At 40.2% G+C, this 246,459-nt stretch overlaps 2 protein-coding genes, 1 long non-coding RNA gene and 2 other non-coding genes across 10 annotated transcripts in view; 3 read left to right on the forward strand and 2 right to left on the reverse strand.

Annotated features, from left to right (window-relative positions):
- Positions 1-15,633, reverse strand: part of NR4A2 (nuclear receptor subfamily 4 group A member 2) — an 18,197-nt gene extending 2,564 nt beyond the window's left edge. The window contains exons 1-5 of one of the 2 annotated variants that reach the window (XM_086718635.1): positions 15,394-15,633; positions 3,746-3,869; positions 2,396-3,261; positions 1,475-1,604; positions 891-1,054 (exon numbers count right to left, since the gene is read on the reverse strand). In XM_086718635.1, coding sequence (XP_086574761.1) covers positions 891-1,054; positions 1,475-1,604; positions 2,396-3,259 — 1,158 coding nt within the window. In that variant the 5' untranslated portion in view covers positions 3,260-3,261; positions 3,746-3,869; positions 15,394-15,633. Of the gene's footprint in view, positions 1-890; positions 1,055-1,474; positions 1,605-2,395; positions 3,262-3,745; positions 3,870-5,515; positions 6,427-15,393 lie in introns of those variants that run through there. The other variant, XM_086718634.1, reaches the window with a different exon arrangement.
- A 49,062-nt stretch (positions 15,634-64,695) lies between these two features.
- TRNAA-CGC (transfer RNA alanine (anticodon CGC)) lies at positions 64,696-64,767 on the forward strand. Its single transcript has one exon. It is a non-coding gene; the product is annotated as a tRNA-Ala (tRNA).
- A 283-nt stretch (positions 64,768-65,050) lies between these two features.
- On the reverse strand, positions 65,051-65,121 carry TRNAG-GCC (transfer RNA glycine (anticodon GCC)). Its single transcript has one exon. It is a non-coding gene; the product is annotated as a tRNA-Gly (tRNA).
- Positions 65,122-94,472: 29,351 nt separating this feature from the next.
- GPD2 (glycerol-3-phosphate dehydrogenase 2) lies at positions 94,473-242,433 on the forward strand. 5 transcript variants are annotated; one of them, XM_086718638.1, is made up of 17 exons: positions 94,473-94,694; positions 135,404-135,513; positions 157,619-157,790; positions 170,461-170,585; positions 171,885-171,982; positions 173,094-173,257; positions 204,389-204,553; positions 205,383-205,527; positions 212,331-212,524; positions 225,821-225,955; positions 226,505-226,680; positions 227,202-227,333; positions 228,256-228,414; positions 235,461-235,573; positions 235,657-235,735; positions 235,926-236,024; positions 239,068-242,433. In XM_086718638.1, the coding sequence occupies exons 2-17, from the start codon at positions 135,412-135,414 to the stop codon at positions 239,191-239,193; spliced, it is 2,184 nt and encodes a 727-aa protein (XP_086574764.1). In that variant the 5' UTR covers positions 94,473-94,694; positions 135,404-135,411; the 3' UTR covers positions 239,194-242,433. The 5 variants fall into 5 exon arrangements, 4 of the variants coding, with proteins under 4 accessions (XP_086574764.1, XP_086574763.1, XP_086574762.1 ...); XM_086718637.1 differs by lacking the exon at positions 94,473-94,694 and adding an exon at positions 99,366-99,742; XM_086718636.1 differs by lacking the exon at positions 94,473-94,694 and adding an exon at positions 100,235-100,374.
- On the forward strand, positions 180,319-186,075 carry LOC147578486 (uncharacterized). The gene is made up of 2 exons (XR_015255234.1): positions 180,319-185,695; positions 185,928-186,075. It is a non-coding gene; the product is annotated as an uncharacterized LOC147578486 (long non-coding RNA).
- Positions 242,434-246,459: the final 4,026 nt, after the last annotated feature.

The raw sequence follows: 246,459 nt of genomic DNA on the forward strand, positions 1-246,459 counted from the left end.
ATTTTAAAAAGCACTTAATGAGGTTCTCTAAAATATATAACCCGTGAAATTGCTAACCCCGCTTCTAGTAGGGGAGCCAGGTTTTTATAACAATTAAACCTCTCTCTGACCAGTAAGGAAATTAGATGTTCCGGGGCAATTAATTCAATTAGGGATGGTGCTATGAGGTCGCTGCTTTAAATATGTAAATTACCATTTCCATACAGACTAAATACAGTGCCATCCAGCCCTGGGAAACGTTCACTCTTATCTCCACAAAACAATTGACACGTTAGTATTCATGCCAGTCCCAGAGTGGGTCTCGAGCAGAGACGCCCTTTGCAAATCTTAATAAAATTGCAGTGGCTTCTAGGTTTGCCCGACATACTTCCTCCAATTAAAGCCCACACATTTCTCACAGCTGGGGTAAAAAAGGAATCTGACCACTTGATTTCCCACCCCACTGCCATTCCTTCTATCTCTCTCTTTCCCTTCCCCGACCCCCAAGCAGGCATCCCCCACCCTGACAGTGCCACAGGGGACAAGGATTAAAGCGTCTCTGTGGAAAATTGGGGATCAAATCCAAGTGGGGCGGGGGGAGCGTTTTGTACAGCCTGTGGTTTGGGCATTAGAGGCATGAGTGTGTGAGTATGTGTGTCCGCGGGATGGCAGTAAGAAGGAGGGCTCCCAGAGATGTGATCACTGTGGCCTGTGCTCTCCTCCTTCCTCTGTCCTCCGGTCTACACTCCCAGCAACATTTGTTGTGGTTTGTTTGTGGCTCTGTGTGCTGCGGCTCTGCCCACGGCTGTAAAGCCACAGCCTTGCTGGAGGCCGGGGGCTAGTGATGGGTGTGGGAAGGGGTCCTGCCCGTCTGTCGGTTTGTCCACATGCTATCCCCGCCAGCTTCTTACCCTGGAATAGTCCAGGCTGGTCATAGCCGGGTTGGAGTCGACATGGGCCCTGACGAGGGCACTGATCAGACTCACCGGGGGCGAGGGGGGAGAGGGCTCCTGTGGGCTCTTCGGTTTCGAGGGCAAGCGACCTCTCCGGCCTTTTAAACTGTCCGTGCGAACCACTGCAAAGGAACAAACGGGTTAGCGTCGCTCCCCCTAGCGGGACCCAGCTGCCGCCTCGGCCCCTCCCGGGGGAAGGCCGCAGCCCCGGGGCCGCCGGCCGGGCCGCGCAGGGTCCCACTGCTTGTAAAGCCTTTACTGACGAGAAGCATCAAAAATGTGGGGTGGTTTTATGTCTTCTTCCAAATGGGTCGTTGGGTTGAAGGCGAGAAGGGCCTGGCTGCTTTCTGCAGGGCGGGATGGGCAAGCAGGCAGCTGCTGGGTCGTGGAGGCCAGACTCTGATGGGGGTGGGGGGACCCGGAGACTTCCCCCCAACCCCCCCCCCCCCCCCCCGCTGTGGGAAGTGGAAAACGGGACTGGGGTGGGCGCAGCACTTTCCCGTGGGCGCAGACCGGGGAGTGGGCTGCTCGTCCCGACCTACCTTCTTTGACCATCCCAACAGCCAGGCACTTCTGAAATCGGCAGTACTGACAGCGATTCCGGCGCCGCTTGTCCACTGGGCAGTTTTTATTTGCTAAACACACGTATTTTGCGTTTTTTTGTACCGTGCGCTGCAAAAGGAGACAATATAGACCGATTTTTTTTTTTTTTTTTAATCCAGCAACCCAGGGGATCCGGGAAGAATTTCTCAACGGCTGGGATCTACACTCCCTCCCCACAAACAAACACATATACACCACTCCTTTTTTATTTTTATTTTTTTTTCCTTTTCTTTTTCTTTCTCTTTCTTTTCGTGTTCCTACCCCAGGGCATTTAACAGGAGAAAATTGATAGCGTTAACATTTGAGCTAACCTCGCCGCTCCTCGCTGTGTTTTATATGCCAAGAGAAGGAGAAGGAAACGCTCAGTAAATACAAATCCGTGGGCATTCATATTATTTACATTCCTTGGAGACCTTCTCTATTTAAAATGATAAGATTATTCAATCAGGATGGCGAAATAAAGAGATCACTTAATTTGACCATAGGGAATTCTGTTCCACTTGGTTAGCTCAGACACGGTTCTCTGTCCTAACCAATTTCAATCTGAACAGAGAAGACAGCTCCTAGCACATGCAAATGACCCTCTTCTAACTCTGGCTCCAGCAACTTCGGGCTGGGGCCTGCCGGGTCTTCTGCGTGCAGAGGATGCGACCCCAGGTCTCCCGGCCTTCTACTTCCCTTTCTCAGGCACCCAGAAGCCTCCGCCACAGTCCGTGGACCTCAGTGGGGCCGCCTTGGCGGACCCGGGAGTTGGGCCAACTAGGTGGGACTGGGTTGCCTGCACCCAGGTGCAGCGTGCACTCGGAGGCTCCCGGCACTAGGGGGCCCCTACCTGCCTCCTCCGCCCGGTCCTCGCTCACCTTGAAGAAACCTTTGCATCCCTCACAGGTGCGCACGCCATAGTGCTGGCAGGCCGCGTTGTCGCCGCACACGGCGCACAGCCCCTCGTTGGAGGGAGAGCCCCGCGACGGCGGCGAGGGCACCTGCGTGTCCAGCAGCTGCGACGCGTGGCCGATCTGCAGGCCTGGGAAGCCCATGGACGCGGGCTTTCGGATGGGGTTGGGCACAGCGAAGGTCTGCCCGTCCACCACGTGGTGGCTGCCCGCCTGCTCCGGGTTCATGGGGACGTGCAGGGGCCCGTCGAAGCGCATCTGGCAGCTAGACACGGGGGTGCCGGGGGGCGACTGCTTAAATGAGAAGAGGGAGAGGCGGGAGACGGGCGTTTTCCTCTGCTCGATCATGTGCGTGGTGGCCACGTAGTTCTGATGGAAGTTGTGGAGGGAGCCTGGGTCATCCCACATGGGGCTGTGCTGCACTTGAAAGCCCGGGGTGGTGGGCGTCGGGGGCGAGGAGGGCTTGTAGTAAACCGACCCGGAGTGCGGCATCATCTCCTCGGACTGAGGGGGCAGGTGGCTGTGTTGCTGGTAGTTGTGCATCTGAATGTCTTCTACCTTAATGGAGGACTGCTGTCCGGACAGGGGCATTTGGTACAAGCAAGGTGGCTTGACGTCGTAGCCTGTGCTGTAGTTGTCCATAAAGGTACTGAAGCTGGGGAGAGAAGTGGTGGCAGTGATTTCAGTGTTGGTGAGGTCCATGCTAAACTTGACAAACTCTGGAGTTAAGAAATCGGAGCTGTATTCTCCCGAAGAGTGGTAACTGTAGCTCTGAGAAGCGGGGCTGGCTCCTTGAGGCGAGGACCCATACTGCGCCTGAACACAAGGCATGGCTGGAAATGAAACAGGGTAATATACACTCAGCCTGGTCAACTGAACACTTTTCCCCGGGCTCGGGTACACCTGGAGCTACACCGGCAGCTCGTGGCGGTCAGAGAGCATGTAGGAACGCGAAAGGAAGGGCGGAGAGCGCGAATGCTGCGAAGCAAAACAGTGCAGGGCATGGAAAGGCTGGTCCAAGGGAGACCCAGAGCTAGAAAGCTATTGAGGGTCTCCATTCCCGGATATCTCAACCGCCTCCCCCCTCACCCCCTCACCCGGCCAGTCCCGCTCAAATGAGCCTTTCCTCTGAAGCTCGGGTTCAGCAGGCTCATTCTAGAAATGAGGGTGAATTGCACAATGAGAATGTTGTTCCCCAAGATGATGGGCCAGGAAAGCCTTAAGTGACAGAGTTTGCTGAGGAAGATCGTATCGCCCTATTTCTTGATGGTCAGGGAACTCGGAGGAGGGAAATAAAAAAAACAAAGTTGCACTAACCTTCAGCCGAATTACAGGCGTTTTCGAGGAAATTAAAGGTGGACAGTGTCGTAATTCAATGAAGGACAAGGTTTCCAAGATTTTTAGAAAAGCAGTGGGGAGTCCAGCCTGTCGGATCTCCTCCCTGAAACACAGACACAAGAAGCTTCAGGGTGACTTTCCCGACAGATTCATCTGGGCATCAGTAGAGTCACCAGGCAAGTCCTTCTATACCTTCCTTGGTTGTTTCATTGGAAATTAATGTGTAGCCTTTACCAAACTTAGGAGTTAAGATGAATGTGTAAAAGAGACGGCTGTAAACAACAGGAAATGCCAACCCACTGCACTGTGTAAGTCCTTGCAGAGAGAGGGTTCTGAAGGAGAAAAGGTACTTCATGTACTTATTTAATACTTATGATGTAATAAATTGGGCCCTTTGCTAAGATGCAGGGGGGTAGAGATGGAGGTGGGAGGGTAGTGTCATTTCCATTTTCGTTTAATTCAGACTCAAATAAGAAGAAACTAGAGTTTAATAAAATGCAGCACTGGAAACTTCTATCAAGTGTTTTCTGTAACCCCTGCGGTTACAGAATGCTAGCAAGGCCTGGGCAGCCCTGAAGGCGATCTGAATGGAAGCGTCTGGATTTTGACACAACACTGGGGTTGAGGATACAGGTGAATTGGCATTCACTTTCCCCAGGAAATTTGCCTTTCAACATCTTTAGTGGCCAAGGGGTGGGAGGCAGAGACCCTACTTTTCCAGGAGCATCTTAGGTCAACTGCAGAGGGAGGGAAACACTGCTTATCTGGTGTTGGCACCGAGGTTAGAAGCGTTTCCCAACATAGGAAGCCAAACACCTTCCCTATACAGCCTTCCACAATCTGCCTACTTGCCGGAACAAGGCATTCTTGTGTCCCAGTAATTTTCAGATGTTGCCACTTGGAAGGCATTCTAGAGCACAGTCCTATTACTAATGAAAAAGAAAGCCAAATATATCCATTCCTTCTGTTCTCCTTCCCCCACCCCCATAATATTGCTTCATGGGGAGGAAGGTTAATCAGAAAAAGTAGAAAGGAAAGCAACCCATGATAGCCACAGCCCTTAAGAGATATGCCTGTGCTGGATATTAACCTCCTGGTAACTTCGCAGTTTCATAACTGTACTCTTTACTCTCTATCTCTCTCTCTGTCTCTCTGTCTCTCTCTCTGACGCACTCACAAACACAAGCACGGCATGTGTCAAAACCAGAAATTTCAAGCAACTTAGTAATAGGACACTGTACCAACAGCAACACCACCCCTTATTCAATAATACCCAGGAAACCCTGGCAATCCGGCCAGCCTCGGAGACGCAGTTCCCAAGCAACAAATAAACTGAAGAACTTTCTCCCTGCCCCTTTGTGGGCAGTGTCCCAGACCCTGGTATATACAGGACCTGGAGTCTCCCTGCCCAACGGTAACAATCAATTCTGCTCTAAGAGCAAACTTTGGGCACATTTCCCCGGGCAAGTCCACAGCTCCCCCAAACTATGCAGGTCTCTCTTCCACGTCCACCAATGAGGAGCCTGGAAGCCTGCTGGGAGCCAACTCCCCCCTAGTGCCAAAGCTGGAGTTCGGGCAAATGACCGCTGTGGCTGCACGCACCTATTCCCCATCCTCCCGCCCCGCTCGCGCTCCGAACCTCTGGCGCCCACTTCCAGAAAACCTGTCCCACACATGTGGAAAGAAGAGACGTGCAAAAGAAGAGAGAAGGATAAGGGAACTCGAGCTGCACGGGCTGCGTCTACTCACTTAGGAGTTCTCCGCGTATTTCTTCATTCATTCAACTCGGCCGAAGTGTAGTTCCCTCTGGGAGTCCGAGTGGCAGGGTCGGGGAGGGGTGGGCGAGAGGGGCGAAGGTAGCCTGGTGGCCGAGAGCGGGGAGGGCGCAGGAGAAGGCGGCCGCCTGGGCAGGCGAGCGGGACCGCGGAGCCTAGCGCGAGCCGCCGGGCGGACTGGCCCTGGCCGCCAATGTGCCTTTGTTTATGTGGCTCGCGCTGCCGCTGCCAACATGCACCTAAAGTCTCCGCGCGTCAGCGCGCGTCAGCGGCCCGCCGCCCAATCGCCGAGCCGCCGCGCTCCCCGGACTCCTGGCCGGCTCTCGCTTTGGTATATTTCCGACCTGACGTCACGAGTAGGGCCGATTTTAAGGTGGGAACCGTTCTGGGTTCACCTTGGTCGCCAGCCTGGGGTTTTTTTTTTTTTTTTTTTCTTTTCTCTCTCTCTCTTTCTCTCTCTCTCTCTTTCTTTCTTTCTTTTTTTTTTTTTCCGAAAGAGGTGTGACCTCTCCACTCAGGTCCGCGCAGCCCGCAGCACCGCGACATCTCACCTCACCTTCCCCCCCCCAACCTCCCAACCCCCCAGGCCACCGCTGCAGCCTGGCGGCTCACTTGTGGGGGAGGGTGCAACAAAAGCCGGGGCGGCAGGGAACGCTGGCGAGGGCCAGGTAGCCAGCACCTGGACTAGCAAGGGGTGGGGTGTATCTGGCAGTGTCCTAACCTCACGCACTCACAACTGTCACCCCCATTAGCGGAAGCGCGTACAGACCTCCCACGACCCGAGACGGTCAAAGGGCTCAGGCAGGGTGGGATTTCTCTAGTCCGATGCATATCCTTTTTCTTTTTCCTGTCCATGGCCTCCTCCTTTGGCGTTGGCATTCTCTGTCTCTGTCTCCCCTCCCCTCCACCCCCCCCCCCAAAGTACAAGGTGGAAGGTACTGGGTAGGGCCTGTTCTCTGTGTTCCCTTCTTTCCTTGCAGTGCCCACGTGCAAGGGAGGATGTGGTGCGTGGAAAGGGGAAGAGAGGGGAGCAGGTAGACAGCATCCCAGCCCTTCAGGGATCCCCAAAGTCAGAATGAGGCGTCGCCCACTTTCCTTTCGCAGACAATGCAGCCAAGCAGCGGGCAACAGGTGCGCCTGCGGCGGAAAGGGGCTCTAACCTCACCTTTCGCCAACTCTAATACTTTCGACACTCCTGGGTGCCCACCAACTTGTACCCCAGTACGAGTTGTAGAGACACAAATCAACCCTCCTCTGAAGCACAAGGGCTCTCGAAACCTCAATCTGAGAGCCAAAAGGGAAAGGCAAAACATTGGGAGAGGGAGGGGTATCTCCGCGAGCGTAAAGTTATGCGTCTAGCCCTCCCAGGAGAGGGACTCGGAGCACCGTGGCAGCTCGCCGCACCCCCGCGGCTGCCCGAGTCCCCGCCGACTCCACTTTGCAAGCCAATCCGCCCGCCAGGCTGAGGGCGCAAGGCGCTTTCTAGCAAAGGAAACGCCACCTCTCCCGGGATCGAGCCCCATTCCCTGTTCCTCGGGCCCGAGCAGGGCGGGCCTCTGCGGGCTTCTCCCAAGGGGCTGGACGAGGCTGGGACGTGGGGAGGGAGGCTTCCGAGGTATCCCCCTCTCTGCCCGCGAAGAGTTCCAACCGCCCCTCCTCCCTCGGCAGGGCTCGCTTCCAGGCTGCGGGAGCCCCCTGGCAACTTTCCCCCGACCCCCATCCTGGCGTCCCCTGGATGGGCAAAAAGCGCCGCGGAAACAGGCGCATTCCGGAGCCGCTCAGCTCTAATCTGCACCCTAGCCTTTGCCCGCTCCCCAGCGGCTGGAAAGGCGTAGCCATCAGGTGTCCTGCGGCTGCCCCGGGAAGCCTCGGGCTCCTCTGCGCCGCAGCCTCGGCAAAACCTGCGTGGCCACCTTAAGTTTCCCCCAGATGTTTCGACTGCCGCTGCCGCCGCCGCCGCCGCCGCCGCCGCGGCTCAGCGGTGCCCCAGCGGGCCGGAGCACAAATAAAACCAGGAAGTGTGTGTGAGTGAGTGAGTGAGTGTGTGTGTGTGTGTGTGTGTGTGCGCGCGCGCGCGCGCGTGTGTGTGTGTGTGTATGTGGGGGGGGGGGGCTGTTGTGGTGAGTGAGGATGTGTGAGTAGGGGGAAGAGGGGAGGAGGGCGAAGAATAGCCTATTAGCATGAGCTCGGTAGCGTCAGCGCCTCGTGGGCAGGAGCGATTCCACGCGAACGAAAGGGAAAAAGTGAGAGTTTGGAGAGCCGGGGAGAAGGAAAGGGGTGGGGGTGGCGGTGACGCAGGGGCGCAGGCATTGACGCACCCGCGGGGCTGGGCCCAAAATAGCAGCGGCTCTAGCTCGGTGGCGCCCTCCCGGGTTCCCTTCCCCTTCCGCGAGGGAGCAGGGCGCTGCCAGGAGGAGCTTTTCCTTGATCCCAGCGGTGGGCCAGGCTCCCGGCAGCTATTTTCAGGCAGTCGGAAACTCAAACGCGGCCACGCCGGGGTGGCGGTTATTATTTTTTAATATATTCCTAGGAAAGCGGGGGCCAGGAGAACTTTAAGGTTGTAACCAGCATCCTCCATACACAAACACGCACATCTGAGTAGGTACATTCCCTCCACAAGTTCCTCCTCCCTTATGGCCATTTTTAAAAACACTAGGCTTTAGCCTGGGTTGAGCCTGGGGACAACTTGAGAATTCTCTCCCAGAGAGTGGAAAAGTGTTCTGCAGTTCTTAAAGTGAGCTCTGAGGTAGACACACATTGCAGTGTGATGCGTTATTCTACAGCAGCAACCTGTCGAGTCTGGCTTAACAGAGCCCTTGCCCAAGTCTTAATGCACCCAAGATCAAGAGGCAGTTTTCCACAGCAGCTACTTATAATTATTAGTAACTGGAGGTGGAAGGATTCAATATCACATTGAAAAAGAGACAAAAGGTGGACATTTGCCCTTGCATCCTACAACTTGTTTAAGAATTCTCCCTCTTCTTCAAATTCCTATTTTAGTTCCTGGCAAGCGTTACTTCTTAGGAAGGCACCCTGGATGCAAGACTGATAAACTCATTTGAACCAATTACTGGATAAGCTACTTCTTGGGCTAGCATTTTTGGTAGGGCTTCGGATGTGCTCGGGGTGGAAAGGATGTAACACAATCATCAGAAAGAGTAAAAAAGGACCAAGCTCAAAGCTCCTGACTCCTGTGTCCCCACCAGATTTTGACGGAACGAAGTCTCAGTAGAACCGCCAACGTCTGTAATTGACTGATCCTGTCAGTAGGGGGCCTGACTCCACAAGGATCAGGAAGATTTCACTCACTCACTCACTCACTCACTCACTCACTCACTCACTCACTCACCAGCTAGCTATTTACTACTTAGGCCAAACCCTAGGAGAGAAAGCTGCAGGCCCAAATATTCGGTACTGTGCTGGAATTTATAAATAGCTACAAATCTTTTATTCTTGTCTGTTTTTCTTAAAAGGGGAAAACAGTTGAACACATGGAATTAGGTTCACAATAGATATTCTTTTTTTCCTCCTGCCCATGTTTAACTCACTGCTAAGTCACGGGGGGGGGGGGGGGGGATCAAAATAGTAATAAAATCTCTCATTTTATCACCAAGTAGCGCAAATTGGCATATAGTTTGGAAAAATGAAAGCATGTTTTAAAATCCTATGATTACATGTTTAAATAAATTATAGTTTAGAAGAGGATTCCTGTGGGTGTATTTGCTAGTACATAAGAGAATGCTTTTGTGCACAGAGGTTTAATTATACATATAATGGAATCAAAATGTAGAATTGAATAACCTTTTAGAAAATGTTAAAATGATGCTTTAGGCTAAAAGAAACTGAAATTTTGCACTTATATATCACTGCAACCCTTCATAATTTTTTAACATAGATTCTTGAATATAAACTATTTTATAACTCAACTAAAATGACAATACTAGTTTTTTTTTTTTTTTTTTTTTTCAGGGCCAGGATTCTGATACAACTTTAAATTACTGGGATGTATAAATGTGTAAAATTAGCCCCACTGAAGGTCTGTTTTCTTTAATGAGTTAAATAGGAGTGAAAATTGGTCTTATACATAAGTAGCTCCTTCTTTTGGAAACAACTAAATGACAAAATTGCCAATTCTATCAATCTATACAGTTAAATGATGTCAGAAAATCATTTAGGGAAGTCATGTTACTATATTATCTTTTAGGATATTAACCAATATTAAGCAGAATATATTGACACATGTATAGAAAGACATTTTTATAAAAAATAATATAAATAATACATACACTCACATCTAAACCAAAGTATTTTATTTTATGCATGGCTAGACAGATTATACTTAATAAAATTGAGCTTTTCGTATAATTTAGAAAGCAAACATAGATGTAATCCCATAGGATTTTCCATCTTAATGCATGGGAAAGGGGTCCTTAGGGAATCTTTTCACTATTCTCCCAAAATGAACTCAGAGTAGCCCTTACAATTCAGATATAGTGAAGAGACATCACTGTTATACTGTAGGAGTTGAGGTATGTTTAAGATATTTTGTAATAAAATTACTTAATGGAAACGATCTTAGACATTAAAATGAGATATACATTTTAAGTCATATTTTGACAAATTTATATTCATGGCATTTGTTGCCATTCAGCAAGACATTTTACATTAGTGATAGAAGAGAAATTTTCACTTTGGAAGACAAACTCAGTTATGGAACTACAAAATAATTTTTTAATATTGAAGGGTTTTTTTTTTTTTTGCTTTTTTCCTTTTGCCTTTTCATTTGCATTAATAGGATATTAATCGGTCAATCATTTATTCTCTTCCCATAGGATGCTTACACAAGAAGTCAATTGCTTACCTGATATTCACATTTTGGGTAGTTATGGCGTTTTACTCAGTTTTATTCAGCCCAATTTTTTTTTTTTTTTTACCAACATCACTCACTGAATGTAAAATTATTTCTTACTTCAATACAGAACTCCATTCTAGAAATGTGTAAAGATGTGCAGGAGAAAACAGCACTCTTTTTTTTCTAGAAGCATCTACTTGCAAATTAAAATTATAAAACTGAACATATGGTAAAGCCTCATGCCACTCAAAAAGTATTTTGCATAATAAAAATTCTTCATCTTTTCTCTAATGCTTGACTCTCAGTAACCATCTCCTAAACAATTGCTTTTAAACTAATCACTCAGTATTTTCTTTCTGTATGTGTGGTAAAGTACACAGAACATTAAATTTACTATCTTAGCCGTTTTCAAGTGAACTGTTCAGTGATAGTAAATACATTCACATTGCTGTGTACGCATCACCACTATCCCTCTCTACAATGCTTCATCTTATAAAGACGAAACTGTATACCCATGAAATAGTAACTAGCCCTTCACCCATACTCCCAGCCTATGGAAACCACCAGTATTTTCCATGGAAGAATTCTTTTTGGTTAAGCAAGGAAGGGTAACTTTGGTTTTGTATTTCATTGCTAATTTCAGTAAACATGGATGGGAGGGTCAGTCATTAAATTGTACCAAGTCCTAGAAGACATCTTAAAGATTCTACAAATAAGTAGCTACATGCTAAGAAAATATCAAGGGCACTTGAAATTCTAAAAGTAGCTAATAACATTAGTAACTATCACAGTATTATATAGCATACTAAGTAGATAAAATGCATACACTTTGTGACAGTTTCTGTGCTTATATCACAGCTGGCTAGTTTTGGTCTACCTTTAATGACAAAATAACCACTTTTCTTTTCTTTTTCCTCAGACTAACTGGTGGATAGGAACCTCTTGATTTAATACAAAATGAACATCCTGCACTGATATATTACGACAAAGATATATATGCCCTTTTCCTCATCATAATTCTGCAATTATCAAGCCTACAATTTTAACACTACAAAAGTAACTTATAGCAAGGACCCTTATAGTGATAAGTAATAAATCTAATTACCATATCCTTTGAATAGATGTAATATAAATTTCATTGCTCACTTAAAAGTTCTAAAGTTAACAGCATAAACTTGAAGTTGAGTAATTAAGTAATCCTTATATAGACACTTATTAAAGTATTTATACATATTATCTTAAATCTACATCTATCATTTTGCCAATTAAAATTAGGACTTTAATTGCAATTAAGTAATTTAATTGCCAATTGAACAGCAAAATTGCTAAGTGACTAATTTTAATGCCTATTTTAATTACCAATCATGACTGGGGAGGGAGCTAATCAAGTTACATCAAGCAGTACCAGAGTAATGATGTGAAGAAAAAAAAAAAAAAAGTAGAACAAACATTCAAGGCTACATGCTTTAAAAAAAGAAACATAAATTAAATAAATGCAAACACAATCTTATAAATGTATAAAAATACTGTATTTCAATATCTGAATACAGAACATGAAAGAGAACAAGATTAATTAAAGAAGCCCCTGTCAATCTTCAGTCAAAGTAAGGAAAACCAAGTCAAATTTTTATGTGGTATTTACATGGCACTCACACTAACCCAGATAAAAACAAAGCTGCATATAGCTGAGAATAAAAGACTGTTTCCTGCCTGGCTGGTTAAATATTTACAGATTGACAGTTTTTAAAGAATTCTTTTAAAATGAAATGCTATAAAAGAGAGAAACAAGTTTCCAATGCAGCAATGTAGATTTTAAATTTGAAAAGCAAACAGGGCCAGTGCAGTGGGACCAGCATACTCTTTCCTCATGGCTCTCCTCCCCACCCCCACTCACTTGAATGCAGAGTTCTATAAGAGGCCTAATGCCCATCCATAACTTGTCCCATGTTCCTATGAGAAACACATACATCTGCCCTATCTTAAAATACATTTGTGAGTAAAAAATAAGAAGGCAGCTAGGATTACATCACAATTAAAATTAAAGCATGGGGAATATACCCTCTCCTAAGGGTATCTCTTCATTTTCAATTAAAATAAACATGCCAGCTCAAGATAAAAGCTGTAAACCAGCAGGCAACCAGAAACAGTGGTGAAAATCTTCTTGGCCAATACAAACACATTTTCAAAAGTTTTCTTTTCCAAACGAATTCTCAGATTAGCAATATGGAAGGGCAATATTGAACGAGGGAGGTGAAGTTGAGAGCTCAAAAAATAGAAAGTGATTCCCTGGTAGACAATAACAATGCTAGGACTTCCCAGCCACAGGGACCGCCTTGGCTGCCAGCCACCTCATTTAGAGTAACAATGGACATCCATCAAATCTTCATTTAAAATAAAAGTCATGATGCAAGGTCCACATCTTGTTTCTACTACTGGATGTGTCTACCAAAAATATACATCGTTTAGGTCTACAAAAGGGCCCCAAATCATTCATGAACTATCTGTAATGTTGTAACTTGAGAAAAAGCAAATCGTGCTGCTTAGGATTTTATTTACTAACGGACTTGAATTCTGAAATGAAGCACAGCAGGCCTGGCTTTTGAAGGAGGAGCACGTTAATAATCATGGAGCCTAACAAAAGGCTGCATATCTGCTCATGACAATAACAGCTTTATAAGGCGAGTTCTGTGTGACTGATTAAAGGACACACTCACTGCCTATTCACAAGTCACGGAGATGGAGTCATTATTGACAAGCTCACTTCTGATCAGGGTTAAGACTCATTGAGTGCTGGTGCTGCAGAGAGAAAACCTTAGCCATTAAAAGATTACCAAAAACAGCCCCCAGAAATGGTCGCCATAACTCAGATATAGATCTTAATGTGTTCTGTAGAAGATTTTTTCTGCTATATAAATACACAAAAGGTCTTAGATTATTTGGTATTGCCAAGATGATCGCACTAACCCAAGCACCAGGTAACACGTCATCACCTACGACAAAAGGAGAAAAAAAAAAAAAAGGAAAAATACTGTCTTGTAATTTCAAAATGATACTGAAAGGACATGATGTATAGACAAACTTTCAGAATGTTAACTTTCAGACCCGGACATGACTGAAAATATATACTTGTTCAGATTGCTTAGGTCTGTCTTGTGTATTTTGTTAGTCTGTGAGGTCACATGAATTCACGTGGTGGACATATTGTTGGAAGGGAAATCTTCCAAAGGATAGTATGACCATAGATTTCAGATATCCCTTAATGGGTAAAGGTTAAAAAAAAAAAAAAAAATGTTTTCATAAGTTGTTTACTTTTTTGTTTTAGCCTTCTTTCTTGTTTTCCATGTTGCCTCCCTGAATTAGTGGAAGAAAAAGGAGGGATACACTAAGAGACAACCATGTTTATAACCTGAAATTAGAGGCAATCAACCATTTTATTAGTCACCAGGATACTTAAAATAAGACCTGTGAAATATTACAGAAATATTCCACTAGGATCTAAACAGTGACCTCAGTATGCTGTGACTGACATGGTGGGGGGAAAAAAAAACAAACGACCAGCATCGCCACATAGATGATCCAAGTTAAAGTACACACATAGTGTGTATGTGGGAGGTTGGGAGGGGGGGTGTGTGTTTGTGTATAGAAATTGTTTGGCCGGGGAGTTCTTCCTTATATTTCTTATATTTCATATTTCTGAGGACTGTTTTCTGTAAGTAATTTCCCAAACTTTAAGAATAACTGAAGTTTATTTAAAAAAAAAAAACAACAGAATTTCAAATAGTTAATAGGCTTAGGAGTTATATTGAAACAACTCAGAACACATATTTTTCGTAGGAGTTCTTTAATTTTCTGGATTCCAAAAAGTATGGTGTTCCTAAACATTACAAACTCTTAAGTAGCTCTGGAAATCATATTTTCCATTTCTCTATACTCTCATCAATTAGTATTTGGTTGGCTGACTGGAAATTTCTGAGACAACGGTTTTGCCAAACTTTATAAACTTTGTTTTGTTCGGGAGTGGGGGGGGGGGGAGGAGAAACCAGCTTTTACAGCCAGAATGATTTGACAGGGCCCCTCAAGCCACAAATAGATGCTACAGAATTTGAAACGCAGCTCTGTAGCTCAATTTATACCACAGAAAACTGTGAGATGCTATCTCCCTGTTGTTATAACGTATCAGGTCAAGGGATATAAATTGCACCAGGTAATTCATTTTGCCGTTCGGAGAGTCATTAAGATCCTCCCAGAATATATGTGATTGATATCCCTGGAGGTGAAAGGCTAAAGGAACCATATGGCAACATGTTGCATTCCGTATGCTATCTGCCCATCCGTGCTTAAGCTGCCATTAGCAACATCTGTACCTTACGGAAATCCAGCTGCGCCGACGACGGCTGACGGAATTGTACTTGGGGGGGAAATCTAGCTTAGCGCCATTAACTTGAGACTTAGAGTCTTATCTACCAGGACGGATGGAAGCTTTCACAATTACACGAGACGACACAAATGCTTTATTAAAGTTTAATTTTGAACTCCCAATTAGCGAAACTGCATTACAAATCGATTGCAATTTCCTAGAAGGCACGGCAAGTTCTCTGCCGGCCTGCCACGTGCGAGAGGCTCCAGAGCAAGCTTTCCCAGCTCTCGGCAGCGGAGAGGGGACGGTTCAGAGCCGGTCTCCGCGTCCCAGGAAGTCCCTAAAATCCCCGCCAGCCCCTCCTTCCGCAGGGTGGGGGCGTACCCGGCCAGAACCGGCGGGGAGGGGCGGGGGGAGTCCTCTATTATCTTGGTCTCTCGGGAGGAGCCTCATCTAGTCAGTCACGCAGAAGTTTCTCTTTCGCTCTTGGCGTGACACCCCAGATCGGCTTCGGGCGCGCGGGCCAGCGGGGCGGAGGAGCCGGGAGGCCGGAGTCCCGGCAGGGCTGCCCGGCGCTCGCACCCACCCCGCTCCCCTCCCCCCAACCCAAACAAAGCCCCGCTCCAGGTCCAGGATACGTTACCTGCCCGGCGCTCCCGGCCCCTCGGTCACCGCATCCCCCGCAGGCGCGCCTTGTGCGGGTCCCGCTCCCCGGGACGCACAAAGTGGCCGCCCCCGGCCGGCTAAATCCCCCTCTCTCGTCATGTTGGGGGTGGGGGGAAGAAGGGGAGACGGGGGAAGTGGAAGCGGGGAGGCTGGGCCCAGGGGAACTTACTGGTAAAAAGAAAAGAAAAGAAAAAAAAAAAAAAGGTAGAAGCTGCTGGTGAGGGGGGTGTGGGGGGCCCGGGGCCCGGCCAGGGGCAGAAGAGGCCGGTTACCTTTCGGGGAAGTCGAGGGCGGGAGGGGGGGGGGTCAGGGAGCGGCCGCCCGCCCCCCTCCCCCGACCCCCAGCGGCGGCGGCAGCTGCACACACAGAAGCCCATTGTCACCGGCGCCGGGCGCGCAGCCCCGCGGACTCGGCCCCGCGGCTAAGCGCGTCAGCGGCCCCGTCAGCCGGGCCGGGCTCCGTGACGCGCGCGCAGCCAGCTCTATAAATAACCCGCCGCCGCCGGGCGGCTCGGGCGGCTTTCCAGTGACGCTGGGGCAAGGCGCGGGAGGAGGAGGGCGAGAGGAAACAATAAAGCCGCCCGCCCGCCTCCCCGGCCTCCCTCCGCCCTCCCCCGGCCGCCCTGGGCCCTTCCCGCCGCGCTCGGCTTTCCCCGCCCCGGCCCGCCCCATTCGGAGCGCCGCTCGCGGGTGGGAAGGGCCGAGCCGAGCCCAACCCACGAGTTTAGCGAAGGGGTCGCTGTGTTACTTACTCGCAGCTCGAGTTCTGCCTCGGGAGGCTTTCTCCACTCTCCGACACCCGTCCTAGTACAGGTAGGGTGTGTTGGTGGTGGCAGATCCTCAGTTCAAAACCAAACAAAAACCTTCCAGCTTCCGTGTCCTGATGTAGCGTATTTCAAAGTATGTGCGTGCGTTCGCATCTCCTAGAGTTCCGCCCACGTCCCTCTCTATATCTGGATCAAATCCTTCCTTCAGACTCCACCAGGATTGTTTATCTAGGTGGGTTTTTGTGGACCCAGGGCCATGTTACTGTTTGCATTTGGGAAGTTGGACGAAGGGTGCCCAGTAGAAGCAGCGTGGTCCTGGCTTTCAGGACTCATGCTCTCAGGCTCAGCATTTTTGCATACCTTTTTGGCTTTGAACGTAGCGCAGGCCATTTGAATTTTCCAAAAGCCTACAGTCTTTCAACGTGCTGGGCTTTCATCAAGGCTGCCACTTAAAGGGGGCTTTCTCTATGGGTAATTTTGGGGGGGGGGCGGGGAGGGGGAACCTCCTGTTCAAGTTTCCATACGTAGGCCAGTCTGTCCCACTCCTTAACACTCCTCGTGCCCATTAAGGAGACAACTGGAGGTGGTCTGTTTTCTTGTAACCATCGACTAAAGGACTAGTCAGACGATAATTTCTCCTCCTGAGCAAAATGTCTCAGATATATGAATTCCACGAATTTTCTGGGATGCCGATAGGTAATTTGCAGATGGAAACAAAAGTTTTTAAGTGACCTGGCATGGATACAGTGAGTTAAAAGGCCTGAGGAAATGATTGTTGATGCACAATCAAGACAAAATGGGGTGGTGAAGGGTTCGCTGGGCTGGGAGTTTGAAGACTAGGAAATTTGGGTTTTAATTAGGTAGGTCTTCATTGCGATTCTCTGTGCCACCTTGCAGAAATGACAGCCTTTCCGGCTGCCTGGGTGGCTCAGTCGGTTGAGGTCACTTTGGCTCAGGTCATGATCTCGCAGTTGACCGGTTGGAGCCAAGCGTTGGGCTCTGTGCTGACAGCTCGGAGCCTGGAGCCTGCTTCGGACTCTGTGTCTCCCTCTCTCTCGCTGCCCCTCCCTGCTCGAGCTCTATCTCTCTCTGTCTCAAAAATAAATAAACTGTAAAATAGAAAAAAAAAAAAAAAAAGAAATTACAGCCTCTCTGCCTCAGTTTCCTTATCTTCAAAATGGAGAAAGGCTGGTTTCTAAGACCCTTTCAGTGCTAACATTCTAGGATGCTAAAGGACATAATTGTGTTCAAATACATAAAGTTATTAATATGAATACTTGTGTCTCAAGGGAAAAGGATAACCAAGTATAGAATTACTCAGTCTTCTGACAATTTATTACTTTGTACATTTTCAAAGAGAAAATATATTAGGGCCACTTCAGAAAAAGAATGAATTCAGCTATATCATTAAAACTATTTTAAGAGGAAAAACATAGTTGTCACTGTAGGCCTCATTTACATGATAGCAGACAGAATTACAGTCTGATGATGTCTCAGGGCCTTTCCAACACCATGTTCTCTAATGGGGGTGAAAGAGTATGAGACGCAAAACGTACTAGGATCACTTTTCTCCAATTTTGCCCCCAAATCTGGTTTGTATAGCTTGTAGGAGGCAGTTTTCATTTGAAAGGCACAAAATTGTTTGTCAGTGAGTGGTACTTAAGAGACAGGCAAAGTCTTCTTCTGATTGACCCTCATCATTGTCAGAATCTGCCTTATTTTTCTGTCTCCAGGCTGGTGAAGGCAGAAAACATAAGAAAGGCAGAAACAAGTTTAGAGCCGAAACATTTGCTTCACGTAGACACCACTGAGGTGTGATCACAACTAAAAGTTAACCAGTATTTTCCCGGTTCCAAAAGCACATCTGTCTCTCTTTGCCATAAAATGTTTGGTATCTCCCTAATTTAACTTCACTTAAAGTTCTTTCTCCTGCAGCTTATAAAGAGGTATTTTTCTTTCACTACTACTTTTCTGAAACTTCCAGCGTCTCACATAGTTTTCAGTTAAAACATTTTTGCTTCCTTCTTCTCTTTTTTCAATGTGGTAAATTCCATTCTCCTTTATCCTTACCCTTAAAAAACTTAGCAGCATGAGAATTAGCCTTAAACTGAAACATGCCTCCAATTTTCTTTTTAGCTCTGGAACCCAGTAGAAATACAGCGAAACAACTAGTTTCTCAAAAACAAAAGAAAAACAAAAAAAAAAAACCCAAAAAACAAGCGCGCTGAAATTTGTGAAATAGGAGACTGAAAATGTGGAAAATCTTTCATTGGGTCTCCTTGATAGCATAAAGCGTGTTATGATTTTTTAAACATAGTGAATGTTTTAGAATATGGATATTTCTCAGTATTTCTGATGTTTCTGTCTACCTGAAGTTAAAGCCTTTTAAAAGACTCCTCTACAGTAACGGCATTGAAGAATTTCTTAAAGAAACTACTGTGCACTCTCGCCTTACTCCTCAGTTAATCCTGCTCCGGATTTAGACAGTGGTGCCAGTCAGGTTGAGGCTTCAAAGGAATGAGCACAAATATTTGCCATATCCTATGCAGTATAGTTTTGGTGATAGAATTCATTTCGGAAAATATCATTGAAGTTATAGTATAAGCAACTCTCATCAACTCCAAGATGGATAAATAGAAGGTTAACAGGAAGAGGGATGAGGGATTCTCAGCATTCCCAAAGAAAGGAAACAAGGTTATAGACCTAGGAGTTTTCTGCATTTAAAAGGCCAAGAGATCAAGGCAGGCAGTGTTCTTATGAAAAAAGTTAAAAAAAAATTCATCAAAATTAACAGGAATCCCGACATAGTTCGAAATATGCACACACGTACGTAACTAGCCCTTCTGATAAGGTTGCCCTGATTTTAATGGTTCACCCCAAACTGCACAGACTTTGGTAACTTGCTGCTGGAGATCCATTGCACACAACTTTTTTCTTCCAATACACATTATAACATCAAATCAGGATTTGTGAACCGTGAGTTTTAACAAATTCCTTGTGAGGGTTCAGGGTCCTAGGCCTTGTTGCCCTTTGATCCATCCAGACCTTCTCTGGTCTTTATCATGGGGGAGCAAAGGGGGTGCTGACCTGCCAGCTGTGATTTCCCTGCCTTCCTCAGGAGCTGGAGTTCTCTGCCAGCTGGGTGTGACCAATGGAAAGCCAGATCAGAGGACATCCCACCCAGCCCCCAAGGTCTATACTCCCACCCAGGACCTCTGACCCTGGGTTCCAGTAACCTTGCCTTTTCCCTTTATTCCTCCAGCATTTGGGTTGTAGTGGCTTTACCCTGTTGAAAAATCACTGTCCTCTTTTTGTTTCTCAGCCCTTCAGTCACCTGTTTTACAGATTCCTTCAATTAAATTCTCCCTGTGTTGACTACTTAAACAGTTTCTGTTTTCCAGGTTGGAGCCTGACTCCCCACATCCTATTGTATGACTGTATTGGCTCCTATACATGGAAAAATCTCTTATTCCTTGATCTTCTTTTGCTAGGAATTATTTTTTTATTGTGCTATTTAGAAAGTGCTCATAAAAGGTTCAGCCCTCAGGGGAAAAAATTAAACATTTCTTAAAATTTTGTTTTCAAACTTTTTACTGTTCAGTCAGAACAGGGCTAATGCTTAACTGAGCCTGATACAAAAATTCCATGCTAAACAGAAGGGTGGCGTATAATACTTGTCAAGGTTTAATTTTCATCACACATCTTCCTTAAGGCCCACTTACTAGCTTATTTGCCAGTGGTTTCTCTGCCCCCTTGTATCTTAGTGCGGGGCAGGGGTGGGGGGTGGGGGGGGAGGGGAGGAGGAAGGAAGAGAGAAAGAGGGAGAAAGAAGAAAAGAGAAAATAAAGAAAAAAAAACATTCTGTATTATTAATTTGAAATATCATGTATGTGTATCCTTGGGATAATATTTCAAAATCTAAATTATGTTTACATTTTGTTTTCCTCCCTGTATTTTCTGCTACTGCCAAACTTTCAAGGAGAAAAAATTCCAGGAAACCTCCTACAGTATCTTGAAGACGCTTCAAAAGGAAAAGGATTCCCCTGAAGCTGGAAACATCTTCCTGGGCACATGCAAGGGAAGATAGAAACAGAGTGGTCAGTGTTTCCTGAGGAGAAGCACGGAGCTTGGAGTGATACTGGAGGAGTTGCCCAAGAAGAGAACCAGAAGTTGGCAGAGAAGTCGATGAGGTCATGCTTCCTGGTCTAGCATACAGGTGTGTCAGGGGAGACAAATCATTGCACAGATACCACCTGGCCCTCACTCATGTGTACTAGGGAGGGGTTATACCAGTTCTTCCATCAGTTGCCCATTAGCACCAGATAGCCGCAGTGACTGGTCAGAATATGTGTGGGGGCCACCAGGAAAGAGCCCTCCCTTTCTTTGTTCTCTGTTCTCGAACATGGAGAGATGGAAACTGCCACCGCACGGCAAGAGTCTGTTGGAGAATAGAGCCAACACAGAGAAAGAGGATCCAAGAGATGGAGAAGGAGAAATTGGGTGCTGAAGACATTTGAGCCTGGATCAAGCTATTCTTGGAGCTAAACCTACCAGCAGATTCTCAAGTTATGTGAGTAAATCAGTTCTCTTTTAGCTAAAGTCAGTTAGGAGTGAATTTTCTGTCAATTGCCTTAGAAAAGAGTTCTCACTGATACACTTGTCCTTAATACCTTTTCAAGGCCATAATGCTGGGACATAGTAAGTACATCACTTACCTGATGACTAATAGTGGATGCATACCATATGACATCAATTTATTTTGCTACTGCTACTGGGCAGGGCAAGGGGGGGCCTTAATGTTATCACATAGGAAGTGGCATGTCAAAATCAAGTGGGAGTGCCCACTGTGGGTTAAACTTCCAGGAATGATGAAACTCTTCTTGCCCCAGTCATTAAGCCTTTTTTTCTTTCTTTCTTTTTTTAATGTTTATTTATTTTGCAAGAGAGAGCACATGAGCTGGAGAGGGACAGAGAAAGACAGGAAGAGAGAGAATCCCAACCAGGCTTCACGCTATCAGCTTAGAGCTCAGTGTGGGGCTCTGTCTCACAACTGTGAGATCATGACCAGAGCTGAAATCAAGAGTCAGATGCTAACCGACTGAGCCACCCAGGTGCCCCTAAACCTGGCGATCACAAGATAGAAATCAACGGTCAAAACAGGAGACGTGAAACATAGCGTTTGGTCCCTATATATCTCCCACCTCTTTAACGCTGCACCTGCCTCTAGCCTCCAGTCCTAGCCAACTGAAAGTAGTTCCCCAAATTGCTCATGCTGCTTCTTCATGAACTAGTAGCTTGGCACTAGCTCTCTCCTCAGGCTGGAATGGATTTCTCCTACAATCTACCCTTTGAGACTCAGCTTGTGCCCCAGCCTCTGTGAAATTTTACCTGATAGCACCAACACTGCCCTGTTTCTCACACCTGGCCATCCCCATCCTCTAAAATTGAGCACTTACTGTGTCACACTCTGTACATCCTTCACTGTGACCCATATGCAATTATTTGTTTTATTTGTCTCTCCTGCTGGACTGAGCTCCATGAGGGCAGCAGTTCTCTCCAATTCTTCCTGGAACTTTTGGGGACCTGGCTGTTAAGCTATCAAAAATTCTTTGTGAATAGTGGAAATAACTGAGTGTATGAAATGAACGAATGCAGAAACAGAAGGAGTCATACATTTTCAGAGCTGGGACCTTGAAGTTCACCTAATCCTTATGATCAAGATATTGATCAAAATTCCTATCACAATAGGAATTGCAAGGTTATACATTCTAAGAGAGTACAATGTTAAATTTAATTAGAACTCATTATATAATCGTATCCTTTATTTTATTTTTGCATAAATATAGCAATATATTACAAAGCACCTCTAAGAATTCTCATTCTTTAAACTTGGCTACCTTTCTTCTCTATTTCACATTTAAGATTTTTAAATTATCTTTAAGTATTCTATTTCCTATGCATGTCTGTTTGCTCCTCAGACCTACACGATATTTGTGATTAGATAATATTTTATTATAACCAAGAGCCAAAACCAGTTCAAATAGCACATGAAATGAGACACTTAACAGAGCCAAGCTAATTATAGTTGGAAAAAGACCCTCCACCCACCTTATACAAACACACCCACGCACACATTCATATCCATACTCTTTAATAATTCCAGGATTTCAACATCTTTGTGTAGGAAGGGAGTTGCTGTCACTTGAAAAGGTTACAGTAATGCATCCTGTTTCCTATAGACCTATAAGAATCTGGGCATGGTTAGAAGCAAGAGGATGAACACAGTGGGAATCGACATAACTGCATAAAAATGTAGCCAGTTCTCTCCATGAAGGGTAGACTTAGTACAGATTATTTTCTGGGAAATGTTTCTTTTTTTTTTTTTTAAATGTGAATTGTCTTTGATAATTATTCTTTGCTTTTGGAGGATTTGTATGTGTAGAATCCAATAGATGATCAAGAAGAATGAGGTGGCAAATCTTCAGTGCTACAAATAGGCAAAAGTAGAACGACAAATGCTACAGGGACTACATTGTTAGAGACCTTCTGTGTTGCTTGACTGAGCCTTCCAGAAACGTATTGCTGCAGATAATATCCTGTGGGTTGCACTGGTTGGGAAAGGGCAATGAACCCTCCAGGAGATTCAACTACCATTATTAGTGAAGTATAAGGTAGTAAAGATACGATACAGACTGTAGAGCAATGGAGGAAGGTGCTTTCTTTCTAAGACGAAAATACACAGGGTGGACCTTGAGATTAAGGAGTGAGGCTAGGAATCGGGGTATGCTCTTAAGGATCTCTGTGTAAATATTTTACATTAAGTTTTTGGTTGCTCTTATCTTTGAACTATCTGGAAGTTTTATTTTGTGAACAGTTTTTAATCTTTCCTCTATGTTGTAATCCCCTTCATTTGTTTCCAATCTTTAGTTGTTATTAACACCAGTACGGCCTCCTGTGGTGGGGGGTGTGGGACAATCAAAGAAAAGAACAGCATAAGAAAGTACAGCCGTCTGCATATTGCACCTCCTCAGGGCTGTAGTGTTGTGGTCCCCACTTATGGCAGTGGTGGGGGAGAAATGGGTGGAGGTGAGGGGTGGAAAAAGAGTAGTCGTCTGAGGAAGAGCATGGAGAACAAGGCTCCTGAAACCTGAAAGGACTGTGAATAAGCAGATGACTCAGGAGCAGACGGGGGGGGGGGGGGGGGGGGGGGGGGCAAGCGATGGCGGCTAGGGTTGGAAACGTTCTTTGTTTAAAGGAATCAGAGCTTCCTGTCTATTCTACCTTTCATTACTGAGTCACCAAGCCTCCCCTGCTGTCCTCAAATCTGGCTACTTTTTCCCTCTTCCTTCCACTTTCATCATTTTTTTTTTTTTTTTTACCTAGATTTTGGCAACAGCCACCTACATTGTTTCCTGTCACCAGTTGCTTCCTTGCTCTGGTCTGCTGTCACCAGTTGCTTCCTTGCTCTGGTCTGGTTCTCCTCCACAGCATCAAAGAGCGCTGGCCTATGACCAGTGCTCTTACTAGTACTTCCCTTAAAAAAATCCTTCTTTCTGCCTGCTTATTGTCTTGGGGATTTCTTTTGAAAAGTTGGCACCTTTCATTTGGAGACTTAGGTATTCAAAGCTAGCAGATACCTGTTTGGTTAAGAGGTGCCATTAAAGTCATTTGTCCTGCTAAAAAGGTTCCATTTAAAGATTTACCCATTTACAGACTACACAAATTTTCAGTATTGAGGCAGGTGGCCCCACAGGAGAAGCAGTGACGTCCTCGAAAATCTACTTTGTTTAGGAAAGCAGATATTCACATACTGATCAAAAGGCTTGTGGGATATGCCTCATTGACAGTTCTATAAATCCATCAAATATTTCTGTTCATAGATGAATCTGGGTGGAGAGAGATGGTAATATGATAGAGACAATGGTGGGGTCTATGAACACCGATTTTGGATACAAATAGATTAATTCTTGGGCTTGGCTCTTTACCTCTGTACCTCGTTTTATCCTGTTATATCATGGGCTTAATAGCACACACAGCCCACTTAATTTCCTGAAAGTTATTTATAGCATTTAAAAAAGTCTTCTATGAAGTTAATTTCATGCCTGAATTTTTAATACGCATAATGATTTATAAACACATGGAAGAGAAAGGAAGAGCCAGAAAATATGCCCCTTTATGCATCCCAGTAAGTCATGCCATTGAAAAGGGGCCCAGACACAGCTTTGAAATCCAGTCTGGAGTTCCAATTATCCCTCTCTTTTCATATGCTTTGTCTATCATGATTGAATGGATAGCATAAAACTGATATATAAAGTCTTTTCCTCATCTATATTGTAGAGAAGTACACCATTGACGTCTTCATACATGTCATTAATATGAGATTTCTCCTATATCAACAATAATGTGTTATAATACATTCAACTTTGGTATTTAGTTTATATGCCTTAAATTCAAAAGCTCTTCACCCACTACTGCCCACATATGCTGACAACTGTTCTGATCCCAGCAGGAGTAACAGATTTTCTTTCTGAAGCGTTGCAGAACTACAACCAGAGTGTTATTATTAGATGAAAGATCTCATACTGGTTTTGCGATAGAGAAAAAAGAAAGAATCGAGATGAAAATAATCTAGGCTATTTAAAAATGCCCCACATTTTCAAAATTGTAATTCAATTGGGTTTTCAAAGGTAACATATTCAAATGGCTCAAAGTTCAAAAGGTAAAAAATTATAATCAGAGAATAATTTCTATCATATCCCTGTTCCCCTGCCATCCGGTTCTTCCAGACTACACTAATGTTATAAAATGTTTGTATTTTCTCCCAGAGATAGTCTACGTATATACAAGCAAATGTGGACACACATATGTGTTTAAGTATATATCTTGTCTATTTTCCCTTGACAACTTATTTTGGAGGTGGTTTTGTATCAGTACATATAAAGCTTTTAAATAATTTTTTTGGTTGCATAGTATTCCATTTCAGGAGTATACATAAATTATTTTACCAGTGCCACGTGAATGGATATTTAAGTGCTTTCCAATCTTTTGCTAGATATCCCTATATGATATCCCTATACCTACATCATTTTGCCTCTGGACAGGTATTTCTTTAGCATAAACTCCTAGAAGTTGAATTTCTTGGTTAAAACTATGTGTTATAATTTTTTAAGGAATGTAATTTATTCATTTTTGAATTGTGATAAAAAAATCAAAAGGAACAAATGGATACATTTCGAAAAATAACTCTTTTTCATTCCCCCTTTGCCGCACCACACACTTCCTTTCCCCAGAAGCAAATATGCCTCTAGCTTCTTGTATATCCTTTCAGAGATTTTACACACACATAAGCACACGCATATACATATCCGTATGGACAAGAATGCATATATAGGAGAACTTATTTAGTCAGATTTGTTTTTTTTTTTATGTTTTATTTATTTTTGAGAGAGAGAGAGAGAGAGAGGCAGTGCACAAGTGGTGGAGGGGCGAGAGAGGGGGAGACACAGAATCTGAAGCAGGCTCCAGGCTCTGGGCTGTCAGCCCAGAGCCCTATGAGGGGCTTGAACTCACAAGCCATGAGATCATGACCTGAGCCGAAGTCGGACACTTAACTGAGCCACCCAGGCGCCCCCAGATTTGTATTTTATTATGTACTGTAGTCTACAAGGAACAGAAGGCTCTTGCAAAAATGGCTGAAAGGATTCAGTGTAACCATTTAAGTTAGGAACATACTCTTTTATTGCTTCATACACCATCATCATTTGAAGTGATAATTCCACTAATTTTCTCTATGCACATCTGTTCTGTGGAGAGGGAAAGGAGGCTATAAAGAGCCCTGCACTGTCCTCAGCCAAAAATCATCTGATGAGATCCAGTCTGGAGTTTGCTCTGTATGCCTGGAAAAGAGCAGTTACTCTATAATCCTATCCTCCTTATCAAGGGCTTCTCTTTCTCTTATGTTGGATTCCCTGTTCCCTCTGGCCCATGTAATCCTCTTTTTTTTAGTGTTCTCCCTCACTCTGTCTTTCTTCTCCCTCTCTCTCTCTCTCTCTCTCTCTCACACACACACACACACACACACACAGAACTACGCATTTTCTCTCCCTTACATCTTCCAGAGCAAGAGTGTCTAGGAGGTAAATTTTTTGAGATCTTGCATTCTTGAAAAATCTATTTATTCTTTCCTCCCATTGATTGGCAATAGAGTTTTAGGTGGGAAATACATTTTCCCCCCCAGAAATTCGTAGGCATTGCTCCAGTCTTACTGTTAAGAAATACAATGCCATTGTAACTTCTGACCCAATTTTTTTTCTTTCTGGAAACATTTGTGATCTTCTCTTTGTCTCCAATATTTACCAGTGCCAGTGATATGCCTTCATGTGATTTTATTTTCATCTATTGAATACTGGATAGGCCTTTCAGTCTGGAAATTAATGTTTTATAGTTGTGCAGAATTTTCCTGAATTATTTCTGGCATTTTTATTATTTCACTAGTAATTTCCTCTTGAATGCTCTTTTTTCTCTTTTGCTACTTTTCAAGTACATACATATGTTTAGGTATACGTGTGTGTGTGTGTGTGTGTGTGTGTATACACACACATGTATACACACACACACACATACAAGTATGTATATATTTGAATTTGCTATATATTTTGAGAAAATTTCTCAACTTTATTTCCCAGCTGACACTCTTTTTCAAACTAATCTCTATACCCAGTGTGGGGTTCAAATGCATAATCTGAGATCAAGAGTCAGATGAGCCAGCCAGGTACCCCCCAATTGACATTCTTATGTACTTTAAATTTTTTACTTTTATGGTGACTATTTGTGTGTGTGTGTGAGGGAAAAAACCTTTATTAATAAATAGGTTACAGTGAAATAGAGTGATGGTTTATTGGGGAATAAAAACTCAAGCAGAATCTCAGTCTCTCTCTACCCCAGCTCTAGCTCTCAGCTGCTGTCTTCTTACTGGCCAATTTGATGATGAGGCATCTCTCTCTCTCTCTCTCTCTCTCTCGCTCTCTCTATGTGTATATATATATATATATATATATATATATATATATATATATAATAACATTTACCATTTTAAATAGTTTTAATTGTACAGTTCAGTGGCATTGATGATATTCACATTGTTGTGCAACCATCACCACCATTGATCTCCACAAATTTTTCATCTTCCAAAACTATAACTCTGTACCCATTAAATAATAACTCCCCATACCTCCCTGCCCTAAGATTCCTGGAAACCACCATTCTATTACCTGGCTTTATGACCTTGATAACTATAAGTACCTCATTTAAGTAGAATCGTGCAATATTTGTCCATTTGAGTCTGGCTTATTTCACTTAGTATAATGTCTTCAAGTTTCATCCTTGTTACAGCATATGTCAGAATTTTGTTCCTTTTTAAGGCTGAATAATATTCCATTGTATGTATATTCTACATTTTGTTTATCCATTCATCTGTCAGTGAATGTTTAGGGTGTTTCCATATTTTGGCTATCTATATAATACTACTATAAACATTGCTGTATCTTATTTTTTATTTATACTATTATATATTTTTTCAGGAGTTTTCTGAATGTTCCATTTGTATTATATTTCATTCTTTTTTTAAAGCGATGAAATCTTATCTTAATTCTCTGAAGATATAAATGTTATTATATATGAATATATTATATATGTAAATTTATTTTTCCCTGCATTGTGTTCATATCTTCCAAGTTGCACTTTATTGCTTGTTTATTTTCATCACTTTTCCATGTTAGAGTTTTTTTTTTCTTTTTTTTCAGATGTCTTGTAATCTTTGATTTTCTACTCTTGATTAATAATGAAAGTCTAAAAGCTGATAGGGAGCTCTGAATACATATATGTACATATATATCTACATATACATATATATGTATGTGTGTGTGTATACATACACACATGTATATATATAGGGCTTACTGACCTTGAGCTTTCTGCAAGGGGATCTGGGAAGGCTACGTGTTGGACATCCTTGTTAGCAGTACTTTTAGGTCTTTCTAGTTGGGATGGATGGCCAGATTCCCAGAGTGAAGTCCATCCCTCTCCTTCCTAGAGGGTTGAGATCTGGCTGCCAGTGTCCTGGGTGCTAAGTATGGAAAGGAGTTTTGAGAGGATGTTTCTGATAGAATATTCAGGTCTTCATTTGTGCCTGGCCTCTGTCAGTCCAAAACAAAAACCACAGACTTGTCCAAGGTTGGGAGAGTCAGTCTTCCGCTGGCCTGGAGTTGGGAATCTAAAGAGATAATCGCTTCTCAGTCAGCGTTGACCCAGTCCTTCAGCACTGACCTTGCCCCTTTCACTTTCAGGTCCAGAATTACCTGGTGCTACCATTTCTTGAACCTTCTGAGGATTCTGTTGTGTTAATGGGAACGCTTCTCAGCTTTCCTCCATTACAGCTTAGTTTCTACTCTGTGACGTCTGCTGAATCAGTCAGATTTCATCCATCTATTTTCTAATTTTCAAAAGTATGTCGCTGCTATCTCATCTCTTCCTCCTGATCTTTTTGTATCTTAAAAAAAAATGCCTTTTGGGTTGTTTTCACATGATTTTCTGAAGTGGTAGCTGTTGATATGTGTGTATTCAATCCTTACGTTAACCCTAAACTGGCATAGCATACTCTGCTTGTCTGGGAAAGAGGATAAGGGCCTCCTTGATTCACCAAACTTCCAATCAATTTAGGGACTTACAATTTAGTTTTATGCCATTAACTTAATGCTGCCTTATTGAAAATTCTCTCATTTCCTCATTTCAAGCTAATAGTTAGAAATCAGTTTATTTTTCTGTAACTGAGGCATTAAAGTTTTGGCCTAAATCACATGAAGCATCTACTCTGAAAAAGCAGTCGATGTGTCAGTAAATAAATCTATTTATTTTAAGGTACGACTTGCCTATAGACATTCTATTAGAAGGAGTAATCATTTAGAAAATTATATTTGCTTACGATGGATTTTAAATTATTAATGAGTTGTGTTATTTGGTTCCCCATTTATAAAAAAAAAAAGGCTCCTCCTGGTGATTTTTAAGAAGAAGTTTCATGTATTTTCTTTGAGGTCATTGCATTTGGTCAAATTAAAGTAGTGTTGCAGTAATCGAAATGAATCTGTAAGAGGAAAATAACTTAAAAATAAAAATGGCACCTGTTTATTACCCAGATATATCTGTTCCCTCTGCTTCATTTTAGTCATAGCTATTTAATTTCCTGAAGCAAAAAACAAACAGATTTTTCACTAATGTCAGTGCTGCAGAGCTTGCATAGGACAGAAGAGCCAGCTGTACTCGATTTCGTCTTATGCATCATCAACAAAATTGGCAGCTAAGTTCTGATTTCAGAGCCTTTATGGTTAATGATGATGTACAAGCTGTGCTTGATTTTCAGATACAAGACTGATCTTTGCTGACAGAAAAATCTATTTTTGATTTGTAAATTGAGCAAATTTGATGCAAAATTATTGATGTAGGATAAACGCAGATCACGAAGATATCATTTTTAGACTCACATTTCTACCCCTTAAACCACTTCGCTTTATTATTATTATAATCACCATCACCCTTATAATTATTAGCATTACGATGATGGTAACTAAGATTTAACTAGAATTGCAGTGAAGTTTTGTGAATGAGTCATGTATCGACAAATCTTCTATTAACTTAAGAATGTGACTGCAATGAAAAGGAACAACAGAACTAATTAGCAATCGATTCCATTAGCATCCCTGCTCTGGGCATAAGGCTAATTCAGAACCCTATGTGGCAAGTGATCATGAGTGTAATCTGACATCACGTAAAGAATGCTGGAGCAAATAGGTGTGAAAGAGGGGGAAAAAATGCTTCCTTAGTTATGAGCTCTTTGACACCAGAAATATTTCAGTCGTTGCTTAAAGCAGCTACTATATTTTTTGAGTTCATACAAATCATTTTATCCTACGTGCCCATGGTGTACCATTGAATTTTTTTTTTTTTTTTTTTTAGAAGCAGCAGTAATGGCCTTGTGCAAAATCATGTGGCTATAAAGTCTTATCTTAGATGTTGTTTCATCTTGGTCCCATGCAGGAGCCCTGCCCACATGTATCCAGTTCTTTCACACTGTTTCCTAGAGTAGTATTCCTACCCTTTGCTCTAGTTTGCCCCTTCCTTATTCCATACCTATCACTCTTTAACCATATCACAGCTTACCTGTCTTCTGTCCCATTCCTTTAAGATTTTGTAAGGATACATGTGTTAGGAGCTTGAAAATATTGTTTTTTAGATATATTATCCTTCTAGGAGTACAGATTTGCATTTTAAGAGGAACTCTTGAAGACCTATTGCCAGAAGTTGAAATGTCACATTTTTCTGTCTGTCAAGAGTGGCAAAAATCCATATCCTACAATAACCGGCTTTTACTTATTGATTTTACGCAGCTTAAAATGTGTGTTTCTGAAGCATAATGAGATAGAGATTAAGATCGAGGGCTTTGAAGTCAAATGGATCTAGATTTGAAACTCAGGGCTGCCACTAACTAGTCCTTAGTTGCATTTTACTTATCTTTAAGGTAGGATACCAGTACCCACCTCCTGGGGCTGTTGTGAGAAGTATATGAATTATTGCATGTAAAATGGTTATTATAATATTGAGCAATAGTAGGGGTTCAATAATTGTGAACTACTATTATTATGTTTGTGATTGTATAACTCAGATATTCTTTCCAAATTATTGATTTTTCTTGGTCTCAGATATTGGTTATATATCTATATATAGATATCTCTATATATAATCCTATACAAAGGATATATATATATACATACACATATATATACATGTATGTATATATACATGTGTATATATGTATATATACACATACATATACATGTATGTATATATACATACATGTATATATACATACATGTATGTATGTATAATATGTATATATTTCATATATATATATATGAAACAAGGATACGTAAGGCATCAAGCCTTGTTCAACTTTGGTTCCCCAAGAATCTGCATGTAATAATTGCTAAATAAATGTTAAATTTTATTCAATCCACCATAAAATGTCTTTGATTACAATATAAATTTACTATAAGGCAGAAATGGCTTAAATAAAGAAAAGAGATTGGATTTCACATTGATGTATTTTAATTGAATCACACTATATTTTGGATTTATCTTCAGTAAGGTCAAACGAAGCATTCCCTTACCAACTCTTTTGTTATCGACATAACAGAAATCTCACAAGTATAAACAATAAACCAATATCCAAGGGCCTCATTTACTACCAAGAGGCACATTAGATGCTTTGAGATTACTAGCAAAATACTCCAAATTATACTCTGGAAGTCTTAAAGAGTTAATATCTCCCTATAAAATGCTACCTGGTTTGTTATCAAGGGATAATTTAAACATTTGGGGAATCTGTTTAAATAATATCAACAAAACAACATCAGTACCAATGATGTGTGGTCCAGTTCTGTAGAGTATAAATCGGGCTGGGAGTTAAGAAAATCTTTCAGAAATCGGGGTGAAGAGTTGTCATTCAAGAATCATTAAAAATGAACATGCAAGAGACCATCTCCAAGTATAGAGTTTACTTAATATCTGCAGTGAACTCAACCTAGGGATCTTTTGAAGTTGTTTCTATAGACTGAGTTCAAGATGTTGTCATAATGAGTGACTGATGAGTGACTCTAAGTGAGGCTTATGCAAAATACCAGGCCCTCAACTAGATAATTTAAAGTCGAACAAAATCTAAAAGACTGCTTGTTTGGAAGCTATTGAATCATTTTTAAACATTGAAGGAACCCAAAGTAAGCCTACTTAGTGGCTGAGTTTTGGGATATAGATATGAGTGGAGTTAGAAAACCTTGCCCTTTCCCATATTTACCCATACTTGCATCTTTTTCTTTAGAAACACAGTCCTTGTGTTTCCACCTGTACTGAAGCCTTGGCTTGCCCTTTCCCCTTGAACCGGGGTCAAGTCACCAGACTCGATCGACAACACTGAGCATCCTGGTAAAGTGGTAGTCCCAGGCCTCCCTCTCCAGGCGAGAGCCATCCTGTATTACACTGGGGCCATTGGAAAGCAGATGCAGTCACCAGAACTATTGCTCCTTGCCCCATCATAGCAGTCCCATGTCCGGGTTCTCCCACATTCCTCACTGCCACATCTGGGAGCTGAGGAGCAAATAGATACTTAGTAGCCTCACATCTTTCTTCTTAAACTGGCTGTCCTCCTCTTCTTAAAAGATATCAAGCATCCATTTTGACCCACATTTCCATTTCTTACACAGCTCATAATCAGAAGCCCAAGCTCATTTTGTTACCTATTCTTTTTATTATCCATGGGCCAAATCCAGCCCACTGCATGTTTTTGTAAATAAGGTTTTGTTGGAACACAACCATGCCTGTTTCTTTACATACTCTCTATGGCTGCTTTTACACTAAAACAGCAGAGTTGAATAGTAATGATAAAGGTCATTTGGCCTGCAAAACGTAAAATATTTACTATATGACTTTTTTGTGTGATTTTTTTTTTTTAATTTATTTATTTTCAGAGAGACTGAGACAGTATGAGTTGGGGAGGGGCAGAGAGAGAAAGTGAGAGACAGAGAATCCCAAGCAGGCTCCACGCTGCCAGCGCAGAGGTTGACGCGGGGCTGGAAGCCACAAAACTGCAGGATCATGACCTGAGCCGAAACCAAGAGTCAGACACTTAACCGACAGAACCACCCAGGCGCCCCTGTTGTTTTCTTTTTTTTTTTTTTTTAATTATTTTATTTCACTTTATTTCATCATAATAAGGGTACTCTTTAATCCCCATCCCTACTTCACCCCCCACCCCATCCCCACCTACCTCTCCGCTGGTAACCATTAGTTCGTCCTCCATAGTTAAAAGTCTGTCTCTTGGTTTGCCTCTTTCTCTTTTTTTTTCCTTTGCTCTTTTGTTTCTTTTTAAATTAAAAAAAAAAATTTTTTTTTCAACGTTTATTTATTTTTGAGACAGAGAGAGACAGAGCATGAACAGGGGAGGGGCAGAGAGAGAGGGAGACACAGAATCTGAAACAGGCTCCAGGCTCTGAGCTGTCAGCACAGAGCCCAACACGGGGCTCAAACTCACGGACCGTGAGATCATGACCTGAGCCGAAGTCGGCCACTTAACCAACTGAGCCACCCAGGCGCCCCAAGTTTCTTAAATTTCATATATGAGTGAAATTATATTGTATTTGTCTTTCTCTGAGTGACTTATTTTGCTTAGCATTATACCTTCTAGCTCTATCCATGTTGTTGCAAATGGCAAGATTTCATTGTTATGGCTGAATAATATTCCATGGTGTGTGTGTGTGTGTGTGTGTGTGTGTGTGTGTGTGTGTATACAACATCTTTTTTATCCATTTATCTATCGATGGACACTGAGGCTGCGTCCATTGTTTGGCTATTACAAATAATACTGTATAATACTGTAATAAACATAGGGGTATATGTATCCCTTTAAATTAGTTTTTTGTATTTTTTCGTTAAACACCCAGTAGTCCAATTACTGGATCATAGAATGGTTCTATTTAAAAAAAAATTTTTTTAACGTTTATTTACTTTTGAGAGAGAGAGACAGAATGCAAGAGGGGAGGGACACAGAGAGGGAGACACAGAATCTAAAGCACGCTCCAGGCTCTGAGCTGTCAGCACTGAGCCCGACGCGGGGCTCCTACTGACGAACCGTGAGATCATGACCTGATCTGAAATCAGACGCTTAAAACCAACTGAGCCATCCAGGTGCCCCTCTATTTTTAACTTTTTGAGGGACCTCCACACTGTCTTCCACAGTGGGTGTACCAGTTTTCATTCCCACCAGTGGTGCACAGGGGCTCCTTTTTCTCCACATCTTCACCACCATCTGTTGTTTCTTGATTTTTTTTTTTATTTTAGCCATTTTGACAGGAGATCGGGGTGATATCTCATTATAGATTTGGTTTGCATTTCCCTGATTATGAGTGATGTTGAGGATCTTTTCATGTATCTGTTGGCCATCTGGATGGCTTCTTTGGAGACATGTCTGTTCATATTTTCTGCCCATTTTTTAATTGGATTATTTGTTTTTTGGGTGTTGAGTTGTATCAGTTCCTTATACATTTTGGATACTAACCGTTTATCAGATACATCATTTGCAAATATCTTCTCCCTTTCAGGAGGTTGCCTTTTAGTTTTGCTGATTGTTTCCTTTGCTGTGCAGAAGCTTCTTATTTTGGGCCCTTTTGTAGAAAAAGTTTGCTGACCTCTACCCTATCTATTCATCCTCATAAGTGTATGTGCACTTATCTGACCCGATCTCTCACTTCTATTGCCACCTCAAGCTCTTCCACTCTAATACATGGTGCTAACTGTTCATGATCAGCAAACTTGTCTTCATTTTCAACTTCATTTATGGAATGTTCCCTTTGCCCTCTTACCGTAGGTATAACCTGGATATGCCCTGACAAAATCATTCCTGATGCATCGTAGTCAAGGCAGGCTGTCTGCTTTTACATCCTCTGTAACTACAGGGCTGATCCTGGAATGAGTGTTCTTGCTTTTCTGTGACATTTGCAAATCTATTCTCTTCCCTCATCTATCCAAACGCCCAGCTCTTTGAAGTTCATGTCGTCAGACTTTGTCACCTACTACCCCTCCTCGTTGTTGTCATCTAGAGAACTTGGTTGCCTTCTTATTTGATACCTTTAGCCCATGGCTCTTTGTCTTTTTATTATTCTGCCATTATTCTCACAGACTTCCTTCTTACTGACTTCAGCACCATCTAACACTTCAGACTCTGGGTTTCTGGACCTCCCCTCCCTTCATTCCCTTCTCTCTGCTGTCCTCTCTTACCTGGCTGAACTTTAACTCTGGTTACACCCACTAGTCCCTGCGCACCAAAATAAACTGAAGACTGATGAAGACACAATAACTATGCTGGCCAATATCACTTTAAATTCTGGCTATATATCTCAAATGGGTAGTTAGACTAGTCAGGATTTTCCAGAGAAACAGACTGATAGAAGATGATTAATGGATGGCTCAATCAATAGATAGATTTATTATAAGGAATTGGCTATGTAATTACGGAGTCTAAGATCTGTAGTCAGCAAACGGGATACCCAGAGAGTGAATGGTATAATTCCAGCCCATGCCTGGGCGCCTGGGACCAGAAAAACCAATGATGTAAGTTCCAGTCTTAATCTGAAGGAAGAAGAGTGATGTCTCAGCTCCAAGATAGTACGGCTGATTGAGTGAATTCTCCCTTGCTCATCTTTTTTTGTTCTATTCAGGTCTTCAGTGGGTTGGATGAGGCCCACCCGTTTACTCAGTCTCCCTATTCAAATGTTCATCTCATCCAGAAATACCCTCACAGGCCCACTCAGAATATTGTTTAACCAAATATCTGGGTACCTCATGGCCCAGTGAAGCTGATGTAAAAAGTTAACCATTGCAGTAGTCAAGAACGGTCTTCCTTCTTCCACAGGACTGTTGCATTCCCAGTTTCCAAAATGATCATTACACATCTTGTCTTTACTCCTTAAGTTTCCTAATCTCTTTTCCCCTCCATACTCTCAGCATGTAACATCATTTCATAAATCAATGAGAAAATGGAGGTAATCCAAGAAGAATTCCCTCCCCCTTTCAACCTAAAACTCTCTGCCCATCTTGCTCTAAACCTGTTCTCTGCCTGCCTTGTTTTATTATGGAGCAAGTGTCTCTGCTGCTCTCACTGGTGCACCCTACCATTTGTGCTCTGAATCCCCATCCCCCTCACCTTCTCAAAGGCTTGGTTTCTCAATTATGTCTTCATCCTCTTCTGAATCCTCACTTCTTTACTCAGTTACTCCCACTGTCATAAACCACTTGTGGTAACTCCTTTCTTCTTCTTTTTTTTTTTTTTAATTTTTTTTCATGTCTATTTATTTTAGAGAGAGACAGAGTACAAGTAGGGCAAGGGCAGAGAGACAGGGAGACACAGAATCCGAAGCAGGCCACAGGCTCAGAACTGTCAGCACAGAGCCCAATGTGGGGCTCAAACCTACAAACTGTGAGATCATGGCCATGATCTCATTTAAAAGTAGTTACACAGTTATTCTCCATCTTATCATTCTACTTGAAGTCTCTATATTGCATGTGTCACTCCCTTATATGTATATATGTTGATGGAGTTTACTGTTTCCCCCCATCAATAAATATGATTTGTGAAAACAGTTCTCTTTTTGTCTCCATATTATCCGCATATATGACAGACAGAGAGTCCTCAATAATGATTCTTATGAGTGATTGCATGCACTATTTCCTTCTTTTTCCATTTCTACTCCTAGACCATAAAATTCTCAAGGGTAAGGACTTTGTCCTTCTGTCTTCTATGTCTTTGTAGTTGGTTTCATAAATGCTTGTTGAATGAGTGAGTGAATCATTGATATAAATGAGCAATAACCTAAAGATAAAAGTTATTAATATGATGTTCTACTTTTAAAATTTGCATTGGCATTTTTACTTGAAAAAAAATCAGAATGATTTCTTTTAGGGTTATACTAATTCCTTTTAAACTGCTGCTAATTTGTGTGACTTATCCATATGCATCTAAATTAATTTTTCTAACTTTAACTCAGGCTTATAAATAAATAAGTATACATATATGTATGTAGATGGATGGCTATATATACACCTACCCACACATATATAAAACATATGTTAGTCCTGTTCTAAGAATCTGCCAAACTCTCATGGTAAGACTTGCCAATTGCAGTCATGTGACGGGATGACAGTTCTCTTCTCTGGGAGAAGTCCAGACTTCCAGTGTCTGGGACAGAAATAATATAGACCAAGAAACATATATAGCTGATGAGGGATGATTTTTGGCTCCCATAATGTGAGGTTTGGTCTTCTTATTGGGAGACTTTGAAAATCATTAGACCAGAAATCATTTTTTTATTCCTACAAGCCAAAATTTTTCCTTCTTGTATTTCTTGATGCAGGCATACCGCAAAGACAGTCTTCCTGGTCAGCATGGGTTTAGACTAAACTCTGCCACTGGATGATAGCATGAGATCTTTTGCCAGTGCAGCTGCCTCATTTTTATCAGCATAGTAAATATGTATCCAGCTATACTCAGTTACAGATACTTTCCTGTTGTCAATAATGTAGGACTGCTGAGGAGTAAAGATGTTTTCATTCTTAGGCAGAATTGATTCAGAGGAGATAACTGGGACACTTCACCGCTAGCCTTATGCACACAGAGGAGGTAACAGTAAGGAGTGCTTTCAGCTGCAGCCAACAAAAGAATCAGCTAGCAGTGGTTTCAACAAAGTTAGACTCAAGTGGCTTCATGACATTAAGGCTGCCATGTCTGCAGTTCTGCTGGCCTTCCCTTCAAAGTCAAACGATGACTGTAACATAGAATGTGTCCGGTGCACTTGGGCTAGCAAAGAAAGTGTTTCAGTGCAGGAAGCAGGGTGTGGTCTGTGCCAGTGCATTTCTCCCTGTATACTAATCAAGGAGAGAAAACCATTCAACAGACTTCTCTTTACATTTTACTGGCTACAAATTGGTCTCCTGACAGTCCTTAGACCCACGGCTAGAGCCACCTTTTCTGAGAACTGGGGATCGTTGCCTGATTCCTGAACAGATTTGGGGTTCGATTTCAAAAAATAAAATGGGAATGGCTTTTGCGTGGGTAAAGAATAGTGCCTTCCACAGAGAGCTACCAAGACCATTCATGCTTATGAAGGAAATAATGCTTATGTGGAATCGTGAATTCAGGTAGAAGTTGACCAGGTAAATAAAGTTTAGAAAGGTTGAAAAGGACAAGAAAGAAACTTCCGCGAGCGTATGGAACAAAGAAGTGCAAAAAATGAAATATAGCTGGTCGTTCTATACGAGTAGAATAATGAGAGGAGAGAGTACAGAGTTTGGCAGGAGTCGTGTCATGGAGGCAGTGTGGGAGCAGGAAGGCAAGTTCTCACACCTCCAGGCATTCATTCTGAGGTTGCTAAAGTAGCGAATAAATACCAGTCTGGGTTTTCCCTTCATATGTGGCTACGGAAATCCAGACTTTTCAGGACAACACTGTGATCTCCCTATTTTGAAGTAGAAAAGTAAGAGCAGTCATTACTTAAGATATCTTGCTGCGCACTCTCTCTCTCCTCTCTCTCTCTCTCTCTCTCTCTCTCTCTCTGTCTGCTTAACTAAGTCTTACCTGGAGATTTTTTAGCTGTTTGCTGAACCGGATGGTGTTCACTGGTTATGGAGACTCAGAGGATTTTCCAGCTATATTACCTCTACTAAATCTCTGGGGAAAAAATAGCTGAATGCTTGGAGTGAGACCCATCCTGCTACTTTGATCATTGTTGATTCGACCAAGGGATCAGTACCTGAGCCCAAAGCTGCCTGATAGGAATGTACCTTGTTGGGTAATAACAGACCAATATAATCACATCTTCTCACAGTGGGAAAGCTAACAGAGTGAGGGATGGATGCCAGAAAGGTCAATAACAGAGACAAGATGTGGAGGAGGAAGGAGTATGGAGAGAGAGAGAGCTATAGAGAGAAGAAGAGAAGGGGAAATTGAGCAATAGCAGAGTTCTGGCTGTAAACACAGTAAGTCTTTGTTTTTGTTTGTTTGTTTTTTGTTTGTTCCGTATTTTTAAAGTTTTAATTTTAATTCCAGTATAGTTAACATAGAATGCTGTATTTGTTTCAGTTGTACAATATGGTGATTCAACAATTCCATACATTGCCAGGTGCGCATCAGGACAAGTGTACTCTTTAATCTCTATCACCTATTTCACCCATCCTCCCACCCACCTCCCCTCTGGTGATCATCTGTTTGTTCTTTAGTGTTTAACACAGTGAGTCTTTGATCTCGCAAACTGGGTGAAGAAACCGACAGGGGAAGTACCAACCATTGGGGCGGCTGGGTCTTTCAGTTGGTTAAGTGGACAACTTCAGCTCAGGTCACGATCTCATGGTTTGTGAGTTCGAGCCCAGCGTCAGGCTGGCTGCTATCCGTGTAGAGCCTGCTTCAGATACATTGTCCCTCTCTTTCTCTCTGCCCCTTCCCTGCTCATACTTTCTCTCTCTCTCTCAAAAATAAATAAACACTTTTTTTTTTAAAGTATCAACTACTGAACAGTTCTTTAGTGAATCTGGATCATATTATCATCATCATGATCATCAGAGCCTGGGAATAATTGAGTCTATTTTCAAAATGCAATGGAATTCTGTTGCCCCAAATAATATAATATATTTGGATAAAATTACTGATGAAGGCTGCAATCATACATTATTTTGAATGGATTTGAACTACCCTCTACCTTCCAGGGTAAGTATCTAAGGTGTGAGGTCTTCGGGAACAGTCATGGTAGTGTTTCTTTTCTTGTGGTTAATTTTTCATAGAGAAGCCTTTTGTTCTTTTTTGGGTAGTTCTGAATAAGAAAACAAGAGTCCAAATGGAGCCAGGTAATCACAGAGGCAACAAGAGAAACAGAAAAAAAATGTTTAACTGTTAGAAATGCAGGGCCAGAAGAGACATGTTTCGTGGGTCTACCGGGCTGGGAATATGGTCTGAAGTGACAATAAAGCAGATTGGAGAACAGGAAAGAAACTTCTAGAGAAAGTAGGCAACAGGGACCTGTTCCAGTTGAAGCATGTCTTTATATCTCCTAGAATGGTAGTTCTCTGTGGTGGTTACTCTCTAGAACTACCTGAAGAACGTTTGAAAAGACATTTCCAGACCTTTCGCAAATCCTGCTGAATCATAATATGACTTACACAGCTGACTCAGCACCTGCCCATGAGGCTTTCACCTGTCCACAGTGAAAATATCCATATAATGATGGCAATAGTGCTTTCTTGAAAGGGACTATCTTTAGTTCTCAGACCATGGCCATCTTAATTTTTAATTTTATGGTGATCATCTATTCTTCCTTTTATGAAATTATTGTGATAAAAGATGCTACTTCAAAAAAGGTTCTTAGCAAAATAAAAATTAGCTAAACTGTTGTTCAGATTTGACCTTGGGTAATTTACCAGGACTTAAAATCTGAGTGATAACATGTAACAGCATGGTTTTGTACAGATAAAATGAGAGAATGTATAGAATATGCTTGGTACATAAATACTGAAGATGTCCTGTGTTATCTGGTGAGATACTTAGGTTTGCAAACTTTGACTCCCACTGCTTAAGCAGTAAAGTTGATTTATTGTTCCAGGTAAGTGAAAAGTGTAGATCTTGTGGTGGGCCTCAGGTATTGTTTAAACAGGACTCTGGTTTTACTTCCCTGTGATTCTTTCTGTTTTGCCCTCTTCTGTATTTTGGTGTTGCCTCTGGACTAGCTTCTCAAGGTGGCTGCCAGGATCCACATAGTGTGAGAGAATGCTGTTCCTGAAACCAGTAACAGAAGTACAGTCCTAAGGAGATGGAACCCCCCCTCAGCCATGACTGCAGTCAGGGAGTCCCATACATTGACTCAGTCAGCCCTCTCAGTTAGCCTCAGTTAGCCTGTTCCTTAACACAGCGGGACCAGTCCTTGAAGCTGGAGATGCTGTAAATCCCATGAAAGCCACCTGCACACAGTGGGCAGGAGAAAAATTAAAGTTGGAAGAATTCCCACAATCCCTCTCCATAGCCGTAGTCCCAATATACTTGCTGACTGCATACGGCAGCCCCCTTCACATACACTTCCTGCCTGCTATAAAGCACTTGAGTTAAAATGAAAGAAGCTGCCAACATTGCCTTTAAGGAAAATGTTATTCGCTTTATTTCATACTTAGAAGTACTAAAATGTTGCTAGTGAAGTTTGAAAGCTATGGAAAATTAGAAGAGGAAAAACAGGTTCTTAGCCTATCAGAGAAGATAACCATCTTTAAAATGTTGTGTCTTATCATTGTCTTTCTCTTATGTGTGTGTATGTTGTACGTTATATACAAGTTTTTTATGTTTATATTTTGCTATAAATTGAGTTTTAAACTAATATATATATATTTTTTTTCTTGAGTGTAAGAGAAATATCTAGTCAGGTTTTTTAAATGGGAACATTGAGAAGTGTGAAAAGAAAAGGAAGGAAGGAACCAAAAAAAATAGGAACCTTATTGAGACACCATCTCTATTTTTCAGTGTGCATCAAATATTTGCTCTATGTAGTTGAGGTAGAGCTATTTATACCTGTGTTTTAAGCATAATTAACAAAGAAATGCTCATTTGTCTTAGATGACAGATAATATTTACCACTGGATGGTTTATTAGTCTTTCCCCATTAAAAAAAAAAAAAACGACTCAGGTAATCAATATGAGTTTGAAAGATGTGGAAACTTGTAACTCAAGCTTCTTAGTAATAAAAATGACCACTATTGCTGTATGTAGTCCTGTTTTGTAGAAAAGAGGAAAGGGGCTTGTGTATGATAATTGTCTCAGTGTGGTTCACAACTTAGTGAATAGTTTAGCCATTTTTGTCTCTTAATTTTTTTTTAATCAAAGCAGTATGTGCATATAATTCTAAAAGACAAGTACAGACACAGAAGCCTTCTCCTCCACCTCTTCTGGGGGACCCCACCCCTCCCATGTCATCTCCAGAGCAATAACCACTTTGAGTTATTTTAACTGTGCCTTGTAGATGCTGCCATCTTGTTTCTTGATGCTTTTAGTGCCGTTTACAATTACTGGCTTTGGACATTACTTATTACTTCCCAGCTCTAACAGATGAGGATTTCGTACTCTCTCACGGCTCCCATCCTCCAAATATTTTTACATCACACTTTTTGGTTAAGTCAACATAAATTGTTTGTATTGTCTTGTCCATATTAAATATTGTTTATAGATGAATATGTAATTTATTACGTTACATTTCTTTTTTTTTTCCTATAACTTTGGTTTCCTGAGTTATTTATCATCTAGTTTCGTTGTTGTTATGTTTGTTTCATGTTCTGTACATCTAACATTCCTCCCCAAAATCTTAATATTAATTTTTTTTAAAATTTTTTTTAACGTTTTTTATTTATTTTTGAGACAGAGAGAGACAGAGCATGAACGGGGGAGGGGCAGAGAGAGAGGGAGACACAGAATCTGAAGCAGGCTCCACGCTCTGAGCCGTCAGCCCAGAGCCCGACGCGGGGCTCGAACTCAGGGACTGAGAGATCGTGACCTGAGCTGAAGTCGGACCCTTAACCGACTGAGCCACCCAGGCGGCCCAGTATTAATTTTTAAAAATTGAACTATCCTACTGAAATGAAAAACATATCAATAGAGCCAAACTTATCAAGTTCTCTTTGCTTTACTTGCTAATTTTTTTTGTGCTGTCCCCTCACCCCTCTGCCTTCCTGACAGATGGACTTTTTTCTAGGCACCCTGCATACCTGTCATTGTGAGAATTTCCCTTGTCACTCTTTTTTGTTGACTATTTTCTGAACCTAAGATTTCCCCTCTTTCCTTGCCCTCATATTTGTAGAGCAAACCAAACATCAGAGGGCTCTTTTTGGAGAACTTGCTTGATAAATTTTTATTCACTCACATTCAATAGATAGTTTGGATAGGTAAATAATTCAAGGAAGGCTAGACATTTTCTCATGGTACGTTAAAGCATTCCCCCCGCCCCTCTTTTCTGGCATTTTGGGTTTGCACTTACCTTTCCTTGAATGTGATCTCTGCTTTGTCTCTGGAAGTACTTACACCTAACAGAGGTGTTCTGAAATCTTACCATTCCATGCTTGGATGCCTCTCTCTTTTCATTCATTGTACCAAGAACTCATTGGGAACATGTTCACAAGTAACGGGATATTTTCTTATATTATTTCTTTAATATTTCCTCTTAACAATTTGTGTGTGCTCTATCTCTATCTCATTCTCTTTCTGGAATTCTTATTGTCCTGATTGTGAACCTCCTGTGTTGCATGCTTGATTTTCTTTTTTTCCCTCTCCTGTGATTAGTCTTTTTTGCCTTTTATACTATTTTTAAAAATTCCTGTATAATAAACATACTGTGTTATAGTAATTTCAGGTGTACAATACAGTGATTCAAGAATTATTTTTTTTCTAAGTATGTTTATTTATTTTGAGAGAGAGAGAGAGAGAGCTAGCGAGGAGGGGAGGGTCAGAGACAGAAGGAGAGAAAGAATCCTAAGCAGGCTCCGCACCAGCAGCATGGAGCCTGACATGGGGATCTCACAAACGGTGAGGTCATAACCTGAGCTGAAACCAAGAGACACTGTAGCTTAACTGACTGAGCCACCCAGACGTCCTGTGATTCAAGAATTCTATCCGGGCACCTGGGTGGCTCAGTCAGTTGGGTGTCTGACTTCAGCTCAGGTCATGATGTCATGGTTTGTGGGTTCAAGCCCCATGTTGGGCTCTGTGCTGACAGCACAGAACCTGGAGCCTACTTCGGAATGTGTGTCTCCCTCTCTCTGCCCCTTCCCCGCTCACGCTCTGTCTCTCTCTGTCTCAAAAATAAATAAATGTTAAAAAAAAAAAAAAGGAATTCTATCCATTACTCAATGCTCATCACAAGTGCCCTCCTTAATCCCCATCACCTATTTCACCCATTACCCACCCCCCACCTCCCCTCTGTTAACCACCAGTTTGTTCTCTATAGTTAAGTCTGTGGGGTTTTTTGTCTCCTTTTTTTCTTTGTTTGTTTTGTTTCTTAAATTCCACATATGAATGAAATCTTACTGTGTTTGTCTTTCTCTCACTGATTTCTTTAGCTTAGCATTATGCCCTCTAGATCCATCCATGTTTTTGAAAATGGCAAGATTTCATTCTTTTCTATGGCTGAGTGATACTCCATTGTCCTTTGATACTATTTTTTTCCTGGGTGACTTCCTCAACTTTATATTCTAAACATTCTATTAACTTAAAATTTTTCTGCTGACATGTTTTTGAATTTCTGTGAACTTTTATTCTTTTCTTGCCTCTTTACTACTTTTACTTCAATGACGTACTTTTCTTGATTTATGGATACCTGATCTCTTTTAGCTTCCTGATTATATTATTTATAGGTTATTTTTTTAACACAGTTTTTCAGTCCTCCACATTTCTCACTCATCTACATTAAATTTTATCTTTATAAAAAATATTTATTTCTATTTTATATTTTGGAGATAGCACTCACATTCCTAGGGGTAGTTGGCTGTTTGTTCAGATTCAAGTTAGAAGCTGTTCGCTAATGGAAGCCCCTTGCACGTGTACGTGAGGGGTATGGTTGTTGACTTGAGGCCTTACTACTGCAGGGTGAAAGGAGAAGTCTTAGCTGTACAAATCTCAATATTTGTCAGTTTTCTACAACTTCTGTAAAAAATTACCATAAACTCAGCTACCACAGATTAAGCCAGCACAAATTTATCTCAGAGTTGTGTGGTTCAGAAGCTCAAAATGGGTCTCACTGGAGTAGAATCAAGGTGTGAGCAGGTCTGAGGTTCTTTCCAGAAAGTCTATAGGAGAATCAGTTCTCTTGCCTTTTCTCCTTTCCAGTGGCTGGCCACATTCCTTTTTCTCATTGCCTTCTTCCATGTTCAAAACCAGCAGTGGCTAGTCAGGTCTTTATTACATCTTATCACTCTGACCCTGACTCTCCTGCCTCTCCCACATTTGAAACACCCTGTGGACTACTTGAGGCCACTCAGCTAACTTAGGATAATCTTCTTATTTTAAGGTCTACTGATTAGTAACCTTAATTCCATCTGCAACCTTAATTCCCCCTAGCCATGTATGTGTTCACATGTTTGGGGGATTAGGACAGGAATATCTTTAGGGGGGCACTATTCTGCCTACCACACATTTCAGTTTCCTGTCTGATGAGCTCTTCCAGGAAGAGAGCAAGGAATAAGGCTGATATGTTTTGGCATTTTATACGAATGTTACATACCCTCCCTGTTTTTTGCAAGGGCTCATTTCCCGTTCTGTGGTGTGTATTGTTTCCCGATGTGTGGGTTCTCTATGGTTTAATTAATCTGGAAAATGAAACTGTGGCTCTCGCCAAAGATGGAAATCCATCCAGAAGTATAAAACCTGCCTAGGAGGGTGATAGTTTCCTAGATGGGAGGGAGTGGGGGTGGTCATGTTGTGTGGGTGCTGAATGGCTTTGTACTATGGGATAAGAGGATGTGGGATACTAAGAGCTGGGCTTTTTGGTCACTTCCTCAGGCTTTCAAATAATCTCTCCTTTTTCAATTCTAGCCACCACTCCCACCTTTTAGATACCTCATGTGTTCCTAAGCCTTCTTAGGATCCATCTATCTGCTTTCCTTCTTCCAAATTTATTGGCCTCCTCTCTTCCATAATGCCTTCTCACATTATTTTTCCTCCCATGGGCTTCTCTCTTCATCGCTTTGTTTTTATTTTAGTGAGATTTTTGGAAGGATCAGAGATACACAAAAGTAATCATTAACCAGAAGCTGTTGATCATTTTTAAACAAGTGATAAAACTAGACAACAGATATTATTTAAGTTGTCACTAAACATGGAGAGGGGTTCTGTATGAACTGAGAGGTACAGAGTTGCAGATGAACATTCGTATCTGGCTAATTGGAAAAGAAAATGAAAAATGAAAAAAAAAAAAAAAAAAGGAAAGAACAGAATAGGGAAGCACTGCAGATGAAGATTATTCCAACACTGTGGAATCCATCTGATACCACATTTTCGACTGGGTTGATGAGAGGAATCCAGACTAAATAAGAACAACTATGCAGTTTCTTTCATATAATTACTTCGGCATTTTTGAAATCTTAATTTTGAATCACCTCTGGGTTCTTGAGATTATAATTCCAGGACATGATAGTTTCTGAGATAAGGCACATCTAAGAATCCCTTTCTTTGCCCTCGTGCCTGAAAGACAGCTTGTACAAGTATAAGGATTTTTAGTTATTTTTTTCTTTAAATCTCTTTAGATATTTCGCCGTTGTGTGGGGAAGGCGGTGTTATGCAGGCATTTCATGAAGCTGACCTTTTGTTCCTTTCCATAGAGCCTGCCTATATGCTTCTGAGGCATTTTCTTTTTTCTTGAAATCATAAATGTAAACAAATTTGAGTTATATGCTATTAATAGTCTAAAAATAATAAACAGTGAAAGTTATTTTAACAAACATATTGACACATTTTTGAGATTAGGGTAAAAAATGCAACAGTGTTATGATCGAGGGTGCTTTGTATCAAATACAAATTGTCCTGCTTAATGATCTGTCCTAATTAAAAGCTGTCTTAATTTTTAAATGGGATTCTCTATGGATTCACAAGTGGGATTATCAATTAAAGGCCAGTTAAAAGCTGAATCACTTAATTATCTGGAAATTTCTTACTTTAAAATTGTTTAAGTCTATGTAACGAATTTACCATCCTTATTTGAGAATGTCAAAGCCGTAAAGGCTAGTGTTTACCCTTTCTGTACGAGCTGACATATAGGTGGAGCTTTAGGTTTTATTATGGAGAGTAGACATTGGTAAAATCCTACTTGGCCATTTTATAGGCCGAAACACTATTTCACCTGATTTAATTACCACCTTTTCACCTTTTTTTCACTTTGGAGAAATCCTCTATTCAAATCACAAGTGGTACTTTGATTCTTCCTAAGAATCAGGGTGTTGTTTCGGAGTGTTATTTTTATGAGCTATCAAGTCCTTAAAGGTATGGCCAAATGCCATTCATGTCTGTATTTGCAGGCCAGGCCCAGAAATTAGCTCGAAAGACCTTGAGTGTGGGTGAACTGTGGATAATGTGCATTGATAGCAGAGTATACACTTAAGCCAGGAGTCACAACAGCCTTCCTCCTATCATTGCATGTTCCTCTGGCCTCCCAGAGCAGATATTCTGACCTCTGGCCTTAGTTGTGAACTTCTTATCTAGAGGCGTGGATCGTAATTGAGCATACACAGAATATTTGCCTTTGGGAGGCCTATTGCCTGAGCCACCATGGTACTCTCAACAGCGTATTTGACAACATCTTGAGAGTTTGAGGTAAGGGCTAGGATACCTGTTGTGAAGCTATGGTATAGTTGGATCAACAGCTCAGTATAATGCAAGTACTGACAGAGATGAGAATGAAGTCAGGTCCTGAAACCTGCTTAGAAGGTGAGATTTACCTGGATGGCAGGACTGGAGAACAACAAAACGCAGCAAACAGTGAATTGCTACATTCTCTCTGCTCAGAGCGTAATGAATTTGGATTCATATGCCCTAAGAGAGTAAGAGAGTTTCATCATTATTGAGGCATTGAATTTTTAGGGGCATCACTATTCTCTTTGTATTCTCCGGGTGTGTGTGTGTGTGTGTGTGTGTGTGTGTGTGTGTGTGTGTGTATGATGTACGTATATACCTGTATATATATGTATATGTGTGTGTGTGTGTGTGTGTGTGTGCAGTAAATGACACTATATTTTATCCCCGTTGAAGATTTAAATCTGTTTACTCTTCATTCTCCAGTGGGGGATTATTTTTTTAAGTTTATTTATTTTGAGAGAGAGAGTATGCACACATGGGGGAGAGGCAGAGAGAGAATCCCAAGCAGGCTAGGCACTGTTAGCATGGAGCCCGATGCTGGCCTGATGTGGGGCTCCATGCAGGGCTCGAGCTCATGAACTGTGAGATCATTACCTGAGCCAAAATTGAGAATCAGATGCTTAACCAGCTGAGCCACCCAGGCACCTCACCAATGGAGAATTTTTTGATCATGGTCTCTGACAATTCCTTTAATGAACAAGAGAAGACCTGTAAAGAGCTGGAGTATTTCAACAACCATCAACTACACTTGTAAGCAGAAACGTCTAAGGAATGGCCAGGTCATTGACTTTACCTAACAGAAACCAAGTAAATAAAGAGTTAATCATCCTAAATGACACTCTAAATATTTGTTTCAGCTTCTGGCCTGGCCACAAGCCTATGAGAGATCTGGTTAGTGTTTAGGAAGGGCCTTCCTGATGGGTGGGAGCAAGCAATCCTCCTGCCTACTCTCAATTTGCTCCTCAGCAGACTTCTCCAGTCTTTCCTGGAAGAATTCCAGGATTGGGATGGCTCAGATTAATCTAAATTATTTGGAAAAGTTTTCATTCAGGTCCTAACCCCATGATGAAATGTACATCAAAACTGAATATGATCACAAGTAACAGCCATGGAAAAATCCTTAAATACCTCCTACTCTGGGATTATTTCTTTATGGTACAAGTTGGAATTAAAGGCAATATGTAGAGTTCTTCCAGGCAATAAGTAAAACAATAAAATAAAAATTCAAAAGAGTAAGTAAAAAATAAGGAATCTCGTTCAAATTCCTCCCAGAATTATCCTATTTATGTGTGCCAGGGGTCTCCTGTGTATAGCTTCCAAACTCTATGGCATCGATATTCCTGGTAACTGATCTATAAATGTTACTCCATCCAATGCATTTATAAATAAATAGCTAACATACATTACTTCTAGGTGGCAGTCATAGTTCTACGTGCTTTGGCTATATTGACTATTCAATCCCGTTATTCCTATTTGAGAAATGAGGCACAGGAAGGATAGTAACTTTCTCAAGGTGGCACAGGTAGAATGCAGAAGAACTAAGATCCAGTCCCAGGCAATCTGATTCCAGCATCAAAGTGCTTCATCACACACAGTAATACCTCTCTAAAAACTGTAATTTGGTACCCATATTTATTCAATCCTGTAATTTTAAATGGAGTTTCCTGAATGGAGGTGGAAAGCAAAGGAGAGCTGTTCAAAACAGTTAGGATCAAATGTCATACTGCTGTGTTCATTTAAAACAAACATCTTCACATTCCTCATGAGTACAAAGTAATGTGTCCTCACCCAGATACATTAAATTGGGTGTTCCAGAAATGGATTTGAGCTCAGAATCTTTCATGATTATAGATAAAGTGAATTGGGAGGACCTTATCTAAACAAATTGTTTGGAGCTAAACACAAAGCTCAAATTAATGGTACAACCTAGAAATGCTCTCTGAAAGGCTAAATCTTTGGATTTTTATGCTATGTGGAAGAGGAGTGGGTTCTGTTAATAGGACAGACTTCGTGCAACATATGTTAAGAAAAAAAATTGGAAGCACTTAAAAAAACACAAGTTGGAAGCTCAATCTTGCAAAAAAAAAAAAAAAAGAAAAAAAAATCCTTAAAATATTTTGGAGCTTTTAGGAGAAAGTCAATATTAAAATTAGTACGAACATGAGAAAGGGCTTTATGAGTTGAGTGACTGTTGTTTTTCTAAATGTCAGCATGGAAACCCAAACAGAGAGGTGAGTTGGGTCCCTGGAAAGACTGACTGGGAAAGCTGAGTGTTAAGTTTGTGACGTGGTTGATGGCAACCAAAAATTGTCAAGTGCATGATGACAAAGTATTTCCTGGAACTGGGGGCAGCTTCAAGACTTATAAACAGGGATGATGTTGTGGGGGCCCGTGCTTTAAACCTGGATGGGATCTATATGTGGCAATGTAACCAGTGGTTTGAAATATGTTCCCAGACAGAGGTCTCTGGAATTTGGAAGCCATTCATAGATGGTTTGAGCTGAGCTTTGTACTGAATTGACAATCTTTGTATACAGCAGAGGAAAACAACCAACTTTGAAACATAACCTGCTCCCTGGTTTTATCTTGACATCATGGAAAACAACCAAGGAAATGTCCTCTGCTTTCATTTTAATGTCATGATCTTGCAAATATAATACTCAGCTCTTAACACAGACTAGGACTTACTTCATCACAGCTTTTAGGGTTTCATCCTGAAAATCATATTTAATTGAGTTCTTACCTTTAATTCAAGATGGTGTGACCCCCTACTCTAAGGAGAGCAGAGAAGTGTGTTCTAATTCAAAGTTACAAATCTCTCTACCTTAGTTTTCTCATCTATAACAAGAAACCATTGAGGTGCCTGGGTGGCTCAGTCAATTGAGCATCTGACTCTTGATCTTGGCTCAGGTCATGATGTCATGGTTGGTGGGACTGAGCCCTGCATGAGGCTGTGCACATATCAACAACAACTGAGTTTGACCATGAAGACAAAAACAACAACAAAAACCCCACAAACTCTTATGGAAGGTTGAGACCAGTCATTCTTTTTTTTTTCTTTTTAAGTTTATTTATTTTGAGAGAAAGCAAGAGTGTGCAAGCCTCAGCAGGGGAGGGGCAGAGGGAAAGAGAGAGAGACAGAGAGAGAATCTCAAGCAGGCTCTGTGAAGTCAGCACAGAGCCTGACTCGGAGCTCAGTTTCACGAACGTTGAGCCACCCAGGCACCCCTAACTTACTTTTTAATCAACTTACTTTTTAATCTAACTTTTTCCTAGGAAATAATTTCCATGAATTACATATTAATATAAACAAATTAATAAAATAAAAATTAAAAATGCCCACATACCACCTAAAAGTATCTCATGAACTAACAGCATTTAGAAAGTCCTGACATAATATGGGGCTCCCGGGTGGCTTGGTAGGTTAAGCGTCCAACTCTTGATTTCAGCTCAGGTCAGGAACTCACCGTGATGAGATCTAGCTCCCGCATTGGGCTCTGCCCTGACAATGCGGAGCCTACTTGGGATTCTCTTTCCCCCTCTCTCTCTGCCCCTCTCCTGCTCCAGTTCGGGCTTGCTCTCTCTCTCTCTCATCTCTCAAAATAAATAAACTTAAAAAATAAAGGAATGACTGGTCTAAACTTTCTATAAGAGTTTATGGATTTTTTGTTGTTTCCGTCCTCATGATCAAAGTCAGTTGTTGATATGACCTCCTTAGAGTGGCTATTAGTTCCATTAGAAGAGAGGAGATTATATAATATATAGAATAATATGTAATATACACACATGCATATTATATATAAAATACCAGATAATAGTAGATAAAATAGGTAATATATATACATAATTCTTTTAAGTGAATGTGATGCCCAAGAAATTTACCACACTATAAACTAAAGAAGAAACACTCTGTGAAAACCAGAAAAGAAACTTACCTAGCTTCCCCAGTACACTTCTCCAAAACTGATTCCCGGCAGAGTTAAGAAAAGTACTTTGCAAAATATCTGAAACAGCAGCCTGAATCGAGTTGTGACTCCTTCTAAAGCCTTGGCTCTTTCTGGCTCATACCTTACGGTTTATGTTACCATTTACAGAAACAATGAAGTGTTTTTGTTTAAAAGTCTTTCCCCTCTAATTAAACAGAGATGGAACTGAGTCAACAATGGAGTTCTGGAAGCTGACAAACTGAAAATGTCAATAAGCTATTAGAGACATGCTCTGTCTAAAGATATTAGGAAGTTGCATTGATCCTGAATTCTTAAGAAGAGAAAAAGACCTACAGATCCAAAAGTAGGCCTTAAGAGGACCTGGGAAACCTTAGCCTGATCATGTTCTTTCCCCCTTAGCAAACTCTTTCTGACAGTAGGCCGGAAAGAGAAAGCCAGGGCTTGCCAGAGTTTTAGGAAGGAGGAAAATTCCACACTCCTTTAATTATGCAGCATTTGTATTCTCTCTATAGGATCTGCTACACCTTTTGTAAGGTAGAAAAAAATGTGTTCAGCAGAAATCCGTCAGAGCTCAGAAAGCAGAGCAGCCTGGTTGCAGGCAATGATTTTGTCTTTTATGTATTTTTATACTTGGGTTGGGGGAGGGATCCTTTATCCATTAACCACAGAGCAGTCTCCACATCCATGAAACTTTTACCTAACCCCATAGATCTCATATTTTATAGTGATGGTTGCACGACTTTGTAAATATACAAAACCCAGTGAGTTGTATCCTTTAAATGGGTGAATTACATGGAATGCGAATTCTCTCTCAAGAAAGTTGCTATAAAAAGTGTTAGTGTGTGTAGCACCAGCTGGAATACAGGTTCTTGAGTTTCAGCCCAAAGGGCAGAATCTCTAGACGCTGAGTCCAAGCAGCTGTTATTTAAACAAACGTATCGAGTGACTTCAGTGAGATGACCTAAGTCCACACTTTTTAAGGAAATCTAAGAGATTATGTGTTTTGCTACCTCCCTAAACAAGAAGAGAAATCCTCCTGACGTTCACAATGACCAATAATCGATAGACGAGTAGCCTTCCTTCAGAAATCTTAAATTTGACCCAATTCTTAATTCCCCCTTTTGAATGTGAATATTATCAGTCTTGTAGGGAACCACGATAAATTTTTACTGGAGCTAGGTCAGGTGTCCTTTCAGATAACTTACATGAACATTTAACAGGTCACAAAAGAATTTCTTGTACATTTTCTTACTTAGTCCTCACAAAGACCCCGTTGAGTTGGAGGAGCCTTCAAAGCCACCCATCTTTTACAGATGGGGAAGGGGAGATTGAGCAAAGTTAAATGTCTTGCCCAAAACACCTAACAGAAAACTGACCAACCTGCTTGGATATCAGGTCTTTTGACTCCTAGTTAACCCTCTTTTCACTATAAAAACCTGTCTTAAAAAATGCTTCTTCAGTATGGCCTGCCACTAACCTTTAGAAGCTATGTTTGAGCACATTTATGAAGTTGCTGTCGTTAATTATGCTTTAAAAAATGTGCATCTTTGGGGCCGCCTAGGTGGCTCAATTAGTTAAGCATCTGACTTCGGCTCAGGTCATGATCCACAGTTGGGGAGTTCAAGCCCCACATTGGGCTCTGTGCTGACAGCTCAGAGCCTGGAGCCTGCTTCGGATTCTGTGTCTCCTTCTCTCTCTGCACCTCCCCCTCTAGCACTCTGTGTCTCTGTCTCTCTAAAAAATAAACATTTTCTGTTTATTAAAAATGTACAATTTTTTTGCTTTGCAGCACAAAAAGAAAATGCACAACTTAACACATTTCCCCCCAATTCTCTGTGGCAGTTTTTGTCTAAAAACTGGATTAATGTAAACCAGCAGTGGGGAACATATGTGAGTGTGTGTGCATATGCATGTGTGTGTGTTGAGAGAGAGAGAAAGAGGAGACATACATTGTGTCTCCGTGTGTTTGTGGAGAGAAGGATGGAATATTATTTTAATGTGAAAGTACAAAATAGGATCATTTATTAATTTGTATGTGAACTATTGAAAGAAACTAACATGTATTGGATAATTATTATGCTATAAATCTACTTGGCTCCTGTCCGCAACCCACCCACCCCCTCATTCCTTAAAGACATGCTTCTGGCTCACTGCCTGCTTCACTCAGACCCCACTGTTTTCCCGAGGTGAAACAGCCTCTCAATTCCTTGATCATATGTATATTAACCTTTACCTCCACTCCATTTTAGATATCCACCCTGAGGGCAATGTCATCACCCTGACTTTGAAATTTATTCCGCAGATCCCACTGACCACAGCTGGCTCAATTTGACATCAAGGAATTCTGCCAGCATCTGGTCAACCCATTCATTTCTTTACTTCCTTTCCGGAAAACCTGAGATTTTGTGTTTATTTCTTCAGTCCCTACCCTTATCCATTCCCAAACTTCCTGGCCCCATTGTCCTTTTGTTGAAGGCACCTAACGGAATCTCGACTCAGACAATCTGGCATTTCCCTTTCTCTGCGCCTACTGTGGGCCAGCAGCTGTCTGCAGTCCTCTCTCCAACGTCATCTTGCTTTCAGTGCTGCCTGGAACCCTTCCAGCTCCTTTAGAGTTTTCCCATTTTCATCAAAACTTTAAATACAGTCCCTTGGCCATGAGATCAACCAAGGAGATCAACTTTCTTCTTTACAGAGAAAACGGAAGCATTTTTCATGGAAATGTTTTCAACTGATTATCTCCAAATCTATAAAATTAGCTGCATCCCAGAACACATCTTTTGCTACAGTAAGATAGGTATGTCTCTCTTTTACTGAAAGCAGACACTTATAGTACTCTTCACATATCTTTGTCGTCTCCCTCTCTTCTGACTCCTTCATGTTTCCAATAAAACATACCAAATCTTTCATATCTTAAAATGAAAACAAAACAAAAAAGGCTTTCTTATTCCTAGGTGCTCTTCAGTCTGCCATTTTTTTCACTTAGTTGTCAAATTAAAAGCTTTGGGATCATCACTTATTTCTTCCTTTTCCTCCATATACAACTGGTATGGAGGCCCTGCTAAACCCATTTCCTCAATATCTCTTTGTTCAATGGTATCCCTTTCCAATGCAAAGGCCCTGAATCAACAGAAATATGATGTGAGTCCAATGTGTAAAATTTTCAGCACTCTGGTGGCCACAAAAGTGGAAACAATGGAATTAATTTTAATGTATTTTATTTCAGCCAGTATGTTAAAATTGTTTTCATTTCAGCATGAGGTCATGATTAAAAATCATCAGTGAGATATTTTACCTGTTGACTTTGGATTAGCCCCATTTTAATAGGCATAGGCTGCTAATGCCACCATATTGGATAGTGCAGCCCTAGATTCTCATCTCTTGCCTGAGTCCATCAGGTGTTCGCCGCTGCCAGGAGGAAGCTTCCAGTGGTTTTCTTGCTTCTTGTTGGGGCCCCTTCCCACATGTTCTGTATACGGCAGCCAGAATAATTTTTTTCTAAAAATAAAATCTCATGTTGCTTTTCTGTGTAGAACTCATCATGGTTTCTCACAGATCTCTGTGCATTTTTGATATTTAAAAGGCCCTTGGGGCACCGGGGTGGCTCAGTCGGTTGAGCGTCCGACTTTGGCTCAGGTCATGAACTCACAGTTCGTGGGTTCGAGCCCCGCATCGGGCTCTGCGCTGCCAGCTCAGAGCTCAGAGCCTGGAGCCTGCTTCGGATTCTGTGTCTCCTTCTATCTCTGCCCCTCCCCCACTTGTGTGCTGTCTCCCGCTGTCTCTCAAAAATGAGCAAATGTAAAAAAAAAAAAAAAAAAATTAAAAATTAAAAGGCCCTTGACTATTTCCCAGCTTCAACTCTTCCTTTTCATGTTCTACAATAGAGCATATACCCTCCCCACTAAACTTATTTGTGTTCCTTAAAGCCATTACGACCTTCTTGATGGCTAGGTTATTGCATATTCTGTGTCTTCTGCTTGGAATGCTCTTCATCCTCCAATCCTCACTCCTCTCCAATAGGTTAACTGCTGTGCATACTTCACACATCTACAAAAACCTTCCTTCATGTCCTAGAACTGGACTATGGGGTCTTCCTGTGTATTCACATGCAACTCTTAGTTTCTTCCATCATATCCTTTATTACACTATTGCTACTTTCTTTATATTTGGCAGCCTCCCCAAGGAATAGAACAGGGACAGCACTTGGTCATTTTTTTTTTTTTTATCCCTAGCTCCACACATAGTGCATGGCATATGGTAGGTGATCAGTAGATGCTCACTGAATAAATGAAGGAGCAAATGAATAAATGCAATCTTTTTTAGTACCAGAGAAGAAAAAAGAGAACATTTCCTGTTTGTAAATTCTCCTGTGATTTAAAAGTATTTGTGTGTCTTGTCTTTTCCTGATTCCTTGGACCTCCACTAATTTCCAGATGAACTTGCTTCAAAAGAAATCGTTTATTTAAAGCAGGTATTAGAAGGAAAAGAGCATGAAATAGCCCTTTTACTAGAAGAAAGACAGGAAAACTTCCCGCAGAGAATAACGGTGAATTGCATAGCATATATTAACAATTATCGTTCGATTTTGTAGTGAAATAACTGTTAATAATGTTAATCAATGACTTCCCTGTCACTAAATCTAATGGACATTTTTTTTTTATTTATTTAAGTGTTTATTTAGTTTTGAGATAGAGAAAGAGAGAGAGAGTGAACGTGAGTGGGGGGGGGGGGGGGGCAAAGACAGAGGGAGACGCAGAATCCAAAGCAGGCTCTAGGCTCTGAGCTGTGAGCACAGAGCCTGACCGGGACACGGGACTCAAACTCACAAACTGCAAGATCATGACCTGAGCTGAAGTCGGACGCTTAACCGACTGAGCCACCCAGGCCCCCTCGGGTGGGCATTTTAAATCTTTGATAGCTTACCTGATTTCAGGTATTTACCTGGTATTTGAAAACCAGATCTCTGAAACCTCACTCCTCTACCTTTCCTTCTGTCTCCCTGGCTCTTCCTTTTCATTCTCCTTCCTCCGACCTTACCTGTTAGAGTTCCTGAAAGCCAGATCTTCAGTCCCTTTGTCCCATTCTCAACTCTGTCCCTATTTAGTCCCATCCAGTCCCTGACTTTCTTTTCTCTATACTAGTGTTTCTCAGGTATATATTTCAGTGCCAAACCTCTGGTCTCCAAATCCAGCATCTAACTATCTACTCAAGATCTCCCTTTGGAGAGATGACTATACCTCAAATTGAACAAAATAACAATAGAATTAATGACCACCTATAAAACTCACTCTCCCTCCAGTGTATTCTGTTTTATTGAATGATACTATCATGCACATAATTACTCAAGCCAGAGCCCTGGGAGTCATCTTAGATACCTCCTTCTCTCATAATCCATATTTCAAATATCTCCCTAAGTCAAGCAACACATAGTGAATTAATGTTAGGAATATTTTACATTTATAAACATACAGAGTTCTTAAAGTAAATATGTATTACATATTACATATTATCATTATTATATATAATATTGATATTATATATTTATATAATATTATATATATATATATATATATATATATATATATATATATATATATATAATTTTTTTTGCAGAGGTGTGGAGTTTTTTCTGGGGGGTCCACACAACATTTATCTAAATGCTGTTAAGGGTAGAGGATTTTTATTATCCTTTCTGCCCTCTTGTATATCAGGGGAAAACTTTTAGTTTCCCAAGGGAGGATAAGGGCAACGTCATAGGTGACATCTTAATTTTTTTTTTTTTTAACGTTTATTTATTTTTGAGAGACAGACAGATCATGAGCAGGACAGGGGCAGAGAGAGAGGGAGACACAGAATCCAAAGCAGGCTCCAGGCTCTGAGCTGTCAGCACAGAGCCCGATGCAGGGCTCGAACCCACAAACCGTGAGATCATGACTTGAGCCGAAATCAGATGCTTAAGCAACTGAGCCACCCAGGCACCCCATAGATGACATCTTTTTTGTTAGCCAAGAGGGACAAGAAATATGAGCACTTTGGATACCAGTTAACACTTACATCCCATTTCTCATTTTTTTTTAAAGGAGTTTGTAACATAATAACCAAAGTCTAGAATTGGAGGGGAGCAGCAGGAAGTACGGTCTTTGGATAGTTAAAATACAGAAGAACTCCTGAGAAGGAATATTTCATTTTGTTGTAATTGCCTTCGTCTCCATTTCCCTTTGGGTGATATACAAGCCAGGAAGTTCTGTATTCTTTCTTTACCTGGAATTAATAAAACAGAAGATCGCTGGCCGCCATCAGCTTGTCTGAGTCCAACCTTATTGGCAGGGCTCTGAACGCCCCAACATAGTGTTACAACACTGCTTCTATCAAAGTCAGTCTCTTTGGGTCACATGGGCAGCATATGTCTATGTGCTTACCTGTGTTCTGGGAAGAATAATTCTTTTTAGTAACTAGAACTTAGCTTCTATTGTGAGAAAGAGAGGTTCCAAATCAAACATGAAGAAAGTTTCTCTCTCCTAAAAGTCTGGATGCAGAGAGCACAGGATGACTACTCAGTTGTTAGGGATCCAGGCTGCTCCCATCTTCCCAGGTGTGGACTTGACCTTTCAACCTTCACTTTTGTCCAACCCTCACTTAGCTACATTTAGCCATGAGGGTAAGGTCTAGCTAAGAGGATGTGAGGGGAAATGATGTTTATTTACAGCTTCTGGCATGTGTCCCCAAAGGAGGACAGTTTGCCTCTTCCTCCATGCTACTGCTTGGGAGGGTAGGAAATCTCATTGTTTCTGGCCCTCATAGGTCCAGCTAAAAGTCAGGACGTTTATTATAGAAAGGAGAACAGCAGCCTTTGGCACGTGCATAGAAAACATCTATTCAGCCTGGGGATACAGATTGAAGGGTGAGGTAGGCTTGGTTTGACTTCTGCTTTCAGCATCTGTACCTGTGTGAACTTGGGCAAGTTCGGATGTTCTTGTTTGTTTCTTCCTTCAATACTCCACGCAAAACTCCACTGTAGAATCCGTCAGGTCTCGTTGCAACCTACATTTGTGTTCCCCTGTGCTTCGTTCAGCGCCCAGCCCATGGCTTGCACTTCCTATTCTTGTAACGGTCATGGGAGACAGTAGATTCCCTATCTGTGTCACAACTATTTGCTCCTTTCCTTCTATTTTCACTGCTTTCGTCATCCACTTTCTTTCTTTTGTGTACCATCTGTTTTCTCTTTGGATTAGGTATGCAGGATGCATGTATAATGCCCCTCTGGCACATTAATCCCATTCCACTGTTAACATGTTCCATTCCTTTATAAACCCCTCCCCCCTCCCACTTTTTAAAACCTTATTAAGGTATATATAATTTACAAATCATAAAATTCACACATCTTAACTGTACAATTAAGTAATTTGGGGTAGTTTTACTGAGTTGTATAACCATCATCATGATCCAATTTTAGAATGTTTCAGAATATCTTCCTTACCCCAATAGAATCCCTTGTGCCCATTTACTCTTAAACACCATTTTTTAGAAACAAGAAAAGAAAAAGCAGCTTCCTTCTTGAAATGGTAAGTCAGAATGTATTATATGACTATTGAGAACTTAGTGACTGTTAGTGCTATGGAGACTTCTTATAGAATAAAATATAATACCTAATATCAAGGGGGGGAGCTAGTTGGCAAGATCAGACCTCCAAGACCACCATAAGAAGTATGTATCCTATTTCCAGCTTTTGTGAATAGGCCAGTAGTATAAGACTACAAAACTTATCGTGAACAGATTATCTGAATTTGGAAAAATCTCTCAGACCCCATACAGATATTTTTTTTTCTCCTTCCAGTTTTAAAACACCCTTTCTTAAACTGACTGACCATTGATAGTTTCCAGAAGTATGGGCTTTTTCTAACATCTCTTCTCTAAATGTCATCTTAAATATGTACCTCCTTCTGTTTCCATCTATTTGTAACCAGAATCTAAATTATAGAATTTGCATCTTTCCAAGTAGGATCTAACTTGCTGTTCAATAAATACTTCTAATCCTAAATGCAAATTATGGCCACTGTAATTTTTCACTTTGGGATACTTATGGAAAAGAGTAGTGTTTATTAACTTTCCCTGAATTAAATGTAACCAGTAGCTATTTTGGCCTTCAGGTTGTTATTAATGATAATTAACTGTGGTGATGAAGAATTACTAATAGTTATGATCCTGAGGAGCAAATTGATGTATTTCAAAGAGCTCCCTGTACCTTTAGGTGTTGAGTAAAGCAGTCCAGTCTTTTTTTTTTTTTTTTTTTCATCCAGGAAGACACAGGCACTGGCCATTCCCGGGTGCCAAGTGCAGATTACTCTTCTGCCTACCCCTTTCCTGTTCTCCTCTGGAGCTTTTCTCATGGCTAGCAGCTCAGCAGAGACACCTCACCTAGAGGAGACAGGCGATGTTAGGTTAAGAAATGCTTGTGTTAGCACTTGAACACCTGCCTTCACCAGTTTTAGTTTATTTATTTTGAGAGACAGAGAGCATGAGTGAGTGGGGGAAGGGCAGAGAGAGAGAGGGAGAGAGAAAGTCCCGAGCAGGCTCCACACCGGCAGCGCAGAGCCTGACACAGGGCTTGAACTCATGAACCAACAGATAGCGACCTGAGCGGAAGTTGGACACTTAACCGACTGAGCCACCAAGGAGCCCCAACCACCGGTTTTATTTTAGATGAAGGGAAATAGGGAAGACAAGTTGGAATGAGTCACCTTCTTTTCATCCTCTAGCAACACGAATTCCCAAGTGTGGGGGGGCTCTGAGCAAGGAGTCCTCTGTTGTCAGAACTGTGACAGGCTTGGCTGCTCATACGACGGGGTGAAGAACTTGAGAAAGGATGAACTCGAATGCTGTGGTTCTCTACCTTGGCGGCATATGGGGCCAGCTGGGGAACCTTTTAAAAATGTTCAATGACCACCTTCAGAATGGTTAAATCAGTATATTTGGAAATGGGATTCAAGCATCAGATTTTTTTTTTTTTTCTAAAGCTTGCCAAGTACTTCCAATATGCAGTCAAGGTCAAGAATTACTGGGCTAGTAATAGACCTCTCGTTTTTTTTCCCTCCAGTTTTATTGAGATATAATTGACATAGAACATTGTATTAGCTTAAGGTGTACCACATAATGATTTGGTATATGCATATACTGCAAAGTGATTAAAAGAGTTAAGTTTTGTTAAACACCATCACTGGCCATCTCTTCTAGACATGCTAGCCATCAAGCAGCAGCCCCCAGGCTTATTTGTTCCTTGCAGTCACCTGAGATTCTTTTTTTAATTTATTTATTTAAATTCAAGTTACTTAACATACAGTATAGTATTGGTTTCAGGACTAGAACCCAGTGGTTCATCCCTTACATAGAAGACCCAGGGCCTGTCACCCATTTAGCCCATCCCCCATCCCCCATTTAGCCCATCCCCCACCCACCTCCCCTTCGGCACCCCTCTGTTTTTGTATTGAAGAGTCTCATGGTTTGCTTCCCTGTTTTTGTCTGATTTTTCCTTTCCTTCCCCTATGTTCATCTGTTGTGTTTCCTAAACTGCACATATGAGTGAAATAATATGATATTTGCCTTTCTCTGACTGCTTTCGCTTAGCATAATACATCCCAGTTCCATCCACATTGTTGCTAATGGCAAGATTTCATGATTTTTGATGCCAAGTAGTATTCCATTGTGTGTGTGTGTGTGTGTGTGTGTGTGTGTGTGTGTGTGTGTATGCTACATCTTCTTTATCCATTCATTAGTGGATGGCCATTTGGGCTCTTTCCATATTTTGGCTATTGTTGATAGCGCTGCTGTAAACATTGGGGTGCATGTGTCCCTTCGAATCAGCATTTTTGTATCCTTTGGATAAATACCTAGTAGCACAATTGCTGGGTCATAGGGTAATTCTATTTTTAATTTTTTGAGGAACCTCCATACTTTTCCAGAGGGGCTGCACCAGTTTGTAGTCCCATCAACAGTGCAAAAGGGTTCCCCTTTCTCCACATCCTCACCAACATCTATTACTTCCTGAGTTGTCAGTGGTATTTCATTGTGCTTTTGATTTGTATTTCCCTGATGATGAGTGATGTTGAGAGTCTTCATGTGTCTGTTAGCCATCTGGATGTCTTCTTTGGAAAAGTGTCTCTTCGTGTCTTCTGACCATTTCTTTACTGGATTATTTGTCTTTTGGGTGTTGGGTTTGATAAGTTCTTTCTAGATTTTGGATACTAACCCCTTATCCATTATGCCATTTGCAAATATCTTCTCCCATTCCGTCGGTTGCCTTTTAATTTTGTTGATTGTTTCCTTTGCCGTGCGGAGGCTCTTTGTCTTGATGAGGTCCCAGTAGTTCATTTTTGTTTTTGTTTCCCTTGCCTCTGGAGACATGATTAGTAAGAAGTTGCTGTGGCCAAAGTCAAAGAGGTTGCTGCCTATTTTCTCCTCTAGGATTTTGATGGTTTCCTGTCTCACATTTAGGTCTTTCATCCATTTTAACTTTATTTTTGTGTATGGAATCACCTGAAATTAAACATCTTTTTTTTTTTTTTCAAATATATTTTTTTAATGTTTATTTATTTTCGAGACAGAGAGAGACAAAGCATGAATGGGGGAGGGTCAGGGAGAGGGAGACACAGAATCTAAAACAGGTTCCAGGCTCTGGGCTGTCAGCACAGAGCCCGACGCGGGGCTCGAACTCACGGACTGCGAGATCGTAACCTGAGCCGAAGTCGGCCGCTTAACCGACTGAGCCACCCACACGCCCCTAAACATCTTTTTTAATGTTTATTTATTTTTGAAGGAAAGAGAGACAGAGTGTGAGCAGGGGAGGGGCAGAGAGAGAGGGAGACACAGAATCTGAAAGGGGCTCCAGGCTCTGAGCTGTCTGTGCAGAGCCCCACTCCAGGCTCCAACTCACAAGCCAAGAGATCATGAGCTGAGCTGACGTCAGTCTCGCTTTAGCTGACTGAGCCACCCAGGCACCCCAAGGGATCGCCTGAGAGTTTAAAAAGGTACTGATGCCTGGACCCGTTCCTTGAGATTCTGATTTAATTGATTTGGGGTTGGGTTCTAGCAATCATTAGCCTTCTTCAAAGGCTCTGCCAGTAGTACTAATGTGCAGTCGGGAGGAAGAACTGCTAATTGGACTGGGAATAAACATTTTAGCTCATAACCAGCTCTGAGGGAACACGCTCTGTACCTGCTGGACAGAGTGCCAAGAGTTCAAGCAAGAATGTGAAAGGGAAGGTGTAAGCACAGGAAGAGAGAAACATGACGTGCTTCAAAGTGGGGGCCTATGGTCAATCCTTGTGCGTGGTGTGTGTGTGCGTGTGTGTGTGTGTGATGTGTGTGACAAAGAAAGAGGGAGATTGTGAAAGGCAAATTTGTCTCCAACCAAGAGAAATAGGAGGGTAGAAGATAGAACTGAGTTGGCTTTTTTTTTTTTTTATAGTCTATAATTTTGGACATTTGGCCAGCGTCTCTTCATCTGTGAGCAGAGTTGGTGCAGTTTTATTTGCATAAAGAATAGATGTGATCCAAGTTTTCCTGAAAAGGCTCCCTAATCCAAAAATGTGCCTCCTATTTCACCTTTCCCGTCAACCACCGTGGCTGAAAAAGTCCCCTGAGTTAGAGCCTTTCTTTTGGGTTAAGCCAGGCCAGTAAATCAATGTGATATCCTCTGTTGGCTTTAGAGTTTAGCTTCATTTTTGTTGTCAAATGCATTTACGTAGACCTTGGCTTGGTAGGATATGAGTGAGAATTTAAAAAGAGCCTTCTCTGGGCTTCGCTCTGAAATTTCAGAATTGCCTGAGAAAGAAAGGAGTTGTCCCCAGAAAGGGAGTTTCCTCAGGTGACAGAAATAAGCCCTAACTTGAGGGAGGGGTCTAAAGACAATGGCAAGGTAAGGTGACCAGAGGCCAACTTACTTCCTTTACAATTAACTAATTGCTGCAGTTGTTATTTGCCCCAGTGAAAACCTTGAGGGTGGAGAAATGTTTTTATCCGTTTCCCAATTCAGAGTCAACTGACACGTTCATCTTTTAGTGCCTCAGGATGGAATCTAGGGTTTGGTTTGGAAATGTTCTGGCTTGGAGCAGAGCTCCTAATGGCTGTCCCCTGACGTGGTTTGTTTTTTGGGGTTTTTTTGTGTGTTTTTTTTGGACATTCTGTATTATTGTATTAGATCAGCATGTGGCTTGTTTTAGTTAAAAACAAAATCTGATTATGAGCCATTATTTGTTTAAATTACTGTAAGCAAACACAAGAATTTATTTATTTGTAATCTAAGAGTTGATGATGCGGCTTGTGGTTTACTCAGAATTATTCTGAAACTTCTCTCCGCTCTGCCTTTTGGACTGTTGACCACTTCATTTATGAGGGGTATTTTCCTGCAACGGAAGTGAGTAGAACTTCTAGGCCCACCCGGTCCTTGCTACCTGTTGGGTCTGGTCTGCCTTCCAGGTGGGCTGGAAGTGATAGCTATCCAGGGCCCCTGACACCAGATCTCTCCCCTCCTCCTATCAGGGTGCCTTCGCTTGCCTTGGGGTGGTGTCAGTTTAAACTGCACCGGAAGGGTCAAACACAACATCATGCGGCTAGAATGCAAGTTAGCTCATTGTATTATCTAGCACTCAAACAACTGGAGAGAGGCAATTTCCGAGGCAACAGGACCCAAATAACGTGTCTTCATTTGGGGCTGGGAGTGCAATTAGTGGTTAGGGAGGGGAGGTGTTCAGTGACTTACTTTATACTATCTTAACCTATTCATCAGATGGGTCCAAGGTGTAAAAATATCAAACAGGGAGAAAAAAAATCCATTTTGAGCAGGTTCCCCTCCCCGACTTAACCATCATTTCGATCTAATTAAGCTACAAAGAGGGTGGCGGTGTCACTTTCTTTCTTTCAGTTTGGTCCCCATGGAAAAGAAGAGCATGTCGTGAAATCATTTACACCTCCAGGAGTTTGGTGGAGTAGCCCCCACATAACCCAGTTTATGGGGGAGTTGGTGTGAACAGGTCGTTTTCTTAAGGGGGTGGGGAAAGGTAAAGCCCTAAGGTTTTCGAGCGCGCACGGAGGGTCCCCAGCGCTCTACTCCAGGAGCAGGTGTAGGCGGGCACCAGGGAGACGCTGGCGGCGCGGCGCAGGCCCGCAGTCCCGACTCCGAGTCCCGGGGGAGCCGGCGGCAAGGCGGCGGCGACCTCGCGGCCCCGGCGCCTGCGCGGTAAACCCGCGGAGGGCCCCAGCCCTGGGTTGCTCTGCGCACGACCGTCCCGCCCCCGCTGGCGCGGCCGGGCGCTCCGTCGCTCCTGCTGCGCGCTCGCGGCGCGCGCGGGAGTGCTCGGGAGCTCGTCCTGCTTGTGCCGCGGAGCGCTGGCTGCGGCAGGTCCCGAAGCACCGGAGGAGCGGCCTCACACCGGGGTGGGAAGAGTGGAAACGTGCGGCATTGACGCTCACCGAAAACAGGTCGTGAAACCCTACTAATTTGAGCAGCGCCACAGAGACTGAATGAATACCTTTACCAGAAAGGGGATGCTCGGCTGGGGGATGTAGCTCAGTGGTAGAGCGCGCGCTTCGCATGTGTGAGGTCCCGGGTTCAATCCCCGGCATCTCCAAACAGCCGTTATCCCTTTTCTTTTCCTAGCACGGAAAACACTACACGTAGACCTTTTGCTCACAGAACAGTAGGGCGTCCAAGAACAATCTAACAGTGAGGCAGAGAAACAACAGCGAAGCCTAGGGAAACGGCCTTTTAAGTTGTAAGTAAAAGCGAAACCGGAAATTGCCCCTGATACCTCTTTCCTTGTTTGCATAAAACCAACTTTTGGGTTTGGTTACCGTTGAACTTGCTTTGGGATCCTAACTTACACAGTTAGAAAGTAAAATGAAAAGCGAGGTTGCATTGGCCGGGAATCGAACCCGGGCCTCCCGCGTGGCAGGCGAGAATTCTACCACTGAACCACCAATGCTCACGGGGGGAAGTGCTTCCCATATTTCAATAGAAGAGATATTTCCACGTGTGCGCTGATTCGCTTCTGTTTGTAATTATATGTTTATGTATTCAATATTAAATAAAGCAGTGGAATCTGTAATTAAATAATTATCATAAAATAGTGGGAAAACATTCAGATTGACAAAAAATCCAATCCTATTAACTTCTGTTGAACTTTATTAAGTGATTCTTCTGAAGCTGATCGCGGTGAAGCAGGCAAATGGAAATTTTGTTATGTGTGTACAGGATTACACAGCTACCTAGATGTCTCTTCGGACCTTTAGACGATTTGTAACAACTCCTCCCTATTTTTCTTCTGTTATAGTAGCTATTCAAACAACTACGTGTTCACATTTGTTAGGAACAAGGGGTAAGGAGCTAGGACCCTGACCAAATTATAAGAGTAAATTAGAACGCTGTGACCTGACTTTGAAGCATTGGTGATTCTAGCCAAATGACCAAACTTCTCTAAACCGCTCTTTCTTTCATTGTGAATGACTTGATCATGGGCCCCTTTTCAACACTAATTTCATGAATCAGAGCCTCTACCCATAGGATACTATACATCAAGAATACTAGAGTGGCGTTGGAGAAAATCATAAAAGATTAATGACTAACCTAAGAACTCCCACATTAGGATTTATTTTTAAGAAGTTTTTACTGTGTGAATAGAGAGCAAAATTTGAAGATAAATACATCATGAAATTATGAAGACATAGAAGATATGAAGACGTTAGGGACTCAGTAAATTGAAACTGCAGTCCTAAGTCACCTGTGGAAGAATGCAGTCAAATCATTTTTACCTCTGACAACCTCAGTTCTTTAAAATGAGAGAACTAGAACTGGATAGAGATGTGTTTTTTTTTAAAGTGCATCCTGAAAGGGCTCTAACTTGCCAGGAGAGCCTCATGGCCATTGTCTGTTGGGGCCCCACCTTCTTTGCCCAGCCCCATCACTTCCACTAGACGTTTTTTTTAAAAAAGACTTTATTTATAAGTAACCTCTGTACCCAAGGTGGGGCTGGAACTCACAACCTTGAGATCAAGAGTGGAGGGCTCCACTGACTGAGCTAGCCAAGCACCCCTCCACCAGGCCATTTTTAAACTCTATTTGCATTTGTTTGATGGGTTACAAGTCTGAAATAAAAGATTTTGAAAAGCCCTGATCTAACTACGTTCCTTCAAACTCCAAAATGTTCCGATTCAAAATTTAAAACAGTCTAAAAAACTTAAACACTACCAAAAGTTTAAAGAGAAAGAAGGATCAAATGAGGAATACAGCCTAGTGACAAATAATATTAGTGACCTATCAAAGACCATACTACATTTTTTTTTTCCTTACTGCAAGTCCATATGAGTCAGCCTAGCTCTAGGAACAAATGTGGTGCTGTAAGCCAGTTATTACATTTTCCTTTCCAAACATTGGTCTCAGATGGGTTTGTGACCCTTCCTGCCAAAGACAGTGCAGTATAGACATAACCTAGGGGCTTCTGGGAAAGATGGTATGGAAGCTCTCTTTTGCCTTTTCTTTCCTGCTTGTAACACTGCCATATGAGGTATAATACTTGGAGCTGCTCCACCAATTTTGTGACTTGAAGAAAGACTGAGGATGACCCAGAAGAAAGAGACATGGTGGGATTTTCTCCATCCAGTCTTAGGTAAGGTAATTAAAGATCTTTATTGTTTAAACCCATTTGTGGTGGGCACTTTGTTATACACAGCCAAAAGCATTCTCTGTGTGTGTGTGTGTGTGTGTGTGTGTGTGTGTGTGTGTGTGTGTGTGTATTTAGCAATTCATTTATTTCTGATAGAAGTCTGGTACAAGTATTCTATTCTGTGGAGAACTGATACGTTGAGATTAGGGTGAGGCTAACTCTCCCCCTCATCTCTGTCACAGTGGTAAGTATGTGAAACAGGTCTAGCCAGATATTTCCCTTTGTCATGGTGTTTTTTTTTTTTTTTAATTAGGTTTATTTATTTATTTTGAGAGAGACAGAGAGAGAAGAGAGAGAGAGAGAGAGAGAGAGCAAGCAGGGGAGAGGCAGTCAGAGAGGGAGAGAGAACCCCAAGCAGGATCTGCACCAACTGTGAGATCCTGACCTGAGCCCAAATCAAGAGTCAGATGCTTAATCAACTGAGCCACCCAGGCACCCCACCTTTGTTTAATTTAGAGATGGATATGTGGCCATAAGAGGGATGATAGAACTTTCCAGAACTTACCAGAACTTTCTTTCCAGAGATATAAACAAAAACTATCTTCTTGTTGGGTGAGCAAACAGATTGAGTATATAGCTAGTTTTGCTGATGCCATCTTGCTTGAGAGAGAGAGAGAGACACATCCCCAATGTGATGCAGAGCCCCTAAAAGCAACCATGCTTAAATAGAACAAAATCTAGATTTTGTGTTTATGTGAGTCAGTAACTTGTCTTTGGAAAATGAGCTATCTTTTTTTTTTTAAGTCAGTTTGAGTAGTACTTATATTGCTTGCATCGAAACAACAAAAATTGAGAAACAGTTTTACCCAAAACATAATAAATTTAGAGAACTTATTCCCCTTGAATGTGATATAGGCTGAAAATATGAAAGTTTAAGAAAAATGTAAAGAATGTATCTCTGGTAGAATTACAAAAAAACTATTAAGACCATGAAAAAGTTTGTAGGACTTATTCCAAGTTGTTTGGATAAAGGTAATTCTGTGGCAAGGAAAGCCACTGAAGATTTTTTGAGCAAGAGAAGAATCAAAGCATTAAATTTTTTTTTTAATGTTTATTTACTTTTGAGAGAGAGAGAGAGAGAATGGGGGAGGGTCAGAGAGAGAGAGGGAGACACAGAATCTGAAGCAGGCTCCAGGCTCTGAGCTGTCAGCACCAGAACCCAACGTGGGGCTCGAATTCATGAACTGTGAGATCATGACCTGAGCCGAAGTCGGACGCTTAACCAACTGAGCCACCCAGGTGCCCCAGAGTCAAAGCTTTTCAAGGGATCATCTGGTAACAATGTGCCAGAGAAGTAGAAGTAAGAGAAACCAGAAGTCAGGAAATTCATTCAGGAGGTGATTACAGTGTAATCGGAGCAGCACTGAGGTTCTGAAGTAGGAGGAAGGCTGTTGCTTGAGGTTCATGGCCAGGTAGAAGGATGGGAAAAAGAAATCTAGTTTAAGTGACTGGGAGAATAGTGGTATCATGTCAGGTCTGGCAGAAAACTGACTGGAAGGAAAAGGGTGGAGTAAAGTGTTTGCTTCCGGAAATACACACTCTGAGGTAAGTAGGGTGAAATGCCTCCTGGGCAGTTGACCTCTAGATCTAGAGAAATCAAGACTACAAAAGTGGAGTCGGGGGCAACAACACAGAAGTAAAAGGTAAGTATTTGAAAGTGGAGGAAATCACAGAGAGAGGAGAGCTGAAGGCCAAGCCTTGAGAAGGTCTGTTTTAGGGAGTGGTAGGAGTTGAGGAGCCAGAGGTGGAGAAGCAGGGGAGTGGGTTGTCATGGAATCGGTGGAGACAGGGCTTCTTCAGGCAGGCAGAACTTCCTCTTGCTAATTCTGAGTCACATCATGACACAGGTCACGTCAGGACAAATACGTGTATCGTTGTGTTTCATTGCAATGCTCCGTGTTAATCCTGTTCCACATCGGAGGTGCTGTGGAAGCAGTGATTTCGTGACTGGTATGGTTAAGCAGGGAAAGATCACAGATGGCCTACGGTGTCTTTTGGGTAGCACACACGAGCACTTCCTAGTCTGCGGAGCCACCATGCTCTGATGAGTGGCCCTTTCTGAGGCTGGCAGAGAGGAGAAAGCGAGGAGTGCCGTGGAATGTTACCCAATCATTTCTCTCAGGAAACCTGTCATTGTGACAGCCTGATGGGGCAGGCAGGAGCTTGTCATTTGCATCATAGCTCTTGGAACTCTTGCTCAAGGCACCCTATCCCTGGTTGGTGTTGGCTCACCATGGAAATGTGGCCAGGCTTATATCATCTGAAGAAAGCAAACCATTAAGAAACAGAAATAGTTCATTTAATACATAGCCACCAAAGCAATGCTTTTTTTTTTTTTTTTTTTTTTTTTTAACTTGTGAGTGATTGTATTGATTTAATACACACAGCTTATTTCTGTCCCAGGTTACAAACTAGCCCTGGGGAAATGGTGGAGCCAGTCATTTGGATTGCCCTTTACTGGCTGGGAATTAAATCATTACTTATTCCATTTTAGAATCGCAAGTAGTACCCCAAGGCCTACTTTCCTAAGGATTAAAATCAAGGCATGGAAATGAAGAATCCAGGTGTAATTCTCAGATGCATGCAGATGTTGAGAATGCAGCAATTTTTCCTGGAAAGCTGTCACTGCAAAATCATCCTGCTCATGATAGGCTCATTCCTAGTTCTGCAGCATGTCTAATTAGTCAACAAGTCGGATTTTCTTCTTTTAAAACAGCGCTGAATCTTGCTCTTCCTCCTCAGGCCTGTCCCTCTGGACTACTGCAGATCCTTATCAGCTCACCCCCTGGGTTACCTGGGAAACCCCTGCTTTCCTTTGCCCCCCCACAATTGCTGCTAGTTGAATTTTCTCCCTCCCTCTCCTATTCCTTCCCTCCTTCCCTCTCCTACTTCTTCCCTCCCTCCTTCCTTCTTCTGCTTCTAATTTCCTTAATTTTTCAAAATTTAATCATTTTTATTGCTGGTTCAAAATTGACTTAATTTCGAATTCATATGGAGTCTTCAGGGTGGAGGATATATGGGTATGAATTCTTTATCCTTCTCTCGACACTCATTTCTGATGCAGCATTTATTCAACCCCTCTTGAGCTGTGGCACTCGGCCACCCATCTAATGGAAGTATATATATATATATATATATATATATATATATATATATATATATATATGTATGTATGTATATATACATATTCTTTTCATAAGTAATCCATGCGTATGGTGCAAAATTCAAAAAGCTAAGAGTATGCATTAAAAAGCTTGTCTTCATCCCACCCTCCACCCCTTACCCCCATTTTCTGGGTTCCATTTCTTAGAGGTGACCCACTGCCTTCACTTTCTTGTATTTCCCTGCACAGAAATCGTATGTAGATACAAATTGCATTTAGCTTTTTTGCACAAAAGGTACACACCATACCTACTGTTGTGACCGTTGCCTTTTTTCTTTCTTTCTTTTTTTCTTTCTTTCTTTTTCTTTCTCTCTTTCTCTCTTTCTTTCTTTCTTTCTTCTTTCTTTCTCTTTTTTTTTTTTTTTTTTAAAGATAGCAGCAAATTTTTCTTCTATACAAGTGGAGCTACCTCTTTCTTTTTAATAGTTCTATGTTCCTATCTAACTGCACTCTACTGGCTAAAAAGTAAAACATTATTTATTCCGTCTCACAATCACAAATAGTGCTCCGGGCCAGGTTTCCTAAAGATTTAGAATCAAAGCTTGGAAATGAAGACTCCAGCTCTAATGCTAAAATGTATGAGGATGATGAAAATGTCCATTGCATGAAGGTACTGGAATTACCTTAACCAGTTCCTTAGCCGAGGACATTTAGTCTTCTGATCTTTTGCTAGTGGAAACAACACTGCAGTGAATATCTTTGAACAAATGCCATTTTGCTCATGTATGAAATATCTGCAGGATAGATTCTTAGAAGTGCAACTGTTAACCCCAAGAGTGAGTACATTTTAAATTTTGATACATATTATGGAATTATTCCCAGAAGAGGTCTCTATTTTTTTTTTTTAAACATTGTTTTCATTTTATCATTCTGCTCACAAACTTCAGTGGATCCTAATTCCAACCACATTTTTTTTTTAATTTTTTTTTCAACGTTTTTATTTATTTATGGGACAGACAGAGACAGAGCATGAACGGGGGAGGGGCAGAGAGAGAGGGAGACACAGAATCGGAAACAGGCTCCAGGCTCTGAGCCATCAGCCCAGAGCCTGACGCGGGGCTCGAACTCCCGGACCGCGAGATCGTGACCTGGCGGAAGTCGGACGCTTAACCGACTGCGCCACCCAGGCGCCCCTCAACCACATTTTTTAAACGTTGCCAAATTCAGGGCGAGCTTCATAGATGTGCAACCTGTACATTTGCACAAAGTCTTGCACTTAGTTGATTGGCACTTAGCTGAATGCTTAGCTGTCGTCCTGTTGTAATTCTTAAGTTTTGAACAAGGGACTCTGCGTTTTCATCTGGCACGGAAGATTAAATAGCCAGTCCTAGCTGATTCACCAGACTTCCCAATTCCCAGGGCCATTTTGACTATGGCAACATTCTTGCTGCCCTCTGTCATGCACAAAACACAGCATGCTTATTCCTCTTGATGATGGCTTTGTTGCTTTCTCAACCCTGTACATTTCCCTTCTGTCTGCATGTTTCCAAAGGTCATTTCAGCTTCAGCTCCATTTGGAAAACCTAATTCAACTATTCCAACCATCTTGTACTTTCCTTTTTCTGTCTAATCCAAAGCTCTGCCTCTTCAACCCTGTACCTTGCTGCTTATCAGTTCTGATTCTGTCCCTCAAATCCCCTTCATAGTAGGAGAGTCACTTATTTTCTCTGGGCCTCAGTTTCCTTGGTCTAAAGTGAAGATATTGTTCTAGATCACCAAGATTGTTCTCAGTAGTAATCATCTGTGAACTTTTTATATTGCTTTGAAAGATGCTGAGTTTGAGGTTTTAGACAAGATATACAAGTTTGACTAGGTGAAAACACATAGTTGGATTCTAAGAGAGGTCGCAGCAGAGTAAAGGAGCACTAGATTATAAAGTAATACATTTGGATGGAGAAGACATTTTCTCATGAAATTTTTTAAAAGTTACTAAAGAAATTCAAGTTAAAAAAGGAGATCTCTCTTTGGACCCACTAGACTAGACAATATGTTAAAGCTGCATGATGCTGAATATGGGCAGGGACATGGGACATTTGACCCTGTGCACCACTGGCAGGCTTGTGGATGGGAGCTGCCATTTCAGAGAGCAGCTGGTACCATTTGGACACATTATGTTTGCATATAAACCATGAACTCGTATTTCCATTTGGGAATACTTACATAAGTAAATTCTTATGTAGGTCAAATAATTTCTTGTAGAAGTCAATACAAGGACTTATACCAGGATGTTCATTGTGTGTTATTTGTGGAAGCAACCCAAGTGTTCTGTAGGAGAGTGGACAGATTGGGGCGCCTGGGTGGCTCAGTCGGCTGAGCGTCTGACTTCGGCTCAGGTCATGATCTCACAGCTCATGAGATCGAGCTCCGCGTCAGGCTCTGTGCTGACAGCTTAGAGCCTGGAGCCTGCTTCAGATCTGTGTCTCCCTCTCTCTCCGCCTCCCCCCCCCCCCATACTCTGTGTCTGTCTCTGTCTTTCAAAAATAAACATTAAAAAAAAATTAAAGGAGAGTGGACAGATCAATGGTAACGGTGCACACCATGACTTGTATCCAGCACGTGGAAGGAGTAGATTAAGATGTAACGCAGAGCAGAGAACAAACTGAGGGCTGCTGGAGGGGAGGGACATCGGATGAGTTAAATGGGTGATGGCCATTAAGGAGGGCACTTGTTGGGATGAGCAGTGGGGGTTATATGTAAGACGTGAATCACTGGGTTCTACTTCTGAAGCCAAGACTACACTGTATGTTAACTAACTTGAATTTAAATTAAAAAAAAAAAAAAAGAGAGCGAGAAAAGAGAAAAAAGATGCATCAAGGAGCAAGCAACACGGATGCTGTCAAAAACATGGTACCTAGTGAGTAATATAAGGTACAAAATGAGATATGATGATATAATTTACATACCTTTAAAACGGTGAACTCAAAACAATACATGCCTTGTAAGGTCACATGTAAACAAAAAGATGTATGTTAAGCACAATACGGTGATGCCTTCTAGGGAGGCAAAGGGAAGAAGAGAGGGATGTGGGGGTAAGAGTGAATAAATAAAAGAACAAAGATATATGGCCCAATGATAATAGTGTGTCATAAACAGAGAAGGATGATTAGCTCAATTTTAGACAAATGAGCTCCTCCAACTAAAAATATGATGAAAACTAAAAAATAAAGCATATAAACTATGAAAATGCAAACAGCACAGAAAGGTATAAAATCAAAAGTTAAATTCTTCTTCCATTCTAGTATATTTTTCTTCCTCATTTCCTGAAATTAGTTCTTCAAGTTTTCAGCCATTAGTAATTTCTGGTTTAACCTATCTTTCTCTACTCCATTTCAACACAGGCAGATCTACTCTTTAATAATGACAGAGTCCTCCATGGTACAGAGACATAGCATAATTTAATCAATCACTTCTTGATGGACCATGTTTACTAGAATGTTTCTCATTTTCTCATTGATTTTTCAGAGTATTTGTAGATTAACAAACCTTATTTGGATTTTCATTTTCTGAGCTCCTGCAATATTTCTAGTCCCTATCAAGATTTAGCCCTTAAATATTTATTATTTATGTTTTTTACTGTTATTCCTGCCTTCCTAATATGTTGTATTTGTGGGCAGAGAAACTCTCATGTAGTTGTTTTGTTAGCTTTCGTGATTGTGTTTCAGCCGTCCCTATCACAATATTGGATATAAAGGCAGGGTTCAGATATTCTTTTTAAAAAAGTTTTTAGGGGCGCCTGGGTGGCGCAGTCGGTTAAGCGTCCGACTTCAGCCAGGTCACGATCTCGCGGTCCGTGAGTTCGAGCCCCGCGTCGGGCTCTGGGCTGATGGCTCAGAGCCTGGAGCCTGTTTCCGATTCTGTGTCTCCCTCTCTCTCTGCCCCTCCCCCGTTCATGCTCTGTCTCTCTCTGTCCCAAAAATAAATAAACGTTGAAAAAAAAATTTTTTTTTTAAAGTTTTTATGTGTATTTATTTATTTGGGGGGAGAGAGGGAGAGAGAGCACAAGCAGGGGAGGGGCAGAGAGAGGGGAGAGGGAGAATCCCAAGCAGGCCCTGCACTGTCAGTGCAGAGTCTGATGCAGGGCTCAATCCTGCAAACCACAAGATCCTGAACTGAAATCAAGAGCCAGATGCTTAACCAACTGAGCCACCTAGTGCCCCAGTGTCCAGATATTCTGATTGACATTAGGAATTGTATATGCAAAGTAACCTATCAAGAATCATCAATATACGTGAATAGTAATCAAAATTTATTTGAAAGAAAACTTCAACTGAGGCCTGGAAATATTTAAAAACAATTTCTCTCTCTTTCTCTCTCCCTTCCCCCCACCCCCTTCTCTTTCTCATATCTGGTAATAATAGCACTGAGCATACTACAAAATCGCAAAATTATTCCAATACTGTAATAGAAAACGTGTAACTTTTGGTATAATTTATATATCAAATATTGTGTGTTGAATTGTTTTCCTCAGAATTCATATGTGTAAGTACTAACCCCTGGTAGCTGTGAATGTGACCTTTTTTTTTTTTTTTTTTAATAGGGTCTTTGGAGGTGATTGGGATGAGGTCATGGGGGGGTCCCTAATTCCGTAAGACTGGGTCCTTATAAAAAAGGGAAATTTGGACTCAGAAACAGACACACAGACACACACAGAAGACTATATGGAAGGCAGGGATGGGGCAATACTTCCACAAGCTAGGAACACTAAAGATTGGCAGCAAACCTCCAGAAGCTAGGAAAGAAGCATAAAACAGACTCTCCCTCACAACCCTCATAAGGACCAATCCTACCAATACCGTGATCTTGGACTTACAGCCTCCAGAACTGTGAAACAATACATTTCTGTTGTTCAAGCCGTACAATTTGTAGTACTTTGTTGCTGCAGTCCTAGCAAATGAAAACATCAGGTTATCAGGAAGACGAAACTCAGCAGTTAAAATTCTACAATATTAATTTTTTAGCTTGGCAGAAACCAGTGTATTTGTTTATTAATAACAGTAACATCATTCTTAATGTGAATTCTTGCCTTAATAGGCTCCTATGATTTAAGTAACATAAAGCTAGACCAGACAGTAATCTGATGCCAGAAAGTCAAGAAACTATTCAACATGAATAGGAAGGAAAGAAAACTGAATTCCACAAATAAACTCTTCTACAAAGGTAACATCTTGGCTACCAGAGCTTTAATTTAAGGAAGCTTAGTAAAAGTATTTCAATCATTTAAGCAAATGCTAGTTCCCTAAAAAATTTACAATGTAGCTTCTTTAGGAAGACTTGTAGATGACAAAATAATTGACAACCACTTGTGTAAGAAGAACATTCCCTTCAGACAAGTTGTTAGAATTATTCCCAATCTAAATGCTTCTAGTGCTATTTTCATGATTATTTTAGGGGTTAGACACATTAAATATAATTTGTGGACATGAAAGTTGCCAGAGATTGGCATAAAACTAGAGGTCACAAAACTTTAGGGAGAGAATGAAATGTTTTCATTTTCACTTTCAATCATGTAAGTATCATTGCAAAATCTATACATTTGTTTTGTCAAATGCTGTGTTCATTAATCATCCTAGCTTTGCAGATTTTCTTATTTGCCCTTAAATGTACTGTGTTCTTTTATAAATGTAACTTGGGCCCCCACATGCCTCTTCTGCTGTGCATGTACAAGCACACACACTCACACAGACACATGCATTTACTTGTTTCCCCCGCAAATGGAAACATGAAGGAGAAATCTACAGCGATGTGTGAGAATGAGGCCATTGACTAAGACATCATTGAGTGTACATTTTTATATAGCTTTGTATTTCAAACCACTTAAATATATTCAAATAATTATATTTAATAAGAAATAATGAAGAAAGCAAACCCTAAAATTTGAATGTAAACAGAAATCAGGGAGCCTAACCATATATAAAACATAGCCACACAAACACAAAAAAATGAACTCAAATAACATCTGAATACAGTACTTTATACATTCTTTGTGACATGTATTCTAAGGGGGAAAAATCTTGATTTTACATGGTAAATGTGTCACTAATACAGGTATCAATGAATTGATTCTGAAACTGTTTTTTTTATGTATAGTAAGATACATAAGTGCAAATATGTAAGTGTAAGATACATAAGTGCAAATGAGTAATATATTGATGTTTTGTGCTATTAAGTTTCTCACTTGGAGAGGGAGGTAAAAATATAGATTGGGGAAATATGAGAAAAACTCTCTTACTGAATTTGAACTGCAGATTATCACTAAAAACTCATGATAAAAAAAAAAAGTTTTTCCCTTAGTTTTGTCAACAGAAAGGCATGAAAGCAATGGCACTCTAGTATGGATACCTCAATATCTTCTTTTTTTTAAATTTTTTTTTAACGTTTTACTTATTTTTGAGACAGAGAGAGACAGAGCATGAACAGGGGAGGGTCAGAGAGAGGGAGACACAGAATCTGAAACAGGCTCCAGGCTCTGAGCTGTCAGCACAGAGCCCGACACGGGGCTCGAACTCACGGACCATGAGATCATGACCTGAGCTGAAGTCGGCCGCTTAACCGACTGAGCCACCCAGGCACCCCCCTCAATACCTTCTTGATGCATCCTGGTATTGTGGGGATGGGGCTAAAGGGGAGAAAGGTTCACCATGAAGAAGCATGTATGCTATTTTCCACCTTTTTCTAAGGACAATAATGTATGCAATTGTAAGGAGAAGACTGTGTGAAAGAAGGGATTATGGGACAGATGTGGTGTGGGGGGAAGCACACCCTCTTGTCATTTACCAGCTATGTGAGCCAGAGCGGATTACTTAATCTTTCTACCTTGGTTTTAAAATCTATTAAATAGGTATAACAGTAGTTCTGACCTCACTGGGTTGTTGTGAGACAAAAATGAGTTAATTATCAGTAGAGGCAATTTTTAATTTTGAGTTTTTTCCTTATCTGTATTTAAAAAACATCTACGTATATTCATTTTATAATAAATAAAAACAATACAAGTTTTTTTTTTTAAACATTTTTTTTTCAACGTCTATTTATTTTTAAGACAGAGAAAGACAGCATGAATGGGGGAGGGGTAGAGAGAGAGGGAGACACAGAATCGGAAGCAGGCTCCAGGCTCTGAGCCATCAGCCCAGAGCCTGACACGGGGCTCGAACTCACAGACCGCGAGATCGTGACCTGGCTGAAGTCGGACGCTTAACCGACTGCGCCACCCAGGCGCCCCTACAAGTTATTTTTAAAAACATACTCACCTGAATATCTTTAACTTAGCGTCTAATTATCAGTCATTAGTTTGAAATTCATGGAGACAGGTCTCAAGATCAGAATCAGGCTGGGTGCTTTCTGAGAGCATTTCTCTTGATGAGTTTAGCATGGCTCAGGGTCTGGTCCTCAATTTTACGAGCTCAGAAACTTTGTTTGTTTGTACATCAGAATAAAACCGTCACTCTGAGTCGGATACACTTTAAACAGAACAACGATTTGGTTTCAATTCAAACTACACTGTTCTCTTTCATCAGTGTTATTATGTATTCATGAACAGAACATTTTCTTCTTATCCTCAAAATGTAAGGGGAGTCAGGCTATAATGTGTTGGATGTTGGTAAGTGTGGAGTTAGCGTATGAGGCACTGGTCTTAAAATCAAATGCTTAATGGCATCTGTTTATGAAATACCTAATGTTTCCATTTTCACAATGTATATATCATTCCATTACAGAAATTGAATAGGATCCATGGGCCATGCCCTCCTCTTCCTTGGATGAGTGGCACACAGCTGAAATGTGCCTCTCTATTCCAAAGCAAGTGTTTCCAACTCCTTTCCGGAGACACATTTTTTTCTTTTTAATTGATGTGTTACTAGCATCGATATAGGTACAGTTGATTATAGCTCTTCTGCTCCTTGCATAGGAGATCATTTTTGCTGCCTGTAACACAACCTTCTTATTAAAACCCATTGGATGGCCAGGCTGTTGTTTCTAGTTTACATTGGAACATATCATGTGTGCTCAATAATGTGAAGGGGCAAACAAAACCCCCCTGGCCAGGGTGAATTCTCTTCCAAAACTAGAGAGTCACAAGCAGAGAATCCTACCAGTGTAGGAGATCATAGAAAGGTCTAATTTCCTGCTGTTCAAACCAGCCCACCCAGAGCCCACCCTGCTGGTGCTGGCACTCCATGGGCTGTCTGCTCCCAAATTGTGGCTTGTGTGTGTATATTCTGTTGTTCCCTCTTCCCTGTGGCCCCTAGAATTGTCCTTAGAAATTATTCCCAACTTCCTTGCTTCCTGGTACACCTTTTTTGGGGGTACTTATTTCCTTTAGCCCAGGCTAAAGGCAATACTCCCTAGGCTCAGTTCAGCTCAGTTTCTGAGGCCCTAGAGTGGAGGCTATTGGCGTAGAGAACAGGACTAAGGCAATGTTTTATATTAACTTTGTGCCCCCTCGATATTTTGCAAAGTTAGTTTCTCTAAGTATGTGCGGATCTAATGGAGAAATTCATCTTTTGAGTTGTTTGCAAATGCCTTGAGCTTTTTCTATCCAGGATGGTGTTGTCCTACCAGTGAAGATGTGAAACTAAGATCTCAATAGAAACTGTTTTAACTTTGGTTGGACACTAAGAACCTATAACATGTTTGTCTTTATTTTTTATTTGCACTCATTTACTGCAAGGGGTAGTACTACAAAGTCATAGACCATTTGACTTTGTTTTGCTCCTTAGCATTCATGACCATCTTATCTTGAGTTTATGCTTAAAAGGTTAATATTGCTATTGGTTACTTAGAGACCTCTTTGCTCTTCCCCTTTCCCTATTATATAAACACCATATTTACCCAAAAAGGATATGACTCTGGTTGAAGGAATATTGCATTTGGTCAATTAACTGAATGTCTAACAGACAAATTATTTCCAATTTAATGTGATTTTCTATCCACTCCTAAGACTAATTTTATGTAGTGGAGGAAAAGTAATAAGGTTGGAGAAGATAAGTAAAAATACATATAGTGCTTTTAAGAAACCAGCCTTTGTTCAGCTTGAACTAACAACAAAATAATTACCATAAACTGGAACATTTCTAGTTAAGAGAAGGGGAAAGGAGGGCTAAAAGTAACATGCTTAAGATCCTTCAAAAAATAAATGGAAGGTCAGGATCCTGAACCCAGAGTTTATGTTCTTGACAACTTGATCTATAACACACCCATAACAGATTTACTCTATGTTTTATTTGTACAACTTTTCAGTCATATGAAATTCTGTATATTAAAGAATATAGCAATGGACATTTCTAGCAGTTTTTCCTTTAGCACCAAATAGCTGAAAGACATCAAGTTAATATGATGTCTTCTAGTACGACCTTAAAGGCTGTTACACCTTACGTTGTTCCTCAGAAGGGCAAAGATTCCAAGTGTAATTGCCATATTCTGACTCCATGAACCTGTATTATAGAACCAACACATGTATAAAAAAATCACATTTATAATGTTTGAATCATTGGGAAGAATTCTTCCTATAGCATCTTTCATAGGCTTAAGGAATACTTTGCTTGTCCAGAAAAAGCCAAGCCCACTCAGATAGTAAGTAGTCTGCTTGGCTCAGTTTACCATCCTCAGTGAAGTTTACTATCCTTGTCTGAGTCAGTTGAGAACACTGGTAATCACCCGAGACTTCCATTAACAGCGCTGAGTAATAAAGACATAAGCTTTATCAGTCAGCCTCACGAAGTACTGCAGACAACTGTCTGAAACCCTTGTGGTATGGTATCATGGTTAAGAGTACAGGACCTGAGCAGGCTACCCAGGTTCAAATCCCCTCTCTATCTCTAGCTTTGTAGACTTATGCAGGGCATTCCCATCTCTTTCTTAGTTGCTTCCTTAGTACAATTGTATGCAGAGTTGTTCGGAGAATTAAATGGGCTAATGCACATAAAGTTCTTCCACAGTGCCCGGCATGTAATAAGCTTAGCTCCATAAATGTTAGCTATTAATACTAATAAATGAGAACCAATATGGCAAAACCTGTTTCTCACCAGTATACAGATAACCAGCTTGGTTATGAGGACAAATGAATGTAAAACTGAGAGAAGAATCTACATAGGAGACCAAATATGTTTTTGCTGAGTTTACAAAAAAATGGCAGTTTGGTGCTTCAATATTTCGTGAGTTTTACTTGTACTTTGTGGGCTGTTTTGGTAGGTGTGATGTCAAAATTAATAACCATGATGGCCTTTTATGTTTATAGTTACCTGTGGTCACAAATATCTTTCAGGCATTTTGCTCCACAGCAACCCTGTGTGACAGGTAACATTTCCCTGTTTTACTAGTAAAGAAACTGAGTGTTAGGGGAAAAAGTTAATATTTTAAAAAGGTCGAACTGGAACTCAAAGTTTTCTTTTTCATTCTGAATTTCTGAATTTTCTTCCATGGGAGTGTGAAGAACGTAGATGAAGTGATTTATATACTTAACACAATTAGTAAAGGAGCAGAAAGTATTCAGTTGGATTCAGATTGCCTCAAGAATTCAACCACTTCTGCTTAAACAATTTGCAGTGTTCAATTTAAAAGTTTTGATGCAAATGCACAAAGCGCTCAGAGACAAAGCTTGTTTTTTCCTCATAATTGAAGGATAGGGTCTCAGTGTCAGTCTCGCTGTTACTTAAATTTAAATATTGTAATACAAACACAGAGAACATATGTCATTAATCTGTTCTTGTCTTAGCGTTCTGAATGAAACTACTTTCAGAATTGACGTTTTAAAGCAGACTAATAGTTGAACGTAAATGGCATACAATTTGCTACTTACATATGTTTCTTATTCTTCAAATTTTACATAAACTGGAAGGTAAACCCAATAGTTCTGTAATAATTGATACTGAAGCACAAAATTAGAGAATCAATGTGAGGTTAAACGTCCACATTAAAATTTAAAGAATGGGTCTATTATCTGAGAGGATTCATGCTTCTCATACATATGTCTAAATGTGTTTCTATGCTAAGAAATAGGTGGGTCCTGAGTGGCTTTGATATTTACATACTTTACGGAAAAGGTGTGAATCAAATGATCCCAAGTTACTTTCTAGCTCTGTAGCTCTGTGACATTTCAGTGGCTTTGGCAGCATCATGTTATTGGTGAACTTTATTAAAAAAGAAATCAAGTTTTTACATTCAGAATGGATGAGATCTGAAAACTTTCTCAAAGGTTATTGAGTACTGGCATTGCTTTCATGAGTACTTACTTTCTAAATGATTGTGATTTCAATGCCATTTGCGTTTAGAAAATGGGGAATGCTATCAGGTATCCCATACAGATTCTAAATAATGACAGTCCCAGAAGGGATCAATAGGTCTTTAATATATGATATTTAAAAAGGACATAAAGGTATTACATAATATTTAACTAGATTTAGGGATTATATTATGATGATGATAACTACTCCATTTCCTCCGTCTTTTAGACAGTATAATGACGTGTGTGCTGTTATTCAACTGTGGTAAAGTAGAGTGAGAAGGAAGTCTAATCCAAACTCTTTACTTTTCATTAATTACCTTATTCATTCATTAAACTGGGGGTGGTCTTTTATGTGCTAGACATTCTTTGAGTCACTAAGGATACATCTGTGAACAAAACAGAAGTCCTACCCTGTGGCACTAGGATTCTGTAATAGGGGAGGTCAATAAAAGAGAGAGTAAATGAGACAAAATGTATAGTACTCTAAACGGTGATAGGTGCTGTGGAGAAAAATAAACCAGGAAAAATATTGGTAAGGGAGAGAAATTGTAAAGATGGTGGTGATGGAAGGCCTCACTGAAGAAGTGACCTTCAAGTGAAGGCACATTAAGGGGAAAGGTATTCTTGTTTTTTTTTTTTTCTTTTTATTATGAAATTTATTGTCATATTGGTTTCCATACAACACCCAGTGCTCATCCCAACAGGTGCCCTCCTCAATGCCCATCACCCAATTTTCCCTCCCACCCCCCATCAACACTCAGTTTATTCTGTTTTTAAGAGTCTCTTATGGTTTGTTTCCCTCCCTCTCTTTTTTTTTTTTTCCTTCCCCTCCCCCATGGTCTTCTGTTAAGGTTCTCAGGATCCACATAAGAGTGACAACATATGGTGTCTGTCTTTCTCTGTGTGACTTATTTCACCTAACATAACACTCTCCAGTTCCATCCACGTTGCTACGAAGGGCCATATTTCATTTTTTCTCATTGCCAAGTCGTATTCCATTGTGTATATAAACCACAATTTCTTTGTCCATTCATCAGTTGATGCACATTTAGGCTCTTTCCATAATTTGGCTATTGTTGAGAGTGCTGCTATAAACATTGGGGTACAAGTGCCCCTATGCATCCGTACTCCTGTATCCCTTGGGTAAATTCCTAGCAGTGCAGTTGCTGGGTCATAGGGTAGATCTATTTTTAATTTGGGGGGGGGGAACCTCCACACCGTTTTCCAGAGTGGCTGCACCAGTTTGCATTCCCACCAACAGTGCAAGAGGTTTCTCGTTTCTTCACATCCTCTCCAGCATCTGTAGCCTCCTGATTTATTCATGTTAGCCACTCTGACTGGCGTGAGGTGGTATCTCGGTGTGGTTTTGATTTGTATTAAGGGGAAAGGTATTCTTGCAGATAGAATATTAAGTGCTAAGTCTGAAGTCCCTGCAATGGAAGATGCCTGCCTTCCTTCCTTGCTTCCTTGCTTCCTTGCTTCCTTCCTTCCTTCTTTCCCCCTCCCTCTCTTTTACCCTCCCTTCCCCTCCCTCTCTTCCTTTTTCCTTCCAAGAAACAGCAAGGAGATCCTGAGGTTGAAATGGAATGAAGGAGGGGAAAGTGATGGGAGATGAGATTAAGGAGATAAGTGGTAGGTAGTGGCCATGGTCAGGACTTTGGTTCTTGCTCTAAATGGTATGGGGAGCCATTAGGAGATTTTAAGCAGAGGAAAGGCCTGATTTTACTTAAAGGGAGTAGTCTGGCTGCTGAGTTGAGAATACAGTGCATGGTGGCAAGAAAGGAAGCAATGAGTCAAGTTAAAACATTTTAGTAATCCATGCCAAAGATAATGGAAACTGGGACCAAAATGTGAAGTGAAGATGGTGAGAGAGAGAATCTGAACATATTTTGCAACTAGAACTCGAAATTGGATGCCACCAAAGCTGAGAAAAATTTAGGCCTGGAGAGGCTGTGGCTTGACTAAGAATAGCTGGCTTGTCACCGACAGAGCTGATAACGATCATAGGTCTTCTACCCCATTGTATATTTCCCCCCAAAACCTCAGTTGTATAAGAATTGAAATAACTCATCCTTTGAAATCACACTGGAACATGAAACATATTATTTAAATGAATGTGTCAGAACTCATGGCTTAAAATTAAGTGAGAATATTTCAAAGTGTCCCCACATTTTATATCAATTTGTCCTAAAGTTCAAGCTCATTTGCCTGACATACTGGACAGGTTAGATCTGGATTGATTTTTGCCTGTTTATCCAAGTAGTTAACATCTGACTCTATTCCTTCACTTATTCATGTGCTTTTAAAATGATTCTTGAGTGCCTATTAAGATGCCACTTTTTGGAGCTTAGCCCCTACCTGACTTCACTGAAACCTCACCTTGGCTGTCCTCAGACACTGTTGGTCACTCTCTTTGTACCCTGGGGCAGTGACACATACCTCTCTTGTAATGTTTACCACCCTCAATTACATTTATCTGTTTAACAGCCTGATTTCCTCATGAATTTTAAACAATTTGAGTTCAGGATTTAGTCTTATTTATCTTTGCATTTTCAGAAACTAGTATAATGCCTCACACATAGTAGGTGTTCACTGAAGGGTGAATTAATCAGTTTTACTCAGAAGAATCTGGCTTTTTGGATCACTTTCTGTTTGTTTCTTTGATCTCATTCTTTGCAAAGTAATGAGCAATAAAAAGGATCACTGAGGGGCACCTGAGTGGCTCAGTTGGTTAAGCATCAGACTCTTGATTTTCGCTTAGCACAACATCTCGCGGTTTGTGAGATGGAGCCCCGCCTCGGGCTCTGTCCGCATTGACAGCTTGGAATATTCTGCTTGCAATTCTCTCTCCCTTTTTCTCTGCCCCTCCCCCACTTTCTCTGTCTCTGTCTCTGTCTCTCTCTCTCTCTCTCTGTCGCTCTCAAAATAAATAAATAAACATCTAAAAAAGAAGTAAGTTAAAAGTAAGACTGAAAGTAAGTTAGATTAAAAAGCAAGTTGCAGAAAAATGTTAATAACAAAGGAAGCAAAAATAGTGACAGGCATGTACAAATATTAAAAGTTTGAAATATTATATCATGAATCATAAAGTGACAACCAGGAGATTTGCACACAGACTTCTTTTCTCCAGCCAACCAAATGGACTGTGAAGTATTAAAGCTGATACTGAAGCTTAGTTTCATGAAGAGGTAGCATTTCTTTCCAGTTTTAAGGAGAGAAGGATCAGCATTCCAGATCTTTCTCTATTACTGTTGGCTTTACATCTCTATGTCTGGGGCAGCTGGGTGGCTCAGCTGAGTGTCCGACCCTTCATTTCAGCTCAGGGTCATGGTGTCGAGCCCCTACTTTGGGCTCCACACTCAGCTCAGGATTCTCTATCTTTCTCCCTCTCCCTCTGCTCCTCTCCCCACTCATGCTATCTCTCTCTCAAACTAAAAAAAAAAAAAAAAAAAAAAAAAAAAAAGTCTGTATATGAGTGACATAAAGTCTCCTTACTTACTGATTGATCTGATCCGGATCTCTTTCACTTCTCATATTTTCCCTTCAATTTTTCTTGTTTTCTTTACCTCTTTTGTCTTTTAAAATCATGATTGTTCCCCTTATCATCAACAAGTTCAAAGAGATAGAAGAATGTGCATAATTTTGCAATATAAGAAAGGGAGATTAGTCTCCTACCATCGCCTTGAGTTTTACCTAAGTAGTTTTATGGTGAAATGAGCATCAAGACAAGTAATTTTAAGTATCAGTCAAGAACTCTTAAGTGCTCCGTGGTTAATTCTGTCTTTTCTTGTTGTTGTTAATCAAAATTGATCGTTGCCTTATTTAGAATAAAACTTAGAGGATGAAGACTAAAGTTACATTCTATGTTTGTTTATTTTATTTAAGTTTATTTATTTGGGGGAGGGGGGCAGAGAGAGAGGAAGAGAGAGAATCCCAATCAGGGTCCATGCTGTCAGCACAGAGCCCAATGAAGGGCTCCATCCCACAAACCATGAGATCATGACCTGAGCCGAAATCAAGAATTGTACGCTAAACTGACTGAGCCACCCAGGTGCCCCTATGTGTTGCATTTTTAAGGTCTAACAAACTTTGAATCTTTTCTGGAATTATATTTGAAACACAAAGAATTGTGAGATACAAAAATGTTGTTTGATCCAACATATGTTTTTCCCTTTGGGCTTATTTCAAATCCCATCATAACTATTTGAAGTAATTATTTAATTGATGAAACTTTGGACATCCTAACAAATGTTCACATTTGATTGCAATATACTTGCATCCAGCCAGATTCCTATAAGAAACTAACACAATAAAATCTGTAACTCAATAAGATGTATTTCTACCAATTTTGCCCCTCTTAAAATATCAACTAATAATGCTAAATAAAAGCTCCATCATTTTCCCTATTTGCTTTTAGTTTCAGCTGCATAATTTTACAATTTAAAAGGTTGGTCAATAGAAACTGACAAGAGACATAAAACCAAGCCAATTTTATTTCATTTAGCATCTATTGATCATACTTCAAGCTGTTTAAATATTTCTGCAACCTCCCATAAAGTCATTTATACCTAGAAAAGAGTTAGAAATGGATATATAAGCTGAAGGGGATAACTAGGGTACTGTTAATAGATCATTCAGATCTCATTTTTCCTCATTATATTTCCTGGAATGTTAGTGAAGGGGTCTTCTTTGCCACAGGTTTATCCTTTGGGGAATTTGTTTTCCCTCAGATTACTCAAGTAATTCTAGAAGGATCAAGGATTCTTGTTGCATCTTCTCAGTATCCAGTATTATCTGGATTCTAGATCCCCCAAAAAGCCAAGTGGATGGGACTTCTACTTTTTAAGGGAAATTTTTCCTATGTTGGATATACCAGATTATTAACTGACTGTTAACCCATAGAACAAGGTTTATCAAAATTAAATGTGCTTACCAATTGTCCAGGAAATTTGTTACAATTCAGATTTTGTATAGTAGGTCTGGAGTGAGGTCTGAGATTCTGCATTTCTTTTTCTTTTTTTCTTTTTCTTTCTTTTTTTTTTTTTTAACATTTATTTATTTTTGAGAGACAGAGAGAGGCAGAGCATGAGCAGGGGAGAGGGAGAGAGAGAGAGATACAGAATCCGAAGCAGGCTCCAGGCTCTGAGCTGTCAGCACAGAGCCCAACGTGGGGCCCAAACTCATGAACTGTGAGACCATGACCTGAGCTGAAGTCGGAAGCTCAACCGACTGAGCCACCCAGGTGCCCCGAGATTCTGCATTTCTAACAAGGACCTGGGTGATGCTTTTGCTCCTTATATAGGAACCACCCTTTGAGCAGCAAGGATCTATAGAAGAGTTTTTCATCATAACGCTGTTGAAGACTACCTTTATTTGAATTAGCCAGAGGTGGTGGTTCTGGTTAGAATGCAGATTCTTAGTCCTCAACCTGTTTTTACAGAGACAAAATCTATGTAGATACCCTTTACTCCTAGGAACAAACGTTTTTAAACAAGTGCTCCAGGTTATTTTTACATACATTAAGGTAAAACAACAGCAAATCTGCATTAAGTATCTTATAGTTCTGTACAAGTCCTGGGAGCAGAGAGAAGGTTGAGTATGGTGGAAGACTAGGCTAAGTGGTAACAATGGTTTGCCTTCCTTGAAGACTTGTCCAGTGTGGATCATGAAAATGTGCATGGTAGTATTTCAGAAGGTGCTCCAACTCCTTAGAGTAGTCTTCAGAGTTGAAAGAAAAAAATCCAACCTTATCCTTTATATCACCTACCTTAGTTAAACAGCAAAGTTCTCTTTTAAAACTAGCTGTCCGGGGGCGCCTGGGTGGCTCGGTCGGTTGAGCGTCCGACTTCGGCTCGGGTCATGGTCTCGTGGTTCGTGAGTTCAAGCCCCGCGTCGGGCTCTGTGCTGACAGCTCGGAGCCTGGAGCCCGTTTCCAATTCTGTGTCTCCCTCTCTCTCTCTCTGACTCTCCCCCGTTCATGCTCTGTCTCTGTCTCAAAAATAAATAAACGTTAAAAAAAAATAAAAAAAAATAATAAAACTAGCTGTCCTTATAATCTTTTTAGCCCACAAGATACGTTGCATTAGAGTATAACCTTGAAACAACTTGAAGCCAATGAACTTCTTATAGATGTCTTTCTATCACTTTTCTTCCCATTTCTTTTCTGCTTATTCTTTAATACCCAGCTCTGGTATCCTTTCCATCTACTTTCAAGCTCTCCTTGGGCAAACTAGTAACAGATGTTAAAAAGTTTTAAAAATGTTCACAATCTTTGACTCAATAATTCCACTTAAAAGATATATCCTTAGAATCAGTTGGACAAGGTTACAAAGATATTCAAAGCAATGTTAACTATAATACAAACTGAAAGTCATCTTTGAACAGGAGGTTGGCTCAATAAATTATAATAGATCTTCCCATAAAAATGCTATGCCACCAGTAAAAATGATGATATAGATTCATGTTTATTGTCATAAAAAGATGTTCTTGATATTTTGTGAAATAAAAGAGGATTTAAAGAACATATGTTAATAGTAGTGATAATACTTAAGATAGCTACCATATATAGTTCATATGACCTGGTCTAAGTGTTCAGTATGGAAAACTCTTAATAAATATTTGTTGGTTGAATGCATATGTTAGTATTTTATATACACCAGGAATTGTTCTAAGAATTATAGTTCTTTCAAATCATTATTTTTATAATAATCCACTAAGGTAGTATCATTACCCATGTATTATAGAAAAGAAAACTGATGCTCAGTGAGATTAAGTAGATTTTCTGAAGTAATATTTTCTGAAGTAATATTCTGAAGGTAATATTGCAAGATCTGGCTTTGAATGATTTGATTCAACCAATGTCTTCACACATGTTTTGTTTTTTGTTATATTAAAAAGTTGTCCATATATATCCGAGAAAATGTTGTTAAAGTGTTTATAGCAAGCTATCAACAATGGTTCATTATGATCTGTAGGGAGGATTATGGTGATCTTTTTCTCTTTTGTCTATATATTTTCATGGTTCCAAACTGAACATAATATTTTATTTCTGTAATAAACTACCTACATTAACAAGAGCCTGGTGGTTGGTTTCACCACCGTCACTAACAAACAGACTTCTTGGAACTTTTCTTTCTGGAAAGGTTTTGCCATGCTATGCCAAAACCTAGTTCTACTACTTTTTGCTCTTTTCATTCTTTTATAATAATTATTGTTTCAATGCCATTCTTTCCAACTTAACCAAGTTGGAGAATGTAATTTATCTATCTTTGTAATTTTAGGGTCCATATGGTGCCTGGGGACCGGACATATATCCAAAGAGATTCATATATTTGAAAAAGAACCTTAAAATAGTAAAATCACTGTTTGTCATTTTATTTTTCATTGCCCCTTTCCTTGTCCAGTAAATATTATGTTTGTTCCTAGTTTCTGCCATGGCAGAGTGAGTCTCCACTGCCCTTAATCTCCTACTGCTAAGAGCAGTAGCCACTAAGTGTGAAAAATCAAAACAAAGCACTTTCCCATCTCCCTGATGGAGTAAAAGCAGTGAAGCCCAAATAATGCTTAGTTACCAAAAGCCACGCCAGGTGTCTAATCGAAAGGGTATTGATTTTAGCTAGTAAATAGCCCTTAATATAGTTGGGACCTGGGATGAATATGCAGCCGGTAATTAGCTAATAAAGCAAACAAGGGCTGGCGAGAACGTGGCGCAGTTGGATAAACAGCAGCCTGTCATCCAGGAAGCTTGGTAGGCCTAATACTTCCTCGTACAGAGGACTCAAGTTACCTTTAGGACTCTGTGCCTCGTGTTTTCAGCCATTAAATAAGGAAAAAACTATAAACCTATCACAGGGTATGAGATATAACTAAAAGCAGTTGTAAATGTTTCGCAAATATTACATGCAATTGAAATGCTTCCTGAAGACAGATGTTGCAATTTAATAATCTTAAGTGGGAAGGTTTAATAACTATTTTAGATCATTAGGATAATGTTTAGTGCCCTAGGATAATTATTAAACAATTCGAGTTTGCTAAATCATCTGATACTCCGGAGAAGCCCATAGCTTGATTAATTCCCACATAATCTGCCAAGTGCTCAGTGAAACTGCAAAGTGGCAGAGGCTAGTTAGGAAAAAAGAAGAGCGAGAGTGAGAAAAGAACTAAGTTAGCCACATCCCACCTTGAGAAAGAGGAAAATCCAGGATGCAGGGTCAGAGGGCTAAGGTGTAAGGAAAAGGGTTAAGGTACAAAGAATCTAAACCAGAGATGGTGGGTCAGAGGCCGAGAGTCAATCCCGGTATCCCGATGCGTTGTAGCAGGCCTGCACAGAGGCGTTGTTTATTTGTTTCTAGTTATGGTTGCAAATATTTTCCTAAGCGGCAAAAGCATTTTACATAAAGATTCCAGATTTCCAGTGTCTTTTGGGAATTCAGAGTACCTTATCTAGTAACACCGGACTGCATTCCCATGTGACAGTAATGGACAAAAACTGAGTAAAGGCTGCTGCTTTCATTTTTTTCTGAAGATTTTGATTATGAAAATCTCAAGGCCTACTGAACAGTAAAAAGAAAAATAGATATTTTTTTCAAGTACTGCTATATTCACCGATTGTTAATATTTTGCCATATTTATTATGGAATTAAAAACATATCTAAACATTTATATTTTTGCTGAACCATCTTTTTTTAAAAGTCTTTTTAATGTTTATTTATTTTTGAGAAAGAGAGGGAGAAAGACACTGCAAGCAGGGGAGGAGCAGAGAGAGAGGGAGACACAGAATCCACAGCAGGCTCCAGGCTCTGAGTTGTCAGCACAGAGCCCTATGCAGGGTTTGAACCCGTGAACCATGATTTCATGACCTGAGCCAAAGTCAGTCACTTAACCAACTGAGCCACCCAGGTGCCCCTTGCTGAACCATCTTAAAGTGGATATATTACCTCATCCCAAATACTTGGGTGTGCATTTCCAAAAATAAAGACGGTTTCCTACACAACTGCAATATGATTATCATACTGAAAAAAAAATTCATAATTCCCTAATGTCATTATAACTCAGTCAATATTCAAATTTCTTTATTGTCCCCCAAATGTCATTTACACTTATTTTCTTTTCAAGCCAGGATCCAATGAAAAGACAGTCATTGCATTTGGTTATGTCACATTAGTCACTTTTACACTCCGTCAGGCTCTCCCCCACCTCCATTCTTTTCTTCTATGACATCGTTGGAGTGAAGGGGTCAGTTGCCTTGTGAACTGGAGTTCATATCTAAAGGCTTGGTTAATTCAGGTTAAACATATGGAGCAAAAATAATTCAAAGGTCATGATGTGGTCTTCATATTGCATCACACAGGGGATCACGTAACTTCTCTCGTCCTAGTTGGTAACGCCAAGTTTGAGCACTGGGTTGAGGCAGTGGGCTAACCTCTTTTGATGTGGTTAGCTCTCTCCAAGTTACCACAGACTCCACCACACCTTATTCACCGTGCATCTAGGCCAGATTCATTTCATCTTGCCTGGGAGGTGTATGCAAACTTCGACCTGAAGACTATCAACTGCTACAATCTGGACTGTGATAAGAGCATAGAGCACTTTGCTCCCGGAACAGTAGGCTAGTGCCTGGTGCAAAGGAGACTGAAGCAGCCTGTCATCCAGGAAGCTTTCCTAGGTCTAATGCCTCCTCATACAGGGCATTCGGGACAAGTATCTGCTAATTGACTAACGCTAGAAACAGTATGAAAAACCTGAAAGGACAAGGAAAAATTCAGCAACACATGCTCTTGTATGGCATGTACTTTGGAGACGCCTTATGCCTTTTGATAGGGTCCAGCACATTGCAGAGGTTTCCGACCCTCGGGGATGATTCTTTATCTGAACTGGACCGAAATGTACAATTCCAGGGGAGAAATAGGAACAAGCAGAAAGGGTGAATTTAAAATTCTGTGGAACTCAAGGGTTTTGGTTAGCCGGGCATCACATTTATGAAGGGCCCTGGTGCAGGCTGGCTTTTGGAAGCAGTTACTGAGACACAGTAAGCCATGCAGGTTATTATTCGGGATACTTGTGGAAAGAAGAATGCAGAAGCAGGATTGGGCAGAGGGAGAAGTAAATGTTGACGAGAGCCCAACAAAGCCTTAGTCGCCTTCCCCCCTCCCCTCTCCCCCTCCACCTCGCCACTTCTGGCCCCTCGGGTAGTTCTGGAGTGCCAGCAGCCCATCAGAGTTATCTCCCAATTAATCCAGCAGAGTCTTTATACCCCTCCTCACTCAGTCACAGGATAAGCACTAGCCCAGGAAAGGAATGACCTTGAATGAGGTAGTTCTCTGCAGTAGAGGCAGATTCTGAACGAGGTGGCCAAAGATGCTTCCAGCAGCTGGCATACTGAGTTTTACTTGGAGGAAGACCTGGGTGGTGCAACAATCTGTCACCCACAGACCCCACATTTAAAATATTGCTCTTATCTCTAAATGAGTTATATGGACAGTTACTGAAGTCCTTTTGCTATGCATGAGTTGGCTAATTGTAACATTCACATTATACTATAATTTAAAAAAAAACAAAAAAACTTGTTCTGGCAGTTTTTTACTTACTAGACAGCTCAAAAAATATAAAATGGTCCCAGCATCTCTCAGATTTTAGAAGGCTCTGGTATCAGTTGGATGTACCACAGGGTGGAAAATGGAGTCCATTTACATGGTTGTAAATTGCTTTGGCATCTTTTTTTTTTTTTTTTAAGTTTATTTATTTTGAGAGAGAGTGAGAGGGAGAGAAAGAAAGAGAAATTGCTCACAAGTGGGGGAGGGGCAGAGAGAAAGGGAGAAAATCCCAAGCAGGCACCTCACTGTCAGCGTGGAGCCAGATGCAGGGCTCGAATTCACAAACCATAAGATCATGACTTGAACTGAAATCAAAAGCCAGACGCTTAGCCAACTGAGCCATCCAGGGGCCCTTGCTTTGGCATCTTGAATAAAAAACACCCTGAAGGGTCAGCTCCACGAGGATAGATTGGCATTAGTGCCAAAGAGAAATAAATGAAGGAAGCTGTATGAGTTTCCTGTAGCTGCTGTAACAAATTACATAAGCTTGTTGGTTTAAAACAATAGGAATATATTCTCCCACAGTTCTGGAAGCCAGAAGATCAAAGTCAGTGTCACTTGACTGGAATCAGTAGTCAGCAGGGCTTCACTCTCTCCAATGTATCTAAGGGAGAGTTAATTACTTGCTTCTTCTAGCTCCGGTGGCTGCTGGCTTTTCTTAGCGTGTCTGCATTACTCCAGTCGGCATCCATGATCACACTGTGTTTTACTCTTCTATCTCTGTAAAACCTTTCCATTACTCCAATCTTTTTTTTTTTTAATTTTTTTAAACATTTCTTTCTTTCTTTCTCTTTCTTCCTTCCTTCCTTCCTTCCTTCCTTCCTTCCTTCCTTCCTTCCTTCCCTTCCTTCCTTCCTTCCTTCCTTCCTTCCTTCCTTCCTTCCTTCCTTCCTTCCTTCCATCTTTCTTTCTTTCTTTCTTTCTTTCTTTCTTTCTTTCTTTCTTTCTTTCTTTCTTTCTTTCTTTCTTTCTTTCTTTCTAGTGCAAGAGGGGAAGGGGCAGAGAGAGAGGGAGACACAGAATCCAAAGCAGCCTCTGGGCTCTGAGCCATCAGCACAGAGCCTGCCTCAGGGCTTGAACTCATGAACTGATTCTAACCAAAGTCAGACACTTAAGAGACTGAGCGACTCAAGCACACCCACCCTTATAAGATTACTTCAATCTTATAGGGATACGCAGGATTGCACTTGGAGTCCGCTCTGATAATTCAGAATAATGTCTCCATCTCAAGATTCTTAATTAAATCTGCAACATCTCCTTACCACACCCTCCACCCCCAGCCCCAGCCTGTAGCATTCACAGGTTCCAGGGAGGCCACTATTCTGTCTACTACAGGATAGCTTTTAATTCTTTGCTTTGGGTCCATAAGCCTCGGAACTATTTGCTTTTCATCTGGCCCAAGAGCAAGCGCGTAGTAAATTGTATCTAGGGTGGGGCACCAGGATGGCTCAGTTGGTGAGTTCGAGCCCCTCATTGGACCACTCCTAACAGTGCAGAGCCTACTTGGGACCCTCTCCCTCCCTCTCTGTGCACTGCTTGAGAGTGCACTCTTGCTCTCTCTTAAAATGAATAAATAAACTTAAAAAATAAACTGTGTCTAGTGAGTATAATGATGGAGAAGCTAGAATTTCACCCTGCAGCACTTTGAGACTCACTGTGGGAAGGCGATCTTTGTGAGAGCAAGGACTTCTGCTCTGTTTCAAAACCACAAGAGACCCAGGTTGACAATGAAGAGTGCATACTCAGGAAAGATTGTCTTCCTCCACATTTGATTATTGAAAAATATTTCTGGAACACGCATACCTTAAATATACCAGAAACATATTTTTTAGATGTCCTAACACCAGTTTCTGGCTTCTTATCACATATCAGGTTATCTCAGTTCTCAGAAACCTGACCAGAGTTAAAAGTTAGAAAGGGAAAGGGATTATCTGTTTACAGCATGGTCTAGAGAATTTTAAAACAGTAGACTTTCCACCGAATGGGCAAATTTCCTCTTGGTGGGGGTTACGTGGAAACATTATCTCATGTTTTATGTCCCCTTGAAGAGTTATTTCAAAAATAAACTTCAGTATGTAACCCAATGATAACAGAAGAAAGATTCTCTACTTTCCTATCATTCCTTTTTCAGCTTTGCGTGATGCTCTTGCTGATAGAGGAAGAATGGAGATTTGCTTTTGAGGCCAAGGTATTTGCTGAGGGAACAGCACCTGTTACTCTCTGGCTGGTACCCTTGTGTGTAAAGTACCTTCCTCTTGGCTTGACAGAAATTAGGTCATTGCCCATGTGTTTCGGGCTGCTGAATTAAGACACAACATTCTCATTTTAAAGCTAATCATGCACAGACATAAACGCTGTCCACAGCTATGGTTGTTCTACTATTGCTGTTTAGATTGATCCTTAAAAAAAAAAATCACATTACAACATTACAGTGGTTAAATTTATTTGAATCATCTACTGCTGAGATCCAAGCCGCTTCCAGATTATGTAACAGGTATTCAGAATGTGGAACTCAACAAATCTCTGGTTTCTCAGGCTGCTTACCCTTGGCTCAGCTGCCTCTGTCACTGAGTCATCAACAGATTTACTCTGAGGAACCCAGTATTCCATTTTGTTTCAGCTCCCACATCAGAACCTAATACTTATTCATGTTCTCTGCATGAGTTTCTTGGGACATTTCTGTTTACCCACAACCTTCCTGCCGCTATTAAATAGGAGGCTATGTGCCAGAGTCAACATTATTCAATTTACATCATCAACATTTGAAAAAGCTTGTTTTCAGTGCTGCTCTGTCCTAGGAACACAGTGGATGCCTGCCTGAGGAAGGAGTTCACATTTCCTTCACCCTCAAGGCCTTTAAATCTAAGTAAGTTTCCTGGTGCCACTTTATACTGATGCTTTAAAATTTTATTTAAAAAATACTTTCCCAGATTCTTATAAAGCAGAAATAAAACTTCAAGTACCCATTTAAAAGTATATTTAGTATTTTTATTTCATCTTTTCAAGGATCATATATTTTCACCTTATTCTTGATCCTAACTCTTTGAGAATCACTGACATGGGAAGATTTTCTTGTTGGCTATTTTTAGATGTCTATAATTCTGCTTTTAAAAATTCAAATAACAAGTAGGCAGAGATCTGCTAAGTGAGCTGCTCTAATCACAAAGCCCCAACATCACTGCTCTGGTCCTGGCTAAGGATTTGTTTTAAGATTTTTGTGGACAGCATTGTTCATCGTTTAGAAACTCTGTATTAGTTTTGTTTTCTTTGTAAGGGGTAAACTTGTAGTGGTTGTTTAATGCTTGGTTATCTCCTTAATGTTTGTAACTATTGTAACAATGGATAGGATTATAGGTGCATGCAGTATGTCCCAAATCACGTACATGACAGGTTGTCCCCAATTTATGATGGTTTAAGGATTTTTTTTTTTTTTTTTGACTTTGGGGCAAAAGCAAGAAACATTCAGCAGAAACCATACTTTGAATTTTTGAATTTGGATTTTGCCTTGGACTAGAGGTGTGTGGTCCAGCCCTCTTTCCTGATGCTGGACACCAGCAGTGGGCTATCACTCTCCTTTAGCAGCGCCATCTGAAGGGTGAACAACTGATACACCTACCGCCATTCTGTACCCAGATGACCATTCTGGGTTTCACTTTCAGTACCGTTTTCATTACATTACATGAGATTTTCAACACTTTATTACAAAATAAGCTTTGTGCTGGATGATTCTGCCCAACTATAGGCTAATGTAAGTGTTCTGAGCACCTGTGAAGTAGATTAGGCTAAGCTCTGATGTTTTGTAGGTGAGGTGTATTAAATGCATTTTCAACTTCTGATATCTTCCAGCTGTGTTGGGTTTATCAAGACATAACTCCATCCTAAGTTGGGGAAGATCTGTACTAAAATAATATAACTGAAGAAATATGTGAGCATACAATGATCAGAGCTCAGAATAAAGGTGTCTTGGCCCAATTTTGAAGCAAGAGTCAGAATGCCTCTGATTTACACCCTTAGGGAAGAGAAGTGAAATTGGTGATACTTTTGTTGACGACTATACATCAGGCCTTTTGCATAGATTATCCCACTAAATCCCAGTGTGGCCATTTGCTAGCTGTGTTATCTTGGGCATGTTACTTAACAATTTTGTGCCTCAATTTCCCTATTTTGTAAAAATAAAACAAAACAAAATCAAGAAGCCAAAAACTCAGACTTATTCCAATTTAATCTTATTAAAGATTACGTGGACCTTGTTAAGCCTAGTGCCTGGCACAGAATAAACACCATGTGAATGTTCACTATTAATGTACCCACTGATAAAGAAACTGAGGTTCTGGGAGACCGGAGAACTTAGGTTAAAGAACTTGGAAGAGAGTGGACTTGAAGCCCATACACTGTTCTGTATACCACGTAGTTTCTCATTTTAATCTTGGCTCTGTTGTTTAGCTATTGTTTAGGTAAGTCACTTCATATTGTGGGGCCTTGATTTCATTGTTTGTAAAACAAAATTTATGGCCCGTTGCAATCCTTATATTCCATAAATGTTATCATAAACTTTGGTGACCTGTGACCACTTGAGGAAAATTTTTTTTCTCTGTAGAAATGGGCAGGAACTGAAACAGTTGACCCTCAGCATATAGAGATGGTTGTAAAAGGTGGACAATAGTATCACCAGTGGAAGGTTCCTCCATATTGGGGAAAGTTCACCCCCAGCAGTTGTGTTTAAGATGTCTTCGCAGCAGATAGGCTACTCTCCAGGGTTGGGAAAGGAAGAACTTGTTCCTTTTGTTACACGTGAATCCAGGAAATAACCTAAATTCATCTGATAACACTAAAATGCAAGATAAATTAATGCGGGGCAAACTCAGGCTTTGGTAAAACAGGAACAATTGAAAAAGGGAACGCTTTTCAGACTTTGGTAGCCATGTGAGTGAGACCGAACACCCACGGCAGTCCTGAAGTTTTCTTAGGCACCCAAGAAAAGAGTTAGGTGGCACCAAAGTTATTTGACACCCTTAATCTGAAAGATGGTAAACACACGTTCCTTCCAAATGCTGAGTCATGCTTGTGATGACACAGAAAAACACCTAAGACTCCAACTTTCCTGAGATACTGGTCTTTAGTAGATTGTTTGCTGCTGAAATAATTACTTCATGTTTTTAGATTTACTTATGGGGAGTGCTTCCCCTCCTACACCCTAAGTTGTTTTTGGTGTTTTTTTTTTTTCCCTTTTTTAGCCCTCAACCTGTTTGTTTGGTTTTGTTTCAATTCCATGAGCAAAAAGAAGATGTGGCAAGTATATGTGTGTGTAGGCAAGGTTGTTTGTTTGTTTGTTTTTAACATATATATTGTTGGTGGATCTAATGCAATAATAATTCCTAAATTAATGATTATTCCCCTCCTCCCCACAAAATTATCTTTATAGTAAAAAGAAATTGCTTAAGCATCTTGAAATTTACACTCCTGTCAGATACCCTAATCAGCAACTGAACTTTCAGTGGAATTCTTGTCCTAATAAGTCAGACAAAGGGGCAGACATAGGCAGAAAGCTACTTTGGGTACTCACAAATAGTATATTAAGTTTTAAAGCGATAATGTATAAGGCTAAAAGGAACAATTTATTTTAATATTGTATTTCGTCTAGAAAATATTGATGGAATAAACAGAGGTAAATTTTGGGTTTTGTAAGTTTCTGTGAGTCTTAAAGTAGAGTAGCGTAAACCTTTGCATTTGGAAATTATCTAGTGTTTATCTTTAAAAATGAACAGTGTTTAGCCACTTTTGTCATGAACAAGTGGATGCCTAATTTATGCTGAATACTTACAAATTACCATGTTTTATGCAGTAATTGGAAGTAACTTTTATAACAATTTTCTATTTTGGGGCACCTGGGTGGCTAGGTTGGTTAAGCGTCTGACTCTTGATTTCTGTTCAGGTCCTGATTTCACAGTTTGTAGGATGGAGCCCCTGCATCGGGCTGTGAGCTGACAGTGCAGAGCCTGCTTGGGATTCTCTCTCCCTCTCTCTGCCCCTCCCCTGCTGACATTAATTTTCTCAAATTAAAAAACATTTAAAAAATAAGTTTTTTTAATTTTAAAATTATTTTTTTCAAGGCTGTGGTTGAGATTAGATGTAGTTAGAGGATGGAGATATGGAGCCAGAGGTGGGTTGTTTAGAAAAAGAAGGTCCAGAGTGACCGGTAGGCTCATGATGGTAAGTTTCTTGTCTCTCCTTGCCTAAGCCCTCCCATATCCACCTTTTCCTTTGGTGCTTTTCCTGAAATCCAGCAGATGCCTAGTGTCCTTCTGCTCTTCTCTGGTCGCTCTTGGCCCCAGTTTTGGCAAATGAAATTATGTCCGATGCTTCTGACTTTTCTCAGCTCCTCAAAATCCTCTCCCTTCTCCCCTGTTCTATGCCATCAGTCTGACTTTGGTTTCGGCCATTAGAGATGGCCATGGGTTATTGAGAACCGAATCCCCACTGGCTTGTTAGCTAGCAAGGTGACCAGGATTTTGTGGGGGGAAATAAACAGTAGACATAATAGAGTCTGGAACAAATCGTTCATCTAAACGTTCATTTCAAATCAGTAAACACTTATCAAACATCTATTGTGTCATAGGCACTGTGGTAGATACCAGGGTACAGAAGGAAATAGGTGGTCTCCATTTTCCAAGAACTGAACCGTTCTGGGAGAATTCGTGGGAAGGAAACACAGGACTGACGCTTCAGTTCAACCAGATTATTCCCTTTCTGGGTAACCTGTTGCTTTTCTAGATAAATGATATAGAATTGGGATTTGAACAAAATGTGGAAACAGTGCTTTGTTACAGGGGTTCTCTGTAATACCTGAGGGGAATGTTTAAGCAGTTGTTCACAAGCTTTAGTGTGCAAGAGAATCACTGGAAGAGCTTGTTAAATCAGATAGCTAGGTGCCAGCCCCAGAGTTTAGGGATCAAGTAGTTGGGAGTGAAGCCGAGAATTTGTATTTCCATTAAGTTCTTCGATGCTGCTGCTGGCTCACACCACTGCCCTTTCAGAGCTACAGTTTTAAACGTAAGGATTTCCAGGTTAGGATTTCCAGGTTCCATCTATGTTCGGTGTGGGAGTGGGAACCTGGGATTGATCATTTTATACCCGCCTTCCCATTCTAATATGCATCCAAGGTTGAGAACCATTTGGACAGGCTGGTTTCCTGACATTTACTGTGAGCTTGGGACCCAATGAATCTACACATTACTTTATGCCAATTACAATAGTTATGACTTAATTAAATTATGACTTAAAGAAATTAGCAAATGACTTAATAAGTAATTGGCTTTAAAAAAACCCAGCACTGCGATTTGGGTTCAAACTAATTTGGCTGCCTTCCTTTGGAAGGTCTTTCCAACCCTCCCCTGGGTATTTTCCAACACCACGGTGGAAACCTTCTTTGCAAAACTCCCAGAGGTTGTTGGAGGAAAGGTCTTAAGGATATGGGGTCCATTTGAGCCCCATGTGCGCCCTCCCTGGGTCCACTTGGGCTTGCTTAGCTCTGGTGGTTCCAAGTAAGCTGGGCATGCTCAGTGGGCAGGGTCGGTTTTAGGGGGTGCATCTGGGAAGCCTGCTGCTCCGCTGCCGGGGCTCTGCGCCTCCCCCCACCTGTATGAGGCCGGGCCTGAGGCGCCTTCGCTCGGCATCCCCCCCTCTCCCACCTCCCGGCGCCCGCCGGGGCTTGGCCTTCCCCGCGGGTTCCTGCGCTGACATTCAGCGGGCAGGTCGGGAGGTCGAGAGCGTGCGGAGGGGGTCCGCGCGAGGGCTTTGGGCTCTGACGGCCGGGTCCCAAGGGTCCGCCCGCTTCCTAGAAGCGTTTCTAGGCCCAGGGAAGCCTTTCTGCCGAGGAGGGGAAGCCAGATCCGGGGGCGGACGACGAGAAATCAGGTAAGCCAGCCCGCCGGCGTGCAGGCGGGCTGGTGTCTCCTCTCTCGCGGGCAGGTGGCCAGGGCCGAGGCAACCGGGCACCTCCCCCACCGTCCCCGGGCCTAGCCCAGCCCAGGCTTTCCAGCCCGCGAGCAAGGCGGGGCGCGGGGCGGGAGCCGCAGCCCGGGGCGAGGGCCAACGCCTCGGCGCGCCGCCGCCCCGCCCGGCGGGCCCCGCGGCCCCGCCAGGTCACGTTCCTCGGGCGGCGGGGACCTCGGTCGCCCGCCGCCCGCTGGTTCGCGACGCTTCACCCCCTCGCCTCGGCCCCGGCTCCCGCCTCCACTTCCGCGTTTCCCTGCAGGGCCGAGCAGCCCGGGCGGGAGGAATCCGGGCGGGACGCGGCCGCCGCGCCAGCCCCAGGGGAGGGAGGAGGAGCGGCAGCGGGGAGGGGGGGTGGGGGTGGGGAGGAAGTCGCCGGGGAGGCGGGGCTGCGGCGGGTTGCACTGGCCCGGGCTGCCCGGGAGTGACAGCCACGCGCGCCGCGCCGCGAGGATCAGGGCCGAGTCTCTGATTCGGGGGGAGGCAGAGACTCCGCCCCGCCGGGAGGAACTGGGGGCTCCTGCGCTCCCCTCGCGCGACAGGACCGATCTCAGGTGTGTGCTTCCTGGGAGACCCCCTTCCCGCGCCCCCGGGGTCGTGGCTGAGAGCAATCCCGTTCTGACCCGGGCGAGTCCTCTAGGACTCCGGCGTTGGCTGGGGGGTGGGAGAGAGTTTAGGGTTTCTCCCCAGCAACAGAAGGGGGGACTCATTCTCGAGTAGGGGTTAGTATTTACATTTTGGCGGACGGCGGGGTGTAATACATTTGGGGCGAGGGTTGGTAGCTCATGGAAAGTTTGCGGCAAACTTTTGGCTTGTGGATGCCGCTCTCCTCCTGAGGATTGGCGCTCCCTTCTGAAGGAAGGGAGGGAAAGATTCTAGAAGGGGGGCTGAGGCTCCGTTGAGGACCTCAGCTGCTGGAGTGTGACAGTCTCAGGAGGAAATGGAAAGTGTACACCGATGAGCCTAAAACAGCCCCCTCAGCTTCTCTGAGCAAAAATAGATTTGCAGAGTGCTTTGGCAGAAAGGTAGAGAGAGCCCTGTGAATGAAGTGCTGCTCTCAGCACTTGGTGTCTACGCTGCCTTCTACCTTCTGCACGGGAGCATTCACTTGCTAACAGCCTTCCTTGAGAGTTTCAGAGTAACTTACAACCAAATTCTCACAGCCTTCGTGACATGGGCCAACCCACATTACACATCCCATTATACCTATCGTGAGAGGCAGCGGTAGACACAGCTAACAGTTAATTTGGTCAGCTTATAAATAGTTTTGTATAATTAGGTGAGGGAAGGGAAGGGCGGGGGACTTACACCATTTGTTGCTTAAAACAAAACTGTTAGAATTTTGCATATGTTTCAAGTTTGATGTGCAGTGTATTTTTGGACTGTGGACGGTAATGGCAATTGCCACACTGGGGCCAGGCCCTTCCTGCCTGCTTCTGACTACTGTGGTCCCTGAGTTCTACAGGGACAGCTGGGTGCCATTGCCCAATGGATACCATGTGCAGCCTGGGGAACTTTATGCTGTGGATGTTGAAACGCCTTTGTGTTCCTCGTAAGGACATGTGTCAAGTTACAATACTGTCTTGATTTTTAAAAATCAACTTTTCAAATAAAGCAGTGTTACCTTAGTAAAAACTGGATAAGAGGTGGTGTTTTGAGTTTGACAAACAACATTGGGGGAGCTGTCCATTCTGGTATCTCACACAGTCATTTTGTAAAGAAACTGAGCATTATTAAAGCTATCCTTTGTTTTCCCTCTCTCTGATTTATTTTTTTTTATTTTTTTAATGTTTATTTATTTTTGAGAGACAGAGTGTGAGCAAGGGAGGGGCAGAGAGAGAGAGAGACACAGAATCTGAAGCAGGCTCCAGGCTCTTAGCTGTCAGCACAGAGCCCCATGTGGGGCTCAAACTCACAGACCACGAGATCATGACCTCAGTCGAAGTCTGACACGTTTAACCGACTGAGCCACCCAGGTGCCCCTCCCTCTCTCTGATGTATTAAAAGATGTATTGAGGGCTTAGTAATGGGCAAGAAGGCCGCAGTGTTACCCATTGTCATGGGTTTTATCCCCTCCCCCTTTAGTTCTTGTAACTATTTAATCTCATTATAGCTATTTAAAGAGGTTCGATTATCATTGTAAGTAACTCATATTGGCAAACTATTATAACTCTGAAATTATTCTGTCCGGTTATTTGTTTTCTGTCTCTCATCACGAGAATGCAAATTCCATGAGAAGAGTTGGTCTGCTTCACACAGATTCCTATTTCTAGTGCCTAGAATGGTGACTAACTAGTAACAAGTGCTCAATAAATATTTCCTCAATGAATGACTGAACTGTGGGACAAACTCTAGCTAAGTGTAGTGGGGGGGGAAGAAAACAAGACTTCGGCCTTTGGTAACCTGCTCAAACCCACGGAGCCTCAATTGTCTCATTGGCACAGTGTGGATAATATATGATATAACATATGTAAAATGGCTAGTGATGTACCTGTTAGGGGGTAGACTTCAAAATATTAGCTTCCTTCCTTCTTACACGTTTTTCTTTTTGTATTCAAAAGGGAAAGAATTGGGCAAAGAATAGAAAATTTAGCTCTTGCTGCTTGTGCTTGAATTATCCAGGCATTATCTCCTTTCCTGTGGTGTGGGTGCTTAAGGGGGAAGGTGGTTAGTGGGAATCCCTTATTACAAAAGGAAACAGTTTTCCAGATAAGTATCCAATTTCTCCTCTTTATTTTTTAAATTTTTTTTTTAAACGTTTATTTATTTTTGAGACAGAGAGAGACAGAGCATGAACGGGGGAGGGGCAGAGAGAGAGGGAGACACAGAATCAGAAGAAGGCTCCAGGCTCTGAGCCATCAGCCCAGAGCCCAACGCAGGGCTCGAACTCACGGACCGCGAGATCGTGACCTGAGCTGAATTCGGACGCCCAACCGACTGAGCCACCCAGGCGCCCCTCCTCTTTATTTTTTTAATGTGATGACATTTCTGCTTGGGTTTTTCAAAACTTGAGTCTTTCTGCTTGCCAACACCAGAACTCACAAGGGTGTCCCTAAGTGCGGAAACAGCACTTCAGAGAGAACATCGGAAATAAAACACATTTGACCTTGAACAACTTGGGTTTGAACGGTGTATGTCCATTTTTATGCAGATTTTTTCGATAAATACAGTATACTACTGTGAATGGATTTTTTCTGTACGATTTCCTTCTTTGAAAAGTTTATTGATTTTGAGAGCCAGAAAAAGAGTGAGCACACACGCACATGAACGGAGGAGGGGCAGAGAGAGAGAGGGAGAGAGAGAAGGCCAAGCAGGCCGCATGCTCAGCACAGAGCCCAGCATGGGCTTCATCCCACGACCGTGAGAACGTGACCTGAGCCAAAATCAAGTGTCAGAAGGGTCTGATGCTTAACCAACTGAGCCATCCAGGCATCCCTTTTTTATAATTTTCTTAATAACATTTCTTTTCTTTAGCTTACTTTATTATAAGAATACAGTGTATATTACATATAACATACAAAATATTTTTATCAACTCTGTTATCAGTAAAGCTTCTAGTCAACAGTAGGCTATTAATAGTCAAGGTTTTGGGAAGTCAGAAGTTACATGTGGATTTTCAATTGTGCAGGGGGTCAGCACCCCTAACTCCTGCATTGTTCAGAGGTCAAATGTACATTTAGCTCTTGACGTCTTGAATGCAGTTTTTTTGTAGGCTTGTGTAGCATTATTACATAGTAGCAAGTGCTAGAAAAAGAAAAACTATGGTTTTCTTGCTTTTGAGACAGTTTGTTTAACAAGGTAAAATATATGGATGTAAAACAGTGAAGGACCAGCATAAGATCTCTCATAATCATATACCCATTGAGAGAATGTTGGCTTTAACTGAGTGGTTATGGAGGGGAGATATTAATGTGGCTCAAATAGTTGAGACAGTTTTGTGGTGAAGAGAATGTCACTTTAGCTACAGAGAGACCTCAAGTTTCCTGCAGATTACAGCAAAAAAGAGGTCAGCATTGTATCATGAATGTTTGCTATTTTGTATTTCAGCATATTGAAAAAGTCAGCACAACCCTAAGCTTTCAAAAATGAACTTTCTGTGGAAAAGTATTAAAAGCCCACAGTAAAATTCTGTATGTGCACTAAATAACACTTTTCACTATATCTCTGAAGTTTTAAAGCCTAGGATTGGAGTTAAGAATTGTAACTCATCATTCTTGCCACTTTTAACCCACTTGCATAAAAATGTATCACATGGCCTGCCTGTTACTCTTTCCAGTTGTATATAATGGGATATATTTTTTATCTGATGTTTCCAGAGAAAATTACTGCTCATGAGTTGTGGGATCTCCACAACTGGCTAATTTCAGGATTGTTGTTTAATGAGATAGGGAAGGACTGAATGGAACTAGACTAAGAAGAAGAAGAAGATGATGATGACGATTTAATGTTTTTTATTTAAGTTTGAGAGACAGAGAAAGACTGAGTGTGAGCGGGGGAGGGGCAGACAGCGAGGGAGACACAGAAACCAAAGCAGGCTCCAAGCTCTGAGCTGCCAGCACAGAGCCCGATGCAGGGCTTGGACTCATGAATCTTGAGATCATGACCTGAACTTGAGCCGAAGTCGGACTCTAAACCGACTGAGCCAAGAAGATTATTATTGATGTGTTTCTAGATGCTCATCCACATACTTCGATAATTCCATTAAAATTCATCACCTTTGAGGTAAGAAGAAAACTCAGAGGTCGTGTTCTAGAGGAAGAAGCAGCTAATAAAGGGCATGGTGTACATTTCCTTGTTGACATGATGGGGGAAAGAAAAGGAGGAGGGAGAGATGATCATATTCAACTTCAGTGAGAAAGACCAGGGCTAAGGCAAGCCAAGACATCTCTAGCAACTTCAGAGTAGACCTCTTCCTGTATTATCTGACCAGGGATTGATCTCCGGAACTTTTCAGGAAAAGGAAACGCGGCAGCCGACGGTTTGAATACCTGAGGATGTTTAGGTAATGATTGTGGTCAGAGTTTGTCCAGAACTCTGATTCTGTGTCCTGACATGAATGAGACCATGTTTTTGTTTTTTACGGTTTTTTTTTTTTTTTTTTTGGTTTGTTTGTTTTTTCTTGTTTTCCAGGATTTTCATCTTCTGTTGCGAGTTCCTACTGCCTCTTTGGGTTAAATATTTCTTCCTAGATCATATCTGTGCTCTTGTTTCCCATTTTTCAGCTGAATTTTTTATGTTGGTTCTTTCAAAATCAGATTTCTGACTTATGCATCAGACAAAAAATGGTTTCCAATTTTAATTAGGTCAAGCTGGCATTTGGTCAGTTCACTAAAATTAGTAGGAGAAAACTAATTAATGGAAAATGTTTCCCCCCTACCTAAAAATTTATTGTGATGTATGTATTAACAAAATTTTAAATCATTATTTGGGAACATTTATTTATTTTTCTGGCAAAATGAAATTATTACTGATTTACTTTATTTTTTCATAGTGAGATCTGTTAAAGTGTGGGTGCTTTTTAAACAATGACTTAAATTTAGATTGTTCAAGCTTCATATTCTTTAGTGTTATGTCCTCTGTGGAAGCTCATATTTGATTGCCCACTTATATCCTACTATAAAAAGGTTTTATAATATAGAGAGGGAAACAAACCCCACAAACTATAACAGAGAAGTTGTTTTCTGAAAAGGATTTTCTAGAATTTGCTACTATCAAACGAGATGGCCTCCCAGTATGACTTGGTGACTTATGCTTAGAGAGCTTTATTACTTACCTTGTATCCACAAGTGGCTGCTAAGGCCAGATGGTTATATGAAGATGAACAAAAGTTTCTGTTCAAAGTAAACATTTTAGGAAATTTTTAGCTAAGATTTTATACCACTAGTATTTTAATAAGACACAACACACTTCTAAATGTATTTGATAAGTGATGAAAATAATATAGCTTAGGGTATTAGGTTCCTAGAAGCCATTTTCCTTTTATTTAAACTGGATAAAGAAAGGATGTTTGTTTCATTGTGGTAATGTCAAAACTGTTTGGATCATATCACTTTCTGCTCTACTCTTCCATGGGTTATTCTGACTTATTGGATCAAATTCCAAATATTTGTCTTTGAATTCATAGATCTCTCTAAACGTGTTCCAATATTAAGGTTGTATCCTTACCGTCCCTCTGATCCAGCCACTGTGGACTCCTTGGAATTGCCTAAATCTGTCCTACTTCCATTGCTGCCTCCATATGAATGCTCTTCTCTGTACTTCACCATTTTGAAATCTTACCAACCCTTGAATGTCCTGACCATTGGCTACGAGGTTCATGGTGCTTTCCCTCGCTGCCCCAGTCAGAAGTGTTTTGTACATTTCCTAATCCTGCAACTACTTTTTTTTTTTTTTTTATGCCACTGTTAAGTCTTCCATTTTCTCCTGTATTAGCTAATGATTTGAAAACGTATCATTACCTTTTCTGCAGATCTTGCAGACCAAGGACTGGATCTTACACAATTTTATAGACTTCATAGGCCCAGCCCCAGTACCTTGCACGTGGGGAATGCCTAGTAAATAGTTGTTAAATAAGTGATTGCCTTATATAATGCACTTATCCTTTAGTTACTCAGGAAACATGTGATAGAAATGAGTTGGGTATGATTGGACAGAAGATAACACAGGTAGGTGCAGTTCAGGTAATCAGTTAAACTAGATAGTTTCAACTTTCTCTTCTTCAGGCCTCCTATTTTTTCTTTACACATTTGGCACTTAAAAAAAATTTTTTTTTTAATGTTTTTATTTATTTTTGAGACAGAGAGAAACAGAGCATGAGCAGGGGAGGGGCAGAGAGAGAGGGAGACACAGAATCCGAAGCAGGCTCCAGGCTCTGAGCTGTCAGCACAGAGCCCGATGCGGGGCTGAAACTCACAGACTGTGAGATCATGACCTGAGCTGAAGTCGGACGCCCAACCGACTGAGCCATCCAGGTGCCCCGGCACTTTTGATATCCCAAAATACTGTATTTAGGAGGAGGAAAGGAAATCACTCTAGGTGAACCAACGTTATAAAAACAATCCCTGAGGAAAACAAGTGGACGAATCTGCAAAGGAGGTCATTTAGTATCCACTGAGGGCTCTCTTCTTTTCATCAATCTCTCCCTAATCTCCCACCTGCTCACCTCATCTAGTCTCTTAAAAAAGAAGCTGGAAAATTAATTTATAAAAAGATGATTGATAAAATTAATTTGTCACCTTATCAAAAGTCTGTGGATTCTAAAGAGACAAAACATTGAGTACCATTTATGTAAGCTAGGGGAAGGAATCTTTGGGGAGTGCTGTTTACCTGAGCATCCCTGAAATCATTGTATAGCCACTTCAGTGTGGCTTTGGTCAGTTTCTGCCGCCTTCAGTTTCTTTCTCTATAAAAGGAGGTGGGCTGCATGAATTTAAAGCCCATAACAGCATAAAGTATCTTAGTACTCTTCTAAGGTGAGGCCAGTCTTGGCTAGTGGATGCTGTTCACTGCTGGACCCTTGACCTAACTTTTGCTCTTCTCCAAATTTGGGATCTCCTTACTCCCAGCCTCTCCGGCTGTATTTGTTTTGACCTCCAATGTAGCACTCACATGTGGAGGATGCTGCCCTCTTTGCATCCTGGCCCCTGACTTACCCTCATAGGATTTGTTGCAACACATGTACTTTTACTTCCTTCTTCCATCATGTTTGCTAGTGTTAACCCCTTTCCCTCCTCCTAATGCACCATTAAGTAGCTGGGATATTTATCTAAAAAAACATAGATTTATGGAATTGTAAAATAGGAAAAGGGTTAGAGGTAACCCAACTCTGTCTTTTTATTACGAATAATAAATAGTAATGTTAGGTATCATTTATTGAGCAATCACCATTTTCTAGGTTCTGTTCTAAGCACTTTGCTTACATTATTTCATATAGCAACAGCAAATTCTTTTAGATCAGTGATGAAACACAGTTCCAGAGAACTTCAGTGACCCACCCAAAGCCACAGTTTTCTGGCATGACCGAAACTCCCTTGAAAATTGTGCAAAGAAATAATGAACCCAGGGATAATCCTTCTGGTGTTTCTGTAATGTATTTCCTGCTTTTGGCTACTTTGGATTCTGCTGCTTGACTCATTGAACTTTGCCTTTTAACACTTTCCACTTCCTAATATTTTACCCTGTGGTTCAGCAGTTTTCACCAGTGATGCTGAACTTGTTCAAACATTGAAGGCATAGCATCATATGCCTGCCTAAAGTAATATTCCTCTTGATCTGATTTCTAGGAACCCATGACATTGTTAAAATCTTCTTAGTGTTAATGGATGTGGAAACAGCCTGCAACTTGGTGCTCCTCTGCTTTTCCCACTCCTGCATCTGGGTTTGAGAATGCTACTGGGAAAATGAACGCAGTCATGCAAATTGGAGGTCCATACAAACTCACATTCTCCAGTTTTTGCCATGAGGCAAGTTCTTTTACCTGTTTTTAGACCACATCTTTTCCCATTTCCTGCCATGGTTTTACCAAACTTCAGCATCTTCTTTGAGCCTTTTACCCGACCTGTGCATTTCTTTATCAGATGATTGTTGGTGGTTAGGGGCAAACTAAACTGTTGGAAGGATCTGAAAGTAGATAAAAACACCAGCACAACAGATGTTTGTTTCTTGATCATATCATAGTCTTGATCCGTGAATGGCTTTCCTCCACTTGATTGTTCAGACACCACACCCTGGAATCTTTCGTTGTGTGACTGCCATTCCTTAGGGCTTTGTTTTCAACTGTATCCATTTAGTGGAAGGAGAAAGAGAAGAAGCATATCCACTTTCTAAACACTTAGTCTCGTAATGAATATGTCACTTCCCCTCACATACCATTGGCCAGAAATCAGGTGCCTGGTCACACTTACCAGCAAAGGGAGATTGGCAAATGTAGTCTAGCTGGGAGCAGAAGAGATTGTGGGCTTTTTGTGAAGTAAGCTGTTTCCTTCACAGTGCTTTGCATCCCATTATACTGAGAAAGCAGAGATATCATGTCAACTCATAATATTTCAGTCTCTCTTCCACATCTTCCCTGTAACTGAATCCATCGACTCCATCATTAACTACCAAGTCAGAGGCAGAGTTATTCAAAGTGGGTTCTTTCGCCAATACTCAGATCCCCCGTCCCTTTCACTACCTTCCTCTATAAAATTTGTCCCTGTTCATCTATATTTTAAATATTTACAAGATGGGGAGCCTGGGTGGCTCAGTCAGTTGGGCGTCCGACTTCGGCTCAGGTCATGATCTCGCGGTCTGTGGGTTTGAGCCCGCGTCGGGCTCTGTGCTGACAGCTCAGAGCCTGGAAACTCCTTTGGATTCTGTGTTTTTCTTTCTCTCTTTGCCCCTCCCCCACTGATGCTCTGTCTGTCTGTCTGTCTCTCTCTCTGTCAAAAATAAACATTAAATTTTTTTTTAAATATTTGCAAGAATACTCAAGATTCTCCCATCACAAAAACAATTAAGACTAAAACCCAAAACTGTTCCTTTACCCTGTACTCCCCTCTAGCTACATGCTCACTTTCTCTTTCAAGCGGTTTTTCCCAACACTATTTTGTATATGTTGTTTTTCTATTTCTTCACCTTCCATTCACTCCACAGCTGTTGGAAGTTTGGCTTCTACCTTAGATGAATCTGCTATTGTATGATTATTGGTGTCCCTCTTACTAGCAAATCAACGGGACCTCATTACTTGAAATGTCTGTGATTCTGCTCATTGTCTCCTTTGTGAAGTTGAATTTTGTCTAGGCTACTATGACAACTTGTTTTTCTTTTGGACGTCTCCTTGTTGATCTCTTTCCAGGTTCTTCCCCTTGACATTGGAGTTTCTAGGGCCTGTCCTCACTTGTAGAAGCTCCCGGAACCACCACATTCATCCATATCCCTGATTTTAGTAATTCTTAAATCAACATCTCCAACCAAACCTCTTCCCTAGATTTAGACTCTAGACATTTCCACTTGGATGCCGCACAGTCAAGCTAGGACTCATCATCTCCCCCCACCTTCAGCCTAATGCTGTTTCTCCTCTCGTTGAAGAGTGCTGCCATCCCTTCTCCCCTCCATATCATCCATTCATTTGTTAAATGTACCCCTCACCTACCACATGCCAGGCATTTTCCCACAAGTTGAGATTACAGTGGCGTACAAAACAGGTACGATCTCTGCTTTGTAGAGTTTCATTTTAGGGTGGGGAGAAGAAGATAATAACGATTAACTATAGAAGAGACGTATGAGATGATGAGAGCTATGTGATTGTTTTGAATTTGGATGGCTTGGGAGGGCCTCTCTGAGGAGCTGACATTTGAGCTGGCTCCTGAATGACCAGAAGGAGTTAGCCGTGCAAAGATGAGGCACAGAGCATGCCAGGCTGAGAAGACAGCTGGTGCCCGAACTCTAATTGGATTCTTGATGAATCTGATGGCAGAAGAAGGTAAATAAACCTGAACTGTAATGGGTGAGAGTGAGAGGCGGCCGTACGAGTTACCTGTGGCTACTGTTACAAATTATAGCAAATTCATTGGCCAAAAACAACAGAAAATAGATTTTCAGGAGGCCGGAAGTTCAGAATCAGTATCGCCAGTCTGAAATCAGAGTGTTGGCAGGTTGTGCTCTCTTCCAAGGTTCCAGGGGACAGTCTGTTCTTTTCCTCCGGGACGGTGGCTGTAGGCATTCATTCGCTTGTGGCTGTATCACTGCAATCTCTGCTTCTAGGGTCACATTGCATTCTCTTCTCCCATGTACCTCACATTTCCCTTTGCTTCCCTCTCTCTCTCTCTCTCTCTTTTAAATAATGTTTATTTATTTTTGAGAGGGAGAGACAGAGACAGAGTGCGAGCAGGGCAGTGGCAGAGAGAGAGGGATACACAGAATCTGAAGCAGGCTCCAGGTTCCGAGCCCAATGCAGGGCTCGAACCCACTGAGTGCGAGCGTTGGAGGCTTAACCAGCTGAGCCACCCAAGTGCTCCCCCTTTGCTGTCCTCTTATAAAGGTATATATGTCTGCATTTGGGATCTACCCTCATAATTCAGGGTAATTTCACTATCTCAAGATCCTTTGTAGTTATTTTTTTTTTTAATTTTTTATTTAAGAAGTAACACAGACTTAGTTTAGAGAAATTGGAAAATAACTAAAAATTACAAAGGAAAAAATATAAATCTCTGCCATTCCACAATTCAGAGATAAATACTCACTAGTAACATTTTTTTTTTTTTTTAGTTTTGCCTTTTTAACTTCCAAGACACTTTTTTTAAAAAAAAATATGAAATTTATTGTCAGATTGGTTTCCATACAACACCCAGTGCTCATCCCAACAGGTACTTTCCTCAATGCCCATCACCCACTTTCCCCTCCCTCCCACCCTCACTAGTAATATTTTATAGTATTTTCTTATACACACATAATGGGTTATGGTTTGTGTATAATTTTGTAGCCTGCTTAAGAATTTGTTATGAAAAATTTCAAGCATATTTTGAAACAGATATTTAGAGATAAAAATAGTAAGATGAACTCCCACATATGCATCACCTTGATTAAATATCAAAAATTTGCTACCTTTGTTTCGTCCTATCCCGCTTGTTTTTCTTTTTCTTTGCCATAGGACTCCAAGACAAATCCTAAACATCACGTTATTTTTACCCTCATTGAGGTCACTATGCATCTCTAACTATATGGATATTTTCTTACTACTACTCACAATGCCATTATTATAGCTAATGAAATTCACAGTAATCCTTCAATATCTAAAACTGATTCAAATAGAGATTTCCCTCATGAGTCTGTTTTTTTGCATGTAATGTTTGGGGAAACAGTTAATCTATAAAATAATTATTTTACCTGTATAATGTTTGAGTCTTTCATTTGGTCACATTTGTAGTCTTTTTTGTTGTGGTTGTTGTTGTATAAGATAACACTCCTAGGTTCCAGGGTCTGAGATATGGGTAGGTTTTGGGCACCACTATTCAACCTACCATAGTATCCAAAGAGCATCTTTAAAAAGTAACCAAGGGTCAGGTCTCATAGGGCTTTAGAAGCCAGGATAAGACATTTAGATTTTATTCTGTGGTGAGATAAGTCATTGAAAGGTCATGTGCTGATAAATAAAATAATGTGGTTTTGCTATAAAGCACTGTCTGTCAACTCCCCCCCTCCCCATTATATCTCTCCAAGAAGAAAAAATAAATTGAAATTAATTAACTAAAAATTTAAATCAATTGCTCCCTAGCAAGAGAGTATTCCATAATATTAAGGAATAAGAATTTGTTGGGGGGTGCCTGGATGGCTCAATCGGTTAAGTGTCCAACTCTTGATTTAGGCTCAGGTCATGATCTCACAGTTAATGGGATCGAGCCCTGAGTTGGGCTCTCAGCTGACAGCATGGAGCCTGCTTAGGATTCTTCTGGGTAGAGCTGAGCTTTGGAGGATCACAAATCACTGTAATGTGAGATTTTTTTTTTTTTTTTTTTTTTTAATTTTAATTCCCAAGACCAGTTTTGTCCCGTTGTGGGTGTTTTTGCTCCCATTGGGAATGCATGTTATTGAAGACTGTTCAGACAGCTAAAGGTAGATAGACTGGATTGTGGTAGGTAGGGGAGGAGAGGATGGAAGAAGGACTCCAGGTAAGAGTGAATTTTGGTTGTCCAACTGAGAAATTCTAGTTGTATGGTCTTTTAGCATTCCTGGACCCAGTTTCAGTTTGTGTGTGGAGGTTTCTTCCAACACAATACCAGGCAATTCTATCACTATCTACCTGGAGATAGCATCAGATTCCATGGGTTAGGGGCTGGGCATACAAGACTGCCCTCTGTGCCTCATTTCAGTACCAGTTGTAAATCCCAGGCTGTTAACTGTGCTTCTGACCGACTGGCTAAAGAGTGGAGGTTCTAACGACCTCCCTGTTAGGTGTGATTAATTTGCAAGAGTGGCTCACAGGTCATATGAATGACCGAATACATATATATTATAAATTATTGTATTGCATATGGACAAGCTTGTGTTAAAGATGGAAAGAAGTGAATGGATTTAGGATTTGTTTTTGAGATAGAGTTAGTTGACTGAACTTGCTGATAGATAATTATCTAGAGACAGGAGACAAGAATCTGGACAAAGGCTTACATTTTTTACTTGTGCACCTGGGCCATAAACTGGGAAGGGAAGATTTGGGAGAGAAGAAAGCTTGATGGAAGATACAAAGTATTCTGTTTTGGCTGTGTTAAGTGTGAGGCACTTATTAGACATTCCTTTGGAGGTGTAAGTTAGACAATTGGATAAATGGAGTTTGGATAAATGGAAGGGTTTTGGCCGAAGATACAGAGTTAGGAGTTATTTGCATATAGTTTGTATCAGAGACTTGAGGGAATTACCTATTAGGAATGTATAGTTAGAGAGAGGGGCCATTGGAGTCCTATGTTATTTAGAAGAGAAGGAGTTGCCAATGGGGTAGGAGGGAAACCAGGAGAGTGTGGTGTCCCGGGCGTTAAGAGTTTAAATATTTTTATAAGGCAATGTTTCTACTATGTCAGACAGATCGCGTTTGGTCAAATTAGGTCATTTGTGATTTTGACCATTTGACATATAGTTTAAGTAGAGAGGCTGGGACAGAAGCTCATTGAATTGTGTTGTGGAAGCGAGTGCTTACAGACAACTCTTCCAAAAATTTCTGTTGTGAAGAGAAGCAGAAGAATGGAAAAGTTCTATGAAGGAGATATTGGTTAGGGGAAGGTTTGTTAGGACCAGAGAGTTGAAATAGAGACAAAATGATGGAATGATGAAGTAGAGAGGAAAAACTGATGAAGGCAGGAGAGAGTGATGGTTAATTGTTGGAGTGCAATGCTTGAAGAACCAGGAAGGGAGGAGATCCAAGGCACAAATGTAGAGGTTGGTCCTTACTAGGAACAGAGTTATTTCATTTATAGTAAAAGAATGCGGAAAGAATGGGTACAGAGGCTGATATGTCATGGTTTAGGTAGTGGGAAATTCTTTCCTAATCACTTCTACTTTCCCAAGGGAGTGTGATGATGTTGGAGAAGGGAGGGGTAAGATGGATTTTGGAAAAAAGGAGAATTGAAATAGCTATATTGAAACATCCTGGGGAAATATAATAGGATTACTGGTCAATGTGGATTGCCCATTAGAGATTTACAGCTGCGATTTTTTTTTTCCAGTCATGAATTTAAATTGAGGCTAGTTGTGGTTGTGTTTTTCTCTAGGCAGTTTCTTTAGCTGTTAGATGGGGGTGTGGAACAGGCAAATAGTTGCGTTTAACCAACTTGGGGATTTGCCAGGCAAGAATCAGAAAGAGAGGAACAAGTACTTGTAAGGGAGAGGTTACAGTCAAGGACCTTGACCCAAAGCTGGACCGAAAGGGAAGTGAGGGTGTAACCGATAGTGGAAAAAACTGAAGGGACCATGGACTGGAAAGCCAGATAATGCCAGGAAGATGTTGGAGTGGAAATAGAGGAGTAGATGAGCTGGAGAAAGAGAAGGTAGCATTCACGGTGTGGGATTCTTGAAGCTGACATCTCAGAGCTGTTGCAAGTAATCATGATGCCAAAACCAGAGGTTATGGCAGTGTGAGTGGGTGGCTGAGGCAGGGTCAAAGAGAAGATCATCAGAGATGCAGCGATGTAGAAACTAGGGCTTCATGTAGATGTAGAGGACAGCAAGAATGAGCACAGGTATGTTTGGAAAGGAAACAGCCAGGTACTAAGGTCAGGGAATAAGGGGAAACTGCAGTAGATAGATAAGTGATAGCAAGGGATAATGAGTGGTAAAGTCTCATGACATGAACTTCAAAACTGATAAGATTAGAAAGAGGATAGAGAAGTTGGAAGGTGACTTGGAGAGACACTTAATCCATCTTCAGGCTGGGGGATTTTTGTGATAGGATCAGAGGTGTTACTCAAAGTATTTACAACTTTAATGGAATGGGTCTAACATTTGCAAGCCTTTGGTCTGGAGCAGCCCCATGGGGGGGCTTTGGTGAAGACAGACATTAACTTAAATTGTGTAATCATTGCAAGGTCCCAGGGGAGGGGCGGTTATCACCCAGTTCAGAGATGTTTTGGTATTTTAGCCATGGGTGCAGCCATCCCTGTTCATAGTGGTTGAACATCAGACTTAAATGTGAGAGTATTAACAACCTCTTCTTTATGGGATGCTGGGAAAATGGTGTTAATAGGCTTCAGCCTTCAAAATTCAGGTTAAATCTTGCTTTCTGCATGTTTTTAGAACATTCAGAGAAGGAGACATTGTGGACTTTGCTAAGGATAGATTTTGAGTTCTAGAGGACAGTATGGAAAGGAGGGAGGGCTGCTGACAAGGTGAGAAATGGGGCAGTCTGGACTTCTGGTAATGACCAAAGTGTAGAGGATTGTGGAGCATGCTGGGATTGGTCCCCTAGTATCTTGGGGGAAGCTGGGTGCAGACCCTGTGGCAAGGGTGAGGAAAAGCCTCCTCAGAGTATCTGTAGCTCAAGGACATCTCCTGATAGTGTGGTAGCCAATTGTAGTACAGAGGCCTCCTTGGGGCCTGAGGACTGCTGACAAATGGCTGGGAGCATCAGTCATCTCAGCCAAGATGGAGGTCTAACCCCTGGGGGAGGTGCTTTCCATTATGTGGCAGAAGCTAAGGAGTGCTGCTTCTGAGGGTAATCATCTTAGCAGTCTTTCCTCCAAAATGAATTTAGTCTTGGTGATCTCTGCTCCATTGTCACTGTCTTTGGTTTAATTTGGACCCTTAGGACTTTGTGTCAGGATATTTACATCCAGTCTCCTGATTTCCCTGCTCGCAGACTGACATCCTTTTAGTTTACCTCTAAACACTGCTCCAGGGAACTTGGAATGGGAGAATGGTCTTTTAAATTCAAATGTGATTCTGCCTATTCCTACTAGGAATGTTGTTAAGGACTAATATAACCTGTATAAATTGACAAGCACAGTCTTTATAACATAGTGTACAGCCAATAAATGTGCTTAAAAGCCTTCCTTGGCAATCTGTTGCCTACTGGACAAAAGCCAAAATCCTTTGAGTGGCATATAAGATCTCTAGAGATGTACCCCTGCTTGTCCATTCAGTCTCCTCACCTCCTCACTTATGAGTCCTGCATACCATCCTGTGCTCTCGGCGTATCACATGCCCTTGTTCTTGAAAATACAGTATTCATTCACACCATAATGTCTTTGCTCATGTTCACCTAGGACCCGGCGAACCTTCAGCATTTGAGCTTATTATTGCTTTCTCTACAGACCTGCCCTGATGATGTTCACTCTCATGGGCAATTACTCTGTTAGTCCCTTGTCCAAGCTTGATTTGTATCACTTGTATTTGTTTTAGAATCTTGTCTAAGCTCTGAGTTCTTAAAGATGGAAACTATAAATTATTCATCTTTATTTACTCGCAGTTTAATATAGTAGGTGCCCAACGAATGTTGGTTGAATAAATGAAAATTCAATACATACTTGAGTTTGCATGTGGCCTTTCTGTTGTGAGATCTACATCATATTTTGTGTGTCCTCTTTTTCTTTACTTCATCAGTGGAGGCAAATTTTCTGCTGGAGCAGAAGATGAATTGGTGACCATGTAGTTGGCTAGGATGGGAAGCAGATGTAATCCTGTGTTCTTTTTCTTTTACCCAGTGAATGTTATTTATTTGAGTTGTCCCATGATTCTGTTCGCTACTGTCATTGTTTTATGCCGAGTTGCAATTATTGATTTTTTTAACGACACACTCAAAGGAATACAAACATCGAATAAATGTGGTTTTGTGGTTGTGTTACGTATGATTGGTCGGGCAGTTTTCAGTGCCCACTTACAACTGCACGACTGGTGTGTAGAGCCTTTTGGAACCTTGGTTAAAATGCCCAGTTCCTTTGAGGTCTCTTCAAACCTTGGTTTCCTCATCCTACATGAACTAACTGATTAACTATACATAACAAAGAATAAAGAGAATGTAAACCAGACATGAAGAGTAAGAGCCTAGTGAGAGAACAGTGGGAAGGACACTGTGAAGTGTGAAATGAGGTGGTAGGAATGAGTCACTCTTTAGTGTAGGTGGGCAGGAATGGTTGGGGGATGGGAAGGGCAAAGGTGCATGGGGGGTGGAGGAGTCTGGGGGCAATAGGGGGGGATTCTGGGGGCATGGGTAAAGGTGGTTTGGGGGACACAGTAGATCATTGGGCATGGCTGGCATGCATTGAATGAATGATCAAAAAAGACCCATTTGGACACTTAAGATGGGATGACTGACCCTTAGTCCCAGATTTGTGCTGCAAGGTTAACCGAAGTCATGGTCTATGTGTTTACATCCTGAGATCCAGGGCATCATGCTGGAAGGGATACATTCTTGAGGAATATCTTTGTTCTTTGAAAAAAATACTGACTCAGAGAGCTGACTGTTTGGATGGCATTTTATTTTATATTAGTATTTTCTCTAAGGTAGATGGTGTTCAGGGTTTGTGATGGGGCCAGAGAGCAATTTCTCACCCTCTCTGAACTAAAAATAAATACCAAGAAATATTCTAAATAGAGGACCAAAAAAAAAAAAAAAAAAAAAAAGACCAAAACAAAACAAAAGCACTCTTGTGGGTCAGAGTTGTCCCAGTGACTTGGGTTAACTTAGGCCACAAACCTTTGATCAAGCCTTTTACAGGGAATATTTTAAATGCATCAGCTGAACTCTGGAGATAACCGTAAGAACACTGGACTCCACGTGATCTAAAATGAAAGAGCCACTGCCTCCCTGTGGCCTCTGTAATAGGCACCGTTGGCCTGGAGTTAGATCTGTGTTAGATGTTAGGCTTTCTAGGGTTTTATTTATTTATTTACTTTAAAGTTTTGTTTTTGTTTTTGTTTTGTTTTGTTTTTTTTGAGAGAGAGACAAAGCATGAATGGGGGAGGGGCAGAGAGAGAGAGAGAGAGAGAGGGAGACACAGAATCCGAAGCAGGCTCCGGCTCTGAGCTATCAGCACAGAGCCCGACGCGGGGCTCAAACTCACAGGCTGTGAGATCATGACCTGAGCCGAAGTTGGACACTTAACCGACTGAGTCCCCCCAGGCGCCCGTCTAGAGTTTTATTTTTGATAGAACACTCCACAAATAACAGTATACGTTCTGTTCGAGAGAACGTTTATTTGGGGAAGGGATGCTAGAGAGATGCCCGAAGAGGCCTGCCTACAGTGTTTTCAGGGCAGTGATGTGATTCATTTCCCTAGTCGGTGAGTCTTAAGTGCCCTTGCTTGATCAGAGCCAAGTGTCACATAGGCTACACAGGGCTATGACCCCATGTAGATTGGTTGTTTTTGTCCTCTTCTCTAACTAGTCTTTTCTGTCACCCCAATTTGGCCTTGCTCATGTGGGAAACTATAGGTGCTCAGTAATCTTATATATTAGCAAGTGAGAGCTGTTGACCACAGATGTGTTTTTACATCTTATTTACATTATCTCAAATTCTCAGTCTAAATAGATGAGATTTTTATGGATGAGAAGCTCAGGCTCGCAATCAGGCACACAGCTCTTAAGTGGCTCAATTCAGACTAGGGCTGTCTGTTTCTGATGGCCCCGACACCAACTGCCTTCAGAGAATTCAGAGAATGTTCTCCTGCCTGGTCAGTGGTAGCATTTGAATATTCCAGGGACTAGAAGGATCTCAGCCATGCACAGAGCGGTAGCAGTATTCCTGCATGTGGTTACTGAATTGTCACGGGATGGGGAGAGGTGGGAAAGGTTGGCACTGCCTAGGGTGGTCTGGCCTCTCTCTGTGTCTGTGGCCTTCCTTCAGGGCCTGGCACAGTAGAGATCCTTCAGGTATGTTGTTGGCTGAAGAGATTCCATACTTACGGAATTGAACCCTGGGCCACACCGAGTTCTAGTAAGTCGGATCAGCTCTGTGGTCATTGGTTTGATTAGTTGTTGAGATTTCTGATGTTGTCTTGAACTTTAAATCCCCGAGAGATGTAATATGAAAAAAACTAAAAATTCAAGACTAGTTTAGGTGTGGTTTCACCCAGGCTTAAATAGTTACGGTGTCAGATGCTCAAGGCAAATCCATTCTGGTTAGGATGGAGTCTGTTCTTCAGAGTGAGGCAGACAATTCTGTGACGTTTTCCAGTTCTTGCTTCAAGATTCCTAATAAACTGTAAAGGCAACGTATCCTTTTACTTTCTCTGCATGAGTCTTTCACTCTAATTCATTAAAGATGAGAAAAGTTGTACAACAGGAATCACTCAAGTAATGGTCAGATGATATGGAGTTTAGTCAGATGTCAGCTATCTGTCTGCATGGTCCTCTTTCAAGTTGTCTTTCTTTCTTAATTTTTTTTTTTCTCTCTTCTCTCAAATATACATGCGTAATTTTTTGTCTTAATACAAGAAAAATACACGCTCATCCTAGAAAATTTAAAAATGATGCACACAAGGAAGAAAATAAAAATGAATTACAACCCTCCCGTTCAAGAATGAGAGTTTAAACATTTTCAGATATATCCTTCTAGCCTTTGTGTGTGTGCCTGCACACATGGGCTTTATTTATTTTTTTGCACGTATACTTTAAAACAGAAATACATACATAAACAGGTTCTGTTTTATCTACTTTTGTCCTCTTCATAATTAATTTTTACTTGCTCATAACCTCATCTCCATAAGGGGTGTAATTAATCTAGAAAGAATTAATTTGTAAGCAGTAAAGAAATTCTAGAATATTTAACTTATTTAGGCTGTCCTCTTGTTTCTAGAACTTTCTTCACTTTATTATAATTATTACCATCATAAACATGTTGCTTTTTCAAGTCGGAATCAGGTAAGGAGATGTTGATGGCAGTCATTAAGTTGGCCTGGTAAATGGCCTACACCCACTGTCTAGTCTAGATGCGGAAAATGGCAGGAGGCCCTGGAGAGCTAAAGGCCAGGGTCATGGGATCTACCAGTGTCATGAGAAAGGAAATGTACAGGCTATGTCAGTCTTTTATACGGGGAAACCAAAGTCCAGGGAAGTCAGGTGGCTTTGTTTATGTGAGATTGTCATAGGGGTTGGCTGCCCCAGAATACAGTCTGGAAAACAAACCGTGCTGCTGGCCGCTGCCACACTATTGACCCAGAGGTTGGCATAAGTGCACTGGGTGAGGTCAGGCCTGAAGGTTGCTACATTGATATCAGAACCTGGAGTTTTGACAGCAATCCTATTAGAAATGCTATTTTGAGTCACTTGCCTTCTGACTGCCTCATGGTAAGGACATAGGCTCAACCTGTGGACTGAATTTTTTGGATTAACTTTAAGTTTTACTTAACATTATCTCAAAATTTATGGGTGAGAAGAGGCTGTTGAATATAAATTGCTAATGTGCTCTGCTGATTTCCATCAGCTATGTGATTTGACTGACAACAGTGCGAGCCTAGCCCGCTGGGGTCTGGTGAATTACATCTGCTCAGCCAGAGTGTTTCTTGAGCTGGAATTGAAATGCATGGCCCTTTAGTTTCCAGTGTGATGCCAACACTCAGGCAATTGACTTTTGCTCTTCAGGCTCCAGCAGGGGGAATATTATGAAATAAAATGGGGAGAGGCCAGGCATCCTCAAGATTCAAACCCATAAATATAAATAACTGTAATTAATCATATGCAGTCTCTCTTGTCTATTAAATCTATACTCGGTGGGTCAGTAAGTTTCACAGAGCTCTTTAGCTTCCTGCCTGTGGTTGGTGGCAGATATTCCGGGTGCCTTGGCTTGTTGAGCTGTGACCCAGGGTTCTTTTCCAACATGGGTCCAAAATCAGTTCAAGATATAATGAGTTGTGGGGGGAAAGAGTCACCTGCAAAAATACCCTAGCCCAACGGGGAATAGAAATATAAAAAAAGACGTGTGAGGTTGGCATTTGAGAGGCTCTCTCAGTTGACCCTCTCTGTTCTTTGTTACCAGCTTGTTAGACTGAGTGGAATCGAGCCATCTTTCAAGTGTGTAAATTCAGTAGATATTTATATTCAATATTATCCCTGAAGTATTTGTTTTCCTATTGCAGAATACTGTTTTTGATTGTGGTTTACATTTTTGACTATTGTCTCATGTGATTTGTTAACTCTTCCTTCCTTTCTCCTGATTTTGTCCTTTTTTCATACTTTATCTACTCATTATGAACATGGCTAGTGGTGTCCCTAAGAGGAAATGACTGTTTTGCTCTTATTGCCCTAAAAAGGCGTCCTCTGCAGTGTCGCTAGAATTAGGCTTCCCTCCTCCCTCCCTGTAAATTCCATTGTATCATTGCACTGATTAAGACCCTCCACTGATTTTTTTCTATTTGTGTCTTGTCAAAATAAACACCTTGCTAGGAGGAAAGTCATATGTGACTCAGCACACATGGCCTGCTTGACCTCATTTGGAACCCATCGCCCACATCATTCACTGTGCTGCAGCCACAGCGGAGTTTCAGTTTCCAGCAGAGGTCAAGCTTGCACATGCTAAGTGTCTTTGCATGCGTGTCCCCTCTGTGCGGAAGGCCCTTCTCTCAGATCCCTGGGTGGTTGGCTCTTCCCCCTCAATTACATTTTTGCTAAATCACCTCCGTGAACATTCTATCTAGAATAGATTCCTCCTACCCCAGTCACTCTCTCACCTGATATTCCATCTTCTTTTCTCTACAGCTCTTGTCAGTTTCAAAATACTCAATTTTACTCACATGTTTATTTTTTGTTTCTCCCAATCCCTGAGAATGGAGAAACCACCAGCCCCTAGAGTGCTTCAGAGGATACAGCAGGCATTCAGTCAATCCTGGTTGAATGCATGTTGGAGGAATGAATGCCCCTTTTTTCATCTTTCCTACCTGGGTAGGTCCTTCCGTGGTGCTTTCCTGAAAATTTGCCGAACGCTTGCTTTTGTGTCTTAGAGTGTACAATTTTTTTTTTTTTTATGTTTTACTCACCAACAATAAATGTGCTTTTCATAAGCCAATTTCTAACAAGGAATTTTTAAGTTTTTTTAGGAGTGGCAAATAGATTCTTTTTTGGCCCATTTATCTGTAAACTTTTCTGTGAATCCAAGAGAGCACAGAAAAATGTTCTAATTGTTTCCAGAGCAGAAGCCAACAGCTTTGCCACATTTTGTTTTTTCAAGATAATGTGGATTTAATTCAGATGAGGCAGAACTGAATTTTCTTTTTCTGACTTTCTGATCTTGGACTATGTGCTTATATCTGATTGGAAATTCTTAAGCTTTATAACAGACTAGTGCAGTTTGAGTCAGTCCATACTGTGCGCAGCAAACTTCAGAAATTATCTGGTGAACAACGCTGACCTAGAACTTAGGAAAGAAGGAGGGGGAAGGGCCCTTGTATAGATAGATGGAGCCAGAATGTTGAAAATCCAAATGTTGAAATGCTTACTGAAGTTGCTCCTTTTCCTTTCTCAGAGATACTTATTGGTATTTTAAGCATAGTTTTAACTAATTCGGCTCTCATTTTTCTGACCACAGTGAAATAACAAGGTAGACGTGAGCTGGAGAGGGGCTCCTGGGTGGTTCAGTCAGTTAAGCGTTTGACTCTTAATTCTGGCTCAGGTCATGATCTCACGGTTCCCGAGATGGAGCCTCGCATTGGGCTCTGTGCTGACAGCTCAGGGCCTGCTTGGGGTTCTCTTTCTCTCTCCCTCTCTCTCTGCCCCTCCCCTACTCTCTCTCTCTCTCTCAAAATAAATAAACTTAAAAACAATCAAAACAAACAAGTGAGCTAGAGAGCTCAAAGATCTGTAGGGAAAATTACCATCAGCCTGATAGTTTGGAAGAAGCAGAAAAACTTTGTAAACAGAAGAATTCAAATGGGAACAAGTCTGGCTTTGGACGCTTAGTAAAGAGGTTAATGGTGTTGTTCCTTTTACTGTTCCTCAGAGCATCACCCTTACAGTTTAGTCTAATGTACATAGGGATGGCTGTAAGTCATCAATAATTGAATTCATGGTTAATACATTTTTTTAAGAAGACAAAGTGTGACTTGCATTTTTGAAATATTTTAATTCAAAATAGTTTAGACTTTTTAAATTTTATTTATTAAAAAAAAATTGTTTAATGTTTGTTTATTTTTGAGACAGAGAGAGACAGAGCATGAACAGGGAGGGTCAGAGAGAGAGGGAGACACAGAATCCGAAGCAGGTTCCAGGCTCCTAGCTGTCAGCACAGAGCCTGATGCCGGGCTTGAACTCGCAGACTGTGAGATCATGACCTGAGCCAAAGTTGGACACTTAACCGACTGAGCCACCCAGGTGCCCCTATTTTATTTTTTTTTAACTGTGAACTCCACTCAAAGCTCTTAGAAGACAAGGATTTTCGTGTTTGTTCTCAGTTCTATGTTCAGTGCCTGGAACACGTTAGGTGATCGGTCAATAATTACTGAATGGAAGAATGAATGCAAGCCTTAATCATTCCAAGAGAGCTAAATACATAGGAGATTAAACTAGTACCGCCTTTAATGCATGACAGTGTTTTCTTCTCCTGTAGCTATTGAATGAAGAACAGACAAAATAATACACATTTAAAGTTAAAATAGCTCTGGACATTTTCAAAAAGACTTCATTTATAGGTGGAGCGAGGATCAGTAAATTCAAATGACTTGCCTGAAATCACAAAGCAAATTACTGGTAGAGACAGAATAGCAAGGAAAGTCTCCTCAATCTCACCTTCTGGAACATACCTGGTGATTTTCTTTTTTTTTTCTTTTTTTTTTTCTGGTGTTTCTAGGATTAAAAGACTATAGAGGTTTGTTTTTGTGTTTTTGTTTGTCTATTCTCACTTTTCCTTCTTTCTATCTTTCTTTCTTTCTTTCTTTCTTTCTTTCTTTCTTTCTTTCTTTCTTTCTTTCTTTCTTTCTTTCTTTCTTTCTTCTTTCTTAGCAATAGCAACTTTAGAGAGAATACTGAGAAGAACCCTTTATCTTCTCTGGTGCCTTTTATTAAATTTTAGACTGTCAAATGCTAGGGTATTAGCTGAGTAATGTTGGTACACAGTATTTCATGCACAGTGACTACTCTTGTTTATAGTCTAGTACTTGAATGCTTTCCACTTAAGAGTGTGTGCCAGTCCTTTTAAAGAAGAAAAGAAAAAATCTAAAAAGGAGAGGCTTGAAGAGGATGCCTCATTCAATTAGGGAGAATAGAATCTTATGACCAAGACTGTTTTAGCCAAGAAGACTGATGTGGAAATACAGATTTGATTATTATTTTTGCATAGGTGAAAGAAGACTGACTATTTTGCTTTTCCTTTTTGGGGGGTGAGGGAATGGGCATTTACAAAATGTCATATTACTTGTATTCCATACATTTTAAAGAAATTTTCGTTAGAAATATGAACTCTGCAGTCTGTCTTTCCTGTTGTCCAATTTGTATTTCTTTTATGGTCAGACGTTTTTAGGGAATATGATCACTAAGCTAAATAATACAATATATAATTATTTTGACTATAGTATATCTTCAGTTTCCTTTGCATCTAAGATTTGTGTGTGTGTAATTTGTTGATAGTTACATTTATACATGTAGTGGATTAGTAGACACACTGGGGAGTAAATTTTAAATGCAAATTTCAGCAGGCTGCAGGGAAAAAATGGCTATAGGATATAAAAAGTGGTTGGCTTTATTTCCTGGGGATCTTCTCAAGCTTAAGGAAGCAGAATAACTGACTTCCTACCCCAACATTCTTGGTCTCTATTATAACTCCCTGCCATGTCTTGTGCGTTAATAGAGCTGTAATTGAGCTGTAATCAAATTTAGAACTGTTTTTTTTTTTTAACAATGTAAGTAAATTAAATTAACTGAAATTATTGTGCTATAACTAATTATCATAAAAATGATCAGTCATAGTTTTTTTTTTTATGAGCTCAGGGTTTCATAAACTATCTTCAACAACTACTTCTTAAAATGTGTTTCTCATGACATGCATAATGCAATTGCAACAGGAACTTGTGAAAGAATTGGTACATTTTCTTTCCATTGGGTGATAAAAATAATGAACAAAAGCTAAGTAAATCAATTGGCATCAACATTTTGAAGTAAAAAAAAAAGTCAACTTTTCAAAGTTTTCCATATCTATGCTATTAAAAAAGAGTTTTCACAGTTAGGATCTTGAGGGTTATTTTCTTTTTTCTTTTTGGGAGGGGTAATTGGCAATGTTGAGAGAACAGTTTTATTTATTTATTTTTTTAATATAATTTATTGTCAAGTTGGCTAACATACAGTGTTCACAGTGGGCTCTTGGTTTGGGGGTAGATTCCCATGGTTCATCGCTTACATACAACACCCAGTGCTCATCCCAACAAGTGCCCCCCTCAATGTCCATCACCCATTTTCCCCTCTCCCCTGCGTCCCCTCATCAACCCTCAGTTTGTTCTCTGTATTCAACAGTCTCTTATGGTTTGCCTCCCTCCCTCTCTGTTTGTAACAATTTTTCCCCCTTTTCTTCCCCGATGGTCTTCTGTTAAGTTTCTCAGGATCCACATATGAATGAAAAACATGTGACATCTGTCTTTCTCTAATCTTGAGTCTTTAAGATTTTTTGAATCTTCAAAGAAAAGTAACCACACTCAGTGTATAGTTTATCCTAATTCATAATGCTGTATTTAATAAAAAATATAAGATATTGGAGAAACAGCAAAAGAGATCTCTGGTTGAGATCAAGGCAAATAGAAACACAATTATCCGAAGCACTTCTTTCTCTGAACATTCTGTTTCACTGACATTTTCTTAAGGTGTATTTCTTTTGACTATAGAGTTTAAGTTCATTATCATCTGTATATATTTTTAAAAACTTTTCATTTGAAATAGTGCCATGTACTATTTTATAGCACCTAAGTCCTTTTAATATACATTTATTTATATGGTGAGGTAGATGCTTTTTTATGAAGCATTTTGGTATGTGTAGTCAACAGCCATGATTGTGATTACTTTATAAGGCTTTGTTATAGTTACAATAAATCTGAATGAGAGGCGTGATATATTTTAATGTAAAAACAGATATTTTGAACTCTATTGTTTGGCATGCAATTTGTTTCATAACAAAGGGTTTTTTTTTTCCTTAATTACTGAAGTAGATTTTATAACAGCAAATAAAATCTAAAAAAGGGTTTATGCTGCCGAAGGAATTTGAACCATTTTTTTAACTCAACAATAGCATTAGTAAAGGAGCAGAAATACTGAGGGAAGCAGAGGACTTCTGTGGTCTGTTTGCCGAAAGAACTTTTTTGTTCTTTGATTCACTGGTAACTTTCTCTCTTCCTCAACGCAGAATTAAAGTGTTTGTAAGTGTCTACTGTACTCTTTTTAAGTGAGGATTTCATATTATTGATATGTAAATGCAAGTTTTTAAATTTCATACTAGGCACATTATCTACTAAGTATCTAAACCAGACTTGTGTCTTTGTAAGGGGTGGGCATTTTGGGGGAACTAATGCTCCAGATTTTCACTTAGGAGGGTATTTTATGTTTTTCAAGATTACCTTAAATGACATATAGGGTGAACAAAGAAAATTAAAGATAGGATTTTACAACTATAAACACAAATCCATTGGCATGTCTAGGATGGTAAAGAATATAGATTAATTTTAGTTTTCAAATGAATTTAAAAGACAAAACAAGTTCACTTGCAAGAGCTAACTATCATTCTTTATGATTTTTAAAAGCAATTCTATGGAAAGCAAATCATTCCATTATGAATTAAACGAAGATCATTTGCATTTAATGAATATAAGTCTGTTACTGGGTGAGAAGGGCTTTATTGATTTCTTATAATTCTATAGTGAACCTCATGGAAATAAGGGAAAGGGGTCAAATGTGTGACTATATTATTGGTGTGCATTTTTGAATCGGCAGAAAACATAAATACATAATATGGAAGTTGCCTTGGAAACATTTCTTTTTTTTTTTAACAATTGAGTCTTACATAATAAATGAGGACTAGAGTGCCAGTTTATAATCTTGTGTTGCTCCTCCTTCCTTTCTATATGTTTTCCCCTTTAGACAACTTTGTAAAATAAATGCTTTAATTGGTATGGCTTTACATATTAAGTTAAACAAAAATTGCAATTGCACACCAGAAGGATTCATGTAAGAATGTTTGAGACAAGTTTTTTTGTAAACAGAGACTTTTCACTGGCTCACTTTAAATGGTTGCTGACCTTGTTTTCTCTCTCTCTCCCTCTCTCTCTCTCTCTCTTTTTTTTTTTTTTTTTTTTTTTCTTTTCTTTGTGCCTTTTGCTTACATTTCTTAATCTCTGATCTGAACCCCTGGAGCCAGCCGAACCCTTTTCTGTGCCAGCTCCTCCTTTGTCAAGCCTCCAGGCTCCTGCCCTCCCGTGAGCCTGCGGAATGGTCCTGGGCTAACCTCTTTCTCGGTCATCTGGAGCCGTGTATTTGCTCCTAGAATGACGTAACTGATCCAGAGGGTCCCAGGGAGACTAGTGGGAAGCGTTTCCAAAGTACTTTCTGGCTGGAAGCGAGGTGAACCAATATAAACATTGCGTTTGCCTTCTTTCAGTTTCTTTTCCCTTTCTGATTTTCTCTTTTGTCTTCATTGAAATAGTCTTCCTTTGTTAAGATTTTCCTCCATCTTTTGGGTTGAGCCCCTCTGGCTTGGGATTTCCTGGGGGAACTGATTGGAAATTGAAAAATTCCCTAAGGCGTTCTAGTGTCAAAGCTGGGGTTTGGATGCTCTGGCAACAATGTGTGATTGTGTTGCTTTAGCTTCCTCATCAGCTATAATCCAAAATTTTGCACATCCAGAATCTGAAGATTCATTATATTTCTAACTTTCATGCTGACTTTTACTTGGTTCTTTCATTTATTTTGTTTTATCAAGAGAATACTGTTCTTAGTGACTTCAGAAAACCCTTTATGTTTGTCCTTTGATATTCTGTTCAGTGTTATGTATTTTTTAAAACTCTAGGGGGTCATTGTTACTCTTGTGTCTGTGGCTTTTAAAATATGTATAAATATAACATAATATTTTACACACGCACACACATATTCACTTATTTCCATTGGGATAGTCTTCTGCGGATAAACTTTGGGTCCATTTCCTATCCAGTCTTGGCCCAAAATCTTTTTTGAAAACCTTGAAAGCAACCAAAAAAGGACCAATTCATTTTCAGCTTATGGACTAAGGCTCCTCTCTGTTTCCAGAGAACAGGCTGATGGGCCTGTGTTGTTGATTATTTTGTTCATTTGTGTCTGACAGCTTTCAAAAAGCATGCTTGAGGGCTGACTCTGTTTCTGTGGGGTTCCCACGCCACCATGTAAAAAGTATGTGCCTCCAAGGGCCTCTCGTTTGGCCGGGGAGGATGCCTTTGCAGGCCGAGTGCTGATCTTGATCCGCACTGTCGAGCCCGCCTTGGGGAAAGAGAAGGTAGTGCGTGGTGTGCTTTGATTGTTACTTGTCTGTTAAGCGCTTTATCAGCATACACTTGGTGTGCCTGAACCGGGATATACTTTCTTTCTTTTTGTTTTTTTTTTTTTTTTACCGTTTATTTATTTTTGAGACAGAGAGAGACAGAGCATGAACGGGGGAGGGTCAGAGAGAGAGGGAGACATAGAATCCGGAGCAGGCTCCAGGCTCCGAGCTGTCAGCACAGAGCCCGATGCGGGGCTCGAACTCACAGACCGTGAGATCATGACCTGAGCCGAAGTCGGATGCTTAACCGACTGAGCCACCCAGGCGCCCCTGGGATATACTTTCTTAAAGGGAATTCTATAAAACATCTGATATATCATCGATCGGAATAATAAAGGTTTTGCTTTGTTTGAAACGTGTCCAATTCAAAACACCAAGAAATCTTGGCTTTTATAGTTAGAACTGGACGGCTGGGTGGGAAGGTGCTTTTGTGGTCACTTATTTTGCTGTGGACTTGCTTCCAAGTTCGATGATGATAGACTTCCTCAGATGCGGTCCTACACCCGTATTTTGTAGGCTGTACACACCCTTCTCCTATAAGTCACTGAATTTGTATGCAGGTGGATCTTGAGGCCTGGTCTTCTGACTTGTGCGGTTGTGCCTTCTGTGGGTTTGAAAAAGTGACATGACTCAGAATAGATGGAGTGGTTTTCCATGCACGTGTAGGATAGATGACTGCACAATTCAAGTAGAAGCTTCTTTGCTACCTTTGGACCTTCAGATGCTTAGGTAAACGGCTTAGAGAAGTAGCACCTGCCATAGGTGGTCAGAGGGGCATAGAATGCCCTTACATCTTGCAAGGGAGTGCATGTCCCCAGGACCGCACAGCTTGTGGTTGAAATTACTCTTCTGAAAATGATCTTTTCTGTGCATCCGGCCCCCACCCCCACCCATTTAAAAGAAGGGAGAACATGGAGATAGAAAAGGAAATTGTTATTTCTACACAAGTGGCCAGAGAATAGGAGAATTTTTGTAAAAGTGAAGAGACCCAGGGCTCCTCCCACAGATGAGTGATAAATCCATTTGGATTTTTTTTAAGTTTATTTATTTATTTTGAGAGAGAGACAAAAAGAGAGAGAGAGAGCGAGAGAGCACGCACATGCAGAGGAGGGACAGAGAGAGTGGGAGAGACAGAATCCCAACCAGGCTCCAGGCTTTCAGCTTAGAGCCCCACGCAGGGCTCAAACCCGTGAACAGCAAGATCATGACTTGAGTTAAGAGTCAGATGCTTAACCGACTGAGCCACTCAGGTGCCCTTGGATGGATTTTTATTTAAGCTAAATTCAGAAAGAAGCTGTGACAGGGAAAAAGAGTTTGAGAACTCTATTTGGAGAATTCAAGGGCCAAGAAGTGTGGTCTTGTTCCAGAATAACTTTGTGGGTGGTTGCTGAGAGGCTGGCCCCTCAGCCTTTTTCTTTTCTTTTTCTTTTTAAACATTTATTCATTTTTGAGAGACAGCACAAGCGGGGGAGGGGCAGAGAGAGAAGGAGACACAGAATCCGAAGCAGGCTCCAGCCTCCTAGATGTCAGCAAAGAACCCGATGCGGGGCTCGAACTCACAGACCGTGAGATCATGACCTGAGCCGAAGTCAGACGCCTAACCAACTGAGCCACCCAGTCACTCCTACCCCTCAGGCTTTTTCAATGGGTACTTCTTTCTTGTTTTTAAGTCTAAAAGTGTGTGGTGAAATTATTCAAATGCGTGATACAAGCAGGAGACTAACCTTACTTCGGAATGGGAGGAGGCAGAAGTGGCGAGCCCCAAGGACTCTTTGAAACAGGATGGTCATCGTTGAAGTCTTTCCATAATGAGAGTCCTGAAGGACAGCTAAGAATTCGCTTGTGCCAGATAAGTTGCAGGGTTAGCTAGAAGGATGGGTCAGGAAACTATGAGAAGTGGCAAACCCGGTTTTTGTTTGGCTAGAAGTCAGCACATTTTATTGTGTCGCAGTGACCTGTTGTCGGGGGTAGGCATAAGGTTCCCTAAGCCATACCTTTAGCTCTGATTACTCTTGTGAGTTTGGGACCATCTGTCAAGTTAGTGTTTTCATTTTCTTCGGATAAATACCCAGAAGTGAAATGGCTGGATCATACGGTAGTCTTAGGTTTAACTTTTTTTCCCTCTATGGTTAATATTTTAAGGAACATCTGTACTGTTTTCTATAGTGGCTGCACCAATTTACATTCTCACCAGCGGTGCATGAGTGTTCCTTTTGTCCACACTGCCAACACTTGTGCTCTCTCTCCCTCTCTCCCTCCTCACCTGTGTGCGTGTGTGTGTTGATATCCTGGTTTTTATTTGCATTTCCCTGGTGATGAGTGATGTTGAATACCTTTCCATGTACCTGTTGGCCATCTGTAGGTCTTCTTCAGAAAAATGTCTATTCAGCCCCTTTGCCCGTTTTGTTTTTTGTTTTTCCAGTTGAATTGTTTGTTTTGCAGTCAACTTGCATGACTTCTTCATCTATTTATCAACCCTTATCAGATATATAATTTGCAAATTTGTATGTTCTCCCATTCTGCTGGATGCCTTTTCATTTTGTTGATTGTTTCTTTTGCTGTGCAGAAGCTTTTTAGTTTGATGTAGTCCCACTTGTTTATGTCTGCTTTTGTTGACTTTGCTTTTGGTGTCAAATCCAAAAAAATCGTTGCCAAGACCGGTGCCAAGGATCTTACCCTCTATGTTTTCTTCTAGGAGTATTACGGATTGAGGTCTTATATTTAGATCTTTAATCCATTTTGAGTTTATTTTGGAGTATGGTGTAGAAAGTGGTCCAATTTCTTTCTTTCTTTCTTTCTTTCTTTCTTTCTTTCTTTCTTTCTTTCTTTCTTTCTTTCTTTCTTTCTTTCTTTCTTTCTTCTTTCTTTTTTTCATGTGGCTGTCCAGTTTTCACAACACTGAAGAGACTATCCTTTCCCCATTGTATATTCTTGGCTCCTTTTGAAAATTAATTGACCATGTATGGTGTGCATGGGTTTATTTCTGGGCTCCCTATTGATCTATAGGTCTGTTTATAGTGTCAGTACCATACTCTTGATTAATATAGCTTTGAAATATAGTTTGAAATCGGGAATTATGATGATTCCAGTTTTGTTCTTTCTTAAGATTGCTATTCAGGGTCTATCAGAGTATTAATAACACTCAATATAGCGCAACTAGTTGTAATACAGAGTTACAAGACCGACTTTGATATTTAATTCTCCAAATTGACTGTAAGCACCTGAGGGCAGTTCATTAACTCACTGATACGTTTAGTTGACTACCTTTTGTTTAGGGTTTTTTGTTTTTGTTTTGTTTTAATTTTTTTAATGTTTACTTATTTTTGAAAGAGAGAGGGACAGAGCACAGGAGGGAAGGAGCAGAGGCAGAGGGAGGCACAGAATCCGAAGCAGGCTCCAGGCTCTGAGCTGTCAGCACAGAGCCTGATGCGGGGCTCAAACCCACAAACTGTAAGATAGTGACCTGAGCTGAAGTCAGACGCTCAACGGACTGAGCCACCCAGGCACCCCTGTTCAGGGGTTTTTGAGTTGGGTTGCTGTTCTCCTTGCAAGAATTGGAGGACTGGCACTTACTTGTCTGTACAAATGCAAGAGTTGGTCCTGAGTCAATGTATACGCAATTTAATTCATAGGCTATTAAGTATAGACACCAGGCTACAATAACTGAGCGAATTTTATTTCCGGATGATTTTTCTACCTTTGGTTTCTCACACTTTTGGTCGTGAAAGGTGAAGATTTATCGATATTTTTGTTCCCTTTCTTTGATGATTTTCTGGTTGGGGCTTTTGCTTGGATGGAAACAATCTTTCCCCTTTGTAATCACTGCGAAAACTTGTCTCCTTATAATGGAATGCAAGTGGGCACAAGTAGTCCACAGCATATGGTTTATATTTATCTGGTTTTAAATTTCTTTTGTTCAACAGTAAAACAAAGTTCTTAACATTATGTGACAGAAGGTTACCATAGATATTTTGCCAAAGCTTTCTTCATTGCCTAGGGAAACTCTAATGCCAAGGACTGTATACATGGGGTGAGTGTTTGAGAAAGAGGGTCTTCTTTTAGGAATAACAGTAAAACATGGTGTGGCCCTTGGGGAGAAGTTGCTTTTCTGAGAGCAAAAGGCAGGGCAGAACCAATCAGTGGTTAAGAGTATAGACTAAGTTGTGGTTTTGTCACTTACTGGTTGGTGACCTTGGGCAAATCCCTTACTCCTTCTGAGCCACAACTGCCTCTTTTATGAAATTAGGGTGTTGTGAGGGTGATATGAGCTGATGTGTGTAAAATTAAAAGCACCGTGCCTATTACCTAGGAGATACTCAATAAATGTCAACTGTTATCATTATAACATTGATGAGGATGAGGAGGAGGAGGAGAATAATCTTAGGAGAGCCAGGTGAAATTGATTTTGTGCTTTTGTTTTTTAATTACATGTAAGTGTGATTTATTCATCACAACTAGCTAGATGATCTGAGGTGGATTTGATCCCAGTAGAAATAATGATCCCCTAAGCATTGGTTATTTTATGAAATTACTGGGAAAAAGAAAATATTGATTATATTCCATATGATCACTAACTCTGAAAAATAATATATTAATGCAGTTTTCATGAGTATTAGTGGCTCATTGAGAAAACTCATGAAAATATCTCCATTGGTCTGTTTTGGTTTCAGAAGTCAAATTGAAGCACTCTACTAAGGTGAGCAGGGAATACAGGGACGCACAGAATTGTAAAATCTTACAAACCTACACAGTTTGTAAGACTCTAAACTGAACTGGCTGAGTGAACACCTCCACTGAGACATTTTCTTTGACTGTGTTATATAACATGCCTCCGTTGGCTATGTTGGTGTGTGGTATCCTTTGTGAGGTCATCAATGACATTATCCATTCAGAAGCAATGATACTGAGTTAAAGTCAATCAGCTATAAAACTCACATCCAGTGGACCACCAGGCTGCTGTCTCTATGGGGAGTGCACATGCATTGTTTAGGTAAATAGAACTAGGTCTCTATTCTCTGTCCCTCCTTGTCAGGGGAACCCAGTTAGCTTGAGTCCTACCTAGTCTATCTCTAGGCTGCTGGGGTTTCCATTGTCGTGTGATAGGCACCCATGTGAACATACAAAGGCACTAGGAATCGTGGTGGGCTGTAACAAATGAGTGCCTTCCAAATTGGCTTAGTTGAGGTTTTCAGTTATCAGAGCAACCTTGGACGTAAGGTTTTGCTTAGAGTTGGCTGATGAATGGCGGTCCCTAGCCATCATGTACAAGTTGTTTGGCATAACTTGGGAAAGAGGGCATGTTTGACAAAGAGAACTCCAGCAGTAGAGAAACATATGCCTGTGAAATATTTTGTCTGATGACAATCTTAATAAAAAAAAGATGGGTCTTAGGATTTATTACTTTGTCAGAAGGAGTGAGATCAGAGGAAAAATAAAATTTTCAGAAATGCCAACTTTTATTTTAGTATGTAATTTATAGTATTCCAAAATAAATTTTCTATAGAATCGCAGTTATCCACTTCACTGAAATTCTTTGATTTAATGTAGTTATGTTAATAGATTCTATTCATCCTATACGGACCCAAACATTTTAACGGTGACATAACTTACGTTGAGATATCTATATGTTCTTTACCATCCCTAGGTTAAAACTGACTTTATATTAAATACTTTCCTGAGTCATAAGATACCTGTAGAGCATAAGGTATGTTGTCCAGACAGGTCTGACCTCCACCCATTCAGGAAAGTAGGGTGGTGCCTTCCTGTAAGGTGTGGGTGTGCCAGCTACTATGGTGGATGAAAGTCTTAGATCAAATTGCTCACTATCAACTCTAAGAACTATTACTACCTCTTCTCCTTCTTCCTCTTCTTCTTCTCCTTCTTCCTCTTCTTCTTCTCCTTCTTCTTCTTCTCCTTCTTCTTTTTATGTGATCACACAGTGTTATCTTTTTTTTTTTTAGTTTAGCAAAATAAAAGCTGGCAAGAGTTGTTTTAGTGGAATTTTCATTTTTATGCCCTTTTTGTGTGTGTTGTTTCTGACAAAGTTAAAGTATATTGAAGCCCTCAAAAACACTTTAAAAAATTTCATGAGTCCCATGGCACAATATGTGTGTGTGTGTGTGTATATGTATATGTATATATGTACATACATATATATGTATTTCAAGGTGAGAAGAGAGTCAAGGAGCTAATGCAATATAAGACTTTATTCAGAAATATATAGTAAGCACGAAGACTGCTTCATATGAAGGGACTCCCCTTGAAATTGTGGTGCCATGCAACCTGGCTAGAAGAAAACTTTTTTTGTTAAGTTCCCATAGTGAAAGGAAATATGGCAATCACTAGCAATGATCTTCTGCCATTTTGTGAAAGGATCAGGCATGGTTTCCTTTCACTTAAAAAAAAATTTTTTTTTTTTAATTTTTATTTTAGAAGGAGAGAGAGAGCACAAGCCCAGGAAGGGGGGGTGGGGGGGAGAGAGAGAGAAAATCTTAAGCAGACTGTGCTCAGTGTGGAATCCTACACGGGGCTCAATCCTAAGACCCTGGGATCATGACCTGAGCCGAAATCAAGAGGAGGACACTCAACTGACTGAACCACCCAGGGGCCCCTCCATTGACTTTTTCTCTGTCAAGTGTAGACTCTTTTAGCGACAAGGACTGTGTTGGCTCTTGGCTCTAGTGAGAGCTTCCTTAGGAGGACAAAGCTCAGGAAGGGAGTCGTGCTGCAGTTTGAGTTAAAACCGTGCCAAAGAACCTGAAGTAAATGTGAAGCTCACTCTGGACTAGTGTCAGACTTCCCCCAGTTTTCCCTGTGGAGGGGATTAGCAGTGGAACAAATCTGCAAGTACAGATACACAATACCATTTCTTGTCACGGCTCTCTTGACTTTATGCTGTGTAAATATCCTCGGTTGTCTCTTAATTTGCTCTCCTCTTTAATTCCTGTTGGAAGGCCACTCTTACGTGGTCAGTTCCCCGGTCTCCTTTTTTTTGAGCGTTGTTTTTGGCCCATTATAACTTCCTTATTTTCTGTTTTGTTTTCTAGTTTAGCACAGTTTCAGAATTGCGAGTCTCTTTTTATTATGGGGATTGTTATCTAATAAAAATCCTAATTCACTTCTTTCTGTTTCCTTTTTGTTTTTCTTTGTAGGCTAAGAAATGGCATTTCAAAAGGCAGTGAAAGGGACTATTCTTGTTGGAGGAGGTGCTCTTGCAAGTGTTCTAGGCCTCTCTCAGTTTGCTCATTACAGAAGGAAACAAGTAAGTAATTATGCATGTATTGATTACAATATGAAACTTAAATCTGTTAAAGAACTACGTATGGGGCATGTGTATGTTAATGGTTTTTGTGTAGAAATTACGGTCTCAACTTGATCTGAAAGGCACTAATTTGGAACACTACCTTAATGGTCCATGAGAACTATGGTGTTATCTCATTTTTTAAAAAGTGAATTTCTCTATCAGAAAGCATTATATTATTTAGCCACTGTTGTGGCTCTTTGGTTTTAAAAGAGTGCCTCATTTCCAAGCCCCAGCCTTTGTTCATTTTAGGCTTTCCTTGTCCAATTCATCCAAATGTCTGGATACCTTCTATGTTCCTGCCAAAAGTTTGTCTTATTAGAAGGCAGGCAGGCATCTGAGACAGGAAATGGAAAAGAGTCTATACAAAGGGCCCAGCTTTGAATCTTGGTTTTACTCCTTAAAGGTTTTCTTACTTAGGTAGTATCACTTGATGTTAGATAAATTTTTTTTTTTTTCAACGTTTTTTATTTATTCTTGGGACAGAGAGAGACAGAGCATGAACGGGGGACGGGCAGAGAGAGAGGGAGACACAGAATCGGAAACAGGCTCCAGGCTCTGAGCCGTCAGCCCAGAGCCTGATGCGGGGCTCGAACTCACAGACCGCAAGATCGTGACCTGGCTGAAGTCGGACGCTTAACCAACTGCGCCACCCAGGCGCCCCGATGGTAGATAAAATTTTTAATGGGAGAAAGCCATGAAATGAGATTGGTGTGAAGTTTCCAAATAATTTGAAGGGCTCAGTTTATTTTAATTTTATTTAAAAAATGTTTTTTTTCCCTTTGCACTACAACTATGCCAAATTGATGCCAGGAAATAATTTTGATGACTGGTTTTGTTCCTTTTAGGCTTGAAATGCTGGTAGTCACCCTAGTAATTAGTATTAGTCTCCTATTCTCCCTTCCCCATGTCACCGGGGCATTTTATGATACCAGCTTGGTAGTGCCTTCTCGATTCAAAGATGAAGGTAAAGGAATTTGGGAAACTGTTTGCAGCCAGACTGTTAACTACTCATTTTTTGCATTTTTGCGAGAGCCTTGACACCATGGGTTGTCTTGCCCTTGTCTTTTTCTTTGTGTTCCAAGACAATGGAGCCCGCCACAGTCCTTAGAGTCCAGGTCCTGAATGAGAAATACTACTTTAAAAACACATATTAAGAAGAATCAACTTGGGGCACCTGGGTGGCTCAGTCGGTTGGGCGTCGACTTCGGCTCAGGTCATGATCTCGCGGTCCGTGAGTTGGAGCCCGCGTAGGGCTCTGTGCTGACAGCTCAGAGCCTGGAGGCTGTTTCAGATTGTGTCTCCCTCTCTCTCTGACCTTCCCCCATTCATGCTCTGTCTCTCTGTCTCAAAAATGAATAAACGTTAAAAAAAAAAAAAAAAAGAATCAACTTGTTGGCTTATAGTTAAAAACAAAACACAAAACAGACACATGCACAAAGGCTCATTTTTAGTGCTTCTTCCTAAAGACAGACAGAATTGAATAGGTTGTGTTAGTCTTTTTCATTCTTACCTGTGAGCACATTGCCCGTGAGGCTTCCCCAGGTGTATGCCTTGCGGGTATTATTGACTGACTTGCTAGGAAGCGCGTCTTCACTCATGGATCACGCCCGATGCGCTATTCCTTTAGTTTTCATTTTTTTACTTCTTTAAAGTTTATTTATTTATTTTGAGGGAGACAGAGGCAGCATGAGTGGGGGAGGGGTAGAAAGAGGGAGACAGAGAGAGGACAAAGCAGGCTCCATGCTGCCGGCGCAGAGCCAGATGCGGGGCTTGAACTTACGAAACCGTGAGACCATGACCTGAGCTGAAACCAAGAGTCAGATGCTTAACTGACCGAGCTACCCAGGTGCCCCCGATGCACTATTCCTTGCATGCAAGGAATGCCCCTCGGATGACTGCCCTGGCTAAGCTCATTACTGTCAACACACCCGACTTGGTGCTGTTTGTGGGGGAGGCCTTAGTAGGCAATGAGGCCGTGGACCAGCTGGGCAAATTCAACAGAGCCTTGGCTGACCATTCTATGGCTCAAACGCCTCGGCCCATTGATGGCATCGTCCTTACCAAATTTGATACCATTGATGACAAGGTGGGAGCTGCTATTTCTATGACCTACGTCACAAGCAAAGCCATTGTCTTTGTGGGCACTGGCCAGTCTCAACGCTGTGACCTACGCAGTCTCAACGCTAAGGCTGTGGTGGCTGCCCTCATGAAGGCTCAGTTGCCTCGGTTGCTTAAAAATAAGTGTGAAAAGATGCTGCTTCTGCTGAAGCTGTTTCAGAAGTGCAGTTCTGTTTGGGACATGGGCCTTAATGGATTGGGTTACTTCTGCCATCTTTACCAGGGCCATCTGAAATGACACTGGCAAATGCCAGCACCAGAGGTCACAATATCTAATATAATGTTGCCAAATTTGTACATGATTTATCTCTATAACCCACAGCAAGCATGTTCTACTTCAGAGTTTATAACTTAACTTTGTGCTTGGGTAATACTGTCTCATATGTTTTGTTTGTTTGCTTTTTCTTTTTTTTTAAATTTTTTAATGTTTATTTACTTTTGAGAGAGAGAAAGAGACAAGAGTACAAGTGGGGTAACGGCACAGAGGGAGGGAGACACAGAATCCGAAGCAGGCTCCAGGCTCTGAGCTGTCAGCACACAGCCCAAAGTGGGGCTCGAACTCACAAGCCACAAGATCATGACCTGAGTTGAAGTCAGACGCCTAACTGACTGAGCCACCCAGGTGCCCCTGTTTGTTTGCTTTTTCTTAATCTCACAGAGTGAACAGTCGATACTGCCTCTAATCAATCAAGGTAGGAGTGCATTTTAGTCAGTAAAATCAAGGCAAAACAAGGGTCTTTTGATTTCTGGGTCATTTTGCCATTTTCTCCTTCCTAAGTTAGACATCCTGACCACCCTAATAGCGAAATGAAACAGATACCAGCGGTTTCAAGTCATTTATAATTTTAATCTGACAAGTTCTTTTGAGAAGAATCACCATGGGCATATTCAATCAATGAGTTGCATGAGACTTTCACCCAAGCATGTGCATTCTTTTGTGGTGATTCCTGTCCCTTAAAGCCACTACTATGAGCATATTTTTGGGTAGCAGGTTGGTATGTAGCCCTAGGGATTAGGGAAAAAAAAAAAAGAGAGAGAGAGAGAGAGGGGAGGTGAGGGGGGAGGGGAGACAACTCATTTGAGCCACTGACATAAAATGACCAGGGGCCTCAGCTGTCCTTTCTCAGAAAATATCTGCCAATCAGAGCCATTCTGGGGGCTTTTCAATGGTCAAGAAAAAATCTGCCCCTTAATACCCATTATTTGGCTACATTGTGTAGAAGCTGTCTCCTTAAAAATGCTCCATTTTTCTGCAGAGCAATAAAATGCTTAAACTATGGGCTTGTGTTTTTATATTTTTTTCAGTCTTCTAAGATGATTCTAACTGATAAATTGTTCTCCTTTAAGAATAAGTTGGTGTTGAAAGTACAAGATACTGAAGTATAAGAAAGCCATCTGTCGAGTTCAAGTCCAGGCACATTTTGCTGGCATTCCCGCACCTACTGTTGTGTCTCCTCTGACTCCTAACTGGTGCTCATTTGATAGCTGGAGCACGAAGCTTCCTACCTTAAATACCCGTTCTGAAAACAAACGGGTTGACTGTAAAAGTTGGTCAATTGTTAAAGCACATTTGACTAAGACAGTGCTGTGTCTAAGTGTTTACGTGCCAGGCCAGCTCACACAAAGCCTTTGAAATCAATTCTACAGTTTAATTACCTTGTATTTGCGAGGGGGATAATAGAAGGAAAGCTCTTATACATTCAGTTTTTGTTTTTTTTTATTAAACAGAAAACACTATGAAATCAAATAGGATCTTGTTCACTTACCTTTTAGCCACTTGCTTGAATAAAAGCTATTGTAGGTGAGGAGATAGAGACCTTTGGGAGACTCTGGCATTTCTGGGGGCAAGTTGGGGGTTAGAGGTGATCGTAATGATTGTTTGGTCTCACTTCATAGTATGGTTTTCCCTCATATGAGCATATTGTGAAAATTTATATTTTGTTTTTCAGTGATCAGGTGTATCCATTGTTGACCCAAGGGAAGCCTAGAGACTTTTTTCCTTGTGAGATAAATAGATCAGAGTTAGAAGGGATGAATATCATGACTTAAGGAGATATCACTAATTATTACTATCATTATCATTATTATTATTATTATTATTATTATTTTCTTTTGAAGCTGGAGCAACCTAAGTTTTCCTATTCCAGTGAGGAAGCTGAGAGGGGAAAAGGGATGAATGATGGCTGACATTTTTTGACCGTGTATCCCTGCAGGAAAGGAGTTTTGTGGCCACAAATGGCATCCACTTTTCAGGCTCGCTTCAGTTACACATGTAGGGTTTTTTTTGAGTGGTCTTGAAGAGGCTTCCTATTCGTTTCATTTTCCTCCTTTTATTTCCTCATCCACAAATAGGTGATTAAGTTTCCGCAAAGTCTTGGTTTTCCTCTCCCCAGACCAGCTATATTCCAAGGACCAGGAGGCTGAGGAGTGGGTCTAAACCTCTTACCACTTGAATCCCCACCAGGGGTGCGGCAAGCAAGCACCTCTGCAGTGGTGTGCTGAGTTCTGAGAGCAAGTTATTTACCATTCACTATTTACTAGAGGTCTGTTTAATAATAAACTTTTGATTGGAAGGGACTTGGAAGACATCCAGTCTTCCTCTGGGGACAGGATGCTCTTCTAGTGATTCCTTTATCTCTAGTGAAGGGAAAGTGTTACTTCATGGGTGAGTCTCCTTTTCTAATTTCAAGCCAATGGGAGACCAGAATGGATGGAGAGGGGCATTGAAATTAGGAGAGAAGGCCTTGGGTACTTTCAGAGCCAGTAAACTTTAGCGAGGAGCGGAGGTAGAGTGTGTTAAAGTTGGGGTTGCATATGAGGGTTCCTCAGGGAGGTGGGAAGAAGGCGGGTGGCTGGGGAGAATGGGGCAAAAACAAGGTAGGTGTGCAAAGATTTGACTGAGGGTTGCCCCAGGCTTTTGCCTTTCATTATAGACCAAAGGAATTTTTGAAACTTTTTTTTTTTAAACTCAACGTTTATTTCATACCTTCTAGGTCTAACTGGAAACACTAGTGTGATGGTGTGGGCTTCTTTCTAACCCCAGTGGTGTGGTTGATGTAACAAAGATCTATTTAGGTCTGAGGTCTATTTAGGTCTGGGCCCTCTCACGTAATACATACTCAGTTTGTTCCTTCCATTACCCACTCTGAAGGTGTAGTGGGCTTTGTGAACCAGCTCTGAGGTGAGGCCTGAAAACCACTGAGAGCTTTCTCAAAGCCCGGATGCGAAAGTTTTCTTTTCTTTTTTTTCTTTTCTTTTTTTTTTTTTTTTTTCCTGTACCTTGCATAGGCAGGGAATGGGCTTCAGGGTATGGAAATCAAGGTCTCTTTTCAGTTTGAGGAATGATTGTATTGGAATCAGGGAACATAGAGATTCTCGTTGATTGAATTTCCTTCCATTCATGAGCGATATAACAAATGGGACGAGAGTACAATCTTGACAAAGATTGCCTGTATCCAACACTTAGCTCTACTGAAGAGCTAAGAGACTATGGACCTTAAGTTCTCTGGACCTCATTTTCCTTTGTCTGTAAAATAGGGAGAACAAAGGTACTTTCCTCCCAAGATTGTTGAAGAGCAATAAAGCCTGAAAGAGTTTCTGGAACATAGTAGGCTTTCAAAAAGTGTGAGCTAGTATTGGATTCCCGGGTGATACGAATATAAAGTGTGGCTGTAAGCAGCAGGAACGTTGTTCTTGTTACTGGCGGTCCTTGCATTCAGGGCTACCTTGTTAAGACTTCTGAGATCTGCAGCAATGGTATGTCCTTCCTCTGAGGTTGTAAGAGAATGGCTAGAAAGCAGGTGTACAAATACCTTCTGTTTTCTCTTTGCCTTGCTTCCTGATCTGACAATGAGCCAATAACCAGGTGGACAATCCCAGTTATTGACTTAAACTCTTTTTCTGTTTTCTGTTGTAAGGAATAAATTCCTTGAAGTTCCTGCTGTTTCTTCTCTTTTTTTTTTCCCCCTTAGGCTTTTTATGAGTTATGACAGGCTTGATTTATATGGCTGATATGTTTCTAAAAAGTTATGTGACTATAGCATTTTTGATAAATTAATTTTACATAGTACAATGCTATTTTTTGGAATTCTATGGTGAAACATATGAAAAACAATATTTTTAACAAGGTCCATTTTGGGGGGGGGAGGGAAGATTCTCTTGTATCATTTTAGCTTGAAGTGGAATGCAATTAGGCTTATTATTTTCCAAAGTCATTGATGTAGTACTAGTAATTATTGACAGGATCTTTATGCTTTGCAAAATAGCCTCTCACTGTGTAGGAGTTAGTAATTTATTATACTTGTGAATGGCTTACAAAATACTAGAATTCACTCTGCTATGTGCATGAATTAGGGGAACATGAAGAAATGATTGTGGTGATGGGTTACGTGAGTTGAATTACAGGTAAAACTATATTACCTCCATTGTTAGTATCATCAAAACTCAGAAGGAAAAATACATGCGCTAATGAGAGGCAAAGTGATGTATGAACAGTTAAAATCCATAGGAATTTTGAGCACATTTTTTTAATTCGTAATTTCGGTCTCTTCTCGATACATTATTTGTAAGAGATTCTAATAAAGCAGAGCCTTTTGACTTATATACCAGCCACTCCAAATATAAAAGATGGGATTGGAGAAGGAGTAAAAATAGAATGATCATCTCTAGTGAAAGTAAGATCAACTTTGGGACTTATTTTAATGGACCCCCCGATTGAACAGATATTTAGCTTCCTGAATTTGTCTGTTACACAAGTGTGGAGGGGTTTTGGTGAGCCTGTTCATGTGCACAGTTTATGCAAGTTTTCAGAACTCCTGTTTCTTCATAAAGTAGGTTAATGTCATTTAATCCTAGGTTTTCTTTTTCCTCCCTGCCAAGCACTAAGTCAGTGTATACAAGCCAGTGATCATGATACCTGTCATAAAGCAGGTCTTTAGTATCTGTCTAGTACTTTCCCTTCCCCTGATGTAGGATATGAACATATGAAACAGATCTAGCCCTATTAGGCATAGCAAGAATGCTGTAACACTAGATTTATTTACATAGCTGAGCTTTTGTTTGGCTTAATGTGGCTTCTATTAACTGCTGGAGAGAGAAGCTGGTAGAGGGTAGAGAAACATGAAGTTCAGATGAATATCTGTTGAAGAGAAATAAAAATCATAAGCAAATGCTGGTGAAGGATGTAGAGCAGTAGGTAGCCTCATCTATTGCTGGTGAGAATACAAAATGGTACAGCTATTTTGGAGGACAGTTTGGCAGTTTCTTACAAAACTAAACATATTCTTCCCGTATGATCCAGCAATCACTGTCATTGATATTTACCCAAAAGACTTGGAAAGTACGTTCACACAAAAACCTGCACAGAAGTGTGTCTAACAGCTTTATTCATAATTACTAAGACTTGGAAGCAAGCAAGATGTCCTTTAGTAGGTGAAGATCCAGATAAACAAACTGTGGTGCATCCAGACAATGGACTATTATTCAATACTAAAAAGAAATGAACTATTGTGCCACAAAGAGACATGGAAGAAAGAATGATAATGGAAGAGCTCAACTATGGAGTCTCCAAAACTATTGGAGTCAGTTAAAAGATCAGGGATTGCACCCAGGGTGTGTGGGGGAGATGAAAAGGCAGAACACAGAGGATTTTTAGGACAGTGAAACTACTTGGTATGATATTATAATGATGGATATATGTTATCATGTATTTGTACAACCCCATAAAATGTACAACATTAAGGGTGAACTCTTTTTTTTTTTTTTTTTTTTAGTTTTTAATTTTTTTTTTTTTTGAGACAGAGAGAGAGAGAGAGAGAGAGAGAGAGAGAATGAGCAGGGGAGGGGCAGAGACAGAGAGGGGGACAGAGGATCCAAAGCAGGCTCTGTGCTGACAACTGAGAACCCTACGTGGAACTCAAAATCACAAACCATAAGATCATGACCTGAGCACTCAGGCACCCCAAGAGTGAACTCTTAAGTAAACTGTCAACCTCGGGTGATTCTAATGTGTCGATGTAAGTTCATTCTTGGTTAAAAAAAAAAAAAAAAAAAAAAAAAAAAGCACCATTCTGGTGAATGTTGTTGATAAAGGCAAAGTATGTATGAGGGCAGAAGGTATATGGAAAACCCTTGGATCTTCTTCTCAATTTTGTTGTAATTGTAAAACTGCTGTACAGAATAAAGCCTATAAAATAAACAAACACACAGATAACATTTAAAATCATAAGCACAGTACTTAAGACGTGATGTCAGTTAAGAAATTTTGAATTATAAAAAATTCCACTCACATCACTTTTCAGTAGCATCTTTGGATGTAACAGTTTATTTACTTTTTGAGCATGCTTAATATCTTTAAGAATCTAACCTCAGTTATAAATATTCTTCTGGTTCCTAAGCTAAAGAGTATCTGTGGCTTTGAAATCAGTATAATCTTCCTAAGCAGTGATGTAGCTGAAATTATTACATGACACGTTTGCTATATGCTTACCAGATTGATCTTAACTTAGTCAATTCCAGCTACGAGACTTGTTTGTTCTAATAACCATCTCCAGAGGCATTTTCATGGGTTCATAAACAGCCTTTTTCTTAAAAAGATCTTACGGAGTTCTGTAATGGCAACTGTTCTTTAAACAGTCTTCATTTCTGTTGACTTTAATGTTTAGGTGGGGAACGATAGTGTTAGATACCGAATGAAAAATGCATATTAAGGAGGAGAATGGATTAGTGGTTAAGTAACAGGCTCCTTGGTCCTATCTGCCTGCTTAAAGAGCTGTGGCTTCAGCATTATATCAAATATAAAGGTAGAAATGTCTTTGCACTGTGGCTTAGTGGGGCTTGTGTTTGATGATCTGTCCTTCCAGCTTTATTTTTTCTTTTATTGTTTTAAAATATGATTTATTGTCAAAGTGACTAACATACAGTGTATGCAGTGTGCTCTTGGTTTTGGGGGTGGATTCCTGTGATTCATTGCTTACATACAACACCCAGTGCTCATCCCAACAAGTGCCCCCCTCAATGCCCATCACCCATTTTCCTCTCTGCCCGACCCCTCCATCCACCCTCAGTTTGTTCTCTGTATTTAAGAGTCTCTTATCATTTGCCTCCCACCCTCTCTGTTTGTAACTGTTTTTTCCCCTTCCCTTCCCCCATGGTCTTCTGTTAAGTTTCTCAGGATCCACATATGAGTGAAAACATATGGTATCTGTCTTTCTCTGATTGAGTTATTTCACTCAGCATAATACCCTCCAGTTCCATCCACATTGCTGCAAATGGCATGATTTCATTCTTTCTCATTGCCAAGTAGTATTCCATTGTATATATACACCACATCTTCTTTATCCATTCATCAGTTGATTGTCCTTCGAGCTTTATATGTACGGACTTATTTTTCTGTAAACGATGGGTCTTTATCCACGAGGGGAGTATTCTGAACTATGTATAGACTGTATGCAGGGTAGGTGAGTTGTGAATCTTGGGTTGTAATGCTAAACATATCTCATAGTTGTGTATTAATTTGAGCAAGCTAATGATGTAATAAACAACTGCCGTAGCTCACTGGGTTATCACCATGAGGGTTTATTTCTTCCTCATAGTACAGTACAGTGGAGATAGATGGGGGACCTACTTGTGGCAATCATTCAGAGATCTATGTGGCTCTGGCATATTATAGTACTTTTTGACCCACTGGATCATTTCCACCCAATGCTAAGGGAGGGTGGGAGGGAAATGCAATCCAGCAGTGTTCTCTGGAGGAAGAGAAAAAGTTTTAAGCATCTAGCCATTACATCTGTGTCCTGACTTTAGCTTCTAATTTGATTGACAAGCAAGCTGCATTTCTTTTGATGAGAGTTTTATTGTTAGAGTATAGGCCAAAGACTCTACCGTTCACTTGCTTCTCTTGTTGAGAACTCTGTGCATAGATTCCTGGAAGAACTGTTTTTCTCCTAGAAACACAACGAAATGTGTTGGGGTTGCCTCTGATAGCTAAAGCGTGATGAGGACTATGAGTACACTGTATCTTCCATAAGGCCAGTTTGAACTATTCTTACCTCCTCTATATGGTTAACCGTTTCTTCAGAGGCATGTTTCATCAGAGCACTAAAATTATGCAGACAGAGCTGGAAATGTTCTTTGAAGAGCATCCTATCATCTTCCTTATAATTTTGGTTTTTATTTAACACTTAGCTCTCAACACGGGGCCATGGCAATATCTCTGAGTTATAACTCACATCAGGCCTTCTAGGAGTTTGCAATGCTATTTTATTGCTGGCATACAAAATCAGCGAGGTTAACTGTACTGCTAGAGGTCACACAGTGAGTCAACGACTGAGCTATGATTAGCGTTGACAGCTGGTGAGCTTCTAGGCTGTTGCTAACTGAGCAACATTGACATTCATTCTGATTTGACTTTGCATTTCATTTTCAACTATTTATTCAGTTTGAGGCCTCTTTAAGAAACTTTTTAGGATATCGTGGAACTGAGGAAACTTTCTATAAATGCTTTGGGGAGAGTCCCTTCACTCCCTTTCCTTCTCCCCATCTTCTAGCTTAATAGTTAAATTATGTTTGTGTTAGGACAGCTTCCTCTAGGTAGAGTTTGGGCAGATTAAGAAGAAAATCGGCGATGTTGATTTTACTCGCTTCCCTTATTTTGCAATTTGTGGTTTTTCAACAAAGACATTCTTAGATCTAATTATATGCTTGTGAGTAGAAACTAGAAATGTTATAAAAAAGTGTATATTTGAAGAACTAATCCACAAGAGAAATGGAAAGTGTGCATCACGAATTTGACCCAGAACTATTTTGAACATCAAGGTAAAATGTAGCTGAGGGCCATCTGGGTTGTAAAGCTGAGAAATGATCATTTGTCTCATTGGGTCAGAGTTTTATTAACCTGAGAGGGATGGGGGAAGGATGAACCCCCTGTATCCACTTCCAGATGTATGTGTTGGGGAGGTTTTTAAGAAAAATTGCTATTTCATGGAACCCTGGATGTCAACTTGACTGCCCAGTGCAGCTGGCCACGGGCTAGGCAGACTCCCTAAGACTTCTGATTTCACTGATGGTCATTGACGGCTCCCTGCTCTATGGTGCCCAAGAGGCTGGTGGATCTAGGGACCCAGATAAGCTACACGTACAAAGAGAGCCTAGCACAGCTGAGGTCATGGAATATGGAGTCAAACTTGGGATCAAATTCTGATTCTCTCCATTACCTGCACAAGGAATAACTAACCTCACTTTCCTTAGTGGTCAAAGGATGCCTCTGTTCTGTGGTAATTGTTAGACCTGTAGAAGCTAGCTCATTAGAGTGTGAGGACCAGTAGCAGCCGGGCAGACCCCAGGACTGGCTCTTCCCCCTCTGTCCAGCCTAAGCCCAGGCTTTCTCTCCAGATCCTCTGGTTCTTAGCACAGCTGTTAGAATTGAAGAGCAGTATCAAGTTGAGACAACTCCAAATACATTTTTTCTGAAATATTTATTTGAAAACCAGTAACACATATCCCCCCAAAACCTCAGATCATGTAATCAGTTATGATGTGAGTTTACCTGAAGTAGATTCGGACAGAGCCAAAGGGTTTTCCGGCTTTTTCAGCTGTAAAAAAGTTATACAGCTTGAGGTGCCTGGGTGGCTCAGTCAGTTAAGCGTCTGATTTGATTTTGGCTCAGGTCGTGATCTCATGGTTCCTGAGTTTGAGCCCCCTGTTGGGCTGTGTGCTGATAGTGCTGAGCCTACTAGGGATTCGGGCTCACTCTCTCTCTGCCCCTTCCCCACTTGCTCTCTCTCTCTCTCTCTCTCTCTCTCTCAAAATAAATAAAAATAAACTTAAGAAAAAGTTTTGCAATTTAATAGTTTGGATATATCACGAGCTGTTCAGAGAGCTTCTCTGTGATATCTCAAATGAATGGCAGCCACTTAAAGGTGGGGTAGGGGCGCCTGGGTGGCGCAGTCGGTTAAGCGTCCGACTTCAGCCAGGTCACGATCTCGCGGTCCGCGAGTTCGAGCCCTGCGTCAGGCTCTGGGCTGATGGCTCGGAGCCTGGAGCCTGTTTCCGATTCTGTGTCTCCCTCTCTCTCTGCCCCTCCCCCGTTCATGCTCTGTCTCTGTCTGTCCCATAAATAAATAAAAACGTTGAAAAAAAATTAAAAAAAAAAAAAAAAGGCGGGGTAACACCTTGCAGGTGCACTACCACTCCCATCTCAGCCATCCCCAAAAGGAAGGACTTGTTTTTTCTTCTCTGGTCCCCAGTGGAGAGGACAGTCTACCCATTAGCAACTGTTCCCACAGAGTAATCATGAGTCCCTCACTGAGTATGCTCACAGGGAGAAATGCTGCTCACTGTCATGTAAGTACAAGAAAAGACATCACTGTTCGCAGTCCCAAAGTGATTCAGGAGGTGAAGGCCATTAAAACATGTTAAGATTCCCCGTAAGGAGATGCAGGTTGTGTTTCCTTTCCAGGAAAATACAAATATTGTTGGTCTTTTTCAGTGACAACAAAAGGCCAGGCAGTTTCCCTTAACTCTAACAGTTCCGTTACCAAGATGTGATTGAATCACACGATACAGGAGAGAGAGTGATAGTTGCCGTAGAAAGTGATTTGCATGAAACCCTACTTTATACTCCAATTATTACTGCACGTGATTACAGGACAACCTGGTTGTTAATTGCGTGTGGTCTTTGAATATGCACTTCTTTCAGAAATAGACACTAATTATTAGATCTTGTTTTCGGTCTCACCTGAAGTTGCAAATGTCTAGGATTTTTTTTTTTTTTTTTTTTTTTTAATTTGCAAGTCTAATGGTGCACAGACATAGTAAAACTGATCGCGTTTTGAATCCTGTTCTGTTCTGTGGGATATAAACTCTCAAAGATGATGAACTTAACTTTCAGTTCTCTGTTCACAGGTGCCAATCTCTTGACAAAAACTATGTGTTTGCTATCAAAATTCTGGAGGAATTTCATCTTTTTACAGTGTAGATGAAAATTTGCTTATAAATTTTAAAAAAGTCCACTTCCCCATAGATGATCATGATTAAATATCAGAAATAACAATATCAGAGTAATATTAAATATTTTCCCAGTTCCACCAGGATAAGAATTTTTTGTTTGGGAGCTGTGGTTAGAATTCTACTGGGCAAAAGGAAGTTTGTTTTGTATCTTGGAATCTTGGACTCTCCTTTCTTCTGGATTCAGTGGCTGAATTAGGCATTCGATCTTGAATCAAATTATTGGCCTATCCTGTCTTTAGACCAGGGTCGGCAAACTTCTATGCGTACAGGGGCCAGACTGGTGAGATAAAAGCATGAAATCAGTGAGTGGGGGGCCCTGGACTAATAAGAACACACAATCCCTGCCTGAGGGCAGCAGCTGCTGTGCAGTTTTGGCAGCTTTATCTCAGAAATCCTCATTTATGTATAAAATACAGGAACTTTTAAACATTGGATGTGTAATACATGTTTTTAAGAAAGCAGTGTGCTGAGCAAAGAAATGCATTAGCATGACTTCTGGTTTTAGCACGTGCCGTTCTCACTTCGTTTCCTGGCATTGTAATCCAACTAATGCCCATTAGCCATTCTTGACTCGATGTAGCTCTGATTTCCAGAAAACCTTCTCGGGTCTGGATTAGGCATGCCTCCTGTGGCTCTTGTAGCCTCCTCTCTACTTAAATCTGCCTGTTCAGCAATATTATGATTGCCTCTTTACCTTTTTGTTTTGGCCTCCATTCTATAGAATCTCTGAAGACCTCTATTACATATTGACTGCATGAGTAAGTGGTGTGGCTGAGGTGTCCTGTGAGAGTTTTGGTCTCTCAGATAACTTAGGGCACGTTGCCATTCTGAGATTTCTCCCAGAATCTCTGAGTCAGTCTTTTAGTGGAGCTTATCCTCCAGATTCCTGCTCAAACAAATTGCCTTCGAAAGAGCTGGTCTGGGAAGATGTGGAGTACAAATACAGTAAAACCTTGGTTTTGTTCTGTAAACACACTTGTAATCCAAAGCACTTGTATATCAAAGTGAATTTCCCCATAAGAAATAATGGAAACTCAGATGATTCGTTTGCACAACCCAAAAATATTCATGTAAAAATGATTACAGTACTGGAATATAATACAAAATAATAAAATACAAAATATAAAGAAAAATGAACACAGTACCCTATACTTACCTTTGAAAACCTTCCTGGCTGGCGTGAGGGGGACAAGAGAGGAGGGTTATTGTGTAGGATGACTTTCATGTCACTCACGGTATTAATAAACTCTTGTCATATACTGTATTTAATGTAACTGGCAATAAGGTAGCCAAGGAAAGAGTCTATATCTGCAGGCAGCCTGACCTAGAATGAAACAAAGCATTCCTAAGCTACTCGTGTATGGAAAAGCAAAGGACTGTCCCTAGGTGCTTTGAAGTGACAAAAAATATGCTAGTGACAGTTGTGGGCACCTTCCAGCGTTCTGAAAAATCACTGATTTCTGCCAAGCATTGCACAGCCTGAGACCCAGACTCTGAGCATGGGAGACAATCACCCACAATTCCACAGAGAGAGGGAGAGAGAGAAAGAACCATTGGCTCAGTTGTGATCATGTGACATTCGGAGGCATGTGCTACTCGTATCGCAAGTTAAAATGTATTAGAAATGTTTGCTTATCAAGTGAAAAATGTATTAGAAATGTTTGCTTATCTTGTGGAACACTCAGAACAAGGTCTTTGCAGTCCAAGGTTTTACTGTACCTCTGTTCTTAAAGGGTGTCGTGACTTACACTGCTGTTTTATTCTGGCTGCTTTTCTCTTCTTTATTTCCCCTCAGTCAAGATATTCTAGAGAAGGTGAAGTGCAGATGTGTTTTTGAGACTCAACGCCACGCGAAGCCATATGAGTCTTTCTCTTGTCATAATTATGACAAGTAAGGCCTTAGGCTGTGTTTACTGCCTCTGAAATAAACTTGGTGCTTCACTTCTCAGTTGCAACACTTCCCAGCTTTTATGGGAAAAAAAAAAATCAACAAAAATAAAATGTTGCTTTAAATGGAGTGTCAGAAATTAAATAAATTCCCCTCAATAGTGCTGTATCTTTAACAAAAATGTTTTTGGAAGAACTCTTCAGGAACACATCCACGAAAAAATCATACCATAAAACCAAAAACTTCCTGCATTTGGCAACTGGTGGTATCTCATCCTATTACAACTAATACGTCTGTTTATTTTTTTTTTTTTCTCACATTATATGCTGTCAGTGTGGTGTAGCAATACAAAACTTGGTCTGTGGGCACACTGCGGGGACTGGTTCCCAGCCCTTCTGTATACGAGCTGTATTAATCCCGGGCCGATGACTTAAGTTTTCTTTGTCTAGTTACTTCTTCTGTAAAATGGCCATCACAAGAGTACTTAACTCATAGGGTTAATAGAGGATTAAATGAGTAGAAAAAAAGCAAAACGCTTATAATAGTGCCTGACACAAATACTATATACATACTCAATTTTTCTTTAATTGAAGAATAATTGACATATAGTATGATATCAGTTTCAGGTGTACAACATAGTGATTCAGTATTCATATACATTACAAAATGGTCACCACAGTAAGTCTAGTTATCATCCATCACCATACAAAGTTGTTACAAATTATTGACTATATTCCCTATGCTGTACGTTACATCCCTGTGTCTTATTTATTTGATAACTGGAAGCTTGTACTTCTTAATCCCCTTCACCTCTTTTTGCCCATATCTCCTACACCCCTCCCCTCTGGCAACCATCAGTTTGTTCTCTGTATCTAGGAGTCTTTTTTCTGTTTTGTTTGTTCATTTGTTTTGTTTTTTAGATTCCACATGTAAGTGATGTCCTATAGTATTTGCCTTTGACTTATTTCTCTTACTATGATATTCTCAAGGCCCATCTGTTTTGTCATAAATGGCAAGATTTTATCTTTTCTATGGCTGAGTTTTATATATATACATATATATATATGTAATCGAATGTATAATGTATGTAATGGAATATTATGTATATATTACATATATGAAATATATGCAATGTAATATTACACATATTACATATGCATGTGTAATGAAATATATAACATATATGTAATATGATATTACATATATATACACACACATGCAATACATCTTCTGTATCCATTCAATTAATGTTTTCATTTTCTTCAGATGGATACCCAGAAGTGGAAATTGTTGTATCATGTGATATTCCTATTTTTAATTTTTTGAGGAATCTCTTTACTGTTTTCCATAGTGGCTGCACTAATTTACGTTCCCACCAGCAGTGTATGAGGGTTCCCTTTCCCCACATCCTTGCCAACAGTTGTTATTTCTTGTCTTTTTTTGATACTAGGCATTCTGACAGGTATCGTGATATCTCATTGTGGTTTTGATTTACATTTCCCTGATGGTTAGTGATGTTGAGCATCTTTTCATGTGTCTGTTGGCTATGTACATATCTACTTACTTTTTTTGAAAGCCAAATTTATTGAGATATTGTTTGGGGCATAACTTACATTATGCAGTATAATTCACCCTTTATAATATACACTTCTAATAGTTTTGGCAAGCACATAGAATCATATAACCACGACATTTCTAGCCTCAAAACTTCTGTCATGCTCTTTGTAGTCGGTGTATCACTCCACCAGCCCCACATCCTGACAGTCACTGAACTATTTTCTGACCCTATCCTTTTGCTTTTACAGAAGGTCATGTAAATGGAATCATGTCAGCTGTAGACTTCTGAGTCTAACTTCTTTCAGTTTCACAGGGATGAGAAGACTCTCCTGTAAAGGCCCAGGTAGTCAATGTTTCAGGTCTGCAGGCCATACCGTCTCTGTTTCAACTTCTCTACTTTGCTACTGTAGTCATGGACTATACACGAGTGATTGGGTGTGGCTGGGTTCCAGTAAAACTTTGTTTATTAAAACAGATGGCAGACACGTTTGGGTGGAAAACCATGATCTGCCGACTCCTAACTAGCAGAATGCATCTGAGATTAATGATGTTAGGTCTATCAGTAGTTTGTTCTTTTGACTGGCAGTTATTACTCATTGCATAGACATGTCGCAATTTGTTTAGCCATTCACCAGTTGTGAATAAAGGCACTGTAAGCATTCGCTGCAGGTTTTTGTGCGAACACAGACTTTGATTTCTCTTGAGTAATTACCTAGGAGAGGATTGCTGGGTTGTATGGTAAGTTGTATGGTAAGTTTACTTTTATGAGAAACTCAAGTTTCCCAAAATGGCTGTCTCATTTTCTATTTCCTGCAGCAATATAAGAGAGTTCCAATCATGTTGTACATTCACCTGCACTTGGTATTGTCCACTTTTTTCCTTTTTTTGGTTAAGTTCAACCTACTTTAAAAGACTGTGAAGAATCTTAGAAACTGTAAGTTGCTTACATATAACCTAAATGAAATTGGAAGCTCTTGAAGGCTTTTAATGTCATGGAAATGACATTATTTGGGCTTTAAAATGACTACACCAGCTGCAGTATGGACACTGACTTGGAAGGCTTGGTGAACATGTGAAGACCTGTGGGAGGATATCATATTAGTATAGAGGAAATGGAAGATACCTTGACTTGAAAAGTGGTAGTGAAGGGGCACCTGGGTGGCTCAGTCGGTTAATTGTCCTACTCTGACTCAGGTCATGACCTCACGATTCGTGAGTTCGAGCCCCACATCAGCCATCTGCTGTCAAACCCTCTGTCTCCCCCTCTCTCTGATGCTCCCTGCTTGCTCTCTCTTACTCTCTCTCCCTCTCACACACACACAAATAAATAAACATTAAAAAAAAAAAAAAAAAGAGGGGTACCTGGGTGGCTCAGTCGGTTGAGCGTCCGACTTCGGCTCAGGTCATGATCTCATGGTCTGTGAGTTCGAGCCCCGCGTCGGGCTCTGTGCTGACAGCTCAGAGCCTGGAGCCTGTTTCAGATTCTGCATCTCCCTCTCTCTCTGACCCTCCCCTGCTCATGCTCTGTCTCTGTGTCAAAAATAAATAAAAACATTAAAAAAACTTAAAAAAAAAAAAGAAGAAGAAGAAGAAAAGTGGAAGTGAAGATGAAGTGACTGGGCCTGAGAATTTTTTTAGGAGGCGAAAGTGACAGTACTCAGTGACTGATCAAAAACGGGACTGAAGAGAGTGGCACAAACAACTAGATGCAAAATGGTTCCTTCTGATGAACACTGACAGGAAAGAGGGTTTGGGGAGATAAAATCATCAGTTCAAACTTGAGATATATGTGAGGCATCCAAATGGAGGTACCGAATAGGTAGTTTGATATCTGGGTTCTGGGATAGGGGAGTATAATTGGAAGTCATATGACTGTATGGAGGCAGAAGAAATTCTCTAGAGATTCTCTAGAGAAAGGCCTAAGGGGAACGTCAGTATTTAATGTTAGGGAGTACAGGGACCTCCAGAGGAAACTAGGAGAGAGTGGTTGAGAGAGGCTGGAGAGAGAGCTCAGTTCAGTTCGTTGTCTCCCAGTGAACAGAAAATTGTGTGCCGAGGTGACAGCTAACACGAGGGATGAAATGTGCTCACTGGATTTCACAGCAAAGTGGACATGAGTCAGTCTTTGGTGGTGGTGGTATGTGTGTGAAAATGCAGATTAGAATGAATTGAGGAGTTGGCTGAGAGAGTAGGAGGTGAGGCAGTAGAAAAAGCAAGGGTATACCGGTCTTTCCAGAATTTTTAGGGTGGTAAAAGCATATGTAAGAAACTTTTTTTTTTTTTTTTTTTTTTTAACTTTTAAGGTGAGGCAGGATAGAGTCTACTGGGGGGAAGGATGAGACAAGGGACAAAATGGAGAAACAGTGCAGTTCGAGGAGCGCAAAGGCCACAAAACAGGTGGAGTGCCCATCAGAGCTGGCTTGCTTGCTGAGGAAATTCAGTTGAGTTTAATATTCATAGTTATGACTTGTTGGCAGAGTAAACAGGGGGCTTTTAGTATTACCAAGTTCTAATGACTTAAATCATGATATAGTCCTTAAATTTATTTCTCGAGTATTTCTATAAAACTTACCAAGCAGAAAATGTCAGGAATTTTTGTTGTTGTTGTTGTTGATGTTTTTGATGTGTGAAAGTGCTCTGGCAGTTTAGTTACTTGTCAGTCTTATGTCCATGTCCTACCCATCTGCCATGGCCCAGTTGAATCCTCAAATGAAAGACCCTCCCTCTCTCATCAGGATGGTTATGGCCTGGTGCTTCTTTGCTTTACTTTGGCATTTGTTCTTTCTACATACTTTTATATACGTATATCGTGCGCATATATATATATATATATATATGTATATATATACGTATATATATGTATACGTATATATATATGTGTGTGTATATATATATATATATATATATATACATACATATATATATGTTTCTTCTCTTTCTTCCTTTTTCTTGCTCTTCTCTTGTTCTTGTCTTTCCTCCTCCTTCTTTGATGATAGAAGGCAAAGCCCATGACAGAAAGATATCGTGTTCCCCACAGAACCATAGCAGTTACATTTCTTTAGTTACCTTAAATGTACGGAAATGTGACATGGGGAAATGGCTATTAGTAGATAATAGGAGGAGTTATATAAAGGAGAGTAAGATTTTTGCGACTTGCATCTGAATTATGGCCTGAAAATTATGACACCTGGTTATAATCTTTTGTTTTCATGATACTTAGCAAAATATGTTTTGAAAGCTCCCTTTTATATGCCATTAAAGGATTAAATTATTTAATGACAGTAATAACAACAACCTTATGGTGGTACTTTATAGTTTACCAACTAGGCTCATATCATTAATCCATTCAGACTGAGGACAACTCAGAGATACAGAGCTAGAGACATCACAGGAGTTTTATCCCATTCTACAAATGAAGAAACCAAGGCCCAGAGAGATAATGTGTCAAAAGTCACATACTAGTACACAAGAGTGCTAAGACCTGAGCTAGGACCCTCTGACCCAGGTTTCCTTCAATGTACCCTGTGGCTTCTAGATTTATTTTTGTAGAAATCCAATCAGCCCAACAATAACTAAATTCAAGTTTAAGCCCAACAATAACTAAATTCAAGTTTAAGAAACAGCTTGGTTTATTTTATTTAAATGAATAAAAAAATCGTCTATCAGAACAATATCTTGGGTGGAATTAGGATCACCTTCTCTTGAACAAGCTCGGGCCTTGTGGTTTCGAGCTTCGTATGTGGTCCCTTCAGCAGAATCGGGAAGACATTGTCAGCATCACACTGATGCTGTGATTTAGAGGAAGGAAAAATACAAATCACATACCTGTGGATAAGTAACTGTTACAGCAGCACTGGCCAGCACTATTCATTATATGATCAAACCTAGTATTCACATTTACTTATCTATTTTTCTAGGCTTTTCACTGTAACTTCTGGTAGCTACTTTTTTTTTTCAAGACCATCATTTTTTATTAAGGATAACAACGTTCATTCTAATGAAAGAAAAACTAGAAAAAGGGAAGGTCATTATCTTTCACGGGGAGGTTAGAGCTGACACTAATTATTTTATTGTTAAAGCTTTCAAAAATTGAAATAGTGTATATTAAATATAGAGAATCTATAATTTTATATTAAAACATTTTAAGGGGAAACCTCTGACTAAAATCCTTAAAAAATATTATTTCCATTGGCCATAGCTGATTATTTAAAAAAAATTTTTTAACACTTATTCATTTTTTTTTTTTAATTTTTTTTTTTTCAACGTTTATTTATTTTTGGGACAGAGAGAGACAGAGCATGAACGGGGGAGGGGCAGAGAGAGAGGGAGACACAGAATCGGAAACAGGCTCCAGGCTCCGAGCCATCAGCCCAGAGCCTGACGCGGGGCTCGAACTCACTGACCGCGAGATTGTGACCTGGCTGAAGTCGGACGCTCAACCGACTGCGCCACCCAGGCGCCCCAACACTTATTCATTTTTAAGAGACAGAGAGAGACAGAGCATAAGTCGGGGAGGAGCAGAGAGAGAGGGAGACACAGAATCTGAAGCAGGCTCCAGGCTCTGAGCTGTCAGCACAGGGACCGATGCGGGATTGAACTCATGGATTGCAAGATCATGACCTGTGCCGAAGTCGGATGCTTAACCGACTGAGTCAGCCAGGCACCCCAGCCATAACTGATTATTTAAACATGACAACAACTTCTATTAAACAGATTCATTTCTAATTATAGTGACCTAAACTCATAGACGTCCAAGCTCTAGAATTTATTTTTGTCAGAGGAATCAAGGAATAAAGAACATATACTTTTAAGAAATTGCAGAAGGGCATAAAGTGCTTTTTTCCTCCTCCTTTCAACACTTTTAAATGTTATCTGAATGAATTATTGCTACGGGATAAAACATTTCCTTATGTTCTCCTATAAATTATCTTAGACTAGGTATTTGGGAATTGTTGTACAGTGTGGGGAATAGTTGAACTTGGCTCGTTATAAAACCAAAACAAGCAGTTGAGATATTGAGTCTGGAATCAGGTGTTCCATGCCTAAGTAGTGGGGACTTATTTAAAAAAATACCACCTTGGGGCGCCTGGGTGGCTCAGTTGGTTAAGCATCCGACTTCCGCTCAGGTCATGATCTCACGGTTCGTGGATTCGAGGTCCATATCTGGCTCTGTGCTGACAGCTCAGAGCCTGGAGCCTGCTTTGGATTCTGTAACTCCCCCTCTCTCTGCCCCTCCTCTGCTTGCACTCTGTCTGTCTCTGTCTCTCAAAAATGAATAAAGGTTGAAAAAATTAAAAAAAAAAATACTGCCTGGATTTTAAGGACTTTTCTATAAGGCAGTTGGTCCTGTAACTCCACGTGGACTGTGGACTATGGTCTTGCTTTGGTATTGCTTGTCTCCATTACAAATCTCTTCTTTTAGTATACCGTGGGGTGTATTACATTGGCTTTGCGCATGAAAAACTGACAGTGGGCTGTGGACTTTTACACCAGGTGAACCTGGCCTATGTGCAAGCAGCAGAGTGCATTTCAGAACCTGTTAACAGGGAGCCTCCCTCCCGAGAAGCTCAGCTACTGAGTTTGCAGAACACGGCGGAATTTGATATCCTCGTCATCGGAGGTGGAGCAACGGGATGTGGCTGTGCCCTGGATGCTGTCACCAGAGGTGAGTCCCAGCGCAGATGGGTATATTACAGGTAAAGGTTTCGTCTGCCTCCACTCTCGCCCCCCTACAGGCAAGCCTCCGGCACGCGCTGCATGCCAGTAAAGTCCCATTTTTGCTGTACTTCCTGATTTTCCATCCTTTGTGAGGCACCTTCGTATTTTTTGAATATAGGCACTTGCACAATTTGAAAATTAAACATAGCTTGTGCTTTACACGTAAATGAATTTCTTTAAAAAGAAGACTTTAAGTTCCTTTGAATTCATTAATTTGATGTTCTGGCTATTTCTTTCTAATCACGTAAAGTAAATACATTTTAATGAAATAAAAATATTCGTGTATCATCCGAAATCACATGTATGTCAGTGAAGGGTAGAAAAGATTTATTAAAATGAGTTAATCTATTAAAATAATTCTTCTTTTTCTTGTATCTCTTAAAAGTGTTTCTTCCAGGGGCGCCTGGGTGGCGCAGTCGGTTAAGCGTCCGACTTCAGCCAGGTCACGATCTCGCGGTCCGTGAGTTCGAGCCCCGCGTCAGGCTCTGGACTGATGGCTCAGAGCCTGGAGCCTGTTTCCGATTCTGTGTCTCCCTCTCTCTCTGCCCCTCCCCCGTTCATGCTCTGTCTCTCTCTGTCCCAAAAATAAATAAACATTGAAAAAAAAAATTTAAAAAAAAAAGTGTTTCTTCCAGTGAAATATGGACTTCAGTTTGGGAGACTCGAGTTTATGTGACTTTATGATGGAAAAGACTGTTGCTAACCTATAGTTCTCTTAGGTATCTTATTAGTCAGCATTAGGAAAGACATGATGAAATGTTCTTTAAAATGGAAGCATGGGGTGCCTGGGTGGCTCATTCATTGGTTAAACATCTGACTCTTGATTTCGGCTCAGGTCATGATCTCACAGTTGGTGAGATCGAGCCCTGTGTCAGGCCCTGCACTGATAGCATGGAGCCTGCTTGGGATTCTCCCTCTCTCTCTGCCCCTCCTCTGCTAGTGTGCATGCACAGGCTCTCTCTCTCTCAAACTAAATAAAGAAACTTAAAAAAAAAAAAAAAATGGAAACATGACATATAAAGAGTGAAATTTTAGTATGGAACACCAATACTGTTCCATATGATATATTTAATAAAATAATTTGATTTTTGCCTGTGGGTATTATTAGTGTGGAGTTTTGGGTCATGGAAATCTGGGCACATATCCTGGCTCAGCAGCTTTATCAGATGTATTTATAGATGTGACTATACACATGCATTTACTTGGGCAAATTCCTTCATTTCTGGAGGGTTCCTTGTCTTCCAAATAAGGAAAAAATACCTTCTTTGAATGATTGTTGGGAACATTAAATGTGTAATCATGAAGATGACTTAAAATAGTGCTTGTCACACAAAATAGAAGCTCAATAAATTATAGGTAGTATTTATAGCTGCCATCATCGTCATCATCATCATCATCATCATCATCATCATCATTATTTTAATTGAATAAAATTGGGGATTGAATTCATGACCTGAGATTAAGAGTTGCATGCTCTACCCACTGAGCCATCCAGGCACCCCTATAGCTGCCCTTATTAACATGGAGGCAAAAGACTTAGAACCAGTTCTCCTGGAGAAAGTTCTTTGTGGTATCCTTAGATGTATCCAATTGGGCTGGGCACTGCTGCAAGGAATTTTGAGTCTGGATTATTTTAGTTACTGTGTAAGGCTCAATATTTATTGCAGTTTCGTACTCGATGGTAATAATTTATTACATGGAATAATTCTTCTCAGCTTAAGTTACTGCCATAGCCATTTTAGACTTAATTACCTTTCATACCTGGTGGAATTTACTCTTACGTGTATGGTATTCATTGTACTTAATGGCTGAAGAATTCATCCCAAAGATAGTCTAGTTAATTATTCTTTAGGTTTCAAGTTTTTTGTTTGTTGTTGTTTTACTTTATGTTTCTATTTAAAGTAAAACCGTTTGAGTCAAATACTGACCAAGCTCTGAGAATAAAAAGATTCATACGCCCTGGTTTTGTCCTCCAGGAGCATATGATTTGTTAGTATTTGCTGAACAGTTAACATTTTCTCTTTGGGCAGGGAAGGATATTCGGTAGTGATCTGGACATGAACTGGTGCATTAGCAGATGACGTGGGTAATGGTGATGATGGTGATGATGGTGAGGAGGATGATTTTGAGAAGAGAAGGATCCCTAGAGCCTGAATGTTGACCAGATTTTAAATTTTTGTAGTTAGTAGCAGCTAAGAATTACTGTCTTTAAAAACAATTGAATATCTTATTATATGTATATGAAATTTTGTAGCTGTGGAATATTCCTTATAAAAGAGGTGGAGAAACCTTAGTTTGTATTTCTTTTATTATGCTGGTAGCTGTTGGGGGGTAGGATTTATAATTAAACTGTATAGACATACTGAAGTTAATCTGTATTTATCCTTTTACTACAATTCCTGATCATATCAGTAGCCCTCTGAAGTGTGAAATAATCATGGGCATTTGGTTAATGAATTGTGCATTGTTGCTGTTCATTCATGGAATTTGCTCTTTTATTATATTTGATGCTTCACTTAACAACACATTTTGCTTTCTCTGCATTTGATATGTTTTTACCAAATTATTCCTGATTGTATCCATTAATCTTTAGTCACATTTGACAAAAATAAATTACTGTGATCTTTTAAAGTTACCAGTAATAATTAGATTTTTCAGGACATCAAAGTTTTGGGGAACCACTGGATGTTAAAGGGCTTGTATAGAAATGTTTGCACGAGCTTTTTGATAAAATACTGTGCCCAAATGCAATTTTGGTAATGGATAAAAGACTATAGAAGGCAGAGAAGAAGTCATGAAGTCTTCCTAATGAACATTTATTTGCATTCTTACCCTCTGCATTTTCTGGGGAATCGATTTTCAGTTGTTGCATTTGGGAAAATGATTTTATAAACATAATATGCACAGTTCTTGTCACGTTCTGCTGTCAGTCTCTAGGAGCAATAGAAATCACTTCTCTGTTTAACACGGTGTCTAGTATCTGGGCAGGTGAAGGCCCTCTGCCCCCAGAGAGAGCTGGAACCAGAAGAATCTGATAAATAGAATCACTCCTTCGGGTTTTTCAAGATTTTTTTTCCCCCAGTTCTTTTTGTTCTTTTATGTGACTTTACCTACATGTATCAGGGATCACCTAGTACATTTCTGGTTTAAAATCAAATTTATAAAGTTAGCCTTTATGGCTTTTAATTAAAATTCCAGAGAAGGCTGCCTCTTGCTGGAGGGAAACATTAATTATAGTTCTCTTTTTCAGAACTGTGTAGTTACTTTTAGTTTACGAATGGTATCTGGCTGGTAGTTCCTGAATTCTCACTACGGTTCTTGCACGTCTAGCGCAGGATAGCCCTGTGATTAAGGACACAGATTATGCAGTTAGAATGAAGTGGGATCAAGTTCTTGGCTTCATCACTTGCTAGCTTTGTGAGCTTTGACAAGTGTCTCAACCTTATAGAGAGCCGCAAGGTTCTCAGACATTAATGAAAGACACCAGTAACACTTTTCCGTACAAGTGAAGGTTTGTGAAAAGGAGGAAGTGTGTACATTGTAGAGAAAGCACAGAAGAGGCAGGGCCTGGGAAGACAGTGCATTCTGGGAATTACACGTTGGCCACCCTCACCCCTTTCTGCTTCTACCCCCTTCTACTGCCACGAGGGAAGAGGAAATCCTATTTTAGGACAGTAGATTTGTGACCTATGGAAGTTTGCTGTTTCCTGAACACTACTGGTTGGACCAGATTGCACATTCCTACTAAAATTTGTTGGTAATTTAGTGTAATTTTAATTAATGTACTGATTTTCTTTGACAGGAGTTGGGGGCGGGACTTGAAAAACTGGGCTAAAGTTTGTCTGGAAAAATAAGCCTATGAGAATCACCAGATTAATTCTGAAAAAAGAATAATGATAAAGGATTAGATAGAGACCTATCAGATATTAAAGTGTATTATAAAGCTACTTTAATTAAAATAGTTTGCCAAAGGGCTAGAGAGATAAGTGGAACCAAGTGCCTAGAAATAGATCTAAATAATAAAATTTAGAATATGATAAGGGCAGAATTTCAAATCTGTCATTATTGGTTATTTAATAAGTGGTGTGAGAGTATCTACTTCCCCTGATTTTTATACATATTTAAATATATATATGTATTTATGTATATACACGCATACATATATATGCACACATATACATATATGTATATATATGTATTTTATTTGTCATATTCCATGTGGGCCAAGGATTTAACAATAAAATGCCATAAAACTATTAGAAGAAAGTATATGTAAATATTTTTAAAAATGGCGTAAGAAAGGTATTTTTAAGCAGGACACCAAAAAGGCCATTTTCCTTTTGGAAAATCTTGCTAAATCTGATTTCATAAAAATTAAAATTTATCTATGGCAAAAATCTAAAGAACACATGTGAGTTTGGGAAAATATAACCTATGAGACAGAGTTTGTTTCATATTGTGTTGAACTTTTCCATATCCTTTTGCTCTAGTATGCCTATAATAAACAGCATGTATTTGGATTCTTTGTTTTGTTTTTTTTTTTTTGTATTTTTTTTAAGGTTTATTTACATAATCTCTGCACCCAGAATGGGACTCTAACTCACAACCCCAAGATCAGGAGTCACATGCTTTTCTGAATGAGCCAGCCAGGCACCCCTGGATATTTTTTTTTTTTTTTTTTTTTTTAATGCTTAATAGGTAGAATCTACCTTTATTTTTTATTAAGTTTTTTTTAATTTTAATTCCTGTTAGAATCTATCTTTAACCAGGTGAATTTAGTCCATTGAAAGAGTCTATTTAAGCATAGAGAAAAAAGTGGAATTTGATTCAGTTCCATTTACTGGGATACCATGTGCATTTATTTTGTATTTTTGACTTACATTTTTTAACTTTGCTTCTTTTCCTCCCTTCCTTTCCTTCATATTAAATCATTTTGGTATCGCTGTGTGTTTCTGCACCTTAAACTGTATACATAAAGTTGTTTCTACCCTCGAGTCCCATCAGAGAGACTTTTCCCAGGGCCCTGTTGAGGCTCCTGCTCTGTGCTGATGCTGGACGCCTTGCAGACCAACTGCTGAGCCAGCTGGAGGTGCTTTGGCTTGGGTGATGCTCTCTGCGTCTGACTTCCTGCCTCCCAGATAACTCCCTGCAGGTAGTCCACAGGCCTGGGCAGTGGTCACTGGAAGCCTCTCCACCGCTCTTCATAATGGATAAAGCCCTTCTTCAGTTCTCAGCATTCAGCTCATTCGTCTGGCTTCCTTAACCTATCCCTGCAAGGGAGACCTGTATTCCTCTTGCCCTTCAGGAACTGAAATCTGGGTGGCCTTTTCCTGTTTCTAGACCCAGAGCCCAGCAAGGCAGGGGCTTTTGGCCTAACTACTCTGCTCTGAGTTTCTGTTATGTTTCTGATCCATAGTGTGTTTATTTTTGAGTCAACCACATTCTTTAAAAATACATAGAGAGAAATTATTTTTGCTGTATTTAGAGAAGAGGAGGAGTTAAAAGCTGAACTCATAATGCCATATTGATTAAAATTTTACTTACAGCAATTTATAACAGCAAAAACCTGAGGTCTGGTTTAATAAATTGGGTACATTCAGTTATCCAAGAAGTTTATAAGTATTTACAGAGAAGACGGCTAATATGTATCATAAATTGGAAAACAAGTTGTGAAGAATGAGTTTGTTAATTGTATTTGTGTTTAAAGCAAAAAGATACATAGCTTGTATACTTTCATAAGCATAGAAAGTTTCTGGTAGTGTGGATGGGACATTTTTATAGTTAACACTGGTTACATCTGGATTGTGTAACTAGGAAGCCATTGGTATATTAGTTTCTCTTTTCATCCCTCTAAATTGTTTGGATATACCTCCTCTCTTTTTTTTAAAAAACTTTTTTTAAATGTTTATTTATTTTTGAGAGAGAGAGAGAGAGAGAGAGACAGAACATGAGTCAGGGAGTGGCAGAGAGAGAGAGAGAGAGGGAGACACAGAATCCGAAGCAGGCTCCAGGCTCTGAGCTGTCAGCACAGAGCCCAACACGGGGCTTGAACTCACGGACCATGAGATCATGACCTGAGCCGAAGTCGGACGCTCAACCGACTGAGCCACCCATGCGCCCCTATACCTCCTCTCTTTGAACATTGGCGGTTTTTATAATAAAAAAATAAAAAGAAGCAACCAGGCAACTCGCATATTCCCTCATAACTGTATTATTCTGATTAATGGTATGGCTGAATGCATTTTTGTGGCTCTACAATCTGTGTGTACTTAAGGAACACACATGTTATCCCCATTAACAGTTTATGTTTCCTGATGTAAAAATAGCAATAGGTATTAAATAATCAATCCAATATCCTATAATTCTGTAAAATGCTAACGTTCATTGTTGGAAAAAAACTAGGCCAAAAGCATAGTATTCAGACTATAAGGATTAAGAAGTCAGGATTACTTTGTAGCTGTAGAGGGGAGTGTTACTTATGTTTTTTTGGAAATTGATCCTTCATATGAAATGTTCAGCCTTTGGGATAGTCCTTTGTCTTATTAGTGGCATTGGCTTTCTGAAGTCCAGAGGTAAATGCCCAAAGCTTTTCTAAAGAAAGAGAAACTTTCCTTTCCTTAAATGACATCATTTTATCCTTCATGGGGCATGTGGCTTTAATACATATGCTCTGGTACTGATGTACAGATGTCTAAATTTTTTGAGTGGTGTGTTGTGTTGGTGCTTCTGCTATGCATTTCACAGGGATTAATCTCTCCTTTCTATTTAAAAATATCTAAATAATGCCATATCTGAAAATTTATTCTAATGAAATAATTAAAAATGCAGAGTTTAAATGAAAATATGTCACAGTACTATCTGTGATAATGTAGGTATAAAATAACCCAAATGTTCAAAAATAGGGAATTGGATATAAATCATTGTAAATATTTAATGCAATACTATTCATACATTAAAAATGAAACGATAGACAAATACATATTGACATGAAGAGATGTTTACAATAAATAACATTGAATGAAAAAAATGGAATATGTCCTATTTTTGTAAAAATGTACATATGTGATTATAGACATGCATAGAAAATGTGAACGTTTAAATGTTCACAAATGTCAACTGTGGTTATCTCTAAGCTGTGCGATTACAGGAGAGTTTTATTTTGTTCTCTTTACTTCTCCGCATTTATTATACTGAGCATGTTTTCATGCATAATAAGATAATCAGTAAAAGGTATTAAAGTATACTTCTGTTCTATATCATGTTGTGAAAGTTAAATGTCGCACGATTCTTCCCCTTAGAAGGTAATTACTCCTCTGTTCATCCAACTGTCTTGGGCCACAAATTGGTTTAGTTAGAAGTGGTTGGTAGCTAGACATTCTCACTCAGGTCGGAAAAGGCAAAGCTGTAAAGGGCCTTCTTTAGTTCAAGTCCCCTGCCCCGCGTCCCCTGTAATTTGAACTTGCTCAGGGATGGGCTGAAGATGACAGAAAGGCAGATTTCAGTTGCCTTTATTCTTCCACTGTGGCTAATCTTGTTAGTCCACCTGAGATTCTCAGAGTAATTTCATCCCAAATATTAATACTTCACCACTGTCATGAAATCCCTGTGAATATGTATTAAAAGCAATCAATGTTAAAACAAAAAAGAAAATAACAGTACCACTCATAAGTGTTCTGGTTTATCTCCTCAGGGATAGAGCTCACTGCTGTACTTAACAAGTAACTGCCAAAAAGAAAAGAAACAAACAAACAAACAAACAAAAAACAAAGACTATTTTCATAAAACCTTGAACTAGTTTAGTTGAATTACTGTAAATGCATAGTGAGGTCTGCCCTCCATCGCGCTGGCATGTGGGGAGGTTGTTCTTTCTACTTGGAGGAAAGATCTTCCCGAGCTCCTCAAATCCACAGCCAGCAGTTGATTGAAGCGTGGGTACATTATTTTGGATGTCCTTCAAACTTAATTATCTTACCTGAGAACACTAAATGTTAGCATTGAATATCACTTAAAAATACTGTTCGTTCACCTTAAGAAAGCACAAAAGTACTCTCTTTTCACTTCCTTGCTTTAAAGTATCAGAAAACTAAGCCCTTAAAAGTTCAGATCCATAATTTTTGAGGGGAGGAAAATTTTGGAGTTTTGAGAGGTGCACAGAAAAGGAACATATTAGATAACCGGACTGTGTAAGACTGTAAGGCTTTTTAAAATTCCATGATCTTTGCTGCCGTCAGTTAGTCAGTTAAAAATATATTTATGGGAAGCTGTTAGAACTTCTAATAATGTCTTGAGTTTGCATCAGTTTCCTCCTCCCTCATTCCATTGTTCTCATCCCACAAAAATGAGAAAACATTTAGTGTATAATAGCAGTTGAAAATCTAAAAATTTTTTCTTTTTTTCTTTTTTTCCAAATATCTGAGGGTTTGTATGTGTGTGTGTGGTTCTGAAAACTTTTGGTAATACTTTTAGGTTACATGGTGCTTTAATACATCAATATAGCTGGAACTTTAGGGGTTAAACTTTTCTGGGATTTTTTTTTTTTTTTTTTTTTTTTTGCTCTGGAAGAAGCTGTATCATTTCACTCCAGAAATTCTGGTGGGTTGATGGTATGACACTAGAAATAATAGGACAAGCAAAACAGCCTGCTTTGACAGAGAAGCCCGTTTTAACTTTTGTTGGTATTCACTAGGGTTTCTCACATAAATACATGTGAATAACTTTTTTAAAATGTCCAATACTTGCAAAAGCAGTTTTGAGGCTTTAAAGTGTTAGCTCTCACTTACATATCCTGAAATATCCTCCTGAGATGGCTTGCTAATTCCTAGAGTAGCTTCCCTGCCTCACACTCTGTCAGTTTGGGAAAGAAAAAAAAAAAAAAAAAATCCAGCCTGATGACACAAGCCCATAAAATTTTCTCTTCACATCGCTCTCCGCTACCATTTCTGCCTTGTGAGGCTGGCCTCTTCATTGCCCTGCTCCTCCTCTATGACACATGTCCCCTAAGTGGTCTACCTCCAGTTCTTCTCTCCCTCCAGACAGACCCTCCACCCCCACAGAGAGATCTTTCTAGAACATTAATCTGATAGCTTAGCTCAAACACTTTGATGGTTCCCCTGATAGATAGCACAATAGTATTTCTCAAAAGACTATCTGAGAATTTTTGGAAAAAAAAAATTATTATTCTTTTTTTATGATAAGAAAAAAAGAATCAACCAGCATGCTTTTCCTCAAAATGCATAATTTGTGACTGAGTACAGCTATCCGGTTCATTGTTCTGTGGCATTGATGCCAAATCTCGTACCTTCTAACAAAGCATTTGCTTCTCAAACCAATATGTGACTTGAAGCCATGTTCTCAGAGGCATTTTCCTTTTGAGGAGACTCAGATAATACTTTGCTTGTGAGAAAGAGTGGCCCAGAGGACAGAGTCCAAATCTCCAGGGTAGACGAAAGGCCCTTTTACTATTCCTGCCTTTTACTGTTCCTCCCGCTGGATCTCCTTCCCGTTGTCCACAGCCCCTGAGTGACAAGCAGCCTCAAACTTAGCGGGTCATCTCGAGCACTTGCCTTTCTCTGGCTTAGGCCATTTCTCGCCAGTGATAATTCCCTCTCCTCTACCCATGTACCGTAAACTCGGCTTTTCCTGAAGACCCCAGTCCCAGGGACAATTAAAAACTTACACTGAGGCTACAGTTATTATACACACAGGGAATCGTGCCATCAATGAACTACCCCAAAATTTAGTGGCTTAAAGCAATATTTGCTATCACACAATTTCAGTGGGTCAGGGATCTGGGGGTGTGCCTTCACCTGAGTTCTCTGGCTCTGTGTCTCAAACAGGTTGCAGTCCTTCCTAGCAACTCATGTAGTTGTTGGCATGATTCAGTTCCTCCCTGGCTGTTGGACTGAGGCCTCCATTTCTTGTGACCTATTGCCGGCGGGGGGCTCCTTTCGTCTGTGGTCTCAAAACATGACGGCTTGTTTCATCCTAGTTAGCCAGAGAGGGGAAGAGAGAGCGTGGGCAAGAGAGAGAACAGAAATCACAGTCTTTTGTAACCTAATCACAGAAGTGGTATGCCATTATTGCTGCATTTTTCTTCACTAGAAGCAAGGCACCGGGTCCAGCCCACACTCCAGGGCATTCCATGCTAGGAAGTGGGGATTATTGTGGACTGTCTGTGATGTCCTCTCCCACAGTCTACAGGATACCTTTGGGCACGCCCAGGTGGGAAGCATGGCTGATGGGAAGGTTCCCTCTGTATTATGTCCCTGTGTGCCATGGTGTGGGCATCTTGGTGTCATGACTGGGATTCCAAGGTTAAGTGGGAGTGATAGTGTAAAGAATCTGGCTCTTAAATGCCATTTAAAAGTGAACTCCCTTGGGGCGCCTGGGTGGCTCAGTCCGTTGAGCGTCCGATTTCGGCTCAGGTCATGATCTCGCGGTTTGTTAGTTCAAGCCCCTCGTTGGGCTCTGTGCTGACAGCTCAGAGCCTGGAGCCTGCTTCGGATTCTGTGTCTCCCTCTCTGTCTCTGACCCTCCCCCGTTCATGCTCTGTCTCTGTCTCAAAAATAAATAAACGTTAAAAAATAAAAAAAAGTGAACTCCCTCATCTAATCTTCAGTTGAAGGAAAAAACGGTCTATTTTAGTGCTGGAAGAAGATCTCTCCGTTGGACTTACTAAGGAAAGGTGAAAAATCTCACCAAGGGAGAGCATTCTTAAGAGATTACAAATGTAATCTTGACTATGCAGTTTTAGGTTTATGGCCCGATTTTAACTTCTAACCCAGAGTAAGATAAGAGTCCTCTGTATTTTCAAGTCTAGCACCTGTAAAACTGCTACACTTTACTTACCTCTCTCTGGACTGGGAGCTGCTTGACAGCTTGGTCCATGCCTAATTCATTTCATTTTTTTAAAAATGTTTATTTATTTTGAGAGAGAGAGAGAGAGAGAGAAGGAGCAGGGGAGCGGCAGAGAGAGGGAGACAGAATCCCAAGCAGGCTCCACACTGTCAGCACAGAGCCCGATGTGGGGCTCAAACGCACGAACCATGAGATCGTGACCTGAGCCTAAATCAAGAGTCAGATGCTTAACCTACTGAGCCAGCCAGGTGCCCCCCACACCCAATTATTTCTAATGCCAACACTTCACCTGGCACTTAGGATCTCAGTATTCTTTTAAAATGCACGTACTAACTTGATAGATTTTCCTGTTGTTGTGGTTTTTTAATACATCTAGTACTGAATTTACTAAGCATATTGGATAGAGTTTCCATGGTTGAGAAGTTGACAGATCTTTGTCTGGCATAATGCTTCACAAAGATGAAGTCTGTAATCTCTATTAATTTCTGTGTTATTTTGCTAGTTAGTTAGAGCATTAGCGGTTTTGCCCTTGAATCAAAGTTCTCTACTTTCCCTCCGTGGTTTCCAAATATTTTGTCCTTTTGAGTCAAGGGAATTGCCCTGATTTTATGATGACATTTGGGTAAGATATTTAAACTGTTAAAAGTTATAAAAACGACCCTTTGGTATTAAATGTAATAAATGGCTCTGAATTGAATACATGCACAGATTCTCTTATCTGAGCTTCATGAGCCCACACTGCTCCATTACATATTCTCATTGTAATTGAATTCTATGACATTCTCTCAACTCCTAAGAGTATGCCAGGCCAGGAGAACTCCTCATGGCTTGGTGCTGATGTATACCTTGGGCCTTTTGAAGTGTGGGGGTTTCATCTCTACCTGTATGTGGCACCTGTAGTACTGTTGGTCTTACCCAATCTGGAAGAAGCAGGGGAGTCTCTGTAAGAAAAGAAAAGAAAACAAACAAAAGCTAGTTTCATCCCTCAGATATTTATCACAACCCTCAAAGAAAGGAGCAGAGACATGACTTCTAGAACCCAACCTATCTTTGCTCAGCCTCACCTTTACCAAGAATATTGTCTTTTCTTTCCTTGTGGATACTCTGCACTGGGTATATTTGTCCTGGGTGTATTTGTATTTTTCTTTGTAATTCCATAATACTGTGCTTGCATGTCTTAGACCATAAATCCCTCAAGGCCAGAGGTTATTCTCTTCCCTCCTTTTCTCTTTTGATACCTTTGGTCTCTTTTCCCATTTTATACCCACTCGAACAGCATTCCAGAAATAGTAGCCAACACATAAGAGGTCTGGTCTAGACTTATGCATGATGTGTTAGAGTAGAGTGGAGATGACGGGCTGGAACATGTGAAAGGCTTGGAGTGAGGCATGAAGGTGAGTTCCTCAAGGCTTCCAAACAGCACTGCCTTAACTCCACGTGGGTCAGGATGGGTGCCTGGCTCTCCTCTGACCCTCTCAGTGCCCCAGAGTATGTTACTGCCATGAAATTGTATCGTCATATTTTCTAGTTGTGATTCCTTCACAGTTTAATATGCTTCTAGTTCTGGTTTGACTTTTCCCCCAGGACGAGGCTAAAATCTCTTCATTATAATATAGACAGTGTACTGCACTTTGAATACAAATTTATCCATGTTCAGAGTAATTTTTCTTGTGATTGTCTCTACCCTGGAGAAGTGCCTTTAATGAATTACATACAAATTGTGTAATTTAAGAAGTTAATTTGGTTTTCTGGTTACACAGGACTAAAAACAGCCCTTGTAGAAAGAGATGATTTCTCATCAGGGACCAGCAGCAGAAGCACTAAATTGATCCATGGTGGTGTGAGATATCTTCAGAAGGCTATCATGAAGTTGGATATTGAGCAGGTAATTGTGTATGCTGGTTGTTAAACAAAAAATTGCGACTATGCTTTTTTCTACCCAATTAAATCAGGGTGTTTTTTTTTTGTTTGTTTTGTTTTTTTTTATGGCTTTTAACATTTCTTCCTGTTGGAAATACCTATTTAGTGTGTATTCTGCTGGAGTATCTTTCAGGAGGGGTGTGTCATTTCTTTCCTGTAGCATCATGTTTATGGGTGATCAGGGGCTTTTTCTACACAGGCATGTCAAAATAGCAGATTTACAAAATCACTTTTGGATATGTTGCCTCTTAACAATTGTGATTGTTTCTTTGTTCTTTCATTTGTTTGTTTTGCCAATGGCTACCAAATTGCTACTTTCTGGGCAGTGTTGTAATACAGGAGTGTTCAACTGATCCTCTTAACTGTAATTGCAATCACACGCTCGTATTGTCACTGACATATTCCTAAGGAGAAGATGTTCTGAGTCATGCTTTTCTTATGTCACACTTTATTGTGTCCAGTCTGCCACCATTTGAAAACTGCCAAGGCAGTGTGGAAGATGACATTTCCCAGAGGGGTAAAAAAAAAAAAATCAGCTGAACTCCCTATCTGCTTCTGGTACATGAAAAACAGAGCAGTGCTAACTTGACATTGTCAGTTTTGAATGTGTCCTCTTTTCTTACGTGTCTCTTCGGCATCATGATGGATGCAAAGAAAAGAGCATAAGACTTAGAATCAGATGACTTGTGATGTGTTCCAGATTACTTATTCCATTTCTATGAGCCTCAGTTTTCTCATTTTTAAGTTAGTGTTATAGTAATAATAATGCTAGCTCTTTAGAGACGCATAACGAGGACGAAAGGAGTAAAGACAAACGCTTTTCTGTAATCTGTGAAATACTGTGCAACTCCTAAGTATTATCTCTGCTTGTGTTAGTGGAGGCAGGAAGGGAATATTTAGCATGAATTTGAACAATCTGTTATTTCTTACATGGGGAAATATTATAGAGGACTGAGAAAGCGGACAATACAGAGAATGCAAGATAAATTGTTACAATAATCTTGTAACTCAAGTCGGGAAAATATCTTACACCTGGGAACTCTGACAGCATGTTTTTCTCCTATGCAAATACAGTTAAGGTTTCTAAAAAATCTTTCAGGTTGACAGCATGATGTATTATTAGAACTTTGATTAGGAGGGAGCGATCCTCACTCAGAGGTAGAGAGGTTTCTGTGTATCAATCAGTTGGCAGGGTGTCTATTTGCCATTTGAAAATATTATGATCTGTTACTGCCAAACTAATTTTCTCTGTTTTGCTTTTCAGTATAGGATGGTAAAAGAAGCCCTTCACGAGCGTGCCAACCTACTAGAAATTGCTCCCCATTTATCAGCTCCGTTGCCTATAATGCTTCCTGTTTACAAGTAAGCCTTTTGATATCACCTATATACTATTTGCTTAATTGAGGTCAATAGAAGAACACAGTTTTAATGGAAATAGTTCCTCAGTGTGTATTTCTTAATGTACTTTTAATTGGTCCTAATCTTTAATCCTTTTCAAACATTTGCCTTTGTTGTGTTTAAAAGTGTGGCTTTTCCTAAATTGCCCTTTTCTGACCCAACTCTAAGGGCTAGATCTTGAAGGCCAAGGCGGTTGTCCTCTATATTTATAATTAGTATTTCTTCCCCCAGTTTACTGAGAGTCTAAAGACGAGCGACTGCATTTGTACCAGGGAACAGAAGAGGGTCATTTGCACACTAAAATGCACAGCTTAAAAGTACCTTGCTGCAAAATCTGAACCTAATATGTACCAACTCCAAGCCTAAACCATTTTGGCTCATTTTAAATTTCCAAGTTAGCCAAAACCGAAGTTTGGTTCAGAGGTGTCGGATGGTAAGCTATAAAACCCAATTTTCCTGATTTTGTTAGAGCTGGTCCATTAAGTCACCTTAAATTGGAATATAGGTAATATGAGACAGTGGATTATGTAACTGCTAGCCACATGAGGGTTGGGGTGCCTAGAAACAGATTTTATCATTTTCATCCATATTTTGTCATAGATTGCTTAGGACATCTCAAGCCAGTGATTCTCTCCCCTGGTTGCACATTAGAGTCACCCAGACCCCCAACTCTCGTCTCTAGACCCGTGAGGCCCCGGTATCTGTATGTATGTTTATGTTTATGTTATGTTTATGAGGCCCAGGTATCTGTATGTATGTTTATGTTCATGAGAATTCTCCCTAGAGAATTCTCATCTGATGAGAATTCTCCCTAGAGAATTCTCATCTGAAGCCAGGTCGAGAAGCACTGCCTTAGGGATGATTCATTTAGAGTCTCACTGATTCATTTTCTTATATAATTCAGCTTGGTTGGTGTCAAAAACAGTTTTGTAGTTCCTCCTGTTTCCTTTGCAGCAAATACACCTCTAGATATACTTTGCTTTTCTTAAATGCAAAGTATATTGTAACTTACAGTGACATTCTAGAATGTTCTACCCTGTGTCTCAAGAAACCTTTCCCCCTATTTATGCCATAGGTGGTGGCAGCTACCTTATTACTGGGTAGGAATCAAGCTATATGATCTGGTTGCAGGAAGCAATTGCCTGAAAAGCAGTTATGTCCTCAGCAAATCCAGAGCCCTTGAACATTTCCCAATGCTCCAGAAGGACAAACTGGTAGGAGCAATCGTCTATTATGACGGTATGTGATTTTTCTTTTTACAAGGCACTTCTCTCTTACTCATGGCCCTTACAGTATGTTCTTAATGACATAGTTTCACATTATTAATTTTAATGCTGGTCTTCTACAACATACAAACACATATGCGTGTGGGCACACACACACACAAACACACACACACACCACTTTGTCTAATATTAGCTGAAACACTACTCGTGGTGTTTTGATTTTAACATTTTTCAGTTTTTGAGCATTCTTTTTCTTCTTTGATTTCTACTTTGTCTCATGGTTGGTTTGGTTCATTTTCCATCATTATGAATTTGGGCCGCACCCTCATGCCATTTAATTTGTTCCACGTTTGCCAGTGAATACTTGCCTTATGAATATATTATAATGTTGAAAGCAGCTGAATATCTGTTAGGTTTTCTAGATGAAACCTCTATTTTCAAGGGGTTATAAACCTAGAGAAAAATGCCCTCTGGGCTGAAATTGACATGTTTGTATTTTGCACAGGACACAATTCTTGAACGTATAATTTATGTGATGAGGTAGATGAACATTGCATCTGTTAAACCAAAGCCTCAGTTTTTATTGCTTATTTTTTTGTTGTTAAATGTTTTCTAACAGAAACATTATCTAATATCCATTTGCCATGTGTTCCTTGTTCATTCTTTGTGTGTGTGGGTGGGTATGGGTATATGTGAACAATATAATTTTATACACTTTTATTTGAAGGACTTAACCACTTAATATGTCTCCAGATGGACCACAATGCAACACAAAACAAAACAGGAAAAGCCATTTGTGAAATTGTACTATGGTTTTAAAGGGTGTATGGAATCACAGAATAGTCCAGGGATGGATGTCTATTTATAAAATAAATAGCTGGACACAGATAATTGTACACGTTCAAAAAGTCTTGGAAATTTTGTGTCACAAAAGACAGCTTGGGCTCTATAGCTCAGTGGGTTGTTTTTTTTTTTTTTTTTTTAACCCCATTATGTGACCTTTGTATTTCATCTTACATATCTAAACTCTTAGCATGAAGAAATGTTCGTTGTTGTTGTTTTCTGTTCTTTTTGTTTGTATGTTTTCAGGAGACTTTGATATTTACACTTTATATTATAGGATATCCTCAAGCCTACCCCCACCTTTTTTCTTCTTCTCAGTGTTAGATTTCTGAATCAATTTAGCTGTCTGTCATGCTTCATGTATGAATGCAGAATGTATATGTGCAGAGGGGGCAACAGGGACAAACTCAAGAAAATGTCCTAGGAGCAACAATATTGGAAAAATGTTAAGGGTCTTAGACAAACATTAAAAGCTAGAGAATTCACAATTTACAGTGCCTTCCAGCATCTAAGCACCACGGTGGGGGGGGGGGGGGGGGTGGCACTTAACTACTTTTTGGTGCCCTTGTTGAGCCTACATGTTAAAGGACAACCTTAACTGTGAATTTGCTTTCTCTGCATCAGACCCTTAATGCTAATCCATTGTAGTTTAGTGGGTGATTATATTAAAGAGGTTTTGGGTCCAGGAGGAGTAAGAAGGCATTCTGCAAATGACATCCTTTCCATCCTGACAAGGAAGTGTTTGTGCCCTTTGCCTCCTATTACCCATCCCTCCTGGCTAAACCCTCTCAAATACTTGGTCATTTTCTTTACCATGTGATGTATCAAATACTAACTAGTTTTATTTTTTAGCCTGTGCATATCTGAATCTCCTTGAGAGGACTGTAAGTGGATGTCACATCTGAATTTGTGGCATCCTGTTTTTCGTTGGTTTGATATTGTTGTGATTTTTACAGATTCTTATTGATTCTACATAGAGGAACCAAGGGAAATTTATGTCACATGTGCAGAAGAAACATCATCTAATTAGAAGCAAGAGAAGAATTTCTTTAATCTAAAATTGGGTTTTAGGGCACCTGGGTGGCTCAGTCAGCTAAGTGCCTGGCTCTTGATTTCTACTCAGGTCATCCTCTCATGGTTTGTGAGATAGACCCCCTGTGTTGAGAAGCCTTCTTGGGATTCTCTCTTTCCCTCCCTTGCACTTTCTGTCACTCTCTCAAAATAAATAAATAAACAAATAAAATAAAATAAAATAAAATGAAATAAAATAAAATAAAATAAAATAAAATAAAATAATAAAATAAAATAAAATAAAATAAAATAAAATAAAATTGGATTTCATACCTTGTTTATAGGTTGCAAAATTATGAGTTCAGCAAGAATTATTGAAAAATATAAAAATTATTATGTAAAATAATTTCAAATTGGTATTTGAAAGTTGACTATAAAAATCTTAAATCTTGAAGGGATAAAATAATTATATTCTAGTCATTTGAGATTATTTATATTTATATTTATATTTATATTTATATTTATATTTATATCCTTGTTCTGAAATAATACAGGTCCAGCTATGTCCTGTATTTGAGGTGAGGCAAAACAAGAATGTGCAGCAAAGTATAGTTTTATGGTTTCACAACTGTATTCACTGACAGAGCAACTCCTGTTTTACCTAATGGTGTGATGAGCAAATTAAATATCAATGAGGAAGTAAGGTAGAAAGGAGCATATAAGTAAGGGCATTACTCTGGCTTACTACACTTACGTGTAGTGTGTGCTCAGAGAAAGGAAGGAATGCCCTACCCCTTGACCAAAAAGGAACATTATCATCCTGTCACCAGAGTATTTCAGAGAGGAAAAGGTACCGGAATATTTACTATTGCAAATGAGGTCTATACATTGTAATTTATAAGGTAAAACTTTCTTAACAAGAAAAGAAAAAAATCTTCTTTATAACTGACCATTATGAGAATGTAATAAGTTACCCAAATAACGTCAAAATGAATTTGGGCTGCTGGAAATAACTTTTTTTTTTTCTTTTTTACTGAAAAATAATTTATTGCAGTGCAATTCACATAACGTAAAATTAACCACTTTAAAGTGAGCAGAAATAATAATTTTTATAACTCCCAACTTGGGAGAATCTTGATTATGAAAAAGTGGCAAAAGTAATTAAATTGAACTTCTCAGTGCTACAAGAAGTTAGGCTAACTAAACACTCTTATTAGTAATTCATTATACAGTTATTTCAGCACCAATGAAAAGTAAAATATAACAGTACAAAAACATAGTCAAACCAGTAAACATTGCCATTACCTTAGACCAGTGGCTGAGAAAGTCTTTAAAGTTCCTACAAGGCTGGATGTTAGGGCCTTGAGGTGTTCCCTCTGACATACAAAATGTACAAAGATCAACATAGTTTTTCTTAATTATTCGTAGGAATAGTTCATCCTAAATAAATAGTGATGGCCATTGCATTTGAGTAAGGCAAAATGTATTCCTCCACAAAAGTCAATACGGGTAATAAAATAAATTCCACATACTTTCAAATGTAGTAATTATAGCGGTTATTATGTGCTTGGCATAGGTATGATCCATTGCCATATTTTGTTGTTAAGTGCTGAAAAACAAACTCACCCATATGGAGGAATAAGTACCATCTTTTTCAGTGCAAAGTAAATGTCAAATTTCTCAGTGAAATTTATATGAAATGAAAGTTGGGATTGGAAGGAACAGATCAGGTTATATTTTCTTCATCTATTCTGTTAGAGAAAACACACAGTCAACTCACTGGTTTTATGACTGAGACGTAATCCTGGTGGTGCTTACCTGTTTCTTGCCTTCTGCTACCAGAGAGCCATCGGCTGATGCCGGCCATGGTCATTACCTCTAGTAAGGGGGTACCAGGTAGTATGGAGGCTGCTTCAACTCTCCTAAGTCAGCCAGAAGTATTTAAGGCATGACACTCTTGAGCAACTCGGCATGCCATGAGATAGGAATCAGCGCAGGAGGGGGTGCCGGTTTCTTCAGGAACTTATTTTGCCTTCCTCTGTCAACTTTACTTCAGTCTATCTGTTTCCAGAGTATGTTCTTTGCTGCCATTCTAGTTGGACTCCAGTTATCCAATCCAGTGCACAGAACATGAGATATAATTAAAAAATCATTAAATATTTAAAACCATTAAATACAGCCATTAAGCTTCTATAAGATGAGACTGGAGAACAAAATTATGGCTTTAAATTCTTCCTTGTGAGCATCAAGGCACTGACAGAGAGAGATGTCTGTTATTTCATACCCAATGATGCCCTTAAGTATTCCTTATGCACATATGAAAATCGCAACCTACAGGAAATTACATTAGCTTTCCTAATGTAAATAAAAGTCGGTTATATCCATGTTTCAAAGGGGGAATTAAAGCCCAGGTTTCACTAGAATATTCATTTTTATTCCAGCCTAAAACTCAACAGCATACAAATAGATGAATTCAGCTCGTGAGAGAGCAAAGCCAATTTAATCTCTGGCTCCCCTGAGGTAAATGTAGTTCACGGTCCTGCCCCCACCCCAACCTCAGCTATAATCCCTGGCTCCTGGAGGTAAAAATGCACTGAAGTGAGGAAAATTCTGCAGCAGGATATAATGATCCAAAATGACAGGGACAATAATGACAATGAATTTCATGTCTCCCAGTCATGAGCTGGAGATGCTTGACTAGGCTGACTTCTACAATTAAATTGTTACAGGTACAGCAGGAGATGCAGTTAGCTGTGCGCTTTGGGGAACGATGCCTCTGGCAAAAGGCATATTGTGGAATCCAGACTCTTTTGTTAGGAACAAACTATTACTCCTCTAGGCAGGCACCCTCAGTTGTATGCTTAAATAAAAGAAATCCTGGGTTAAAGGCAAGTCTTTTAAGGTGTTGATTTTATCTGCTTGGAAACCTTAAAAAAAAAAAAAAAATCAATTACCCAATAACACAAAGGTGATTTGTTTCTTCTTTTTTGGTCTTATGCTTTTGTTTTTGTTTTTCCTTTGAGTCCCTGGAACATAAGTCAAACCTAAAGATGGTGCCTTTAATTCTCATTTACCCTATTTGCAAATACAGCTGTTGAACCAATTGGGTGTTACCAACTTTAATCTGACAGACACATTAATTTCTTCAGAGTAATAGAAATAGGTTGAATAAATAACCAAATAATGGGATTTACAAACAAATAGAGTCCTGTTCTGTGAGTTTGGGCTATGTGCTCCTTAATATAATCCTTGTAGGGTTGCTCCGATGACCTCTAAAGTTGATGGTGTGAGACTTCTGGGGCGCACAAGACCATCTCCTGGGTGTAGAAGAACATATTAGAACGTCTGCTTGGATATTTTGCTATCAAATGCCTTATAAATGTCTGTTTTTACATATGGTCCAAATGTCTGTAATATGTAAGTTCAAGTACTTCTATATATAAGTACAATATTGCAGGTATTTTACTTATCAATAAATTACTTACTGGGGCTATATGCTGATGTTTACTTTACTTTGGGGAATACTGGACTTAATTTTTCTTCTTTGAACCACTGGGTTAGTAATTTGTCATCATTTTAAGTCTTTGATAACTGACTAATTTGAATGTTTTCAAGATAGATGTATCAGCTAGAGGAAAAATTCCCCCAGAAGAGGAAACATCACCAAATCCATTCCTTCATTTCTCAAGGTCCAATTTCTGTGAACTTTGATTGAGGGTTCTAAAAACTATTGACAAAAAGGGAGTATTCTCTTGGGAACCTCAACATTATCAAAATTTGGCATGATACATTAAAACTTGTTTCTTGCTTTTATTTTTATTTCCATCTTTAAAAAAATATAATAAATTTATTTTAAAATGTAAAGTAGTTGTGTTTGCCAATAATTCTCAAGGCTCCTAACCTCTTTTTAAGATCCTTATTATTGTACACACTGAGGTATAAAATTATGTAAATATTATGTAAACATTGATGCATATAAAAGAATATAGTTAACACATATACGTATGTGTATATGTATACGTATATATGTATATATATGTATACACATGTATACATATATATACATCTCTCTATATATGTATATGTACACATCTATATGTATATACACATCTATATATACTAAGCTTTCACACCCTTATAGATGTGTAATATATATATATATATATATAGAGAGAGAGAGAGAGAGAGAGAGATGTATACACACACACACACACACACACACACACACACACACACACACACCCGGGAATCCACAAGTGACCTTAATACCAAGAATATTATCAATACATTGAGGCTATTTGTGACTTCAAATTGTGAATACACCCCATTTCATCCTCTTGGCTCTTTCCTAGAAATTACTGCTATTATGAATTTTATTATTGGAAGTCTTTTTTTTTTTTTTTATTATCCTCTGTCATCTTTTTTTGTCTTATGCAAATGTATTTGAAAATAATCTATTGGTTAGTTTTGCTTTTAGTATAAGATGATGTATTTTGTAAGTTGATATAAACACTTTGGAAAACAAACACTTCTAATAAAGTTAAGCATACACACACCTTGTGATTCAGTAATTCTGTTACTAAATGTGTGCCCCAGAGAAACTCTGACACATGTCCACAGGGAGATATGTACAGAAAAGTTCACTGAAGCACAGGGTACAATTTCAAAAGGGAAATAATTCAAATATCCATCAAGAGACCAATGAATAAACAACCTGTGTAGTCACATAATGGAGTAAAACAGCATTGGAAGTGAATGAACTCAGCTAAACTGAACAACGTGGATGAGTCTTAGAAAACTAATGTCGAAAGGGCATGATAACTCGTCCCACAAATGTAAGAATCACAGTCATACTTGAAAACTGCTTTCCAAAGTGTCATAGTGTAGTTGAAACACTCAGCAATATGTAAGTACATGACTTAGGTTTACAAATTTTATTGAGCTTTGAGTCCCACCTTACAAATCTATGAATTTAGGCTTATAATACCTCATTCACAGTGTGTTTTGGGATCTAAATGAATTAATAAATATAACATAACTTCATAAGTATAAAACATTATTTAAATATTGCTTTATTTGGGTCGATTTTATGGATATTCCACAATATCCATAGTCTATAATATCCATAAAATTCACCAAATTTCTACTTTTCATGTCATAAAGTGAAGCATCAGTTGTACCAATATCTCTTTATATATATATATATATATATATATATATATATATATATATATATATATATAAATTTGCAGATTCTTCCAGAAAAAAATTTGCAAAACATTCTTAGGAGAAAGGAAAATTTTATGCAAATAGATATGTACCAGGTGAGTATATAACCTTTGAAATTTAAGGGTTAAAAAGCACAACATTTTAAAAGAACTTACTCTACAATTATCCACCTCTTAGACATTGATCTAAAACATATTTCATATTTCTTCCTGTGTATATGTAGTTTACGCTTACAGGTTAAATAATTTTTATCCTGATTTTCTGTTGCCATCTTTTCCATTGTACTTCTCCTCTTGTTATCTGTGAGTTAGATAAACGAAACTGGCATCATTGCTCATATAGCAGGCATATTATTTTGCCCCTGAATTCTGCCTTTTTGCTATTCAGTGTATCTGGATACCAACCAATGCTAAATGAAGTTTGACATGTACCCCTAAGAAACAAAAGTTATAAATTGTGGCTTCAAAGGAAACCTTGAATAAATAGGACACATTTGTGTCCACCCAGGCTAACATCTAACATATGCTTTAGCTTCCTGATGATGAGACAGAGCAAAATAGCCCCTAGGAAAGTTTGCAATTGTTTATTGCTCACTTGACCAGCATGTATTAAATACCAAGCTTTCGTCCCCTTATAATTAGTTTTTAAGAAAATCAAAAGCACACAAAAGTAGATTTAATCAGGTGTAGCATACTGAGACGGTAATCATCCCTTTTCTACTTTGTATATACAAGCTTGAAAACAGTGCTAAAATTTATAATAATAGGCTATGTATGCATATAACTTGTTTGAGCAGATAGTTCTGGTGGGTTCATGGTAAGCTATCTGCCCCACACTCTGTTGCCCAACTGACCCTTTGTCTTCTACATGGAAGTATTGTTGACACACAACGTTACATTCGTTTCAAGTGTATCTTAGTTGGCTTTTTTTTAGAAAAGATGTAGGATCAATGGCAAAAGCTAATGTATCAAAAATCCCCATGCCCTCTTCCTCCCTGTTTACTCGTTCATCCAAAAAATATATATATATTATATATGTAATATATATAATATATATATGTTATATAAGTTATATAACTTATAATTTATATATAGTTTTTCTACTATTTTCCAGACATTATATCTGGCATTAGGGCCAAATGCATTAAAGACAAAAGAGTTCTGAGATTTCAGGTTTTGAGAGAGTTCACTGCATATATGCCAAATATTGTGCCCAACACATGGTTTCTATGGCCAACAGTGTTTTACATTTGTGTAGCAGAGTATGGTTTTCAGAACATTTTTTTTTTTTCTCATAAATGATCTTGGTTGACCCAGCTCAGTTATGTATGCTAGAATGGGATATTATGGTTCCTATTTTGTGGGGGAAAGAGAATCATTGATAAATATCTGGATCAGTATTTTAAATATGTGAGGATGTGAAAGTTTGTTTTATTTGTTTGTAAGAAACAGAAAAGAAAAGAAAAAGAACTTTCCAAAATGTAGATTGATAACATTATGGCTTTTTTAGCTACCATTAGGTGTTAAGTATGTCACACACTTTAACAAAAAATACAGCCCAGTAGTTCAACAAAGCATACACAGTTTTATTAAGAGAAAGTTCTAACATAATGTAGAAGTAATAAGCATGATAAAATGGACTTCCAGTTTGGACCTTTACAAACTCATGGCTAAACTTCATCTGTACTCTTATATACTCTCCCCTGCCCTCCAGAGAACAAATATTTTTCATCCATGAATATTTTAGTCCGTATCCTTTTGTAAAAAAAAAAAAAATATTGAAGTATAATTGATATACAGTGTTGTATTAGTTTCAGGTATACAACATATTGATTCAACAATTCTGTACGTTATTCAGTGCTCACCACTGGTAACTGTAGTCACCATCTGTCACATGCAACATAATTATAACATTATTGACTATGTTGCTGTAAGTACAGCATTTCATCTCCATGACTTGTTTCATAACCCCAAGCGTGCACCTCTTAAATCCGTTGTTAAAGACTTTAAAAAAAATACAACCACATCTAAAATGTTTTAAAAATAATTTCTTAATATCTGATATCCGTTCATGTTCACATGTTCCCTATAGTCTTATAACTTTAATCGGCTCCTGATTTAAAAATCAACCCATAAAACAAAATCCTAGTTAAGGTTCACGTACGCCAATAAAGAAAGTCCTCTTATAACTAATAGGTTTCCCCTCCATTCCTTTGTTTTCTCCTTCATTTAATGGTACTTCTGTATTTTCTGTACAGGTAGCAGTTAGGCTTGTTCCAATCATCTGTTGCTGCATAAGAAACAACACCCAAACTTAGTGGCTTAAAATGTTAATGGACCCTCTCACAGTTGTGAGGATGGGGAACTCAGCTGGGTGTTTCCCACTTGGGATCCCTCATATAGTTGCAATGAGATGGTCGTTGAGGCAGGAGCACTAAGAGCTTTCTTACTTACACGTCTGGCTCCTGGGCTGAGAAGACTGGTCAGCTGAGAGCTGGCTGGCCCAGCATCTCTCTCTCACCGTGGCTTTTCCATGTGGCTAGCTTGGACTTTCTCATGGGGTAGTGACACTTCTTCCGTGGTGATTGGCTTACCGCAATGAGCATACCAAGGGACCAACGCATAAATGCAAGACTCTTCAGACCTAGCCTTGGAAATCACACAGTGTCGCTTCCACCACACTCTGCTATTAAAGTGAATCACAGGGACAGCCCAGATTTAAGGCATAGGATATTACAAAAGTAATAGCAGCATAATTTATTGGGGAGAGGAGAGCCATCTTTGATGACTAGCTACAAAGAAGCTGGATCAAATTGTTTTGTCAAAAATACTTTTTAAGCAGCGGTGTGAATTTCCATGACACGTCTTCCTGCTGCTTCTTTTGTTGTTGTTGTTGTTGTTTAATTCGGTCATTATCATCATTGCCTAGGTCAGTACCAGTATCTTATTAGAGGTTCAGGGTACTTTTCCAGCTGCCTTTCCAACTTCATTTATTATTATTTGGATTACTTATAATTTCCCTGCCTTACCTCTTTGCCTACCTTGAGGCACATTTTGTATAAAACGTCTATGTTTAATGTGTGTCAATTGATTAGTGATGCCCAGATTCCCTATCTCTGGCCTATGGGCACCTTCTCAAGTTGGCTCCTAAGCTGTTTTAACATGCTGTCAGTGGCCTATGATGACTTCTCTGCCATCTGCTATGACAAGATATTTCAGACTCATCCTGAAGCTTTTCTGCCCTAGACCCCAGGAAGCATAAAGTTTTGAAAAGATGAATTTAAAATTCTTCTCGGACCCACATTTCATGGAATTAAATTTTATACCCATGTTAGCTCTTAGAACAAAATACATCCGTCAGTGTGGCCTTAGCCATCAGTAAGCCATATTTTCAAGTTGTTTTTCTTTTGTGAAAGAAAAGTGAAATCTTATTTCCTTTCTTTGGACACCACAAAACAATGGCACATCCATTAGTTTTATCTGCATGGAGACCTTAAAATTAGGCTGTCTCAAATGCTATCATTATCATTATGTAAAATATGCTCTATTTGTTTAAATTTGCTAAAACCTAGTTCGTATCATCTGCTTGTGTTGAATGCCAATCTGCTTGGTCAGGCTAAATGTTCATGTTAATTATAGTCTTTTAAGTAGATGGGACTGTTTGATCCTAAACATGAAATTATATATTTCTCAGTAAAATTTTACTGTTATATTCTTTATATTGATGGGACACTTTAAAATGCTTGGGCACGGATCTAATTACTTGTAGCTTACAGTTAAGATGTAAAAGTTAGGAGGGTTTTCTACTTTTGCTTTAGAGACATTAGCAAAACATATGCCAAGAAATGTATAGTTCAGTGTGCTATATATTGAAGCTTACAGTAACTGTCCAGTGCAGTTGTCTCGAATAATTCTTCAGAAATACAATCCAATAGATCACATCTGGAAAGAAGGTGGGGGGAAGAAATAATCATCATTGGCACTTGGGGAAATAAATAGGAAATAAAAGGCTGTAATGATTGGTCTTCAGGAACTGATTTTCCTGCTATTTGATTGCATGACAGTGTAATGTCTCACATGGCTGTTGGCAGAGCCCCTAGATGCCCACTGATCTACCCACTTACCGTGTTTTGTAGCATTCTTTCAAGGGGATCCAAAGTCTTTGCCAACATAAATGTTTAGAAAAAGAAAGAGAAAGAAACAGCAGTCAAGTCCATTTTGGAGCTGTTCTGCACCCAACACACACAACTTTCTTAGTGTAGTGGAAAGCCAAACTTATGTCCAGCTTACAAGAAATAGCAGTAATAAAAACGTCTCTGCAATAAAAAAGTCCCACAGTTTAGTTTCAACTGCCAATTCTATAGCCAAGCCCTGGTGACATAATATAGAAAAACTGAAAAAAAAAAAAGTCAATGGTACATAGTTTTTATAAATAAAACTAACACCTTAGTAGATTATATTCTCTGGAACCAAATAGAACACTATATTAGAATGTGAATTTCAAATGGGTTTCATTATTACTATTAATACTTACTCATATCACACTCTATATTACTAAAACACCCCTTAGATCATTATATCCGCCCACAGAAAACATGAACCACACAACACCTACTTTTCTTTTTATACTTAGCTCTGCACATTAAACACACACACACACACACACACACACACACACACACACACACACACAACTGACTTCCCATGCAGCTTCTGTAACTACTGCTCCTTTACTGTCCAAAACCAAAGAGGTAACCTTGCATTCATTGGAAAAGTAGTACCAATATGCAATTTGCTATCCATTCAGAAGAATAAGGCTTTGGGAAGAAAATGATGAAAGAACACAATAAGCAGGTGAACAACTAGCAGATTAAGAACAAAATCGAATAACTTGTACTTTATGTATTTTGTTTTTTGTACTTTATGTCAGAGATGATTAATATATAACTCTCAATTCACTTGGGATAGGTAATCACAAAGCCTCTCAGTAAACCAGAAACTTCATCATATTTTTCAGGAGTTTTAAATCCTTCTACATTTTAACCTGAGAAATACAATAATGAACACACTTGGTGATTCATGCAGGGTTACTATCCTTCAGAAAGGACAAAGTTTGAAAGATACCTGAGAAGAGGCTTCAGAAAGTTCTCTTGATAATATTCTGTATACAAAACCCTGTGAGCTACCTCAAATCTGTTTTGGTAAAAGAGGAGGTGCAAATACATTATTGTTGAAAAAAGTAATCTGAATAACTCAGGAGAAATTCATTATTTCTACCCCCTTAAAGGAATAAAATAAACCCAAATTCTCTTTTTCAACAGCAGCCTCTGCAAACAGTATGTTAAAAAGTAAGTAATAGGGGCGCCTGGGTGGCGCAGTCGGTTAAGCGTCCGACTTCAGCCAGGTCGCGATCTCGCGGTCCGTGAGTTTGAGCCCCGCATCAGGCTCTGGGCTGATGGCTCAGAGCCTGGAGCCTGTTTCCGATTCTGTGTCTCCCTCTCTCTCTGCCCCTCCCCCGTTCATGCTCTGTCTCTCTCTGTCCCAAAAATAAATAAACGTTGAAAAAAAAAATTAAAAAAAAAAAGTAATAGTACATGCTAGTTATTAGAAATACATAAAGCAAGATTAATGTATATTTTTATGTTTACCCTCTATCTTCAACTTGCATGTTTCTTTTTTCAATCACATCTTTTGGTAAGACTAGTGTCTTCATGATCCTTAAGCATGAATAAAGAGAGAAAAACATTTCTCCACTGAGTCATGTCTGGTTTGTTTTCAGTAGCAAAACACCCTATTTAAAAGAAGCTCCGTGTAAAAATTATCAATAAACATACTGAAATATATACTTTAGAATGATATTTAAAACACATAAATACCTAAATGATATTAAATACCTCACTCAGTAGGCTTTGATTCTTTTAATTTGCTACATTTGTTGCTTAATGTAACCTTGGTCCTTCTCCTCACCCCTCCCCAAATGTGAATAGAATTGATTCACCCCCCAAATTTTAATTTAGAAAACACTTAACTACATTCCTCCCCTTTGTGTTATTAAGTGTCTTTTGTTCAGCAAGCCTGTGGCTGTATCCAGGTGCTATTGGGGGCTCTCTGTGTGCTGGGTGGGTCTATGTTTGACCCCCCCCCACCTCTCCTCTAGTGCTCCCCAAGCAGCAGATTTTGAGTGGGTACTTTTCCCTCATTATTTGTACTTTTCGAGCTACAAGTTTCAGACTATTTCCCTCTCTTTAAAAAAACAAAAACAAAAAAAACAAAAAACTTTTCATGTTTTATTTTTGAGAGAGAGACAGAGTGCAAGAGAGGGAGGGGCAGAGAGAGAGGGAGACACAGAATCTGAAGCAGGCTCCAGGCTCTGAGCTGTCATTACAGAGCCCGACGCGGGACTCGAACCCATGAAGAGTGAGGTCATGACCTGAGCCGAAGTTGGACACTTAACTGACTGAGCCACCTAGGCACCCCAGACTATTTCCCCCTCTTAATTCACTTTGAATTTTGGCATTTTAACTATTTTTCACAGATACTGAACTGGAGATTTTAGAAACAGCGGAAAAACCAGATCCTATCAGCTCTTTTATTGAAATTATTCTGCTGGCTACAGATATTAGAGAGCAGTGCTGCCCAGAAACCAGAGGAAACCAAGTCACAGAAATTCCAAGCATAACCATCCAAGTGATAGGAACTTAGAAGGCTATTGAGTGGTAGAGAGCTTGCAGGAATAAAATCTTCCCTAATTTCCACCTCTACCACCTGCATTTGATATAGAAATGTGTTTTGTATCTAATTGGACAGAGTCACACATTAAAACAAGTTGCCGTCAAGGTTTTCCGGACTCACACTAAGGGACGGCTCTAGCACTTGGGAAGGGAGGTGTCCGTGTGTGATGGCAGGGCTCTAATAGCACGTGGGACCTGAAGTTGTCCCCAGACCTTCAGATCGCTCCTGTCTCCACAAGAAGGGAGGTCTCTGTTTGCGTCCTTCAGCCACTGAGCAAGGAGTGCTTCCTTCCTGGTCAGTAGGTTTGTGACCGCTCCATGGGTTTGTGATTGCTTTCAGTTTTCTTTGTGTCCAGATCGAACCAGGAGTCCTCTAGAAAATTCCGTACTATCGCAACACCAAGGAGCACTTGGATTGATTGCGGCGGGCTCTGTAGGTATGGTTGGTTAATCTACTAAAGGGAAATAAGAGCTGAGCAGTCAGATTTTCCTCCATCAGCTCCTGAGCTACGATATCTTGTGAGGGAATGTTGGAGAATGGCGTGAGAGCTGCAGTTGAATTTGAGTCTCCGGCTCCCAGATTGCTGGCCTTCTTGCCCAGCCTACATCTCACCACTCAGCCTTTTAATCCGTTACAGAATCTGATTCTGTCAGGAGGGCTTCAGGTCTAGATCTTTACCTGGTGTGGATAACTCTGCTCTCGAGAAGTTAGTGACAAACCCCAGGATGTGAAAAAATGGTTTCCATGTGAATACTGCTGAACTTCCTGATGATTCTTGGGAAGAGGCTGACTGAATGTTAACATGTTACTTCTGAGTTGAAATGCGCCTACTGTAGATCTAGGCTTGCATCATATTACTGCCATGTCTGTGTAGACTCCAAAAATCAGTGTCAGTACTTTCCAAGGTTTTCTTTTCTTTACTTCTGTACTCTCTTCTTCCTTAAGTTTGGCCTTAACATTTTGGTCTTGGGATGTTTTCAATGACTGTAAGGGAAGCAATACCTTGCATGGCAAGTTGAAATAATGCGATTCGTTGTTAAGACTCGTATCTTTCTAGACAGAATAGTATTCTTCACTGCATTCTTTATATGACTAGCAATTTTATTTATTTATTTATCTATCTATTCAGCATATCATATAGGTAATATGATAGGTACTAGAGATACAAGAATTCCAGGAAATGCTTCGTTTCCTCAAAAAGCTCTTTGACTGTTAGAGGATACAGACAAGCCAATGGTGATTTCTAGTACTGCGTGAGAAGTTCTGTGAGAGGCATATACCTAAGGCGGGTGTGTGTGTGTGTGGGGGGGAATCTAGAAAAGCTTCCTTAAGTAATAATTTGCTGAACTTTAAGAATGAGTAGTATAGCCAGGTGAAGTCGGTGGGGGAGGCTGTATAAGGGAACATTGTGACCAAAGGCATGAAGGAATGTGGAATGCAGGAAGCAGTTGAATAGAACGTGAGCTTCTGTAGGGTAAGTAGAGGTGTGGAGGCACAAAAAGGGCCCGGATCATGGAGGACTGGGTATGCCATGCTAAGGAGTTTATTTTGACTTCGGCAGGCAGTGGGCATGCAGTGAATGAAAGCAACATTTGATGCAGGGAACTCAGGATCTAGGGATGTATCAGAGTGATTTATGGGAAAGTCTTGGGTAAGATTTTATGCTGATGTGAAGGAAAGGAACCCAGGCTGAGAGAGGGTAGAGACACAGGAAAGAGAAAGTATAATACATTGAACAATATTCATCTTTTTTGCTCACACTTCCTGGATAACTGCAGTATCCACTGACTAGATTTTCTTATTTATTTATTTATTTATTTATTTATTTATTTATTTATTTTTGATAGCTGTTTTTATGGCTTGGCTTTTTTACTTATAGGTCTGCCCTTTTTGGTCTTTTGTTAAATCTTCCTCAATTTGAAAGTGAAATAGTAAACTAATGTCAAATGTTTTCCAAATTCTGTTTTAAGAATAATCCAGGTCTTTCAAAACTTCAGTAATGTGGGCTGTAAAAAAAAAAAAAAAAAAAAATCTGTAACTGCCCAACTGGTTTATGTCAACATTTTGGAAAGAATATCAGTCTTTAAAATGGCGATAGAGATACAAACCCCCAGGGGAGTGAAGAATGCCTGGTGCATGCTAATTTTGTACTTATCCAGGTGGAAGAGAGAGAGGAATAGCCAAAGCTATAGATAGAACACAGGGATGTCAATTGCAACCTGGTGTCAGTTTGGGCTTGGCTCTCTTCACTAATCCCATATCAAAATGTTAGTGGTTTACTTATTTATTTCGAACCTGAGTCATATTAAGATCTTATTTGACAAATCTCATTTTGATTTATAGTCTGCGCTTTTGGCATGTGCTTTAATGGCATTAGCCAACTCTAGACACATACTGAATTCATTATGTACCTTATGTATGTAAGTAGTAATACTTCCTTTTAATGAACATACGGTCACATCAAAGTGCTGTGGAGTGGTTTTACAAAAGCGTCTTTGTGCAGCATTCCTCAGAAGTTCGAGACGTGTGTTAAGTGGAAGACTAATATGCTGTATTTCAAGTTATATTTTAATGGAGTAATATATTATAATTTTGCCCTCTCCTTCAGGTGAACAGACTGTTAGAGTCCGTTTGGGTCTTTGATTCTTAGGCTTAAGTGTTTAATTAGAATCCAGCATTTTTGATGTATAAATTTTTGCAAACAGATGAATTAAAAACTCATCAAATAAAATCAACTTTGAATATGTATCTGGAACTAGGATATTGATAAAGGTAGATGAGTGACTCTTTTTCTTCTTTGCTGTAAGTGGTAAGAGATTCACAGAACCTGCTTTTATAGCTAGCTCTGTATGTGGCAGCTACACCTTGGCCATGTCTGCTGAAACGTTTCTTGTCCTTGCAGTGTGGACTGCCTTCAATGACTTTGAAGAGCAGGGCTTTCCCAAGGCAAACTGGCAGGAGAAGTGAACCAGGAACGATCTGGCCTGACTATGAGCAGTCTTCCAAAAGGGAGTGACTGTCTGCTGTCTTAGTACTCCTCATCTCAGTCCTTATCAGTGGAGGAGGCGGACTGAGCAGGGAAGCAGTGTTCTCAGCGAAGTGATGACCTGTGGAGTCAAGTGCATAACAGCATCTTGGGGATTCTTTAGGAGAAAGCACAGCATGTGTGTGTTTGTGTGTTTGTTGGTGGGGGGGGGGGGTGGTCTATGGCAGACACTAGGCATCCTCCTGAAATGGAGAGACAGAGGCCAGTTCTTGAGGGAAGAGCTAGGCAGAACGTCAGAGCTCTGGCCACGTAAGTTTGAGATGAGAGCAGAGTTCTAGTACAGGTAGGAACCTAGGGGTGCAAAGCAGATATTGTGCAGACTTCTTATGCTTGCTGTGTCTGGCAGGGGACACTATAGCCTGGTAAGCACCAGGGATTCCTTGTCTAAGGGATCCCTGAAGGTAGGTAACAGTTTGTAGGCAGATTCTAATGCTGGAGGGATGAGACTCCTATATTGCCAAGTATGATCAAGACTGACTCAGGATTGACTCAGGGGCTGCGTAAGTCTGAGCCAGGATCTGTCTTTGACAATAGCCACTGACGAGCATTTCCAGGAAGACTTTGAGAATTGCTGGGAATATGGGCAAGAAACCCACCTCACTGAAGTATGGTATTTGACTATTTTTTTCATTATAAAATAAAAGGGAAAACATTAGTAATAGTCTTGATATATCCCAGCCTTGTATTTAAAAGTTGTAAGTAAAGCTAAAAATATATTTTTTCAATGTGACGTGCCATTGTATGATATCTAAATTTATCATTACTATTTTTATATTATACGAGATGACTAGAAGTGTGAGGGTGTGGGTAGTTTTTGTTGGTTGGTTTCATTGGGGTTTTTTGTTTGTTTGTTTTTTTCCATTTGAACCTTGCTGTATCTTACCATTCTGTAGCATTTCAGAGACAAGGAGAAGATTTTTTGACATTCGTTGAGGTCTTTTATGGTGAAACAACTGTTTTAATGGTACTATTTAATATTAAATTATGTAATAGTTTGTCAAAAGTGAGCCTGTAACCTATTTTTGAATCATTCATTTTTTAATTTTCTTACATATTTATTGAGTGCAGATTTGAATAAAACTCCCTAGAATATTAGAAATGTCTTCTCAAGTACAGGGAGGCATTGATTAGCTCTGTAGTCATTTTTTTCCCCCTTGAAGGGGACTTTCTGAACAACTTGGTGTGAAAATGTGGACAACACATGACAGGGTAAAGGAAACTTCACCTGAACCAAATGAACCATACATTTGTTATTGGGAGACTAGCTCAGCATAATGGTGGTGCTGGCAGCAAAAATAAACCAACTTCCCTCACTCCCTTCCTTCTATCCTTTCTTTCTCTTCCTCTTTTAAAAATTTACATTTTTTCCAGCTTTATTGAGGTATAAGTAAGAAAATTATAAGGTATTTAAAGTGTACAGTGTGATGATTTGATATATGTATACATTGTGAAAGGATACTCATTGTATTGAGTTACAAATTTTTAACTTTTTATTCTCAAAATGTGCAAAGGTATACAAAAGGAGAAGAGAATTTTGGATTTAAACGTACTGTCTCCACCTAGAACAATTGTCAACTCATGGGTAATCTTAACCTATTTTTTTTTCCTTTCACCTTCTCTCTCTCTCTCTCTCTTCTTCTCTCTCTCTCTCTCTCTCTCTCTCTCTCTCATATTTTTTCCCTCTAGAGCAGAGGTCAAATCCCTGCCTGCCTCTTATTTTGTGGGCTGAGAATGATTTTTACATTTATAATGGTTAAATTATGTGGCACAAAATTGTATAAAATTTACATTTTAGCATGTTCATTTGTTTGGGTAATGTCCACAACAGAGTTGAGTACGTCAGTAGAGATCATATAGCCTTTACATAAAAAGTGCACCATCCCCAACTTAGAACATTTTAAAGTATAGTTAACTTATAAGGGAATTCTTCTTTTTTTTTAAACTTTTATTTAAAAAAAATAAAAAGCCATTATTACAGCCAACCTAATCAAAGACAATTTTCAGTATCCTCCAGTATATCCATGTTCAAGTTTTATATGAGATGTAGTTTGGCCAGCTAGAAGTTGAAGTATCATTGAAGGACAGAATAATGAAATAAAATGTGTGTGTGTGTGTGTGTGTGTGTGTGTGTGTAAAGGGATTTTTTTTTAACTCAGAAATGTGCATTTTATTTTTTTTTAACTTTTTTAATGCTTATTTATTCTAAAGAAAGAGAGAGAGAGAGACCGAGTGTGAGTGGAGGAGGGACAGAGAGAGAGGGAGACACAGAATCCGAAGCAGGCTCCAGGCTCTGAGCTGTCAGCACAGAGCCCGATGCCGGGCTTAAACTCACGAACTGTGAGATCGTGACCTGAGCTGAAGTTGGACGCTTAACCCACTGAGCCATCCAGGCGCCCCTGAAATGTGCATTTTCAAATGAGATAATAGAATGCAATTATCTAAGTTATTTTTCTATTTATTTATTTATTTATTTATTTATTTATTTATTTATTTATTTATTTTTGTTTAATGTTTATTTATTTTTTAAGACAGAGAGAGAAAGAGCATGAACAGGGAGGGTCAGAGAGAGAGGGAGACACAGAATCTGAAACAGGCTCTGGGCTCCGAGCTGTCAGCACAGAGCCCGATGCGGGGCTCGAACCTACGGACCACGAGATCATGACCTGGGCCGAAGTCGGACGCTCAACCGGCTGAGCCACCCAGGCGCCCCAGTCTAAGTTATTTTTCTAGCCTTTTTAAAAGTATGGGTAGTCATACTGAGTCATTGGCAATTTACAACTCAAGCTATTTTCTCAAAGCAGAATATCTTTTTTCTTACTATGGCTAGTTTATTTTTTCTCCTCCGTGTTTAACTTTACAGAAGAACAAATCTGTTGGCTTTAAAAATATGGCTAGAGCATCTGGCCTAGTATTTGATGATTGTGTTTGCAATATTGACATCATTTCATTGATAACTGCATTGTGCATAAACTTTGTCTTTTCATCTATCTATTCTACTAGCTGTTAGGAGGTAGTTAAGTGGCAGCAAAGCGAGGGCTATGTCAAGCTCATTCTCACAGCCTTTACACCTCAGTCTTCTGCCTCAGCATATGATCGTGATTGTAAAGGTTAAGAGTATCTATTATTTTCATTTCTCTCAGGGTGGTCAGGCTCTGCTAAGTTGATGATTACTAGCCAAACTCACAGGCTATTGAATTATAAATGGATTATTTTAGACAACAAATAGGTTAGCACCTTCCAACATACCAAGTACCAATTGTCCTTGATGCAGGTAAATTGGTGGTGGTGATAGTTGGGGTGGATAGAATTAAGTCCCTGGTCTTCATTTATTGATTCTTATGGGAAACCAAATACCCCTTGTAGATCAGATGAGTCATAATTACTGTTGGAAAAAAAAAAAAAAATCCAGTAGGGCAAACTTACTTGAATAACCAAACTAAGATCAGAATTTTGCTTAGTAAATACCAAGTTCAAGTAGAAGCTGTTGGATATTCTTACTACAGTTTGAAACAATGCCTGTTAGATATATTTGTCAAATGAGTCTGAGGTTTTGTTTTTATAGTTAAAAAGAGTTCAATTCTTACTTGTCTTCCTCTTTTAGAGTTTCAAGCCCCAAATAAAGTTTCTCAGTAAACACTGAATGTGGGTTACTAAGAGATATTCTGAAAACTGAGGAATATTTATGATTTGGATAACAAATAAAAGACTATCTCAAACAAAAGGGAAGGGAAGGTAAATTTAGTAGAAGGGAATGTTTTTTAACAGTAATAGCTTCATTCTTAGAAGGCTTCCCGGTTGACAAATGCTTCCGCTTATGGATTAATTGGATCATTGCAGTTACTCTAGAAGGTCGGCACAGAGCTTGGTGTTAACCTTATTTTGCAGATGAAAAAACAGATTCTGAGGGGCAAAAGGACCAGGCCCAGAATCAAGTCAGTCTGTGGCACGTGGGTCCTGAACGCAGGTATTCTGAGTCTCCAGCCCCCCCCCCCCCCCCCCCCCCCCCCCCCCCCGGGCGCCTAGAATTAGCCTGCTTTTCATGTTAATGTGACAGTACGCATTCTCTTCAATCAGTACATTGGGGTCTGGTCAGACTGATTTGATAACAATTTGATAAGGTGTGGAATCTTCCTGTGATTAGAGAGAGAAATCTGATAAGATACAGGACTCGCCATGCAACAGATAAAGGTTCTCAAAAGGCTGCTTCCAGTTAGAATTCCCCAGCCGGCCCTCAGCACACGGTTGCATGTATTTATTATGTAGCTCACACTCAGAATGGCCCCTGGGGCTGGTTGAACCATTCCAGCCGGTTTGTAAAAAGTTGTGTGCATAAACTCACACACAAATGGGGAGACAGGCACTGAAAGGTGGTTCCGTGTAAGTGAAAGGATTCTTTCACTCACTTTTGCCTGTCCCGTTTCCCATTAAAGGGCTTCTGCTTTGTTACAGAATTAGATTCTCAAGTTTCCAGTTCGTTTCTTTGAAGTTTTATGAGCGCTATGTAGAAAATTGGTAGAGCTGGCAGGAACCTGAGAGATCTCAAAGTTCCATTCTGTGGCTCAAGCGATGAGGAAACTGAGGCAGGGGTTGGGACTTGCCTAGATTTTTAGGCACAGGCCTTGAGCAAGAGGCAGAAATGCTGGGAAGGCTGAAGACATAGCCTGAAAAATGAGGGCCCCAAAATTATTTGTGGCAACCAACGCCACAGATGCCATCCTGTGCCTGCACTGGTCCACCGAAGACTTTTAGTGCTGATTATTGTGTGTCACATCTTGTTCTGCCATCGCCGCAGGCGTCTCTGCCACTGCCACCCCCTAGAAAGGGGTGATGCTGCTGCTGTTTGCCTCCCCCTTCATACTGGATTTCTCATGGTCCCATGCTCTGGGTCACTAGCTCTAGGTTGAAGTCTGTCGAGAGCCTCTGATTGGAGCCAGTTCGGAAGCCTGAGTCTCAGCAGACCTTCTTTCTCTCCTGTGGGAGGTGGAGCCTTGAGCTCCTCTGTGAAACTTACATGGTGGAGAGAAGGGAGTTAGTTGCTGGGAAGCAAAAGCAAACAATATCCACACGATTAGCTGTAATAGTGGCTAATCGGTTAGTGGCTGCTGGAGGAATTAGAACTTGGTTCTTTTGGTTTTTCCCAATTTGTAGCAAGTGTTGATCTCCTTTATAAAGACTGGCAGAGACTCCCTACTTTTAAGAGAAAATGAAGTCAGCTGCATTAAGATTTGGTTATTCTGATATTTTGAAATGCTTATCCTGTCAATGCTGTTTTCCACTGGATTGAAAACCATTTCCCTGTCTTTCTATCCACTGTGGCATACGAAAAAGAATAGTTGTTCCTCAGTGGTAAAAAGTGATGAGAGAGAAAAAGAGCAAACCGTATTCACGAAGTGCAGAGATTAGAGATCAGTTGTTACACATTTCAAGGAAAGTTTGTCACAATGAGCAGTAAACCATTTCGAACTAGAAAGTAAACACAGCGTTTTTGTTTTTATTTTTGAAGTATTTTAGGTTGTAGCCATATCTTCCAATTAAGATATAAAGCCATCTTGACTTTCCAGGAAATTTTTTTTTTAACCTTTTAATAATAGTTAATATTTGTTGAGAGCCATTATGTTGTAACATACATTAGTTATCTTACTTATTCCTCACATTAACCCCATGTCAACCCCATTGCCATTCCCCTTGTGTAGATGACCGAATGGAACCTTAGATAAAGCAACTAGCGTGAGGTCTCATCGTTGGTAGGGAATGGACTTGACCAGAAGCACACGTTCCTATGAAATACACCTTGCAATCTTCTTAGAACATAGGAGAGACAAGAAGATGTGTGTGGAGTGCTATTCTTGGTGATATCTTAGGAAAACGGCAGAGGAAAGAGAAAGGAAATATGGTTGAGTATTGAAGGGCCTTTTTGGAACTTGTGACTTTTCCAAGTTAGACTGAAAATTTGCTCTTGTGTCGCAGAACCCTGGAGCGGCCGGACCAATCTGTTTTAATTTCTGCTCCCCACAGTGATCCTGAGCTCCATGCCTGGCACATAGTAGGTGTTTGTGAAACATTGGTAAGAGAAATAAGTCTCAAGCATCCTCAGGACAGTTATTTTGGGTTAATAACTCCCAGACCATAGGGCTCAGGAAATGAAGGCCCTCACCGTCAAAGCTAGATATGCTAAGATAGTGAATCAGTGGCTTTGGTGCATTTCACAAACAACCGAGGAAGATTACCTCTGGTTTTAGGCCACGTATTGTAAGGTCTATAAAAGCCTCTCTATAGTGTGTCTGGCTGACTGACTTTACAACTTCATTTCAATTAATTTTTGTCTCATTACTTCTTTTCTCTTTTTCTCCCTTCAAAGTACAAAAGCCTGTTTCTGGCTTGTCCTAGAGAGAGAATTAATTGCCCTGGGGAGGCACCCAAGGGGAGGGGTCTTCACTGTAAATTGGATGTATAGCGCATTTTTGCACATATATGGATAATGCACACCCAGAGCATTCCGTTTGCAGTTACATGTGGTTATATTTTTGTTCAACTCTAGCTAGATTCCCAAGTGTCTGAAAAGTAGAAAACTTACTCTTCATTAGGTTCCTTTAAAACTTTTTTCAAGAAAGGAAAGTCCTGAAGGTATAGAAACTTTACATACTTCAATATGTCACGTTAAGGCACTTCACAATGTTTCGTTTACAGGAGGCCAAAGACCACAGATCCACGCTGATTGCTAATTATTCAGATTGTAAATAGCTTGTTCAAGAACTTAGGGTGAGACAAAAGAAACAGGAAGGAACAAAAGGCCCACAATAATGAAAAGGATATTGTGAAGAGAAAGGCTGGGTAGAATTATGATGCAGGTCACATCCTGTGCCTGTATTTAATTGTACCTTTGTATTTAATAATAAAAATGATTACATGCTCCGTGCTAACAGGTGTCCCTTCCGGAGAACGGTAGTGTGGATAAGTGACAGCAAATTACTCCAATTCATAAACTTTGAATATGATGCTTTTATTTTGAGTTTTTCCGGTCTATACTAGAAGACATTTTCTGCAGAAGTATACATCAAACCAAGATGATTTTAACACTTAATTCCTAATAAGTATGTGTAAAATATAGATGAATACTTTGAAGTACGCATGAGAAAAAAAGTTACTTTACAGGCCCTATTTAATGAAACGGGGTTGTGCTAATGCCACGTCACATTTCTGATAGTTTATGCTTCATATAAGCTTTGGATATAATTGCAAATTAGCAGTGATTAAAGTTTATAGTTGGTGGTCTTGCTGTTAGGGCTTAATTGCCTTGTCTGCATGTTCTCTACTTCTTGTTAATCTGGGCTGCCTCTCCTGACTGCCCTGCCTAAAATATAACTCCTGCACCAAGGATTTGCTCTCCCTGCCCCAGATTTTTCCCTCCATTGCCATTGTTGTGATTTCTAATCATCTTATCAGTTGATTTTAGTTGATTTCATCCATCTTCCCATTACAGCGTGGTTCCATAATGCAAAAGACTAGGGTAATCCTATTCTCCCTACTCAGTGGACCCCTAAGCCTAGAATCGTGTCTGGCTCACAGTATGTACTCAGTAGTTGTTAAAGGGATCTGCCACCTGCTGTCCTAATCATACATCAAACCCTCGTTTGCTTTAACTTTACCACTGGCCTTCTCCTTTTGCTTGTGTTTTCACCAGAGATCTTGTGATAGAAGACATCCTGTTTCCACTGTCTGCTGGGCAGCTAGGTAGAGAGACAGTAGTTCCTTGGTTTAGTGGAGACCACAGCTATGGAGGGTAGAGTTGAGTGGTCAGCAGCTGTTCCTAGAATCTCTTAGTCTTGAGCACATTTCCTTTATTTGAGCAGTCTCTGACCTGTGATTTCTGTAATCATGTACATTTACTCATTTATTCACTCAGCGCATTTTTGAATATCTACCAGGCAGCAAATGCTGTGGTAGGTACTAGGAAAGCAAAATGGAATAAGGTGCACTCTGTTCTTTTAGGAACATGTTATTAGAACCAAGGTTCTCTAGACCTGAAACGGTGCCTCTTTAGGGGTCTGTTGGAGACCTGATTTCTAGCACAGTTTCTGACACATTAAAAGCATTAGTACATATTTGCTCAATAAATGAGTGAGCGTTGAATACAAATATTTAGAAAATAGTTTGTGGTGTAAAAAGTGTAGGTTCAAAGTGTGACGGAAGCAGAGAGTAGAGAAGGCTATTGGGCCTGAGAGGAGTCAGGGAAGGTTTCATGAAGAAAAGATGAAAGTTGAATAGGCTACCAGGTAGGATAGGATGTCTCATGGAGTAGGGACAACATAAGCAAAAAGAACAGCAGAGGCGTTTGAAAATGGCACTAGAGTCAGCCCAGAGATTTAGAGTCCGTGTGAGGAGGTCATGGGCTTTGAGGCTCTTGGAACCATTAATTCCCTTATTCAGGTACCTCTTGCTCTAACTAGCTCTGTGGCACAGCCTAATCATCTTACTCCCATTTATTTTATACCATTTCTATGGGAAAATGAGTTGTGTTCAAAAATCACCATCTTAGAAGGCAGTTTTGAAGATAGAACCTATTTTTAATCAGGATTAATTTTATTAGAAAATTGCCTACACTGCCTGTATAAATTCTCTATTGCCACAATTCCACATAACAAACAACCATAAACCCCCAAGAGTATAAAAACAGTTAGGATTTATTGTTCATGCACTGGGGTGGTCCTCTAGGTGGTTCTTCTGATCTTGTCTGGGGTTGGCTCAGGGATTCTTCTGGTTTCCCCAGAATTTGCACCCCTAGAGGTGTTGACTGCCAACCGATGCAGAATGGCCTTGGCTGAGATGACTGGGGGCAACTTGCCACATGCCTCTCATCGCCCTCCTGGTACCAGCAGCCTAGCCTGGGTGCGTCTTTTGGCTTTGTAGAGCCTCCTTTTTAAAAGCACATCGATTAGTATCCCATTGACCCAAACAATTTCACGTGGCTGAGTCCAGGGTTAGAGTGGGAGAGGACACTGAAGATTCATAGCAAGGGGTTACAGGGAGGTATGAGGAATTTTTTGCAATATACTGCATAGCCCACAAAAGCCATTCGAATCAAGATTTTACTGTAATTCTAGAACTAATGGAAGAATATAATTTCCAGTTTTATTTTTCTGATTTCCTTTATAAAGTACTTGCCGTTTGGTCTTCATTCATGCCCTTTCTCCTCTTCGACATGCTGGGCCAAAGTGAGAGAGGCCAGAAATGAGGATTAGGTTGAAGTGAAGTCTTGAAAGGGGTAGGTAGCTATTGAGGACTAGCCATTACATGCACTGTATAATTTCAGAGGTGTTACCCAGCTCCTCTCCTTGTCTAGGACCCTGAAGCCCTGAGGAGTCCCCCTAAACATATGACCCTGTCCTTACAAGTCCAGAGCCATTCTCCACCATATGTGGTAAGGTGCATCCTCCCTTAGCTGTTTCACGAGCCTCCCTGATCCCTGCCATGCCCCACACAAATAATCACTTTTATAAATAATGTACTATTGGAAATTGCATTGTTGCCACAATTGACTGTCAAAAGTATGTTCTCATGTTGAGTTTTCCTTTTCAATTTTATTCATCATATGAACTTAAGCCAGATTTTGTAATCCCCTCACACACACCCACCCACACGTGCACGCACACACACACACACACACACACACACACACACACACCCCGTTTCTACTCTGCTTCTGCCTGCACTCTTCCCATCAGAAAGGGAAATTTTAAGTATAATCATTATATTAAATCAGCTCAAGTTTAGTAGGTTAGCCTTTGAATTGTCTTTAGCAGACTGCTAAGGAGAAGGTGCCCAAGAGGTCATTGTGACACCGTCAGTCTGAGAGAATGAATCAGGCCCTGTGGATTTTGTTAGGAATGGGATTTGAGCTTTAAGGAAGTGTTCTTTCTTTCAAGCATCCTTTCTCCCCCTGCCAGAAGTAGTCATACGATTGCCCAAGACCCAGATCAGGCATAGGGAGATGGAAGGAAATATTCTCAACATTTCAACAGTGGCAGGTTTTATTGATGTTGAAGTCATGGACAGGTGTTATTTTAGTCAAGAGCTTTTTTTTTTTTTTTTTTTTTCCCTAAAGGCTAGACTTTCTATACAGATTTCTGGGTCCATAGTTAGGTCTGTGCATTGTAAACGGCCATTTTAAACAGACGCTGTATTAAAAGAAGATTATATGTAGAATTTCAGGACATCATAGAATTTTAGATCTGAACAACCAGGAAAATGCCAGGAAATTTGTTACCTAGGGTTTTTGCGTATTTATTCATTCTTCACATCCTTTACACATTCAGGGATTATATCTTTTTTTTTTTTTTTTTTCCCAGCTATTTTGCATGTTCACTTAGTTGCTAAAGTCTGAAGCCCTCTGAGGAGAGCGATGTTGCTAGTCTCCAAAATATTTACGTTTGAGGTCTATCTTTTCCATGATCACATTCTAAAACACTTTTCACGTAAAATACCTCTCACTATCCCGTATGCAGGGCCATGGAGAATTAAGGCAAAATCATTCTCTGCCGCCACTGACCTTCATTCTTTGGGGTAGGTTGATTTAATATTGTGTTTTTCTAAACAAGGGAAAACAGTTACACCTTCTACCTCTTAGGAGCTTCCTCTCATATGAGTTGTAAGTTCAGTATGTGCACATATGTGAGATTTCAAGCGCAAAAGGAGAATAGAGTAGGAAACAGATTTTCACAGTCCCCGTCTGGGCCCTTGCGTCAGTGCCAACGTAAAGCTATTCACTGATCCGTGAGTAGTATCATGTTGCCTGGCTCTCAGGAAGCGGATTGGAAAATCCAAGCTTAATAAGCAGATCAATGGGGTGGGGGAGTTGAGATGATTGTATCACATTCCAGTGACATGCAGTATTGTCAAAAACGTTGTCTCCAGACACAAAATTACAGGAGGCATATAGATACCTTTCAAAATGTCAGCAAAGGGGGTTGGAGGGGGAATTTAGTTAAGAATAGTGGAAATTTACCATTTCTTCCAGGAAGCATACACTGAGAGCATCTGGGTATCTCAGGATAAAGGGTGAATTGAATGTGCGTTGGGGAGGAGAGCTACCAGGAATCCAAGGAGGTACATGAATTAACTGAATGTCTGCAGAGAAGGGAACTTCTGGGTGGAGATGTGAGCTCCCGGGGCCCGGAGGGAAGTCCAACTGCTGACTCCTCGGTTTTTAAGAACTTACAGTAGCTGTGTTTGCACTCCCCTGCAGAGCCAGGGGAAATATGTGGGGTCAGTCTTAAGGGAATCATTCATCACCATTTCTCCTCCTGTCACACTTATTCAACTTAAATATAAGGACTAGTTTGGGTTGAAGTTCAGATTTTCCACATTCCTGGGGTTTATCTGCTCTCAAATTTCTTGCCACCAACTTATTGATGTCTGAAGTTTCTTTAACACGAGACAAAAACAATCCATTGTTAGATACACAACTATAACTCTCTAAAGAATATTTATATATATATATATATATATATAAAGACTATTTTCTTTATTTTTAAAGACTATTTATATAAATCTATGAGACTGTAAATCTAAGGCTATAAATTAACCTGTTTATTTAACTCACAGAATGGAATTTGGCTAAACTTAATACTTACTGGATACCTGTTCTGTGCTTGGCACTAATGAGGGGGAAAAAAAAGAAAAAAAGATGAATGAGAAAGGCTTTCTTCCTTGCCGTGAGTGGGATGAAGAGGTGGGAAATTGTCTGGTGACTACAGTGGGAAGTGAGCTCTGGGAGAAGAGCGACCACCCTGTGTCTCTTCACCAGTGTGTTCTCTGCATTTATGTCAGTCCCTGACTCATAATCAAGGCTTATTATTTCTTTAAGTTGATGGATACATGGCTGAACATAATATCATAAGGGCTACTAAAAATGTATATACAAGATGTGATATTGACTCAGAATAAGGGATGAACAACTTTGCCTTGGAGGGACTCAGATATGGTGAGACTTCAAGGGGATATTTGAACCAGGTCACAAGGGATGAAGAGGAGTTTTCCAGAGCTTCCAGAATAGAATTTCAGCCAGAAGAATTAGCGTGGACAAACGTAAGAAGGTGTTAAATGGCATGAATGTTGAGGGAGTTGCAAAAATGTAACAATCCTAAGTAGTAAGTATAATGGGAGTGGAAGAATTATGGCAGGTGAGGATCATCGCAGGAAGGGCCGTCCTTCATAAGTAAGTGCCATGCTGATTTGGGGCAGGGGCTATTGGGTAGCAGGGTAGATGGGCATGGGAGATAAGGACCAAAGAAGCTTCTTTCCTCCTCACACTTTGAACGGACGATCTTGTTTACCTTAAAAGTCTCAGGATTTGGAAATTAATTGAGGCATTTCTTAGTATAGAAGCAACAGAGCTTGATCAAGTATACCAATGCTGTTCCAGTGAGACTTTATATTTTGATAAGGTATTAAAAGAGAGATTTTGTGTGTTCAAAGCTTAGAGTTTTGTTACTGGATGATTGTGTAATAGATACACTGCTTTATGAAGTAATCTGTCAGTTAACAAATGGGTTTTCTGCCTGGTCCCTTTCAATAGTGACTTCTGTGTAGGATTTAAGAGAGTTAATATACACATGGCTTTCCAGAGACTTGTCCAGTGTGTAAATCAAGGCATACCTGGTGGGGTGTGAGGCTTGCTACCTTACAAACAGGGCTTGGATTTCTTGTACTGCCCATAGGGTGTTTCACCGTTAGGTACATAAATCTCCCAGAAGGATTGGATAGGATGGGTACTCTCTTTAATTTAGAGAGAAGATCTATAATGGAATTCTCAGTGTCTTTGGTCTGTTTGCATGCGTCTAACTTGGTGGAACATATTCCAATTTTAAATGAGCCCTACATTAATAGAAGTTGGTTTCTTAGACTTAACTTTAAATGTGTCTGCTATTTTAATAGCAACTTTAGAGTCAAACTGAGTTGAAATTGATACAAATGCTACCAGTCTTTCTTCCCACGGAATTCAGCTCCCGCTGCTGTTGTTTTCCTTTCTTCCTCTACTTTCATTTTTTAATTTTGGGATGAAATAGCCCCTTATTCTGCATGTTGAAGTTTAATGTATGTTCTCTACTGATAGAGGACTTAATGGAGAGGGAAAGGCTCTTGGCTGATTGTATTAGTTCAGCAGTTTTAGAATAAGATGTTTGTGGGGAGGGGTGGCAGAATCTTCAGTCATTGATTCTCTCTTTATAACTTTGCCCTTTTAGCTGGAACAGATTACCTGTGCAGGGCTTCTGGCCCTGCACAGGCGGAATCACAAGGAAGAAACTTTACATAAACCATTTATACTAAATGTTTGGTATGCTGGCAACATAAATCAACAACAATATCCATTACAAATTCATCCCTTTATCAGTATTATCTTGATAGAACTGATCCCAGTGTGTGGGAATTTGAACCCTGATTCAATACATCTAGCCCTGAGTAATTAATTATTCAGGGCACAGAGAACCTGGCCCCTGCAATGTAGAGTAATTCTTCCTGGTCAGCGTGAACTCCACTGGCAATAATAAATAGAAAACGTCTCTAGTGATGCCAGTATTTTAAAGTGATTAATCATCTTCCCCACCCCCCCCCACCTCCCTCTTAGTTTTCTTTAACTAGGATTTTTCAGCAATAAATCTTTAACAATACAGGTAGGAATTGTTCTGTAATTAAATTTTGCCCTGCTTAATTTCTTACCTTTTATGTGTGATTAAAAAAAAAAATGTTACATTTTAAGGAGCTCTGATCAAGAGTCAAACCAAGAAAAATCCTTTTATGGAATGCATTGAGATGCTCTATGGGGGATTAAGCTCTTGATTTTGAATATTAGATAGAGCACATACTCATAAAAATTGTTAATCAACACCAGTTGGGGTGTCAAATATTCTGAGGTTTTGAATTGCTTCACTTTCGTGCATACGGGTTGTCTGTATTAGGAAAAGTCTGACATGTACATATGTTCCCGAGCTGCGAGAATAATTACTTACTTCTTAACTTTCAGCTAATTGATGTGAGCTCCGTACGAAAGGGGTATTTTTTGCCCTTTCGGCGGTATACAAAAGTGCACTTGGTGAAATGGCAGGTAAATGCCTGGCCGAGAACGACCATGTATTTTTAAATCATGCCCTATAGAGCTGACCAGCCATCATGTAGATTCTGGGTGACAGGGACAGATGTGACATATCTGTTGTGACACACTTCTGTTCCACCAGTCTGTGGCTCGAGGTGACTCCTGTCCCTCCTCTGATGCTTTCCCCTGCTGCAGGACAACACAACGATGCACGGATGAACCTTGCCATTGCCCTCACTGCTGCCAGGTACGGGGCTGCCACAGCCAATTACATGGAGGTCGTGAGCTTGCTCAAGAAGACAGACCCCCACACGGGGAAAGAGCGAGTGAGCGGTGCACGGTGTAAGGACGTGCTCACAGGTACGCCGAGGCCCTAGCGGGAAGGTCTTTCTTAGCATCTTGCCTCGCCGATGTAATGGCTGAATCATAATTTTTCTGTCACTTCTCTTTTATTTAAGCCAGATTTCAGAGTCATATTAATTACATTCCTTACTGTCAACAATGACTGGTTTAACATGAAAATTTTCCCTTGTGGTACTTGGCAATTTTTCCCCTTTGTGCTAAATAACAATAATGATAATGATAATAATAAATGCCCACAAAATTCCCACAGCTAGGAAGGTATTCCGTTTTCTGGACAAAAACATGTTATTAATAAAATTAAATAAGCGTGCCAAGTTTCAAAGTAAGTGACACAGGCAGTGCATTTATACATCGTTAGAGTCAATCACTTTACCTTTGGTTGGATTTTCCATTCTTGTCCTGGTTCTGTGGCCACGTAGGCAGAGCTTCACAATCACCTCGTTTCCTTGAACAAAACCAACACTGAGACCTATGTTGTCTCACGGCAGCGCTGTTGAAACATTTGAGTTTTAGGGAGAAAGCGGATTATTTACTCACCCGGCTTTCTTCACGTTTGGCGCTCAGATGCCGGGCACTTCGCAAAATAGACTGAGAACCGAGATGACGAAGCGGCACGTTCTTTCTTCGATTTGGACTTGTGTTGGGTAGACCGACTCGGATGCAAGCCCTTTGTGTGGCTTTTCAGTAACTCTGGCTGCTCGTGTCCCTTCGTGTGGTGCACAGTGTACTTCGCCATAGGTTAAGTTTATAGGTAAATTAATAACCCAAAGCATCGGTGAGCAGGGAAACAAATGGGGTGTGTGATTGATGCTGCTTTCTTTCACAGGGCAGGAATTTGATGTGAGAGCCAAATGCGTTATCAATGCTACGGGACCTTTCACAGACACCGTGCGCAAAATGGATGATAAGAACGCCGCAGCTATCTGCCAGCCGAGCGCTGGTGTCCACATTGTGATGCCTGGTTATTACAGGTAACTGTGTGCCAACTCGGCACCCTTGCAAGGGGGACAGGAAATCGGCTGCATTTATTCTTTCAGCACACATTTTTTTTTTTTTTAAAGCTTCTTCATTTATTTTTGAGAGAGAGAGAATGAGAGTGAGAGAGCGAGAGCACGAGCTGGGAAGGGGCAGAGAGAGAGAGGGAGACACAGAATCCGAAGCAGGCTCCAGGCTCCAAGCTGCCAGCACAGAGCCCGATGCGGGGCTCGAACCCACAAACCGTGAGATCGTGACCTGAGCTGAATTCCAAAGCTTAACCAACAGAGCCACCCAGGTGCCCCTCAGCCCACTTTTCTTACTGGATGGTCTAGCTTCCTGTTCAAAATGAGGAGAAATAAGCAAAGGAACTCTTCCAAAACACAAAATACAATCCAGACTTGGGAATTTCTTAGCTTTTACGTCAATACTCACTTCTAGGGGTTAATGATTTGGGATCTATTGTACTTTCTTCAGTGTACTCACCTTCAGAAAATACGCCTTAGTATTTTTGAATGTTAATTAAAATATTAAGGGTAAATTTTGTAAAAAAAAAAAAAAAATTCCATGACGGGCATATTTTAATTAAAACACTAAAAAAATAATTTTATAAATACTCAAATTGGCTTATGGAGAATCTGAACATGAGGACCTCTCGTGTACTCTTATGTTCATGACTTTTGAAATGCGTTGTGAAAACTGTCACAGCAAGTCAAATTGGATGTGATTTCTGATCTCTCATAATTGTCAGTGGAGAGATGGGTAGGGAGAGAGATGAAACAAAGATACCTATTCACTGAAATTCATTGAACTTGACTGATGGGCACATTGCACTATTCTATTATATTTTTGAAATTTTTAACAAATTAAAAAAGAAACATTTAGAGGGTTTTAGTTAAGAAATTAATTATAATTGGATCTCATGGACATTTCAAGACTTCTGTGGAAAAAAATCAGGTAACCATGACGAGAGTGTGGAACATGTGTACCATTTTTATCTCCATATGTGGTAAATCCAGTAGGCAAACTAGTAATTTTGTATGGAGTAATGATCTATGCTCCTGGTATTCACTATGATATTATCTATAGTTGAGAAATATTAGAAACTCCTTAAGTGCTAACCTTAATAGAGTGGATAAGTTAATTGTGGCATATCTGCACAAGGCAATATTATATAGTCATTAAAAATTGTAATTATAAATAACTTTAATGTTTTAGGAAAACATTAACAATACTCTGTTAGTTTAGAATGAAGGATGTAAGATTAAATGTGTAATGTGATCTCAACACTGCGTAAATATAGAAAAAAGACTACAAGGAAATACATCAAATACTAACGGTGATTATCTCTAGGTAATACGATTATGGGTAACAGTTAAAGGTGGTAATTTCTAGGTAACGTGGTTAGGATGAGAGTTATCTCTTCCATGTTTTAATACATTTCTGTAAAGTTATATCAGTCTTTTAATATTTGATTAAATGAATGAACAGAATCTGTATTTTGTTTAATATCTACATTCTCCTGGGATGCTATCCTGCTATGTTATGTGATGCTGCTGTTTCATCAGTTTTTCAATAACCAAATCTTCCCAAAAAGACTCCAGGATACACCTAATTTGTACCAAATTCACTTCCCCCAAGAAAAATATTACACTTCTATTAAAAAAAAATGAAAGTCCATTTTTTATCCACCAACTTCCAAGATTTCTGTCTCATTTTTAAATGTCTATGTGTGATAAGTAGACCATCATTAGTATTTTAATTGAGGACTAAAGAAACCAAGGTGTTTCAGTCTTGGTAATAAAACTTTATGTAGCAGTACTTAATAGAGTTTTAAAATCTGGAACCGGAGTTTTGTTAAATGAAAAGGAGAGAAGTAAATACATGTAAATATTCAAATGTTTCTTGTATATAGAGAAGTTTTCAACAATAGTTTCATTCATAATCATACGCATCTATTTTGTATTAGATTAAAAATATGCGAAGACAGCTAGTTTATAAGGGTTTGTTTGGAGGGGTTTTTTTCTTTAATATCTTTTAGGCTATGGATATAAGACCTATGCTACAGACACACACATTTGCATATTTGTTTAGATCTTAGTAGATTCAATATATCCTCATGTGTTATTATGTTTCATGTTTTCTTCACTATTGTCCTGTGATGTCAGAGGATTCATTATTCCCTAATTTAATTCTGCCACTTAATACATATCATTTGGGGCAGGCCATTTGAATTTTGTCAACCTTAGTTTGCCCATCATTAAAATGGGGAGACAGGGGGGTAAATTAAGGTGATACCTTGATGTAGTACTTGATGTTCACCACTTTACTCTTACAGACTGTTTGGCCTTGGCAAGCTACTTCTTTCAGCTTCTGGTTCCTTATCTCAAGGTAGTCCCTGATTTGTATACATTTTGACAATGATCCTGCGATCCTTTGTATCTATTTTGTTGACTGCTCTTCATGCAGTGTCTAATAGTGACCAGTAAATGTTTCCTGAATGAATCCTACTAACTTTTTTGTGTTAACTTGACCAAATAGAGATTGTTGCTTTTTTTAAAGTTAAAATTCAGTGTAACACCTATAAGGGATATTTTTGATATAGAAAAGTGAAACTATGAAAACAAAACATGATTCTTCATTTTATTGCTCTGATAACCCATGTATATAAAAATAAATGCGTTCAAGTAATTGCTGTAGAAAATAGAAGGACACAAAAGGAAAAGTGAGAGCCTCTCTCTTCTTCCTCATGCCCCCCTGCCTTATTCCCCATTTCAGTTGTTCTCTGGTAATCAGTAACACTTCCTAGGATTCCTTCTGTAAAACCGTGTGTTCGTACTTGCACAAACGTCTATCCTTTTAAACATTTTACATGAAAGAGGTAATGCTACACCATATAGTTCTGTACTAAACTTTATAATACGCTAATAGCAGATAGGTGCTTTTAAAGAAATATAAATATATGTCACCTGGATGTAATATTTTCAAAACAGGATGCCTTTCTTAATCCCCAGAATTTGTCGTTAGCTTCAGGGCACCTCCCCATAAAGCGTGAAAGTGTGAGTTACAGCTGGGCCTGCTTCAGATGCAGTAAGTGATCTCATGCCACTTTGGGAGGAATTAATGTCCCCATTTTTAGCACCTTGAACTATAACCGCTATACCTCCTGTCAGAAACCTTCCGGGAGTGGTTTGCAGCCCAATTCCTGCTCAGGGTCTGCCGCAGATGAGCTCCTTAGTTTTGGATACTGGCCTGGATTAAGGGTTTATTCCCTTCTAGCCCTGACCTTCAGGCATCCCAGAGGGCTGGTTTTGCTCTCCATATCAATTCACTTTCTTGGGTGGGGCTGGGAGATGTCAGACTGAAATGGCTGCCTGGGCTCATCAGTCAGTCACACTCAGTTATAGCTCGAGGGTTCCACTTGGCCCTCAGGGATGAGTCAGACCTCCTGGGGCTGCCCCATACACTGGGTGGTGGCACCTTAAGGTCTAACATTTCCACTAGAACCTGATCAGTTTAGATATGTAGTGAGTCCTGTAGCCACTGATTTGTTGAATGTAGGCTGCTAAATGTAAGGCAAGGACCATGTGTATGTTGTGTTGGGCTGTTTTGGGAGTATCTTTATGGCATTTGTTAACCTTGTTATGGCCCTCAAAGACATGTGCCATGGTAGCAGACTTTTTTGTTTGCATTATTTCAGTTTCCAAAAACCCAGAACACAGAAATCATTTAATTTTAAAGGTGCTGTTTAGTTTACATGAAGAACAAACCTGAAATTTCCATCAGAGTTGCGGTGAGATGCTCTTTTTAAAGCAGCCACAATGCACGATGACTTTACACACATGAAAATAATCATCTCCTCCTTCTACCTGTAGGTGTTTTTTTACCCCTGACAAGAAGTCAGGTTTCTGGGGGGTGTTGTTGTGGTGGGGGTGGTTGTTGTTGTTTCTGTATTGCTGTGTGCGTACTGTTAGCTCTAACACTGGTTGCTAAGTAGTTAACAATAAATTGATTTCAGTTGAAATAAGGGTACTTGAGGAAGGAAGGATGGTCCCGTATAGACCATCACCACAGGTGCTCTCCATTTTCAAACTTTAGTGTGACCTTGCAGAATTAATCCTTCATAAGAAAACAAACGTTTCCCTAAGGGAGAGTATGAATTAGGTAATTTAGAACTGATGAAAGGTATTTCCAAGTGGATTCTTAAATTTTTATACCATTCATTACTAGCTTTGTCTTCCCTCTGTGCTTGTTAATTTTATGTTTGACACATATGTCTTCACTTAAGCAGTTGATTCTCTACAGGATCCAGTTATGCGTGTGTTGGTAACCATCACCTTCACCCTTTAAACTGCTTTTATTGCATTGGAAGGTTTTAAAGGATTCAGTAGTTGTGCTTTCCTAATAGCATTTCATGTCTAGGTTGTTGAATATAATAATTTTATGCAAAATTTTGTCGGGTTTATTGAGTTACTTAAGTACCTCATATGATATCTGCTCTATAAAATGATCATGCATAAAATATACCAACATATAATTTGTTCCTTAAATGTTAGGAGATGCAGTTTATTCTTTTGTTTCAACATGGTACTATTTATCAGATTGAAAGCTTGAACTCTGAATGAGTTAATTCCCAGCCCCAAAGTGACTGATTTAATGTAAGGGCATATTAACCCAGGATCAAATCAGTTGCTTACAAACTACGTAATTAACTAGTGTCTTTTAAGATTTTTTTTAAAGAGAGTCTTAGGAGAAACACAAAGAAAAAAATATAAAATATTCGATACTTACAGTTTTCAATATATAAAAATGAAAGTAAAATTACTTCCTTCAACCCTGAATGAAGATGAAATCTTAGCTGAAGGTTTAAATGATTGACCCACTTCTGTGATGCATTTTGCGTATGTTAAGTAGGACTGTGGCCCACTCTCTCCGTGTCTCTCAAGGATCCTGTAGACAGTGGTTCTTTCTACAAAGGCTCTGTAGAAATGGCAGCACTTCCGGTACTCAGTCACGGCTCAGTCAGTTAAGCATCTGACTTCAGCTTAGGTCACGACCCCACGGTTGGTGAGTTCGAGCCCCATGTCGGGCCTGTGCTGACAGCTCAGAGCCTGGAGCCTGCTTTGGATTCTGTGTCTCCCCCTCTCTCTGCCCCTCCCCTGCGTGCTTGCTCTCTCTCCCTCACAAATAATAAACATTAAAAAAAAAAAAAAAAGAAATGGCAGCATTTCATGGGACTCATGGGTCTTTGCAACAAAAGCCTTACACTCTTTGTGGTTTACATAAAGAAGATGCATATGCTAAGCTGACTATAGATTTCTTTTTTTTTTTTTCAAGTAATTTTGCAGCTCTTTTTTTTTTTTTTTGAACAAGTTGTATGCCCAACATGAGGTTTAACTAAAGACCCCAAGATCAAGAGTCACGTGCTCTACCCACTGAGCCAGCCAGGTATCCCTAGATTTCTTTTTCATGAAATAAATTATTGTTGTTTACTTTTAAGCACTTGTTAGGCCCTCACCCTTATACAATTGAATCAATATGAGGTTTTTTTTTTTTAAGTTTTTTCAGAGGAATGATAAACATAAAAAGTTTACGCTTTTTTAAAATTTACGGGTATAGGAGGGACTTCTTGAAATTTATTTAAACCAAATGGAATTGTGTTTTCTATTTAAGAAATTTCATTAATAGAAGCTGAAAATGTCTTTAACATTGGCTTGCTATGAGAATTCAGTCAGACTGAAACAGCTCTCTGAAGATTGGTAGGGCCTAACTGTTTGAACATGACACTTTAAGATCATCCCGCCCCTTTTTCAACTTCTCCAAATTTCTTTGAATGGTTCATGAATGTATGAAAACAATAGTTTCTGATTTAATGAGACAACTGGACAAGTTTTGTTAATATTTCTAGTTGCTTATTATTTCTGGTGTGTTTTATAATTTGGTTTTAAAATATTAAGTATGTGTTAGTGAAAATTATTGACTCATATTTGGGAAGATTTTATGTAATCTGTCAAAAGAGGCATCTTCGAACCTTGATTTAATAGCATAATACATTAGCCTCCTATGTCTGTTTAAAGATTGTCGTTGCTAAGATATTCCTCTCCCTTTTTTGACCTTGCCCTCATTCACTGTTATTTATGTAATAGTAGAAAACCCAGCCCTTTTGTCATTGATGCACTTCTTGAGATTTCTATAAAATTGAAGTAAAGTAAGAAATTTCACATTTGGTGAAGTGGTGTAAGTTCATCTAGGTACAAAGAAGTAAAGAACTTTTCTGATCACATTTTAGTTGCTAGAAACTTAGAGCCTTCACTTTTCTCACGTACTTCTGAGACCTTCCACTGAAAGATGTGTCAAATGTCAAATGTCCAAGGAAGATACTTTTCATTGACTTGAAAAAAGGTTGAAGAGCAATCCTTAATTCACCATCACAAAAAGAATTATAGACACTTATCCCCGCTGACATTATCTGATGTGAATGGTCCAAAGAATATAAAAACCCAAACAATTGGAAAGTGAAGTCCACTTTCTTAATTAACCTTGCGTAATGTTGAGATGGGGAGGGCTGGTTGCGCTGTGAGTTTTATTATCACACGTGCTCCCTTTTTTTCTGTTACCAATATTATTTTTTTTTTCTTTTAGGAATTTCTAGGCTAGAGTATCGGCAGTTAAAGTAATAGTTCATGTGTTTCTTGTTTGCTTCTATGAGAATTAGTGAATAAAGTAGTTTTTTAGACTGCAGATTAAGGATTAAACTTCTGCTAATTTCAGAAATCTGTAACCCTTCTTTTTACATCAGCCCAGAGAGCATGGGACTGCTTGACCCAGCAACCAGCGATGGGCGAGTAATTTTCTTCTTACCCTGGCAAAAGATGACAATAGCCGGCACTACCGACACTCCAACGGATATTACACACCATCCCATCCCTTCGGAAGAAGATATCAATTTCATTTTGAACGAAGTGCGTAACTACCTGAGTTGTGATGTTGAAGGTAACTTATGCATTCCTTTGAGTTTGTTTTCCTTCTTTTCTATCTCCCAGCCCATCCCAGCTCTTACTGGTAACTGCCACATCTAAGGTCTGAGTCCTCTTCACACCTGACTCTTCTGTACTGACCACTTCTTCTGGAAGGTTTATGGGGACCAAATTATACCACAATGCAAAGCAGCTGCTTGGTCCCCCCCCTGCTTTCTACATCCACACGAACCTCACGCAGTCATTTTCTGACCATCTCTAATGGCTGTACACAAGCCATACGTGAGCTCTAAACACTCGTGCTCTCTGAGAAGAGCATGAAATGTTTGCATTGCAATTTAATTTCTAGAGTTCAGGAAGATCTGATTTACAGATACAGGATATCCTTAGGAAATAATTAGTCAAAAAATGAGAGGATAGAGCTATATAATCTGAGAGCTTCGTGAGCTTTTCTATATGAAAAGTAGTGTTGACAGTGGATTTAACTAAGTAGGAGAGGTATGCTTTTTTATTTTTTTTAATTTATTTTTTACTTTTTTTAAATGTGTATTTATTTTTGAGAGAGAGAGAGACAGATGTGAGCAGGGGAGGGGCAGAGAGAGAGAGGGAGACACAAGAATCCAAAGCAGGCTCCAGGCTCTGAGCTGTCAGCACAGAGCCCGATGCAGGGCTCGAACTCACAGACCGTGGGATCACGACCTGAGGAGAATTTGGAAGATTAACTGACTGAGCCACCCAGGTGCCCCAGTATGCTTTTTTTTTAATTGAAAGAGCCAAAGTTAACTTCTTTTTCATGCTAACCAGGGCATACTTACTTTTAGTTTGGATGTTAATAGTATTTTCTCCACTGCATATATATAATGAATATGTTTTATCCCACCTAGTTCCTGAAGTTTCCTAACATTGTCCTTCTCTATTTCCTATCTCAGTTAACAGCCTTATCATCCAGTCACCCAAGCCAGAAATAGCATGCTGGCCTTTTTTTTTTTTTTTTTAATAGTCTTAATTTATTTTAAATGCTTATTTATTTTGAGAGAGAGCAAGGGAGAGGCAGAGAGAGAGGAGAGAGAGAATCCCAAGCAGGCTCCACCCTGTCAGCACAGATCCCAATGCAGGGCCTCAACTCACCAACCGTGAGATCATGACCTTAGCCAAAATCAAGAGTTGGACACTTAACGGACTGAGCCACCCAGGCGCCCCTCTCATCTTCGGGGATCCTTCTCTTTGCACATTCAGTCCAGTTCCTATCTGTGCTCACTCTGCAGTACCCTGTAAATCCCCTCTCACTTCATTGTCCTGGTCACGCCTATGTCACTTCTCAAGCAGCTGCACTGGCCTTCTAACTGGCTTCCCAAGGTCAGGTCCCCGTTCCCACCCTGTCTCACCCTTCCATCAGCACCCTCTTTCTGAAACACCATTCTCACCATCACTTCCCTGCTCAAAAACATCCCTTGGATGTTCCTCATTGACTTTCAGAGAAATTCTAAGCTATCTGGCTTGGCTCTAAACTATCTCTAAGGCTCTCCACAACTTGTCTTTGCAGGTTTATATTCAGTACTCCACCTTTGTGCCTTCTGTGGTCTTATCACCTCCAAATCAGTTCGTGCACTTTTCAACCTCATGCTTTGTTTAGGATGAAACCTTGCTCTGGGATGCCCTTTCCCCCACCTTCTCATTTTGACAAAATACTATTTCCACTTTGGAAACCACCAAACTTTTGTAGAACGGTGGTCTAGTATATCACAATGTTATATATAGGCAGGAGTCTAAGGTGTATTCTCACTTGCAGTTCCTTGAGGGTAAGGATTCTTTATTCAGCCACAAAGCTTGTTGTCTATATGGTATGCCCCTCAATACGGGGTTGAAATGAAATAAATTAGTAATAGGTGTTTTCAGGGTTTTTGACGCTGGTAGCAGTTTGAAAATCTTTTTATATTAAGGTAGAAATTTTTAGATTTTGAAAAATATATAGTCTTCATCTTTTTGTGTCAGGAATCTTCTATAATGTTGGCTTCAGTGGAGGACATACAAAGCCACAATTTTCTTCTTGATGTGACTCACTAAAGTCCATGAATCCTTTTTTCCCCAAGGGATTTTTTTTTTTTAATTTTTTTTTCAACATTTTTTATTTATTTTTGGGACAGAGAGAGACAGAGCATGAACGGGGGAGGGGCAGAGAGAGAGAGGGAGACACAGAATCGGAAACAGGCTCCAGGCTCCGAGCCATCAGCCCAGAGCCGGATGCGGGGCTCGAACTCACGGACCGCGAGATCGTGACCTGGCTGAAGTCGGACGCTTAACCGACTGCGCCACCCAGGCGCCCCTCCCCAAGGGATTTTTTATCATCATGTGATCACACATTTATAAACAAGCAAACTTCCTTAAAAAAAAAAAAAAATTGTTCAGGGTACTCTCCTGGTTTAATTGAATGATCCATATTGTATAGAGGTAGTTTCTTCTGATTTCAAGTAATGGATACATTTTAATTTTGAGTGACGTCTCTTTGGGATCTACAATAATGGTACAGGTATATTACACACTCATAACTGAAATTTGTGTGACTAATGTCTGTATTCTCACACACTCATATACATGCACACAGTTATTTGGGAAATGGTCATGCCTTATTTAATATCCATATTTAAGTATTCAAAATGCAATGTAATTTTAGCTAGATACTTTCTGTTGAAATCTAGGAGGACTTTCATCTGGATATGATTGTATTTTTTTTTTTTAATGTTTATTCATTTTTGAAAGACAGAGACAGAGCATGAGCGGGGTAGGAGCAGAGAGAGAGGGAAACGCAGAATCTGAGGCAGGCTCCAGGCTCTGAACTGTCAGCACAGAGCCCAAGGCGGGGCTCTAATTCACAAACCGTAAGATCTTGACCTGAGCCGAAGTCAAGACGCTTAACCGACTGAGCCATCCAGGTGCCTCTGTATATGATTATATTTTAATGTATAAATGATTATTGTTAACGAATCCTGCTACATTTTGCATTCACCTGAGTACCATATTAGCTAAAAGTGGATTGATATTGGGCCCTAAGAGCAGGAAGTTTGGGTTGTTGGAGCAAGAAATAAAATTAATTCAAGAGCAGAGAGCTCTTTGTTGACAGTTTCCAGCTTCTTAAAGTTCAAATGCAGTAAGATGAGAAATCTAACTGCTTATATGTGCTGTGAGGCTGGATATACTGGAAACAGGTGCAGGTTCCAAAAGGCCGCTGTGCCCGTTTTGTAGGTGGGGATTTCCACCAGTGAAATGAGCCTTTGGGCTGTAGCAGAGACTGAATCGTGTACCCCCTCCACCCCCCACTTTCTTCTGTGAATGGACAGAGGACTTAGCAATACCTGCCGGGGCTTGGTTGGTCTGTAACTTCTTGTCACTTAGCATGCCTTTTGTTAGTCAGGTTACTTGGTAAAAGTAACAAAGAGGGTTTTTTTTGCCAGTTGTGATTTTTGGTAAAAGTGGCTGAAATTAATATCTAAACAGTGTACATCCGGCCTTTTCTTCTAACAGCCTGGGGACTCTTGAGATTAAAAATTCTCTAAGCAGCAAATACCTGGTGTGAAAGCAAAGGTGACAGCCGTTTCACATACTTCATTTATTCCCCTGTGCACACCATCTATCACACCTTTCCGACTTACCAACTTATTCTTTTTAATACAATTAATTCATAATGATTCCTTATAGTTTGTTTTCATCTTTGTTTCTAGTTGACCGAAGGTCTCATATGTGAGGCGTTACCCTCAGTCTGGATAGAACGCAGTTTGCTAATGTATGTCTATGTCTTGAAGTGGAGACGTTCAAGTTTGTCATTTTTTCCAAGGAATTCTGGTGCGATTCGATGTCTCTTCCATCCTGATGAAATGGAAGAGAGAAACTCAGCTTCAGACACTACCCAGTTATTTGGCCACAGGCTGGTGCTGTGCACGTATTTTGATCTCTCCGTTTGTCTGTAATGGGTAATACATGCTTTATTTTTTAAAACCCTACAATTCCTGAGCACTTTTCTACATGCAAGACACTCTACTGAGCACGTCGCCCTCATTTTTTCTTTGGTTCCTCATGACAACCTTACGAGATGTACCCTGCAGTTCCTGTTTTACAGACGCAGAAACCGAGGCCCCATGACTTGAGGCTTCCTAGCCCCCAGTTTGTTCGTGTTGGAGCCACGATGAGGCCAAGTCAGTCCAGCTGTAATACTTGCACTGCTAAGTACCGCACGGTACTCTCGATGGTAGTCCTGGGTTTTATGATGTGGTATTATATCCACCAGGGAGTGGATTAAGTCTCTCAATTCATTTCCTGGAAGCTGCTAGACACTTGCAGGATGATAATGACCTTTGCTCTAGACTGGCCTTATTTGGATCTGAATGTTAAGCTAGAAGAGGTGTCGTATCTCATAACTAATCCCTTGGGCCAAGCGGTCTTCTCTACAGACCTAAAAAATAAAAAGTTTGTTTAGATCCTAGAGCCCTAGTTGTGAAATGTTTTGCAGTCACCAGGGTTGACATAATCAGCTTAAAAGGATTTATTAAATGGATGAATAAGTAAAATTCTGACAACGGTTTCCGAGCCTCCCCAAATGGCTATATCCTTAAGGAAGGGGGAAAAAAAAAGTGTCAAATCTTAACACTCCGTGCTGTTCTCAGCAGCTGCCACATTTCTGCAAAACGCGTCGCAACAATTCTGAAAAGCATTTTGCCTGTTGGGAATAAGACCATGTCTTCTTTTACGATTTCGAAAGCTTTCCATTCACAGGCTGAATTTTCTCGATGACTGGTTTGTTCTTTTCTGAAATGGGGCATTGACAGTTGTGCGGTGCCTAGCGGGGTTAGGAAGAAAAACGATCTTTTGAAAAATGTATCATTAAGTCTGCCGTGTAGAGGTTAATCAGAAGGATGCAGTGGGGGAACCAAGCTCTGACTCAAAGGGATCGAGCGAGACAGAAGATTTGCCGAGCGCTTTATTCACGTAGTCTTTCTGGAGTGCTCCTTCAGGCAGCGTCTTTAGTTGTACACAGGTTCCCACACACGCAATTAGTAGTGTTTATAGATTGCCGGTTATTCAATTAACAACCAAGCTGGCCGTATCAACTCGCTGCAGACCTGCCTTTTCACTGCCAGAGATTGTACCAGGGTTATCAACTTACACAGGCTTGGACGTCTTCCAGCTGTTTAATTATAGTGTCACACGCTTTGCTTTTTCTAGTTTCATTAGTTTATAAATGTAATATGGTATCTTATTTCTGTGATTAACACTTCATTTCAGCAGGTTAAACATGCTGGTAGAGACGTATTGATTTCTGACACTATTTCCCCTGTGTTCATTTAGATATTTTCACATGCTTTTTATTGATTCTTTTGGAAAGTGGCAAACATGAGAAAGAACGCCCCAGAACGTGTGGCTAAATAACTCACGTGAAGCAAAACCACACATTTAGCTCTTAATGGCCACATCCTGTGGGCTTCATTGTCTATTAATTTTTAAAACAAACCCTTGTCTTGCCAAGGTTTTAAGAGTAAAAATATTCATTATAATTTGAAACAATTACACAGCACTTAGTCGTTTCAGCCAGCTGTGAAAAATGTCTATTTAACTTTATTACTGAGAGTTTACTCTTTATATATTATACATGCTAAAACCTGCATTGGGATTGCAATAAAAATAATTCTCAAACACGATGGTAAAAGGACTATTTTATTTTGACAACACCTTTTTTGAAAATAGTGCCAAGTACTTTTATACACCGTGGAGGTACGTGGGTTTTGTAACATCTGGGCATTTGGCACTTAAAAAATCAACTGAGTGCCATCTGGGTGAATCGGTCTAACAAGTGGTGTTTAATGAGGACTTTTCCCAACTTTAACAGTAGTGTTGTTTCCTGTCATCTTGTTTTACTAAAGCACTCATTTATGTTAAAAGAGACTACCCGATTGTTTAAATATATAGTCATTAGGTACTTTATTTACAGCCTGGGATATTGGCTCCGAGGCCCAAATATATTATTTCTTTTGATTTTTGTAACGTCACATGTTCTTGCTTGACATGAGAAGTTCAAAATGTTTCAATATGCCGCTTCATACTTATTGATCACTATACGTGACCCATACTTGATGGAGTATTTGGGGTGCTGGGAAATATTAGAATTGACATTGCTGAAGACTTTCAACCTGGTGGGAAAAATGAAACAGTAATGAAATATGGTCTAGCTATCCTGGTAGTAGAAGAACCAAAAAAAATCAAGATGAATTTTTGAGCTCTGACGCATAAAGGCCTTGGTTTGAGTTATCTTCTTCACATATCATACCTTGGAGAATTTAAAGTAGGGTGATATCCACTACTTACTCTTGGCTGCAACCTGAATGACAGAAAGGATTTCTGGGTACGAACTTGAGGGTAGGAATGCTTAATTTAGTAAAAATATTTTTCATTTCTCATTAACTCATGAAATGAGTAGGAGGGAAGGATACTCTGAAAGGATAAACGTGGAACATGTTGGGACAGTAAAGTATTTGCGGGGAAAGCACACTATTATAGCAGATTGTATTCTCCTGAGCCAAGGAAATGCAGTCACATTTCACCGAAAGGATGCTCAATTAGAGTTGTGGGCAAGGTGGCCCTGTGGAAGGTCCCCAGCTTGATGATCTCCCAGGACCAGGCTGAGATCTACTTATTACTTGGGGATTTTTATTCTAGAGCTGCCTTGTGTAATGGCATGGCCTGTGCGTATGCATGTCATGTGGAAATTTCATTTTTAATTAGTTAAAATTAAATAAAATTTGAAATTCAGTTCCTCAGTCACACGAGCCACATTTCAGGTGCTTAATAGCCTCATGCAGCTGGTGGCTAGCGAATTGGACCTTGTGGCTAGAGGACCTTTCCAGCACTGCAGAAAGTCTAAGGAACAGTGGGGCTGTCCAGAATCTAGAGGTATTTATATACACTTTTAGAGAAGGAAATACTCGATTGAAGAGAGTTGCTGAGTCTGTATTTTTTTTGTTATATAAAATAAATTTATCATCTTGTTAAAAAAAAAAAAAAAAAAAACCCAAAAACCTCCAGCAGTAAGAAGGCTCAAGAGGTGATGAACTCAGTGATTCTGCGATGTCTAAGGCACAGGGCCCTTATTTCTCTTCACCCTCCCACCCTCCAAGTTGGCTTTATCCTGCGGTTGTTTCCTCTATGGTTGCAATATGGCTGTAGCAGTTTCAGGCAGAATTAAAAGGTATCTTAACGATTCTCTATTCTGTCTACTGCTTGTGAATCTCTTTCATCAGACAACTTTAATTAGGGTTTGTTTAACAAAGTGCAAGGTTTCCACTGTGGGTGAATAGGTGATAAGGAGAGAAATATGTTAGTTCAGTTGGTTGCTGTCTTTTATACAAGAGGTTAGAATTCATGTTTTGTGTGTTTAACTATGCTCTGCCCTATGGACATAGATTATACCGATGTCCCTGACCAGTCATTACTTAATTCCAGTGGTGGAGAGGTACAACCACTTTATCCTTCAGCAGAAAATAGCATTTTGCATAATCCACAAAAATCATTAAATCTTAAGTTTGAGAGAAAACTTGGGGCACCTGGGTGGCTTAGTCAGTTGAACATCTGACTTTGGTTCACGCCATGATCTCACAGTTTGTGGGTTCGAGCCCCACGTTGGGCTCTGTGCTGATGGCTTGGAGCCTGGAGCCTGCTTCGGATTCTGTGTCTCCCTCTCTCTCTGCCCCTCCCCGCCTTTCCCTCCCTCTCTCAACGTTTATTTATTTTTGGGATAGAGAGAGACAGAGCATGAACGGGGGAGGGGCAGAGAGAGAGGGAGACACAGAATCGGAAACAGGCTCCAGGCTCTGAGCCATCAGCCCAGAGCCTGACGCGGGGCTCGAACTCATGGACCGCGAGATCGTGACCTGGCTGAAGTCGGACGCTTAACCGACTGCGCCACCCAGGCGCCCCGCCCTCCCTCTCTCAAAACTAAATAAACATTACAAAAATTAAAAAAAAATAAAATAAAAAGCTTGGGAGAAAACTGATAGACAGCCTGATCCAACCACTCTCTGGTCTAATACTGTAAAAATCCTGCAGACCATAAAGACTGATTCATATTTTAAATATGATTTAAAATTTGATTATTTATCTTACATGTGTCTTTTAAAATAAACTTAATCCTGGGGCACCTAGGTGGCTCAATCAGTTAAGCATCTGACTTCGGCTTGGGTCATGATCTCAAGGTTTGTGGGTTTGAGCCTCGCGTCAGGCTCTGTGCTGACAACTCAGAGCCTGGAGCCTGCTTTCGATTCTGTGTCTCCCTCTCTCTCTGCCCCTCCCCCAATCTCCCTCTGTCTCTCTCTCTCCTTCAAAAATAAACATTAAAAAAATCTTTTTAAATCAATTTAATCCCAACTTTATCTGATATAAGTCTGAGGTTAAAAAGCTGAACGCTAAGATATAAAGTAAATTAAGTTTCCTAACACATTATGAACTCTTTTGGTAGTGTTTTCTTTTGTTGAGTATCAACATCAAGAGTAAGGATTAAAAATGATGTCAGTATACACATTGTTTTATTTAATATTCCTCTATGAATGAAAACCTTGGATATTTTAGTTTGGCCTTTTTGTTTTCAACAACGCAATTTTACAGATGTGTTTTTCTGGCTGATATACCAGAAAAGGCAAAGAAAAAAGAAAAAAAAAAAAGGTAAAGCATTTGCACAAAGAAGATTTGCATATGTTACAGATTTACTCTAGAGAGTCTCATTTTCCATCAAATAATTTTAAAACCAGTCAGAGGACTTTAAAAGTTGGAGCCAAATTCCTGATCAGTGTGGCTACCTAAGGAATTTCACAGACACACGCTGCAGACTTTGTGGTGACCACAGTGACGTTGTATGTGGTTGGCTAAGGTTTATTTTTGACTCAGAGGGCTATTTGAACTCTAATGGAAAATAGCGGTAATTTCCTAGTTAGGGTTTTTGTAAAGATTAAAACATTGCATGATTTGTGTTGAGGTTACACAAGACTTTTGTGGAATTGCGTGAAGCAAGAATTAACCCTCATTCCATGGAAGCCATCAGGATTAAACCTAATGAAGAAATTACACATATCAGAGGGGCAGGTTTAGAAATGGAATCCCAGCATTCAGACTCCCTTAGGTCTCCAGTTAACAAGACTGGAAGCCTTGGGCTTTCTGCATCAGTATGTATGTATGTATGATGTATGTATGTATGTATGTATGTATGTATGATGTTTCTTCTTTCTTTCGCACCCCATGTTTAGATATGGATTTGATTAACCACCACTGTAGACGTGTACGGGTGCCTCTTCTTTCAGATTATAGTCGTGTTAAGATTGTGACCCTCAAAAAATAAAAAAAAAAAAAAACGAAAAAAAAAAAAAGAGTGTGGCCCTCAAGGAGCTGTATTAAATCATGCCAAATTTACCTAGTTGAATTTGTCTTTACCAGAAATCTGTTTTTTCCATTTGAGATAAAGATGGAGGGATTATCTATCATTCAGTATAAATTGTTTTTAATTTTTTTAATGTTTATTCTTGAGAGAGAGAGAGAGAGAGGAGGGGCAGAGAGAGAGAGGGAGACACAGAATCCAAAGCAGGCTCTAGGCTCCGAGCTGTCAGCACAGAGCCTGATGGGGAGCTTGAACTCATGGACTGTGAGATCATGACCTGAGCCGAAGTTGGACGCTTAACTGACTGAGCCACCCAGTTGCCACTCAGTAGAACTTGTTTTTAGGGTCTTTCTCCTGTACTTGGTTAGGCACTTTGTAAATAATAATAATAATAATAATAATAATAATAATAATAATAATAAAATAATAATTAGACTATTCCAATCATTTCAAGGAGTCTTTGTAGCTCTTTACATAAAGAGTCTGCTGGATATTTTCTAAATACTTTTCAGGTAGTGCTGTGTATAAACACAGGAGGTTCACTGTACAAGGGCACTCTACCAAGCATTGAGTGGGATCTAAAATCACACTGTCCAGTGCTCATAAAAATGTGCTCCCCTGAATGAGAGATTTTAATTTGAACTAAGGCTGGGGATGGCATGGGCTGTAGGGGCCCTGAGACTTCTGTAAAATTCTGTCTTAATCTTCTGAGACTTGAAGTTTGTCAATTTTTCCTTTTGTCTTGATTTTTTAAAAATTATGATTAAATAAATATATATATATATATATACATATTACAAAATTTATCAGTTTGACCATTTTTAAGTATACAGTTCTGTGGCATTAAATATATTCATATTTTTGTGCAGTTATCACCATCATCAATCTCCAGAACTTTTTTATCCTCCCTAACTCTGTACCCATTAAACGTTCACTCCCCATATACCACCTCCCCACCCCCTGCTAATCACCATTCTACTTACTGTCTGTATGAGTTTAACTACTCTAGGTATCTCATATGAATGGAACCATACAATATTTGTTCTTTTGTGAATGACTTATTATACTTAGCATGTCTTCAAGGTAGCATGTGTCAGGATTTCCTTACTTTTTAAAGCTTAATAATATTGCATTGCATGTCTAGACCACATGTTATTAGCATTTTTTAAATGCTTGCTTGCTTTTGAGAGAGGGAGAGAGAGAGTGGGTGCACAAATGGGGTTGGGGCAGAGAGAGGGGGGATAGAGTTTCTGAAGTGGTCTCTGTGCTGACAGCAGTTTCTGATGTGGGGCTCGAACTCACGAACCATAAGATCATGACCTGAACTGAAGTTGGACACTTAACCAGCTGAGCCACCCAGGTGCCCCTAGACCACATGTTATTTATCCATTCATCTATTGGTGGTCACTTGGGTTACTTCCATATTTCGATAATTATGAATGATGCTGCTATGGACGTGGAGGTGTACAAATTTTCCCTGCTTTCAGTTCCCTGGGGTATGTATGTACCCAGAATTATAATTGCTAGATCATGTGGTGATTCTATGTTGAACTTTTTGAGGAAATGCCATGCACTTACTCTTAGTTGACTGCAGCATCTTAGCTTCTCGTCGGCAATGCCCAAGGCTATCCCACTTTCTCCCACGATTCTCGCCCAACATTTGTTATTTTCTGTTTTTTGTGATTGGTTACAATAGCCATCCCCATGGACGTGAAGTTGTGTCTCCTTGTGGTTTTCATTTGCATTTCTAGTGGTTGGTGATGTTGAGCATCATTTTATGTGTTCATTGGCCAGTTGGAGATCTTTGGAGAAATATGTTTGCGCATCCTTTGCCCAGATTTCATCACATTGTCTTTTTTAGTTATTGAGTTTTAAGAGTTCTTATATATTCTGATTACTAACACCTTGACAGAGATAGAATTTACAATTTTTTTTTTCCGATTACATGGGTTACCCTTTCATTCTGTTGATAATGTGTTTTGATGCACAAAAGTTTTTAATTTTGAGAAATCTGTTTTATCTCTCTCTTTTATTTTCTTTTTTAGCCTGTGCCTTTGGGATCATATACAAGAAATCATTGCCAAGCTCCCTGTCATGTAGACCTGTATATATATATTTTTCTAAATGCTGTATCATTCTAGCTTTTATGTATAGATCTTAGATCCATTTTGAGCTTATCCTTCTGCATGTGGATACCCAGTTTTCCCATTGTCTTGATGTTTCAAAGACTATCTACAGTCATCTTTTCAATAGCTGGGAATTAGATGAAGGAGGTAACCCCTGATCCCAAGTCATGGTAGAAGTAAAATTGCACTTACTCTTCTTAAAGCATTTTTGTTGTTGTTGTTGTTAAGTTTATTTATTATTTTGAGAGAGAGAGAGAGCGGGGAAGGGGCAGAGAGAATGGGAGAGAGAGAATCCTAAGCAGACTCCTCACTGTTAGTGCAGAGCCCAATGGGGGGCTCAATATGGTGGCTCGATGTGATCCCATGAACCTTGAGATCATGACCTGAGCCAAAACCAAGAGTCAGACACTTAATCAACTGAGCCACCCAGGAACCTCCACCCCCCCCCCGCACCCCCCCACTTACTCTTCCATTATCCAGGAATAATTTAACTGGTTTATGAAAGTAAGTGCAGAAGGACCAGGTAAGCATTCACTCCCTCATAGTCTATATCATTTGGCAGCTGTTGGCTGGTACATGAGGTCATCTCCTTGATGTGTAGAGTGGAGAAGAAAGGGGCTAAGCCATTCCTAAAGCTGATCTGGGTAAAGAAGAGTGGATTCTGAAAACTCTGCCCTTGGGTCTCTGCCCATGCCCCTCACGGTGCATGAGAACCACAACTAGGCTACTCTCCTTAGCCATCTTTAAGTTCAGTAATGAGTGCTCTGCAACAGCTGTCTAATTCTATTGTAAATTCCATGAATTCTTGGTACAGAGTGGTGATTGTATTTTGATAGAGACAGTAAGAGAAATTCCATGGTATCTTGAATATTTAAAGACCTTCCATACACTGTAACACAAATATTGCGTGCCTATACTGGGAGGAGCCAGTATACCTGTTTTTGTGACAGTTAAAAAGATAATGGGATGAGAGAAGAAAAAGGGCATGAAGACTGTCAAAAGTTGAAAGATGGTGGGTACATTTAGTGGGTAAGAATATGAACTTTATAATCGGGAAGAACTGGGTTCTGATGTTCTACCATTTATAAAATGTTTGCTTTGGGCTAGTTAAACTTTTTCAGGTTCTTTTTTTGTTTGTTTTGTTTTTTGTTTTTCTCATCTGTATGGTGAGAATAATAATAACTGATGTTATGGGTCTTTGTGAGATGAAATGAAATGAAAAGTACATATCAAGTGCTTTGACAAGGCTAAGCCTACTCTAAATGCTCAATAAGAAGTTAACATTGATGAGGGGAGATAATATCCTGTTACAGGCTTGTTTGTTTACTAAGGATCTTTGTCCTGAAAAGAGATAGCTAGATATATTCTAGGAGGAAATGTAACAAGTCATAAATCTACTGGTTTGTCTTTGTTTCTACTTTGTTGTTGTTTCTTTCAGCTATTTTAGATTGCCCCCCCGCCCCCCGCGCTGAGGGCTGCTAACATGTTTCTTTTGTTTCCTTTTTAGTACCAGTGTCCCCCCTCCGTCCCCCCCCCCCCCCGTGATTTTCAGGTTCTTCGCTTTTTTTCATGGAGATTATCTTTGTCACAAAATAATTCTTCGAGTTTTTGCTGTACTTATCCACTCACTCAGTTGTTATCTTTAAGGGCTTCTTCTCCCTTTCGAAGTGTATATCCCTGTGTTCCTTTTCCTGAATTCTGCCCTGCTTATTAACTATGCCATAGCTTTGTTGAGCTATCGTTGAGGAATCCTATCAACCTTTACGATTGATTCTCCCAGTGAGAAGAGGGGATGTCCTGGCAGCATGGAGTGGTATCCGTCCCCTTGTCACAGATCCCAAGTCTGCAGACACTCAGTCCATCTCCAGAAATCATGTTGTGGATATCAGTGAGAGCGGCCTCATCACTATAGCAGGTATGGGATATTACCTTTGTTTGGGATGTGCTTCAGATAGGATCGCGAGTTAAATTGTCACACCAGAATCTCCCTTGATGCTAATGAACAGGGATATATATATATATATATATATATATATATATATATATACACACACACACACACACACATATATATATTTTATGATTCTGAGTAAAGTCTTTTTTTAAATTTTTTTTTTTCAACGTTTATTTATTTTTGGGACAGAGAGAGACAGAGCATGAACGGGGGAGGGGCAGAGAGAGAGGGAGACACAGAATCAGAAACAGGCTCCAGGCTCTGAGCCATCAGCCCAGAGCCGGACGCGGGGCTCAAACTCACGGACCGCGAGATCGTGACCTGGCTGAAGTCGGACGCTTAACCGACTGCGCCACCCAGGCGCCCCGATTCTGAGTAAAGTCTTACACATTGCTGCGCCATATTGGTTATAAACAACAGGTGAATCTTGGTGGTAATAAGTTGGTAAATGGGTAAGTCTGAGGAAAATAAGGGGTGGTAGCCTAATGAATTCTTCATCGAATTATGTAGGTGGGAAGTGGACAACGTATCGCTCTATGGCAGAAGATACCATAAATGCTGCTATCAAGACTCACGATCTGAAAGCAGGGCCAAGCAGAACGGTTGGGCTTTTCCTTCAAGGAGGCAAAGATTGGAGCCCCACACTCTATATTCGGCTTGTCCAGGATTACGGCCTTGAAAGTGAGGTGGGTGTGCATCGTCCTACCCTTTACCTGCGCTCACCGTTGCCACTAACAGAACTGGCAACCAGGAGGCCTCCCCGATTTAGAATTTCCTTTTGCTGGGTCTGTTTCTGTCTGCATAACGATGGAAGTGAACTAAGGAAAAGAGCTGAAAAGGCAGTGCCCATACGAGTTTCTATTTTAAAATCCGGAGTTTCTTTGGTTTGTTCTCCACAGACAGAGCCTCCCACATTTTTCTGTCTCGAGCCTGAGGAAGGCGGTTCTTCACAAGTGATATTGCGGGCAGAGTGAAGCCGAAGCTTCATCCGTCACTGATACAGTGATACATGTGTGGCAGAGTTAGTGCTGGCCTAAGCATTCAGAGCCCAAGTGGTTTCCTCCCACAAAATCAAAACCTAATACCCTCCTGGAACTATTAGTTACCGGCTGTGAAAAACTGACAGGATAAGCGTGTGCAGTTTTTGCTCTGTGCCGAGAAGTATTGGTATTCAAGGTACCCGCCTGTTGGGGTTTTGTTTCCCTAGGTTGCACAGCATCTGGCCGCCACCTATGGGGACAAGGCTTTTGAGGTGGCCAAAATGGCAAGTGTAACCGGAAAAAGGTGGCCTATAGTGGGAGTGCGTCTTGTGTCAGAATTTCCATACATTGAAGCAGAGGTACGTGAATGGCCGTGTGGGAATTTCTGGTCTGCCCTGGGATCCCCCTCACCTGCTCATTTTCCATCTCCTTTAAAACTTCTGTGTAGCTACGTTTCAATGCCCACTTGCCAGCCCAAACGGTTATAGCGACACGTCTTCCTGGCACAGATCCTTTCGTTTATAAACTTAAATTCTGAACTGATACTGAAATGGTAACAATCAAAAGAATAATAGACAACACGGTATGATTTGTTCCTCCTCCACAGACCCATCCCACACGAGCCTTCTTACTTCACAGCTGTGTGCCCCATCTGTAAATCTGTAACTCTTCGAGTTGTTTCCACTCGTGTGCTGCCTGATGACATATCCTGATATGGCCCTTCACTTCTCAAAGATTGAAGCTTTGTTTCTCATCAGGTTTTTACATTTTGTGAAGCCAGAGGCCGCGCCTTATTTATGATTCATTGTACTTTAAAACATGAATGTCCAGTAAGCCTTTGCTTGTTGATTGGATGCAGGCCTTCCATCATCTGCATACTCTGAGACAGAAAACTTTGGACAGCTAAGGAGAGGAGACCATACTGTTTAATATTCTTTGCCTTGCTGGTGACATAAATTAGCATCCATATTAAGCACTAGCAAAGAGGAGAGTGATTATTATGGATGGTAAATGAGAAAGGATGCAGTCTGCATGTTTGGGCCAGGTTCAATTCGGTAGGAAGGCATTAAGTCTTTTCCACTTTGTCCCAATTTGTGAACCTCCTTTGGCAGGCAGATGGGGAACCTGTATGATGTCGTCATTTGTCTCATGCCTGCTAGAGAACCAGAGTATATAAAGAGCAACGTCACTTCTCTAAGTGTGAATTTTCTTAAGTGAAATTTTATGTCTTCTTTTTAAGAAAAAGCCTAAACTAATAATTTTGCTTTAATTTAAATTCAGGTGAAATACGGGATTAAGGAGTATGCCTGCACGGCAGTGGATATGATTTCACGGCGTACTCGCCTGGCTTTCCTAAATGTCCAGGCCGCAGAGGAAGCCCTTCCCAGGATTGTTGAACTGATGGGCAGAGAACTGAATTGGGATGATTATAAAAAAGAGGTATTATATAGTGGTTTTTAAAACCCTAGTTCCTAATATAAAGATTTTTATTTTGGGGTGCCTGGTGGTTCGGTGGATTAAGCATCCCACTTTGGCTCAGGTCACGGCCTCACGGTTCATGAGTTCAAGCCCTGCATTGGGCTTTGTGCTCAGAGCCTGGAGCCTGCTTTGGACTCTGTGTCTCCCTGTCTTTCGCGCCCCCCCCCCCCCTCACTCTCTGTCTGTCTGTCTCTCTCTCAAAATTAAATAAACACTAAAAATTTTTTTAAGAAAGACTTTTTTTTTTTTTATTTTATTATTTTATTTTAGAAAGAGGGAGAAGAGTGCAAGTAGGGGAAAGGGACAGAGAGAGAGACAGAATCTCAGGCAGGTTCCATGCTCAGCACAGAGCCTGACATGCACCTGGGATCATGACCTGAGCTAAGATCAAGAGTTGGATGCTCAATGGACTGAGCCACCCAGGTGCCCCACCACAGCTCCTGTTATAGCATGTGATGTCTTGGTCTGTTCATAGAGGCTAGCATGGTTTTCAGTGGTAACTTTAGATTTCTTGCCAATTAATATGTGGGAGTGTGTTTTAATATTGCTAGGTCTTAGGAAACGGCAAAGATATTCTGGTTTCAAAATGTGTTGGTTGATTCTGGAAAATCCCTTACAGAGAAAAATACTCTTAAATTTGGTGGTCATAATTCCTGAAAAAGTAGGATAATAATGATTGTGGGTAGAACTTTTTCTGGTTTCCACTGAAAACACTTTTAGAATGTATTCTATAGTGAAATTCACACTTTTGCAAATTGGCCTTTGGTAGGAAATAGCGGTTTTACTGCCTGACCACTAAATACTTATTGATTTGTGTCATTTGGAATTTTATATCCAGATTGAAGAAAGAAAGCCAGTGATGCTCACATGCCCCCATGTACTACCCTGGGCTTGTTGTGATAAGTGGAAGATTATCATGTGTTTTAGTTAAACCCAACTAGTATAATATGCAGAGGCATTCTGTGTATTTAATAAAAAAATACACTTTCTGTACTCATTGGTTCAGTCCCTTTCCCGTAAGCCTTCCTTGAACCCAATTCATTTAAGCTTGTTGTTGCCACTTTGCTGTAGTAGCTGTGATCACACTTCCCTATGGTTTCCATGTTGTTGCTCAGTACAATATACTCGTGAGTTCTCGGTCCTCCTGTTACCCATGCAGTTAGTGACATTGACAGAGTTGATTCCTCCCTCCTTCCCAAACTACTTTCTGGAACCCTATCTGTCTTAGTCTGTAATAGTCTGCTTTTACAGAATACCACCCACTGGGAGGCCTAAACAATGGGCATTTATTTCTCTCGATTCTGAAGGCTGGAAGTCTGGTTTGGAGTGCTCTTCCTGGCCTTCGGAGAGCTGCCTTCTTGCTGTGTCCTCACATGGAGGACAAGGAGGGAGAAAGGGGAACCCCATCCTCAAGACTCATCTAAACCTAATCACCTCCCCCAAACCCCATATCCGAACACCATCACATTTCGAATTAGGCTTTCAACCTATGGCTTTTGGGGTAACCGTTTAGTACATAACCCCATCTCTTGGATCTCTTCCTACCTCCCCCAAACCATGACCACCACTACTACTAACCTCTCCATGTCAAAAAAGCTATTCCACATTCTGGTTGCGTAAGCCTAAATCTTAGTATCATACTTGATCTAAATCCATCAGCAAACCATATCATATTTATCTTTAAGTAATGGCTTGAATTCAGTGCCCCCTTAACACGTTCAGCTGCTAGAACCCTGATTCCAGCCACTAGCATTTCTTCCATGGTTTATTATAATAGCTTCCCTCCCACAAAACGGTGTTCTTACTTTAGCAACTCCTGTGCTTCTATTAAAATATACGCCAGATCATTGGCTGTGTCAGTCCAAATGAAGTTCAGAGGGGAGGTCTGAACTGAAGATATAAAAAGATATAAATTGGAGTTGGCATTTAAGCCATCATGCTGGATGAGATCAAATGGGGAGTTTGTGTAGTTAAATAACAGCAAGCTGTCCAGAGACGGCCCTGGAGCTCTCCAGAGTTTCAAAGTTGGATACATTGGGGCACCCGGGTGGCTCAGTCAGTTAAACATCTGACACTTGATTTTGGCCGATGTCATGATTTCACAGTTTGTGGCCTCGAGCCCTGCATGAGGCTCTGTGCTGACTGCATGGAACTTGTTTTGGATTTTCTGTCTCCCTTTCTCTCTGCCCCTCCCCCACTCTCTCAAAAACAAATAAACATTAAAAAAATTTATAAAGAGGCCTGGGTGGGTCAGTCAGTTAAGTACCTAGTTTTGGCTCAGGTCATGATCTTATAGTTCATGAATTTGACCCCGAGTCGGCTCTGTGTTGGTGGTGCGGAGTCTGTTTAGGATTCTCTCTGTCTCTGTCTCTGTCTCTGTCTCTGTCTCTCTCTCTCCCCTTTCCCCACTGGTCCTCTCTCTCTCTCTTTCAAAATAAATAAGTAAATAAAGGTAAAAAAAAGAAAAAGTTGGGTAGATATGGAAGACTCCCCAAGAAAGGGAAAGTGATAGCTAGCAAGGTTGGAGAAGGTGTGAAAAGACTAAAAACAGAGTTGCAGCCCAGAAGGAAGGGAAGAAAATATTTCAAAAAGAGAAAAGTAATCTACTATATCAAATGATGCTGATAGACTAGTAAGATGAGGACCAATCATTAACAATTCCTGTGCTGAAACACCCTCTCTTTTACTAAGGGTAAAGCCAAAGTCATTACAGCAGTTTACAAGATCATTGTGATCTGGCCACCACCTTTCTGAACCCTCTGGTCTCATCATTCATCCACTCGCCTGCAACCCACAAATTAAGTTGCTTTTCCTTATTCAAGCCCTGCTGATCCCTCTCCCTGCAATGTTCCTTCCTAGATACCCTCATGGCCTATCCCTGAACTTCCTGCTGGTCTCTGCTACAAAGAGGCCTTCCTTAACTGGCTTGAATAAAAGAGTACTACCCACCCTTCTGAATGGCATTTTCTCTCCCTCTCCCTATTTTATCTTTCTCTTGGGCACCTATTCCCATTTGAAATACCACGTATTTAGTTTATTTATTTGTTGTCTGCCTCTCATCCAGGAAATAAGCTTTCCAAAGGAGAGGAACTGATCTGCTTTGCTTCTGTAACCTCAGTAACCAGCCACGGTAGGGCCTGAATAAATAACTGTTGAGTGAATGAACATAACAGAGCATCTGTGTCATAGGCCACAGGTGTAAGAAAGGATTGGACATAGGTGCTGTCCTTAAAGTGTTCTCATTCTGGGCTGCCCGGGTGGCTCAGTTGGTTAAGCGCCTGACTTCAGCTCAGGGCATGATCTCACGGTTTGTGGGTTTGAGCCCCACGTCTCACTGTGTGCTGACAGCTCAGAGCCCGGAGCCTGCTTCAGATTCTGTGTCTCCTTCTCTCTCTGCCCCTTCCCTGCTCACTCTCTCTGTCTCTCTCTCTCTCTAAAAATAAATAAACATTACAAAAAAAAAAGCATTCTCATTCTGGTGTATATTCCCAAAGGTGGTTACATATCACAATCCCCTGGGAATGTAGCAAAAAAGAACAGATTCTGAGACTTGACTAGACTCTCAGAGTCAAGGTCTCCAGGGGGGAAGCTGTGGCCCTACATTTAAAAAATTTCCCGTAGTAAATTTTTTAATAGTAAATGTTTTCTTTTAAATTTGTTTTGTTTTGTTTTTCTTAATGTTTATTTTTGAGAGAGACAGAGAGAGAGAGTAGTGGAGGGGCAGAGAGAGAGGGAGACAGAGGATCTGAAGCAGACTCTGTGCTGTCAGCGTGGATGTGGGGCTTGCACTCACGCACCATGAGATCGTGACCTGAGCCAACACTTAACCAACTGAGCCACCCGGGCACCCCATTTCCTGTCATTTAAATGCAATGTCTGTAGCGTACTGATGGTGGAAATCAGTGGCTGAAGAGTTCCTGAACTCGAGCGCAAGTCTGCCAGAGATAACCTTTACCCCCCATTTTGTAGTTGAGAAAACAGGCTCAGGGAGCAAGTTCAGTCAGAGTTCATACAGCTAGTAAGTCGAGGAACTGGGACCGAAACCAGGCGTACACTCTCTCTCCACCTTGTTCTGTTGCCTCTGCATTGGCAGGACTGATTGTAGCTCTTCCAGTTTTGAGTTTTAATTTGTTCGACTAAAGCTACATGCAGAGACGATGCAAGACTGAAACTTGCTCCTTTGCTAATGCCAATCATTTTTACCGTATAGGAGGACTGGGGATAATGTGTTCCTGTAAAAATTATGGTTGGAAAGATTTGAATATGCAGGAAGATATCTTGTGCCAGGAATTCAGGCTGTAGGAGGTAGGAAGGAGGAAGAAAATTCTGTAAACTGGTTGTGTTTGGCCTTCCCTCCTGAGGAAACTAGATTTAACTTCAGTTCAAGTTTTATGTGTAAATTCGTGTACTCAGAGATATTCTCCCATCCCCCTCAATAAAGTAACAGAAATAAAAGACCTAAAGTTATTGTCTAGTATCTGAGCCGTAGGAGTATTAATGAGACCTGTAGACAGTCTAGAGAGAACAAAAGAGAGGGAGAAAAAGAATTAAAGGTTAGAAAGCTGGACTTCTGAGAAAAGGTTAAAAGCATTGGGATTATTTAACCTGCAAAAGTGAAAGTGGAACAAGGTGATAAATAACTCTCTGTAGATGAATTGTGGTTGTTTTTATCAGTCAATACTTAATGAGTGACTCATACACTGAGCATGATACCAAATACTTTAGGGGAATAATAAATAGCTCATAGTTTCAAGGATCTTGGGATCTAACCGAGTGGTTGCAACAAATATATACATCAGAAATGTGCCTTTCTTCCAAAATGTAGAGAACACGGTCATTCAAGATCAAATCCAAACAAATTGGGAGAATGGGTTAGGGAAGAAGACATTGTCTAGGGGAGTTAAGGATTGGTAGAGGAACTGGTGGGGACATTTGGAAAATGGGACATGGCCAAATGTGTTCCACAAGGTGTGAATCAAAAGATGACCAAGTGGGCAAAAGAGTTTGGGAAATTCTGAGTTAAACCCATGAAAGCATGTTCATTAGTGCAGATAATTTGGTGCCTTCAGAATGCTTCTATGCCTTGCCACTTTCCAAAAGGGAACTTATCCAGAGACAGACCCAACTCTTGCTCTTTGGAAGGGCCGGTGGGAGGGATACTAGTACTACTTAGGATGTGTTTTGGGAAACGCTGACCTACTATTTGGTAAGGTAGATTTTATACCTTCAGAGAAAACACACATTTCATCGAGAGACTTTGAAGAGAAGGCCAGTTAAGTCAATGGAGAGTGCCTCACAAAAAGAAATTCTTTCAAATTTGATCCTAATGAGGAGGAAAAAGGGGAAGTCAATGAAGAAATGGAGTGACTCAGAACAAAGGCAGCTGATAAACACCAGATTTAAAACAGATGGAAGACAAGTGCTCTGCAGTGAGAGGGTATCCAGGACTAATGCAGACGTATGAATAGTGTCAGGAATTGGCTAAATGTTGGGAAAAAATACTAAGGACACCCGAAATGAATTTTACAAATGGAAAAGAATGCATGTAAGACCTAAGCTAGATCATTGTTTCGATATAAAAGCAATGCACAGAAATCAATTGCATTCCTATACACCAATAATGAAGCGACAGAAAGAGAAATCAAGGAATCGATCCCATTTACAGTTGCACCAAAAACCATAAAATACCTAGGAATAAATCTAACCAAAGAGGGGAAAAATCTATATGCTGAAAACCATAGAAAGCTTATGAAAGAAATTGAAGAAGACACAAAAAAATGGAAAAAGATTCCATGCTCCTGGATAGGAAGAACGAATGTTGTTAAAATGTCGATACTACCCAAAGTGATCGTTGTTTCAAGTGCCCAGCACCATTTTCTTGACTGCTGGAGAAAAGGGAGAACAATTCAACTCATAGTTTAATACCAAATTCCTTTCCTTCTTTTTTTGTCAAGGAGAATGATTTTCAGTGTGAAGAGAGCAAAATAAATATTGGTAAGAGGAAATAGATATTCAAATAGGAGGCTGCTCTAAATGAGTTTACATGCCAGGCCAGAAAAAATTCTATCTCTGGGTACTCAGAGAATTTGCAGATGGGATTATTTAACTAGCGTTGAGCTGTAAAATATTGTGGCAGATAAGAACAGAACCAGAAGACAGAAGGTGGGCAAATGTAGTACAAAATCCAAAAAGGGAAAGGAAAGAAAAAGACGGTTTGTAAGCTGGAAGCCAGCAGGAGAATGACATGACAAAGTAAGAAAGACAGCATTCTCGACAATTGTTCCTATCTGCTGAGGCTGGGGACATTGCAAAGTGTCAGAGCAACCGTTCCAAGAGCTTGTTTGTTGTCATGACTCTAACTTCCACCCAACTATCAGCCTCCTTGTTAACAAACCTTCAGAGGAGCTGATCCCATGATGCCCGTCGGTGATGCTGTGTGCCACGTTATAGTAGTTGTTTGTCACCTGGATAGCGTTTTCACTTTTAATTGCTTTAGTTGTCATCAAATCACAAGGAGTTGGTTCTATAGATTTTGTTAGACAATACTGTGTAAGAATATCCTGCAGTAAGAAGAAACAAAATAGTAAAACAAAATAGTAACAGCATGAGTGATTCTCGGAATTATTATGCTATGTGAAAGCAGTCAAGCACAAAAAAAACTGCATACTATTTGGACCCTTTTACGTGAAATTCTAGAAAAGGCGAAAAGAACTCTGGAGACAGAAAGCAGATCAGTGATTGCCTGAGGCTTGCAGGTCAACTGAAAAAGGGCCTGAGAGGCTTCCTAGGGGGATAGAAATGTTCTGTACCTTGCTCGTGGTAGAGTATACACCAAACTGTATATGTAAAATAGGTGCACTTTATTGAATATGAATTATACTTCAGTAACACTGGCAGAAATAAAAAAAAAAAATTGTGCCGGTCAGAAAAGTGAGAAAGAAACAAAAACGAAAAAATCAATAATTCTTTCCATAAATCTTTGAACTTCGTATATGTCTGTGTTTTAGGAGGAACTTGAAACAGCCAGGAAGTTTCTGTATTATGAAATGGGCTATAAATCTCGATCAGAACAGTTAACAGATCGCTCTGAAATTAGCCTCCTGCCTTCAGACATCGACAGGTACTTCTAATAAGTTTCTATATCTCTCAACTTGACTTGACCTACGTGGGTATATTTTTCCAATGTTCAGTGTTGTGTTCCAGGTACAAGAAGAGATTTCATAAGTTTGATGCAGACCAAAAGGGCTTTATTACTATTGTTGATGTTCAGCGTGTGTTAGAGGTAATATGTTTTTGTTTCCATATCCTTGCTAGCAGAAAAACGTAAATGTTATATTAGATTATTTTTTCCTCATCTAGTGCTTTCTGTAAGTAATTTTGTCTTATAGTTTTTGAAAAGTTGATAGTATTAATAAAAGGGTATGCATAATTTTTAACTAAACCTCATCACGTCATGCTTTCTTTTTATTTAGAGTATCAATGTCCAAATGGATGAAAATACACTACATGAAATTCTGAATGAAGTAGATTTAAACAAAAATGGACAGGTTGAACTCAATGAGTTTTTGCAGGTGAGCTGTGGTGAAGGGAAACAAGTTTATTTGCTTTTTATATTTTGGTTGTGAGTGGCTGTTTGAGAAAGGATTCTTAAGTCCACACAGTTGTCACTTCATTCTGAAAAAAGGAAAGCTTGAAGCCAGCAAAGGCTGCTATGTCTGCCCTCAAGGATCCAGCTCTTTCTTTCTTTCTTTCTTTCTTTCGTTCTTTCTTTCTTTTCTTTCTTTCTTTCTTTCTTTCTTTCTTTCTTTCTTTCTTTCTTTCTTTCTTTCTTTCTTTCTTTCTTTCTTCCTCTAAGAAAGTCTGTTGTGTTAAGCAATTTAGAATCAATCCAAGTTAATTATGGCTTAAAGGACTGAATAAAAAGTATGCTTTTTAGAGAAATATACCATGGAACACCACTGACAAACCATTCGTTACCTGCTTCAAAAGAGGCAAACGCAATATTTCTAATGTGGAAAGTAATTTTTTTTATGAAGTTAAAAAAAACAACTCATAGTTGTATTGATTTGAGAATGCTCACTAGAGCACCGGAAATGTAATCATCATATTCTTACATTATATAGAGAACCTGAAAAGAAAAGAAAGGAAACCTGTATTCTGGGGTCAGGACCACATAATTCAAACATTTCTATTTCCAGCGTTCCACCTTCTCAAGGCTCAATTATTCAATCGTAGCCATGAAGGAAGTAAATTTTGTTATTCTAATTTCAAACCCGATGCTACACATCATTCCTTAAAAGTTCTTTAAAAGAGAGAAATTTAACAAACCCATGCATTATTTGTAGCTGTCCATAGGACTCTGATCATATGAAGAATACATTGTTTTCCAAGCAGCCAGGTTTTTTTCTGCAATGCTTCTTGGGCAGGTATTTCAAATGAATGCCAGGTCTTGCTCGCACCCTGGCAATGATGAATGCTGAACATGAAATAAATTAATGCTGGGGATTTTGGTCAATGTCAGCCCTTTCTTCACTGTGTCAAGTTAAACAAACAATATCAAGGCAAAGGAAATGGTAATTGTCTCTCTGGAGATGAGCTGCAGATAAGAGCATTGTTGAATCTAAATGCAGAAAATTTTCACAGGTTGTGTCCAGCATTACAAAAAAGAATGTTTAGTTTTTTAGCTTACTATTTAACTAAGTGCACATTTGAAATGGAGTTTAAAATATAACCTGGGGAATTAGAAACCATATAATATATTTTTTGTCTGTTTTTTTTTCCTTGAGAATATTTTATTGTTTTTCTCAGAATTTTAGAAAACTTTTCTTCAAAGAAATAGCTTATGCTTCAATTCATGTATGTTGTAAATAAACAACAGCATTTAGAGTTGAAAGATCTGGAGTTTTAGAAACAATGAGAATCTAATTTTATGGATATGCTATGTGGTTTGGGTTTTAAGTAATTTTCTTGAGTGCAATAGAGTCAAACACATAGAAAATAATTTAAACCATCTGCAGGTTTCCTTGTAGAGTTTTTAAATAATTATTTCTTGTCCAATTCTAAATGAAAGAGACTATTCATGTTTCTACTAAGTATAAATACACAGTGTAATTTTCAACTTAAAAAATGCTGACCGTATTTCTCATGAAATATATTCACACCCAAATGTTATTTTTTTCTCATAGTATGGTTTCAAGATACTTGTAATGTTTAAAGAAAACTTTGAATTTTTAAAGGTTTGTACATCATATAATATTTATGGGTAAAGAAAAAACCAACTCTATCAGTTTTGTTAGCTCCGATAAACTTAGAAGGTCTTCATGGAACCAGAGACAAAACAATAAACAATAAATTGTTCTGTCTTTAGATGTCAGCATTCTTTATGCTATATACCATTTGTCAGATGTAAAGTATGTTTTTCAGGGTTTTGTTTTGAATAAAATATTTTCTTTTCTGATGATAAAGAACCCATGTTTGTCCCATTAAACATCTTTTTGAATATAGATATGTTTTTCAATAATCCCTAGGAAGGATCACTATAGATAGTGCATGGCTACATGACTTTATTTTTGGGTTTGGGCTCTAATGACGCTCTACATGTAGGAGTCCATTTCTAATAAGCAATGGCTTGTGAAACAGCTTTTAATAAGGTCATGAAATTGTGATCCAGCCCCTTGGCAGATGCCTCTGACTCTTATTCAGAGCCATTTTTAAGAAATGTATCTCTGTAGGCTAAAGACTATAAACCCTAAAAATATTTGAGAATATATATATATATATATATGTATATGTGTGTATACACACACACACACACACACACACACACATATTCATTTCCTGATGAATGGCTAAATCCATTCTTTTTCAAATAAATAAATAAAAAAGATTGGGGAAGTGAGATCAAGAAAAGCAAATAGTTAAAACCACATCAACTTGAAAAGGAAAAAAAAAAAATCCCCGTGCTCATAATTGCAAAGTGCCTTCCAGATTAAAGGCCTTTGCCCGCTGACTGCATGTAATTTCAAGACTAATTCTGATTTTATCCATTGGATAAAAATGAATTAACTAAAATCTGGGCTGTGGAGTGCTTTTAATTCTTAAGGTAGATCTCTGGGTCCATTTCAAGGACTTAAATGTAAATTACTTTAAAAAGTCTATAAGGAATTTGGATTTAAGGGACTTGAAGTTGTCAAGTACAGTAACACTAAAAAAGAGTAGTTAAATATAGGTCATGGTTTGTCTTTGTTCAATCGCTGAGATTCCTTTTTAAGATTTTTAAATGAAATTAAAGATCCAATATTTGAGTTGTTCAAAAAAATATGGGCCCTGACCACATTAAAGGGGCAAAAAGTGATGCATTTGATTTGCATTTTAAAGGCAGCCCGATTTGCCAGATAGGCATAGTGTTTGCAGCGGTGGTGAAATACCTTCCCCTTTCCTCCTGTTTGAAATGTTCAAGAATTGTATTCTTGTGATTTGAGCTGTAATACCTACTATGGTTTTGGACGGAGCACTTAGTCACGTCTGCCTGCTGCAAAGGAAACCATTAAAATGCTGTGAAGAAGGGAGTAAGCGTGCCTGCCTCCTGAATCTGTTGCATGTTTTGTCTTTAAGCTGATGAGTGCTATTCAGAAAGGAAGGGTGTCTGGAAGCCGGCTTGCTATACTCATGAAAACTGCAGAAGAGAACCTCGATAGAAGAGTCCCCATTCCAGTGGATCGAAGTTGTGGAGGATTGTGAGTCTGGGCAGTAAATCCACAGCCAACAAACACGGGAGCAACAAATCATCACGTAAAACCAGAGATGACTTAACACCACTCCAAAATAGTGGATATGGATAGCTGCCTTTTTTTTTTTTTTTTTTTTTTTCTTTAACACTGGGAAACATTCCAAAACTTTAGGATGTTGGTGTATACCCTTTATTTGTATTCACCATTCAATCTAGCTTCTAAAGAGTGCATTTTATCTTTTTTCTCATTTTCAACACACATGGATTTAGTGTTTTGCATCCATTTTGTAACCTGTTAGACCAGACATACTCCCTTTTTTGTTTGTCTACTCATTTATTCTGAATCACTCCTAGAGGCCGAATATTTTGGCAGAAATTGAAAAAAAGAAGCTGGAAAAAATTTGTGATGTGCACAAAGCTCTGGACATTAAGCACGTAGATAGTATTTGTTCCTAAAAGAAATCGAGCAGGGAGTGACCTATTGAAACAATAGTGTTTCTGGAGACTGCTCAGCTCCTCCTTCCTCGACACCGTCTGCCTTCCTCATCCGAACAGTATCGTGCAATTTTATATCTAGAGTATGACTGGCAAAACTGGAGAGGGGAGACAGCGTTTAGATCTGGTTACAGGAGCAAGTCTCAAAGAGAAACTCTGAAAGCTTCCAGAATCACAGGTGTAAGATAAGGATAGCACTGACATTTGCTGGGAGTTACAGTGATAGTTTCGTGTCAGCAATTCGCTTTTTCTCCCCAGTCACTGCTGGTTTTTCTTTGACTCTTAGAGTTGCCAGCAAGATTCTTGCTTTTCTTATTTTAAAACCAGCATTTAAGTGGCAAGTTGGATGTAATGGGATGAGACTAAATTTCTCAACTCTTTACAGTGGTAATCAAGTTAAGGATTAAAAATCTGCGTTTGTATATCCACATATGACAGCACAGTTTTCAATCCCCAAATCCTAGGCTGTGGAGCATGTGCTGTTGTCAAACATGGCCAAGTTTGCTTAGTTTATTGCATCATTTTGGGGGAGTAATTTTAAACAGAGAGCAAAAGAGGATAGAAATAACCTTTAGGTAACTTTAATTATAATTATTTGTAAAAAGGCACAGCGCTGCAATATTCAAGGTCATTTTGGTTGCTTAAAGCCTTTCTTTTTCAGTATGCAATGGGAAAGTCCTCAACCAAAAAGAAAAAGAAAAGGAATAAAACCACGCACAACACACGCCCACACACACATACCCCGCACGCATAGAGACACAAAACAAAAACAAAACTAAATCTGCGTTGAATTTAACAAAAAAAATGCATTGAATTTAAAGGGCCAATTTGGTATGCTTTTGCAATACTTCAGTAGCATTTTAACCAATTATCTGAATATTTATCCTCTTGTGAAGCTAACGATCTGCTTTTTTATTTTCTAAGATCAGGTTGTGTATATAATCGGGAATATAACCCTTTATTTAATGGCAGACTTCAGTTGCGCAGACTTCAGGTCTTAGTTTTTTTTTTTAACTGGTACACAAAACACTTTCATGCTGTCATTTCTGTAAACGTCGTAGAAAACCTTTATGCCTCATTCAAGTCGGGTATGAGCCTGGATGTCATAATACAAACACTGGAGTTTCGCTCACCTAAGCCCCCGCCCCACTTCAAACCATTCATTTATTTTTAAATGAAGTTTAGACTTGCCACAAGCAAACCTCAAGTAAAACCCAAAGCAAGGGATGCTTCCAGGTATCACTGTGAACATGTTTCTTTCAAGGTGTGAGTTTTTTACACTACCTTAAAAAACATAATAATGATGGGAGCACGTGGTTTTGTAACGTAGTGTCTTTGTTTTTGTTTTTGTTTTGTTTTTTTACCAAGACAATAAACTTCACTGTTTAGAACCCGCTGACACTCGATAGAAAAGCTGTCTGTCCTTCAAAACACGGCCGATGATGTACCACAATACAGTACATTCGTGCTCTCTCTCTCTCTTTCTCTCTTTCTAGTTAGATCAAGATAGCAATGACTTGTGCCCTCCCCGAATCCATTACAGTAGGACCGGCTCTCTAGCCTGACTGGCCTGGGAAGAGCTGTATCTGTAAAACAGGCCTGGTGTGTGCACGCTTTGCTCTGAGTGAAGTTCCTTTAAGGACAAAGAAAAGCGCACTTTGCTTCCTTGGAGCGTGTCTGCTTTTGCTTAAAATCTGCTAATTCTAAAACATACGCTCCTTCACCAATCCCAGAGTCTCCTCTTGGAAGTGAACTGGTTCCAAGTCTTTACTGTGAATAAAGCAGCCCCGCATTTTTGTGTCAGTTCTTAATTAAACCTGGGTAGCTTCTTTACCTGATCTCAGGAAAGGGGAAAAGAAATGGAGAAAAAAGCCCCTTCAAAACCTGTTCCGAGCACAAAAGAATGTTCCTTTTCTTTGCGTGGTATTAGATGATTCTGTTGGGGCGGGGATGGGGTGTGCAGAGACTGTCTTTGTCAAATGATTTATTTCAGCCTTTAAGGGGATTCAGGTGAAGGAACCCCCATCTGTGGTGGAGAGCTGGACGCTCCTTTAAGTAGCCCCATTCCACAGTCATAACAATAGTGATAATGCTGCATTATTTGTGACGGCAAGGTTGCCTCACATCCGCCGTGCTGTTTGCAGTATTCTCGCTTTCAATCAGTTTATACTAAGTGTAACTTTACGATTTCTACTCCTAAATGCACGCTCCCTATTCTGCTTCCGTTTCTAGCTCTGTTTCGTCTTTTCCAAAATATGCAGCTTACTCTTTTGTACAACAACGAAACTTTCATTCTGACTTTTAGTGAACATCCTGTAGGGATAATCATTGCTCTTCTTTCCTTTTCTATGTGTATTCCTAAAGATTTTTGGCCTACGAATGTAATAATATTGAAATCAGTGATGCTGTAACTTGCACTGCTCGCATTACGTCAGCCCCTTTCAGGGAACGAAGCAGCCGTACCGTCAAGTGTAAGCCCCTTGCTGGAGTGGATACACGCACTGCATGCTTCCGATGTGGCATTTTCATGTCCCGTGTTGGGTCGTTGTTCTAGACTGGACTGTTAAATACTATTTTTGAGGCTGGGTTGTCATTTTTATAACTGTCTGGGTGTTTTATCGCCATTATTTATTACTTTTGATATCCAGAAAGAGCTGCATGCATTTGTAGAGCAATAAGAGGATGTATGCAACGTGCCTTGTTTTTAACCGAATAAGAACCGAAAGCATGAATCAATAAAACTGATTAAAATGGTCCATTTGCTGGCGTTTGAGTGTCACTTACAGTCAGAGAAATAACTTTGATGGGCGTTGAAGTTTAAAAAAAAGTTTGAAAATATTTCCATAAACCAATTTTTTAACGGCACATACACATTAATTCTCCTAGCTTGGACTTTGGTTATTTTATCTCAAAACTGAATCCCTGCATAGACAGATATAATTTTATGAGACTGCCAGAATTATTTGTATTAATTTGTTGCTGGAGCCCTTAGGGCACAACTTCTGTATTTGTGCAAGCCCATTCTAAAATTGCATTCATCCCATTACAACTCTGTTGAATTCTTTTTTTTTTTTTTTTTGTTCCTTTCTTCCCCCCTCCCCACCCCCCTTTTTTTGGGTCAACCAGAGCTTTTCAGCCTGAGCGTTCCCAGGCACACTGATGAATTTTATCATAACGAAAATCAATAGAAATGAATGGGAAAGATTACATAATCCATTTTGATCATCTTACATGTCAAGTTCGTGCAGTGCTGCCCAGTGTTGATAAATGCTCTGACAGAAAAAATGCTATATATTTTCATTGTCAGTAAATCAGTAAAGCTGTTATCAGTTTTAGCACAAATTTTATAATGCCCGTGTTATTTTATAGGTTTTAATTTACACGTGGATATGGAGCATATTCCCCATTTGTGGTTTAGATGCACTGCCTCCTGGTTTTACATGCTCAAAGGCATGTGAGTTTCTGAAGGTTCTTTGAAATTGTACGGAATACCCGAAAGCGATGGCTCCCAGACAGACTTGTAACAATGACCTGTTTGTTCAGTGCCTGGAAAAAAAGATATATATATATATTGCAGCTCAAAACATTGTTCAGTGATGCAGCTTATCAAATTTTATAGCACTTTAAAATTTGTCAACATAAAATTTGTCAAAATACATTGCTCCCAGTTTTCGAAATGTATAAAATTTATGGTAATCAAAAAAAAAAAAAAAAGGGAAACAGATACTAGCATCAACATTTGCAATCTTTGTCAACACTGCATTATCACCGGTGTCAGATTTCACCTGATGCCATTTGACTTGTAAAGGAAGGAGAAACATAAGTTTTTAAATTGATGTGGCACCCTCATAATCGATGTGGCATTCTCATACAGAGAATTTCTGTATAGGAGATGGAGTTGATGACCCTTTTGTGCCTGTATGTTGTATCTTAGGTCTCTAGCCACCAACCTTGTGAAATGCACGCATATAACATGAGGCGTGTGAGCTAATATGACGCCAGAGATAGTCCCACAAGGTCCCGTGCTAAGAAATTTTTGGACCCTTTGCAAAAAAGGGTCCAAACAAACCAAAACTACCAAACCAAAAAACAAACAAAAAACAAAACAAACAAAAAACAAACCAAAAACTACCTTTGCATTTCGTTTAATACCCGATCCAGAATAGTGAGATTTATTTGATCTAAGCAAAATACTGCTTTAGCAAAATCATCGGGGCCGCGTTCATCCTCCGCATTTGGCACTGAGTCGCGTTGCTCGGTAAACCCTACTACCATCGGTTCCCCTGTTAGTTCCCCGAATTCACATTGGAGTTGGATGTTAAGGTATGTATCCTGGAGTTGTAGATGGTATATCATGTTTCAGCGAAGAGAGAGGAGGGTTGAGTCTCATAGTATTATTAGACTGGATATTATTAGAGCCCGGCACATGCCACAACTGGTTCCACCAGCTTCTAAGCCATTCAAGCCCATTGTTGCATGTCTGTAAGCAGAATATGTCTGTTCTCATTTTCCAGGTACAGCGGCTCCTGTACAGCCCAGGTTCACCTCCTCATGGCTGCAGCTAGCTTTCCTTCAGTGTGGTGTCCCAAGGAGTGGGGAGGCGTGAAAAAAAAATTTTTTTTTTTAGCCCTGATGCCTATAAAAAATAGTTTTGATTAAGGAGACCCTTGAATTGGGAAGCCGCCTTTCCCTGGTCACCAAGTTTATTTGTTATAACCTTATAAAACTGGGTCTGACTTTTTCATAATCTTGAAAAAATTCAACTTCGGCATATCTGATTCTGCTTCAAAGGCCACTTTCCTCTGTTTGTCTAAGCGATCTAAACGTAACGAGCTTGATCAACATATCACTTTTCTTTAACCTGACCTTAATGCCCTCCTCTGAGCACCCAGTTCCCTCTTTGCTACCTCCTTCCTTCCAGGGTCTTAGAGTAAACAGCTGCTGCTCCCTCTTAATTTGTTGCCTGTTAGATTTTTCTCTGCTTAAAATAATTTTTTGTTGTTGTTCTTCATCCTCAGCATTAATTGATTTACAATTCATTTTTATGCATCCAGAGTTTTTCCTATCCAAGTTAAGAAGCTGTAAATCTTAGATCCATTGAAATGACAGTGAGAAATATTTCATTTTATCCCATGAATCATTTGCCATCCTTATTGCAGAAAAATGGCAAAATTATGGTGTACCATGTTTTCATAAATTACTCTGCCTCCCCCACCCCAATTCATTTCATTATTTGTTTGGAAAGACTGTAAGAGTCAGAATCCAGATACTTGTGGTAAACAATTCTGATTTTACAGCGGGCTAATCAAAATTTCATAACAGCACAAATTAATTCCCCTAGCACCGCGAAGAATTTAATTCATGTACAAAATATATCATCTATTTTATAACTAAAAAATAGCTTGATATTAAAGTACACTCTGTGATTTGCTAGTATAACAAAAGGGAAAGAGTACTGAATTCCTTAAATAATGTATATAATTTTCCTTGGGTTTCATATGTCAAAGTAGTCATTTATGTCCTGAAAGGTGTGTGCTTTGCACTATGTGTTTGAACACTATTAAAAAATCATAGCTTCTTCCCAAAAGGACAAATCATAGATTTGCATTTCACTTATGACCTGGAATGAAATATCTTATATGGAGACTCACTCCCCCTGCCCTTAGGAACAGCTTCAAAAGTAAAGATTGAAAATATTTCTAAAGGTAAATATTTTTTAAACGCAATAAAGGAAATCAGTTACCATCATGTTATACCATGGCCAAACAGACAGATTTGTCTGTTGTCCTTAATCTCTATTTATGATCAGATCTTTTAAGGAACTCCGGTCAGTTATTTATACAGTTGAAAAAGTCAAGTTTATCCTGATAAATATATTCGTCATAGTGAGCTGCTTAACTGTTTTCAAAATGGGCCATTTTTTAAATGGAGCTTATCCAGCTTGATCCATGCTTTAAGCAGCACTGAACCATTAAATAAAAACCTGGGACAAAATGCCTTTGAAAAGGGTTAATTAGCTTTAATATTGATTTATTCCATATAGGACGCTAATAGACTAGAACATTTATTTCTGTTTTGGATCATTAAAAACTGGCTTTAGTTCTTGAACAATTTGTTTCTAATAAATAAAAATTAGGCCAATTAGGGAAGTTTTAGTGTAACCTACAATACATGATGCACTTTTTAAGAAAACAAAAATCTGATCACCGTTTCACAATTTATTGCAATTCCGTCAGAAACACCATCCTCAAGATGCTCATGAGATCATTAAGCTCAAGACCGACCGAAGTATTTCTACTTGAACCCTAAAAAGGGTGAGGTGTAGAGGGAGTTAATGTGTGGACTGAAAGTCTCCCGAAAGCTAAATTGGCATGTGCTATTGGGTGTCATTTTTCTCTGACAGTAGTATTTGTTCTCATCTTTTCCATTACTTACTTAGCTTCCTCCATTCGTTGGCTTTACCCTTGGAAAATATTACTACATCGCAGAAGTTTACCTCCGCAAAGGTACTCCTCTATCTGCAGGGGATACCTCCCCTGCTGGGCTTAGTTTTTGTTCTAATGCTGCCCTCTAATGGATACCAAATTATTTCATTAGACCCGGAACAAAAGTAAATTTTCAGCTTCATAGAGCTCTTCCTGCCCTAGCCCATCACTCTCTGAGATTGTGGTCTCTTCGGTCCCCCTGTGCTGGTGTTGGTATAGAAGACACTCCAGTCAACGGGGAGGACTCGCCCTGGCCAAGGTTGCCTCCCTCGTCCGGGCAGCAGAGGGCCAGTGATG

Source organism: Puma concolor, chromosome C1 (assembly GCF_028749965.1).
Source record: "Puma concolor isolate L17-30 chromosome C1, mPumCon1.1.hap2, whole genome shotgun sequence".
Lineage (NCBI taxonomy): Eukaryota > Metazoa > Chordata > Mammalia > Carnivora > Felidae > Puma > Puma concolor.

Bases quoted from the DNA above. Each gene is read 5' to 3' on its own strand.
- GPD2 (XM_086718638.1), top strand. From the start codon at position 135,412: ATGGCATTTCAAAAGGCAGTGAAAGGGACTATTCTTGTTGGAGGAGGT. The intron at 212,525-225,820 runs GTAACTTATGCA...TGATTCTCCCAG, and splicing joins CCTGAGTTGTGATGTTGAAG to TGAGAAGAGGGGATGTCCTG. The intron at 235,574-235,656 runs GTACTTCTAATA...GTTGTGTTCCAG, and splicing joins CTGCCTTCAGACATCGACAG to GTACAAGAAGAGATTTCATA.